Source organism: Liolophura sinensis, chromosome 7, assembly GCF_032854445.1.
Source record: "Liolophura sinensis isolate JHLJ2023 chromosome 7, CUHK_Ljap_v2, whole genome shotgun sequence".
NCBI lineage: Eukaryota > Metazoa > Mollusca > Polyplacophora > Chitonida > Chitonidae > Liolophura > Liolophura sinensis.
Window position 1 is genome coordinate 30,122,900 of NC_088301.1, and position 203,926 is coordinate 30,326,825.

General features: G+C 39.6%; 6 protein-coding genes across 6 annotated transcripts; 3 read left to right on the plus strand and 3 right to left on the minus strand.

Annotated features, from left to right (window-relative positions):
• Window positions 1–8,609: 8,609 nt before the first annotated feature.
• LOC135470832 (uncharacterized) lies at window positions 8,610–9,475 on the plus strand. Its single transcript, XM_064749877.1, has 2 exons — window positions 8,610–8,614; window positions 9,073–9,475. Exons 1-2 carry the CDS (start codon window positions 8,610–8,612, stop codon window positions 9,473–9,475), a joined length of 408 nt encoding a protein of 135 aa, XP_064605947.1.
• Window positions 9,476–12,636: 3,161 nt separating this feature from the next.
• Window positions 12,637–89,702, minus strand: LOC135470833 (multiple epidermal growth factor-like domains protein 10). The gene is made up of 13 exons (XM_064749878.1): window positions 89,699–89,702; window positions 88,634–88,876; window positions 88,141–88,368; window positions 81,692–81,787; window positions 80,708–80,845; window positions 72,699–72,854; window positions 72,367–72,519; window positions 71,287–71,439; window positions 28,427–28,579; window positions 26,339–26,476; window positions 22,418–22,561; window positions 15,544–15,634; window positions 12,637–15,090 (listed from the first exon to the last, which is right to left on the minus strand). The coding sequence occupies exons 1-13, from the start codon at window positions 89,700–89,702 to the stop codon at window positions 14,805–14,807; spliced, it is 1,983 nt and encodes a 660-aa protein (XP_064605948.1). The 3' UTR covers window positions 12,637–14,804.
• Window positions 17,232–20,090, minus strand: LOC135469701 (scavenger receptor class F member 1-like). The gene is made up of 5 exons (XM_064748263.1): window positions 20,075–20,090; window positions 19,590–19,733; window positions 18,096–18,233; window positions 17,539–17,769; window positions 17,232–17,491 (listed from the first exon to the last, which is right to left on the minus strand). The coding sequence occupies exons 1-5, from the start codon at window positions 20,088–20,090 to the stop codon at window positions 17,232–17,234; spliced, it is 789 nt and encodes a 262-aa protein (XP_064604333.1).
• A 32,386-nt stretch (window positions 89,703–122,088) lies between the features above and the next one.
• Window positions 122,089–191,238, plus strand: LOC135470835 (zinc finger protein GLIS3-like). Its single transcript, XM_064749880.1, has 10 exons — window positions 122,089–122,227; window positions 146,612–146,952; window positions 162,103–163,784; window positions 175,346–175,507; window positions 176,853–176,963; window positions 181,206–181,374; window positions 186,155–186,305; window positions 187,118–187,299; window positions 188,297–188,458; window positions 188,881–191,238. Exons 2-10 carry the CDS (start codon window positions 146,616–146,618, stop codon window positions 189,042–189,044), a joined length of 3,120 nt encoding a protein of 1,039 aa, XP_064605950.1. The 5' UTR covers window positions 122,089–122,227; window positions 146,612–146,615; the 3' UTR covers window positions 189,045–191,238.
• On the minus strand, window positions 128,380–130,554 carry LOC135470834 (sarcoplasmic reticulum histidine-rich calcium-binding protein-like). The gene is made up of 2 exons (XM_064749879.1): window positions 129,668–130,554; window positions 128,380–129,367 (listed from the first exon to the last, which is right to left on the minus strand). Exons 1-2 carry the CDS (start codon window positions 130,552–130,554, stop codon window positions 128,380–128,382), a joined length of 1,875 nt encoding a protein of 624 aa, XP_064605949.1.
• LOC135469702 (uncharacterized) lies at window positions 183,221–183,844 on the plus strand. The gene has a single exon (XM_064748264.1). The coding sequence runs from the start codon at window positions 183,221–183,223 to the stop codon at window positions 183,842–183,844; it is 624 nt and encodes a 207-aa protein (XP_064604334.1).
• Window positions 191,239–203,926: the final 12,688 nt, after the last annotated feature.

Genomic DNA, 203,926 nt, shown 5'->3' on the forward strand with positions numbered 1-203,926 from the left:
AGATTGTATGACTCAGATAATGTAAACGTTGAATAAACTGTAAACTGGCACGGGTATTCAACAGAACAAAGGGTAGAAAGAAAAAAAAACGTTCAACTTTAATCCAAATCTGGATACTGTCAACAGTAACAAAAGCAAACAAACAAACCAGTGACCTTCATTTTACCAACGATGTAAATAGCGCCAAGGTTAACACTATTTTGAAAAAGAAATGAACAATAGGGACAGCAGAACACAGCCCCACCCGTGAAATACAATAAGACAGACTATGACAATTGTCAATAGTGCTAGCCACTAGCTAGTTGTAGGAGATATTGTTTTCATAGTTCGTGTTTTATGATACACAGGGCTAGTTCAGGTTTTATGTTAGCCGACCCTTGGCTTGGTAGGACCCAGACGAGAGTGAGTAGTGGTTGTATTGTAAATGGGCAGAGTATGCTGCTGACTTCTTTGAGACTAAAGTTCAAGGAGATGGGTTGTGGACCTTCAGAATAGGCCCAGAATTGTTGTGAGTTTCGTGTCTATTGATAGCATATCATTCGAGTCGTTATTTCGAGTCAAAGTGAATAATTCGGTCACGTTCAGCCACGAGTTATGATGATGCTGTTGTTCCATATGTAAACAAATTTTATACATGCAAATGGTCATCCAGATAACCGGTACGTAAACGTAAAAACAGGATATAGAAATTATTGTAGGTTGGTATGTAAATGTAAAGTCATTTATCTTTCAATGGTTAAATGATAGACATGGTAATTGGAGTTGGTAATGGTAATTGGAGTTGGTAATGGTAATTTGATATGGTACTTCGGGTTTTGGTTGTATTTCCTTGTACAGCTTGGACCAGGAATGCACCCAAGATCACACACGAATAACTTTCAAGATCTGTTGTATAATTATAGAGAAGTCATGGATAAGAAATCAGTGTGCTTCGTGAGTACTGAACAACGTGCTTTCTGAATTTGTCCACTACGCTAGTATAAGTAAAATAATGGGGTAGTTCAGTTGTCTCATGCGTTACCACGGTACCGGAGTTTCAGTGTTTTAAATCTAGCCTTTATACTGCATGAAAGTCCGGGACCACATCCCTTGCTGATACGCACCGTGCGAGCCACACTGCAGGCCTAACTGAAATCAACCGTCAAATTTCCAATGTGCAACCAACGCAGTATAATTGTCAGGCAATACCACAAATTCTGAATACAAGTTAAGTCCATATCACAAGTTTTGAACACAGGTGATTTCCATATCAAATTTTGAACAAAGGTGAACTCCACATCCAAAACTGTGATCAAAGGTGAACTTCATATCAAATTCTGAACAAAGGTGAACTCATTATCGCGAGGGCTCTGTTGGTTAGCGCGCCAGCACAGCGTAATGACCCAAGAGTCTCTCACCAATGCGGTCGATGTGAGTTCATGTCTAGCTCATGCTGGCTTCCTCTCCCCTGGGCTCTGCCCTATTTCCACCCACCATAATGCTGGCCGCCGTCGTATAAATGAAATATTCTTGAGTACGGCGTAAAAAACCAATGAAATAGATAAATAGATAAATTATCGCCATGAATAAAGAGCTGAGTACTACATTGTTTCACCACAACACGAATCTCTCTTCACAGTGAAGGAAAGATTCTCTTTCTCCCCCCCACCTCCGATCATCACAGTAACCTCCAGTCCTCTGAGAACAAAAAAGTCCTCCGTCCCACGTCGCCTTGCGTCTCGTGTCACACCTCTAGGAATGAATTAGTTGGTACCCTTCAGGGAACGCGGCAGCTTCGACATACCTGGTACCTGGTTCCACAGGTTAAACATTACTTAATGGTATTATGTATATAGCTTTAAAACAGTAGTAGGGGGAGTATAGGTTCTGGCACACCCTCCCCTTGGCAAATAGAGGCTCCCAGCCCCCATTCCCGGCGAGGTCCAGAGGTTCTAGTATACACACTATAGGTTCTGGACCCCCCCCCCCCCTTGGGGCCCTACCCATAACAAATAGAGGCCCCCACCCCCCTTTCCCAGCTCCTGGGGGTTGTATTAGACATACCCATCGCACATGGTATGCTTCTACACCAAGCGTGTATACAACATGCGAAAGGGTTACAATAATTGCCGGTGGCTTCTCATCGGCTCCAGGGAGCTCTGTGGTAAGAGTTGTCTAGAGGAGTACTGCGGGGGTCACCTATACCGTCTGCGGCAGGGTCCTGGCACCCAGCCATGTATTAGCTGTAGTCGGGGCGTTAAAAACCGATTTCGGCATTGCATGGCCTGCGGACATAATAGGGTCCAGACGCGTGAAAGGAAGTGGAGGCACAAGGCTTTCTTGGACGAGCTCAAACGGCTGGCGGCTATAGAAATTTACAATTAGAGAGTCGTGTGCATAGTTACACCGACTCGTACAATGAGGCACCATCAAAAAGCGCGAGCACTACGGGAGGAGTTTGAGACCCTCCTAGGTGTGCGGCCCAGGTGTGAAGAGTATACCAGCCCAGTACTCCGCAGCAAACAGGAGGCCCTCCTAGAGGTCGGTGACATTGACGGGGCTCTAGATAAGGTCTTCCCCACCATCCAGGAGGCGCTAGAAAAATGGACGCAGCTAGGGTCAGGGTGGGTTGTCAATAGCGTGCAAACACTCTGGCTTGACATTGCAAGGTATCAGCCGCTGAGAGGGGGGTCCTACATCCCCCTACCTGCAGCTGTGAGTAACAAGAAAGCAGTCATCAACGTGAAGAACAAAGACGACGACTGCCTCCGATGGGCACTCCGGTCTGCCTTATTTCCAGCCGCCAGAAACCCCCAGAGACCAACAAAGTATCCCACCAATGATGGTCTTGACTTTTGGGGGGATCGACGTCCCCACACCCATCTCTCAGATCCCTAAAGTGGAGGGGAAGAACGACCTCGCCATCAACGTGTTCGGGTGGGACAAGGGCGTGATCGTGCACCGCCTCAGCAAGAAGCCCGGCGACACGCCCCAAATCAATCTGCTGCTGATTGAGAAGGCAGGCAAATTCCATTATACGTGGATAAAAGATCTCAATCGGCTCCTATACCAAGAGAGTAAGGCGCCAAATCGCAAACACTTCTGTGGGCGGTGTCTACACGGCTACACAAGGGAGGACCTGCTCGAGACGCATAAGCCGGAATGCTGAGGGATTGGCCAGACGGCGTTGAGGGTGGAAATGCCCCAGGAAAGGGAAAACAAGTTCTCCTTCCAGAACCACCACAAACAGCTACCGGCTCCGTTCATCATATATGCCGACTTCGAGGCTCTGACCAAAAAGGTTGAAGGCCCGCCGCCCAGCCCCACAGAGAGCAGCACTTAAAAGACTCAGCACCACGAGCCCTGCAGTTACTGCTATGTTGTGGTGCGTTGCGACGGCCGCACAAAATGCCCCGTGGAATACAGAGGCTCTGACGCGACGGAACACTTCCTCAGAGCTCTTCGGCAGGAGAAGCGGGAAATCCAAAATGTTCTAGGTAACCCTATAGCCATGAGGATGACTCCCCAGGACTGGCAGGCCCACAACAACGCCGCAACCTGCCACGTGTGTGAGAAGCTTCTAGGCGTCGATTCTGTGCGCGATCACTGCCACATCACCTGCAAGTACAGAGGCGCGGCCCATAACGCATGCAACCTAAAGTTGGGGCTGGGTCCCAAGACAGCCATACCAGTAGTCTTCCACAACCTACGGGGCTACGACGGGCACCTCCTGATGCAAGCCATAAGTAAGGTGGAGGGCCGCATCTCCTGCATCCCCAACAACACGGAAAAGTACATCTCCTACTCGCTGGGGCAGCTCCACTTCATCGACAGCGTTCAATTCTTACCGACTTCCCTTGACAATCTGGTTGAGGCCAATAAACCTGAGGCTTTCCACATCACAGCCCGGTATGAGCCCGCCGAAGAAAAACGAAAGCTACTCATGCGCAAGGGTGTCTACTCCTATGAGTATATGGACTCCTGGGAGCGTTTCGACGAGTCCAGCCTCCCACCCAAAGAGGCTTTCTACAGTAAGCTCAAAGTCGGAGGCATTAGCGATGAGGACTACATCCACGCTCAACAGGTAAGAAAGGCATTTGACTGCACCTATCTGGGAGACTACACAGACCTTTACTGCCGCACAGACGTGCTCCTATTGGCTGATGTGTTTGAGGCCTTCCGGAAGACTTGTTTACGGTAGTATGGATTGGACCCTGCTCACTACTTTACGAGCCCAGGTCTCTCGTGGGATGCGCTGTTCAAGAAGACTAGGGTAGAGCTGGAGCTGTTGACTGACTACGACCAACATCTCTTCATTGAGAAGGGGTTGCGAGGAGGTATCTCCATGGTAAGTAAGCGATACGCCAAAGCCAATAATCCGCAGGTGGAGGGATACAACCCCGAAAGCCCAAACAGCTACATCCAATACCTAGACGCCAATAATCTATATGGCTGGGCGTCTCGGCGAAACGATTGCTAGCCACCCCCACGACAGTCCTTCCGGTTACATCCTCGAGGTCGACCTAGAGTATACGGCCGGCCTACATAACGCACATAACGGCTACCCATTAGCCCCGGAGCGTCTGGTGGTCCAGAATGAGTGGATGTCAGACTATCAGCACGGCCTTCTCGGCAAGAAAGCGCCTACCCAGGTCGAAAAGCTATTCCCCAACCTCCGCAACAAGGAACGGTACGTCCTGCACTACCGGAACCTACAGCTGTATCTATCTCTGGGAATGCGCCTGACAAAGGTTCACCGGGCCCTGAGATTCGCCCAGAGCCCTTGGATGGAGCCCTATATCCGGATGAACACCGAGCTCCGAAAAACGGCCGCGAGCAAATTCGAAAAGGACCTGTACAAGCTAATGAACAACTCGGCCTTCGGAAAAACCATGGAGAACCTTCGGAAGCGTGTGGACGTCAAGCTGGTACGCTCTGGAGAAGACGACAAGATCCGGCGCTTGACAGCCAGCCCGAGCTTCGCACGGGCAAACATATTTGATGATGACCTCGCAGCGATTCAGATGCACAAGACCCGTCTAGTCCTAAACCGACCTATCTACGTGGGCATGAGCGTTCTAGATCTCTCCAAGCACCTGATGTACGACTTCTACTACAACCACATGAAGGCCCAGTACGGAGAGCGCTGCCAGCTCCTCTACACTGACACGGATAGTCTGCTACTCGAGATTCAGACTGAGGATCTTTATAGGGATATAGCTGAGAATGCAAACCTGTACGACATCTAAGATTACCCACAAGACCACCCCCTCACAGCGTAGCAAATATGAAGGTCTTGGGGGAAAATGAAGGACGAGTGCGCGGGGCGGCCGATCGCCGAATACATTGGTCTGCGCCCCAAGATGTACTCCATTCTGGAGGCAGGTGGAGCCAACATTAAGAAGACCAAGGGCGTGAAAAAGGGAGTTGTGGAAAAGCGCATCCGCCATAAGCAGTACAAAGAGGCCCTCTTCGAGAAGAAGATCTTTCGACACGGTATGGAGGTGCTGCAATCAGAGCGCCACCATATCTATGAGCAGCACCTGAATAAGGTCTCACTGTCCCCCTTCGATAGTAAGCGCTGGATCGCCGAAGATGGTGTCCACACCTTGGCTTATGGCCATGCGCCTCCTTGACGGCAGGATGGGACTTCGAGGGACTACCGTAGAACCCCATCCGGGGGAAGTTGAGTATCGGGAGTCACTATAAGCAACTCCTCACGAACGAATCCCCGTCGCAGATCATCCGACGTATCGTCTAGATAGTACAGCACGGGTTTATTAGGCTTTGTGACAGAGCGCCCAAGCCGATGTATCTCTAGACACCAGACAGGATCAGTCGCTCGACGGCGGCCGCCCTCCAGCTCTCCAGGCTGATAGAGATAACGAACGCCAACACCCTCGGGGATCTTCCGCTCATTAAGTCCAACTGGACGACCTGGAACCGTCGAGGAAGGCTTATGGGGCACCCCTTTTACCTTGATGGCGTCTTTCGGCTTTTTACCGATCAGTCTCGTTGTCTCGTTATTCAGAGCGGCCACAACAGAGGGCAGCCGAGCCACCCATTCAGTAGACTGGTGTTCGGGAGGGAGGCGCATCTCCTGGGCGTACTGATGTCCAAAGAGCCGCTCAGCCAGAGTACGGTTGAAACGCTCCACTATGCCTTGGTCTCGGTGGATATCCACGCGGCCTCGGCGGACTGTGACATCGTGTTTGGCCAGCAGTTGGCTCACCGCACCCATAAACTCGCGCCCAGGGTCAACTTGAAGCTTCGGCCATCAAAGGGGCCCCCTCTTGTAAATGCGAGAGAGAGCATCAGCGACTTCTTTGGAATCTTTAGTAGCCAGAGGTTTCGCCGCCTTGAAGCGAGAAGCGACATCAACAACTGTCAGCGCGTACTTATACAGCTTCCGGCCTCGCCGATCATGTGGTAGAAATAGAAGATCGGCTTGGTGGATGTCATTCGGCGTGTAAACATCGAACATAGGCCTCGGTATTTTTCGGGGACGAGGCAGGTATATCTGCCAGATAGCCTGCTTTTTCAGCCAGGCCCGGACCACATCTTCGGAGACTTTAGCCGCAGTGGCAAGTTTCTGGATGGCCGCGCGGCCCTTCCAGTACCCACGAGGGCTGTAGTAGATATTTGCCAGGAGAGCAGACACCTTACTAGCCATGTCATCAAGGTATTCTAGCAGCCCTCTAACAGATTTGCGACGAAAAATATGTTAATCGTCGCGGCGTATTTGCGTGGACAGAACCACCTCACTACTAAGGTCGTGCCTGCCATACGGCGAGGAGCTCGATGGCGAGTCCGGCACAGTCAGTTCGGATTACTTGGTGAGTTTTGCGATTCCGTAACTCACACCCCCAACCACACACATCCCCAGGATGACGAAGGTCATCTCGCGGTGTTTTTGATCTTCACTAGGCACATAGAAATCGGAGAGCTGTGGCTCTGAGCCTAGCAGCGCCTCGCGTGCATCGCGTGTAAGAGATTTGCCCATGACCCTAGAATACTCGCGGATTGCAGCGTCGACATCCCGGAACGTTTGGACAGCGTGGCCCTGGCGGCGGAGTTCATCGTTGATCCAGTCCAAGCGCTCAGTGCGCTTTCGGGCCCATTTTTCCTGGGCGGCTTGGAGCTGCTCCACAGCGCGGTCATGGCGCCTCCGCCCTTCGTCGACACCGGAACTCCTTAGCATCGAAAATATATAGCTGCTCCCTCTGAAGGCCAGAGCGTTTACGAGGGCGCCGCCCGTCATCATTGCAATGGAAGCTATTACTACTGGATTATATTGGGAGGAAGGAGCCCTTGTTTAATTAGCAGGTCCTTCGAAAACATGGCCAGGCCTACATCTGCAATGACCATGCCGACGTCACGGGGTGTTAAGTCCAGCTTCGGGAGCGCTCCTTTCAGGAACATCTGGCCGAGACGAGCGTACCCAGTAGCCAGGAGAGAGACCACAGCGGCGTGGTAGGCCGCGTTGACTAGCACTTTTCCGTCACCTGGTGGAGTAGACATGCTGCTCTATAAAGAAAGGGTCGCGACGTGTATTCAAACGGAGTTTCAGTTCTTGCGGCGTGATATCTGCACCTCGTGCATGCGGCGTAATATCTGCATTTCGTGCATGCGGCATAATATCTGCACCTCGTGCATGTGCATTATAGCGGCTGCGCCACGCGCGTAGCAACACAAGCACTGCAAGGCTGTGAACGCCTAATAACGCTAGGGGCGCCCTCCAGCGGGTGATTTGGTGTGCATTCGTAGAATGCGGTTCCTTCGCAAAATCTGTGGCTCCCCCCTCCTTCGTAGAATCCGGTTCCTTCGGCTGTTTGTTAGAAGAATCAGCTATACCAAGCAAAGCAGCCTTTGCCTCGCGAAGCTCGTCCTTGAGCTTTTCAGCCTTGGCCTTTCTCGCTGCAGCACTCGCTCGACCCGTAGCGACTCTTTTGGGATTCTTCGCAGGGCCGTCATTCGTAGAATCCTCTGTCACCCCCTCCGCTTCCTTCGGGCCTTCCAGATTCGTTGAACTCATGTTCCTCTGGATCATACGGCTCATTTCTAGGACAGCAGTGGTGTTCAAATGAGCCGTGGTCAGCAGTGGTCAGCGCCATGGTTAACGGTGCCAAGTACTTATCATAGCAGTAGTATAGCCAGCAGCTAGCACTGCTAAGCGCCTGTTCAACAAATGGGTCGGTGGCGAGCTGTGCCATGAGCATTGGTCGATTCTCGGGTGGGATTGGTAGGAGCCAGCTGGCCGCCCTTACATATGATCTCAAGAACATACCTCCGAGACCGTTAACCATCCGCGCACCGAGCTTAGCCTCGTACCTGGAGTGCAGCCTTTCAACGTCTTCGTCGCTCATGGCGTCGATCTCAGCGGCTGTTACGTCTTTTCCCAGATATCGCTTGACCTGCCCACCCACCGCAAGTGCCGCCAGCCTATCCCTGAGCTGCCGTGCATCACCTTGTTGGCTGGGGTCGAGCTGTTGGATGGGGCCGGGCTGTTGGCTGGGGCCGGGCTGTTGGCTGGGGCCGGGCTCCTCCTCTGCGCCCAGAATCTCGTCTATAAGCTCGTCGGTATCCATGCTTCATACGTAGGGGCACCTACGTCTAATATATAATCTTAGATGTGGTGGGCGTATCAGTCATTGGCAGGAGCTTAGAATGCGTATTGTTCTTGAGCTTCTGTCGAACCTCTGCCTTTTCGCTCTCGGCCTCGATGATGTGGTTCTTCTGCAGGCATTCGTTGAACGAGTGCCGATCTTTGCAGTGGAATAAAGCCACCCACCTTGTCTGCTCGCGAAAGTCTCTTACTATAGCGCATTTTTTGCGGATGGTAGCCCCAGTTTCGGCTACCTTTTGTTGCCGTGGGTAGGGATACCCCACATACACAACCCACATGCACCCCCACATGGAGCACACATAGGGATACCCAGCATGCGCACACCAGAACACAGCTGCATAGCAACAAGGGATACCCCGCATACACACAGTTGCAAGGGACACCCAGCATGCACACGCCAGAATACTATAGCGCATTTTTTGCGGATGGTAGCCCCAGTTTCGGCTACCTTTTGTTGACGTGGCTAGGGATACCCCGCAACATGCACAGCAACAAGCCAAGGATACATGGTATGTGGCAGAGCAAGCACGAGCCGAAGCCAAGCACGCCAAGGAAGACGCAGAGCAAGCACGAGCAGTAGCCAAGCACGCCAATGAAGACGCAGAGCAAGCACGAGCTGAAGCCAAGCACGATGCAGAGCAAGCACGAGCCGAAGCCAAACACGCCAAGGACGACGCAGAGCAAGCACGAGCCGAAGCCTTGGACACCAAAGACGACGTAGAGCAAGCACGACCGAAGCCAAGCACGCCAAGGAAGACACAGAGCAAGCGCGAGCCGAAGCCAAGCACGCCAAGGACGCCGCCGAGCAAGTACGAGCCGAAGCCAAACACGCCAAGGACGCCGCCGAGCAAACACACAACCTTGTTGTAGAGCCCCATAGCCTTGCCATTTGCCAGGGGAAAAGTGCAGCAGTTCGAGAGCCTGCGGAAGCACAATCGGCCCGTCTAGTCTTGTGGGCACAACAGGAAGAGAAGAACCGACAAATTCCGCCGAAGGCGGTTCCGCAAGCCGCACATCTACAACGTAGTTGCAAAGCAGTTGCAAAGCAAAGCAGGAAGAAGTAGTTGCAGCAAAAAGAGGACCCCACGACCATTTTCGGGTTGCCCCAAATTTCCAATTAGACAGATGGTAGCCCAAGACATATCGAGCAACCGAAGCAATACCCAACAAAGTAGAGCTACAATACAAGCAACATTGCAGTACAAGCAACGTTCCAGACCATGGGCCTGCGGTCCGAAAAGGCCGTGGCTGCCCATCTTCCCGTAGAGAACACGCACGAGAGCAATCTTGTGCCCGATATCGCCCGGGTCGACTACCTAGCCGGCAAACCTGGGCCGCACACATCTGCGCCCCCTCCCGGGGCTTCCGACGTTCGTCGACGACGTCTACGTCTTTGGCTATCTGCGCCGCGAAGACTGTGTAGCCCACGGCGGCCGCCTCTCTTGCACGACCGGAGAAAACAGCGCCGCGAAGGTCGTCGTCGCGCGGATATCCACTGCCGTGCGCGAGAGCATGGGGATGGCCCCCGACGGCACCACCCGTGGCCATATACAGACAAACATTGTCCACACGATCGCGACCCGAGAAACCACCGAGGGGAGTGCCATCCTGTCGACCGTCGCTCGGATCGAGTTCGACACCCGCAAAAAGGCCCTGGCCAAGTAGCGAGAGCTATACCCAGAAACCGAACCGGCTGGCCTCTTCGTGGCGAAGGTGGATGTCTCCGAGATCCCCATGGACGAGCTACTGGCCTCTTTGCCTGCCTTCGAACGCCAGCTGTTGGCCCAAGGCTACGGCCTCTACTCCATCGACTCCCGAGAAGTATCTCGTGGCCAAATGGAGGGTGTGCCAGAACCCCTATTCCCTATATTTTGTCTCAGTCGGCAAAATGTTATCTAAATTTTTAAATCATTTTCCCTATAAACAAGGGATGTAGTTTATGTAGTTTACTCTGAAAACTTTATGGACAAACTTTGCTGCATGATAAAACTCTTCGATAAGTAGCTTTTCTAACAAGTATACAGAGTATATGTAGATGTCGTACCAAATATCAGATGAAATTGCTGAGCACTAAATAAGCTCCCGTACATTTTTCTACTTCAGTAATTCTGTTGTCTATGGTGCGTCCATTTTGACAGTGACCATTGACAGTGACCTTTGACAGTGGTTTGAATAGTGGTTCTCGTCGGAAGACGAGAAGATCGCAAATAAGCAAATCAGGAAAACACGCGTATTTGGACATTCCCTGACACAGAAAGTATAGGCCTACCAGACTAGAACCAGAAAATTAAACAACATATAACTTCTTTAACAGATTACATCGTTGTGCCTTTACACAAGCTACTTATGGTAACTACGTAGATCTCTTCTGGAACTGCCTCCAACTCGAATGCACCGCCTCAAACGTCTCTTTAAAACAAACCGTGCACATCTGCAGTTTCAGTTCTCTTGAAAATTGTCACGCATTAAGATAACATAAATTACATGTAAATAAATGTAAATAATGTTCATAGGCGGGTTAAAATCTTCGTTTCCAGGACATACACGTGGGTTAGCATTGTTCATATTCCACATGTATAACATCACTTAAATAGGAAGGACTACACATTACACAAACCGCATTTACATTGAATATATAGGAATATACAGGGGAGTTAAATGAGAACGACATCGAGTGATGACATTGTCGTAGTTTACAATGGTCATATACATAACCGATGAAATCTGGTCAAATTGCCAATTTATACCCCAGTTAAGATTTTATTCTAGGCATGAGGTGGTTAACACACTGTTCATATTCAACATGCGTGACCGGGTAATTTCTCCCTAAACACTGGTACACTGTATATGTGTATTTATTTTCTATTTTTCGACGACATTTTCACAGAGGAAAGACCAATATTCATATTGTTGGTAGACCTACTGGTAACTATGTACCCGGTAATTGGAACGGATTTAACTTGTAAATACATCGCCTTGTCCCAGACACACGTGTTACTTCTCACGCTCACCTTACTCTTTGTATAAACTTTTCTGCAGCTACGCTGATGTCATAAAATATCCTTCACAGCTTTGTTAATAGTATATACAATTAAGCGTGAGTAATGGGTCGTTGATTTATGTTGTAGTCAGACCATGACTGATAAATAAGTCATTGTTTTTTTCTGTTGTAGTCAGACCATATGTGATAAATAAGTCATTGTTTTTCTGTTGTAGTCAGACCATATGTGATAAATAAGTCATTGTTTTTCTGTTGTAGTCAGACCATATATGATAAATAAGGCAATGTTTTTTCTATTGTAGTCAGGCCATATCTGACAAATAAGTCGTTGTTTTTCTGTTGTATTCCCACTATATATGATAAACAAGGCATTGTTTTTCTATTGTAGTTAGGCCATCTCTGATATATAAGTCGTTGCTTTTCTGTTGTAGTCCGAACATGTCTGATTAATCAGTCATTGTTTTTCTGTTGTAGTTAGACAATAAATGCTAAATAAGTCATCGGTTTTCTGCTCTGGTTCGGCCATCTCTGATAAATAAGTTTTGACGCCATGCCATGCCATAATGTTTAATTTTTTGACGTGAAGAATTCAGTTGTCATGCGCATACATACACTGCAAAGTATTATAGTGTGATATACACTATATATCACTGGGCACTATTTTGTTCACTGGTTCACCATAATATTCGACGTCTCGTTCATGATTTTATATCTCATTGGACTCGTCACATACAGTACACTTAGTTAGCTTCCTGCATGTTAGGTTAATTATATTCCAAATGTGTGTAAATGTACATGTGGTTCATTGATGTTGAAGCAGTTCTCTTCTGTAACTTTCAGAATCAGTATTTTGATTGATGTGCCGGGTTTAATCTGTTAATTAACCTTTTTTGCAAATACAGCTGTGGTGTACTGTCCAATGTCATTCCTCACCAACAGTTCACGGCAGGATTACATATGGAACATTTTACTTTAAACCATACCCAAATACATAATACATAAATAAAACATAAGGTACAATATTTCATCAAACTAGGTAAATTTTATCTCCTCTGTGACAATTAAGGAAATGAAGAAATACATATGTAATATGTACAGGTGACAAAGCTGGAAAAGTATATTAAATTCAATATGCCATAGAGCTGAACAAGTATTTAACAATTCAATATACGTTAGAGTTGAGCAAGTTTATAACAATTCAATATGCGACAGAGCTGAGCAAGTATATAACAATTCAATATGTGACACAGCTGAACAAGTGTACAATTTAATACGTGACATCGCTGAACATGTATATAAGAATTCAATATTCGACAGAGCTGAGCAAGTATATAACAATTCAATATGCGACAGAGCTGAGCAAGTACATAACAATTCAATATGTGACACAGCTGAACAAGTGTACAGTTTAATTTGTGACACCGCTGAACATGTATATAAGAATTCAATATTCGACAGAGCTGAGCAAGTATATAACAATTTAATATCCATCTCAGCAGTATATTTCATTAACCTAGGTAAATTTTATCTCCTCTGTGACAATTAAAGAAATGAAGAAATGCAGTAACATGTAAAGGTGACCAAGTTGGACAAGTATATTACAATATATGACGGTAAAAGACAATTTTGTAAATGTGATTGTGACGTTATAATATACATATACTCAGAGCCAAACTAACTTTAATTTAATATGTGACATAGCTGAACAAATATATAACAATTCAATATGCGACAGAGCTGAGCAAGTATGTAACAATTCAATATGTGACAGAGCTGAGCAAGTATATAACAATTCAATATGTGACACAGCTGAACAAGTGTACAATTTAATACGTGACATAGCTGAACAAGTATATAACATTTTAATATGCGACAGAGCTGAGTAAGTATATAACAATTCAATATGTGACACAGCTGAACAAGTGTACAGTTTAATATGTGACACCGCTGAAAAAAGTATACAAGAATTCAATATTCGACAGAGCTGAGCAAGTATATAACAATTTAATATGCATCTCAGTAGTATATTTCATCAAACTAGGTAAATTTTATCTCCTCTGTGACAATTAAAGAAATGAAGAAATGCAGTAACATATAAAGGTGACCAAGCTGGACAAGTATATCACAATACATGACGGTAAAAGACAATTTCGGAAAAGTGATTGTGGCGTTATAATATACAAGTACTCAGAGCCAAACTAACTTTAATTTAATATGTGACATAGCTGAACAAATATATAACAATTCAATATGCGACAGAGCTGAACAAGTATATAACAATTCAATATGTGACAGAGCTGAACACGTGTACAATTTAATACGTGACATAGCTGAACAAGTATATAACAATTCAATATGCGACAGAGCTGAGCAAGTATATAACAATTCAATATGTAAGAGCTGAACAGGTATATAACAATTCAATATGTGACACAGCTGGACAAGTATATAACAATTCAATATATGACAAAGCTGAACAAGTATATAACAATTCAATATGCGATAGAGCTAAACAAGTGTACAACAATTTAATCTCTGACACAGCTGAACAAGTATATAACAATTCAACATGCAACAGAGCTGAACAAGTATATAACAATTTAATATGCGACAGAGTATCTCAGCAGTATGTTTCATGAAACTAGGTAAATTTTATCTCCTCTGTGACAATTAAGGAAATGAAGAAATGCATAAGTAACATGTAAAGGTGACCAAGCTGGACAAGTATATTACAATATATGACGGTAAAAGACAATTTTGTAAATGTGATTGTGACGTCATAATACATGTACTCAGAGCAAAATTATCTAACTGTTTTGTAAGGAATTGACCTGATCATTTCATTACACCATCAACCTTCCTGAATATTTAAAACAGACACGCCGAATATATTTTAGGATGTGATGTTAATTTACAAGGGTTTTGGTCAAATTTCGAACAGCATTTAAATGTATTTCAAGAAATAAATCCTGGTGCCAATTTTACAAAGCCACTTTTAACTTTAATTCAAAACCTCATCACAATGTTTATTTTTTGGTGCGGAAAGTTTGAGACATTTGATAACAGTAATGTGGTGGTCACTATTGGGATTAATGGGGTCAAACAATAGCCTTTAAAATGGTATTTAAATCTTGACTTAAGTCACAAATGGCTTAGGGGAATTTGCCCCTGATTTTTATGAACACACGAATACATTCTTCAGTGTTTGGTTGACGACACTGTTTTGTTTGGGTAGACAGTGGAGCTCAGATTGGTGTAATTGGTGTCCTTGTCCGTCTCCAGCAGGGAGAAGCGGATCTTGTCATACTCCTTCTCGGTGACAGCTTCATAATGAGCCTCCTCCTCGACCGCCGTGTTGTAGTACGTGACCGTGTCGGAGTCATGTCCGGCATTTGGCACCTCAGGGATGGGAACCTCGTGTGTGACGCCAGTGTTCCTGGCTGAGCTCTCTGTACCATCTGGGGAACCAGACTGACGTCTTCTTCTGAAACAATACATGTACCTCCTGCTTATTTCATAGCGCTAAAAAGCAACCAAAAATGTCAACACAACGAAGTATACATCTGTTATAGACCGCACATTTAATATGTTACTGGACCATTCGCTGGCTGGGCGGTAAAATGACGCCTTCACATGTATATCCACTTGACATTGACCCAAGAAGTCGTTGTCCTGTGACCTCTACCACAGACTTTCTTGACTTAAACCCGTTATACAAGCGAAAAATGTTCATGAGTTTAAGAATGAATAAAATGTTCCTGCTTAAGTCCTTTAACACGGGTAAGGTCTCACTAATATCATGTTTTAGATTGTAAACCCACAAGAATTGAGCTCCACCTTGATGGGACATACTTAAGCGAGCGAAGGACAGATGTTTCACGTGGCTGTATACAGATCAGAATGACAAATAGGAACTTGAAAATCGTCCGACACTTACACGACGAGGACCAAAGCGGTAATGATAGCTGCTGCCACAATGACACTCATCACAGAGCCGATAATCACACCAGTGTAGTCGATGACTGGTGCTGAAATGATAGCAAGACAATCGTCATTAAATAGGTCTGTGTATTTTTTACTTATTTCACACAAGCTCCTTGAATGAGACTAGCGTTGCTATCAATAAACAAAACGCATCTCATGTGGAGATTTTCGGGTCAAAGTATAAATGTGTTGGATGAAAGAATTAACGTATTATTACAATTCAACATTATATTAATCGGCTTCTGGAGACAATAATTTAGCTCATTTCAGTTATTTATTTCATTTATTTGATTGGTGTTTAACGCCGTACTCAGGAACATGTCACTTAGACGAAGGCGGCAAGCATTGTGGTAGGAGGAAACCGGACAGAGTGCGGGGAAAACCCACTACCATCCGCAGGTTACAGACAAACCTTCTCACGTACGGCTGGAGAGAAAGCCAGTACGAGCTCTACCTGAACTCACAGGAACCGCACAGGCTCCTATGCCATTGCTCCGTGCTGGTGTATAGACCCCCTCGGTCACGGAGGCCCATCATGTCAATTAAGAAGCAGAAACTGTTACAACTAGGCACAGTTGGTGTTAGATCTACTGAAATGATAAGGCATTCGGCGAAGGAAAATCTTTGCAGTGGAAAGAAAGGCATCCCACGACAGATCAATTTCCTGATGGTGATTGTATTTGTAGACATAAGGAGCTTCGCGGAAGACATGTGGAGCTTCGCTGAGGACATGTGGATCTTCCAGGAAGACTTGTGGAGCTTGGCGAAAACAATGGGGTGCTTGTGGAAGACATGTGGAAATTCGCGGAAGACATGGGGTGTTTTCTGGAAGACATAACTTGCTTCGTGGAAGAAACGAGGTGCTTCTCGGAAGATATGGGGTGCATCGCGGAAGACATGGGAGCGTCGTGAAAGAAAAGGGGTGGTTCGTGAAAGACATGGCAGGTTTCGTGAAAGACATGACATGTTTCTGGGAAGACATGGGATATTTTGTGGAAGACATGGGGTACTTCGCGGAAGCAAACGAGTGCTTCCTGAAAGCCATGGGGATGTTTCGTGAAAGACAGCTTGCTTTGTGGAAGACATGGGGTGCTTCACGGAAGATATGTGGAGCTTCGCGGAAGACATGTGGAGCTTTGCGGAAGACGTGGTGCTTCGCGGAAGACATGGGGTGTTTCGCGGAAGACATGGGGAGCTTCGTGGAGGACATGAGATGGATCGTGGGAGACACGGGTGCTTCCAGAAAAGCATAAGATGTTTTGTGTAATTCATTGAATGTTTCGTGAAAGGCATGGCGTGCTTCAAAGTACCAGAGGTAACATTTCACCTGGGACTGATGCAGTTCTCACTACAGGTAAGTTCACAGTTATCTCCCCCGTGACCCTGGGTATATTACCTGCCACACAGCGCTCCCCTGTGTAACCAGAGTTACATCCTCCATCACAGACACAAATACTAACGTTACAGGTGAGCTTGACACAGTTCTCGATACAGGTAAGTACAGTTATTTGCCCGTGACCCTGGGTATGTTACCTGTCCCACAGCGCCCTCTTGTGTAACCAGAATTACATCCTCCATCACAGACACAAATACTAGCGTTACAGGTGAGCTTGACACAGCTCTCAATATAGGTAAGTACAGTTATTTCCCCGTGACCCTGGGTATGTTACCTGTCCCACAGCGCCCTCCTGTGTAACCAGAATTACATCCTCCATCACATACACCAGTAGTAACGTTACAGGTGAGCTTGACACAGCTCTCAATACAGGTAAGTGCACAGTTATTTCCCCGTGACCCTGGGTATGTTACCTGTCCCACAGCGCCCTCCTGTGTAACCAGAATTACATCCTCCATCACATACACCAGTAGTAACGTTACAGGTGAGCTTGACACAGTTCTCACTACAGGTAAGTACACAGTTATTTCCTCGTGACCCTGGGTATGTTACCTGTCCCACAGCGCCCTCCTGTGTAACCAGAATTACATCCTCCATCACAGACACCAGTAGTAACGTTACAGGTGAGCTTGACACAGTTCTCACTACAGGTAAGTACACAGTTATTTCCCCGTGACCCTGGGTATGTTACCTGTCCCACAACGCCCCCCTGTGTAACCAGAATTACATCCTCCATCACAGACACCAGTGGTAACGTTACAGGTGAGCTTGACACAGTTCTCACTACAGGTAAGTACACAGTTATTTTCCCGTGACCCTGGGTATGTTACCTGCCCCACAGCGCCCCCCCTGTGTAACCAGAATTACATCCTCCATCACATACACCAGTGGTAACGTTACAGGTGAGCTTGACACAGTTCTCACTACAGGTAAGTACACAGTTATTTCCCCGTGACCCTGGGTATGTTACCTGTCCCACAGCGCCCCCCTGTGTAACCAGAATTACATCCTCCATCACAGACACCAGTGGTAACGTTACAGGTGAGCTTGACACAGTTCTCACTACAGGTAAGTACACAGTTATTTCCCCGTGACCCTGGGTATGTTACCTGTCCCACAGCGCCCCCCTGTGTAACCAGAATTACATCCTCCATCACAGACACCAGTGGTAACGTTACAGGTGAGCTTGACACAGTTCTCACTACAGGTAAGTACACAGTTATTTCCCCACGTGCCAGGGTCACATGCTGAAATGAAAATAAACAGATTATTTCTTTATGTCCATACATGTTTAGAACTATGACTTTCTAATCCCAGTACACACTTAATGTCTAACTTGTACATAAGGTATATTATAGCGGCTATGTTCACTCTTACGTCCTAATGATTTAACTCTCTAATCAAGCTAAAGATCAATCTGCCATTTGTCCTCGAAGCTTAACTTCCTATTAACACATACGGTGGCCCAAATACGACATTTTCCTTTTTTTCTTAACTTTTGTAACATTTTCTTAGGTTTTCACCTGGGTGGAAACTCGCTTGATGCAAGAAGCCTCGTTCTCGTTTCCGTGGGCAGAATGATGATGAACTACAACATGTAAGAACATCAGCATGACGGAGAAAGGCGTAGATGAGTCACATGGAATTCCACAAGACCTCTCTATAGAGTTTCCCTTAAATTTTATCTGTAGTCGAAATGATTTCATTTTCCATTCTCCGCCATTTTTGGACCAGAACGAGGCATTTGGTATCACGTAAGTTTCCACCGGGTGAAAACGTTTTAACCCAGGTGGAAACCTACGAAAATTGACCAAAGTTAAGAAAAAAAGAAAAATTCGTATATGGGCCGGTGTAAACACATCACAAGACGGCCTACCAGTAGATACAGAACTGTAGTTCCCATTTTTTATATACTCATAGACGTTGAACTACAGTGAGAAAACTCAGGAAATTGGGCGGGAACATATAGCTGGTTAAACACGGAACAAATATTACATTACAGAAAGGAAGTAAGGATCAACTGTTCAATATGAACGCATGTTTACAATAAAGTTTTGTCTTGCGCAGCTGTTCAAGGTTTAGTTATTTACCACAGCTTCCATATATTGCTAGTTTTTCTGCTTCACGTGAGGTATACCCTCCTCTCCAACTGCCCCCCCCCCCCCCCCATATTGTAATATAGCCTCGGTCTAGATCGGGTTAAAGACGTCCAATGTCTGTAGCTTTCTGGTTGTAGTTTTCCATCTATACAGCTTTGTTTTTTTGTTTTCCGTGGTCAGAACTCTGTGTTGGTCATATGTACCTCCAACTCCGTCGCCACGTCTGTTGGCTCGTACTGAGAGTTCGTAGGTTAACACTTAACAGTCTGTCTTGGAAAAAACTACCAGCAATATTACAACACAGGGTTATTACCTGTAGAATTGGTCTTTAAGTTGTATCACTCTTAAGATAGGGCTTTTGCACACCAACTTCATTTGAAAAAATACTTTAAAAGTAGTGGCGAACATTGTACTGACGAGTATAGCAAAGGCCTCTGTGTCCCGTGGCACGGCGGTGATTAACCGAGGAACAATTGTAAATACAACAGTGAAAAGTCTACTCACGTGTACAGCGAGGTCCTATGTGTCCTGTGGCACAGCGGGGATTCCCCGTGGGACATTCGCCACTGACCAGATCGCAGACAGCTCCGTCATGACACTGACCACAGGTCTCCTCACAGTCAGAACCCCATTTGTACGAGCTGCAGGCTGATCATACAAATAAATCTCTGGTATTAAGGAAGTATTTCACATACTGGTACCTTGTTATTGATGATTTGTCAACATAAGAGGAAATATGGGGAAGAAAAATAAGACTGCAAATGTACTATAAGTTGGAATCTTTACTCTTTACATAGTTTTTGCTTTCACATGACTTCACTTCCGCTGTATCAGCTAAAACCTCATTTGCTCACATGTATTTTTTTTCTTTGCCTGCACTAAATTGTAAGTCAATCGGACATGGGGATCAGAAAAGAATGACTCTGTCGCCTGGTCATGTGACTCAGGATACCCAAATTTTACTCACTATCTCCAGGTCTAATACTTACCAAATGTTTTATCCATTTCTGCCTTGCCGTTTTTAAATGCAGACGTTTTTCAAAATTAGTGCGATTTTCTTTTAGGCATGTCCTGCTTCCGGTTAACAGACGTAGCTTATGGTTATGTAAAACTTGTCTTTTTGCTTTGGGATAAAGTAATGGTCCTTAAGACTGTGCCTCTGCCTTCGTTTGTTAAAGAGAAATACCCACATCCTGTTTTAAGGATGTCACTTCCTGTTTTGCAAAAATTGCATATTCGGAATCTACGTTTAAAATTGCTTCAGATAGATTATTTTCCACAGGGAATTTTTTGGGCAAAATGAGTCTTGTGGTCACATGACATTTTTACCCAATGACGAACGTGTAACATTTTCAACCAACAAAGTCCTCGTGAATAAATTGAACATTACAAGGATTTGTGCAACTGCAGTTTCAATTCCTGCTCAATGGCATCAGCAGTTATGAAGAAGAATATGTATTTCGTTATGTATAAAATCCAACAATGCCGTCAAGTTAAGTCAGTAAAAGTTTCCTAAAGTCGAGGTGCACAACTTCAGGTCCTAACCCAAAATATACTGAAATGTAATAAATGTTTGATTTTCTCAACAACAAAAAACGCTCCACAATTTCGGTGAAAATAATAATGATCCGAACATATAGGCCTACAATAAGGATGCAAGATTGAATGGACTGAATCTGTAATATTAACTCTAATGATTTCAGTCAGGTCTCAAGCCTAAAGGCTGAATTCTCTAAACAAAACAACACAACAAAAACAACAGGCATTCAAGTCTGAACCACTTGAAACCTTATTATTCCGTTCTGAGAGTATGCATTAATTATCTCTCTAATAACTCTTCGAGTCAAGAAACTCCAAGCAAAGTGACAAGGTGATGGATTAAAGGTTTTGAATGTTTACATTTACTTCTAACCAAATATACATGTAAGAAAAAGTAAGTGCACGAAGCTCTCTGCAGTCTGACACTGACAGCCATCTTCGTTAGCCACATCACAATGAGAACAGGGCAAAAAAACCGAAAAATGCCCTGCAAGTCCGGTGTCTTGTCTGCGTGCTGATTATCCCTGTTGCTCCGTCTAATTGCTTATGTTAATGCTACATAATTACAGCCATGCTGATATGGACCATTCTTACAGCCTATACAGATACTACATGATCACTTCCATAAGGAGACTGGTCACTATTTATGCCCTATACAGATACTACAGGATCACTTCCATGAGGAGACTGGTCACTACTTATGCCTTATACAGATACTACAGGATCACTTCCACGAGGAGACTGGTCACTACTTATGCCCTATACAGATACTACAGGATCACCTCCATGAGGAGACTGGTCACTGCTTATGCCTTATGGAGATACTACAGGATCGCTTCCATGGGACTGGTCACTAGTTATGCTCTATACAGATACTACAGGATCACTTCCATAAGGAGACTGGTCACTATTTATGCCCTATACAGATACTACAGGATCACTTCCATGAGGAGACTGGTCACTACTTATGCCCTATACAGATACTACAGGATCACCTCCATGAGGAGACTGGTCACTACTTGTAGCCTGTGAAAGCACTACAAAACCACGCTTACCAGGGGCTCGTTATTATTACGGTGTAATACATGTAAGTAACAATAAGTGCTTATAGTTCCTGCTGTTCATGAAAGCAAATTTTAGATTTGGTAACAAGGCCGTCGGGAGCTCCTCTGTACGGGATAAATGAATGTAGAATTTCAGATTAAAGTCGTGAATTTGGTAATTTACAGTAATTAATATTAACTTTCTGAGACACGATCTCTAACATTCACTTCAATATTGGTTCTAACGCACAATACGTGGTGCTACGCAATGACTCAGTAGCCTCTCACCAATGCTGTCGCTGTGAGATTCAGCTCAGATTGGTTGCATCCTGCACCATTTCATCCAAGATTAGAAGTTTAGCTTAAAATGTATTAATGAAGGAGGCCCCATGACTACCCTCCATGCAAACACGTGTCTTATAAATTGGCCTCATGAATACCCTCCATGCCTTCGGATGACACAGCGGTCATTACCCGCGGAACAGTTGTGAATGCAGTAAAGAAGAGTCTACTCACGTGTACAGCGAAATCCTGTATGTCCGGTGGCACAGCGGTGATTACCCGGGAAACAGTTGTGAATGCGGTAAGGAAAAGTCTACTCACGTGTACGGCGAAGTCCTATATGTCCGGTGGCACCGAGCTGATTACCCGGGGAACAGTTGTGAATGCAATAAAGAAAAGCCTACTCATGTGTACAGTGGTGATCACCCCGGGAACAGTTGTAAATCCAGTAAAGAAAAGTCTACTCACGTGTACAGCGAAGTCCTATGTGTCCGGTGTCACAGCGGGGATCCCCCGTGGGACATTCCCCACTGACCAGGTCGCAGACAGCTCCGTCATGACACTGACCACAGGTCTCTTCACAGTCAGGACCCCATCTGTACGAGCTGCAGTCTGATCGTACAAATATATCACTGGTATTATTTGTCCAGTATTTAATTACATAGTCAATCCAATGCCGATAAGTTTACAGGACTATGTTGAAATATAGCTGTCAGGGATGTCAGCTACGGCAAGGGTTCAAGGAAGTATTTCATGTGCCGATTCCTTGTAATTATTCAACATAAGAGGAGAAATGCGAAGAAGAAATACCTGCTAAGACTGTTAATGTGCCATCAACTGAAACGAGGTGATGACATGGCCGACTGGCGTGAGCAATACAAGTCTAGTGCAAAGTGCCTGATGTCAATTTCCTGACGTCAATGATTTTTTTGTCTCTTGAAAAGAAAGTGTATTGACAATATCATACAGCAACCTTCTTAAAAATAAAAATATCATTCGTGGTTAAGATTGTCGTGCACAAATCATCAGGATTATGTTACAGAAAAGTCTGTGTCTACGGCAGCAACATAACAACTGAACCTGAGCTGTGAAGACTGACATAGGGGTCTTGAGAAGTACGTGTTTGTTGAAATGATATGAGGTTGGTACCTCACTAAACAGCCGACTGATTCACACCATTTCTCAAAATTGATCTTAAAATAGTTTTCGTTGGTAAAACGTTATCTTTGAAAACAAGGAAATTGTTGGCTTTGTAAATTGTCAACCTCGCCATTCTACAAACTCTGTTGACAAACAAGAGGTTAACTCTCTTTGGACCTTTCAAAAGCCCAAATAACATAAAATACTGATAAGGGGTAGTGTTTAAGATTATCGATGAACCATGATTGAACTATATCAGGTATATAAGAAATAAAATCCTTCAGCTTCTCACAGTTCACAAAGTGATGTAGGAGATGGTCTACATATACATTACAAAATACACGTGAGTTAGCATGTATTAACCTGAACCTATACAGTTTTTCTTTGGTTTACACAACATCATGCTTTATTTTCCAGTCTAACTGTATGCAGTCTGTACTTTTTCCCTGAAGGACATACGTCTGTAAAGAATTCATCAAACGCTAATGTTGGGAAAACTCGACGTCAGTATTCATAAGCCGCAGGGTCTTTTTGAGAAAAGACTGACATTTGCCGGCTCACCGTCATGCATAGCCTTGAGTTCCCATATGTTTTGCCTTTGCCAATCGACTTGTCGAATTAACCAAGAATTTAAAGTGTCCCCTGTACTTAAAATCGAGAATTGGTGGCATCACGAGATAGCTTGCATTAACATTAAGTACCGTTGAAGTGCCACATATGATATCTGTGCGTGCAGTATTAATGGAGACATGGGACTGCTATTCAGACTGCTATTCACAAAAGCGCCTCCTGGTATTAGAATCGGCAATGACTGCATCACGTGATAGCCCGTATCAAGTGTCTTTAATGTACCAACTATGATGTGTGTAGATGCAGCATTAATGGAAATGTGGGTCAGACTGCTATTTACAGAAGAGCCCTATGGTGTTAAAATCGAGAATTATTGGTATTACGTGATAGCCCGCATTAAGTGCCATTAATGTACCAAAAATGATGTCTGTAAGAGCAGTATTATTGGAGATATAGCCTAATATATAATTTATAGAAATAATGACTTCTATAAAAACAGTCAAACTTTACTCATGTTCAAAAACTTAGATCTGGTAGCAAGGCTACCAAGAGCTGGCCTGTACGAGGCGAAGAAATGCATAACTTTAGTTCAAAGTCGTGAATTTGGTAATTTACAATAATAAATATACACACAGAGCATCGACGATGGAACATACCCCTAGTGTCATAGTGCCTTATATGTATGTAATACAATACATTACTGTACAATACTCTCTGAGACACCATCCCTAACATTCACTTTAACATTGGTTCTAATACACAATACATAGCGCTGCGTAATGACTCAGGAGCTTCTCACCAGTGATATCGCTGTGAGGCCCAGCTCTGGCTTCCTCTCGTACCACTTCATCCAAGATTGAATTTATTTATTTATTTGATTGGTGTTTTACGCCATACTCCGGCGGTGGCCAGCATTATGTTGAGAGGAAACCGAGAAGGCCCGGGGGGGGGGGGGGAGCCCACGACCATCCGCAGGTTGTTGCTTCAAGATTAGAAGTTTTTGACATCAGCTCAAAGCGTTTTAGTGAAACAAGCCCCATGACTCCCCTCCATGCACTCACATCTCTTATAAACAGGCCCCATGACTGCCCTCCATGCACACACCTGTCTTAGAAACATGCCCCATGAATATCCTCCATGTACACACCTGTCTTACAAACAGGCCCCATAAATGCCCTCCATGCACACACCTGTCTTACAAACAGGCCCCATGACAGCCCCCCAAGCACACATCTGTCTTATAAACAGCGACCATGACTACCCTCCATGCCCTCACCTGTCTTACAAACATAACCCATAAATATCCTCCTTGCACACACCTGTCTTACAATCAGGCACCATGAATGCCCTCCATGCACACACCTGTCTTATAAACAGCGCCGATGACTACCCTTCATGCCCTATCCTGTCTTACAAACAGGCCCCATGACTGCCCTCCATGCACACGTGTCTTTTAAACAGGCCCTATGACTGCCCTCCATGCACACACCTGTCTTAGTAAGAGCCCATTACTACCCTGCATGCCCTCACCTCTCTTACAAACAAGCCCCATGACTGCCCTCCATGCACTCACCTGTCTTACAAACAGGCGCCATGAAGCCCTCCACCCACTTACCCGTCTTATAAACCGACCCCAATACAACCCTCCATGGACTCACCAGTTTTACAAACAGGTTCCATGACTGTCCCCCCCCCCCATGTTTGGACTAAAGTCTTATAGACAGCACCCATGACTACCCTCCATAAACTCACCTGTCTTACAAACATGCCCCATGAATATCCTCCATGAACACACCTGTCTTAGAAACAGGCCACATGATTGCCCTCCATGCACTCACCTGTCACACAAACAAGACCCATCATTGCCCTCCATGCATTCACTTGTCTTACAAACAGACCCCATGACAACCCTCCATCCTCTCACCAGTCTTACAAACAGGTCCAATGACTGCCATCCATGCCCTTACCTGTCTTACAAACAGGCCCCATGATTTACCTCCATGCATTCACTTGTCTTACTAACAGGCCCCATGAATGCCCTCCATGATTTGGGCTAAAGTCTTATAAACAGGGCATATGACTACCCTCCATGCCCTCCACTGTCTTACTAACATTCCCCATGAATGTCTTCCATTACAAACAGGCCCCATGAATGCCCTCTATGCGCTCGCCTGTCTTACAAACAGGCCCCATGACTGCCTTCTATCCACTCACCAGTCTCACAAAGAGGCCCCATGACTGCCCTCCATGCACACACCTTTCTTATAAACAGGACCATTGACTACCCTCCATGCCCTCACCTGTCTTACAAACAGGCCCGATGACTGCCCTCCAAGCACACACCCATCTTACAAACAAGCCCCATGACTTTCCTCCATGTACTCACTTTACAAACAAGCCCAATGACTGCCCTCCATGAGCTCGTCTGTCTTACAAACAGGCCCCATAACTGCCTTCCATCCACTCACCAGTCTCACAAAGAGGCCCCATGACTTCCCTCCATGTACTCACCTGTCTTACAAGCATGCCCCATAAATGCCCTCCATGCACTCACCTGTCTTATAAACAGGCCCCATGAATGCCCGCTATGCACACACCTGTCTTGTAAACAGGCCCCTTGACAACTCTCCATCCATTCACCTGTCTTACAAACAGGTCCCATGACTACCCTCTACTCACTTGTCTTACAGACAGTTCCTTTCCAACCAGCGGCACAACCCTGACAGCTGCCATCAGTGTGATGACAGGATCCAGTACCATCAACACAGTTTCCACACTCTTCAGCACAGTTACTGCCATAGAAGCCATCATCGCATTCTACAGAAAAAAGATTACAGGACTGAAGAACTATGTACACTATATTACTATCTACATCATGTTGCTTTTTTCGTTAGGATTTTCCTTCATTGGTAAAAGTGATGTTTCACTCAGTTAGATGCAACTTTTGTTATTATATGATGTGTTACACACACATGCCATGACGTCAAAAGACAAGCATTTTATGACGTTCCCATCCCTACTTCCCGCATCAACACACGACGTCATACAAGATGTCATATTCGTGTGAGAGATGAAAATGATAACCCACGTGACGTGAAGCCTTGTACACAAGTGTATTTAATAGCTGTTAAGCGCAGTACTAACTTTAGCCTAAGCTGAAGTCTCAATAGTTTTGTATTAGGCCAAGACTGGGGTTAAGATTTAAGCCTAGCCCCAGTAGGATAGCAGTTCTACTGCTTGTCAGCTGTTTCTAAACCTGATCCGTGACTAACTTGTACATCTCTAGAATACCCTTTGGGCATGAACAACTGATGAGGCAGAAATCATTCTCTTCCTTTTCATATAAACTGTTAACACAGTTCTAGACATGACAAGGTAATACATGAAATACAGATCCCTTGCAAGAAACTAACATCAGAATCCGATCATGATGTAACTAGCGGATGCTCGGATCACTGAACAAGTGAATGGGCAGACACACTCCAAAATCTGATCAGTTCCTATTCCAAAGTCTTGCAGAATTACATTTACTGGTAAACTTCAGACCAAGGTTAAATAATTTCGTAAAAGGGGTTCTGGGGATATCGTTATGTAAACAATCAGGGGCCTCCGTGGCCGAGGGAGTTAACACACCAACGCGGAGCATTGACCTAGGAGCTGTGGGCTGAAGTCAAGCTCATGCTGGCTTCATCTCCGGCCGTGCGTGTGAATAAGGTCTGACAGCAACTTGCCGACTGTAGTGGGTTTCCCCCAGGTCTGTCTGATTTCCTCCCATCTTAACGTCGGCCGCCGCCGTATATGAGAAATATTCTTGAGTACGGCATAAAACACCAATCAATGAAATAAATAAATAAATAAATATAAACAATAAATTCCTGAGATATCAAATTAGGAAAGGTGACAGCCTGCTTCAACACCAGTATACTGACGATCAAAAAGTAACAGGCATACCCTCACGAAAAGGCTTCAAGACAGATTTGATTAAATTTGGCCGAACAGCATTGGATCGAGATATCGCACAAACATGACAGACAGATTTTTAACTGCTACAATGTCACAGAACAGACAAACAGACATGTGAACTGACCAACCCCAACAGTTGATCAGTTCATAATGCCTTTCTTTTTAAAATTTCAACATAAATCTGACGAAATTTGTCTCAGCAGTTCTACATATATATAGCATGGAAAAGGTTATTGCACATTACAATATCACAATACTGATGAGCTTGATGAACTTGAGCAGCATAATGAGTAAGAAAAAGCTCAAAGTTGATCAATTCCCGAGACTCATGTCATGAAACTTGAACACAAATTTTTTGAAGACAAAGGCCATGGTGATCTCCGGAAGCTTGGTGACATGTATGGCACGAACACAACATATCTACATAATATTTAATATAATAACAAGCGCCATTTTCAAAGGCCCACAACTATGATAAGATTTACAGTACAGGCCAAAAATTCAGTTTCTTATAGGATTATCAGTGTACACAGTATACAAAGAAATAGATAGACAGATGACATAACCTTTCTCTACCCATTTGCACGCGAACAACAAATATAATTCACACGCCTTCAGTTTGAAACTTGGGCATGCTGTCCCTTTTATTTACATCTACACATGCTTGCTTAAATCTTAAATTATTTACATATACATCAATTAAACTGGAAGTTGTGACAGATCTGGGGCAGATCATGAACTTCTCTGGTTCCGTAATGTGTCACTTTGTGGCAGTTGTCTAGAATAAGTAAAAGTAACCCTTACCTGTCTTACACTGATCACCTAGGTAACCATCAGCACATCTTACTCCTCCCACATAGGGACACACTCCATTAACCGTATCACATTTATCCTTCCCACCTAGACAGTTCCCACATTGCTCTCTGCAGTCTCCTCCATAGTGGCCTGGCAAACACTCTGTGGCACAAAGAAAACAGATGTGAATATAAATGCAACAGGATGTGGATACACGATTACTAACAAGTGTCATATCTACACTCAGGTGGTCAGATGGTGGAGGTTTATACTGGACCATAACAGAAATAACTGTTATGATCATATTTGGTATTAGACTGCTTGGCAATAATTTATAACAATGTCACAGGGCTGCTGGGCTCTTTCATGTACATATACATGCTTTATTTACTGTGTTTGAATCTGTACTCAAGAGGTTTTTACTTAGACCAGTCAAGTTAATGATTAGGGGAAACCAGCCATGAATCATTACCCTTCACCAAGTTTATGATTAGAGGAAACCAGCCGTGAATCACCACCCTTCACCAAGTTTATGATTAGAGGAAACCAGCCGTGAATCACCACCCTTCACCAAGTTTATGATTAGAAAAAATACAGCCGTGAATCACCACCCTTCACCAAGTTTATGATTAGAGGAAACCAGCCATGAATCACCACCCTTCACCAAGTTTATGATTTGATAAAACTAACCGTGAATCACTACCCTTCACCAAGTTTATGATTTGATAAAACTAACCGTGAATCACCACCCTTCACCAAGTTTATGAATAGAGGAAACCAGCCGTGAATCACCACCCTTCACCAAGTTTATGATTAGAGGAAACCAGCCGTGAATCACCACCCGTCACCAAGTTTATGATTTGATAAAACTAACCGTGAATCACCATCCCTCACCAAGTTTATGATTAGAGGAAACCAGCCGTGAATCACCACCCTTCACCAAGTTTAGGATTTGATAAAACTAACCGTGAATCACTACCCTTCACCAAGTTTATGATTTGATAAAACTAACCGTGAATCACCACCCTTCACCAAGTTTATGATTAGAGGAAACCAGCCGTGAATCACCACCCTTTAATAAGTTTATGATTAGAGGAAACCAGCCATGAATCACCACCCTTCATCAAGTTTATGATTAGAGGAAACCAGCCGTGAATCACCACCCTTCACCAAGTTTATGATTTGATAAAATTAACCGTGAATCACCACCCTTCACCAAGTTTATTATTAGAGGAAACCAGCCGTGAATCACCACCCTTCACCAAGTTTATGATTTGATAAAACTAACCGTGATTCACCACCCTTCACCAAGTTAATCAGCTGTGAATCACTACCTCCACCAAGTTTATGATTAGAGAAAAAAACAGCCCTTGAATCACTACCCTTCACCAAGTTTATGATTAGAGGAAACCAGCCTTGAATCACCACTCTTCATCAGGTACATGGCAAAGCTGCAGCCAAGCTGGCAATGGCTGCATTCAAACCTGTCACTTTAATATATAAATGCAGGTACACTGATAAATGATACTTACCTGTCTTACATAAGTTAGTGTTGTAACCATCAGTACATCTTACTCCTCCCACATCTGGACATGCTCCATTAACCTTATCACATTTATCCTTCCCACTTCTACAGTTCCCACATTGCTCTCTGCAGTCTCCTCCATAGCGGCCTGGTGAACACTCTGTAGGAAAAACCCAAACGCCAAGTGAATAGGACTCAATTATAGGCCAGTAGGGCCAAAATTCTTAGATATGTACAGTAACATCTTTAAATTGAATGCTTATCTCTTTAATTGCAAAAGTGGAAAACAATAAGAAGTTGCACCTTAATGCAAAGAAAACATACATTCTGCATTTCAGCCAGTGGTGTTCAAGATATCAGCTTTCATATTTGGGTCATACCATGTCTGATTTCATGTCTCCATAGTGGAGATAAAAGCTGAAAAGCAGGCACCCAAGCCCGAAGTCTCTCTGCTTCATAAACTGTATCGACTGAATCGACTGTAGATTTCTTGTCTTTTTACGAACACAAGAATATTGAAGAATTATGCCATAGTATATAATCTCCTCTAAGTTCAAATTTTTTTCTATATAATGGGATAAAACAAGCTCTTTTGGAGTTTTATTCCCACCAGATTCGTACCAGCAATACTATCAATATGTTTTAGTTTGCAAACCTTTATGCCTACTGATGTAAAAATGTACCCTATGATTCTGGTGAAATAACAGACAATTCAAAAATTCAATTGCACATTACATGAATATAAAAAAGAAGAATTTGCACTTGGTTTTATACAATTAGTCCTAGACAAAAACTCCTTAAGCTCAGGTTTACCATGTGTAGGCTAGGCTAGCTCACCTATCTTACACATGTTCCCATCCCAGCCTTGGGCACATCTTGGTGTCTCTGTTCTTGGGCACCACCCATTCACTCTGTCACACTTATCTGAGCCACCTGCACATTGACCACAATCCTCCTCACAGTCCACACCATATGTACCTGCTGGGCAGTCTAATAACCAAAAAAAAAATTACCTTTGTTTTGGCAATTTAATTATAACATAATATGTTTTATCCAGTCACAATTACAGAAAGTCTTAAATGCAATTATTTTCATTCATCTATGTAATGATTTTTAAGGGAAATGGACATGTTTAAAATATCATTCCACTGTTATCCATACTTTCATCACACTTCATTCCTGGTATCCGGCCTGACACCTCGGATCCGGTGACCTATCCGGACATTCTCCTGTTGTTCTGTCACAGACTGTTCTTCCCCCAACACAGTATCCACATCTCTGCCCACAGTCAGGGCCATACTCTCCTCCATCACAACCTGCAGACAGAAATGTACAGTCATACCTCAGTTGTTTTTTGTCACAGACTGTTCATGTAGATATATGTACACCAAACAAGCATGACATACGAGAACATATGCATTACCTCTGACTTTTAGTTTTGCAACAGGCACAAATTCACAAACAGACATCTCCACACAGGACGTGAATCATGTCCTTTCAATTCAGGCCCCTTGAATCAACAGAACAGCCCATATGATAAAATGTAAAGAAGCCCAAGTTTCGATACATGTAGGATGTAAAAAAAACACCGATCAAAAGGTTTAAAACGGCTGCTTATTTGCAGCAAAACACACTGTAAATATCACATGTAATGCTTAGATGCCATATCATCCGGCTGGCTCATAGTTATACTCTAAAAATTTCTGTCATTTCTGTGTCACATTGACTATAATGATTTGAGATCTGTTTCATTCTTCCCAGCTTAGGATTCAGAACATATATATTTGTGCCCTAGCATTCACTAACCCGGAACTGTCACTTCACATATACTGTCCTCAACATTATAAAATCTTGTTTTAATCAAGTACAGGTATTTTCATTTTCAGATTACTTACTTGTTTATGAATGATGAAAACCATCACGTCAGAATTAACATGAAGGTTAACTGTAAAAGACACACTGACACTTGTATCCGAACATTCGTACTTGGCCTAAATTTACTGTACATGTGCATCACGGATATGTACATGTACACCACGGATATGTACATGTACACCACGGATATGTACATGTACACCACGGATATGTTCATGTAGAACACAGATATCTTCACCACCTATAAGTACATGTACACCACGAATATGTACATGTACACCAATAATATGTACATGTCCACCACGAATATGTACATGTACACCATAGATATGCACACCACGTATTTTTACATGTGCACCACGCATATGTACACCACGAATATGTACATGTACACCACGTATTTGTATATGTAGACCATGTATATGCACACCACGGATATGTACACCATGAATATTTACATGTACATTATGGATATGTACGCCATAAATATGTACATGTACACCACGCATATGTACACCACGAATATGTACAGGTACATCATGGATATGCTCACCATGAATATGTACATGTATACCACCACGAATATGTACATATACACCACGGATATGTACACCACACATATGTACTAGTACACATTGGTGGTGTACTAGTACACCATGGGTATACACACCACGAATATACACACGAACACCACGTATATGTACATGTACACCACAAATATGTTCATGTACACCACGAATATGTACATGCACACCACGAATATGTACATGCACACCACGTATATGTACATGCACACCACCAATATGTACATGCACACCACCTATATGTACATGTACAGTACAAATATGTGCACCATGGATATGTACCTGTACTCCACAGACATGTACATGTACACCACAGATATATACACATACACCACGAATATGTATATGTACACTACGGATATGTAAATTTACACCACGTATATTTATACATGTACACCACAAATATGTACGCCACGGCTATGTACATTTACACCACATATGTGTACATGTACACCACATATATGTACATGTACACAACAAATATGTACATGTACACCTCCGATATGTACATGTACACCACCGAATTGTACATGTACACCACAAATTTATAGACCATGAATGTGTACCTGTACACCATGGATATGCAAACCACAAACATGTAGATGTACACCACAAATATGCACATGTAAACCACGCATATATACATGTACACCACGAAGGTGTTCATGTACACCATTGACATGTGCATGTACATTACGGGTATATACACCACGAATATGTACGTGTACAGTAGTGATATGTACACGCACACCACGGATATGCACATGTATACCACGAGATATGTACACCTACACCAGAGATATCCACACCACGGATATGTACATGTACACAGCAGATGTGTACATCTACACCACAGATGTGTAATGTACACCACAAATATATACACACCATGAATATGTACCTGTACACAATGGATATGCAAACTACAAATATGTACATGTACACCACGAATATGTACACCACGGATATGTATATGTACACCGCAGCTATGTAGACCACGGTTATGTACATGTACACCATAAATATATACACCATGAACGTATATATACATGTACACCACAAATATGTACATGTACACTACAAATATGTATATCTACACCACAAATATATGTGTACCCTAGAAATATGTACACCACGGATATGCACATCTACACCACGAATATGTACATGTACACCACGAATATGTACATGTACATTACGGATATGTACACCACGAATATGTACATGTACTCCACAAATATGTTTATGTTTACCACGGATATGTACATGTACACTACGGATATGCACACCACGGATATGTAGATGTACACCATAGATATGAACACATGAATATGTACATGTACAATACGGATATGTACACCCACAATACGGATATACATACCATGGATATGTACGCCACAGTTATATGTATGTACACTATCATTATGGTGATAAACAACACGTTCTGGAGCATTAACATTTCCTCATTTTTGCAACTACTATAAACTACTGTGCAAGAAAAAATAATGATCTTAATATGTTAGCATCAACCAAGTGCTGCCCAACAATTAGCCCCATGATTGGTATTTATGGAGATCAGCAAATTTTTTACACTTCCAGCCAATTTTGGACAAAAGCAAGTAGGAAATATAGGAATTCTACACCCCAAAAGTAGGAGGTTAATAGGAAATTTTGGGGAAAAATAGGAGAATTATAGGAATAGAAATAGGAATATCTTAACACTATAATTATAATGGGCCAGACCACCCTTTTCAGACCCTGACAAAGCTCTCTTTATTCACAGCAAAGCGAAAATTAAAAACAGAAATGAAGACGGGCTGCAAGTCATAAAATACAAAAAGTCTTCTGTTTAATTGACTGGAGGACAAAGAAATGACCACATAACAACTACAGTTGATGGTCATACTCTATTAATGGATGCCTTAGTCAGCAGACACCTTTCTTTTGCAATAGTCTTGCCAATAATGGTAAAGATCATGTCAACCTCACAATTGTCATGACACTAGTTTCCAACACACTCTCAAAGATGTTATTGTCCCTCTTCAGTGATCTGCATGTTAAGGCCTATTGCTAACTATGTCTCCATTTCCACCCCTTTCTTTAGAGTTACACATGCGCAATTCAGGTCATTGGGTCCAAGATTTTGTCTCCGAACTGAAAGAGCACTGATTGGGTAATACTGCCACACAGACAGTTTAGGTTGTTCATACAGTATAAAGATCTGCACTGCTATTTTGCACCCAGTTTAAATCTATGAGAATTTTGTGTGTTTTGGATAGAACTGAAAACTGTTTTCCCAATGTTACTACCCCCAACCTCCCTCCCCCCGGGAGGTTGCCGAAGTAACAAAATGTTATGACTTCAAATTCCAGCAAGCACAGCTAAAAATATGGTGGTCATGCCAGGTTGATTTTTTGATAAAAATGTGCATAGCTAGACAATATACACAGCCAAGATTGTAATTGACAGGGAGTGATACAAACACCATCACGAAGTGAAAAACAAAACGGAGAATAACAAAGCATTAAATGGACATTGCTTAATAGACAACAGAGAATAAACAACAAAGAATGCAATGGACATGGAACGGTAGACAATGTAGAATAAACAACAAAGAATGCAATAGACACGGGGCAGTAGCCAGTGGAGAATAAACAACAAAGAATGCAATGGACATTGGGTGGTAGATAATGGAGAATAAACAACAAATAATGCAATATACACGGGACGGTAGACAATGGAGAATAAGCAACAAAGAATGTAATGGACATTGGGTGGTAGATAATGGAGAATAAACAACAAATAATGCAATGTACATGGGACGGTAGACAATGGAGAATAAGCAACAAAGAATGTAATGGACATGGGACGGTAGACAATGGAGAATAAACAACAAAGAATGCAATGAGGTGACAGACAATGCGGAATATACATCACTGACCAGTGTGGTGGCATGGTATGGTACCTGGCGAAAGTAAGAGGATATATATTTTTGAGCTTGAAGTTGACAAAGTGTGTCAGATCCTGTCAGTTACATTTTTGCCTCTGTATTCTCCTGTGCCTTCCCATCACACCACATTAGCTATATTTTTGTATTTTGCTGTGTATTCTCCATTGTCTATCATCGCATTTCCATTATTTTCTTGTCTGTTCTCCACTATCTATCATCCCATTTTCCTTGCACTTTACAGTCTTTTCGTCATTGTCTATCATCCCATTTCCATTAATTGCACTTTGTTGCTTATCCTCCATTGTCTATTATCCCATTTCCAGTGCTCTTTGCTATATATTCACCATTGTCTGTCACCTCATGTTCATTGCATTCTTTGTTGTTTATTCTGCCTTGTCTACCAATATCATGCAATGTTCATTTAATTCTTTGTTATTTGTCCTTTATGTTTTTCACTTCGTGATAATGGTTTTATCACCACCTGTATATTACATTTTTGTCTATGTATTCTCCATTGTAAAGCTATTTCATAATCCTAGTTATATTCTTTGCTGTTTATTCTTTGCTGTCTATCACCCAGTGTCCAAAGTATTCTTTTGTTTATTTTTCTTTTGTGCAACACTCCATGTTGACAGGAATCATTGCTGTTTGTGAATAAGTCTGTGTCTCTTTGCTTTCTTTGTTCTGTGCTATTTATATCCACTGTCCATCAGTCCTTGCCAGGTGCACAGTTTGTTGTTTATACGCCATATTCTATCACACCTTGTCAATTACATTCTTGTTTGTGTATTCTCCATTGTCTAGCTATCAACTAAATGTAGGAATGTTGCTTTTGACAAAAACGTATTAAAAAGTTGAAAACCTATAAAAAAGAAGGCTAGCAAGCTGTGTCGAGCTGCCGTACAACATCTACAGAATAAGGTACCTCTGGCCAGTGATATTTTGAAGGATGCCAAATGTTTGAATCCGCAAAGCTAACTGGTCCCTTGATTCAGAAGAAGTCTGTGCCAGCAGTTGAGTTAAGGACATGACAGTTCTGTCACGTTCTGTCTGGCTTATGGATTGTGAATGTACCATGAACAAAGTGTACCTTACAATATGTCTCAAGGTTAAACAGCGCATCGATTGATAGTAAACATCCCAGAAGTATGTTTTGGTTAAAAGACTGATCTCCACACAATAATCATATGACTGATAGTGAAAATCCCAAAAGTATGTTTTGGTTAAAAGGCTGATCTCCACACAGTAATCATATGATTGACAGAGAACATCTCAGAAGTATGTTTTGGTTAAAAGGCTGATCTCCACATAGTAATCATATGACTGACAGAGAACATCCCAGAAGCATGTTTGATTAAAAGACTGATATCCACACAGTAATCATATGACTGATAGTGAACATCCCAGAACTGAGCTTAGGTTAAAAGACTGATCTCCACATAGTAATCATATGACTGATAGAGAACATCCCAGAAGTGAGCTTAGGTTAAAAGACTGATCTCCACATAGTAATCATCTGACCAAAAGAGAACATCCCAGAAGTGAGCTTAGGTTAAAAGACTGATCTCCACACAGTAATCATGTGACTGATAGTGAACATCCCAGAAGTGAGCTTAGGTTAAAAGACTGATCTCCACACAGTAATCATATGATTGATAGGGAACATCCCAGAAGTATGTTTTGGTTAAAAGACTGATCTCCACACAGTAATCATATAACTGACAGAGAACATCCCAGAAGTATGTTTGGTTTAAAGACTGATCTCCATACAGTAATCATATGATTGATAGAGAACATCCCAGAAGTATGTTTTGGTTAAAAGACTGATCTCTACACAGTAATCATATGATTGATAGAGAACATCCCAGAAGTATGTTTTGGTTAAAAGACTGATCTCCACACAGTAATCATATGACTGACAGAGAACATCCCAGAAGTATGTTTTGGTTCAAAGACTGATGTCCACAAAGTAATCATATGATTGACAGAGAACATCCCAGAAACATGTTTGATTAAAAGACTGATCTCCACACAGTAATCATATGATCGATAGAGAACATCCCAGAAGGGAGCTTAGGTTAAAAGACTGATCTCCACACAGTAATCATATGACTGATAGAGAACATCCCAGAAGTGAGCTTAGGTTAAAAGACTGATCTCCACATAGTAATCATCTGACCAAAAGAGAACATCCCAGAAGTGAGCTTAGGTTAAAAGACTGATCTCCACACAGTAATCATGTGACTGACAGTGAACGTCCCAGAAGTGAGCTTAGGTTAAAAGACTGATCTCCACACAGTAATCATGTGACTGATAGTGAACATCCCAGAAGTGAGCTTAGGTTAAAAGACTGATCTCCACACAGTAATCATATGATTGATAAAGAACATCCCAGAAGTATGTTTTGGTTAAAAGACTGATCTCCACACAGTAGTCATATGACTGACAGAGAACATCCCAGAAGCATGTTTGGTTTAAAGACTGATCTCCATACAGTAATCATATGATTGATAGAGAACATCTCAGAAGTATGTTTTGGTTTAAAGACTGATCTCTACACAGTAATCATATGATTGATAGAGAACATTCCAGAAGTATGTTTTGGTTTAAAGACTGATCTCTACAAAGTAATCATATGACTGATAGGGAACATCCCAGAAGTGAGCTTAGGTTAAAAGACTGATCTCCACATAGTAATCATCTGACCAAAAGAGAACATCCCAGAAGTGAGCTTAGGTTAAAAGACTGATCTCCACACAGTAATCATGTGACTTATAGTGAACATCCCAGAAGTGAGCTTAGGTTAAAAGACTGATCTCCACACAGTAATCATATGATTGATAGAGAACATCCCAGAAGTATGTTTTGGTTAAAAGACTGATCTCCACACAGTAATCATATGATTAATAGAGAACATCCCAGAAGTATGTTTTGGTTAAAGGACTGATCTCCACACAGTAGTCATATGACTGACAGAGAACATCCCAGAAGCATGTTTGGTTTAAAGACTGATCTCCATACAGTAATCATATGATTGATAGAGAACATCCCAGAGGTACCTCTGGCCAGTGATATTTTGAAGGATGCCAAATGTTTGAATCCGCAAAGCTAACTGGTCCCTTGATTCAGAAGAAGTCTGTGCCAGCAGTTGAGTTAGGGACATGACAGTTTTGTCACGTTCTGTCTGGCTTATGGATTGTGAATGTACCATGAACAAAGTGTACCTTACAATATGTCTCAAGGTTAAACGAGCGCATCGATTGATAGTAAACATCCCTGAAGTATGTTTTGGTTAAAAGACTGATCTCCACACAATAATCATATGACTGATAGTGAAAATCCCAGAAGTATGTTTTGCTTTAAAGACTGATCTCCATACAGTAATCATATGATTGATAGAGAACATCTCAGAAGTATGTTTTGGTTTAAAGACTGATCTCTACACAGTAATCATATGATTGATAGAGAACATTCCAGAAGTATGTTTTGGTTTAAAGACTGATCTCTACAAAGTAATCATATGACTGATAGAGAACATCCCAGAAGTGAGCTTAGGTTAAAAGACTGATCTCCACATAGTAATCATCTGACCAAAAGAGAACATCCCAGAAGTGAGCTTAGGTTAAAAGACTGATCTCCACACAGTAATCATGTGACTTATAGTGAACATCCCAGAAGTGAGCTTAGGTTAAAAGAGTGATCTCCACACAGTAATCATATGATTGATAGAGAACATCCCAGAAGTATGTTTTGGTTAAAAGACTGATCTCCACACAGTAATCATATGATTAATAGAGAACATCCCAGAAGTATGTTTTGGTTAAAGGACTGATCTCCACACAGTAGTCATATGACTGACAGAGAACATCCCAGAAGCATGTTTGGTTTAAAGACTGATCTCCATACAGTAATCATATGATTGATAGAGAACATCCCAGAAGTATGTTTTGGTTTAAAGACTGATCTCTACACACTAATCATATGATTGATAGAGAACATCCCAGAAGTGAGCTTAGGTTAAAAGACTGATCTCCACACAGTAATCATATGATTGATAGAGAACATCCCAGAAGCATGTTTGGTTTAAAGACTGATCTCTACACAGTAATTATATGATTGATAGAGAACATCCCACAAGTATGTTTTGGTTAAAAGACTGATCTCCACACAGTAATTATATGGCTGATTGTGAAAATCCTAGAAGTATACTGAGCTCAAAAAACAGTAATCATATGACAGACAGTGAACATCCCACAAGTATGCTTAGGTTAAAGAAATATTGTCCACAAAGTAACCGTTTGTAGCTGATAGCAAACATCGTTCAAGTAGCCCCTTTAAAAGATTTTATTGAGATAAGCAGATAATCTGATATTAGAATTTGATCATCATCCCTGCAGGATGTTACCTTGGGATACAGTCATACAGTACATGTGTTTGCCATCAACGATGGAATATCCCTCTCATGTTTATGTACTCAACACGTGTGCAAACCCTGATCTCATTACCTGCAGTACTTTGTAAAATACAACCCCTAACATTTTGTTCAACACTGCTTTCCCTGTTATAACACGCTGACGCTCAGGGTACGACAACAACTAAAAATGATGGAAGAGAGTGAAATGTCATTTCCAAATAGTGCAGTTTAATTTGAGCTTTTTTTCTTGCAAAAAGGGTATTTGAAAATATTTTTGCATGGCGGGTATTTGGTACCACGTCTAATTTCCATACATTAACCACATAATTGATATACACCTTTCGGGTAATATAGTTTTTGCATTATAATATTCTAAAGAAGGTTTAGAATATTTAATATGAACATTATTTTAACTTGTAATGTTTGGTATTAATACTGCTTAAATATGGCATATGTTTGTGTATTTCCCTTTGACTTACCTATATTACAGGAGGGTCCTTTATATCCAGCCGCACATTTGTTATCAGGGCATCTGCCATCGGTCTTGGCACACTGAACTCCACCCAGGCAAAAACATTTCTGAAAACAGTGCTCCCCCCACGCGCCGTTCCTACATTCTGAATAAACAACAAAAAAAATTAATGGATTAATGGATCATTCAGCAATTACATACAAAAAACTAGGGTTATGAGAAACGCAGCACCTCGACCATCAGTGCTTCAGATTAAACAGCCACAGATTAAGTTGACTTGACATCGGACGCAAACTAGAAAAGTACAGAAGAACAAAACTTGGTACTTCTACACAAATTCATATATTATTTCAGATCTAAAAGGTCTGCAAGGCCATATTTAAGCTTAAAATGCGAGGTGAAGTAGAAGTGAAAACTATAAAACTAGTTTACTCAAACATTAAACTTTATTATAGGATCTGATAATGTGGTAGAAAAAAATTCCAGTAAAACCTCAAAATTAGAACTCCTTCACGAGGATGAAGTGAAAACTAAGACATTAATTGACCCAAACAGAAACCTGTCATTGTCACTGCTTCACATAAACCCTAATTCATATATCATCATTAAGAACTTTATATATTCAATTCATATCTATCATGTAGGTCCATTATTTAAAGTTTCCTGAAGATGTAACGAAATCTGTGATACTATTTGACCCAAACATAAAACATTACTCTGGGGCTAAACTTGCATCGAAGTCTTGGAACCATTGAAAAAAATAATATATGGCATCTCGGTCATCGATAGAGAAATCACAGTGAAGAATAGAAGTAAAATGACTTTGTTGTAAATTGTTTATTGATGAAAAAGCCTTTGTCTTTGCCTCTTTGTAGCGACGACCTTAAGAGATATTTTGCTTGCATAAATGTGCATGTGCTTTGGTTTTCCCAGGGCAGACGGGCAAGTTTTGAGTTCTAGCACTGTATTTCACGAAACACTCACCTTCACATCTCAGCTGACTGCTACCACAATGTGAGCAGTTTGAAGAGGTTTCACATTCATAATTACATTCTTCTCCATACCATTTTTCACTGCAAACTGTAAACAAAAGTCCACATTCAATAAGCCATACGATGATCAGCTCCCAACTATTCATATGACTATGATGAGCTCCCAACTATTCATATGACTATGATCAGCTCCCAACTATTCATATGACTATGATGAGCTCCCAACTATTCATATGACTATGATCAGCTCCCAACTATTCATATGACTATGATGAGCTCCCAACTATTCATATGACTATGATCAGCTCCCAACTATCCATATGACTATGATCAGCTCACAAACATCCATATGACTATGATCAGCTCACAAAAATCCCTATGACTATAATCAAAGCAGATCTACCAAGATAGGTCACAATGTATTATATATATTGGTTTACTTATTCAAAAGCGTAAATATCAGAGAGAAAGGACTGACTGACAATACTGCTGCATGATGAGGGAACAATTAGAAACCATTTACTCTATCTGGCTCCTGTCAGGCATCTCAAAGCACTACAATTTGTTTATTGATTTAACTGGTGTTTTATGCCGTATTAAAAAATATTTCACTTATGTGACAGCGGTCAGCATTATGCTGGGAGAATACCGGGAAGATGGAGCCCAAGGAAAACTCACGACCATCTGCAGGTTCCTACAAGACCTTTTAACCTAAGACCGGAGAGAATACCAGCATGATCGAAATGGAGAAGAACTCACAGCAATGGCTTTGGTCATGTTGATGAGAGGCTGAGAGGGGTCATTGTCCACGGAATAATGCTAACGGAAAGGCCACAGAGTCCACTGAGAGCGCGTACAAGCAATTGATGATCGATATTACAGGTATACCATACTGGTAAGAGAACTCCTGACAGATAAAAGGCGTAATTTCTACATTAGGATTCTTGTTGTCAAGCTGTCAGAGGGTTCTCCACGAAGGCATATATCCAAAATGACCAATGGATATCAGCCGAAGTCATAGCATGCTGTTGTTATAAAGTTCCTGTCGATAAAGGGGACTACATCTGCAGCCCTCAAAAATTGGCGCAAACGATCGTTCCTTCAGTTCCCGCAGAGGTTACGCAAATTCAAAAAATCAAACAGTTTCTCATTCGCGCAAAATAGCACAAAAAAGAAAGACTGAAGTAAAAAAGAAGTGGCAAGTTGTATCATATCTCCATCAATTGCGTGGGCAGTTAAAACTTTATTTGGTGTGAAAATTGACAGCAGTTGAATTTGAATCGGGTCGAAATAATCGCTGGCCTGGGGATAGGGTGATATACAGCAGGGAGGACAAAATAGGCATTAAATATACAAATTGTTACGAATTCCGTCTTTAAATATTGTATTTTATTTTGTCATTTTTTCTTGAGCTCTGACCTACATTTCCCCCTCTGTGTACGTCATAGTCTTCACTGTAATTCTGTCTCAAGGCTTCGCTGTTTAAGAGTTTAGTGTCACTGTATATAGAGTATACTTTCTGGAAATATGTAAAAACCATCCAGTATTTTCTTTGTGTTAGTGTATAAATATGAGCGACGGAGTTGTGAAGCTCGCAGTCATTTACTCAAGTCCACTTGAGAGCAGCTATATTCACTGTCATCGACTCTGATGGATTTTTCTGAGTTTGGAGGTATCAGCTTTCACGCCATTCAACATTCGTCATTTGTACCTCTTTTCCAGTGCGTAGCACTTTGTGAGCTTGTGTTTCGCCATTTGCTAATTATTTGAGATATTATTTTGGAGATTGTATCACCCATTGTCTCTTTGTGCGATTACGTACATTTCATCCCAGTTTACCCTGAATGTGACTGTGTATATATCCAAGGAGTGAAACATACATCGCCTGCTCGACATCACCGAGGTTACTGTCAACCCGTCCCACGTGAGAAGTTACACCTTCACAGGCAGTTGTGGATCAACCATCGTCAGCGTGCTGTGCCCACTACAGCTTGTCACTTATCAGACTGTCATCCTTCGATTGGGGAATTCCTCTTAACTGTGGATTCTATATTTCCGTGGTCTGACTCGCCTTTGGAAGCCGGAATACTCCATCCGGATTTCGACGCTGTCATCAGTAAGAGACTGTACACTTTTGTAATCATTTCTGTTGTTTTGTATATTATTGTCAGTTGTATTATTTGTCTGTTTTGTTCAAATATATGTGTTGAACTTATTCAAGCGTCTTCGTGTTTCTTTGCTTGATCTTGTGTAAGGCCTATCGCTGATCTGAGAGTTGAAGAAGCCAGTTGTTTCCCATATTTACTCTCCGACTGTGGTACCATTAAGAGATACAAACTCTGGTTTGGGCGTATTTGGTGGATAAACAAAGTGGGAGTTAATTCGTCTTAGTTTAATCAATCTCTCGGCATGCCGGTGAAAGTGAAGGAAAAATAGATAAAAGTACATTGCTAACTGCCAATGAATGTCGCTGTTATAAGCGCTATCCCATTGGCTGTGTCTCTCATGTGGATCAATGAGTGCAAGAGCTTCTAACAAATTGTTGGAAGTGTCGTCGGTGTAGGACAAAAGGACAATTTGACGACTATGGTGGTAGTAGTGGTTTCTGACTGGCTACAGAGGATGTTTAAAACCAAAACAATCCAAAACTAGGGGCCTCCGTGGCTCAGTCGGATAAAGCGCTAGCGCAGCGTAATGACCCAGGAGTCTCTCACCAATGCGGTCGCTGTGAGTTCAAGTCCAGCTCATGCTGGCTTCCTCTCCGGCCGTACGTGAGAAGGTTTGCCAGCAACCTGCGGATGGTCGTGGGTTTCCGCCGGGCTCTGCCCGGTTTCCACCCACCATAATGCTGGCCGCCGTCGTATAAGTGAAATATTCTTGAGTACGGCGTAAAACACCAATCAAAAAAAAAAAAAAAAAAAAAAAATCCAAAACTAAGGAGAAGATTTCAACTTAGAGCTATGCCTGAACCGGGTGTGTGAACACGGTAAATGACCTGAAGTTTCGCCCTGGGATTCGAAAAGTGCATCCCAGGATTCATTGCGTTGATTGTGGTTCTCACTGAGTGGGCGCCGCGGGAGAGGATCCAGGGATGGTCAGGGGATTATACTAACAGTTCCAGAAGGTAATAAACAACCCCACGCTTCACTGAGCAGTCAGTCTATGCTCCTACCACCAACAGTTCATGTTTTCTGCAGTTTTAATCATAATAATGTTATTGCCCTTCACAACAGGTTATTTTATTATGGTTGTTTGGGTATAAATGGGAATTGGGGAGAAAACCCTGGGGAGATTAAGCCTGACTACCCAGTTCCTTTACACATGTGGAGTGTCAGGTCAAATATCCGTTTTTAAACTGCAGTGCTCTCCGTATACAAAGCTGTATCAGAATTTAGCACACCGAGAATCCATACTTGTATACTTGTCAAGACTGTCAACTTCCGCCCATGTTTCATAAACATTAATACTTAACTTACTTCATATTTAATCGAGTTCCCTCAGGTGAAATTTATTCATACAGACTGGTTTTATCTACATGAAGACACAAGCCACTTACAATCACAAGACTCGAAATTTTCACGTGTCTACCCATCGATCATGTGACTTTTGCTGGCAAAAGGCAAAACAGTAATCATAGTTGTCGCTGGCGATAAGTAAATCGCATCTGGACAAAACTGTATACAATAAATCATAACCCATTTTGTTTATAAAGCCAATGACAGAGTTGCGATAACTCCTAATGTGATTACAACTCAAACAAATCCTGTCTCCCGATAAGCCGGACATGCGCATAGTTCTAGCAAAAAGGGGTAAAAGTAAATAGTGGCATTTTTCGGAAACCTTACGTGGAGTATGTTTTCTGTGTTTAACGGAGGTTCCCGATACCCCAACGCGGGAAAAGGAACTCTTCTATCATAGGAGAACAGGACTCTCAGCAGAAAACCGTTCACTAAATAATGGTGTGAAGTGCCTTCCGCTTAGGTCTAACCGGCTTCATGGGTTTGTCTGCGATGTACATTGTGCATGTACATTCCTTGCTTGGCGTGGTCATGGTTTCAGACAGTGTTTGGGATTGAAAGGTTTGTAACAGACGTTGCCCGTCTTGATACTTTCTTCGATTTCATTCATGGGTGCATTTAGAGAAGTACATGTAGGCCTACTAGTCGAAAGACCTGCACACCTCACTGTCAATGACTTGATTCCATCTGGCGAGGATTAGCAACCAGAGCTGCTAAGTGCCATACAGGGTAATGAAACAAGCAGGGGCTAATCACTCATCTCTGTCATCTCAGATCAGTACCAATGACAGTAACTCAGGTGAAAGTCTGCTGAGGTATACCCGCTGATATTATGACTGTAGTAACTATAGATCATTTACCGTACCTTTGTGTAAAACTGTTTTGGTAACAATGACGAAACACTGGAAGTGGCGGAAATCGGGGTGACTTAAAAAATTAGCTTGTAAATTTGATCACACCGGGGTTTTGGAACTAAAGTAAATATTTTATTGTAGCATGCCACCAAGGATAAACATCACAACGATATAGCAAATCCATTACAAATGTCAGCACCCTCAGTCGTCTGTAGCTGAAAGCTTCAGATTGGTCTACGGATGGTTTTTACTAGTATGTACTAATGTTATTAAAGGCATATGCGTGGACTTCCGGTCCCCAAACATCTTACCCAATATCAAAAGTTCACAGCTGATTTCTTGACTACAATCCTGCATAGCCTATTGCCTTTAGAACATCGCCTGTATTCAGCTGTCTGTAAAATCATTCATACCCGGCACTAAAATTGCCTTCCGTCCGTGACATGAAACAACACAATCTCTACCAGAAATTTTGGGAACGAGTATGACTTATCTTACAGGCAGCTGAACATTGGCGACTCTCTATAGGAAATATACCATACTACCTGAACTCCTTTAGTAAAAACGTTTTCTCGTGTCATTATTAATCAGTCATATGTAATTTAATTCGAAAGCTATTGAATTATTACAACATTTTCCTTACAAATAAGGCAACTGGAATTGTCAATCACTCAATGGCTTACAAATGGTGCTTACTGTACTGGGAGTGTCCAGTGTAAGATAAAATTTGTCCATGTGTTGTTTTGGTGTAACCCATTTGTAGAACTCGTAGGGTATGCAAACACCATTAGCTTAAACGAACTAAAGGTTTCGCAAGATACATATGAAAATTAACCTTTGTTCTGGTTTCAAATTTCCCATCGTATTTTTTTCTTAAGGAGAATTCATTGACTAACACGGATTGCACGACTTTTCACACATATCAGAACACAAGGTGTCTTTCGAGAGAGCATTGGGCTGATGCATTTGACTGGTCTGTCGTGGAAGTCACCTAATTTGGAGTTCATGGTACACTACTCTGTACTGAAAATTAAGGGTTCACGCGGCTTTACGGGAATTCCTCTTGTTTTTCTTATGGTTATTATTGTAACTCTCTTTACGCAGAATCTATACCACTATGGCTAGAAATCTGTAATTTTAGTATATGATAGGTATTTAAAAGTTATGCCAGAAAACAAAAAAGATTTATGTATTTCACATGGTTTGGCAGCTTTGATTGCCCATAGAACTGCCAAAAACAAGACACACAGCTGATCATAAATATTTCTTCAGATTATTGAAGTCACATAAAAGCTTAAGTGAATGGACGAAGACAAATTTATCTGGAACTATTGAGGTTGCCAACCATTATGGATGATTTTTTACTGTCTAAGTCTTGAAAAAATCCTAAAAGCCATGTTAGTAAACATTACCCATAAAAAACTTCGAACTTTGACTCACATTGTAATATGCTTGAGTGAGTGAGTGAGTGCTTGGGGTTTAACGTCGTACTCAACAATTTTTCAGTCATATGACGACGAAAGAATCCTTAGGGTGCATGTACGCGTGATGTGCCTCCTTGTTGCAGGACGGATTTCCACCGCTCTTTTATTTAGTGCTGCTTTACTGAGACAACTTACCGAAGGCAAGTAAGCCGCCCCGCCCAAGCCATTATACTGATACGGGTCAACCAGTCGTTGCACTATCCCCTTCATGCTGAACGCCAAGCGAGGAAGTTACAACTTCCTCTTTTAAAGTCTTAGGTGTGACTCGATCAAGGATTGATCCTGGATCTACCGGTCCCGAAGCGGACGCTCCACCACATTGTAATATAATATATGGCATTTCAATGAACAACATTCCTATTATAGCATGTAAAGGTACAATTAAAGGCCTCCACTGTAGTTGTGCATAGTAAGTCATCCATTAAGCACTAATGCCCTTTCAGCCAGGTAAATCCTAATAAAATGAAAACGTATCTCACAAATACATGTATCTAATTGCGTCATTTGTTGTTGGAACCCTGTCTCACAAATACATGTATGTAATTGCGTCATTTGTTGCTGGAACCCTGTCTCACAAATACATGTATCTAATTGCGTCATTTGTTGCTAAAACCCTATCATCACTATCTGTGACAGTTCTTCAAGATGCAATCCAATCCCACAGTCCAAACATTTACTTCCATCTTGATGGTGTTATTTCTCACTGGATGTCTGACGTAAATATCTATGTTAAACTATGTTAATTAGAATGCAATATCCACGATCTTTTCACTGGGAAGAAAGAAGGAAGGCTAATGCGTGCGAAACAGAAGCTGGGAAACAACCTTGGACATAACGTCAAAGTATCAAAGTTGCCCTGTTAACCGAGGATATACACGTACATGTAGCCCGTGGGAGGTGACCCTGGTTGCATGGCAACACACTTTCGGATTCATACGAGTGAGAGTGCTTTAACAGAAAGAGCCCCGACCAAAAATAAAGTTTACCGTATATCAGCACTTCACAAAGGTTCAATGGATACTTTCGTGTCTGTTTAATCTGGACGACGTTTCCTCTCAGAGGAGTGTAATTCCCACAATTCCCTTTGATTGTTGGACCAGGACCAGAGCTATCTGGGCCTCCTTGTGTTTGGTCTCTGTAACATTCTCGGTAGTTTGCTGAACCAGACGATGTTTCACCTACGCTGAGCACAAACTGATTGATACGACCATCACCTAGTAAAAGTAAGCAGAGCATGCACGAGTCTTTGTACACATCTATATACGTTACGAGTTTATAAAATTCCCACAACTTCTGTGAAATAGCATTTGTAATAATTTTATTTGCCAACTCAATGTCATCTTCTTGATACAATACAACCTTCAGTCACATGTATATAAAGAAGAAAACAGGTCAACTTCTACAACAAAATGTATTCTGTCTGACTCGGAAACATGCATGTAGTACGTGGATATGCCTAATGTGTGTTTTCATACTTACAACAACCACCATGCCTGACATCGATGGCGAATCTGTAGATATTGTAGGTCCGATCCAAGGTGACATTCCACTCAGCCAGGGTGTTAAGGTTAGATGTACGACCTGCTTGAGTACATGGAGTTGTGAAGAAGTCATACCCTCGTTTACCATCTACAGCCAAGCTGGCATTGTGACACGTGTCAGGACCCCCTTGACAATACGTGTCTGGACTGTGACTAGCTGCCCGTCGCAAAGCTACATTCTCTGAAATAATAATGTAAATGATGTTAGACTAACACCAACAGCTGACTGTCTATCTTGGCAGTCCATACACTATACATGTTTGCTGAAAATCCTTATGCAGTTACACTAGTCAATACAAGTACATGTACATGTAAGCCTACATTCAAACCCTCAAACACATACTTATTTGAAGATATAGATACTGTCTAAATTTCATACAACCTGGTTCTTAAATTGAAGGGATTAAAATTAAGTAATAACAAAAACCGATTGTAAAGGAACATCATTGTTTTATTTGTAAAATAGTTAATGATGAAGTTGAAAATTGTACATACTAGCTATCAAATAAAACAGGATTTGTGTCCACATTGATGATTTATTCTAATTAGCTACACCTGTTTATCATTATTGTGTGTGTAGATGAGCAGTATGGACAATAGTTATCAGCAGAATTTCTGTGTCTGACTGTGCTGTTACAGTGTGGCTCATGACCAGAATGCTAAATGCACACTGCAGCTTTACTGAATACACAATCTAGCAATGCAATTAACAAACCACAAGTAGCACATAATGCACACAAAGAAAACCATAAATAAATCAAAATTATAGGAGTCTGATGTGTAAAAAGTTGACCTGGTAGAAGTTTTAATATTCTGAGCTTTCATACTTTGGACTGGAGTCACTTAAAATTACAGTTATACATGTACTGAATCACATCTGCCTGCTGAAAGAGTCAAGTGCTTGTAAACAAAACAGCGCCTACAGGAGGACACAGAGTTAAATGTAGACAAGGTAAGCTGATGCAAACCACAGAAGGAAGTAAAACACCTAATTCATAATATACCCATCTCTCTTCGTTTTTAGCTGTTGTAAAGGCTGGTATGGTCGATCTATAGAGCCACTGTACTGGGTTCTATATGACACAATGTGCCTTCTATCAGAGATGTATCTTTCATCATGCTCAGCACACAGGGGTTTGGCTGATGTTCATGTATGCCAACAATAATTCAGGTGATGTTTCGCTTCGATTACAGGATATATACTCAACAAAAAATATCAACACACAAAGCAATTTAATTTATATTGCTTTCTCTCAGTATTAAATAACGTGTTAACTCAACAATTAAGGCAAGTTATCATTATCAATTGTGTCTTCAATTTCAATTGATACATAAGCAGCTATGAAATTGTGAGAGTTTTCTAACAAGGTTTGAAGATATTTGACAAAGGCATTAAATGTGCTACATTAAAATGTAGACTGATCGGTGCTCCTCATTAGGTTGTAAAACATATCCCTGAGGAACCCTGCAGTTAGTTGTTTCATGTCTGCAGATGACTTTATAATAATTGGCACTCAGGAAGGCATGGATTCACAGTGCTGAATGGGAGGATCGTGTTTTGTACCAAACAAGGAGAGTTGTATCTGTTATTGTCATTTTACAACCGAAAGCTATACAAGAAGAATTAAAAAGAATTCCAAATGAATCATAATTATGAAAATACGAAGCTTTCATCTAAAAAGAACTCATGAGTTCATGAGTTGTGCAGATAAGTTCTGACATCTAAATATGCACCTGAAAGACTGAAAAAAAATATACTCACGCCTCTGGCAAGTCGACCCATCCCATCCGTCAGCACAGTTTCCACTACAGCCTGTCTGAGGATTACAGTCCACACCCGGAACACAGTGACAGTCATATTTACAGTCTTGTCCATACTTGTTCTGAGGGCACTGACCTGAAACTATAACATACACGGTAATTAATAAACCAGTCTGACCTTGAGTCACATTGTCTTAAGACATCCTGCCTGATGCTCAAATCTCACACCCGGACCACAGTGACGGTCACACCTACAGCCTGGCCCACACTTGTTCTGAGGACACTGACCTAAAACTATAACACACACGGTAATTACTAAACCAGTCTGAGCTTGAGTCACGTGGTCTTAGGAAATCCTGTCTGAATCTCACAGCTCACACCCGGACCACAGTGACAGTCATACCTACAGCCTGGTCCATACGTGTTCTAAGAACATTAACCTGAAACTACAACACAGATGGTAATTACTAAACTGACCCTGACCCTGAGTCACGTGGTCGTAGGACATCCTGTCTGAAGCTCCCATCTGATCACAGACATATAGCCTAGACCATACTTGTTCTCTCTCAGGGCACTGTAATGCTCCGGTTTACCGAAATGTAGGTCCCAAAAATCTGAGAATGGTATTAATTCTTTGTGTGGAAACAGGGTGAAGGCACGTTGCAACAACCATAAATGACTACGTACTGAGACATAAACAAAAAGCGATGTATTTCTAGAATGCATGAAGTCTGCTGTTACGTGATACATGTACACGGTTAAGTCACTCTGTCGAACTTAAAGAGGCTTGCTACTGGTGGTGTTCTGTTCCTTCACGTTTTTGCTTGACCCACGTTTTTTTTTTCAACACTAAAAACTACCTTGTTATTCTGAAATCCATAGATCTAAACGTGATGGTCATGTATTTCCACTTCCGCGGCAGTAAGGGCTAAAAGTGTACAAATTTTCCGTTGGGAGGCGTTGAAGCTTGCAAATTCTTTCGATTCCTCGTGAACTGACATGCGTGACCCAAAACAACTTGTTACTCATGGACATCAGACGTCAAAACGGTAAGTAGGCATTCGTCTTTGTTCTTGCAGTTAATCTTGTGACGAGGTGTGTCTGAACTCCCAATTGGCATTTTCTTTGAAATTTGCACCCGTCCATAAAAATGTTCATTGGAAAAGCAAAACCTGTCTGGTAGGGTAATACTATTTAATACGAAATTGGTTATGCCTTGCTACCTGTTATTTATTTTGACTATGGCGGATATCCATTTCTGATCGAACACCGCATACCCTTCCATCACAATGTCCCATTCTTGTCTAACATCTATTTCCAGTAAAACTGAAATACTGTCTCGTCGTTTACTTATGTTTTTTATTTATAACTTATATGCAATTGTTGTAGAAAACAATATCGTGAATATCGGCATGAATTGCTGAAATTTTAATATCTCAAAGTAGGCACCCCATTTCAATTTGTCACTAATGGCTATGCGTTTGCTCCAAAAATACTGAAGTGACAGCCAAAAGTTCTGACAGTTTAATGATTCACGGTAAACATAGGCAGGAACGTGATCGTCGCTTGAAGAAAGCAATGGATTCAATCTGTGAAATGGGTATAACATTGAATAAGGACAAATATCTATTTGGACTACCACAACTGGAATTCATGGATCATAGGATATCGAGTAAAGTGATGGACCCTACTGAAGGAAAGGTAAAAACTCTGACCTCAGCAAGAGACTGAGGTTTGGTGAAAATTTACCACAAATATATCTACTCTGGCTAAACCCATGCATAGGTAAACACGTAAGAGTTACGCTGATCGATTTGTGAGATAAGTAGATTTTCACAAATAACGATAACGTGAACAGCCTTCCTTGTACGTAGGATCGAGAGCAGAGCGGATGCGCTCAGCCTTCTGCTGTTCTATGATAGACAGATGTGAAGTATATAGTTGTATGAAAAGGAAGGAAATGTAACTGGTAATAGGTTTCTTTGGAGTAAACACCAATGTCGGAGAGATAATTTTGCTGCATTAGTTTTTATAACTAGGCTTAAATTAACTCCACATATGTAAACAATAACGTTTTGTCACAGGTTCTAGGCGTAGTTCATCATTAGTGAGGGAACGCCGGTCCACACATTTTAGAGAAATTATGAATATTAACGGAAGAACTAACAGGATATTGTATGAAGCTTCCAGTCGATTGCAGTGTTAGGACTGTTCACTTAGTAATGTTAGATACTTTGTATGCTCATTTGCGTTAAGCGTATGTTAATGCAATAATGCTCAGTATGTGTATTTCTGATAACCTGTGTTTTCAAGTAGTACGCTATAGAAGGTTCTAAGTCAGTTAAGAAATGACAATAGCGGTTATGTCAGAGAAGTTTTATTCATAACGATATCTAATGCTGACTTGTGTACGCCTGAGTTACACAGTAATCGTCGAAAGCTGTATTACCGTAAAATACCGAAAAAGATCATTTGTTATTGTTGCCAAGAGTTGTCAAGAGATATGATGCAAGGTTAACTGTGACAAGATAATAGAAAAGTGTTGTTACGCATCCCAACATTGTTCTTCAATGAGTATAGATTACCATAAATATGTTAATAGTTTGTTGGGTTTTATCTGATAAATTGAACAGCCCCGTTCAGGGGTGTGCTTCTTCTGTAATATCGCCGAGGCTTCGGATTAAAGTAACGTAATCCTATTTACATGTGTTGAGTACTTTCCTTTCAGCATCTCTTGATTCCACGCTGAATATCCATATCTAAGCCAGAGGTGGGTGACACAAGTGGGATAAGCCAGAAGGTACATGTACCTTGTGTTACAGCCACAGCGATGCACTTACTAACAGTTTATGAATGACTTGTGCCAAGTAGTCGCAAATAACCGGTGAAATACAGCTTCTTGTCAGTGTACCTCAGTCAGGGTTTCATTAACATTATGATTCAATTTAAATTTCATCAAAAGGAAAATGACCCGCGCGTGCACGCATCTAGGCAGTATCTTGGGCAACAAAAATGGTGTGTGATGAATATGTAAGGGCAGAATCGACTTTCTCAAAACATTTGCCTGAAACATGGGCTTAGAACAGTGTCAGTATGTCATGATAGAAGCAATGACTGAACGGGAACGATTCCAGTTACCAGATTTATGGTTTAAAGCGTAAACCAACACTTACCGGCACTGTGGCTATTAATAAAGCCACCCGTTTCATCACAACAATATCATCCGTGTGTGAATTATTGGCATCCTCCAATCGGATGAAGCTACATGGAAATTGTTTGCGTCTAAACCGATGATAGTATACAGAAGAGGAAGGAATCTGGGAGAAATAATCTTCCGAGTTTAGATATGATCTCAAAGCACATATACTATTTATTTACTTATTTGATTGGTGTTTCACACGGTAGTAAAGAATATTGCACAAAGCACATATAATATAAACAGTAATTTGAATCGCTGATCTACCAGTCTCATACCTACAGTTATGATGATATGAATTTACTCTAAATCATATCAGGTGAAAGAATATATACCATGCAAGAATCGGATGTTTCAATATAAGAATGGTCTTGTATTAAAAAATGTTAACGTCTAGCGCTGTAGCTCAGTCCCAAAAATTTCGTGGCCAATAAGCTTTGGTGCACACCTGACACAGCCTGTGAGAAACAAGCCATAAAAATCTTGACATAGGTTGACCGTCAAAATCTGGTCCTTTCCATGCCGGCAGCTGGGAGGCGTCCCTAGCAACCCCAAGGGGACGTCACTCGTTATGAGTTTGAAAATGTTTTTTTTTCTGTTCCTTGCAGAACTGTAAGTATTGTAACCAACAATAACTGTAAATACTAAAATTACAACAATACCTACAGTTATACCTTCACATATCGTGTGGAATACAGTTACGAAACGTATCTCCTGAGGTGTTGATAGAGTCGTTTATTCACATTATTCGCACATGAAAGCACATATAATATAGACCGTACTTAGATATGCTGGTCATCTAATCTCCTACCCACAGTTATGATGTTATGAATTTACTCTAAATCATATCAGGTGTAAGAATATATACCATGCAGGACCCGGATGTTTCAATAGAAGAATGGCCTTGTATTAAAAGATACAGTCAAGAGGTAGACCCCTGATGAGAGATAGACCTTGGTTATTTTAATCCTATATACTTCCTAAAAATTATCCGAAACAACTGATCTGTCAGCAGTCACTGGCTTCATTAAACTGATGCTCAGTTACAGGCAATTGTCGGGTCAGATAACATATCATTAAAATCGGTATGTATATGGACAATTATATTTACCTTGGACAACCAAAATAGTGTACGATCAGGATCTAGTCGCAAATTCGGCTTTAATATAAAGGATTTGATCTGCTTGAAACATAGGCTTAAAACAGTGGTTGTCTGACATGACGGAAGAAACATCGGCTTAAAACAGTGGTTGTCTGCCATGATGGAAGAAAAGGCTGAGCGGGATCGATCCCCAGTACTAAATTTATGTTTTTTTCTGACCATGTCCTGGGCGCGCGCTGTTGTTGGTGGGAGGTATAGTTAGTTGTCGCCAATAAATAACATAACGTTTAATATATAACAGTCATGTCAGAAATAGAAAGCACAGTCATATTTTTTAGGACTATACAAGAGATAGAGCCACGTCGGCCAACAGATCTGTACATTTTTCGGAAAAACCATATAAAATCAGGAAAAAAAAAAACGCTTTAATCTTTTTGAATCATCGATGTGAATTTTCTTCCCTCTCAAGAATATTCATGGGGTGTAGGCAAAAGGTGAAAAGATAACTTAACATGATTGATGTATGTGAGAAAATAAATCAGCGGCTATCTTTCATTTCACAGAATATACTAGTAAATTAGATTTGGTAGCAACGTGTAGGTACACATGAATATAAAACCTCCAGACATCCTGTACTTTCCTGAGACACCATCCCTAACATTTTAACTTTCTTTCTAATACACAATATATTAAGTTAGGAATTTAGGGTGTTTAATGTGCACACACCGTATCGACGATGGAATATCTCCCTCGAGTTACTGTGCTTTACAGGTGTGCAAACCCATTCTTAAATAGAGATATACCTACTGTCTCCGTTGAGATTACATCTGTAATACGCTTTGGCGCCATATCTTTTTTACAACAGCCACGTCGAAAGCGAGGCTCGGGCATTACCCTCACCTGATCTGAGGTGACTACTTTCGCATCATGTAAAGAACTGCACGAGATGGCGAACGTTCCGAACTGTTGAGCAGTGCGCTATTTACAGGCTTCGTGGGTATTATTATTATCATATCCGTCCGTGCTCAAGCCACAAATATTTAAATATATTTACACACTTACCGCTTGATTCTGCATGGAAGAACAGGGGATACAGCAGTAGTTATCGCGAGTTCTACACTTTGTTCTCGAGGCTGGATGACCTAAGGCATACGCTGATATGCAAGACGTTTAACACACCCAGTCGAGCAGGCTCAAATAACATTTCTTTTCACATGCCGCACGAAGAGCGGTGACCTGTCTTGCCTTTAGCTCTACAGTACAGCTCTGATCTCAATACCTGCAGTACTTTAGAAATACCACCCTTGACATTTGTTTGCTTTCTCTGTTATTAGACACCGACACAGACGCTCAGGGTAAGACAGAACTTATGTAAAGGACAGCTATCACGATTTCACAATAAATGGCTTGTAGGCCGTATTATTGAGAAAATAGAGAATAGAATCCCCTCAATTCCGACATTTGTACCTGTCCTGGTCTGTCATTTCGATTCTTATGCCGTTCCCATCTCAAAACATCGTCTTTAACCTCTTTCATACGTGAACTAGCGGAGGGTATTCGAATAAACAGGCAGTTAAGCCGTCATCAGACTTCGACCTGTAGGAATTACTAAGTACAGTAGGGCACAACACAGCCCCAGTATTTACACGTACGGTTTAGCACATGAACAATCAACATGACAGAACAACCAAAATGCCAGAATAATCAGAATCTCCACAAACTTGAACTATATATATATATTTCAGGCCTAAATTTAGATTCTTTGCTTTGCGGAGGGTATTCCAACAAACAGCCAGTTAAGCCATTATCACACTAGGACCTTTACTTGTTACTAAGTACAGTACGGCACAATACAACCCCAGTATTTACACACGCATAGTTTACCACATGAACAATCGACACGCCAAAACAATCAACATACGGGAACAATCAACGTGCCAGAACAATCAACACGCCAGAACAATCAACATGCCACAACAATTAACATGCCACAACAATCAACATGTCAAACTTACCCGCTTCTAGCCACCACAAAGCTGCGATCACAACACAGATGAATCGTTCTGAAATCATATTTCTAGGGATTCGTAGCAGGCTGTGGGTTCTGATTTCTTAGCTGTCAGCGTCGAACTGCGCAACATAACGTCACTTCGTTTGTAAATTATCAAGGCCCGGGTAAAGTTTAGTCACACGTGACTCGACCAGGAAGTCATGGGTATATGCAGGATGTATGTGTGACAATGCTTCAGGTTAAGTCATTTTATTGCCTTTTCTTTTCGTTTTTATGTATTGTTCAGACCAAAACTTACATTCTATGCGATGTAATCCAAGAGGACGATAAAGCACTGATGAGAGTATTACTGTAGTACAGAATGACGTGAGAGAATTGACTAAAATTGGACGCTTTAGTCCCATACATGTTACCGGTAACTCTTTAATTTAAGCCCACTGAAAAAATATCAAAACGGTTTAAAACGTTTGCGTATGCAGGCGACTTCATTTGGTTTTTCGGCGTTTTTTTTATTTTTATTTTTAAAAATTTAATCATTACAGTCTACCTGGGATTAACAGAACTGTAGAAAAGAGAATACCGGATTTGTTTTTATATAGGCCCTAAGTATATCTGTCAAATTCGATGTTAACACTCTACCGGCGTATACCATACCAACAGACCTGGGCCACTTTTCATAGAGGGTCATGCATGCTTAAGTTGATTTTAAATCACTCAGCCCGTTAAGCTGTCATCAGAAACCCACTCAGATAACGATCGTAGCCCTACAGTACAATCGACATCCTCTTCCATGAAGGGATTGTATGGTATGATAGTCAAATTAACAGTCAAAATTACAATCGAGTGTACCCTGTTGTCAATATTTACAGTATATTTTGTCGCCACAAAGTCAAGTACAAACACTTGCCTTAGGTAGACTTGGTTGGTAATTTTTGGCTCTGTTGTGAGATGTGCAGTTCAAATGTCTAAAACAGATGCTACGAGAAGTTGTTCACGTGTTTCTGTTGTTAGCTGCTGAAATGTAGAATGTAGAACTCTTTTGAAGATGAAGACAAGAAAAAAGCCGAAAACACTAGGCATGACACCCGAGCCCGTCACATTATAGTAACACCGCGCCAACCAGCCCTGTTTCCTTGCTCTAACCTCTAAGTGCGCCAACCGAGGCAGCATGAAGTACCATTTCTAAAGTCTTTGGTAAGACTCGACCCGGGTTTGATCACAGATCTCCCGGAAAGAAATTAAGTTTGAGGTAAACAAGGGGAAGTCTATGTCATAATATCACGAGCTGAACAGTATAAAATATGTTTTTCCTTGACCATGATAATTGCACAGATATACTTTTAGTTCAAACATTTGTGCGCGCAGATAAATAATCTCATTTTGTCAAGATAGAAATGATTAACTGACCACATGCTGAGCATTGTATGTAGGCCTACTATAATTTGTCTTATAGCCCTTTTTTCTTAAAGCGCTTTCATTTTGTCCGTGCCGTTGTATACTTGTTTTCTTTTTCTTTTATTTTTTTCTGTATTATTTGAATTAGTTTACTGGCATTAGACTGTATATTGTGCCGTTGTGTCCTTGTGTTAAATGAATTAGAACTTCCATTATACTATGTTTGTTACACGTATAATAAGTGCCCTGGCTATATATGCGTTACCATGGTAGATCACGTATACCGTGAGACCTCAGTCGAGATATCAGAATGGAAAATACCCATCACCCAGTATCCTCTTTTAGGGTCCATTTGTTTAGAACTTATCCCATCATCCTCGCACCTCTGTTTATATACATAGATATAGATATAGACAGATATATGTGTGGATTAATTTCAGGTTGAGCCCGCAGCATTATTATACCTATGTTTTTCTGTATTAATTGCCTATCATTCGTTATAGTGTGATATACACTGTATATCACTGGGCACTATTTTGTTCACTGGCTCACCATAATATTTGACGTCTCGTTCACGATTTTGTATCACATTGGACTCATCACATATAGTATACATATGGTCCCTGCTTTATCGCAGGCTCGGTCTGTATTTTTACTTTACCCCCCAAAAGCAATAAAACTGCCTTCTTAGTGTATTTTTGTTTTTATGTTGTTTTCTTTTCTTTTTTTTTTTTACGTAATACATAAATAAAACATCAGGTACAATATTTCATCAAACTAGGTAAATTTTATCTCCTCTGTGACAATTAAGGGAATGAAGAAATGCATAAGTAACATGTAAAGGTGACAAAGCTGGACAAGTATATTACAATTCAATATGCGATAGAGCTGAACAAGAATATAACAATTCAATATGCGACAGAGCTGAACAAGTATATAACAATTCAATATGTGACATAGCTGAACAAGTATATAACAATTTAATACGCATCTCAGCAGTATATTTCATCAAACTAGGTAAATTTTATCTCCTCTGTGAGAATTATAGAAATGAAGAAATGCATAAGTAACATGTAAAGGTGACAAAGCTGGACAAGTATATTTTACAATATATGACGGTAAAAGACATTTTCGTAAATGTGATTGTGACGTCATAATACATGTACTCAGCGCCAAACTAATTTTAATATGTGACATAGCTGAACACATATATAACAATTCAATAAGCGACAGAGCTGAGCAAGTATATAACAATTCAATATGTGACACAGCTGAACAAGTGTACAATTTAATATGTGACATAGCTGAACAAGTATATAACAACTCAACATGCGACAGAGCTGAGCAAGTATATAACAATTCAATACGTAAGAGCTGAACAGGTATATAACAATTCAATATGTGACACAGCTGAACAAGTATATAACAATTCAATATATGACAGAACTGCACAAGTATATAACAATTCAATATGCGATAGACCTGAACAAGTGTACAACAATTTAATCTCTGACACAGCTGAACAAGTATATATCAATTCAATACGCGACAGAGTATATCAGCAGTATGTTTCATCAAACTAAGTCAATTTTATCTCCTCTGTGACAATTAAGGAAATGAAGAAATGCATAAGTAACATGTAAAGGTGACCAAGCTGGACAAGTATATTACAACATATGACAGTAAAAGACAATTTTGTAAATGTGATTGTGACGTCATAATACATGTACTCAGAGCCAAACTATCTAACTGTTTTGTAAGGAATTGACCTGATCATTTCATTACACCATCAGCCTGCCTGAATATTTAAAACAGACACGCCGAATATATTTTAGGACGTGATGTTAATTGACAAGGGTTTTGGTCAAATTTCGAAAAGCATTTAAATGTATTTCAAGAAATAAATCCTGGTGTCAATTTCACAAAGCCACTTTTAACTTTAATTCAAAACCTCATCACAATGTTTATTTTTTCGTGCGGAAAGTTTGAGACATTTGATAACAGTAATGTGGTGGTCACTATTGGGATTAATGGGGTCAAACTATAGCCTTTAAAATGGTATTTAAATCTTGACTTAAGTCACAAATGGCTTAGGGGAATTTGCCCCTGATTTTTATGAACACACGAATACATTCTTCAGTGTTTGGTTGACGGCACTGTTTTGTTTGGGTAGACAGTGGAGCTCAGATTGGTGTAATTGGTGTCCTTGTCCGTCTCCAGCATTGAGAAGCGGATCTTGTCATACTCCTTCTCGGTGACAGTTTCATAATGACCCTCCTCCTCGACCGCCATGTTGTAGTACGTGACCGTGTCGGAGTCATTTGGCACCTCAGGGGTGGGAACCTCGTGTGTGACGCCAGTGTTCCTGGCTGAGCTCTCTGTACCATCTGGGGAACCAGACTGACGTCTTCTTCTGAAAGAAGACATGTACCTCCTGCTTATTTCATAGCGCTAAAAAGCAACCAAAAATGTCAACACAACGAAGTATACATCTGTTATAGACCGCACATTTAATATGTTACTGGACCACTCGCTGGCTGGGCGGTAAAATGACGCCTTCACATGTATATCCACTTGACATTGACCCAAGAAGTCGTTGTCCTGTGACCTCTACCACAGAATTTCTTGACTTAAACCCGTTATACAAGCGAAAAATGTTCATGAGTTTAAGAATGAATAAAATGTTCCTGCTTATGCCCTTAACAGGGGTAAGGTCTCACTAATATCATGTTTTAGATTGTAAACCCACAAGAATTGAGCTCCACCTTGATGGGACATACTTAAGCCAGCGAAGGACAGATGTTTCACGTGGCTGTATACAGATCAGAATGACAAATAGGAACTTGAAAATCGTCCGACACTTACACGACGAGGACAAAAGCGGTAATGATATTTGCTGCCACAATGACACTCATCACAGAGCCGATAATCACACCAGTGTAGTCGATGACTGGTGCTGAAATGATAGCAAGACAATCGTCATTAAATAGGTCTGTGTATTTTTTACTTATTTGACACAAGCTCTTTGAATGATACTAGCTTTGTTATAAATAAACAAAACGCACTTCATGTGGAGATTTTCGGGTCAAAGTATAAAAATGTTGGATAAAAGAATTAACGTATTATTACAGTTCAACATTATATTAATCGGCATCTGGAGACAATAATTTAGCTCATTTCAGTTATTTATTTCATTTATTTAATTGGTGTTTTACGCCGTACTCAGGAACATTTCACTTAGAAGACTGCGACAAGCATTGCGGTAGGAGGAAACCGGACAGAGTGCGGGGAAAACCCACGAACGTCCGCAAGTTGCAGCCAACCTTCTCAAGTACGGCTGGAGAGAAAGCCACGGCTGTTGGCTCGTAGAGTTCATGAGTTAACACATAACAGTGTGCCTTGGAAAAACTACCAGCAATCTTACAGCACAAGGAGGAACCTTCGTGGCTCAGTTGGTTAGCGCGCTATAGCGCAGCGTAATGACCCAGGAGCCTCTCACCAATGCGGTCGCTGTGAGTTCATGTCCACCTCATGCTGGCTTCCTCTCCGACCGTACGCGGGAAGGTCCTCCAGCAACCTGAGGATGGTCGTGTGGCTCTACCCGGCTTCTTCCACCATAATGCTGACAACCGACATACAACTGAAATATTCCTGAGTACGGCGTAAAACACCGATCAAATAAATAAATAAATACAGCACAGCATCTGTAGAATTGACCTTTAAGTTGCATTACTCTTAAGACAGGGATTTTTGCACACCAACTTCATTTGTAAAAAATATTTTAAAAGCAGTAGCGAACATTGCACCGACGAGTACACCGAAGTTATGTGTGTCCCGTGGCACACATAGAAGACTAAATACCCGATGAACAGTTGTGAATGCAGTAAAGAAAAGTCTACTCACGTGTACAGCGAGATCCAATGTGTCCTGTGACACAGCGGGGATTCCCCGTGGGACATTCCCCACTGACCAGGTCGCAGACAGCTCCGTCATGACACTGACCACAGGTCTCCTCACAGTCAGGACCCCATCTGTACGAGCTGCAGTCTGATCGTACAAATAAATCACTGGTATTATTTGTCCAGTATTTAATTACACAGTCAGTCCAATGCCGATAAGTTTACAGGACTATGTTGAGATATAGCTGTCAGGGATGTCAGCTATGGCAAGGGTTCAAGGAAGTATTTCATGTGCCGATTCCTTGTAATTATTCAACATAGGAGGAGAAATATGAAGAAAAAATATCTGCTAAGACTGTTAATGCCCCATCAACTGAAACGAGGTCTGACATGGCTGACTGGTGTGAGCAATAAAAGTCTAGTGCGAAGTGCCTGATGTCAATTTCCTGACGTCTATGATTTTTTTGTCTCTTAAAAAGAAAGTTTGTTGACAATATCATACGGCAACCTTCTTAAAAATAAAAATATCAACCGTGGTTAAGATTGTCGTGCACAAATCATCAGAATTATGTTACAGAAAAGTCTGTGTCTAGGGCAGGGACATAACAACTGAACCTGAGCTGTGAAGACTGACATAGGGGTTTTGAGAAGTACGTGTGTGTTGAAATGATATGAGGTTGGTACCTCACTAAACAGCCGACTGATTCACACCATTTTTCAACATTGATCTGAAAAGAGTTTTGGTTGGTAAAACGTTATCTTCGAAAACAAATTCCTGGCTTTGTAAATTGTCAACCTCGCTAAGCTACAAACTCGGTTGACAAACAAAAAGTTAACTCTCTTTGGACCTTTCAAAAGCCCAAATAACATAAAATACTGATAAGGGGTAGTGTTTAAGATTATCGGTGAACCATGATTGAACTATATCAGGTATATAAGAAATAAAATCCTTCAGCTTCTCACAGTTCACAAAGTGATGTAGGAGATGTTCTACATATACATTACAAAATACACGTCAGTTAGCATGTATTAACCCGAACCTATACAGTTTTTCTCTGGTATACACAACATCATGCTTTATTTTCCAGTCTAACTGTATGCAATCTGTACTTTTTTCCTGAAGGACATACGTCTGTCCAGAATTCATCAAATGCTAATGTTGGGAAAACTCGACGCCAGTATTCATAAGCCGCAGGGTCTTTTTGAGAAATGACTGATATTTGCCGGCTCACCGTCATGCATAGTCTTGAGTTCACATATGTTTTGTCATTTGCCAATGGACTTGTCGAATTAACCAAGAATTTAAAGTGTCCCCTGTTCTTAAAATCGAGAATTGGTGGCATCACGAGATAGCTTTCATTAACATTAAGTAACATTGAAGTGCCACATATGATATCTGTGCGTGCAGTATTAATGGAGACATGGGCAAGACTGCTATTCACATTGCTATTCAGACAAACGCTTCCTGGTATTAGAAATGACTGCATCACGTGATAGCCCATATCAAATGTCATTAATGTACCAACTATGATGTGTGTATAATGGAAATGTGGATCAGATTACTATTCACAGAAGCGCCCTCTGCTCTTAAAATTGAGAATTATTGGTATTACGTGATAGCCCGCAATAAGTGCCATTAATGTACCAAAAATGATGTCTGTAAGAGCAGTATTATTGGAGATATAGCCTAATATATAATTTATAGAAATAATGACTTGTCAGCGTTGAATAGCCAACCGCTATCTGTGAAAACAGTTAAACTTTACTCATGCTCAAAAACTTAGATCTGGTAGCAAGGCTACCAAGAGCTCGCCTGTACGAGGCGATCAAATACATAACTTTAGTTCAAAGTCGTGAATTTGGTAATTTACAATAATAAATATACACACAGAGCATCGACGATGGAACATACCCCTAGTGTCATAGTGCTTTATATGTATGTAATACAATACATTACTGTACAAAACTCTCTGAGACACCATCCCTAACATTCACTTTAACATTGGTTCTAATACACAATACATAGCGCTGCGTAATGACTCGGGAGCTTCTCACCAGTGCTATCGCTGTGAGGTCCAGCTCTGGCTTCCTCTCGTACCACTTCATCCAAGATTGAATTTATTTATTTATTTGATTGGTGTTTTACGCCATACTCCGACGGTGGCCAGCATTATGGTGAGAGGAAACCGAGCAGGCCGGGAAGGAGAGGAAACCGGGGGAAGCACACGACCATCCGCAGGTTGCTGCTTCAAGTTTAGAAGTTTTTGACTTTAGCTCAAAGCGTTTTATCAAAACAAGCCCCCATGACTGCCCTCCATGCACTCACCTGTCTTATAAACAGGCCCCATGACTGCCCTTCATGCACTCACTTGTTTTACAAACATGCCCATGAATATCCTCCATGCACACATCTGTCTTACAAACAGGCCCCATGAATGCCCTTATTACACTCACCTGTCTTACAAACATAACTCATAAATATCCTCCATGCACACACCTGTCTTACAAACAGGTCCCATGACTGCCCTCCATGTACACACGTGTCTTATAAACAGGCCCCATGATTGCCCTCCATGCACACACCTGTCTTATAAAGAGCCCATTACTACCCTCCATGTCCTCACCTCTGTTACAAACAGGCCCCATGACTGCTCTCCATGCACTCACCTGTCTAACAAACAGGCGCCATGAAGCCCTCCATCCACTCACCCGTCTCATAAACAGACCCCAATACAACCCTCCATCGACTCACCAGTTTTACAAACAGGTTCAATGACTGCCCCCGCATGCTTTGGGCTAAAGTCTTATAAACAGCACCCATGACTACCCTACAAAAACTCACCTGTCTTACAATCATGCCCATGAATATCCCCCATGCACGCACCTGTCTTAGAAACAGGCCACATGATTGCCCTCCATGCACCCACCTGTCATACAAACATGTCCCATCATTGCCCTCTATGCATTCACTTGTCTTACAAACAGACCCCATGACAACCCTCCATCCTCCCACCAGTCTTACAAACAGGTCCCATGACTGCCCTCCATGCCCTTACTTGTCTTACAAACAGGCCCCATGATTCACCTCCATGCATTCAATTGTCTTACTAACAGGCCCCATGAATGCCCTGCATGCTTAGGGCTAAAGTCTTATAAAAAGGACACATGACTACCCTCCATGACCTCCACTGTCTTACTAACATGCCCCATAAATGACTTCCATTACAAACAGGCCCCACGAATGCCCTCCATGCATTTATCTGTCTTACAAACTGGTCCCATGACTGCCCTCCAAGCACACACCCATCTTACAAACATGCCCCATGACTTCCCTCCATGAACTCACTTTACATAGAAGCCCCATGACTGCCCTCCGTGCATTAGCCTGTCTTACAAACAGGCGCCATGAATGCCTTCCCTCCACTCACCTGTCTTATAAACAGGACCACTGACTACCCCCCATGCCCTCACCTGTCTTACAAACAGGCCCCATAAATGCCCTCCATGCACACATCTGTCTTACAAACAGACCCCATGAATGCCCTCCATGCGCACACCTGTCTTACAAACAGGACCACTGACTACCCTCCATGCCCTCACCTGTCTTACAAACAGACCCCATGACTGCCCTTCACGCCCTCACCTGTCTTACAAACAGGCCCCATTAATGCCCTCCATGCCCTCACCTGTCATACAAACAGGCCCCATGACTGCCCTTCACGCCCTCACCTGTCTTACAAACAGGCCCCATTAATGCCCTCCATGCCCTCACCTGTCTTACAATCAGGCCCCATGACTGCCCTTCACGCCCTCACCTGTCTTACAAACAGGCCCCATTAATGCCCTCCATGCGCACACCTGTCTTACAAACAATTCCCGTGACTACCCTCTACTACTCACTTGTCTTACAGACAGTTCTTTTCCAGCCAGCGGCACAACCCTGGCAGCTGCCATCAGTGTGATGACAGGATCCAGTACCATCAACACAGTTTCCACACTCTTCAGCACAGTTACTGCCATAGTAGCCATCATCGCATTCTACAGAAAAAAGATTACAGGACTGAAGAACTATGTACACTATATTACTATGTACATCATGTTGCTTTTTTCGTTAGGATTTTCCTTCATTGGTAAAAGTGATGTTTCACTCAGTTAGATACAACTTTTGTTATTATATGATATGTTACACACAAATGCCATGACGTCAAAAGACAAGCATTTTATGACGTTCCCACCCATACTTCCCGCATCAACACACGACGTCATACAAGATGTCATATTCGTGTGAGAGATGAAAATGATAACCCACGTGACGTGAAGCCTTGTACACAAGTGTATTTAATAGCTGTTAAGCGCAGTACTAACTTTAGCCTAAACTAAAGTCTCATTAGTTTTATATTAGGCCAAGACTGGGGTTAAGATTTAAGTCTAGCCCCAGTAGGATAGCAGTTCTACTGCTTGTCAGCTGCTTCTAAACCTGCTCCGTGACTGGAAACCAGGTGCCTTCATCAGCTGGAAATCCACTGAAACAGTACTGATATTCAACTGCCATTTGGTAATGGACCTAAAAGAACTGATATACCTAACTTGTACAGCTCTAGAATACCCTTTGGGCATGAACAACTGATGAGGCAGAAATCATTCTCTTCCTTTTCATATAAACTGTTAACACAGTTGTAGACATGACAAGGTAATACATGAAATATAGATCCCTTGCAAGAAACTAACATCAGAATCCGATCATGATGTAACTAGCGGATCACTGAACAAGTGAATGGGCAGACACAGTCCAAAATCTGTTCAGTTCCTATTCCAAAGTCTTGCAGAATTACATTTACTGGTAAACTTCAGACCAAGGTTAAATAATTTCGTAAAAGGGGTTCTGGGGATATCGTTATGTAAACAATCAATGCCCTCCGTGGCCGAGGGGGTTAACACACCAACATGGGGCATTGACCGAGGAGCTGTGAGTTGAAGTCAAGCTCATGCTGGCTTCATCTCCCGCCGTGCGTGTGAATAAGGTCTGACAGCAACTTGCCGACTGTAGTGGGTTTCCCCCAGGTCTGTCTGATTTCCTCCCATCTTAAAGTCGGCCGCCGCCGTATATGAGAAATATTCTTGAGTACGGCGTAAAACACCAATCAAATAAATAAATAAATAAATAAATAAATAAATAAATAAATAAATATAAACAATAAAATTCCTGAGATATCAAACAGAAAAGGTGACAGGCTGCTTCAACACCAATATACTGACGATCAAAAAGTAACAGGCATACCCTCACGAAAAGGCTTCAAGACAGATTTGATTAAATTTGGCCGAACAGCATTGGATCGAGATATCGCACAAACATGACAGACCAGATTTTTATCTGCTGCAGTGTCACAGAACAGACAAACAGACAAGTGAACTGACCAACCCCAACAGTTGATCAGTTCATAATGCCTTTCTTTTTAAAATTTCAACATAAATCTGAGGAAATTTGTCTCAGCAGTTCTACATATATATAGCACGGAAAAAGGTTATTGCACATTGCAATATCACAATACTGATGAGCTTGATGAACTTGAGCAGCATAATGAGTAAGAAAAAGCTCAAAGTTGATCAATTCCCGAGACTCATGTCATGAAACTTGAACACAAATTTGTTGAAGACAAAGGCCATGGTGATCTCCGGAAGCTTGGTAACATGTATGGCACGAACACAACATATCTACATAATATTTAATATCATAACAAGCGCCATTTTCAAAGGCCCACAACCATGATAAGATTTACAGTACAGGCCAAAAATTCAGTTTCTTATAGGATTATCAGCGTATGCAGTATACAAAGAAATAGACAGATGACATAACCTTTCTCTACCCATTTGCATGCCAACAAGAAATATAAGCCACACGCCTTAAGCTGGCATCTACACGTGCTTTCTTAAATCTTAAATTATTTACATATACATCAATTAAACTGGAAGCTGTGACAAGTCTGGGGCAGATCACGAACTTCTCTGGTTCCGTATTCTGTTACTTTGTCTCTTTGCCTCGCTTGGCGTTCAGCATGAAGGGGATAGTGCAACGACTGGTTGACCCGTATCAGTATAATGGCCTGGGCGGGGCGGCTTACTTGCCTAAGTCGTCTCAGTGAAGCACCACTAAATAAAAGAGCGGTGGAAATCCGTCCTGCTACAAGGAAGCACATTACACGTACATGCACCCTAAAGATTCCTTCGTCGTCATATGACTGAAAAATTGTTGAGTACGACGTTAAACCCCAAGCACTCACTCACTCACTTTGTCTCTTTGTGTCAGTTGTCTAGATAAAGTAAAAGTAACCCTTAACTGTCTTACACTGATCACCTAGGTAACCATCAGCACATGTTACTCTTCCCACACCTGGACACACTCCATTAACCGTATCACATTTATCCTTCCCACCTCGACAGTTCCCACATTGCTCCCTGCAGTCTCCTCCATAGTGGCCTGGCCAACACTCTGTGGCACAACGAAAACAGATGTGAATATAAATGCAACAGGATGTGGATACACGATTACTAACAAGTGTCATATCTACACTCAGTTGGTCAGTTGGTGGAGGTTTATACTGGTCTTTAACAGAAACAACTGTTATGATCATATTTAGTATTAGACTGCTTGGCAATAATTTATAACAATGTCACAGGGCTGCTGGGCTCTTTCATGTACATATACATACTTTTTTACTGTCTTTGAATCTGTACTCAAAAAGTTTTTACTTAGACCGGTCAAGTTCATGATTAGAGGAAACCAGCCATGAATCATTACCCTTCACCAAGTTTGTCATTAGAGGAAATCAGCCATTTATCACCACTATTCATCAAGTTTATGATTAGAGGAAACTAACCGTGAATCACCAACCTTCAACAAGGTTATGATTAGAAAAAAACAGCCGTGAATCACCACCCTTCACCAAGTTTATCATTAGAGGAAACCAACCGTGAATCACCACCCTTCACCAAGCTTATGATAAGAAAAAAACAGCCGTGAATCATCAGCCTTCACCAAGTTTATGATTAGAAAAAAACAGCCGTGAATCACTACCCTTCACCAAGTTTATGATTAGAGGAAACCAACCGTAAATCACCACCCTTCACCAAGTTTATGATTAGAGGAAACCAGCCGTAAATCACCACCCTTCACCAAGTTTATGATTAGAAAAAAACAGCCGTGAATCACTACCCTTCACCAAGTTTATCATTAGGGTAAATCAGCCGTGAATCACCACCCTTCACCAAGTTTATGATTAGAGAAAAACAGCCATGAATCACCACCCTTCACCAAGCTTATGATTAGAGAAAACTAAACGTGAATCACCACCCTTCACCAAGTTTATCATTAGAGGAAATCAGCTGTGAATCACCACCCCTCACCAAGTTTATGATTTGAGAAAACTAACCGTAAATCACCACCCTTCACCAAGTTTATGATTAGAGGAAACCAGCCGTAAATCACCACCCTTCACCAAGTTTATGATTAGAAAAAAACAGCCGTGAATCACTACCCTTCACCAAGTTTATCATTAGGGGAAACCAGCCGTGAATTACCACCCTTCACCAAGTTTATGATTAGAGAAAAACAGCCATGAATCACCATCCTTCACCAAGCTTATGATTAGAGGAAACTAACCGTGAATCACCACCATTCACCGAGTTTATCATTAGAGGAAATCAGCTGTGAATCACCACCCTTCACCAAGTTTATGATTTGAGAAAACTAACCGTAAATCACCACCCTTCACCAAGTTTATGATTAGAGGAAACCAGCCGTAAATCACCACCCTTCACCAAGTTTATGATTAGAGAAAAACAGCCGTGAATCACTACCCTTCACCAAGCTTATCATTAGGGGAAACCAGCAGTGAATCACCACCCTTCACCAAGTTTATGATTTGAGAATACCAGCCGTGAATCACCACCCTTTACCAAGTTTATGATTAAAGGAAACCAACCGTGAATAACCACCCTTCACCAAGTTTATCATTAGAGGAAATCAGCTGTGAATCACCACCCTTTACCAAGTTTATAATTAGAGGAAACCAGCCGTGAATAACCGCCCCTTCACCAAGGTTATGATTAGAGGAAACCAACCGTAAATCACCACCCTTCACCAAGTTTATGATTAGAGGAAACCAGCCGTAAATCACCACCCTTCACCAAGTTTATGATTAGAAAAAAACAGCCGTGAATCACTACCCTTCACCAAGTTTATCATTAGGGGAAATCAGCCGTGAATCACCACCCTTCACCAAGTTTATGATTAGAGAAAAACAGCCATGAATCACCACCCTTCACCAAGCTTATGATTAGAGGAAACTAACCGTGAATCACCACCCTTCACCAAGTTGATCATTAGAGGAAATCAGCTGTGAATCACCACCCCTCACCAAGTTTATGATTTGAGAAAACTAACCGTAAATCACCACCCTTCACCAAGTTTATGATTAGAGGAAACCAGCCGTAAATCACCACCCTTCACCAAGTTTGTGATTAGAAAAAAACAGCCGTAAATCACTACCCTTCACCAAGTTTATCATTAGGGGAAAACAGCCGTGAATCACCACCCTTCACCAAGTTTATGATTAGAGAAAAACAGCCATGAATCACCACCCTTCACCAAGCTTATGATTAGAGGAAACTAACCGTGAATCACCACCCTTCACCGAGTTTATCATTAGAGGAAATCAGCTGTGAATCACCACCCTTCACCAAGTTTATGATTTGAGAAAACTAACCGTAAATCACCACCCTTCACCAAGTTTATGATTAGAAAAAAACAGCCGTGAATCACTACCCTTCACCAAGCTTATCATTAGGGGAAACCAGCCGTGAATCACCACCCTTCACCAAGTTTATGATTTGAGAATACCAGCCGTGAATCACCACCCTTTACCAAGTTTATGATTAGAGGAAACCAACCGTGAATAACCACCCTTCACCAAGTTTATCATTAGAGGAAATCAGCTGTGAATCACCACCCTTTACCAAGTTTATAATTAGAGGAAACCAGCCGTGAATAACCACCCTTTCACCAAGGTTATGATTAGAGGAAACCAACCGTGAATCACCACCATTCACCAAGTTTTTGATTTGATGAAACCAGCCTTTGAATCACCACCATTCACCAAGTTTATGATTTGAGAAAACCAGCCTTTGAATCACCACTCTTCTTTAGGTACCTGGCAAAGCTGCAGCCAAGCTGGCAATGGCTGCATTCAAACCTGTCACTTTAATATATACACGCAGGTACACTGATAAATTATACTTACCTGTCTTACACAAGTTACCATCGTAACCATCAGTACATTTTACTCCTCCCTCATCTGGACATGCTCCATTAACCTTATCACATGTATCCCTCCCACCTCGACAGTTTCCACAAAACTCTCTGCAGCCTCCTCCATAGCGGCCTGGCAAACACTCTGTAGGAAAAACCCAAATGTCAAGTGAATAGGACTCAATTATAAGCCACTAGGGCCAAAATTCTTAGATATGTACAGTAACATCTTTAAATTGAATGCTTATCTCTTTAATTACAAAAGTGGAAAACAAAAAGAAGTTGCATCTTAATGCAAAAAAACCCCACTTATTCTGCATTTCAGCCAGTGGTGTTCAAGATATCAACTTTCATATCTGGGTCATACTATATCTGATTTCATGTCTCTATAGTGGAGATAGAAGCTGAAAAGCAGGCACCCAAGCCCGAAGTCTCCCTGCTGCATAAACTGTATCGACTGTAGATTACTTGTCTTTTTACGAACCCAAGAATATTGAAGAATTATGTCACAGTATATAATACATGTATAATATCATCTTTGGTGGTGATTATACAATTCAATTAAATCCTTTATAACTGCTACAGAAAAGAGCTATTCAAGTAATAACTTTATCAAAAAATAAAGATGAAACTTTGCCACTTTTTAAAAAATTACATATGATCCTAATATCTAGACTTAATACTTACCTTATGTATATATATATATATATATATATATATATATATATATATATATATATATATATATATATATATATATATATATATATATATATATATCCTCTAAGTTCAAATTTTTTCTATATAATGGGATAAAACAAGCTCTTTTGGAGCTTTATTCCCACCAGATTAGAACCAGCAATACCATCAATATGTTTTTGTTTGCAAACCTTTATTCCTACTGATGTAAAAATGTACCCTATGATTCTGGTGAAATAAAAAACAATTCAAAAATTCAAATGCACGTTACATGAATATCAAAAAGAAGAATTTACACCTGGTTTTATACAATTACTCCTAGACATAAACTCCTTAAGCTCAGGTTTACCATGTGTAGCCTGGTCTAGCTCACCTGTCTTACACTTGTTCCCCTTCCAGCCTGGGGCACATCTTGGTGTCTCTGTGCTTGGGCACCACCCATCCACTCTGTCACACTTATCTGAGCCACCTGCACATTGACCACAAGGCTGCTTACAGTCCGCACCATAAGTACCTGCTGTGCACTCTGAAAAAAAAATGACCTTTGTTTTGGCAATTTCTTTCTCATCAATTTAATTATAACATAATATGTTTTATCCAGTCACAATTACAGAAAGTCTTAGATGCAATTATTTTCATTCATCTATGCAATGATTTTTAAAGGAAATGAACATATTTAAAATATTATTCCACTGTTATCCATACTTTCATCACACTTCCTTCCCTGGTATCCGGCCTGACATCTAGGATTCGGTGACCTATCCGGACATTCTCCTGTTGTTCTGTCACAGACTGTTCTTCCCTCAGCACAGTATCCACATCCCTTCACACAGCCAGGGCCATACTCTCCTCCATCACAACCTGCAGACAGAAATTAACAGTCATACCTCAGTTGTTGTTTTTTGTCACAGACTGTTCATGTAGATATATGTACACTAAATGAGCATGACACACGAGCGCATATGCATTACCTCTGACTTTTAGTTTTGCAACAGGCACAAATTCACAAACAGACATCTCCACACAGGACGTGAATCATGTCCTTTCAATTCTGACCCCTTGAATCAACAGAACAGCCCATATGATAAAATCTAAAGAAGCCCAAGTTAAGATACATGTAGGATGTAAAAAAAACTTCACCCACCAAAAGGTTTAAAGGGCTGCTCATTTGCAGCAAAACACACTGTAAATATCACATGTAATGCTTAGATGCCATATCATCCGGCTGACTCATACGTTAAAAATTTCTGTCATTTCTGTGTCACATTGACTATAATGATTTGAGATCTGTTTCATTCTTCCCAGCTTAGGTTTCAGAACATATATATTTGTGCCCTAGCATTCACTAACCCGGAACTGTCACTTCGCATATACTGTCCTCAACATTATAAAATCTTGTTTTAATCAGGTACAGGTATTTTCATTTTCACATTACTTACTTGTTTATGAATGATGAAAACAATCATGTGACAATTAAAACGAACGTTAACTGTAACTGACACATTGACGCTTGTATCCAAACGTTACTTGGCCTAAATTTGCTGATGTACATGTACATCATAGATGTGTACATCGACATCACTGATATGTACATCTACACTACAGACGTACACCACAGATATGCACATAAACAACGGATGTATACATGTACACCACGAATATGTACATGTATACCATAGATATGTACATCTACACTACGGATATGTACATGTATACCACAGATATGTACATGTATACCACGGATATGTACATCTACACTACGGATATGTACACCACAGATGTGTACATATACACCACAGATGTATAAATCTACACCACGAATATGTACATGTATACCATACATATGTACATCTACACTACGGATATGTACACCACAGATATGTACATATACACCACGGATATACACATCCACACCACGGGTATATACATCTACACCACGGATGTGTACACCACAGATATGTACATGTACACCCTGGATGCATAAATCTACACCACGAATATGTACATGTACACCACGCATCTGTACATTACGAATATGTACATGTACAGCACAAATATGGAGATGTACACCACGGATATGCACATGTACACCACAGATATGTACATGCACACCACAGATATGTACATGCACACCACGGATATGCTGATTTACATTACGGATATGTACATGTAACCCAAGGATATGTACATGTACACCATGAAATGTACATCAAGGACATGTGCATATAAACCACAGATATGTACATGTAAACCACAAATACGTACACCACAGATGTGTACATTACAGATATGTACACCACAAACCTATACATGTACACCACAGTTATGTACGCCATAGACATGTGCACGAAGATATCTACACAAGAGATATCAACACCACGCATGTGTACATCTATACCACGGATATGTACATTTACAACACTAATATCTGCACCACGGTTATGTACATGTACATCAAGAATATGTACGTGTACACCACGGATATGTACATGCGCACAACGGACATGTATATCCACGCCACGGATATGTACATTTATACCACCTATATGAACATGTACATCACGAATAAGTACATGTACAACACCCATATGTACGTCTACACCACGGATATGTACATTTATACCACCTCTATGTACATGTACACCACGGATATGTACATGTACACCACCCATATGTGCGTCTACACCATGGATATGTATATATACGCCCACGAACATGTACATCCACATCACGGATATGTACATGTACACCGCGGATATGTACATGTACACCACAGATATATACATCTACACGATCGATATGCACACCACGAAAATGTACATGTCCAGCACGAATATGTACACAATGAATATATACATGCACACTGTGGATATGCACACCACAAATTTGTACGTGTACTCAACGAATATGTACATATGGACCATGCATATGTACAGCACGAATATGTGCATGTACACCACGGATTTGTACATATACACCATGTGTATGCACACCATGGATATGTACACCATGAATATCTGCATGTACATTATGGATATATACACCACAAATATGCACATGTACACAACGCATATGTACACGACGAATATGTACATGTACACCATGGGTATGCTCACCATAGATATATGCACATGTACACCACGAATATGTACATGTACACCACGGATATGTACACCAAAGATATGTACATGTACACACCGAATATGTACTAATACACCACAGATATGTACAGGTACACCACCAATGTGTACATGTACACCACGGGCATACACACCACGAATATGCACAAGAAAACCATGTATATGTACATGTACACCACAAATATGTACATGTACACCACGGATATGTATATGTACACCACGTATATATACATGTACACCATGAATATGTACATGTACTCTACGGATATGTTAATTTACACCACGAGTATGAAAATGTACACCACAAATATATACACCACGGATATGTACATTTACACCACAGATATGTACATGTACAACACAAATATGTACATCTACCCCAGAGATATGTACATATACACCACAGGTATGTACATGTACACCAAGGATATGCACACCACGAATATGTACATGTACACCACAAATATATACACGATGAATATGTACATGTACACCATGGATATGCACACCACAAATATGTACTTGTACACCATGGATATGTACACCACGGATATGTACATGTACACCACGAATTATACACGGTCGCTGTGAGTTCAAGTCCAGCTCATGCTGGCTTCCTCTCCGGCCGTAAGTGGGAAGGTCTGGCAGCAACCTGCGCATGGTCGTGGGTTTCCCCCGAGCTGTGCCCGGTTTCCTCCCACCATAATGCTGGCCGCCGTCGTATAAGTGAAATACTCTTGAGTACGGCGTAAAACACCAATTAAATAAATAAATAAATAAATCTTCAGTGATCTGCATTTTAAGGACTTTCGCTAGCTATGTCTCCATTTCCACCCCTTTCTTGAGGTTACACATGCGCAATTCAGGCGATTGGGTCCAAGATTTGTCTCCGAACTGAAAGAGCACTGATTGGGTAATACTGCCACACAGACAGTTTAGGTTGTTCATACACTATAAATATCTGCACTGCTATGTTGCACGCAGTTTAAATCTAGGAGAATTTTGTGCGTTTTGGAAAGAATTGAAAACTGTTTTCCCAGTGTTACTACACCCCCCCCCCCACTCCCCTACCCCCGGAAGGTTGCCAAGGTAACTCAATACTATGGCTTCAATTCCAGCAAGCACAGCTAAAAACATGGTGGTCATGCCGGGTTGATTTTTAGATGTGTTCTAGAAAAATGTGCACAGCTAGACAATATACACAGCCAAGATTGTAATTGACAGGGGGTGATACAAACACCACCACGAAGTGAAAAACAAAACGGAGAATAACAAAACATTAAATGGACATTGCATAATAGACAATAGAGAATAAACAACAAAGAATGCAATGGACATGGGGTAGTAGACAATGGAGAATAAACAACAAAGAATGCAATATACACGGGAGGGTAGACAATGGAGAATAAACAACAAAGAATGCAATGTACATGGCATGGTAGACAATGGAGAATAAACAACAAAGAATGCAATGGGCATGAGGTGACAGGCAATGCGGGATATACAGCACTGATCAATGTGGTGGCATGGTATGGTACCAGGAGAAAGTGAGGAGATATATATTTTTGAGCTTGAAGTTGACAAAGTGTGTCAGATCCTGTCAGTTACATTTTTGCCTCTGTATTCTCCTGTGCCTTCCCATCACACCACATTAGTTATATTTTTCTATTTTGATGTGTATTCTCCATTGTCTATCATCGCATTTCCATTATTTTGTTGTCTGTTCCCCACTATCTATCATCCCATTTCCCTTGCACTTTACTGTCTGTTCGTCATTGTCTATCATCCCATTGCCATTAATTACACTTTGTTGTTTATCCTCCATTGTCTATTATCCCATTTCCATTAATTGCACTTTGTTGCTTATCGTCCATTGTCTATTATCCCATTTCCAGTGCTCTTTGCTATATATTCACTATTGTCTGTCATCTCATGCTCATTGCATTCTTTGTTGTTTATTATGCCTTGTCTACCGATATTATCCAATGCTCATTTAAATTCTTTGTTATTCTCCTTTATGTTTTTCACTTCGTGATAATGGTTTTATCGCCACCTTTTATTACATTTTTGTCTATGTATTCTCCATTGTTAAGCTATTACATAATCCTAGTTATATTCTTTGCTGTTTATTCTTTGCTGTCTATCACCCAATGTCCAAAGTATTCTTTTGTTTATTTTTCTTTTGTGCAACACTCCATGTTGACAGGAATCATTGCTGTTTGTGAATAAGTCTGTGTCTCTTTGCTTTCTTTGTTCTGTGCTATTTATATCCATTGTCCATCAGTCCTTGCCAGGTGCACAGTTTGTTGTTTATACGCCATATTCTATCACACCTTGTCAATTACATTCTTGTTTGTGTATTCTCCATTGTCTAGCTATCAACTAAATGTAGGAATGTTGCTTTTGACAAAAACGTATTAGAAAGTTGAAAACCTATGAAAAAGAAGGCTAGCAAGCTGTGTCGAGCTGCCGTACATCATTTACAGAATAAGGTACCTCTGGCCAGTGATATTTTGAAGGATGCCATATGCTTGAATCCGCAAAGCTAACTGGTCCCTTGATTCAGAAGAAGTCTGTGCCAGCAGTTGGGTTGAGGACATGACAGTTTTGTTTCGTTCTGTCAGGCTTATGGATTGTGAATGTACCATGAACAAAGTGTACCTTACAATATGTCTCAAGGTTAAACGAGCGCATCGATTGATAGTAAACATCCCAGAAGTATGTTTTGCTTAAAAGACTGATCTCCACACAGTAATCATATGATTGATAGAGAACATCCTAGAAGTATGTTTTGGTTTAAAGACTGATCTCCACACAATAATCATATGACTGATAGTGAAAATCCCAGAAGTATGTTTTGGTTAAAAGGCTGATCTCCACACAGTAATCATATGATTGACAGAGAACATCTAAGAAGTATGTTTTGGTTAAAAGGCTGATCTTCACATAGTAATCATATGACTGACAGAGAACATCCCAGAAGCATGTTTGATTAAAAGACTGATATCCACACAGTAATTATATGACTGATAGTGAACATCCCAGAAGTGAGCTTAGGTTAAAAGACTGATCTCCACATAGTAATCATATGACTGATAGAGAACATCTCAGAAGTATGTTTTGGTTAAAAGACTAATCTCCACATAGTAATCATCTGACCAAAAGAGAACATCCCAGAAGTGAGCTTAGGTTAAAAGACTGATCTCCACACAGTAATCATGTGACTGATAGTGAACATCCCAGAAGTGAGCTTAGGTTAAAAGACTGATCTCCACACAGTAATCATATGATTGATAGAGAACATCCCAGAAGTATGTTTTGGTTAAAAGACTGATCTCCACACAGTAATCATATGATTAATAGAGAACATCCCAGAAGTATGTTTTGGTTAAAGGACTGATCTCCACACAGTAGTCATATGACTGACAGAGAACATCCCAGAAGCATGTTTGGTTAAAAGACTGATCTCCACACAGTAATCATATGATTGATAGAGAACATCCCAGAAGTATGTTTTGGTTAAAAGACTGATCTCCACACAGGAATCATCTGACTGACAGAGAACATCCCAGAAGCATGTTTTGGTTAAAAAACTGATCTCCACACAGGAATCATATGACTGATAGAGAACATCCCAGAAGTATATTTGGTTAAAAGACTGATATCCACACAGTAATCATATGATTGACAGAGAACATCCCAGAAACATGTTTGATTAAAAGACTGATCTCCACACAGTAATCATATGATTGATAAAGAACATCTCAAAAGTATGTTTTGGTTAAAAGACTGATCTCCACACAGTAATCATATGACTGACAGAGAACATCCCAGAGGTATGTTTTGGTTAAAAGACTGATATCCACACAGTAATCATATGATTGACAGAGAACATCCCAGAAACATGTTTGATTAAAAGACTGATCTCCACACAGTAATCATATGATCGATAGAGAACATCCCAGAAGTACGTTTTGGTTAAAAGACTGATCTCCACACAGTAATCATGTGACTGATAGTGAACATCCCAGAAGTGAGCTTAGGTTAAAAGACTGATCTCCACACAGTAATCATATGATTGATAGAGAACATCCCAGAAATATGTTTTGGTTAAAAGACTAATCTCCACATAGTAATCATGTGACTGATAGTGAACATCCCAGAAGTGAGCTTAGGTTAAAAGACTGATCTCCACACAGTAATCATATGATTGATAGAGAACATCCCAGAAATATGTTTTGGTTAAAAGACTGATCTCCACACAGTAACCATATGATTGATAGAGAACATCCCAGAAGTATGTTTTGGTTAAAAGACTGATCTCCACACAGTAATCATATGACTGACAGAGAACATCACAGAAGCATGTTTGGTTAAAAGACTGACCTCCACACAGTAATCATATGATTGATAGAGAACATCCCAGAAGTATGTTTTGGTTAAAAGACTGATCTCCACACAGTAATCATATGATTGATAGAGAACATCCCTGAAGCTTGTTTGGTTAAAAGAATGATCTCCACACAGTAATCATATGACTGATAGTGAACATCTCAGAAGTGAGCTTAGGTTAAAAGACTGATCTCCACATAGTAATCATATGGCTGATAGAGAACATCCCAGAAGTATGTTTTGGTTTATAGACTGATCTCCACATAATAATCATCTGACCGAAAGTGAACATCCCAGAAGTGAGCTTAGGTTAAAAGACTGATCTCCATACAGTAATCATATGATTAATATAGAACATCCCAGAAGTATGCTTTGGTTATAAAGCTGATCTCCACACAGAAATCTTAATAGAGAACATCCCAGAAGTATGTTTTGGTTAAAAGACTGATCTTCACACAGTAATTATATGACTGATTGTGAAAATCCTAGAAGTATACTCAGCTCAAAAAACAGTAATCATATGACAGACAGTGAACATCCCACAAGTATGCTTAGGTTAAAGAAATATTGTCCACAAAGTAACCGTTTGTGGCTGATAGCAAACATCCTTCAAGTAGCCCCTTTAAAAGATTTTATTGAGATAAGCAGATAATCTATTAGAATTTGATCATCATCCCTGCAGGATGTTACCCTGGGATACAGCCATACAGTACATGTGTTTGCCATCAACGATGGAATATCCCTCTCATGTTTATGTGCTCAACATGTGTGCAAACCCTGATCTCATTACCTGCAGTACTTTGTAAAATACCACCTCTAACATTTTGTTCAACACTGCTTTCCCTGTTATCACACGCTGACGCTCAGGGTACGACAAAAACTAAAAATGATGGAAGAGAGTGAAATGTCATTTCCAAAAAGTGCAGTTTAATTTGAGCTTTTTTTCTGGCAGGCGAAAAGGGTATTTGAAAATATTTTTGCATGGCGGGTATTTGGGACCACGTCTAATCTCCATACAGTAACCACATAATTGATATACACCTTTCGGGTAATATAGTTTTTGCATTATAATATTCTAAAGAAGGTTTAGAATATTTAATATGAACATTATTTTAACTGTTAATGTTTAGTATTAATACTGCTTAGATATGGCATATGTTTATGTATTTCCCTTTGACTTACTTATATTACAGGCGAGTCCTTTATATCCAGCCGCACATTTGTTATCAGGGCACCTGCCATTGGTCTTGGCACACTGAGCTCCACCCAGGCAAAAACATTTCTGAAAACAGTGCTCACCCCACTTGCCGTTCCTACATTCTGAATAAACAAAAAAGAGATTAATGGATTAATGGATTAATGGATCATTCAGCAATTACATACAAAAAACTAGGGTTATGAGAAACGCAGCAGCTCGACAATCAGTGCTTCAGATTAAACAGCCACAGATTAAGTTGACTTGACATCGGACGCAAACTAGAAAAGTACAGAAGAACAAAACTTGGTACTTCTACACAAATTCATATATTATTTCAGATCTAAAAGGTCTGCAAGGCCATATTTAAGCTTAAAATGGGAGGTGAAGTAGAAGTGAAAACTATAAAACTAGTTTACTCAAACATTAAACTTTATTATAGGATCTGATAATGTGGTAGAAAAAAATTCCAGTAAAAATTCAAAATTAGAACTCCTTCACGAGGATGAAGTGAAAACTAAGACATTAATTGACAGAAACAGAAACCTGTCATTGTCACTGCTTCACATAAACCCTAATTCATATATCATCATTAAGAACTTTACATATTCAATTCATATCTATCATGTAGGTCCATTTTTTAAAGTTTCCTGAAGATGTAACGAAATCTGTGATACTATTTGACCCAAACATAAAACATTACTCTGGGGCTAAACTTGCATCGAAGCCTTGGAACCATTGAAAAAAATAATATATGGCATCTCGGTCATCGATAGAGAAATCACAGTGAAGAATAGAAGTAAAATGACTTTGTTGTAAATTGTTTAATGATGAAAACGTCTTTGTCTTTGCCTCTTTGTAGCGACGACCTTAAGAGATATTTTGCTTGCATAAATGTGCATGTGCTTTGGTTTTCCCAGAGCAGACGGGCAAGTTTTTAGTTTTAGCACTGTACTTCACGAAACACTCACCTTCACATCTCAGCTGACTGCTATCACAATGTGAGCAGCTTGAAGAGGTTTCACATTCATAATTACATTCTTCTCCATACCATTTTTCACTGCAAACTGTAAACAACAGTCCACATTCAATAAGCCATACGATGATCAGCTCCCAACTATCCATATGACTATGATCAGCTCCCAACTATTCATATGACTATGATCAGCTCACAACTATTCATATGACTATGATCAAAGCAGATGTACCAAGATAGGTCACAATGTATTATATGTATTGGTTTACTTATTCAAAAGCGTAAATATCAGAGAGAAAGGACTGACTGACAATACAGCTGCATGATGAGGGAACAATTAGAAACCATTTACTCTATCTGGCTCCTGTCAGGCATCTCAAAGCACTACAATTTGTTGATTGATTTAACTGGTGTTTTATGCCGTATTAAAAAATATTTGACTTATGTGACAGCGGTCAGCATTATGGTTGGAGAATACCGGGAAGATGGAGCCCAAGGAAAACTCACGACCATCTGCAGGTTCCTACAAGACCTTTTAACCTAAGACCGGAGAGAATACCAGCATGATCGAAATGGAGAAGAACTCAGAGCAATGGCTTTGGTCATGTTGATGAGAGGCTGAGAGGGGTCATTGTGCACGGAATAATGCTAACGGAAAGGCCACAGAGTCCACTGAGAGCGCGTACAAGCAATTGATGATCGATATTACATGTATACCACACTGGTAAGAGAACTCCTGACAGATAAAAGGCGTAATTTCTACATTAGAATTCTTGTTGTCAAGTGTCAGAGGGTTCTCCACGAAGGCATATATCCAAAATGACCAATGGATATCAGCCGAAGTCATAGCATGCTGTTGTTATAAAGTTCATGTCAATAAAGGGGACTACATCTGCAGCCCTCAAAAATTGGCGCAAACGATCGTTCCTTCAGTTCCCGCAGAGGTTACGCAAATTCAAAAAATCAAACAGTTTCTCATTCGCGCAAAATAGCACAAAAAAGAAAGACTGAAGTAAAAAAGAAGTGGCAAGTTGTATCATATCTCCATCAATTGCGTGGGCAGTTAAAACTTTATTTGGTGTGAAAATTGACAGCAGTTGAATTTGAATCGGGTCGAAATAATCGCTGGCCTGGGGATAGGGTGATATACAGCAGGGAGGACAAAATAGGCATTAAATATACAAATTGTTACGAATTCCGTCTTTAAATATTGTATTTTATTTTGTCATTTTTTCTTGAGCTCTGACCTACATTTCCCTCTCTGTGTACGTCATAGTCTTCACTGTAATTCTGTCTCAAGGCTTCGCTGTTTAAGAGTTTGGTGTCACTGTATATAGAGTATACTTTCTGGAAATATGTAAAAACCATCCAGAATTTTCTTTGCGTTAGTCTATAAATATGAGCGACGGAGCTTTGAAGCTCGCAGTCATTTACTCAAGTCCACTTGAGAGCAGTTATATTCACTGTCATCGACTCTGATGGATTTTTCTGAGTTTGGAGATATCACCTTTCACGCCATTCAACATTCGTCATTTATACCTCTTTTCCAGTGCGTAGCACTTTGTGAGCTTGTGTTTCGCCATTTGCTAATTATTTGAGATATTCTTTTGGAGATTGTATCACCCATTGTCTCTTTGTGCGATTACGTACATTTCATCCCAGTTTACCCTGAATGTGACTGTGTATATATCCAAGGAGTGAAACATAGGCTTACATCGCCTGCTCGACATCACCGAGGTTGCTGTCAACCCGTCCCACGTGAGAAGTTACACCTTCACAGGCAGTTGTGGATCAACCATCGTCAGCGTGCTGTGCCCACTAAAGCTTGTCACTTATCAGACTGTCATCCTTCGATTGGGGAATTCCTCTTAAATGTGGATTCTATATTTCCGTGGTCTGACTCGCCTTTGGAAGCCGGAATACTTCATCCGGATTTCGACGCTGTCATCAGTAAGAGACTGTATACTTTTGTAATCATTTCTATTGTTTTTTATATATTATTGTCAGTTGTATTATTTGTCTGTTTTGTTCAAATATATGTGTTGAACTTATTCAAGCGTCTTCGTGTTTCTTTGCTTGATCTTGTGTAAGGTCTATCGCTGATCTGAGAGTTGAAGAAGCCAGTTGTTTCTCATATTTACTCCCCGATTGCGATACCCTTACAAGATACAAACTCTGGTTTGGGCGTACTTTGTGAGTAAACAAAGTGGGAGTTAATTCGTCTTACTTTAATAGATCTTTCGGCATGCCGGTGAAAGTGAAGGAAAAATAGATAAAAGTACATTGCTAACTTCCAATGAATGACGTTTATGATAAGCGCTATCCCATTGGCTGTGTCTCTCATGTGGATCAATGAGTGCATGAGCTTCTAACAAATTGTTGGAAGTGTCGTCGGTGTACGACAAAAGGACAATTTGACGACTATGGTGGTAGTAGTGGTTTCTGGCTGGCTACAGAGGATGTTTAAAACCAAAACAATCCAAAACTAAGGAGAAGATTTCAACATAGAGCTATGCCTGAACCGGGTGTGTGAACACGGTAAATGACCTGAAGTTTCGCCCTGGGATTCGAAAAGTGCATCCCAGGATTCATTGCGTTGATTGTGGTTCTCACTGAGTGGGCGCCGCGGGAGAGGATCAGGGATGGTCAGGGGATTATACTAACAGTTCCAGAAGGTAATAAACAACCCCACGCTTCACTGAGCAGTCAGTCTATGCTCCTACCACCAACAGTTCATGTTGTCCTCAGTTTTAATCATAATAATGTTACTGCCCTTCACAACAGGTTATTTTATTATGGTTGTTTGGGTATAAATGGGAATTGGGGAGAAAACCCTGAGGAGATTAAGCCTGACTACCCAGTTCCTTTACACATGTGGAGTGTCAGGTCAAATATCCGTTTTTAAACTGCAGTGCTCTCCGTATACAAAGCTGTATCAGAATTTAGCACACCGAGAATCCATACTTGTATACTTGTCAAGACTGTCAACTTCCGCCCATGTTTCATAAACATTAATACTTAACTTACTTCATATTTAATCGAGTTCCCTCAGGTGAAATTTTAATCATACAGACTGGTTTTATCTACATGAAGACAAAAGCCACTTACAATCACAAGACTCGAAATTTTCACGTGTCTACCCATCGATCATGTGACTTTTGCTGGCAAAAGGCAAAACAGTAATCATAGTTGTCGCTGGCAATAAGTAAATCGCATCTGGACAAAACTGTATACAATAAATCATAACCCATTTTGTTTATAAAGCCAATGACAGAGTTGCGATAACTCCTAATGTGATTACAACTCAAACAAATCCTGTCTCCCGATAAGCCGGACATGCGCATAGTGCTAGCAAAAAGGGGTAAAAGTAAATAGTGGCATTTTTCGGAAACCTTACGTGGAGTATGTTTTCTGTGTTTAACGGAGGTTCCCGATACCCCAACGCGGGAAAAGGAACTCTTCTATCATAAGAGAACAGGACTCTCAGCAGAAAACCGTTCACTAAATAATGGTGTGAAGTGCCTTCCGCTTAGGTCTAACCGGCTTCATGGGTTTGTCTGCGATGTACTTGTGCATGTACATTCCTTGCTTGGCGTGGTCATGGTTTCAGACAGTGTTTGGGATTGAAAGGTTTGTAACAGACGTTGCCCGTCTTGATACTTTCTTCGGTTTCATTCATGGGTGCATTTAGAGAAGTACATGTAGCCCTACTAGTCGAAAGACCTGCACACCTCACTGTCAATGACTTGATTCCATCTGGCGAGGATTAGCAACCAGAGCTGCTAAGTGCCATACAGGGTAATGAAACAAACAGGGGGCTAATCACTCTCCCCTGTCATCTCAGATCAGTACCAATGACAGTAACTCAGGTGAAAGTCTGCTGAGGTATACCCGCTGATATTATGACTGTAGTAACTACTGATCATTTACCGTACCTTTGTGTAAAACTGTTTTGGTAACAATGACGAAACACTGGAAGTGGCGGAAATCGGGGTGACTTAAAAAATTAGCTTGTAAATTTGATCACACCGGGGTTTTGGAACTAAAGTAAATATTTTATTGTAACATGCCATCAAGGATAAACGTCACAACGATATAGCAAATCCATTACAAATGTCAGCACCCTCAGTCGTCTGTAGCTGAAAGCTTCAGATTGGTCTACGGATAGTTTTTACTAGTATGTACTAATGTTATTAAAGGCATATGCGTGGACTTCTGGTCCCCAAACATCTTACCCAATCTCAAAAAGTTCACAGCTGATTTCTTGACTACAATCCTGCATAGCCTACTTCCTTTAGAACATCGCCTATATTCAGCTGTCCGTAAAATCATTCATACTCGGTACTAAAATTGCCTTCCGTCCGTGACATGAAACAACACAAGCTCTACCAGAAATTTTAGGAACGAGTATGACTTATCTTACAGGCAGCTGAATATTGGCGACTCTCTATAGGAAATAGACCATACTACCTGAACTCCTTTAGTAAAAACGTTTTCTCATGTCATTATTAATCAGTCATATGTAATTTAATTCGAAAGCTATTGAATTATTACAACATTTTCCTTACAAATAAGGCAACTGGAATTGTCAATCACTCAATGGCTTACAAATGGTGTTTACTGTACTGGGAGTGTCCAGTGTAAGATAAAATTTGTCCATGTGTTGTTTTGGTGTAACCCATTTGTAGAACTCGTAGGGTATGCAAACACCATTAGCTTAACCGAACTAAAGGTTTCGCAAGATACATATGAAAATTAACCTTTGTTCTGGTTTCAAATTTTCCATCGTATTTTTTTCTTATGGAGAATTCATTGACTAACACGGATTGCACGACTTTTCACCCGTATCAGAAAACAAGGTGTCTTTCGAGAGAGCATTGGGCTGATGCATTTGACTGGTCTGTCGTGGAAGTCACCTAATTTGGAGTTCATGGTACACTACTCTGTACTGAAAATTAAGGGTTCACGCGGCTTTACGGGAATTCCTCTTGTTTTTCTTATGGTTATTATTGTAATTCTCTTTACGCAGAATCTATACCACTTTGGCTAGAAATCTGTAATTTTAGTATATGATAGGTATTTAAAAGTTATGCCAGAAAACAAAAAAGATTTATGTATTTCACATGGTTTGGCAGCTTTGATTGCCCAGAGAACTGCCAAAAACAAGACACACAGCTGATCATAAATATTTCTTCAGATTATTGAAGTCACATAAAAGCTTAAGTGAATGGACGAAGACAAATTTATCTGGAACTATTGAGGTTGCCAACCATTATGGATGATTTTTTACTGTCTAAGTCTTGAAAAAATCCTAAAAGCCATGTTAGTAAACATTACCCATAAAAAACTTCGAACTTTGACTCACATTGTAATATGCTTGAGTGAGTGAGTGAGTGCTTGGGGTTTAACGTCGTACTCAACAATTTTTCAGTCATATGACGACGAAAGAATCCTTAGGGTGCATGTACGCGTGATGTGCCTCCTTGTTGCAGGACGGATTTCCACCGCTCTTTTATTTAGTGCTGCTTTACTGAGACGACTTACCGAAGGCAAGTAAGCCGCCCCGCCCAAGCCATTATACTGATACGGGTCAACCAGTCGTTGCACTATCCCCTTCATGCTGAACGCCAAGCGAGGAAGTTACAACTTCCTCTTTTAAAGTCTTAGGTGTGACTCGATCAAGGATTGATCCTGGATCTACCGGTCCCGAAGCGGACGCTCCACCACATTGTAATATAATATATGGCATTTCAATGAACAACATTCCTATTATAGCATGTAAAGGTACAATTAAAGCCCTCCACTGTAGTTGTGCATAGTAAGTCATCCATTAAGCACTAATGCCCTTTCAGCCAGGTAAATCCTAATAAAATGAAAACGTATCTCACAAATACATGTATCTAATTGCGTCATTTGTTGTTGGAACCCTGTCTCACAAATACATGTATCTAATTGCGTCATTTGTTGTTGGAACCCTGTCTCACAAATACATGTATGTAATTGCGTCATTTGTTGCTGGAACCCTGTCTCACAAATACATGTATCTAATTGCGTCATTTGTTGCTGAAACCCTATCATCACTATCTGTGACAGTTCTTCAAGATGCAATCCAATCCCACAGTCCAAACATTTACTTCCATCTTGATGGTGTTATTTCTCACTGGATGTCTGACGTAAATATCTATGTTAAACTATGTTAATTAGAATGCAATATCCACGATCTTTCCACTGGGAAGAAAGAAGGAAGGCTAATGCGTGCGAAACAGAAGCTGGGAAACAACCTTGGACATAACGTCAAAGTATCAAAGTTGCCCCTGTTAACCGAGGATATACACGTACATGTAGCCCGTGGGAGGTGACCCTGGTTGCATGGCAACACACTTTCGGATTCATACGAGTGAGAGTGCTTTAACAGAAAGAGCCCCGACCAAAAATAAAGTTTACCGTATATCAGCACTTCACAAAGGTTCAATGGATACTTTCGTGTCTGTTTAATCTGGACGACGTTTCCTCTCAGAGGAGTGTAATTCCCACAATTCCCTTTGATTGTTGGACCAGGACCAGAGCTATCTGGGCCTCCTTGTGTTTGGTCTCTGTAACATTCTCGGTAGTTTGCTGAACCAGACGATGTTTCACCTACGCTGAGCACAAACTGATTGATACGACCATCACCTAGTAAAAGTAAGCAGAGCATGCAGGAGTCTTTGTACACATCTATATATGTTACGAGTTTATAAAATTCCCACAACTTCTGTGAAATAGCATTTGTAATAATTTTATTTGCCAACTCAATGTCATCTTCTTGATACAATACAACCTTCAGTCACATGTATATAAAGAAGAAAACAGGTCAACTTCTACAACAAAATGTATTCTGTCTGACTCGGAAACATGCATGTAGTACGTGGATATGCCTAATGTGTGTTTTCATACTTACAACAACCACCATGCCTGACATCGATGGCGAATCTGTAGATATTGTAGGTCCGATCCAAGGTGACATTCCACTCAGCCAGGGTGTTAAGGTTAGATGTACGACCTGCTTGAGTACATGGAGTTGTGAAGAAGTCATACCCTCGTTTACCATCTACAGCCAAGCTGGCATTGTGACACGTGTCAGGACCCCCTTGACAATACGTGTCTGGACTGTGACTAGCAGCCCTTCGCAAAGCTACATTCTCTGAAATAATAATGTAAATGATGTTAGACTAACACCAACAGCTGACTGTCTATCTTGGCAGTCCATACACTATACATGTTTGCTGAAAATCCTTATGCAGTTACCCTAGTCAATACACATACATGTACATGTAAGCCTACATTCAAACCCTCAAACACATACTTATTTGAAGATATAGATACTGTCTAAATTTCATACAACCTGGTTCTTAAATTGAAGGGATTAAAATTAAGTAATAACAAAAACCGATTGTAAAGGAACATCATTGTTTTATTTGTAAAATAGTTAATGATGAAGTTGAAAATTGTACATACTAGCTATCAAATAAAACAGGATTTGTGTCCACATTGATGATTTATTCTAATTAGCTACACCTGTTTATCATTATTGTGTGTGTAGATGAGCAGTATGGACAATAGTTATCAGCAGAATTTCTGTGTCTGACTGTGCTGTTACAGTGTGGCTTATGACCAGAATGCTAAATGCACACTGCAGCTTTACTGAATACACAATCTAGCAATGCAATTAACAAACCACAAGTAGCACATAATGCACACAAAGAAAACCATAAATAAATCAAAATTATAGGAGTCTGATGTGTAAAAAGTTGACCTGGTAGAAGTTTTAATATTCTGAGCTTTCATACTTTGGACTGGAGTCACTTAAAATTACAGTTATACATGTACTGAATCACATCTGCCTGCTGAAAGAGTCAAGTGCTTGTAAACAAAACAGCGCCTACAAGAGGACACAGAGTTAAATGTAGACAAGGAGGCTGATGCAAACCACAGAAGGAAGTAAAACACCTGATTCATAATATACCCATCTCTCTTCGTTTTTAGCTGTTGTAAAGGCTGGTATGGTCGATCTATAGAGCCAATGTACTGGGTTCTATATGACACAGTGTCTTCTATCAGAGATGTATCTTTCATCATGCTCAGCACACAGGGGTTTGGCTGATGTTCGTGTATGCCCACAATAATTCAGGTGATGTTTCGCTTCGATTACAGGATATATACTCAACAAAAAATATCAACGCACGAAGCAATTTAATTTATATTGTTTTCTCTCAGTATTAAATAACGTGTTAACTCAACAATTACGGCAAGTTATCATTATCAATTGTATCTTCAATTTCAATTGATACATAAGCAGCTATGAAATTGTGAGAGTTTTCTAACAAGGTTTGAAGATATTTGACAAAGACATTAAATTTGGTAGATTAAAATGTATACTGATCGGTGCTCCTTATTAGGTTGTAAAACATATCCCTGAGGAACCCTGCAGTTAGTTGTTTCATGTCTGCAGATGACTTTATAATAATTGGCACTCAGGAAGGCATGGATTCACAGTACTGAACGGGAGGATCGTGTTTTGTGCCAAACAAGGAGAGTTGTATCTGTTGTCATTTTACTACAGAAAGCTATACAAGAAGAATTAAAAAGAATTCCAAATGAATCATAATTATGAAAATACGAAGCTTTCATCTTAAAAGAACTCATGAGTTCATGAGTTGTGCAGATAAGTTCTGACATCTAAATATGCACCTGAAAGACTGAAAAAAATATACTCACGCCTCTGGCAAGTCGACCCATCCCATCCGTCAGCACAGTTCCCACTACAGCCTGTCAGAGGATTACAGTCCACACCCGGACCACAGTGACAGTCATATTTACAATCTGGTCCATACTTGTTCTGAGGGCACTGACCTGAAACTAAAACACAGACGGTAATTACTAAACCCGTCTGACCTTGAGTCACATTGTCTTAGGACACCCTGTCTGACGCTCACAGCTCACACCTGACCACAGTGACAGTCATACCTACAGTCTGGTCCATACTTGTTCTGGGGACACTGACCTGAAACTATAACACACACGGTAATTACTAAACCAGTCTGACCCTGAGTCACGTGGTCTTAGGACATCCTGTCTGAAGCTCCCATCTGATCACAGACATATAGCCTAGGCCATACTTGTTCTCTCTCAGGGCACTGTAATGCTCCGGTTTACCGAAATGTAGGTCCCAAACATCTGAGAATGGTATTAATTCTTTGTGTGGAAACAGGGTGAAGGCACGTTGTAACAACCATAAATGACTACGTACTGAGACATAAACAAAAAGCGATGTATTTCTAGCATGCATGCAGTCTACTGTTGCGTGATACATGTACACAGTTAAGTCACTCTGTCGATCTTAAAGAGTCTTGTTAGCGGTGGTGTTCTGTTCCTTCACGTTTTTGCTTGACCCACGGTTTTTTTTTCAACACTAAAAACTACCTTGTTATTCTGAAATCCATAGATATAAACGTGATGGTCATGTATTTCCACTTACTCGGCAGCAAGGGCTAAAAGTGTACAAATTTTCCGTTTCGAGGAGTTGAAGCTTGCAAATTCTTTCGATTCCTCGTGAACTGACATGCGTGACCCAAAACAACTTGTTACTCATGGACATCAGACGTCAAAACAGTAAGTAGGCATTCGTCTTTGTTCTTGCAGTTAATCTTGTGACGAGGTGTGTCTGAACTCCCGATTGGCATTTTCTTTGAAATTTGCACCCGTCCATAAAAATGTTCATTGGAAAAGCAAAACCTGTCTGGTAGGGTAATACTATTTAATACGAAATTTGTTATGCCTTGCTACCTGTTATTTATTTTGACCATGGCGGATATCCATTTCTTATCGAACACCGCATACCCTTCCATCACAATGTCCCATTCTTGTCTAACATCTATTTCCAGTAAAACTGAAATACTGTATCGTCGTTTACTTATGTTTTTTATTTATAACTTATATGCAATTGTTGTAGAAAACAATATCGTGAATATCGGCATGGATTGCTGAAATTTTAATATCTCAAAGTAGGCACCCCATTTCAATTTGTCACTAATGGCTATGCGTTTGCTCCAAAAATACTGAAGTGACAGCCAAAAGTTCTGACAGTTTAATGATTCACGGTAAACATAGGCAGGAACGTGATCGTCGCTTGAAGAAAGCAGTGGATTCAATCTGTGAAATGGGTATAACATTGAATAAGGACAAATATCTATTTGGACTACCACAACTGGAATTCATGGATCATAGGATATCGAGTAAAGGGATGGACCCTACTGAGGGAAAGGTAAACACTCTGACCTCAGCAAGAGACTGAGGTTTGGTGAAAATTTAACACAAATATATCTACACTGGCTAAACCCATGCGTAGGTAAACACGTAAGAGTTACGCTGATCGATTTGTGAGATAAGTAGATTTTCATAAATAACGATAACGTGAACAGCCTTCGTTGTACGTAGGATCGAGAGCAGAGCGGATGCGCTCAGCCTTCTGCTGTTCTAGGATAGACAGATGTGAAGTATATAGTTGTATGAAAAGGAAGGAAATGTAACTGGTAATAGGTTTCTTTGGAGTAAACACCAATGTCGGAGAGATAATTTTGTTGCATTAGTTTTTATAACTAGGCTTAAATTAACTCCACATATATAAACAATAACGTTTTGTCACAGGTTCTAGGCGTAGTTCATCATTAGTGAGGGAACGCCGGTCCACACATTTTAGAGAAATTATAAATATTAACGCAAGGACTAACAGGATATTGTACGAAGTGTCCAGTTGATTGCAGTGTTAGAATTGTTCAGTTAGTAATGTTAGATACTTTGTATGCTCATTTGCGTTAGGCCTATGTTAATGCAATAATGCTCAGTATGTGTATTTCTGATAACCTGTGTTTTCAAGTAGTACGCTATAGAAGGTTCTAAGTCAGTTAAGAAATGACAATAGCAGTTATGTCAGAGAAGTTTTATTCATAACGATATCTAATGCTGACTTGTGTACGCCTGAGTTACACAGTAATCGTCGAAAGCTGTATTACCGTAAAATATCGAAAAACATCATTTGTTATTGTTGCCAAGAGTTGTCAAGAGATATCAAGGTTAACTGTGACAAGATAATAGAAAGTGTTGTTACGCACCCCAACATTGTTCTCCAATGAGTATACATTACCATAAATGTGTTAATAGTTTATTGGGTAGGTTTGATAAATTGAACAGCCCCGTTCAGGGGTGTGCTTCTTCTTCTGTATGTTAGATGTTAGAGTACTCCCACCTGTAGACGTGTCTTTGTGATCATCATTCCATCGTATGTTACACTGACCACGATAAAGAGATGCTAATAGATGCTCGACTGTGACACTCAACCCAGTTTACAGTTTTCCTTGCCAGGGCTGGACGAACTGGTAATGATGGTGCCATTTCTGGTGGTGGACGATAAACAAATGAAGAGGCCACTCATCGGTTATAACATCATTCAAGAACACGTTAAGAGATTGGCATTCTACCTACCAGAAATCCACAGTTAGCGTTTCCTGACCTCCCAAATAGGAAAGTGAACGCTCTAGAATCATTTTTCCATGATGCGGACAACCAGGATTTTGGTGATATCATTACGGGGTGGAGAAGACTAAAAGTTCCTAAGAAATCCTGTGTGAAAGTACGTTGCTGGTTACGGTATGACAGGGATGTGGAGGGGAAGTTAGCCGCTTTTGAACCTGACCTAGAAGCAGCACGGCCAGAGGGAGAAAATGTGCCGGAGACATTAGTGGAATTACCGTCGTGTTCAAGCCATTGAGTTGAAGTTGTGGTAACAAACAACAGTCAGCATGACGTCGAACTACCGGGAAGAACGGTCCTTGGTAATTTGCAGCCCGTTAATGCTGTTTTCCCACTACGGAGACGACAATCTGATCTAGGTGAAAATAATCAACCGGGCCGTACCGTCAAAGTTGCAAATGTATCAGCAGAGTTTATGAGGCCCTCCCGTAAGTCTCGGCGAGAAGGTATTGACTTCAACACAGCAGTCTGCCATCAGACAAATGTATCAGCAGAGTTTATGGGACCCTCCCGTAAGTCTCGGCGAGAAGGTATTGACTTCAACACAACAGTCTGCCATCAGACAAATGTTGAGGCAGAGTTTATGGGGCCCTCCCGTAAGTCTCGGCGAGAAGGTATTGACTTCAACACAACAGTCTGCCATCAGACAAATGTTGAGGCAGAGTTTATGGGGCCCTCCCGTAAGTCTCGGCGAGAAGGTATTGACTTCAACACAGCAGTCTGCCATCAGACAAATGTTGAGGCAGAAATGTGCGGCATTCTCAAGAGATGACTCAGACAATGGTTGTGCGCCTAAGATAACAATGCACATTAAATTGACTGATAATACACCAGAAAAACTATATTTCGATTCCATGACCTTTGTACAAGGAAGTCAAAGAGTACTTGTCGGACCTAATACAAAAAGGGTGGATGACGAAGTCAACATCCAACTACTCTTCCCCAGTGGTTTGGGTAAGAAAAAAAAGATGGCAGTCTCTGACTGTGCATTGATCACCGTGAGCTAAACCGCAAAACACTTCGCCAGAAACAATCACTTCCTCGAATCCAAGATGTTCTTAATCAAGGGAAAGCATATTCTCTGGGGCTTTGTGGGATTTGTGGCAGAATCAAGTAAACCATTAACAGCTTTCATCTCGCCTTGGGGGCTTTATCAGTGGCGGAGAATTCCGTTCTGCTTAACAAACGCGCCCGCTGTCTTTCAACGTTACATGGATGATTTTTGGTAGACATTAGGGATGAGATGTGTGTTCTTTACATGGATGATGCCTTGGCCTACAGCAAGTCCTTTGAAGAACATCTTTAGGATGTGGAATGTGTTTTAGATAAACTCATCGGTGCTGTTGTGAAATTAAAGCCAAGCAAACGTGATCTGTTCCGGGTACAGAATTGACCCTAAGGACAAAGAGGCTGTTCTTGCTCTGAGTGAAAAGACACCAGAAACAGTCGGCGGTGTGCGGAAACTATTTGGGCTCTTAGACTACTTCAGACGATACATTGTCGACTTCTACAAGAAGGCTAAAATTTGTATGATCTTCTCAAGATCCCTAAGAAGAACACTTCTCCGAAAAGGATCGGGCAAAGAAACAGTGGCCAGAGACCATCACAACACACGGTAACATGGACTAGTCAAAATCAAAAGGCTTTGAACAGTTTACTGGATACTTTAGCAACATCAGGAGTCATTGCTTGCCCGGATTACTCTAAACCGTACGTTCTGCACACAGATGGCTAAAGCGGCATACGGTGCTACCAGATGGGAATGTTCGTAACCAACATGTGCTCCCCCCAATGCTACTATGACAAAATTTTCAAAGAGCTTCATGAAGAAGTTTGGGCGTTGAGAGAGGAGAAGATCTAGTCAGACAGAGATTTTACTGGCCAAGCATGAAGCGCGATATTCATCACTACATAAGCAAAAGGTGTAGCTGCATCAAAAGTAAAGCCCCAAACGCTTTACCGAAAGCGGTCATGTAGCCCATAGTCAGCTATGCTCCATTTGAGCTGATCTCAGTTGATTTTGTTCACTTAGAGAAGTGCAGTGGAGGGTATGAATATGCAATTCCGGCAGATGCTATTAGGGATGGTGCAGACTTTCGGCGTTAATGAAAGAAGGGACTGGAAGTGACACTTAAACAAAGTGATCCATGCCTATAATTGCACAAAACATGATGTTACGGGATTCCCGCCTTTCTTTCTGCTCTTTGGACGATCACCCCGTTTGCCAGTGGATTTAGCTTTCGGACTGGACAGTATCAGTCGTGTGGTTGGTCATACTGAGTATGCCAATCAGTGGCAGGAACGCATGAAAAAGGTGCAGCGATTAGTGCAGAACAGAGGAAATCAAGCATCGGTTAGATCCAAGGCAGGATATAACAAGAGAGCAGGGACATCCATACTCAAACCGCGTCCTCATACTGAACCTGTCCGAAAGTGAAGGCCGGGCAAACTCAGGCAACAATGGGAGGATATTATACATATGGTGAAAGAACACAAGGAAACTGATGGACCGGTGTATGTGGTTAAGCGTGAAAGTAGTGGAGGCAGGTTTTGAACCTTGCACAGGAATATGCTGCTACAATGCGACTGTTTGGAACCACTTTCCCCAGTCAAGGAAATCCCCAAACATACCAGGCACCGAGCCCCACCCACTCCCCCTAAGCCATCTGATTCGTCAGACGAAAATAGTGACGATGAATGGTACATGTCCATTCCTCCGCGTCACCTAGAGCAGAAACCTGGTGAACTCTAGACTAAATGCAAAAGTGTTTGTTCCTCGAACAGAATGAGCTAGTCCGATGCCTGTGCCTGAACCCCAGCTGAAGCCAAAGCCAGGGAAGAGACCATTGCGCGAAAGAAGACCACCTCTTCATTTCACTTATTCTGACATGGGCCACCCGTCATATGTTCCTTTAGCAGTTCACCAAGTGTACAGACAGTTGCCTTCTTATCCACATCATGCCAGTACTATGCCACTTTGGCTGTCACACCTAGTGATGAGGTACCCGCTGGGAGGTATATGTGGACCATGTAAAGTAACAGAAATTAGACATTGTAACAGAGATTCTCTTTATTGCATGATGCTCTAGAGTTTATGTCTTGTAATGTCGGGACGACGTTTTTGTACCCGGTGAGAATGTGACTTTATACAAGTACTGATATTTACGGGAATAATTTAGACTTGTATATTTAGAGTTGCCCCCCTTTTTTATTTTTTTTGTTTATGCGAGAGAAATAATTCCAGAAATGTACTTTGTTTCATCAATTTATGGTAATGTTCTATTCTGTATAATTACCTGGAAATAGTTCAGATAATAAGAATATAAGAATATATACCATGCAGGACCCGGCTGTTTCAGTATAAGACTGGCCTTGTATTAAAAGATATAGTCATGAGGTAGACCATGATGAGAGACAGAGCGTGGTTGTATTAATCCTATATACTTCCCAAAAATTATCCGAAGCACCTTATCTGTCAGCAGTCACTGACTTCATTAAACTGATGCTCAGTTACAGGGAATTGTCGGGTCATGAAAGTGGGAATGTATATGGACAATTATATTTACCTTAAACAACCAAAATGGTGCCCGATCAGGAGCTAGTCGCACATTTGGCTTTTTCAAAAAAATATCGGCTTAAAACAGTGGTTGTCTGCCATGATGGTAGAAATATCGGCTTGAAACTGTGGTTTTCTGTCATGATGGAAGAAACATCGGCTTAAAACAGTGGTTGTCTGCCATGATGGAAGAAACATGGGCTTAAAACAATGGTTGTTTGTCATGATGGAAGAAACATGGGCTTAAAACAGTGGTTGTCTGTCATGACGGAAGAAACATCGGCTTAAAACAGTGGTTGTCTGTCATGATGGAAGAAACATGGGCTTAAAACAGTGGTTGTCTGCCATGATGGAAGAAACATCGGCTTAAAACAGTGGTTGTCTGCCATGATGGAAGAAACATCGGCTTAAAAAAGTGGTTGTCTGTCATGACGGAAGAAATATCGGGTTAAAACAGTGGTTGTCTGTCATGACGAAAGAAACATCGGCTTAAAACAGTGGTTGTCTGTCATGATGGAAGAAACATGGGCTTAAAACAGTGGTTGTCTGCCATGATGGAAGAAACATGGGCTTAAAACAGTGGTTGTCTGTCATGATGGAAGAAACATGGGCTTAAAACAGTGGTTGTCTGTCATGACGGAAGAAACATCGGCTTAAAACAGTGGTTGTCTGTCATGATGGAAGAAACATGGGCTTAAAACAGTGGTTGTCTGCCATGATGGAAGAAACATGGGCTTAAAACAGTGGTTGTCTGCCATGATGGAAGAAACATGGGCTTAAAACAGTGGTTGTCTGTCATGACGGAAAAAATATCGGCCTAAAACAGTGGTTGTCTGTCATGACGAAAGAAACATCGGCTTAAAACAGTGGTTGTCTGTCATGATGGAAGAAACATGGGCTTAAAACAGTGGTTGTCTGCCATGATGGAAGAAACATCGGCTTAAAACAGTGGTTGTCTGCCATGATGGAAGAAAAGGCTGAATGGGATCGATCCTCAGTAACAAATGTTTGCTTTTTTGGACCATGTCCTCGGCATGTGCTGTAGTTGTTGAGAGTTATAGACATTTTTTTATGTGTAACATGCAAAATATGACTGTCTAGTCAGAAATATAAAGCACAGATATATTTATAGGACTAGGTTTTTGCGTAAAACAGCTACAGAGATAGAGCTACGTCGGCCAACAGATCTGCACATTTTTGTGACAAATCATGTAAAATTCAGAAGAAAAAAAACATTAATATTTTTGCACCAACGAGGTAATGCAAAACTTAAAAAGGTAATGGGGTTCATGGGGTGTAGGCTATACAGTGAAAAGATAACACTTAACATGATTGATCTATAGGAGAAAAATAAATTAGGGGCTATCTTTCATTTTACAGAATATAACTTAGATTTGGTAGGGGGCCTCCGTGGCTCAGTCGGTTAGCGCGCTAGCGCAGCGTAATGACCCAGGAGCCTCTCACCAATGCGGTCGCTGTGAGTTCAAGTCCAGCCCATGCTGGCCTCCTCTCCAGCCGTAAGTGGGAAGGTCCTCCAGCAACCTGCGGATGGTCGTGGGTTTCCCCCGGGCTCTGCCCGGTTTCCACCCACCATAATGCTGGCCGCCGTCGTATAAGTGAAATATTCTTGAGTACGGCGGAAAACACCAATCAAATAAATAAATAAATAAATAGATTTGGTAGCAACGCATGAATGCAAAACTTCAATACATCCTGTTAGGGAGATACCACCCCCTAACATTTTAACTTTCTTTCTAAGGAACAATACACTAAGTTAAGAATTTACGGTGTTAAATATGCCGATGGAATATCCCCCTCGTGTTACTGTGCTCTACAGGTGTGCAAACCCTAAGCTCAGTTAATGCAGTGCTTTTTGAGATACCACTCCTAACATTTTTTATATATAAATTATATTATATACGTGAAATGGCGGAGCGCATTCGAATAAACAGCCAGTTAAGCCGTCACCAGACTTGGACATTTCACTAGATACTATGTACAGTACGGCAGAACACAGCCCCAGTATTTACATACATACACTTTAGCACATGAAGAATCAATATGCCAGAACAATCAACATGGCAGAACAGCCAACATGTCAGAACAGCCAACAGCCATTAGTTTTTCATTGCTTTTTGTTTTCTTTTTTATATATATATTTCAGGCCTAAATTTAGATTTTGCTATGTGGAGGGTATTCGAAAAAAACAGCCAATTAAGTCGTCATTAGGCTTGAACCTTTACTTATTACTGAGTACAGTACGGCACAACACAGCCCCAGTATTTACACACGTACAGTTTTAGCACATGAACAGTCAACATGCCAGAACAACCAACATGCCAGAACAATCAACATGTCAAACTTACCCGCTCCTAGCCACCACAAAGCTGCGATCACAACACAGATGAATCGTTCTGAAATCATATTTCTAGGGATTCGTAGCTGGCTGTGGGTTCTGATTTCTGAGCTGTCAGCGTCGAACAGCGCAAGATAATGTCACTTCGTTTGTAAATTATCAAGGTCCGGGTAAAGTCTAGTCACGTGACTCAACCAGGAAATTATGGGTGGTTTCAGACGTGATAATGCTTCCTTATTCAAAGTCATTTTTTCTTTTTGCTTTCTTTTTTTATATATATTTCAGACCTAGATTTAGATTCAATGCTATGTAATCCAAGAGGTAGATAAAGAACTGATGAGAACGATGTGACAGAATTTACTAAAATTGGGCGCTTTAGTCCCATGCATGTTACCGGTGCCTGTTTTTATTCAAGCCTACTAAGAAAAGAAATATCAAAACGATTCAACACTTATGCGTATGCGACGACTTTATTTATTTGTTTTCTGTTTTGTTTTGTTTTGTTTTGTTTTTGGGGGTTTTTTTGTACTTTATTATTATTATTTTATTACAGTCTACCTGAGATTAAGAGACCTGTAGAAAAGAGGAAAAGCTTGTTTAAATACCGGATTTAACCTGGGCCACTTTTCAGAGAGGGGTCAATATATGCCTAAGTTGATTTCAAATCACTCAGATCACGATCGTAGCCCCATAGTACAATCGGCACCCTCTTACATGAAGGGATTCTAAGATATGATAGTCGAAATTTACAAAGTTACAATCGAGTCGATCCTGTTGTAAATATTTACAGTCGCCACAAAGCCCAAATTAGCGTTACTCACAAACATTTCACAGAAAAACTTTCGTTGGTCAGTGCGATTAAAGTAAGATTAGTCACTCTGTAGTGACTAAGATAACCTCGTCACGTTGTGTCATACTGACGAATTTAAGATTATATGCCAAAATGTGATACGTTGTGTTGACTAAGGGTGAATTCAGGAGTTCATCATTTCGACTAACATATAATTATTCACCTTGTGTGACTAACATAATTTAACTGCAGTGGTCAACTTAACTCACGGAAAAGGAAATAACTTGCATTTTTCGTCCGGATAGATACGAACGTCTGGCTGTGGGGAACTCGAAGGCAAACCAATGGGGACAAACTCTTTACTTTGGTTACCATGTGAAATATTTAATTATCATTATATGATAGTCTCAGTGGATTTCGCCACGATATGGTTTAAATACTGCTAATGTGGCGTTATAAACACCAATCATTCATTCATTCAATGAATGGATTCAGCTTTGGCGCCGGTATTGTAATTTTGTTTCTGTGCTGGTACCAATCTAATTAATAAAAGCAGATCGTATATGTACCGTTAGCGCTGACTACATTCTTACTCTCTTGCTATCAGCATGTAAAAGTATGAACACGGTATTTGTTTTTAGTTCCATTGGCGTGGAAAATATATTCTGCCTATTGTTGGTTTGTCATTTTGAATACGGGTAGTACTGCATGTAGACCTATATACCAGTTGAACAGCAGTTTAGCGTGAATTTTCAGAATAGGTGAGTTAGTTGTGTGATTTTGAGTACAATGCTGGTTGATTTATCAGTTTAGTAGTTTGATTGTATGGATTCACTAATCAATTCACTGATTGATCAACATAAATCTTTATATTATCAGTCATATATCAAAGTGTCTGGCTGTTCATAAATTCAGGGTAGATAATCAGAATTTCTACTCACAAAGAGGGATTGGTTCTGCATTTTGTGGTGAAGGTAAAGGGTTAATCAGACGCAATCTGCTTCCCAAGCAGTCGTGTTTTTTTATTCTGAATAGTCCACTGATCTAATGCTTCCATCTCAATTTAATTAATGTAAAAATCTCAACCGATCATTAAATTTCAGCGAACTCTTATACATTTTCGTTTCGATTAACAACAACAACAAGCTGACGACTTTTCGACTGGGTTCATGGTTACGTTTGTGTAAAAGTATACTGATAAGTTATCGATGGGTTTTTCCGCTCTGTTTCTGACAACTGCAGCGTATGGTTAATTCTGATGATAAACTGGATGTATTTACCAAACGAAAGCTGGCGAAAGTCTTACTCTATCATCAGATCATACCAGTCTCACTGAGGAAGCATCCAGCATTCTGAAAACATATCTACAAGACCACAGAAACACTGACGTACAAGTATTACCATCTTTTTCTGATTTGCAGACTGGTGAGTTTAGGGAGGGTCTGAGTGCATCACTTGACATTAATCATACAGCAGGAAGTGATGTGGGGAATATCAGTCAACAAGCCGAAAATTTTGATTTTCAGCGACATTTTGCTTGCTTTCTCCTTTTCGAAATCAGTGAAGGTTGACGGTTTATTATATGAATCTGGTTGCGCTGTAATCACTTCTTTTGATCACGATTACTATCAGTTTGTTAAGATAGAAAGCCGTTTTGTGATAGTTGGACCTGTTCACTTTTTGTTGATGTCATTGTACACTGAGGAGTTTCGTTCTCATCTCCATACTAGTGCCTCTGAAACAGACAGGTTTTGCCTTGAATCAACAGATGCGCTGCTTTCACATCACCAATTGGGTATTTACAGAACTGGTTGGATTATTTGTATACAAATATCCTATATCCTGCATGCCAAGGTATTTATTAACCTAGATAATCCATGGGGAATGAGCTCTGCAAGTACATGTAATATATGTGTTATCAGTGAATTCAATTTCAAACCCGACATGGAACTAGAAATTTGTAGATTCCCACATTTTCGCTATTTATAGGGCCTCAACAATAAGCTGTCAGTGGTGATTGTGTGGCCGTTTGTGTATTTAACTGAAGCTCGTTGAAAATAACTTGTCTTCCATCATTATAGTGTGCAAGGTAGCCTGTGTGTCACATATAATAAAGTTTGTAAGTTTGCATCCAAAGGTCAGTGGTTTTCCCTGGGCATTCTGGTTCAGGGTCTTACATGAACAATATTCACTGACAGTCATTGTATACGTGAAAAAAAAACCTATATGGCATAAAACAACAGTCAAATAAATAAGTAAATAAAAAGATAATGTCTATACAATTCTCATGTACGCTGAGTACTTATGAACAGTGTATTCTCTTTTCAGTCAGATCATAAATTTCACTGCATCAGTGCAACAATGGCCAGCACAGTTTACTCTACCCTCAGCCAGATATCCGCAATCTCTTAGAGAGGCGTTACAGCAGGAAAAGCCGATCACAGGAGTTCTGCTGTGTTAACTCACCCCAGCTATTTACGAGGAGATGACACACTATACATTGTAAGGTTAATATCTACTTTCTTTAACTTCCCTTTGCTGGGTTTCATTTCATTTTTTATAATAGTTTAATATTAAATGCTAACTAGAGCATGTCGTTTTTCTATCTATAATTGGCTTTCAAGTCTGTTAGTTTCAAGTGTTATCACATCTTCGTGGTCACTGAATGTACGTACATATCATGACATTTAAGGCTATACCTTCATAATTATGTAATGTGCTACTTTGATCATTATTAGAGAGGCTTTAGTTCGTAAAAATAACAGTGTTAAGGCTAAATAACACGCTACATATAAGGCAGTCCAGCCTAATTCCTTGGGAGTGGGAAACAATGGTTTTTCTGGTGCATTATTCAACAGAGCATATTTGAACTAACATACATAAAAGTGACATATTTCTTTAAGTGAAGGAAACTGTGATAGTTTTTTTTCTTCCCATATTACCATATTTTTGTGTATGTCTCGCAATCTGTTTGATTTAAGTAACATATTCAATTCTGAGTCTTCATTATTGGCAATCCTCTTTTGATATTCTAGCAATCCTATGAGTAACCAATATAAGGACATGGCAAGGGCTATTATTCTGGCATGTCCATACCTTGGCCAAGTCCTCCCTGCTACAGATGCTAAAATAAGTGAGAAATTCTAAACTAGACTATAATTTTTTCATGCAACAGGAAATCACACCCAGTTTATTATTAACTCTACTGTTTAATCAAGATTATGTACCTTCTGTTTGGAGTTGTTTTCACCCTGTATGCCCAGCTTTTTGTAGAACCATAGTGTGGCATAGAACTCAAAAAAAAAAACCCAAAAAAACAGGCAACATCAGGTGGAAAACGATAGATTCCCATTTCAGTTATATGCTTTGTTACAAAATTCAATGTCTTTAAAAACAGCTTGGTGACTGCAGGTTTATTGTGTCGATAGTTGATCATCATACCTTGCCCTGAGGTTCAAGATATAAAGAATAAGGTCTTTACTCCCTCATGTAAAACATACAAGAATCATCACGACACCTTACCTTGTGTTCCAAATAATATGTAGAATGGCAAGCATTTATGTGTGTGCAGGTTGTCATCGTACAGACATTTATTGTCTCTAATTCCCACACTTCTTACCTTGTAGACACTTTGGAAAAATGCCATTGCACATACAGTGCACAACAGTCACAAACAGCTCGATAATGGAGTACCAGTGGTTGAACAAAGGAAACGCAAACCTCAGGGTAGTGGAACAGGTGACCACCAACAGACCACTCAAGTGAGTGTTTATCAGTGGGAGTTAGGAATTTTTGACCACAACGACCTGTTGAGGAAGATGACCTGTTAGGGAGCAACTATGTGAACTGGATGAAAGGTAAAGGTTGTTGCTGTGATTTGTTGGCACTCTCTAATAACACCGACACCCAGTATGCAACATACTATTGTTAAGGGGCATAAATCAGTCAGTATGTAATTGATGTATAAATTTACCAGCAATACCTATACACTTGAGGTGTTAATTACTAATAAAACTATCTGCAGCCATCCCAGCTCAAAGCAGGCTTCTGCTCGTGCCGCAGCTCATGGGAGAGAAAATGGAGATGCTTGCTGTAAAGAAAAAAGATGTATGTATTCTTATTATGTAAGCACCTCATATGTGCAAATACTGAGTACTGAAATATTTTATTGGATCTTCTGGATCCAGTTCTTTTAGAAAGAAAACTGAATCTATTCTGATTAGCCTAAAATCTATTACTTTCCAGCTTGAGCTGCTCACTCAGTGATTTTTTGTTACCCAATGCCATGCCTCAGTGAAGCTGACCTGTGATGTAATAAAAGTTAACCAATCAAAATCAATTTTGTATCCCTTCATGGATAATGTAGAGAACACCTAAAATGAAGGCGCTGTTTAAGACATCATTTTATGGCATATATCAGTTGTTTTTTATGTAGTTTATGTCTGTGTATTAATGCCTCTGGATATGTTTTGGTTCTTTATGTACATGGGTAATTCCAGAATTAAGCCTAACCTTGTTTATGTCCAGTGATTCGGAGATCTCTTCATATGTACGAACGAATGACCAACAAGCAGAAAATAAAAATACAGACTAGTTAGGAAGGCAACTTGTTCTTAGTCATTCTTTACAATGCAATTATATTTTTTACTTTAAGAAGTTTGTAACATTGTTGACACTCCACACTTTCTTTCCAGATGCAGCCTACACTACTCCACCCACTGCTCACCTACAAAGGAAGCCTGAGGGCGAGTGTCTATCAGAACCCCTGTGCGTGATAGACGCAATATGCGAAGTGATTGCCACCCTTTATGTTTTTAATACAGCATATCCAAAAGAACCGAACACGACTCTGACTTTCTTCCAGCGTATCCTGCTAAATTTGAAGGACAACACAAGCATTCCTGTCCGTGTTCTTACGATAACATAAAAAAAAATACAAACTGTCTTGTTGGTCAGTGTTAGAACTCCTTTTACTGGCCATCTTATGTATTAAGCTTACACAAATAGTCCAATCCCCTGGGAGCTACACAAATGGTGAGATGGGTTATTAGACATTACTTTTGGAAACAACTTCAAGTTATCTTTGTTGATTAGTTAACTGCATGGGTTCGATATGTGGATATGTGCATATGTAGGCCTAATCGCACTGGACGGTGATACAGTCTATCCCAGAGCTGTCTCTCGGTCTATATAACGTGACAGTTTTATCACGCAGATGTTTCAGGTGTTTTGACAAGGTGTCCTCAATAGCCTACATGGACTTGGGAAATGTCGGCGTTGAAACAGACCTTGTTTCAATTAATCAAGGCTGGAAAGAATAAATTACATGTATTGCATGTTAAAGATTGCGGCAAGAACTGACTAATGCATTTTAATCTAATTTTTATAAGAATGTGAATTTATCAAATTGATAAATTTTGTTAAAGGACCAACCCTAATCAGTCTTTTCCTTGACTAACCTATTGTGGTAGCTATGATTAATGTTGATAATCAATATGACGAATTTGGGGTCACATGGAACATTGGGCCAAAGACTAATGTAAGTTCGTACGTTTGAAGACTTTGTCAGTACAAGGAAAAGTGGTCATCTGGGAGAAAGGTTTACTAACATTTTCTAGTCGTTTTGACAAGTTTTTCCGTGTTGCCTTAGGTAGACTTGGCGAGTAGTTTTCGACTCTTTTTGTGAGATGTGCAGTTCAAATGTCTAAAGCAGATGCTACGAGAACTTTTTCACGTGTTTCTGTTGCTAGCTGCTAAAATATTGTCATGCAGAACTCTTTTGAAAATGAAGACAAGAAAGACCTACTGAATGGCAAATTTTCCATGTACATAGATCACCATTATGCAAGGGTCGAATTTGGCGTACGATCGCGATCATAATTCCAAAAAGCTGCAATCACCTTACAGTTCCTTCGTGAAAGCGGCATACTTATATTTACAATCAATTGTAAACTCAATTGTAGGGATTACAATCGATCGCAGCTACGATCGCTTTGTGGAAGCGGACCTGTATTAAATTTAAACTTTTCATACCTTCAGCGTTCAGTAGCCAATTCACCGCTTTCGCTGTCTAGGCCTACGCTTTCTTCTGCACGTTCACAACCATGTTCGAATCCAGCTCTCGCTAATTTCGTCTTTTGTTTTTCATCAACATGCAGGTGTTCACTGGCTTCTCAGAGGGCTTAGTCGATCTACCCATGAATCTGACAGCAGCAGATAAGTTAAATAAATAAATATTTATTTATTTGATTGGTGTTTTACGGCGTACTGAAGAATATTTTACTTATGCGACGGTGGTCAGCATAATGAAGGGAGGAAACCGGGGAAAACCCGTGGGAAACCCACCACAATGCACAGGTTACTAGCAGACCTTCCGACGTACGGCCTCTATAAGATAGACTTAAACTCACAATGACCACATCGGTGTGTGGCTCTTGAGTCATTGCGTCGTGCTGGCGTCCTACCAGCACGCCAGCACGACGCTAAACTAAAACTAAAACGCTAAACTCAAACTTTGGTGCTCTGTCGATTCTCCAATCTGCTTATCTCTGCTGAGAAATGCCGATGCTGGGCATACTTCACTAAAGTTATTTCTATGTCTTTCAAGTTTTTCACCGTCAAGAAAGTAGATTTGATACATTCTTTGATCTGAGTTTGAATAAAAACTGTGCGATCAGAAGATCTGCTGCATCTGAGTCTTTTGAATTTTTCTGCTGCAATAAGAACCCAAGCCATTACATTTTAAAGCTTCAGCCAGTCTGAGTGACGCTTCACCAGCTCATCAATTGCGAACATAGGTTCTGGTACTGTCACTGTAGTACCTGCGGTTTTCTTCTCCTCAGGGTCGTTTTCTTGTAGTGTCGGTTTGTCGCACAGCTGTGGCCAATGCGACTCTGTCGAACGTTAAAATGCAGGAGCATGGAACCATTCCTTATTTTCCGAAAACTTGGTCATGTGTACACCCCTGGAGGCACAGCCAGCGGGGTTTACAGTTGATACCACCTAGTTCCACTGTTTCGGTTCTGTACCATCGGTGATAACAACCAGCCTGTTGGGCCGATTATCCGCCTTATCATATCAGCTCCTTGTTCCCAAATATGCGGTATAGGCCTTCTTCATCACAGCCATGACGATGGATATTTTTTCTTTTAAAACACACTCACACGCGCGTGTGGTTATGTAGCGTCCAAGCCCTTCCTAGGTTTGACAAGTACTGATATTTACGGTAATAATTTAGACTTGTATATTTAGAGTTGCCCCCTTTTTTTATTTTTTTTGTTTATGCGAGAGAAATAATTTCAGAAATGTACTTTGTTTCATCAATTTATGGTAATTTTTTATTCTGTATAATTACCTGGAAATAGTTCAGATAATAAGAATATAAGAATATATACCAGGCAGTACCCGGCTGTTTCAATATAAGACTGGCCTTGTATTAAAAGATATAGTCATGAGGTAGACCCCTGATGAGAGACAGACCGTGGTTGTATTAATCCTATATACTTCCCAAAAATTATCCGAAGCACCTTATCTGTCAGCAGTCACTGACTTCATTAAACTCATGCTCAGTTACAGGGAATTGTCGGGTCATGAAAGTGGGTATGTATATGGACAATTATATTTACCTTAACCAACCAAAATGGTGCCCGATCAGGAGCTAGTCGCACATTTGGCTTTTTCAAAAAAATATCGGCTTAAAACAGTGGTTGTCTGCCATGATGGAAGAAATATCGGCTTAAAACAGTAGTTGTCTGCCATGATGGAAGAAACATCGGCTTGAAACTGTGGTTTTCTGTCATGATGGAAGAAACATCGGCTTAAAACAGTGGTTGTCTGCCATGATGGAAGAAACATGGGCTTAAAACAGTGGTTGTCTGTCATGACGAAAGAAACATCGGCTTAAAACAGTGGTTGTCTGTCATGATGGAAGAAACATCGGATTAAAACAGTGGTTGTCCGCCATGATGGAAGAAACATGGGCTTAAAACAGTGGTTGTCTGCCATGATGGAAGAAACATGGGCTTAAAACAGTGGTTGTCTGTCATGACGGAAGAAACATCGGCTTAAAACAGTGGTTGTCTGTCATGACGAAAGAAACTTCGGCTTAAAACAGTGGTTGTCTGTCATGATGGAAGAAATATCGGCTTAAAACAGTGGTTGTCCGCCATGATGGAAGAAACATCGGCTTAAAACAGTGGTTGTCTGTCATGACGAAAGAAACATCGGCTTAAAACAGTGGTTGTCTGTCATGATGGAAGAAACATCGGATTAAAACAGTGGTTGTCCGCCATGATGGAAGAAACATCGGCTTAAAACAGTGGTTTTCTGCCATGATGGAAGAAAAGGCTGAATGGGATCGATCCTCAGTAACAAATGTTTGCTTTTTTGGACCATGTCCTGGGCGTGTGCTGTAGTTGTTGAGAGTTATAGACATTTTTTTATGTGTAACATGCAAAATATGACTGTCTAGTCGGAAATATAAAGCACAGATATATTTATAGGACTAGGTTTTTGCGTAAAACAGCTACTGAGATAGAGCTACGTCGGCCAACAGATCAGCACATTTTTCTGACAAATCATGTAAAATTCAGAAGAAAAAAAAACCATTAATATTTTTGCACCAACGAGGTAATGCAAAACTTAAAAAGGTTCATGGGGTGTAGGCTATACAGTGAAAAGATAACACTTAACATGATTGATCTATAGGAGAAAAATAAATTAGGGGCTATCTTTCATTTCACAGAATATAACTTAGATTTGGTAGCAACGCATGAATGCAAAACTTCAATACATCCTGTTAGGGAGATACCACACCTAACATTTTAACTTTCTTTCTAAGGAACAATACACTAAGTTAAGAATTTACGGTGTTAAATATGCCGATGGAATATCCCCCTCGTGTTACTGTGCTCTACAGGTGTGCAAACCCTAAGCTCAGTTAATGCAGTGCTTTTTGAGATGCGACTCCTAACATTTTGTATATATGAAATATATTATATACGTGAAATGGCGGAGCGCATTCGAATAAACAGCCAGTTAAGCCGTCACCAGACTTGGACATTTCACTAGATACTATGTACAGTACGGCAGAACACAGCCCCAGTATTTACATACATACACTTTAGCACATGAAGAATCAATATGCCAGAACAATCAATATGCCAGAACAATCAACATGGCAGAACAGCCAACATGTCAGAACAGCCAACAGCCATTAGTTTTCATTGCTTTTTGTTTTTTTTTTTATATATATATTTCAGGCCTAAATTTAGATTTAGACTTCGACCTGTACGAATTACTAAGTACAGTAGGTCACAACACAGCCCCAGTATTTACACACGTATAGTTTAGCACATGAACAATCGACACGCCAAAACAATCAACATACGAGAACAATCAACATGCCAGAACAATCAACACGCCAGAACAATCAACATGCCAGAACAATTAACATGCCAGAACAATCAACATATCAAACTTACCCGCTTCTAGACACCACAAAGCTGCGATCACAACACAAATGAATCGTTCTGAAATCATATTTCTAGGGATTCGTAGCAGGCTGTGGGTTCTGATTTCTGAGTTGTCAGCGTCGAACAGCGCAAGATAATGTCACTTCGTTTGTAAATTATCAACGTCCGGGTAAAGTCTAGTCACGTGACTCAACCAGGAAATTATGGGTGGTTTCAGACGTGATAATGCTTCATTATTAAAAGTCATTTTTTCTTTTTGTTTTCTTTTTTTATATATATATTTCAGACCTAGATTTAGATTCTATGCTATGTGATCCAAGAGGTAGATAAAGAACTGATGAGAACGATGTGACAGAATTGACTAAAATTGGGCGCTTTAGTCCCAGGCATGTTACCGGTGCCTGTTTTAATTCAAGCCTACTAAGAGAAGAAATATCAAAACGATTCAACACTTATGCGTATGCGACGACTTTATTTATTTGTTTTTTGTTTTGTTTTGTTTTTTGTTTTTGTTTTTTGTATTTTATTATTATTATTTTATTACAGTCTACCTGAGATTAAGAGACCTGTAGAAAAGAGGAAAAGCTTGTTTAAATACGCTTGTTTTTCAAACACTTCACAGAAAAACTTTCGTTGGTCAGTGCGATTAAAGTAAGATTAGTCACTCTGTAGTGACTAAGATAACCTCGTCACGTTGTGTCATACTGACGAATTTAAGCTTATATGCCAAAATGTGATACGTTGTGTTGACTAAGGGTGAATTCAGGAGTTCATCATTTCGACTAACATATAATTATTCACCTAGTGTGACTAACATAATTTAACTGCAGTAGTCAACTTAACTCACGGAAAAGGAGATAACTTGCATTTTTCGTCCGGATAGATACGAACGTCTGGCTGTGGGGAACTCGAAGGCAAACCAATGGGGACAAACTCTTTACTTTGGTTACCATGTGAAATATTTAATTATCATTATATGATAGTCTCAGTGGATTTCGCCACGATATGGTTTAAATACTGCTAATGTGGCGTTATAAACACCAATCATTCATTCATTCAATGAATGGATTCAGCTTTGGCGCCGGTATTGTAATTTTGTTTCTGTGCTGGTACCAATCTAATTAATAAAAGCAGATCGTATATGTACCGTTAGCGGTGACTACATTCTTACTCTCTTGCTATCAGCATGTAAAAGTATGAACACGGTATTTGTTTTTAGTTCCATTGGCGTGGAAAATATATTCTGCCTATTGTTGGTTTGTCATTTTGAATACGGGTGGTACTGCATGTAGACCTATATACCAGTTGAACAGCAGTTTAGCGTGAATTTTCAGAATAGGTGAGTTAGTTGTGTGATTTTGAGTACAATGCTGGTTGAGTTATCAGTTTAGTAGTTTGATTGTATGGATTCACTAATCAATTCACTGATTGATCAACATAAATCTTTATATTATCAGTCATATATCAGAGTGTCTGACTGTTCATAAATTCAGGGTAGATAATCAGAATTTCTACTCACAAAGAGGGATTGGTTCTGCATTTTGTGCTGAAGGTAAAGTGTTAATCAGACGCAATCTGCTACCCAAACAGTCATGTTTTTTTATTCTGAATAGTCCACTGATCTAATGCTTCCATCTCAATTTAATTAATGTAAAAATCTCAACCGATCATTAAATTTCAGCGAACTCTTATACATTTTCGTTTCGATTAACAACAACAACAAGCTGACGACTTTTCGACTGGGCTCATGGTTACGTTTGTGTAAAAGTATACTGATAAGTTATCGACGGGTTTTTCCGTCCTGTTTCTGACAACTGCAGCGTACGGTTAATTCTGATGATAAACTGGATGTATTTACCAAACGAAAGCTGGCGAAAGTCTTACTCTATCATCAGATCATACCAGTCTCACTGAGGAAGCATCCAGCATTCTGAAAACATATCTACAAGACCACAGAAACACTGACGTACAAGTATTACCATCTTTTTCTGATTTGCAGACTGGTGAGTTTAGGGAGGGTCTTGACTGCATCACTTGACATTAATCATACAGCAGGAAGTGATGTGGGGAATATCAGTCAACAAGCCGAAAATTTTGATTTTCAGCGACATTTTGCTTGCTTTCTCCTTTTCGAAATCAGTGAAGGTTGACGGTTTATTATATGAATCTGGTTGCGCTGTAATCACTTCTTTTGATCACGATTACTATCAGTTTGTTAAGATAGAAAGCCGTTTTGTGATTGGTGGACCTGTTCACTTTTTATTGATGTCATTGTACACTGAGGAGTTTCGTTCTCATCTCCATACTAATAGTGTCTCTGAAACAGATAGGTTTTGCCTTGAATCAACAGATGCGCTGCTTTCACATCACCAATTGGGTATTTACAGAACTGGTTGGATTATTTGTATACAAATATCTTATATCCTGCATGCCAAGGTATTTATTAACCTAGATAATCCATGGGGAATGAGCTCTGCAAGTACATGTAATATATGTGTTATCAGTGAATTCAATTTCATGCACCAACAAACGTTTGTAAATGAAAGTCCATATAACTGTTTAAATGAACAAAATGCTTATGTAAATACTATTTTTCCGATTTTCCACTCCCTGCCAAACAAGGCAAAACTGTGTTTCATTGAGAGTGACTCAACAGCACCAACTGAAACACTGTCAGCAAACTGACAAGGCCAGCAATAATCCCGAATGCGTCAGCGTGAAACTTGAGAATTCTCAAGCTGATGGCGACACAACAGACCCTGCAGTTAACTAAAGAATCAATGAATTCCAACATAGTGACACACTTTTCTAGCCAGTTCCAACTGGCCTGCAGTTCAGGTCAGAAACAGAAATCTTATTTTTCTCACAACCATTAAGTGGGTTTGTTATGAATATGACTTGTATAGAAAATGTACCTGCACCCCATACTTTAGTAATTGGTTATTAGGGTATAGTCCTTAAACATATTACCCCTAAATTTAATGTTTCCTGTTGATTTCCAGTAAATTATAATGCTTAAAATGTGCTTCAATGGGATGTAGGTCAGTGGGTAAGCTGTGCGACTCAATCCTGACCTTTAGTCTGACACACTAAAGTGCAGGTTCAAACCCGACATGGAACTAGAAATTTGTAGATTCCCACATTTTCGCTATTTATAGGGCCTCAACAATAAGCTGTCAGTGGTGATTGTGTGGCCGTTTGTGTATTTAACTGAAGCTCGTTGAAAATAACTTGTCTTCCATCATTATAGTGTGCAAGGTAGCCTGTGTGTCACATATAATAAAGTTTGTAAGTTTGCATCCAAAGGTCAGTGGTTTTCCCTGGGCATTCTGGTTCAGGGTCTTACATGAACAATATTCACTGACAGTCATTGTATACGTGAAAAAAAAACCTATATGGCATAAAACAACAGTCAAATAAATAAGTAAATAAAAAGATAATGTCTATACAATTCTCATGTACGCTGAGTACTTATGAACAGTGTATTCTCTTTTCAGTCAGATCATAAATTTCACTGCATCAGTGCAACAATGGCCAGCACAGTTTACTCTACCCTCAGCCAGATATCCGCAATCTCTTAGAGAGGCGCTACAGCAGGAAAAGCCCATCACAGGAGTTCTGCTGTGTTAACTCACCCCAGCTATTTACGAGGAGATGACACACTATACATTGTAAGATTAATATCTACTTTCTTTAACTTCCCTTTGCTGGGTTTCATTTCATTTTTTATAATAGTTTAATATTAAATGCTAACTAGAGCATGTCGTTTTTCTATCTATAATTGGATTTCATGTCTGTTAGTTTCAAGTGTTATCACATCTTCGTGGTCACTGAATGTACGTACATATCATGACATTTAAGGCTATACCTTCATAATTATGTAATGTGCTACTTTGATCATTATTAGAGAGGCTTTAGTTCGTAAAAATAACAGTGTTAAGGCTAAATAACACGCTACATATAAGGCAGTCCAGCCTTATTCCTTGGGAGTGGGAAACAATGATTTTTCTGGTGCATTATTCAACAGAGCATATTTGAACTAACATACATAAAAGTGACATATTTCTTTAAGTGAAGGAAACTGTGATAGTTTTTTTTCTTCCCATATTACCATATTTTTGTGTATGTCTCGCAATCTGTTTGATTTAAGTAACATATTCAATTCTGAGTCTTCATTATTGGGCAATCCTCTTTTGATATTCTAGCAATCCTATGAGTAACCAATATAAGGACATGGCAAGGGCTATTATTCTGGCATGTCCATACCTTGGCCAAGTCCTCCCTGCTACAGATGCTAAAATAAGTGAGAAATTCTAAACTAGACTATAATTTTTTCATGCAACAGGAAATCACACGCAGTTTATTATTAACTCTACTGTTTAATCAAGATTATGTACCAACTGTTTGAAGTTGTTTTCACCATGTATGCCCAGCTTTTTGTAGAACCATAGTGTGGCATAGAACTCAAAAAAAAACACAAAAAAACAGGCAACTTCAGGTGGAAAACGATAGATTCCCATTTCAGTTATATGCTTTGTTACAAAATTCAATGTCTTTAAAAACAGCTTGGTGACTGCAGGTTTATTGTGTCGATAGTTGACCATCATACCTTGCCCTGAAGTTCAAGATATAAAGAATAAGGTTTTTACTCCCTCATGTAAAACATTCAAGAATCGTCACGACACCTTACCTTGTGTTCCAAATAATATGTAGAATGGCAAGCATTTATGTGTGTGCAGGTTGTCATCGTACAGACATTTATTGTCTCTAATTCCCACACTTCTTACCTTGTAGACACTTTGGAAAAATGCCATTGCACATACAGTGCACAACAGTCACAAACAGCTCGGCAATGGAGTACCAGTTGTTGAACGAAGGAAACGCAAACCTCAGGGTAGTGGAACAGGTGACCACCAACAGACCACTCAAGTGAGTGTTTATCAGTGGGAGTTACGAATTTCTGACCACAACGACCTGTTGAGGAAGATGACCTGTTAGGGAGCAACTATGTGAACTGGATGAAAGGTAAAGGTTGTTGCTGTGATTTGTTGGCACTCTCTAATAACACCGACACCCAGTATGCAACATACTATGGTTAAGGGGTATAAATCAGTCAGTATGTAATTGATGTATAAATTTACCAGCAATACCTATACACTTGAGGTGTTAATTACTAATAAAACTATCTGCAGCCATCCCAATTCAAAGCAGCCTTCTGCTCGTGCCGCAGCTCATGGGAGAGAAAATGGAGATGCTTGCTGTAAAGAAAAAAGATGTATGTATTCTTATTATGTAAGCACCTCATATGTGCAAATACTGAGTACTGAAATATTTTATTGGATCTTCTGGATCCAGTTCTTTTAGAAAGAAAACTGAATCTATTCTGATTAGCCTAAAATCTATTACTTTCCAGCTTGAGCTGCTCACTCAGTGATTTTTTGTTACCCAATGCCATGCCTCAGTGAAGCTGACCTGTGATGTAATAAAAGTTAACCAACCAAAATCAATTTTGTATCCCTTCATGGATAATGTAGAGAACACCTAAAATGAAGGCGCTGTTTAAGACATCATTTTATGGCATATATCAGTTGTTTTTTATGTAGTTTATGTCTGTGTATTAATGCCTCTGGATATGTTTTGGTTCTTTATGTACACGGGTAATTCCAGAATTAAGCCTAACCTTGTTTATGTCCAGTGATTCGGAGATCTCTTCATATGTACGAACGAATGACCAACAAGCAGAAAATAAAAATACAGACTAGTTAGGAAGGCAACTTGTTCTTAGTCATTCTTTACAATGCAATTATATTTTTTACTTTAAGAAGTTTGTAACGTTGTTGACACTCCACACTTTCTTTCCAGATGCAGCCTACACTACGCCACCCACTGCTCACCTACAAAGGAAGCCTGAGGGCGAGTGTCTATCAGAACCCCTGTGCCTGATAGACGCAATATGCGAAGTGATTGCCACCCTTTATGTTTTTAATACAGCATATCCAAAAGAACCGAACACGACTCTAACTTTCTTCCAGCGTATCCTGCTAAATTTGAAGGATAACACAAGCATTCCTGTCCGTGTTCTTACGATAACATAAAAAAAATACAAACTGTCTTGTTGGTCAATGTTAGAACTCCTTTTACTGGCCATCTTATGTATTAAGCTTACACAAATAGTCCAATCCCCTGGGAGCTACACAAATGGTGAGATGGGTTATTAGGCATTACTTTTGGAAACAACTTCAAGTTATCTTTGTTGATTAGTTAACTGCATGGGTTCGATATGTGGATATGTGCATATGTAGGCCTAATCGCACTGGACGGTGATACAGTCTATCCCAGAGCTGTCTCTCGGTCTATATAACGTGACAGTTTTATCACGCAGATGTTTCAGGTGTTTTGACAAGGTGTCCTCAATAGCCTACATGGACTTGGGAAATGTCGGCGTTGAAACGGACCTTGTTTCAATTAATCAAGGCTAGAAAGAATAAATTACATGTATTGCATGTTAAAGATTGCGGCAAGAACTGACTAATGCATTTTAATCTAATTTTTATAAGAATGTGAATTTATCAAATTGATAAATTTTGTTAAAGGACCAACCCTAATCAGTCTTTTCCTTGACTAACCTATTGTGGTAGCTATGATTAATGTTGATAATCAATATGACGAATTTGGAGTCACATGGAACATTGAGCCAAAGACTAATATAAGTTCGTACGTTTGAAGACTTTGTCAGTACAAGGAAAAGTGGTCATCTGGGAGAAAGGTTTACTAACACTTTCTAGTCGTTTTGACAAGTTTTTCCGTGTTGCCTTAGGTAGACTTGGCGAGTAGTTTTCGACTCTTTTTGTGAGATGTGCAGTTCAAATGTCTAAAGCAGATGCTACAAGAATTTTTTCACGTGTTTCTGTTGCTAGCTGCTAAAATATTGTCATGTAGAACTCTTTTGAAAATGAAGACAAGAAAAATCTACTGAATGGCAAACTTTCCATGTACATAGATCACCATTATGCACGAGTCAAATTTGGCGTACGATCGCGACCATAATTCCAAAATCACCTTACAGTTCCTTCGTGAAAGCGGCGTAACTTATATTTACAATCAGTTGTAAACTCAATTGTAGGGATTACAATCGATTGCAGCTACGATCGCTTTGTGGAAGCGGACCTGTATTAAATTTACACTTTTCATACCTTCAGCGTTCAGTAGCCTATTAACCGCTTTCGCTGTCTTGGCGTACGCTTTCTTCTGCACGTTCTCGCTAAGTTCGTATTTTGTTTTCCATCAACATGCAGGTGTTCACTGGCTTCTCAGAGGGCTTAGTCGATCTACCCATGAATCTGACAGCAGCAGATAAGTTAAATAAATAAATATTTATTTATTTGATTGGTGTTTTACGGCGTACTGAAGAATATTTTACTTATGCGACGGTGGTCAGCATAATGAAGGGAGGAAACCGGGGAAAACCCGTGGGAAACCCACCACAATGCACAGGTTACTAGCAGACCTTCCGACGTACGGCCTCTATAAGATAGACTTAAACTCACAATGACCACATCGGTGGGTGGCTCTTGAGTCATTGCGTCGTGCTGGCGTCCTACCAGCACGCCAGCACGACGCTAAACTAAAACTAAAACGCTAAACTCAAACTTTGGTGCTCTGTCGATTCTCCAATCTGCTTATCTCTGCTGAGAAATGCCGATGCTGGGCATACTTCACTAAAGTTATTTCTATGTCTTTCAAGTTTTTCACCGTCAAGAAAGTAGACTTGATGCATTCTTTGATCTGAGTTTGATTCAAAACTGTGCGATCAGAAGATCTGCTGAATCTGAGTCTTTTGAATTTTTCTGCTGCAATAAGAACCCAAGCCATTACATTTTAAAGCTTCAGCCAGTCTGAGTGGCGCTTCACTAGCTCATCAATTGCGAACATAGGTTCTGGTACTGTCACTGTAGTACCTGCGGTTTTCTTCTCCTCAGGGTCTATTTCTTGTAGTGTCGGTTTGTCGCACAGCTGTGGCCAATGCGACTCTGTCGAAAGTTAAAATGCAGGAGCATGGAACCATTCCTTATTTTCCGGAAACTTGGTCATGTGTACACCCCTGGAGGCACAGCCAGAGGGGTTTACAGTTGATACCACCTAGTTCCACTGTTTCGGTTCTGTACCATCGGTGATAACAACCAGCCTGTTGGGCCGATTATCCGCCTTATCATATCAGCTCCTTGTTCCCAAATATGCGGTATAGGCCTTCTTCATCACAGCCATGACGATGGATATTTTTTCTTTTAAAATACACTCACACGCGCGTGCGGTTATGTAGCGTCCAAGCCCTTCCGGGGCCTTAGCGGCCCCTGGATCCTTTCCTCGTTGGTTGGGGCAATGGGCCCTGGCGCGAAGCCAGTTGAAAAGGACTCAAACGACAGGAGATTTCTTTTAACTCTTTTATTTTAAAAGGATTGACTGAGTGAGCGAGTTCTAAAGCGTGGATCTCCGTCGTTAGTAAAACGATGTCGAGCTGGCTAATAAAGTTCTTCAAATAAAACACACGTCCATTTCGAGCGGGTTGAGCAGCCATGAACATGGCGTGTCCAAAAATTCGTCAAACAACAGCCAGTGTAGTGGGGCATGTTCCACGTCTGATTCACTATAAGAGCGCTTAAGAACCAAACACACGCAATTTTACATAGGGCTGTATAGGCTTACAGGCACAACTGTCACGGCCTCACTTATTCTTGAGCCAAGATTCAGGATGAAACATGCAAAAATACAACTTGTTTGATCTGTAATATTTCTTCATATAGATTAATATTTCGAAAGTTGCCTACATGTGGTTATACGTTTTGATGGGAGGCGGAGGGAGGGGTGTTGGTGTGGTGTAACGGATAGGCCTACATTTACTGTCATTTGCTAAGATATGACAGGCCTAGTCGAAATTTACAACCGAGTCGACCTTGTTGTAAATATTTACAATCGCCACAAAATTAGCGTTAAGTACAAAGGCTTGCCTTACGTAGACTGTTGGTTAGTTATTTTCGACTCTTTTTGTGAGATGTGCAGTTCAAATGTCTAAAACACATGCTACGAGAATTTGTTCACGTGTTTCTGTTGTTAGCTGCTGAAATATTGTCTTGTAGAACTCTTTTGAAAATGAAGACAAGAAAAACCTACTGACTGGCACATTTGCCTTTTACATAGACGAGTACTGTTTGCACCATTATGCACGGGTTAAATTTGGCGTGTGGTCGCGATCATAATTCCGAAAAGGTGCAATCACCTTACAATTCCTACTTGAAAGCGGCGTGACTTATTTTTACAATTAATTGTAAACTCAATTGTAGGGATTACAATCGACTGTAGCTAGGATCACTTTGTGGAAGCGGCCGTGTATTAAATTTACACGTTCAGTAGCCTATTCACCGCTCTGATTGTGTAGGCCCTAGGCCTACCCTTTCACCTTCACGTTCATAACCATTTTCGAATTCCAGCTCTCGCTGAGTTTGTATTCTGTTTTACATCAACATGCAGGTGTTCACTGACTTCTCCGCGTGCTATATCTACCAATGACAGCAGTTAAATAAATAAATAAACAGGCCCTAAATAAATACCACTGTCATTGTGTCTCCCACTACTCTGCGTCCAGAATTATTAATATATCGCCCCGTATACATAAAATAAATATTTTATACTAAAAATAACATAAAAATATATTAGAATCTATGGGTTTAAAAGGGGTCTGCCCCCGGGGCTACGAAGCCATCTTGGACTTAACGTCAAAATTTTAATCGTTAAATTTGGTATGTTCCTTTCCTTTATTTTAGCTAAAATTTGTTGTACAATGACCTACACCAAATTTACGTTAAGCAATATTTTGAGCTTGTTACAACAGAAATAACAGTGAGTGATTTGAAGTGATTAGAAATTTTGACTGAAATCTAACATATTAAGAGGATTATGAGGTATTAGCCTCATGAATGGGGGTCAACTGATCTAACGATGCACTAGCATACAAAGCAATACTGAGCCACACAGACTTGTGGTGTTAAATAGTAGATTCAACGGGTCTGTGACTATCGGTTGCAAAACATCACGTTTTAAGTGATACCATTGTCTGATTTTACGACCTACATTCATGGTATGCAGGCGGATGTGCTGTAACTTAGTGGATGAAATGCAATATCGTCTGACTCCGACGAGAGCAAACCTGTAAAACTGAGCGGTAAATAGAAGCAGTGCAGTGGTTTCTGGTCGACAATGTTTGCCTCCCGAAGAAAGAAATTCTCACCTTTCCCGGAAAAAATCGGAGTCGGTTCGAATTTAGCCATGTTAACCGCAACACACTTTTTTAGATCATGGCCTGGCCGAATCACTGGAAATGCGACCATTTTCTATAACGCATCTAAAAAGTGCGAACAGACAACACTAAAATTTTGTTGTAAAAAAATTTGGAATGTGAGAATGCTATTAGTAGCATATTTATAAATGCTCTCGACGGGTTTACATACCCAAATAGAAGAAAATCTCAGCGACATGCTGAAACACGTACACCGTAACATACCATGTGTCTTTCCCAACATCACTGAAAACTGTTGAAAACTTCAACATTCTATACATGACCGCACCGTAACATACCATGTGTCTTTCCCAACATCACTGAAAACTGTTGAAAACTTCAACATTCTATACATGACCGGTGGTATACGAATGCCTATCCCGACGCACAGATTTCAAGATATCTACGTCGTGCGAGATCTTAAGCAATCGGTACTTGGGAGACCCAATGCTCTTGACTTGGTGAAGATCGGTCAGTTCAGAGGATTAATTTGATCTAAAGCGTATTTACAAAGAGCGCTGTCCGCTATCCATTGAGTATAAAACTCCTCCCAGCAAGGAAAATGTTCCCTTTGCATTAACCTCGCCTCGAAGACTTGCTCTGTCCTTCATGTCAAAAGTGAAGAATGATTTTTAACGAATGGAAGAAGATGGAGCAACCAAACCCGTACAGGAACCTACAGAATGATGTGGACCTGTCGTCGTCGTATACCCAAAGAAAACGGAAGGGTGCAGATATGCGTGGACTTCATCAAACTAAATGAACATCTGCATGCGGATCAACTGTTAATGCCTCAGCTGTCTGGAACACCAGTGTTTTTCGAAACTTGACTGAAGCGGTGGGTTCTTTCAGATGCACCTTGAAAAGAACCTTCAACCACGTACAAGTTTCATCACTTCGTTCGGTCCATTTTGTTTTCAAACGCTTGTCATTTGGAATTTCGTCTGGATCGGAAGTGCTCCACAGGGCAATGTCACAGCTACTCGAAAATTCCCCTGTTACAGTTTATGTCAGTGAACGTCTGAATATAGCCTGTGTTTTGTGTGTTGCTTTAGTCCTTGGCCATCTACAAACAACATCACTGTGTCGTCCCATAGGCACTAAACATGAATCCCATCTAGTCGCATTATACTGACACACGGATTTTCAGTACTACTCCTTGCTCTAACCTCACACTGCATGCTGAACGCCAAGTATCTTTGGTTTGCTCTAACCACTATAATTCACCGAAGCGATCTATCCTATAATTAAGCATTCGGTGATAACTGCACGAAAGGTAAGGGGTTCAAAAGTTATTTGATTAGTGTTCGTTATTCGTCTTTGAATAATAAAAAGGACAGGCTGCCTCATTATATCACGCTGCGATAGCTGTATGCGTGTGGCCTGTGCCGAGAAATCTGATGACGCTGAAAATTTATGTGGAATTATTAAATGTAGTACTTTTGTTGTTCATGTCTTACAACAGTATTTTATTTATTTGATTGGTGTTTTACGACGTACTCAAGAATATTCTTACAACAGTAGAAAGCTTACATATAATGCAGATAGCGATATACAGCTGATTGCCACCTGCTACTCGCGTGTAATGCCAAATCTGTACTGTGACAAATGTACGAGTCGCAGCGAATTAACTTGATTAGGGTACCTAGTAATTAAACGATTATGTTGTGATAACTATACTAGGTTTATTTATGGATACAGAAAGTTGGTATTGTATCGCAGACGTATTATCCAAGACTAATAATAGTTTAATATTATTTATTTACATTTACAGGACCAAAAAAAAAAAAGGACGTATAGACCTACCTATATACTTATGCGATGCGCATAGATTATATCGCCTGATTAGGCCTACTCACTTAAACAAAATCTTAACGAGTAGTAGTACTATGTAGAAAGTTCAATAATTTCGATGTTTCTCACATCTGCAGCTGTGGATTAAATCGTCAAGCCGATGTGAGCTGAGTTGATATAAGAAAGGTCGATAAACTTATGCATTCCCTTTTGATGTTAATTGTTGGTAACACGGGATTAATTGGTCGAATTAATTAAGTTACCGGTACTCACAAAATATCAAGTGATGAGTTTGTTTTTTGTTATTGTTTTTTTTATTATTAATATTATGTATTTGTTTAATTTTTCAGTCTTCGTACTTTTTCCGTAGCTCTTGAGCCCTGCAAATATGGCTCGTAGACCAACCAGCGAACGGAGGGCTGCTAAAAGGGAGAAGACTCCGGCAGGCATTTAACCTTAACTTTTTGGGGAAAGTCCCTTATCAAACGTAACTTTGACAACGACAGCCATGTTTGAGCAAGTGGCGCCATTTCTTTTGCTGGTTGAGTGGGGAACTGAAGAACTCTAGTTTTACTGAGCTGTACTGTTGGATCAAAAGAGTGACATTTCAGTTTGTCTTCTCCAGTGTGTAATTGGCCTCCAGGATGAACAAATACAGAATAGATTGGTGAGTATGATCGTTTTCTTAATGTGATAAACACAGCTTGTGGTAAGGCGAAGACTTGAAGGGTATGCTGACATCGTGTGCCCGCATGAATGGGACTGATGTGATGTTGTTGTTGGAATGCTGCTGATGCCGGACATCTTTACACAGTCTGTATCATTGTGTGTCAGTCACAGTGTGGAAAGTGCATCATTGAACACAAACAAGTTCAGATTATTTTGTAACTTGTAATTAAAAAGGCGACTGACAAGCATTTCGAGTTTATTTTTTTTCTCTTTAAGCTATTAAAGGCTTAGGCTGAAAAGTTACAATATTATGACATGCAACCCCTAGTTAAGAATAAGAACTTATTTGCCTGTAAAACTATTAGTAATACATTTTATTTTTTTATTTTTTTTTGGAAAACTGATTATATTTTTTGATAATTTGAATACAGCTGACAAATGTAAACTATAAGTGTGATTGAAAACCACCTACAGTTATGAGATAGGCCTACTAAACGCCAGATCCTGTCAGATCTGCTAGGTTTTGATCTTCTTAATTTTTGTGGATTTTTTTTTCTCTTTCTTCAGGGAATTTGTTTTCAGACATCAGAGTACATGAAACTACATGACACCATGCTGTGTTAAAATTAATAACTGAAATTTCAAATTCAACTTAAAGATTAAAGCTGTTTATGTAGCCAGCAGAGTTCCCAGGGTCCATGCTGTGTTACCATTCTGGTAGTGCAGTGCCTGTTATGTTGATTATAATGAAAAAGAGAAAAGTCTTTTCTTTGACTTGAAAGATGCAATGTGTATTATGGCCATAACTACGTGTCAAGTTTTAAGAATGCAAATATGAAAAAAACACATTCAGGCTGGAACCCAAGTATATATTTTGACACAGTTTTGAGTGTTGTAAAATTGTTACATAATATTAACCAATATATGTATTAGGTATATGTTAAATTTATGATCTTCAGCTTAGATTGATCTTTGTAAGGTGTGTGCTTGTGCTCTGGGGGTGAACAACCTGATATCATAATTTCACCTGTTGCGTCAGCCATGTATGCGATACCCATTTTGTTCTATATGCAATTAAACAAAAGACCGATCCACAGATTTGACAATATAACTGCAACAGAGTGCAGATGTCACTGTGTAACAAGTAGTCATTAGGAAAAGGGTACCTTTGGCACAGTGGTAGGTTTGGGCAGATAATGGTGGGGACTCCAAGTGTTATGTACATCAGCCATTCTGCCTAAACCATAGAGTATAGTATCAGTTCACATTTCATGTCCCTGTCTCTACAGTATGTCTGACACTAGCCGTGAGGTCAGAATGTACTGAGACTGCACTCGTACCATTGTTTAATGTATGGGTTTTTGTTTAATCAACAAAGTGGGTCTACATCAGGAATCTCTGAGCTACAGATACAGATGTTTTGATTTAGCTTCTTTTGACTACATCTATGAAGGGATTTATTTATTAATTGGATTGGAGTTTTATGTCATACTCAAGAATATTTCACTTGTATGAAGGCGACAAGCTTTGTGGTTGGAGGAAAATAGACAGAACCCAGGGGAAACCCATGACCATCCGCAAGTTGCTCACCAACCTTCCCACAGTGACATATGACCAGAGAGGAAGTCAGCATACATTGGACTTGAACTCACACTGACGGCATTGGTGAGAGGCTCCTGGGGAATAGCACAATGCTGGCATGCTAACCAAGCTGGCCATGGAGGCCCCGCTGTGATGAAAGAGGTTTAACTATTGGTTTAGTGATTTATTGAGTGGTGTATGTTAAATGCTGTAATGAAGAACACCTCTCACTTATATCACAGTGATCTGATCAATAGACATCAAAGACTGGAGTAAACCACGGTCCTTTGGTATGTAATTACCAAACTTTCCCATATGTGACACACAGTTTCAGTGAGTTTGAATGGTGGAAAACAGTTGATCTCGTGTAAGGCTAGTTACAGGTGATTTTTCCGATTATCTAACTTTTTGTGACAATTTCTGGGATAAAGATGAAATAGCTGTCAGGGTTTCTGATGCTGGGGTAAAAAGACACGAAGGCTGTGACTGGAAAGATGGATTCAAGTGCGTGTAAGGTAAAACTAAAAACAGTCTTTCTTTTCATTCTCTACGTGAACTACATGTACATGTACTTTGATGCAGGCACTCAAAATAATTTTTAACTTGATCCAGGGCATATTGGGAGATCTTTCATCTATTCCCAAAAATGCAATGTTATTTACATGGCAGTTTTGTCCTGAGCCAAACATTAAGCTTGTGTCAAAATACTATTCAGTGCTGGGCATGCTTTGCCCTGCTGCTTATTCCCAGGCTTGTGTACTTACATGGACTAATATGCACTATTAGTGTATGGGGTGACTATATACAAGTGCATGCCTTCACATGTATTCTGTATAAGTAAGATGTACATATTGTGGTGTGTAATGAGTTTATTAATATTTATGAGCTGCTGTTATATGGAGATAATACATGTAGGTAGTGAAAGATTAACGTCATCGTTTAGGTTGTTTAGTAGAAGCATTGCCTGTTTAGCAACCCTGTAGGATCACTTGATGGTATACCAACAACTGTGGCAGCTGTACCCGATGGTATTAGGCACCAGTCAGACCCTGATAAACTGATTTATTACCTGTATAACCCTCACAATATGTATGTCAGTGCCAGACAGCTGATGGACTGCTATTCTAGTATATGCTAGTGGTTATATAATTCACGGTCCACATTCTTCTGACAGCCCTTCGTGTGGACTTTGAACATCACCAGTTGTGCTTCCTCATATGCCCACCTGAAAATCTCCTCAACATGTGTACCTGTTAGTAATGAAAAACCCACTGTATACTTATAGCTGTGTATGTGTAAAAGGCTTCTTATTTGATTGATAAATTTTTAGAAAAGTCTACAGTAGCACGATTACTGTAATTGGTCAAATTTTTCATAAGTTTGCAAGATGTTTACTCACATGCAGAATTATATTTTTTTGTGAAGCCCTGTCTGAAACTGGCCCTTTAGGAAAAGGTAGTTTTGTCTCTAAAGTCAAATTATAAAAGGTCATACCATAAATTACACTGAAATTAATAACTCACGCCATATGCAAAAAGGTTGAGGAATTAGGGTAATGGATGTATGTAGCTCTGACTCAAAAGTGTGAAATCATGGAAAAAGGACTATTAATGTACATGCACGTGTATTTGTCACCATATAATGTGAAGGTGCAGGCTGGAGAACCACTGTAAATGTACATGCACGTGTATTTGTCACCATATAATGTGAAGCTGCAGGCTGAAGAACCACTATAAATGTACATGCACATGTATTTGTCACCATACCTTGTGAAGGTGCAGGCTGGAGAGCCACTATAAATGTACATGCACATGTATTTGTCACCATATAATGTGAAGGTGCAGGCTGGAGAACCACTATAAATGTACATGCACATGTATTTGTCACCATATAATGTGAAGGTGCAGGCTGGAGAACCACTATAAATGTACATGCACATGTATTTGTCACCATATAATGTGAAGGTGCAGGCTGGAGAACCACTATAAATGTACATGCACATGTATTTGTCACCATACCTTGTGAAGGTGCAGGCTGAAGAACCACTATAAATGTACATGCACATGTATTTGTCACCATATAATGTGAAGGTGCAGGCTGGAGAACCACTGTAAATGTACATGCACATGTATTTGTGACCATATAATGTGAAGGTGCAGGCTGAAGAACCACTATAAATGTACATGCACATGTATTTGTCACCATACCTTGTGAAGGTGCAGGCTGGAGAGCCACTATAAATGTACATGCACATGTATTTGTCACCATATAATGTGAAGGTGCAGGCTGGAGAACCACTATAAATGTACATGCACATGTATTTGTCACCATATAATGTGAAGGTGCAGGCTGGAGAACCACTATAAATGTACATGCACATGTATTTGTCACCATATAATGTGAAGGTGCAGGCTGGAGAACCACTATAAATGTACATGCACATGTATTTGTCACCATACCTTGTGAAGGTGCAGGCTGGAGAACCACTATAAATGTACATGCACATGTATTTGTCACCATATAATGTGAAGGTGCAGGCTGGAGAACCACTGTAAATGTACATGCACATGTATTTGTGACCATATAATGTGAAGGTGCAGGCTGGAGAACCACTGTAAATGTACATGCACGTGTATTTGTCACCATATAATGTGAAGGTGCGGGCTGAAGAACCACTATAAATGTACATGCACATGTATTTGTCACCATACCTTGTGAAGGTGCAGGCTGGAGAGCCACTATAAATGTACATGCACATGTATTTGTCATCATATAATGTGAAGCTGCAGGCTGGAGAACCACTATAAATGTACATGTATTTGTCACCATATAATGTGAAGCTGCAGGCTGAAGAACCACTATAAATGTACATGCACATGTATTTGTCACCATACCATGTGAAGGTGCAGGTTAGAGAGCTACTATATTGCAAAAGTAGCAGACACTATAATTGGGATGTCACAGACTAGAGGAGCACTGTAAATAACCCTGTACAGAATGGTGGGGGACCAAATTAATGTGTTCTCACAGACTAGAGGAGCACCATAAATAAACCTGTACAGAATGGAGGGGGACCAAATTAATGTGTTGTCACAGACTAGAGGAACACCATAAATAAACCTGTACAGAATGGCAGGGACAAAATTGAGGCATTGTCACAGCTAGAGGAGCACCATAAATAAACCTGTACAGAATGGCAGGGACCAAATTGAGGCGTTGTCACAGACTAGAGGAGCACGATAAATAAACCTGTACAGAATGGTGGGGACCAAATTAATGTGTTATCACAGACTAGAGGAGCACCATAAATAAACCTGTACAGAATGGTGGGGACTAAATTGAGGCGTTGTCACAGACTAGAGGAGCACCATAAATAAACATGTACAGAATGGTGGGGACCAAATTAATGTGTTGTCACAGACTAGAGGAGCACCATAAATAAACCTGTACAGAATGGTGGGGACCAAATTGAGGCGTTGTCACAGACTAGAGGAGCACCATAAATAAACATGTACAGAATGGTGGGGACGAAATTAATGTGTTGTCACAGACTAGAGGAGCACCATAAATAGACCTGTACAGAATGGTGGGGACCAAATTAATGTGTTGTCACAGACTAGAGGAGCACCATAAATAAACCTGTACAGAATGGTGGGGACCAAATTAATGTGTTGTCACAGACTAGAGGAGCACCATAAATAAACATGTACAGAATGGTGGGGACCAAATTGAAGTGTTGTGTACTGCAAAGTCACAGACAAGAGGATCAAGCAACTGATGTAGCTGTGACTGAATAGTAACCATTTAAAAAAAAACAAATACCCATGTTCGTTTAGCTACAACCAAGTGATAGCGATGACTGATCAAGATTTAAATACTTTTATTGATATCCCGTATATGTACATTCATTGATGTCCCCTATATGTACATTCATTGATGTCCCCTATATGTACATTCATTGATGTCCCCTATATGTACATTCATTGATGTCTCCTATATGTACATTCATTGATGTCCCCTATATGTACATTCATGTCGTGTATGGTTTCACAGTAAATTGCTGGTTATTCTAATTAGGTGTGTTGGTTAAGCAGATTATTATGTACAAATCTGTACTCCATTTTACAGATCAATTAAGGTACTACAATGTAGTTATAGTCTGATCTAGTTACACAGTGTACGGTATATAGTGTATATGCACAAATGTGTACTGAATAAGTTGTGCCCGACCTACAGGCATGCCGCAGACATTGTGCCTGGCGTGGGAAGGTGAGCTGATAACCATGCTTCACCTGTGTGCCCAGACTACTGATGAAGGAATTATTCAGTCTAAATTAGCAATCGTAATTAGCCAGTAATAGGCCTTGTTTACTGCCCTCAGATTTGGTTTCGCTGGGTGAGAGTATCAGTTTCATGAAGCCCTGTTAATGTTAGAGCGCTGGAGAGATCTACATGTACCTCATGTTGATTGGATGTACATGTTCATGTAGAAAAACTGTATAAGTCATTTTTTGAAAAATGAAGTTGGGGTAAGTGTCTGAAAAACATAGATGTATGTACTTTCATGCATCAGTAATCACCTCTGTGAGAGTGAGCATGGTGCCCTTCCTCTGTGGGAGTGAGCATGATGCTCTTCCTGTGTGAGAGTGAGCATGATGCCTTTCCTGTGTGAAAGTGAGCATGATGCCCTTCCTCTGTGGGAGTGAGCATGATGCCCTTCCTGTGTGAGTGAACCTGATGCCCTTCCTGTGCGAGAGTGAGCATGATGCCCTTCTTGTGTGAGAGTGAGCATGATGCCCTTCCTGTGTGAGACTGAGCCTGATGCCCTTCCTGTGTGAGAGTGAGCATGATGCCCTTCCTGTGTGAGAGTGAGCCTGATGCCCTTCCTGTGTGAGAGTGAGCCTGATGCCCTTCCTCTGTGGGAGTGAGCATGATGCCCTTTCTGTGTGAGAGTAAGCATGATGCCCTTCCTCTGTGGGAGTGAGCATGATGCCCTTCCTGTGTGAGAGTGAGCATGATGCCCTTCCTGTGTAAGAGTGAGCATGATGCCCTTCCTGTGTGAGAGTGACCCTGATGCCCTTCCTGTGTGAGAGTGAGCATGATGCCCTTCCTCTGTGGGAATGAGCATGATGCCCTTCTTGTGTGAGAGTGAGTGTGATGCCCTTCCTGTGTGAGAGTGAGCATGATGCCCTTCCTGTGTGGGAGTGAGCATGATGCCCTTCGTGTGTGAGATTGAGCCTGATGCCATTTTTGTGTGAGAGTGAGCCTGATACCTTTACTGTGTGAGAGTGAGCCTGATGCCCTTCCTGTGTGAGAGTGAGCCTGATGCCCTTCCTGTGTGAGGGTGAGCCTGATGCTCTTCCTGTGTGAGAGTGAGCCTGATGCCCTTCTTGTGTGAGAGTGAGCCTGATGCCCTTCCTGTGTGAGAGTGATCATGATGCCCTTCCTGTGTGAGAGTGAGCATGATGCCCTTCCTCTGTGGGAGTGAGGCTGATGCCCTCCCCTGTGAGAAGGAGCATGATGCCCTTCCTGTGCGAGAGTGAGCATGATGCCCTTCCTGTGTGAGAGTGAGCATGATGCCCTTCCTGTGTGAGAGTGAGCATGATGCCCTTCCTGTGTGAGAGTGAGCCTGATGCCCTTCCTGTGTGAGAGTGAGCATGATGCCCTTCTTGTGTGAGAAGGAGCATGATGCCCTTCCTCTGTGGGAGTGAGCATGATGCCCTTCCTCTGTGGGAGTGAGCATGATGCCCTTCCTGTGTGAGTGAGCCTGATGCCCTTCCTGTGTGATAGTGAGCATGATGCCCTTTGTGTGTGAGAGTGAGCCTGATGCCCTCGTCTATGAGAGTGAACATGATGCCCTTCCTCTGTGAGAGTGAGCATGATGCGCTTCCTCTGTGGGTGTGAGCATGATGCCCTTTCTATGTGGGAGTGAGCATGATGCCCTTCCTGTGTGAGAGTGAGCATGATGCCCTTCCTGTGTGAGAGTGAGCCTGATGCCCTTCCTGTGTGAGACTGAGCCTGATGCCCTTCCTGTGTGAGAGTGAGCATGATGCCCTTCCTGTGCGAGAGTGAGCCTGATGCCCTTCCTGTGTAGAGTGAGCCTGATGTCCTTCCTGTGTGAGAGTGAGCCTGATGCCCTTCCTGTGTGAGAGTGAGCATGATGCCCTTCCTGTGTGAGAGTGAGCCTGATGCCCTTCCTGTGTGAGAGTGAGCCTGATTCCCTTCCTGTGTGAGAGTGAGTCTGATGCCCTTCCTGTGTGAGAGTGAGCATGATTCCTTTCGTGTGTGAGAGTAAGCATGATGCCCTTCCTGTGTGAGAGTGAGCATGATGCCCTCCTCTGTGTGATAGTGAGCATGATGCCCTTCCTGTGTGAGAGTGAGCATGATGCCCTTCCTGTGTGAGAGTGAGCATGATGCCCTTCCTGTGTGAGAGTGAGCCTGATGCCCTTCCTCTGTGAGAGTGAGCCTGATGCCCTTCCTGTGTGAGTGAACCTGATGCCTTTCCTGTGTGGGAGTGAGCATGATGCCCTTCCTGTGTGAGAGTGAGTCTGATACCCTTCCTGTGTGAGAGTGAGCCTGATGCCCTTCCTGTGTGAGAGTGAGCATGATGCCCTTCCTCTGTGGGAGTGAGCATGATGCCCTTCCTGTGTGAGTGAACCTGATGCCTTTCCTGTGTGAGAGTGAGCCTGATGCCCTTCCTGTGTGAGAGTGAGCATGATGCCCTTCCTGTGTGAGAGTGAGCATGATGCCCTTCCTGTGTGAGAGTGAGCATGATGCCCTTCCTGTGTGAGAGTGAGCATGATGCCCCTCCTGTGTGAGAGTGAGCATGATGCCCTTCCTGTGTGGGAGTGAGCATGATGCCCTTCCTGTGTGAGAGCGAGCATGATGCCCTTCTTGTGTGATAGTGAGCCTGATGCCCTTCCTGTGTGAGAGTGAGCCTGATGCCCTTCCTCTGTGGGAGTGAGCATGATGCCCTTTCTGTGTGAAAGTAAGCATGATGCCCTTCCTGTGTGAGAGTGAGCATGATGCCCTTCCTCTGTGGGAGTGAGCATAATGCCCTTCCTGTGTGAGAGTGAGCATGGTGCCCTTCCTGTGTGAGAGTGAGCATGATGCCCCTCCTGTGTGAGAGTGAGCATGATGCCCTTCCTGTGTGAGAGTGAGCATGATGCCCTTCCTGTGTGAGAGTGAGCCTGATGCCCTTCCTGTGTGAGAGTGAGCCTGATGCCCTTCCTCTGTGGGAGTGAGCATGATGCCCTTTCTGTGTGAGAGTAAGCATGATGCCCTTCCTGTGTGAGAGTGAGCATGATGCCCTTCCTCTGTGGGAGTGAGCATAATGCCCTTCCTGTGTGAGAGTGAGCATGGTGCCCTTCCTGTGTGAGAGTGAGCATGATGCCCCTCCTGTGTGAGAGTGAGCATGATGCCCTTCCTGTGTGAGAGTGAGCATGATGCCCTTCCTCTGTGGGAGTGAGCATAATGCCCTTCCTGTGTGAGAGTGAGCATGGTGCCCTTCCTGTGTGAGAGTGAGCATGATGCCCTTCCTGTGTGAGAGTGAGCATGATGCCCTTCTTGTGTGAGAGTGAGCCTGATGCCCTTCCTGTGTGAGAGTGAGCCTGATGCCCTTCCTCTGTGGGAATGAGCATAGTGCCCTTCCTGTGTGAGGGTGTGAGGGTGATGCCCTTCCTGTGTGGGAGTGAGCATGATGCCCTCCCCTGTGAGAAGGAGCATGATGCCCCTCCTGTGTGAGAGTGAGCATGATGCCCTTCTTGTGTGAGAGTGAGCCTGATGCCCTTCCTGTGTGAGAGTGAGCATGATGCCCTTCCTGTGTGAGAGTGAGCCTGATGCCCTTCCTGTGTGAGAGTGAGCATGATGCCCTTCCTGTGTGAGAGTGAGCATGATGCCCTTCTTGTGTGAGAGTGAGCCTGATGCCTTTACTGTGTGAGAGTGAGCATGATGCCCTCCTCTGTGTGAGAGTGAGCATGATGCCCTTCCTGTGTGAGAGTGAGCATGATGCCCTCCTCTGTGTTAGAGTGAGCATGATGCCCCTCCTGTGTGAGAGTGAGCCTGATACCCTTCCTCTGTGAGAGTTGGCATGTGGTTGAACTACAATAAATGCAGCTAAGTGTACTCACGGTGGACACAATTAAAGGACTATATGGACTATAAAGGATTGGCAGGTATCTGATTCCACCACCAAATGGTTCTTCTTGCTAGTGGATTGAACAGATATTGCCTACTCTAGCAAGTCTGGTGAGCAGACTAGTGTGGATTTTTGCTTTTGCATGTTTCTGCAAAACATATCACTGTCATGTGACCATGTCATTGCTGATTTGGGAATATATTTACGTTTTAACAGCAGTTTGTCAGCATTATGACCATTAGACACAGAAAATCTAAAGTTTTGACATTTTTCACTTGATAATTAGTGTGAAGCTTTTTTCATTTGCTGTTATACCGGTGTCCTTTTTATAGAGAGCGAGATATAACGTCTAGCATAGCAAACAGTATAGTGGCTACAATGTCAGAATGCATCCTCAGACAGCAAACATTAGTGCCAGTCTGAATCTGGCCATATGATCAATCACAATGACTTTCTAAGGTAATCATAAACTTTAATAGTTGATCACTACATATCCTTCTGGGATATCAAATTAAAGCTGCCCTAATGGAAATATTTATTCATGTACATGTTCTGGACCTGTCACAAAACCAGCAAAATTCCACTGTTTGCCTTCATTCACAGAGAGATGTAGTTTTCTTGCCGGTATCTTCCTACTTATACGCGATGTTCCGCAATGGTGATTTAGAAGTCAGTACTCTAGACTGCATGTATCTTATTTTGACGGAAATGCTTTTTGCTGGATCTGGGTTAGTTGCCAAGAAGCTGTCAGCCTGTGTTTTTGTGGGACCCTGTAAGACTGTAAGACAACTGGGGAGCTGTACAGACCATATAACAGTACCATGTAGTGGTTACATATGTGTCTAGGTTAAGGTATGCAAACAGTAATGATGACATCTTGGAACTTCCATGTACCCTTTATCAATATTTTTATAATAAATATCAATATAAAAGCAAAAACTAGTCCTTCCAAAAACTAGTCAAGAAGCTTAATTTTGGTAATAATGGTCGTGATTATTTAATGTTCCTTAATTTCCAAACTGTTTGAAAGTTTATAATTTTAGTGGCTCAGACAATGTTATGGGTAATTGTTTGTTAAAATAAATTGCGTCCAGAAGCTGTGACGCATTCACATGTAATAATGCGTTGAGACTTTATCCGATGTATGGATCTACATATATGCCTAGCCACACATACATCTTCTAGTGTAGGTCTACTCTTTGGGCATCAATCTGATCAGCAGTTTTACAACTTTAGCAATGTGCGGAGAACCCATTTGCAGAGGCACATGTATTCTACATGTAGGGTCAGCAGTGAGTCCTGACATATAGTCTAGGAATGATCATACATAGAGCCGTTATCATACATGCATCTAGAACCATTTTACATGTAGTTCCAGAAAATTTCAAGAACAAGATATTGAATTGCATTTAATTAAATTTCTTTATGTGCAGTCAAATTTTGTGATCAGAGCCTTAAATTTTTTTCTTCTAGATATGGCCCTGGGTTTATACAATATTATTGTATTTCACTCTTCATGTATAGTCCCTTGCAATGTCCATGGGAATGCATGGGCATTGTTGCATTGCGGAATTATCAGTACCTGTTTTGAGGCAGGTGTAACCTAGCCTAGGGAGAGGCAACAGGTTAGGTACCACAAACATCAAGGCATGCTAGCTGAAAATTCCATAACTTGACACAAACACCAAGTCAGAGTGTGTATTGCTGATATCTGGATGAGCAGCCAGGCTGATGTCAGCCTACAGTAGTGGCTAACTCTTCACTGCCCTGTGCACATTAGGGCTGGTCTTTTACAACCCTAGCCAGGACTTCAGAGAAAGCATTTAATTCCCTAGCAGTGCATGTCTCCTAAGTACATGACTTAATTAGCCAAGATTTAGTTGTGTTTCCAAACTACTAGAAAGACTTCATTTAAAGACACGCAGCAATCTGAAAGGTACATGTGGAACATTGGACTGCTATTTAGTACTGTCCTCTAGTTATACACTAAGAGTATGCAAAAATGTGAAAAAAACCTACTATCTCATATTTTACAACCACACATTGTGGTTTCACCATAACTTTATTCAAATATTCCACCTGCAAGTAAGTGAATGCTAAAGCTCAAGTTAATACGAACACAGTCATATGCAACAATCCTAACCAGCTAGTGCTATTGACTAACAGGGAATTTTTACTTCAAAATGGTGATAACTAACAAAACATACTACACAGAATTAGATTAATTGATTTATTTTTTTGTTTGTTTGAGTGGTGTTTTACGCCGTACTCAAGAATATTTCACTTATACGACGGCGGCCTGCATTATGGTGGGTGGATACCGGGCAGAGCCCGAGGGAAACCCACGACCATCCACAGGTTGTTGCCAGACCTTCCCACGTATGGCCGGAGAGGAAGCCAGCATGAGCTGGACTTGAACTCACAGCGACTGCATTGATGAGAGACTTCTGGGTCATTACGCTGCGCTAACCAACTGAGCCACGGAGGCCCCCTAGATTAATTAAATGAGTAATTATAATTATATGTATTTCTTATCCTAACCATCAAGCAATACACCTCAATGAAATGTACTTGTAGTTACAGCGTGCGTGCCAACATTTCATGATAGACATGCATAGAAGAATCAGAACTGATCTAAAATTAGATAGAATGGTACTGGTTAATGCTGATATCATGGGAGTTGTTTATGCTTAAATTGAACCAACTGAACAAATGATAAGCTAAAATTAAAGACCTGTAGGTAAAACGCTGATGATGATTGTTGGTGCTAATAAAGTGAAATGTGCGCAAAACAAAATATGGTTCATCTTTCAAAGTGTCCATTGTGTTCAGCAATAACCTGTCAGATGATGTATTCTCCTAGTGTTATTTCATTAGTCTGAAGTGCAAAGCACTTACACCTTACAGCTGTAGATTGTTAGATCGTGTGCTTTAATTCTGGTCTCATATGATATTTTCTAAATCACAGAACAAAACTTTGTAGATCAATTTATTCTTGAGTTAGATTTATATAAGTTGTATTGAAACATAGAAACACAAAACAAAATAAACATGATTATAATGTTACAACAAACATATGCATCTAAGATGGTGTCAGATGTGTCTCTACAGATGGTCACTGGCTACACTGTACATGTATGTATAGACTTGAATTATCAGTTGATGGTATTTATTAGCAAGTTTTGCCGTGTAGCCATGAGATTCAAATTGTTTGCTTGGTTGGAGGTCTATTTTGTCGATGTTCTCTGTAAAGGTCTGTCCTATTTTCAGTTAATTTTAAACTGAAACTACATGTGTAATACATAAAATCGTATTGCATTAGTGTAATTGTGAATCGTGTTTGATGCATGAAGTTAAGAACATAAAGAAAGCAGAAATCTTTGGTCAAACTGTGAGCAATTTTGCTCTCAAAGTCAGCATGTTACATAATTCATCTCTGCAAGCTGTCCCTTACAGACATGAAGTGTACGCCTTTGAAAAAAATCAAGACTTCGGAAATGTACCTGAGGTACACCTTAGAAACTTTGAAAGTTAAAAAAAGTAAAAGATGTACCTCAGGTACACCTTAGAAACTTTGAGATTAAAATTTAGTGGTGATTTAGTACCCTGATTCAGGTACACTTTTCAAGTTTTAAAAGATTCAGACAAAATGGTGAGTACAAAATTACAAATATTTTTGTGCAAAAGAAAAATGATGGTTAATTAAATATAATCCTTTGTCTCACCCTGTAATGACTTGCCATTTAGTGTGTGAATATTGACCAATCACATAGCATAGATATATTTGCCCCTGATTATTCCAAGATGGCTGCCCTGAACAAGGTGCATGTATATTTCTGGCTGTGGGAAAACAACCCAGTTATTCACTGATTGATGCTTCCTTGGACAGGATTTGTAACATGTTTTGGCACATGAACAGTTCTAATAGGCATAGAAAAGTAGTAGCTGTAAATTTTGATCAAGCAGCTACAAAGCCTCATGTAATTGTATATCACAGTTGTTGTCAGCTGAGGTTTACAGACACTGTAAACAAAGAACAGCATGCACTTACAAACTTACTTAAATTTATCTATAAGTTATACAGCCAATATGTAAGTGTTTTGAGCTTGTTTTCTATCACTCTAAGGAAACCTTCAATGTCATATGACTGAAAAATTGTTAAGTATGACGTTAAACCCCAAGCACTCACACACTCACTCACTCACTGTTTTCTATCAAAATAAAAGTGAAAACAGTATACATCCACCCTGCCTATAAGCATGAACCTCAGCTATACCTCAAATACACCTCAGGCATCATATTTTTTTACCCTAATGTTTACACGGCACACCTCTACTGAAGTGTACTATAGATGTTCTTCAGGTACTAATCGGCAGTACCCCCAGATACACCTTCAATGCACCTCAGATACAACTCAAGTATACCTCAGACACACCTCAGTTCAGATATGCTACTCTCCAATGTACATCTCAGATGCACGTCAAATATACCTCTGGTACACCTTATAAGGGTAAGGGGTGTGTGTTTTTCTTGACTATATTTTGTGATGTTGCTCTGCACTACCCCACATTCTGATTTTAGCTGAGGGGTTACTGTGGTAGAGGACTTTGAAGAAAAACATTTTCAGACCATACATTTTTCAACCATCCTATATAGAGACAATATGGGGTGCCTGTGTATAATATGGGTCAAACAGGCTTTATACATTGTGGGTGCATGCATAAGATAAATGACAGGATAGAAACGTGTAGCTTAACATATCAGGTTGTGTGAGCCAATGTGCATGTGAGTGTATGCTCAAATTTAAAGTGTATGCCCTCTCACATTCATGATGTGACTGTAAATCTTCCCAAAGACTGATTTATGACAAGTGTAGTCTTACTGCTTACTGTCTTTTTGTTCTATTTGAGTTCATTTGGTTTGTGGGCTATACTGCCCTGTGTTGTTTCATTGCAATCAGGTTTTGATGCTCTGCCTAATTGTCATTTTGGTAAAACAGTGTGAAAATCACATTAATATATATTGATATAATTGTGGACCATTGTACGTCATATTTTGTGTGTGATGTTATGGTAGTTTTAAGAGTGACAAACTTAATTATGTATGCTTTCTTCTCACATGTGTTCCATGTGAGTTTGACCACACCAAAATTTCATTGTCGTCCAAAGTACATGTATGTGTTTTCATGTAAATTAGTTCATCTAGAGTTGTCTTACAGGTGTACATTTGAAGGGGCATCCATGGCTTAGTGGTTAGTGTGACAGCGCAGCACAATGAACCAGGAGTCTCTCATCAGTATAATCAATGTATGCTGGCCTCCGCTCTGGCCATACATGGCAAGGTTTGACAGCAACGGGGGATGGTCAAGGGTTTAGGGCCTGGTTTCCTCCTACCATAATGCTAGATTTATTTATTTATTTGATTGGTGTTTTACGCCGTACTCAAGAATATTTCACTTATACGACGGCGGCCAGCATTATGGTGGGAGGAAACCCGGCACAGCCCGGGGGAAACCCACGAAAACCCGCAGGTTGCTGCCAGACCTTCCCACGTACGGCTGGAGAGGAAGCCAGCATGAGCTGGACTTGAACTCACAACGACCGCATTGGTGAGAGACGCCTGGGTCATTACGCTGCGCTAGCGCTTTAACCGACTGAGCCACGGAGGCCCCCCATAGTGCTAGAGGTTTTCATATAGGTGATATATTCTTGAGTACAGCATAAAACATCAGTGAAATAAATCAAATAAATAAAAAGAAAAAATCATGGTAAAAACACAAATTTATGACCTTGTTGGTTAAAAGCTCTATTATTCCTTTGATAGGAATTGGTTTCCTCTCAAAAGATGTCTTGGTTTCATGTACATGTAGCTTAATGAAATTTAGGTTCAGTGAAGCACAAATTCTTGTTCTACAGTGGAACTCAGCCTTGCAAGAAAGAATTTGACATGTAAATAATGAATGCGGAGTTCTAATTATTAGACCAAGGCCTGCAATAAAATCAGCATAAAGTGCTTTTTGCTTTGAACTTCTTTTCTGTGATCGATTTCCAAAATGGCTCGCAGTAAACAGAAGGAGTGTATTGATTGGCCAATAATAGGCCCGATAACAGAGGATTTGTTTCTGGGTGAGATTGATTTCTCGTGTATAATACTGACCTCAAGTAGCAATTAGGTCAGCCAACCACCAGTCACAAGGTTGGAATACAGGACCTTAACTCCCAGTAGAGCTAAATCTATATTATTTTATATTATTCTGTTTCTCTTATTCTTCACATTGAGCTTGTAAATGTATGATGTATTTAGAACAGGTAAATCAGAATAGAATCAGGCAATTGATGTATTAGTGGACAAAATGTTCAGTAGCTAATTATAGGTAGTCATGAAATCAGCAGAGCTCATTTTTTGATGGGAATACGGGAATTCATTTTCTGAAATATTCTCATAAATCAAAGTTTGTGGAGTGTAGATACATCCAGATGTGTGTACAAAACCTTATGCTTAGTACATACTTGTAACTGCAAGTCCAAATTGGTCAGACCTAAAAAAAAAGAAACCTTTAGCGTATAAGCTGTCAGTATAAGGTCTATATCATACTTGTCTGATATATTAAGTATGTATCTCTTGTACACCATGTATTTTATCACTTACTTGTCGTGAGAAGAGGAATTAACAAACAATTTTAATACAGTATCGGTACATACAGGGATCTAAAATTGAATCCCTGTGGATTTCTGTGAGAGGAAACTGTTGTGGATTCTGGCAAAATTAGATGAGAAATGATCCCTGCTCAGCATCACAGAAAATTGGGGTAAGTTAAAGCATTAAGTGATCCCACAGTACTTTGTTTGTCATCCACATGTATAGACTATTACTTCTGCTACATTTAACTAATCACATGTCTCCACAGGCAATCCACAGGACATCTGTCAATTTTATTGCATGTCAAAAGCTAAATATACCAGATGCTGATATTTGTCATATATGTATATATGGTGCAGTTTTTAATATTTAATCACATTGACGGTTCTTCTGATAGGAAGATTTTGGCAAATTGCTCCATTCATATTATAAATTTCAATGATGCTCACATCGTAGCTGTGATGAGAAATCCGAGGTTAAATATCTCTATGTGAACATGTACAAATACATGTATAATCAAATTTCTGAACTACCATTCACATTGTGTGGAAGCCACAGGTAGAAGATTTTAATATATACCTGTCCACAGATATGTTAATTATGTGCTTAATAAGGGTACGTGTATGCAGACACTCTGATGGAATGAGAGTCCAGTGAAAAGGAATGTGTATAGAATGAGGTGTAAGGCTTTGTTAGGGAGAACATCTGAAAGTACACGGCTGACATATGTGAAGTCTAACGCAGCTGTGTAAGGAGTGGCAAACTAGAAGGGTTTCAGAAACAGGACTCCTGTACATGGTTTTGGAACTGGAATATTGTTCATGTAATGTGAAATCCCAATTCTCCATGTGAATTTAATTCAAAACTTGTGGCAATACCAGTTGACCCCTAGAGGCTCTACAATTTGAGGATGTAGCGGTACAATATACAGTAACATCCAGTCAGTAATTTAAAAAAAAAAAAATGAATAGTGCAACGACTGGTTGACCCGTATCAGTATAATGGCTCGGGCGGGGCGGCTTACTTGCCTTTGGTGTGTCGTCTCAGTGAAACAGCACTAGATAAAAGAGCGGTGGAAATCTGTCCTGCGACAAGAAGGCACATTACATACACCCTAAGGATTCCTTCGTCGTCATATGACTGAAAAATTGTGGAGTACGACGTTAAACCCCAAGCGCTCTCTCACTCACTCACTCACTCACTCACTCAAAAAAATGACCCTGTGTTAATCGTCCTTAACCAAGAATAATTTTATTTGATAATGCATGCATTTTATCCTGATATTGTCAGTCACTCATTGTAATTTAAACACTTTGTCTGCCGTTACATGAAGGAAGACTTGTGATTATCACAGACTTGTGATTATCACAGACTTGTGATTATCACAGACTTGTGGTTATCACAGACTTGTGATTATCACAGACTTGTGATTATCACAGACTTGTGATTATCCCGTTATTTTTGTTACATACATGTACTGTGCAGGCATTAATATTATTGTCCAAAGTACAAAATTTGTGTTAAAGTCTTGCATCTGTAGGCTTAAATATTATTAAAGTAAGGTAGAAGATTGTATTTATCTGTGACTATATGCAGCTCTTTAAGTAAGTTGATCTCCCTGTCATTGGTTACATGTAAATCAGTCATAGTTTTGACATCTTATCTTGTAACATGAATGTCCTGTCTTTTAACACTGAACAGTGGGTATGGGAGCATGCGTCTGCCAGATGGCATGACATGCTGTATGGAGGATATAGCAGTTATCGTTAATTTACATGTACTTTAAGCACATATTGAGAGAAATATGAATTATCTCAATACTGTTGGGAGTGACCTGTATTAAGAAATTCTTAAGAACACATGATGATTTGAAAAAAAAATATGCAAATGAAACGTAAAAAGCCTTTACATGTTTGTTTTTTTCATGTAAAACGTTTGTAGATGATGACATTTCTAGGTTTGGCCTGAGAAGGGAGATTAACAGCAGACTAACTTCTTGCACATGGTGAAGACATGTTCTGACATGAATAACTGCTAGGCCACACCAGCTTTATTCATCATGGTGGAGAACCAGGAGAGGGAATGGTATCACAAACATTGATAGACAATAAGACTGACTCTCACAATAAGAGTGGTGTCACATTATCTTAGGATTTTTATGAGAAAAGAAGAACTAACTTTTAACAAATAACATTAAGGAGTAAAATGCAAAGCCAGTTAAAACCTAATTTTATATTTTTTTATACATTGTATAAATATACTTTGTAGCTTGAAAGCTTGTTGATAATTACTATTATCTGATAGCCAAATCCCTACTGGTATGGTAGTGTCACATGGGAAACTAGAAATACTACGTGACACTTTATGGCATTAAAAATATAATAAAGGTAGCGATTTATAATTATTATTATTTTATTTTTCTTTCACCCTTGAGCACTTTTAGAGCAAAACATGCATTGGCTATAACTGAAATTAGAACTAGTGAGGAAAAAGAAGCTGAGGCTGCCATTTGCAGCTGACATGGTGTTCAATAGTGGAAGAAGAACAGTATGTTTGTGGTACTTATTTTAAACATCTTAATTCTGTGAGGATTCTAAAACATTTTAATAACAGACACAACTAGGCTCTCATGTTTGTAAAAAAATTAATTCTTAATATCTGCTAATAAAGTAATATACATGTATGCATGCTGTGACATTTAGAAGGGCCTTAAGCTATGCATGGATATATGTACCTGTAGAGATGTTGAACAAAGTTTGTGTTATAAATCAGTAACATGTCGGAATTAATCCGAGAAGGGGAGACTCGATGAAGTCAAGTGGTTAAATTGATTTGGCCTTACAGCAAGCCCACCTCTGATCCTTAGTTGACTAGTCCACTGGAACTGCTGAAGATATTGTATTTCAGTATCACCCCTGGTCCTAGTTCTTAATTGGATGGCAGCCCAGTGTGACAGTGCCGCAATAACCCTAATACCTTTAAGGACACGACATGGACATAGAAAGCCACACGGAGTGACTAGAGTGGAGATTACAGACTTTACCTGTCCTGAAAAGCAGGAGAGCTTTTGTGTGACTATTTGTCAGTAAGAAGGGCAACTTCAAAGCGACTGGTTGTACATGGAGGATCTCCAAACAGCTAGCTAACATTTCACTTTGGACATATTGGATAACTGTGTATGCAGTCGCTTGGTTGCCATTTTATACTGAAACCTTTGAGAATTTATTACTTCCTTCAGCTTTATAAGCAGACCATGGCCGTACTCCAGGCGAATAAAAATCATAGCCGTAGTGATTGATCAAGGCTATCAGATGTTGAGATCGCTCTCATCTGGATGTTATCAGGGAAAAATGGTGTGCTTATGCCAGGTGACATCTAAATTGGAACCTCTTGTCTGAGTTATGAGTTATACTGCTCAACATTGTAACAGGCTGGGTTGAACCACATGGATTGAGAATACCCTGTTTCTGCACTCTGAAGTTATTCTTCCCCATTGTAAGTGTGTTAATCTAGTGTACCTCTTTGTGACTGACCTCGATTCAGAGGTGTAAAAAATTTTATGTACATTTTGTTCTAGTTATAGGTGTAAAGGTGTGAAGAGCAGTCTATCTCAGTCATCTCAATGTGCATGGTCTTGAACCCAGGTACATACATTTCATGTACAAAGATGTAGATATAGTAGATATATATATATATTATATACAGATATTTTTATATCTACATGCAGCTCAAGGTGATGCCCAGCATACAAATTAATATTTATGTATGCTTATTTTTTTTACCTTGTCATAATCTAAACTTCACAGCGTAATACTGGATGGGATTTCACATTTTCTCTAATCTGTTATGTTTTTCAGCATGTAAATATAGTTGGCTGAATTTGAAAACTTTCTAACTTCCTTGAAAAGATTTTTTCTCTTAATATGCTCTAAATTTTAAAATATGTAACTTTCAAGCATAGAAATTTTCCTCCAGTTGGCTGATTTCAGATTTTTTTTTTTAAATTTAAAAAAAAAAGATCTGTTGATCACCTGTGGGAACAGGTGATTGCTAATGTAATTTGGAGGTAGGGTGAGGTATTTTTTTATTTTTTTTTTCTGGCCATTAATTCCCATGTCTGAAGTTTAGCCTGAAGCACTCAGATTTACTAACTGTAGCAGCTACAAACACATACATACATGTACATGTATTTGGTAAGTATTTTTGTTGTGTTTAGACAACTTGTACTGCATGCTGAGCTATTAGATACATACTGTATCCATATAAAGTGTAGTGCACACTTATATATCCCGGATATGGCAATCTCCTGTTTGCATATACCAGATGGGGTATTTACCCCACCTGAAACCTTACTCAGATAAGTATGATATAGGGTCAGAGTTAGATGTTACACTACTGTGTTTGTGTTTGTACCAATACCCACTCTTATATGCAGTCCCATTGCTACTACCCCTTCTGTCTATTATACCTCTGCTGAAGGAGCTCTCAAATCTGATACGTATGGCTAATTAACATAATCCAGGATAACCAATAGAGACAACCGTACCATCGTGAGCCGTTACATGTTGTTATTGAAAAATTGCTGTGACTGAACAAAACTGGTACTAGATGATGAATATGGGCCAAATTTTATCGAAACTTACCATGGTGATCCGTTACATGTTGTTATTGCAAAATTGCTGTGACTGAATGAAACTGGTACTAGATGGTGAATATGGGCCAAATTTTAACGTAACGTACCATCGTGAGCCGTTACATGTTGTTATTGAAAAATTTCTGTGACTCAACAAAACTGGTACTAGATGATGAATATGGGCCAAATTTTATCGAAACTTACCATGGTGAGCCGTTACATGTTGTTATTGCAAAATTGCTGTGACTGAATGAAACTGGAACTAGAAGGTGAATATGGGTCAAATTTTAACGAATTTGTTGCGAGAGATCAAGTTTTCAGTACGGGAACTATTTATGGTTCGCTTGTGAGTGATCGGTGACACCAAGTATTCCTGAAACACATATGGTTGTTATTTCATTGGAAATGTCTGATGCGGTATTCAACACACCACCACCATTCGACCCATGAAAATTTGTACTTGTTTGCCAAGTAAGGTATTTTGCTTGTACAGAGTGTTATTGGCTAACATGGATTACATCACTTTTCACACATATCAGAAAACCAGGTGTCTTTCAACAGGGCGTAGAATTGATAGATTCAAATGGCCTGTCGTGCAGAGAGCATCCAGTATGAGGAACAATTTTAGATTTAAGTTAAATACGCTATCTATCTTATCTATACTCAATGTACAAGTTCAGTACTAAATCGGATTCTGGGTACATAGTATTCTAGTGTTTATCAAAATATGTACACAATGAAAGCTGAAATTCTTTCTGCTCAATGTTATCTATTGTCCAAACTGCCCTCAAAGTACCAGTGGAGGACGTGATTGATGAAGTTATGGAGTGAAATTCATTAGGACTTTCTCTCACCTTTCTATACAAAAACAAAAGCTTAATTAGTTGCGTTTTGTAATGTCTGATTATTGGGGATTTTTAATATACTTTTTCTAGTCCTAACTTTGCACGATAAGGTTGTGGTTTGGTATATGGCTCCCTCACGAACTGAATCACTCAGACCTGAATTTGTGCTGAATATTCATCAACGGATTTATTTATTTACCTTAGATTTATGAACATGGTGAGAGAACAAGCTTGAACTTTCAACACTGCATTCCTGGTAGTTTTGAGAGTGAGCTGAAGGTAAATTGCTGTGTTTTTGCGATACCGATAATAAACTCTTGTGTGACAAGGAGATGAGATCATTTTCCATATTTTTCATGTCACAAATTAGTTGGAAGGGTTTCACACCCGTAATCTGTATGGGAAAACATCCTGTGTTATGGGTATGTGGCATACACTGAAGGGTCTCACGCACAGGGCTAGCCAGCTACATGTCCACCTGTCCAAGTGGATGGATGAAATAAAAAACTGATCCTGTTTGGACACCCTGTTTTGAGCACTTTTAACATGAGAGAGATAGGTGAAAATGAAATCTGGACACTCTGCTGTAACAAAATGGCCTCAAAAGGGATGTTACGACACCTTCTTTTGGATTTCTGGGTAACCGTGACACAATATTATTTTGACTGCACATGCCGGCATCAAGGTCAATGGGTCATGCCGCCCCATATGTCGAATGGTTTAGAGTTTAATTTCAACATTTTTGTAATATTATTTACTCTGAAGCTACATATACATGTACAAATACATGTGCTGAAACAGAGGATAAAAATATATAGTAGATGTGTCGACAGTGGGTTGTCATTTGACTTCGACAAAGGGATTGAATGGGGTAACAGACTTACGCAGGGGTTTCATTATTTGGCAAGCGTTGCTCCCTTTAATGATCAAGTCACTGTTTATCATTTGGAGTGGGAAGCAAGTTTTCTAAATATTTAATTATACCTTACCGCAATTTGTCGACCTTTTCGAACATCTGGTAAGCCTCACTTGAATCACCTGATATATTTTTACTTCAACGCCCAGTATGTTTGACTCGAACACCTATATATGGAGGGTTACATAAATTTAGCAGTGAAAACAAGAGGAAATGTAGAACGAATGACTTTGCAACATAAAATGGAGGCAGTGTGTAAATGTAGCTGTCATAAAGATACATTTTATAAATGTCAGTTACTTCAAATTATTTTAATTGCCAGTAAAAAAATTTTTGTTTGGAACCGTCCATTAGTTTTAAACGTAGGGACTTACTACAGCCCTAGAGGAATGAGTAGCTTAACAAAAACACACGTTATCACAGTACCCCAATGTTGTAGGATCTACAGGTGCATTTTTACCTGGACATTTTATAAGTGCAAGTATAGCAATTCCTCGACCTAAATAATGTGCTAAACGATCAGGCTGCACAATTGGGATTTATACATGCATGTAGATACTAACCCGCGATAAATCATGCAATATGTAGACCTCCAAGGCTTCGAAAGTCATTGAGGTATTGGTGCAGTGTCATTTGTACTGGTAGGCTTTACAGCAGCTATTGTTTAATCTGATAGAATCAGCACACATACTATGCAATTTATAGTCTTCATGGTATTGACTGTGTAACAAACAGGAGTACAGAAGTGTAATTAATTTACGTAGGCAGTTAACTCACTTTGTTCATACATTAAACTTGTCTTGTAAAGTACCCTGCAGGGTAGTAGATTTATGGTTAACACATTCCTTCACTCTACCAATCCATTGTAAAACATTGACTATTTGCACTAAAAGTTTTACTGCACGGTAGCAAGCTAACTGCTTGCAAATTATTACACTGAAATATGTATTTTATACAAACATATACAGACTGCATAGTCTCTTGGGGATACAGTGTGCATTCTACATGCACATATCTCTTGTAAGTTTCTTAACCAACTGCCATATTTCATGAGGGTCAGATATTGATGTAAATAAGTTCATGTTTTTTTATCTGTGCTAACAGCGCTGTAGGTAACTGTAGGTAACGGTGTATGTGTGTACATGTACATGTATGTTCTGTATGCTAAGGGTTTTAAGTCAAACTTAAACATTTTTCCAGTTACATGACAATGAGAAGTCATTAGGTGTGTGTACATATACTTTGTCTTCTTGTGGCAAGGCAAGTTGATGCTGTCAAAGTGCTGCTGCCACTGAAGTATCATGCTGAAGACACCTCACCCAGTCACATTATACTGACACTGAGCCACAAATCCTGTTTCTTTGCTCTAACCTCTCAGTGCTGAGCGCAGTGCAGAGCAGCAACAAGTACCATTTTTAAAATCTTTGGTATGACCCGACCCAGGTTTGATCCTGGGTCTCCCAACTGTGAGGTGGACACTTTAACTATTGGACCACCAAAGCAGTCAACAGGTACCTCAAATCTAATACTCAAATACTAATACCCACTGTCCTGCTATGAATGTTCTTGTGTTCCAGTGAGACTCAGTGTCCAAACATTAAGGATATGATAAAGGTGCTTTATGTTTTCAGAGTAATGAATGGACGGAATTCAGGTCAGACCCCTGGAGGCGGAGGAGCCGTGCCTAATGTGGGGGGTGGGGGTGCTAAGATGGACATCCCCACTCTCAGGATACAAGCAGACACCCCTTTGCCGTCCACCTCAACCCGTACAACCCCGGTGGAGAAGGCAGGGGTACAGCTACCCCCACTCACGTCTGCCCGCTCTCTTGTTAATGGGGGTAAACCCACCTTTCCCGGGGAGCCAGCCAGCAGCAGCAGCCACAAACACTCGTACTCTCCACTCACTAGCTCCTCCAATCGTATCCATGCTCTCCAGCACTCCCAAAGCAATCAACGTTCTGTCAAAATAGGTAAGTCAAATTACATATATGCTTCCAATATCCTGTGTACATGTACACTGCAAGCACAGTATCCCTGATGAGAACTGTACCAGATAGGTAAAACCTACACGTGACATTCATGTAAAACCGTTAATTTTTTCGGTTTCACGATATGAGCATTTTTTTTTTTTTTTGGCGTGTCATATCAGTTTTGAAAGAACACTTCCATTGAGCACAGATGGATTTTTCATTTGATGTAAGGTTTATTTTTTAAATGTCTGTGGTATTCTGCCAACATGTCAGCAGTTATACATAAGCAGTTTTGTCACTTGCATTTCGTTTCGTCTAAATTCGTAAATTGTTGTAAAACTATACAAGACAGAAAAACAATTTTAACAAATTGGGCATGAGCAGCTCAAAACACACCAGGTAGGGTAATTTTCATGTTTAAATTCAAAATGAAATTTCTTATGGCATAGCTGTCATGTCTGTTAAAACCGTAGTTTTTGTTTTCGAGTTCCTTTTTGATGTGTCCTTTCAGGTTCGAACTTCTTATCATTTTTATTATTAATCATTTTGGAATTAATAACAGTGCTATATAACTCAATTTTAAAAATAAAGTGAAGGAAACAATAAACGAAGTGATAAAATGGAAGAAACCAAAAAATTGAAGCGAGTGTTAGCAGAAGATCCTTTTCAGCACTGAAACTGCCACTGCTGATATTTTAAAAAAAATTTTCTCAACGGAGTCTAATTGCTGGCATTCTATGAGTAGTCTTTTAGTGGGTCACTTCCAGTGTAGTGATGGTCACAAGCTAGATCTGAGATCTGTTTCACACTTACCAGCTTTACAGCTTTCAGCAATACTGATCTGTATTCTACCATTCACTAACCAGGAATTTGGTCTTTTCGAGTTTGCTGTCCTCAACATGTCAAAATTGTACACTGCTAATATATGTTTCCTTCAGTCGTACGGTACATGTGAAATTTCCTGCTGCAGTATTACACCACTCAAAGGGCAATTAACTTGTTTGGGAGTCTCAACAGTAATTTAACTTGTTTGGGAGTCTTAACAGTAATTTAACTTGTTTGGTAGTCTTAACAGTAATTTAACTTGTTGGGGAGTCTTAACAGTAATTTAACTTGTTGGGGAGTCTTAACAGTAATTTTTGTTCTAATTATGAACAGCAGGAACTATAAGCAACCACTGCAGAAAAAAACAAAGAGGATGATCTTAATTTTCGAAAAATCTTGCCGATTCTACCCTAGCAATGGAGTCAGGTGATTTGAAAATGATTCGGCTGCTGTCTGAGTGGATGCACCGAGTTCCGGGTTATACTTGTGTTAATTACGACCTTATGGTCTTTTTTATTACCGCATAATGAGTTGATATGAATTCAGCACTACTTAAAGATCATGTGAAACCTGTTTTCGTAGCATACAGCTTTCACCCTTTGAGTACAGTGCTGGCAACATGGCCAAGTTTAAGGTTTGTGAATTTAACACCTCAGAGAGTTTAATTTGGAAGCTAAGGTGGGAAGATGGCCAACTGATCTTAGAGCTAATTACAAGCTTGACTTTTGCCATAAACCTGGAATTTGAACATTCATTTATGATGAGTATATAACTTCACAAGAATTGCTCTGGCATTCAGCATGATGAATGTTCCATAATGTCCACTTTACAGTATAATCATTTCACATAAATTAATTCATAAAAGAAACCTCAAACCATAAAGATTTTCAGAGGGAATCTTACTTCATTTTTTGTTTTATTTAACTGTTATCTTACAAAGTACATACATACAGAAAATAGCATGTACATGCATGTACAATTTGCAGTATTGTTAAATGAATACTGTTGTTTTTTTTTAAATAAAGAAATCAAAATTATTTTAGAATAAATAGTTACCACCTGAATAATTATACCAGTTTTGCTTCTGTAGATGTCCTCGCAACTTGAAGTTTTCATTTTTCTGCTGGATATTTTATATGTTTATACACATGTGTAATTGTTGTCTTAAAATGCAACTTTATCCCAACCTTTTGATCATTCTTGTTGGGTGTTGTCCTTCATTGTTTGACTGATGGCCCATAGGTGTCGAAAACGGTAGAAAAAGACTATACATGTACTTGTTGTGTAAGGTCAAAGCTTCAGAAATCTAGATGATTTATTTCTTAGCAGGGTAAAACAGAAGAGGACAGCAGGTGGATTAATGATGGCTTTATTTGTAATAATGTTATAAATTTAGGCAATAAATTATACAGTACTGGCCGAATTTGCTAGGCAGTGAGTGTTGATTAGAATTTAATGTATTCTGCTAGTACCATGGCTAGTTTACTCGTGGAATGTGAATCACCTATTTACCAATGAACAGGTGTGTTATTAAACACATTCTGGACATGCCAAGCATTCCTAACACGCCACAGATGATTGGTCAGTTTCTCTGATCTCATTCTATAGCTGCTGAAATTGCATTTTATAACCATTATCACTTTGGGATTAGTTCAGATGTACCCATAACTTTCATATTTTGTGTATTGCGCTGAGTCGGAGAGAGAAATGGAGCAAAGTACTACATTTTATATCATAAGTTAGAAAGGGCTAAAGTTTCAAATCTATCATTCAGATGTGTTGACTGTGTAGAAGGGTGAAATCTTGTAGTATTTGTTGTCATGAATTAAATTTTTTTAGTTTGTTTATTTTATATTGTTTAACACCTTTGTGAAGACCATGGGGCTCGGGTTTATGGGTATAGGGGAGACCAAATTGCCTGGGGTAAACAGTCGACTTCTGGCAAGTTGTCTTTTTTAGATCTTTAAAGATCTAAAAAAGCATAGACAAAAGCATTTTTACAAGTAGTTTTCAGTTATCTGTCTGATGAACCTTACTTCGTTTTTTAGATTTCTTTCAGGTAAAAGACTTGGAATAGACCTAATTAAAACTATGTGCACCTTTCCAGTTTACAGCTGGGTAATCTAATGATGATGGTCATCAGATGTAACACAGTCTGCTATCATATGTGCTGAATCACTGTCATCTGACATCTGTATCCAATCAGTACTATCAGTTACCTGATATTACAATGGTGTTCATTGCTTCAGGTAGCTGTTCGTAATATTACGAAGGGATTAATTATGTGGCTAATTACATGAAGTCAGAGCTCCACATCTGCGTTTCGTTAACACAAGTATGTAGGCGTAGAAGTACATGTACATATATAGTCAGGGCTATATCTAGAAAACCATTGAAGGCTCAAGGACCGATTTCACCAAACCATTTCTGACTTAAGTCAAAACTTGAAATTCCATGTTAAAGCTTTTTTTTGGGCTTTGGAAATTTAAATTTTGTCATCAATTTTATCTTGAATGTCAAAATGTGTCAAAATTGTGGCTTCCGTTTCCAAAATGTAAGCACTGTGAGGAGGTTTTCAATTTTGACTTGAGTCAAAAATGGCTTTGTGGATTCTGCCCTGATCCCAAATTTTAATGTGAGTGTGCATAAAGAAATTTTAAAAATGCAACTCACAATGATGCTCTTAGGTTTGCGAATGAAAGTGATTTGTATGAAAATTTAGCTTTACTTTTTTATGGGTAAACCGTCACATCTTTGTTTAATACAGCTTGTTCGATTTGGGCGGCCAACAGCTTGGGGGCCCAAATGTTTTCCACAACCAAAGTGACTCTAGATATGCCCTGATAGTATTATACTGCAGGCTCAATGATGCAAGATTTTTATATGCCCACAATAAGGTAGCATTTTAAGTTTCTGGATCATTTAGTATTACTATTTTGAAATACTGTTCTGCTTATCACAAAATTAAAAATTGTAATTTCTGATAATAAACTCTAAACACATACAAGCACACTTGTAACTTGATGAGTTAATTAGCTGGGTGTTACAGTAATTCTCCAAACTTTTCGCATGTTTACAAAGTGTTTATTTAGCAAACTCTGAGGGCATTATTCTGTGTGTAAAAAAAGTTTTTTTTTCGCTTTTTGTGAAGCCCTGAAATTGACCAAATCAACCGTCGTAGCATGACTCCAGAACCAAGTTCCTATTTTATATGAGAAAAGATTGAGGAATTAGGGTAGATGAATAGGGTTAATGTGATTTTCTAAGCGTTGTACTATATATACTCCTGAGAGTTTGGCAAGATGTTGATGTCCAACCACTGATAACCTAAAGATCGAGGCTAGCCTGTTTGTAAGCTGCTTGTGAATTAATTAAGACTGTGAATAATTAAGAGTTTGACCTTTTGGACCAGCAGTGTGCTTATATTAAATTCTTGTCAGGAGGCTTTGCTTCTCCCTTGACATGATCTGCATAAGAGGTGTACACAACTGGATAGACTCTCTTGCCAGCTGTATTTGTCAGTATTAATAGTAACTCTGCCTCATAAAACATCCCAATAACAATAAGCAATAATCGAACTGTTTATAAGACGGAGTGTAAAATACTGAACATTCCAGTTTTATTTGCTGTCTGAAAGACCATTTCACTAAACTCGTATTTATTTGATTGGTGTAAAGCGAACAGAATTATGATGGGAAGAAACCGGGCTGAGCTAAGGGGAAACATATAACCACCATTATAAATTTAAGAAAGGTTAAGGAACTTTTAATGTATGAGAATTCACTATAATAAATAATAATAATAACAAATAATAATTACTAATAGTAAATACAAATCATTATAGATGTACTTTTGTGTGGGCATCTCAAGGGTGTATATATTAATTATGCTTGAAGGTGTTTTTGCTGATAATGTGGCCTTGTTACGGTGTCCTTGAGATCAAAAACTTTAAGGAAATGTTTGACTACGTGAAGATGTCATCCTTTGGCATGGCGTCTCGTCTGTCTCCTCACGTGCAAATCACACTGTTAGATAAAGAGGGCTGTGTGGTGTCAGACATGTATGCACCAGAGACGATTGTCTCTCTGGTATTTGGCGTGTGGATGATATACTTGACACGGACCAGTTGTTTGGGTATGACCTTACTCATAAACATAACACACCGTCAACCTCCCTTTTGTAACAGCCTTGCTTATGGCGACCTATAACGGTTTCTTGTTTGTATCCGTGGTCTTGTATCTTGTTTGTAGTCACAACAATGGTGTCCTTGTTGCACGCTGGTTTATGACGCATTCCAAGTTTTGTACTTTGTTGGAAATGGCCATTCATTGGTGAAGCACTTAAATACCTCCGTCCAGGAGAGCTGATTAAGGGTTGCATTAACGTAATAGAGTGGCAGCAGGAAATTCTACACCTGGATTGAATGGCAATCTCTTATGTTCAAGTCAGGTGTTTATACTTATAAAACTTTTGTCTGTTTTCTGAATGATTGTTGTGTGTGTATGTATTTATGAATGTATATATTGGTCACACAGACACACACCCATGTGTGTGTATATATATATATATATATATATATATATATATATATATATATATATATATATAAATACACATACATATAGTATACATACATATAGTACATGCATATAGTATACATACTCCAGCATAAATCCAGTCTCCTGTTTAAGTTAATTGTTACAGGGCGGGGCAGGACAGTAGTGTTTTCATAATATTACATTTAGGTACAAGATGAAATGAGTATTTTGCATGAAATATCATATATGTTGAACCTAACATGGTACATGTACCTTAATTCTTTTTTGTCTTCGGGTTCATGTTCCTGTTGAAAAATTGTTGGGCTTTCTTAGAACTGTTTTTAATTTCTGACATTTTGTCTTTTTTTTTGTCTGTCTTTTAATTTTGACATTTCTAAGATTCTGTGTTTGCTTATATTCATGTAGGGTTTGTCATCACTTTCATGCTTGTTTTGGTCGTATCATGTCATGGTGCGACCTATGTGATCAGACTGCAAATTAAGTCCGAGATAAACTGTTTCTTCTCAGTCTGCAACTCTGAATATAGTACCCTATCGAGTATTCTTCTGGACTGCACCATGCTCTTTCGAGTGTTCTGTGCTTTCTGTTATATTCTCCTGGACAGCACCATATTCTCTGCTGTATTTTCCTGGGACAGCACAGTACTCTGCTGTACTCTCCTGGACAGCACAGTATTCTCTGCTGTATTCTCTTGGACAGCACAGTATTCTCTGCTGTATTCTCTTGGACAGCACAGTATTCTTTGCTCTATTCTCTTGGACAGCTCAGCACTCTCTGTTGTATTCTCTTGGACAACACAGTACAATCTGCTCTATTCTCGCGGACAGCACAGTACTCTGCTGTACTCTCCTGGACAGCTCAGCACTCTCTGTTGTATTCTCTTGGACAACACAGTACAATCTGCTCTATTCTCTTGGACAGCACAGCACTCTTTGCTGTATTCTTTTGGGGCAGCACAAACTCTTTGCTGTATTCATTTGGACAGCACAGTACTCTCTGCTGTGTTGTCTTGGACAACACAGTACAATCTGCTGTATTCTCGTGGACAACACAGTACAATCTGCTCTATTCTCTTGGACAACACAGTACAATCTGCTGTATTCTCTTGGACAACACAGTACAATCTGCTCTATTCTCTTGGACAACACAGTACAATCTGCTCTATTCTCGTGGACAGCACAGTATTCTCTGCTGTATTCTCTTGGACAACACAGTACAATCTGCTCTATTCTCGTGGACAGCACAGTATTCTCTGCTGTATTCTCTTGGACAACACAGTACAATCTGCTGTATTCTCTTGGACAACACAGTACAATCTGCTCTATTCTCTTGGACAACACAGTACAATCTGCTGTATTCTCTTGGACAACACAGTACAATCTGCTCTATTCTCTTGGACAACACAGTACAATCTGCTCTATTCTCGTGGACAGCACAGTATTTTCTGCTGTATTCTCTTGGACAACACAGTATTCTCTGCTGTATTCTCTTGGACAACACAGTACAATCTGCTCTATTCTCTTGGACAACACAGTACAATCTGCTCTATTCTCTTGGACAACACAGTACAATCTGCTCTATTCTCGTGGACAACACAGTATTTTCTGCTGTATTCTCTTGGACAGGACAGCACTTTCTGCTGTATTCTCTTGGGCAGCACAGTTAAGTTAATCAATTAATCAAGTACAGTGTGGAAATAGTTTGCTGTTCTTCATGGCACAAAGCGAGCATTTCGTCAGCTACTTGAATGACCCTAAAACCTTTTCTTTCTTGCCACACTCCTCTGGTTAGCTAACCATTATTTACATGTTTGTCTGTTGACAGCTTAGTGACAGCCGCTTTGCAGTCCACAACAGCAGGTATTGTCCCAGCTCCAAACAGCAGGCATTGTAATTGTGGTAAACTGAGATATATATCTTAAATCAGGTCAACATGCAGTGTACTATTGGACAAGGCTGAAAACACAAAACAAATGCACTGACAGCTTAAGTTTTTGAGATGAATTATTTATCCATGCAAAGTCCTGATAAGTGGGATATAACAGGGTACAGTATAACCCTGTCGGTTTTATTTGTTGTCTATATCAATAATGGTTGTCAGGAAAGCCTGAGTGATAGGGTGTTCTACTTGAGATTTATATAGGATCTATTGTCATGTTGACTGTCACCCTGGTGGTGGAAGTCTGCAAAAGTGGGGAGATAATTAGATCTGTTGACAGATATATCAAACAGATGTCTAACATTTGATGTTTCAGGTGCCGACTTATGCAAGATCATAAAACACATTGACAGGCCTGACAATATTAAACTAACTCATATAGAATTTCATGATGATTTTTAGAATAACTGCGATATTCTATGTTTTACATGTAATTGTAATAATAATTCTGATATTTTAATAAGTATTTTTCTCTTCAGCTTTCCAACAATTTGTTCAGTATTATTGCCTGTGACATGATAAAAAAACCTGGCTGAAGTTTTCATTTTGAAAGAGTATTTGGGGTGTCATTGCCTTTTTATTATTTTACATTCCTTCATATTCTTTCTTCATATTGATCTTGTAATTATTGATGATAATGTATGTGATTGGTTACTACTGTCTGTTTTGATGCCTTGATTAGAATTTTTCTCTGTATGACATTAACACTTACTGTTCAGTATGATCTTGTCTTTGTTTTCAATGGGACATGAATTCTGGGCTTCATTGTCACATAATACCAGGGTTTCAGGGTGACATAATGCCAGGTTTCAGTGTAACATAATGCCAGGGTTTCCCATAATGCCCAGGGTTTCCCATAATGCCAGGGTTTTAGTGTGACATAATGCCAGGGTTTGAGTGTGACATAATGCCAGGGTTTGAGTGTGACATATGCCAGGGTTTGAGTGTGACATAATGCCAGGGTTTGAGTGTGACATAATGCCAGGGTTTGAGTGTGACATAATGCCAGGGTTTCACATAATGCCAGGGTTTCAATGTGATATTGACATGATTTGAAGTATAATGCCAGGTTTCCAGAATGATTATATGGTGTTACATAAATAAATATGGGTTTCATCGTTTCATTCTGCAATAATATGCCAGGCATTTTAATTGTTTTAGGATGATTGTCTTTATTATCGTCACAAAATGTTTAAATATCACAAAATATTTAAATATAATGTAGTTAGTTATGGCTGTTTTGAAGACTGTGCCAAGAGGGATAGTTTCAATTTTGACATTATAAATTATCCTATAGCAATATACGAAGGGTCCTGCATTATGGCATGTACATGTCTCACCTTGTAGCATTTATTAGATCCTCTGTGTTGTGTAATGATTTCAGTGAACATAGCAGATTATTAAAAAACTGGTGGGTCAAAGTTATTCCATCCAACACATTCACTCTTAGTTTCTTAAGTTCAACAATGAGTGTAATTCACAGATCTCAGATCTAAATTCTGTTGGGGCTATGCTTGCTTCCCAGGGGCAGTTTGGTGTGCAAATATTGAGCCTACGTTAAAGCTTATATTATCAGGATCGTGGTGATAAAACCAATTTAAATCATTCAAACAGTATAGAGTCCTCCTCACTTGTGCACTAAATGTCTTTCCTTATTGTGAATTATGTATATCAAGGGGGGAGGGGGTTAGCTGTTATTATTGTTTATATTATTACTTATACACAAGTAATATTACTTATAAACATGTATTTAGATAAATACATGCGGAAGGTATTGACTTCAGGTACTGTTAGCTAGTGCTACCTAAACCTTGTTACCCAGTAATACCTTACTTATCTGCAGAGGTTCCCCTGCCAGACCAGCAAGCCTGAGTCACAGGGGGAATATGTATCGCACTGTTGCCATGTAGCTGGGCCTGCAAAGAACTCCCCGATAGAACTGTTAAAACAGTGATAAAAATACCTGGTTTTCTGTGTCAGTGGGAAAGTAAACATACAAGGAAGAGCTACATGTAGTGCCGGCAAGTCTTCTGATCAGTGCTATACACACACATTCTCTTAACGTCTTCACCAGTACAATGGAATTTCCCGGCTGATTTTCTGTGGCAAGCTTAAACCTGTATTTAAATTCAGGAATTAATTTTGTAGTAAACTCTTTCCAAACCATGACTACAGTCTTGTTTACACATATTTTTACCTATAATTCTTTTCCCGTAAATATAAAGTATCTGTTTTTGGTCTTCTTCTTCAAAAAAAACAAGGGCCTCGTGGATGCCTGTTGTTTAGTGTGTACATTAATTGATGTTAGAACATTCCAGAAAAGTTAAAAGAAAACATGAAAGGTATTCAAGATGAAGTCATGGTGTTAGTAGTTAGAAGTCAGTAGTCTACATGGTGAATACCTGTGAAATTCCTATTCATGGTTTGAGTGTAACTGCATTTACATGTAGCTGAGTATCTCACTTCTGCTACAGTACCCTATTTCTTCAACCTTTTCAACCGCCTCTGCAACCAATATTTTGAAACATTCTGAGAGAACAATGCGGTATAATTCGCAGTTTTATGAAGCTTGCATTTTTAGTGACACAGACAAAACAATTTTAACATCATTTTCTGAATAACTGTATGCTTGAATTCCACTTAAAAAAGTGCTTTAGTGATTGAAAAGGTTGAAGATTTACAATAATTCTTCTAATTTTATGACAGATATCAGTAGTACAAAAGCAAAAAATTTGCATTTCTCTCTGTTTTCACAGAAGTAAGGATAACTATAGGATGTCTATTGTATAGATTAGCCCTGTGAGAAAAGAGAAACTGTGTTACAGTATTTACATGTATATAAAAAGAGCAGACCAGATCTCCCAAAAATTCAAAGAATTAGGGTAGGTTGCCACAGTATGGGATAAATGCTATTGTGGAAGTATCATGTGCTTTTTAAGTCATAATTGTTCATTCTCTGCCCATGTAAAATTGGCAGTGTATTTTATGAAGTAGCTGCATGTGCCACATGTAGCTAGCCGAAGTCCTTGCATGTTGTCACTCAGCTAGTATATGTAAGTTGACAATTAAACAAAAACTAGACCCTGACAGAAAGAAGTAAACCATATAGATATGTCTGTGACATATATGTAATGGTTTAGGTACATGTATAAAAATATCCTTATGAATTAATCATGCCGCAAGAGTTCACAATACCACAGAACATTTCGTGCAGGGCATTTATTTAGATAGCCTCCAACCAAAATGGAGTGGTGAGAGATAACCTTTGAACTGAAATAGTCTAGAATTTCCAAGAGTATCCAAAATTATATATATATATATATATATATATATATATATATATATATATATATATATATATATACATGCCTTTACTTTATGGTATATAAGTTATCTGTACAAGTAGGTGTTTTAATACAGGACATATTTCTGTGATGTGCCTAAACAGGTGAAAGCGAAATCAATACTTGTCCCTTTCCCCTGTACATTAAATTCACTGCCGTTTTGGTTAGGAATAGGAGTCTTGAGCAAAGTTAGCACATTTCTTGACTGATACACATACAAGATAGATGTGTAATTTTCGTTATATTTATTGGAAGTCAGTCTGGTTATCTGATACTGTCCATTGTGATCACTTCCTTGCACACCATTCTGGTTGTTGACTTCATCGTTCTTGCCCCTTTAAGAGATTTTCGGTGCCATGTTTATAGGCAGGTAGCCAGTGAACCCTGATATAGGGGTGATTGACGGGATCAGAGAAACCCTTCCTTAGTGCCTTTTTATGGCTTCTCTGGTAATAGTGTAATTATCAAATTCTTACCCATGTTCAACCCTTAAGTGATATTAAAAGTGCAAATGATTGATCTATATGCGGTAATTAAAGGACATTTAGATGGCTAATGAATTTAGGCTGTTGTTGGGACATTTGTTCATGTTTATGACAAGCAGGGCTTATAAGGCTCATGGGTAGACCTCAGTTACACCTAGCGTACACATGTCTGTGATAATCCACTAATACAACGCATTTATTTGTTAAATTGGCTGTTCTTTTTTAACCTTGTTTTCAAGAATTGTTACATTCTACTGATTGTTATACAAATGAAAAGTTGTTGTAATCTTCATTTGGATAATATTTGTTGTTTGGATTATATGTGCTAAACTGCAATACACTTGCACATTTCTAATACATCTAGAATTGAAAGGGAAGTGGGGGAACAGTTTCAAAAATTTAGAACATTAACTACATGTAGCTGCTACGTGAGGTGATAAAAGTGGTTATTATGTTGTCCATGTAGCTGCTACATGAGGTGATGAAAGTGGTTATTATGTAGCTCCTGTAGCTGCTACATGAGGTGATAAAAGTGGTTATTATGTAGTCCATGTAGCTGCTACATGAGGTGATAAAAGTGGTTATTATGTAGTCCATGTAGCTGCTACATGAGGTGATAAAAGTGGTTATTATGTAGTCCAAGTAGCTGCTACATGAGGTGATGAAAGTGGTTATTATATAGTTCATGTAGCTGCTACATGAGGTGATGAAAGCGGTTATTCTGTAGTCCATGTAGCTGCTACATGAGGTGATAAAAGTGGTTATTATGTAGTTCATGTAGTTGCTACATGAGGTGATAAAAGTGGTTATTATGTAGTCCATGTAGTTGCTACATGTGGTGATAAAAGTGGTTATTATGTAGTCCATGTAGCTGCTACATGAGGTGATAAAAGTGGTTATTATGTAGTCCATGTAGCTGCTACATGAGGTGATGAAAGTGGTTATTATGTAGTCCATGTAGCTGCTACATGAGGTGATGAAAGTGGTTATTATGTAGTCCAAATACCTGCTACATGAGGTGATAAAAGTGGTTATTATGTAGTCCATGTAGCTGATACATGAGGTGATAAAGTGGTTTTTACGTAGGCCATGAGGTCTTCCTTAGCCATTCCAGCCACTTTATGTTTTTAGGCACATGTTGTTGGATAAGGATTTGCTTATCACAACATTTCTTTTAGTTTTTTACAATTGTTTTGTTTTTAACAAAATTCTTTAATTATGCGATCATTTTTGACCGTTTACAGTGAAAAGCGGAGCGGGTGCTATATTTTTAGCAGACTGATTCAGGCCAAACCAACTATCAGGGTTTCCTAGAAGATTAGCGGGGCCTCCATGGATCAGTTGGTTAGCGGGCCTTGGGAAGGTCTGCAAGCAACCTGGGGATGGTTGTGGCTTTCCCCCCTTGAGTATGGTGTAAAACACTAACCAAATAAATAAATAAGCGAATAAAAGATTAGTCCTGACCATTGTGTCCAAATGTTTGAATCACCTACTGGGTGAGACGTGGCTTACAGAAGTGTGATGTGTGACATGACAAATGGCAGTGGTTCAGAGATAGACATGTAACCCATAATTTACTCAATGGTTACCTTTGTTGATCAAAACATTCTCTCTACTGCTGAATGTTGTGATTAATTCTACATGCTCGCTGTGAGCCCAAGTCCAGATCTTTAGTCATTTGTGGGAAGATCTTCCAGCATCCTACTCATAGTTATGGCTCTTGACAAAATAATTGAAATAACCTTTGATATATCGAAAACACCAGTCAGATAAATAAATGATAAAGTAAATTAGTTGACTGAGCAAAATCTTTTGCACACTGATTATGAAAGGATCATTGCAACATCAGTGTGTATTTTCTTGGTTTATGCAAATTATTCATGCTTTTACATTATGTCTATACTTAGTTGCTGTCCACATTGAAAGTGGGAGGGGCACACACAAATGCTGATGTTCTTCTCTCAGTCTGTAGGTCAGTCCCCTCTGTGTTGTGAAGACCATATGTGAAAAGCAATTCTAGAGGAGGATATCACTTTCAAATCTGGCTAAGGACATTGACAGGGATAAGGGATTTTGTATGTGAACAGTCACTACATATGCTGTGTGTCTATGAGTATGCATGTTCAAACGTTTTATACAGATAAACACATTAATCTCTACAGATTAAGTGTAGTGTAACAGAATGGCCTGTACTGCAAAATAATATTACCCCCTTAAGGGTTTTAGTGAGACGGTATTATACCACATGGCAAGCGTGGGTGTTGAGAGTTTGGAAACGTCATACACTTCTTAGCAGGATGTATTAGTGTCTGTAGTTGGCAGTGTGCCACTAGATGCTGTATGGGCAAAGAACAAATAGGGTTAATGCTCACTAACAAATTTAATGTGTGTGGCTTTCATTCAGTAATTCACAGGGTTAGATTAATTTATTTATTTGATTGGTGTTTTATGCCATACTCAAGAATATTTCACTTATATGATGGTGGTCAGCAGGGCCAGGGGAAACACATGACCATCCACAGGTTGCTGAGAGAGCCTCTCAGGTACAACCAGGGAGAAAGCCAGCATGAGCCAGATTTGAATTCACATTAACCACATTGGTCAGAGGCTTGTGAGTTATTGAGTAGTTAACCACTCAGCCCCAGAGGCCCCCCACATGATTAGAAAGTTCTGATGACAATATCTCCACATGTACGGCACATTTATTTTTGTTTGTGTTTGTGTTCAGCATCTGGAGTGCACTTGCCTGAAAGGATGTCGGGGAAATTAACTTCAAGTTTTGTTTCAAGTCTTACTTCCTTCACGGAATTTGTAAAATTACGATAATGCACGAACGCCACTTCTCACTACTTTTTCTGCACAGCTAGAATGAAACTGTTTTTTTTCTGTTTTCAAGTGAGTGTAATGTATTGACATAACAATTGGTTAGGTCTTTAGATATATTTGATAATATGCAATATAATTAGTTTCAATGGGGGCCTTTGTGGCTCAGTTGGTTAGCACGCTAGCGCAGCGTAATGACCTAGGAGTCTCTCACCAATGCGGTCCCTGTGAGTTCAAGTCCAGCTCATGCTGGCTTCCTTTCCGGCCATAACTGGGAAGGTCTAGCAGCAACCTGCAGTTGGTCGTGGGTTTCCCCCGGGCTCTGCCTGGTTTCCACCCACCATAATGCTTGTTGCCGTCATATAAGTGAAATATTCCTGAGTACGGCGTAAAACACCAATCAAATAAATAAATAAATAAATTAGTTTCAGTGAGGGATGTCAGTACATTTAGCTGAAACTTATGCAGTGAATTACTTGTCTCTGAAACATGTAATATGTGTTTCATTGAAGAAAAGTTTAGCATCAACTAGAAACCTGTTTTGCTTAAATAGTGGACTTAATGTTAACCAACTGTTTAAATAAATTTGTGTCTTGCCATGTGCAGTGTACAGGTGTGAAGTCATGGTGTACCATGTGTGTAGGATTTAGCGTGAAGATCAGACTGTACTGTAACATGAAATTGATTCCAATCAAGGATTATAACCACTGTATTTTCCCTAAAGTTTGGAATGTAGAAATACATTTTCAGCAGCACATAAATACATTAAAATGACATTTTTGATGCCAACACTTACGTTTTTCTGATAAGAAGTTAATCAAACTTCATGAAAAACTGGACTGGCCCTATAAGCTGGGTGAATCAGTCAGAATGCATCACTTGTAAAATGATGACCTTACCGTAGTTAAATGTGTTGTCCACTCATTAACATATTTCAATATTCACCAATGCGGTTGCTCTGAGTTCAAGTCCAGCTCATGCTGGCTTCCTCTCTGACCGTAAGTGGGAAGGTCTGCCAGCAATCTGTGGATGGTCGTGGGTTTTCCCCGGACACTGCCCGGTTTCCTTCCACCGTAATGCTGGCCGCCGTCGTATAAGTGAAATATTCTTGGGTACGGCGTAAAACATCAATCAAATAGATACATAAATAAATATTTCAATATTTGTTTATTACAGACCCCACAAGCAGCTATGGCCCGCAGTGCATTGGTATCACTCCAAGGACTGGAAACTATGGAAACCAAGCTCAGCGCATCTGCACTGTCACTTCTAGAGTGGGCACCAATGGGATCAGTTTGGTGGCATCCAGTTTACAACAGCCCACCAGCCATTTGTTACAAACACACACTCCCACCCCCAGCGAAGTCTCCAGTATCCGATCCAGTCCTCGACACACTGCGCCCACTCCAGCCATGTCAGTCACATCAGAAAATGCCAGATTTTCTACACCTGGTGGCTTCAACAATGGTAGTGGGACACAGAAAACTGCCTTTGTGGAGCCAGCACCAGTGCAGCAGAAAATGGAGTGGAACCCATACAAACCATTACCTGCCTTAAGCTCCATAACAAATGGTTCTGTGACAGGAAGTGAATACCTGAGTCTAACCACCCCAGGGAGTGCCACCTCTCACGGAACCACCTCGCTTTCGCCATACCTGCACCTTCCTGAGACTGTGTCCTCTCAGTCTGGATCCAGCATGGCTAGCCCTCGTCCATCGGCTCAGGTGAGAAAACGTGGCTTGTCGGTTTCCCCGCTATCTGCTGAGGGACTTGACATATCCGCTATCATTCGTTCCTCTCCTAATATGTTGAGTCTAAACGGTTTCCTGGGTTCTCGAGGATCCTCCGCAAGTCTCTCCCCGCAAACTGGCCCAGGCACTGGCTGCTATGGACATCTCATGAGGAATGGATCCAGCAGTCCTTATTCTGGCTCCGGTTCATCAGGAAATCGCTTCCTCAACTTAACTCCTTTAAGCCCTAACACCCTGGTGAAAAGGGAGCAGGACTTTGATGCCTTCTCTGACTGTGCAAGCATGATACAGCTTGAGATGCAGGGCAACAGACAAGAATCCGGCTTCATGAGCAACCATATGGTGGCTCCAAAGGATCAGGTGCACCTACTGGAACAAGGATACCATGATCTGAACATGAATGTCAATCTCCACATGAACGTTAACATCAATGGGAATCTCTTTGATCTTCCCGACAGTGGGATGGAGCAGGTCTCAGCCAACCCATCCAGCACATCAGTGTCCAGCACCCACTTCATGCGCCCTCCTCCATCCTATGCACAAGCTCTGGAACAGCAACATGGTCAGCAACGTCAACAACAACAACAACAACAGCAGCAGCATAAGTGTTATCTTCAGCAGCAACATCACCAGTATCATCCTCATCCACAGCAGCATCAGCAAGGTCATCCACATCTTCACCATTCCCAGCAGCAGGCCTCTCTGCACATGCAGCAGAACATCCTACATCATGTACAACAACAACATCAACAACAACAACAGCAGGACCAGACTCAGAGTCAGCCTCTGCCTGTGTACAGCCCTGCCATGGCTCTCACGACCAGCAACATCAGCAACATCAGCAACACTCCAGCCATTCCTAATGACGAGACTGGAGAGGATGAGTCGGAGAGACAAGTGTGCAGGTGGATTGACTGTAACCAAGTATTCCCTGAGCAGGATGAACTTGTGCGGCACATTGAGAAATGTCACATTGATCAGCGGAAAGGAGAGGACTTCACCTGTTTCTGGTCAGGCTGTCCTCGTCGTTACAAACCTTTCAACGCTCGCTACAAGCTTCTCATCCACATGAGGGTGCACTCCGGTGAGAAACCCAATAAGTGTACGGTGAGTGAACTTCCATTCAACATATGCCTCACCTGCTACTGTTGTGGAGTGTAAATGTCTGTCACATTGTAGCTTATACACGGAGTGTGATTGGTGTTATATCAGTCATACATCCATACATTGTCAGCTGGCAATTTTATATTGGTTGGATCTTTTGGGCTGTCAGAAAGTTCCCAGCCAAAAGGCAAAATAGGAGGAAAATCAGAACTTTTGTTCTTTCCTTAGCTTGGTGGGTATTGCCATAGCCTAGAATTTTTCACGTATATGACAGCAGTCAGTTTTCTGACCCAAATTTAAATGTATTCCCTACTTATTTATGCAAAGGGAAGTTGCTTCCAACTGTGCAAGTTTTCATCAATTAAAGTGAACGAACAAGAACCATGCTGGTTGTCATACTCATTCTGAAGAGTTGTAACCTTCGATGGTTTCGATGAATGAAACCAAAGATGTCTTGAGTGATCTAACTACAAAGTGCACAACGAATGCTCAACCCACATTATCATTTATGCTCCAGTTTACGCAGTAGTGTATGTAGAGGTTGCCATAGTTCAAGATGGTGAAAATGAAGTTCTGCATTGCACTACTAGCATACCACTGTGGCACCGTGACCAGCCCCACATCATTTCACCTTGGTTGATAATTCTAGGTACACTGTATATGAATTGTATGATATAACTTTTATATTAATAGTTCAGTATACTTCATTGATTGTTTCGGTGACTTTACTCAATGAAAGTTATAAGGTTTTTTAACTGTGCAAGTGTTGTTGGGTGTGACAAATGGTACAAATATCAAAATCGCCATAGCTAAGATTTCTTGGCTAAACATATACTTGTACATGTACCTTGCAATTAAAAATTAATGTAGGTATTTATTGATTTATTTGATTGGAGTTTTGCGCTGTACTGAACAGTATTTCTAGGGGACCACCAACAGGTTGCTGGGGACCATCCCACATACTGCTGGACAGGAAGTCTGTAATTATAAGTTAACTCTACTAACTATTAGGGGTCCATGCTATTACCCTAGTGGGACACTTTTTGAAATCGTTTAGATAATTATTATTATTCTTAGTCAACTCATAAAATTGCAATATTGCGAAAACTGGTAAAGCTAGAAAAACCAAACTTTGGAGTCTTAATAAGGAACATATGGAGCAACTTTGATGTTTTGTGTTGTTTCGCCAGTCACATGATTAAACAGCCATTTTGAATTTTAGTGATAAGTTTAAATAATCTTCTTCTCCAAAACGGCTAATCCATTTTAAAATCATAAACAATACACTATCTGGTGCCCCTTGGCGTCAGGATCACATTTCTACTAGAATTATTTTTTTACTTATTTTTTATAGTTTTCATGTTATGACAAATGAAAAATTGACAAAACCCTCCTGTTTAAATAACATGGGAACTTTGTGCTAAACTGCATGAAACCATATACTGCGGTTTATGGTGGAAGTGGACATCAGCTTTGCAACAATGTATTCTTTCTGTTTTTTTTTGCTCTGGGGCACCAACTTTGCAACAATGTGTTCTTTCTGTGTTTTGCTCTGGGGCACCAACTTTGCAACAATGTGTTCACTCTGTGTTTTGCTCTGGGGGCACCAACTTTGCAACAATGTGCTCTTTCTGTCTTATGTCCTCAGCTATCAGCAGAAGATCAAAACCGCCTATTCTCTGTGCTAGTCCTTAGTTTTTGGCCAATTGTAAATGATGCCTGGCAGTCTAGGGTTTAAATCCAGTATGTTCCTTTCCGGGTTTTTTTTTTTTTTTTTTTTCGTGTTTTTTTCCAATTATCATGAACTTTATAGACATCAGGCTACCAGAAGTGGTAAGACTAATAGCATGGACCCCAGCAATGCTGTTGGATAACAGCTTTAATTTATCTTGACCCAATATTCTTTGAACATTCAGTTAAATGTACTGTCAAGATGTACATGTATGAAAATTTATGCATGGTGTTGCTGTAATTCTTCAATGTATTCACATGTTTGCCATGTGTTTATTCAAGCATATTCTGAAGGCATTATACTGTGCTGGCTGATAAAATTATACTTTTTGTGAAGCCCATAAACTGGCCAATCCAACCAATGTAGTTGTATCTCTAATATCAAATAAAAAAATTTCATAAATTGCGCTGAAAATTGCTCTTTCATGTGCAAAAAGGTTGAGGAATTAAACTAATTTGCTGTTACAAAGTACATGTAAATGCATGTAAGTGTGTGATATGTTCACATTGTTATAGCAGACACACATGTAGACATGTTCAGTACATGTATGTGCATCATACTCAACTACATTAACCATTGAAGTCTCTCACAGTTAGTAGTATTTAAGGTTTCAGCAATTTAATTGGTTTAAAAACAGGACAAAGAGCATGTACATGTAGTTTTATGTATTACAGTATATTCATATACATGTACAGGTATGCTCAATTAGGAGTTGTATGTCCTATTAGTTTGGAATTGTTACAAGTACCATGTACATATTTAATCTGGCTCAGACATTTATAGTGTGTGTGTGTGGGGGGGGGGGGGGGGGGGTCTAGAGCCCACTTGTGCATGAATGTCAGTACTCTTAGTATCAAAACAAAGATGATTGCTCAAGCTAATCTCATAATCCAATGGTTGACTGACTTCAGAGTCAAATGTCACATTAATTGTGAACACACAAGAGGTTTTGCTGGTAAATGTGGAATGATGTGTCCTCCATGCATGTTATATGGCAATTGTGCTGTGTCTGCCCCTTATGGCTGTTCACATGCCCTCCAAATGACAAAGATTCTTCCTTTGAAGTCTAAACCCATCAACCCAAGCTGCTTCTCAAACATGACAACCACCTGTCTGATTTCGTGTAATTGTCCCATAAGCCACGTAACTTTATCAACCCAATTCTTTGTTCTTGGACACCTGGTGGCGACCTTGAGTGACATCAGGTGACCTTGTAACACCTATAGGGTAATTACAAGGTAGTTTACAACTCTTGCATTGTTGATAATATCCTGCAGTATTACTCCATGAACATTATGGTATAACCCTTAGGTCTTTGGCACGAGAACCTACATGTAGCTGTACTAAGGTGCCTGGACTTACATGTAACACCATACATGTATGTTCAAGGGACAATAAAGTTTTACCTTTACCAATAAAGTCCTGATTTATGATGAAATATTTGTAGAAACGCACCGTTCATATTGACTCTTCAAAAGAAAAAAACACGTAGGACTCGTGTATGTGCCATGTGATTTGTCAAGTTCTGTGACCTAAAGGAAATGGCGTTTGTCATATCTTCACTTGACTAACCGATATGGCAAATGTCACCACGTGAATGTGGCATGATTTTATGCTTGCATTTAGAAAACCCTTACTACTTGTAAGGCCTATACATATGCCTTGTTTTCACAACGGCTGTTGTAAGTATGTGCATAATATGTGATATAAGATGCACAAGTCAGAGCATAACTCTTTACTAATTAGTTCTCATCAAGTATCTTTTATTCTTGTTAAAGTAGGGAAGTTCAAACCTAATGTTTTCATGTACCCTCATCTTGCATTGCCCCACCAACATGTCCTTCCGGTTGGTATACATGTAAGATGCATGAAATACATGAAAGGCTTAAGACCAAAGTTTTTGGTTTTCTCTTGTTTCAAATGTAAAGATTGATTTTGGATGAGAAATGTTATGGATTATTATTTTGCTGACACACAGAAGTTTACAAAAAGACACCCTGTGGATTTTAGACTGAATATATTTCCAAATATGATTGAGTGGCTGAGGGGGTTAGCACTCCAGCATGGCGCAATATCCCAGAAGGCTCCCACCAATGCGGTTGCTGTCAGGTCGTACCTTGGAAGGTCTTCTGGCAACCTGCAGATGGTTGTGGTTTTCTCCCCCATGATGTTGGCCCCTGTTGTCTAAGTGAAATATTCTTGAGTACGGTGTAAAACCCCAATCAAATAAGTAAGTAAATAAAATATGACTAAAACTTAAGCCACAAGGTGGTGGGGATCACATGGTTAAAGCACTTTCAAGCTACCTGTATATGTAGCTGAGATGCACTTATTCAATCCCAGTCTTTGACAACTAATTTTCCAGACTCCTCTGCTTCCATCATTCTACGGGCTTTGGTGACAAGAAGCAATTGTAGATACTCTCTTTTTATGGTCTTTCATTATAAAATTCTCCTTCATATTTCTTATCCCTATTTCACACATAAGGCAATTTTAGCAGTTCTCCATCCATACAACTGACTTCTATTGACTCAATGTATAAATAAGAAATTCCTTAATGTGGCATATACAATAACAGTGGAAGAAAATACTGTAATAGATTTTTAATGTGGCATAATTTTTGTGATAGCGTTTAGGCGAAGAAATGGTTAAAGGAAGTTTGACAACAGTGATAACAGGCTGAAAACATCCTGTGTTTAAGTGAGGTCTTTATCCTTATTGCTCTCTTATAGAGAACTGTGTTGGTCACCTCCTACTGAAGGACTGCACGTCCATGACCTGATTTTTGAAATCTGTGTCATTTTTAGGTGCTGTGCACTGATTTATTTTAGCAGAAGGAGATAAGAGTGTCTTATAATAGCATATGTTCTGAGATGATCAGATGACTTGGGATTATTGTGGGCTTTACTTCAGTATTGACCTGACCTGTCTGTTTGTTAACGCTTGCGGTTCCGTCAACCATGTTACTATGTATAGAGCTACATGTTACACCTGTATCATGGGTGCATGAAAGTATAGGTGGCTATAATCCTCTAAACTGATTAGGAGATGTCATTTGGGAAGCTACAGTATGTTCATTATCTGAGATTACACTTTCTGGATATATTGCACAGATCCTAGTTCTCAAAAGTTGCAAGTTTATCATAAAGCAGCTAGGGTTCAGAGTTAGAGTTGCCAGCTGACTGATTAAAAAAAAATTCCTTAAAACGAAAACCACCAAATTTGACAAGAGTACCTATTCCAAGACAGCGTTTCAGACCTTGAGCTATTTGTCAGGAAATGAAGAACATCGGTCTCCAGCTCAGCCAGTAGGCATGTTGTTCACTTGGCAAGCTGGCTGGGGGTATAAATTTATAAAAATTCTCAGTGAGCTTTAACATGGACGTGAAAGTACTGAATGATAGTTACGACCAGACATGCACACCATCACAAGTTATGCCCCTTTGAGCATGTAGATCTTTTAGATCTCTTATCTATACAACATGGACCTTACCTGATATGACCTATAACCTTATCTAGAGATCATCAAAGTGGACAGAAACCAAATTTAAGTGGAATTCATTTTGACAGTACAACGAGAAGTGAATTCAGCCACTGAATCGGCAAGTTTAAAAAAAAAAAAAAATAATGACGTGGTGTATTTTAATTTGTATTCTAGAGTACGATGGCAATGTACGCCAATGACTAGAGCCGTTTGAAGAGCTCTCACCACTCATGTTCACAAGGCAAGCAAGGAGACATCATTTATTGAGGAGGATTTTATGCCTGTTTTTCTTCTCCAATGTGGAGAGTAGGTCAAATGAAACTTTGTCGTGCTGGCGAGTACATTTTTATATTTGCTCACCAGTCAATACTGTTTTTCGAATCCCGCCATTTCTGCATCTGTGGTTGTCCTAATGAAATTGCAGCAGAAATTTTTTATTCCTGCCGTAAAGTCAACCATTTTGCTGTTCTCTTAAGGTTTGTTTAATATTGGAGTGGTCTAACAGTTTTTGATATTATTGAGCAACCTGCGGATGGGTCCTAGGTTTCATCCCACCATAATTCTGGCAGAGACCATGTAAGTGAAATATTCTTGACTACGGTATAAACCACCAATCAAATGAATAAATTTGATACCATCGAACACATTTTCAATGATATTAACTTGATGCTAACACTTGTGGCACTGATTCCTTGTCAGTCAGCAAATTTTCACAGTTGGCAGACTTGCATTCTTGAATGGTGTGAAGCATGGGAGTATCAGGTGATTGAGTACATCTGTTCTGGAGTTGTAGCAATAGCTTTGTAACCAACTGATTCAGCCTGACCTTCTTTCCAGTGTACACAAGAGGCAGACTAGTATATGGAGCAGGGTAGATATTTGGTTTATGTGGTTGTGGCCACCTGGGGTGGAAATGATGCAGCACAAATGTTCCACCTCAGTCTCCATCTGTGTAAGCTTGAAGTATACCATTGTAATGTGTGCAATCATTCCTTTCTCCTGACACACTTATTGTAGACACTTTTGTAGGCACCTTTTAAGGATAGGCGAGCACTCTTGTTCCTGCTGTACATCAGAAACTAAACCTGCCAAAGAGGAGACTTTCCAAATAATAGTTCAGAGATTTATAACAAGGCTGGCAGTTAGCAGCAGACAAGGACAGTATCCTGCCCCAAGTAGTATTTTGACGGGGACCAACTGTTTGGTACAGGACAAAACTGCCATGTAAATTTGCATTGTGACTTCCTAATAAAGTGGGTAACTGGAAATTTTACCACTTATGCCCTGTACTAACCTAAACCTTATTTCCTGGCTGGACTTTGATTCTATAGCATTAACCATTTCAATCATTCCCCTAAAATTTGACTGAAATGTTTTTTTTTTTCAATTTATTTATTTATTTGATTGGTGTTTTACGCCGTACTCAAGAATATTTCACTTATACGACGGCGGCCAGCATTATGGTGGGTGGAAACCGAGCAGAACCCGGGGGAAACCCACGACCATCCACAGACTTTTTTCAGTTTAAACATTCTGTTTAACAGTTTGATTCTTCCACCTTACACAGGGTCCATGTACATGTTTTTGTGCAGTTTGATTCATTTCTTATTAGAAAAGCTGTTGGCATTAAAAGTACTATTTTAAGAACGTCCTGTTCTGAAAGTGAATTTTTATGGGCTAAAATTACATGCAAGGTGAAATACAGTATGTGTTTGGGGTGGATACATTCATTACTATACATGTACCTTGCGATGTATATTTGTTTGCGCAGTTAAAGTTTAAAAAGCACAACTTTTTATTTCTGCAATGTTGCATAACTAAAATATAAACATTGATTTCTTGAGCTACCAAGCACCCCAGATAAAAATGGCTGTTCACTCTTCAGATCTATTTCCAGCCCACTTCCTGAATAACTCAGGCTTGTATATTATATCTTGTCTTTTCTCATAGCTTCTCTTAATGTTCATACTTTATATTACATCTGCTAATATAGTGAAGGTACACTAAAGGTAATGTCCAGGTACATGTACTAGACATTTGTAACTGTACACAGTGGAGCTTTGTGTGCAGTTCTTTGTCTGCTGGATCACTTACCTATATTAACCCTCAACCCCCCAGGTTCACTCAGCAATGGGGCATGTATACATTAATTTATTTATTTGCATGTATTTTAATGGTATTCCAGAACTCCAGAATATTTTATGATGGCAGCCAGTATTCTGGTAGGAGGAAACATGAGAGAAACCCATGACCATCTACAGGTTGCTGCCAGACCTTCCCACATATTGTTGAGAGAAAGCCAGCAAGAGCTGGAGTTGAACTCACAGGGACTGCATTGTTGAGTAATTGCGCCGCATTGTCATGCTTACCACCTCGGCCTGACACACATGCGTGTACACTGGACAGTTATACCTAACTGTATCCGATACCTTAGCTCCTTCATTCACAGGATGAGTCGGGCAGGCGTCCTACAAATGCTCTGCAAACATTGAGAATGGTAAATGTACAAATCCTCATTCCAAGGTCGGGGTTGAACCCATGACTTCTAGGTGGTAGTTAGTGATTAAACCACTCCACCATGCATGGCCTTCTCCTGGTTTGGAGAGCAACCATTGGCTCATTTACAATGAAAACAAGGGAGTCCACAAAGTCACTGTCTGAGGCTGGGATTGAACCCACGTGAGGCGTTTTGGTTAAAGTAGCTTCATGCTTATGCATTGGGGTAGTTTTTGTACTGCACATATTTGAACATTTGCACACAGTAACCCAGATCATGTCATATTAATCCGAGTACACTGACTGTTGGTTGAGAAATATTCAGATCCGAATACTTCTCAACCAACAGTCAGTGTACTCGGACTAATGTCATATCACCCGTATTAAAACTGATAAATTAGAGCAAGGAGACAGGACTGCTGGGTTTCGTTTGTCTGTCGTGCTTTGGGGGCATTATTCATGCACAAAGTGTGTGCACAGACCTAATGACTCCATGTCATCGTATCAAATTATATAAAGTTGTTAAGTATGGTATAGAATACCAAGCAAACATACAGACATGGAAAAAGTACTGTGAAGGCCAGTGGCATGGAATGGATTGTACATGCATGCACTGTTTCGCAAAAAGGATGGACATACCAGAAATAATGTGACATACATTTACCAACTCGTACTTACACACTTTCATTTTATAACTGGTTTATACGATCAGATGATCTACCGCCTGAAAACTTGTGGAAAAATTCAAGAATAAAAAAGCCTCTTTTAAAATTTTTTAAAAGTAATAAGAACTTCTGAGTAAGATAGACAAGCCTAGAAAAGGTAAACAGAGTTACATGTACTTAGGCCTTCATCACTATCTCTCTCCATTGTCCTAATATTGCTACATGTAGAGTACAAAGAGTTAAGAGAGGAGAAAATGGGGCGGGCAATGTTCGTGGAGATGTACTAGGCATGTGTATACAGATGTTACTGGGTTCTGCCTTGTAGCTTAGTTTGAAGACAAGCAGATGTTGAAGACAGCTGGAGTAATGACTCAATGACTCACTATTTCTCCACCTTTTATGTGGGGCAGATTGTTGCTGTTACTGTTTTACTAGTCTCCTATGACATCTAGTTATAGTACAGTTTTACATTGCAGAATATCTAGTAATTTGGGAGATTTTTGATCTAGACTCGCTTGTTTATACATTCAATACATGTATCTGAGGACTGTGCTATTTACATATGGTTCGTTCCTGGATTGAGGCATGATGGTAAACAGCAGGTGCCATGGTGCAATTTAAAAATATATGATGAACACAGCATTATATGAATTCCTGTGTGGAGAGTTAGTCAGATGTAGATGTGCATGTAAACTTCACAGGTCGCATAGGGTCACATGTTCTACGACTGTCATTCCTGTAAATGCTAGAAGCATGACTGTGGCGTAGATTTAAGAAAAAACAGACTGAAGGAAATTCTCCAGCATCAGGAGTGTTCTTGTAAAGCTCTGAATTGTTAATTTGACTTGGCTAAAAAGAGGTCACAAGCATATTCCTGAATATATATTTTATTTATTTGACTCTTAAAAAAAAATTCTAAAATTTATTTATTTATTTGACTGTGGTGACTTTTACACTGCATGTACTCAAGATTATTTCTCTTAAAGAGCCTAGGGGGAGGGAAACCCACAGTCACCTGCAGGCTGCTGACAGACCTTCTCACATAGACCAGAGTGCATGAGCTGGACTTGAAGGTACAGCGGCCACACTGGTTGAAGGCTTCGGAGTCATTCTGCGCTATAACATTAACACCTCGCCCACAGAGACCCCGAATTTCTGAATATAGTTTGTATCTGGTAATCTAGATTAAGGATCATCAAGGATATGTTTTTGTGTAAATTGTAGCTTGATAGTACGATAAATGACAAATTTTTGTGACCGTTATTTATAACTGACCATAAATTGAAAAAGCCCGAAGGAATTCTTTCAAGACCTACAAAAAGATGGCATAATTATATGATTCACTTACAGATATATAAATTGTCATCAATCTGCTTACAGTTACATATGTTACACCAAAATATAAAGACTTAATTAAGTTGTAAGATATCAGTAAATGTCACAAATTATAGCTTTGAAATGTATGAATGTGTGATATCATTTTGGGGTGTGACGTCCAATTGTAAAAAGATTTGAAAGATTTCAAAACTTAAACATGCAGAAACTACCCTGTGCATTTTGCTGGAATGCATTACTGATATACAATTACGTGCAAGTACTTGTACCCATTGCCCTTTCAGCAAGGTCTCGTTAAATTTGACTGCTCATTTTCAGTGCCTTTTGGTACACATTTTTTCTGTTAATCAGCATTTGTTTTTCTTAACATCATTTCCTCATTGAAATTGTTGTCATTTCTTCAAATGGCTTTTTTCTTTGGATTGCCATATATGCAGTGGCTTTTATTTATGTTGTGTTTTATTTATGTTGTGTCTAAGATTGTGAATTCTCCCAGACTGCACCAAATGCCTTAGGCACTCTTCACTTGTGGAGGTAAAGTTTTTTGTCGCGTGCCAGGCGTCCTTCTGAGTGTTGCACAGTGACCCATCGAGTCTGTCACGTAGTCCACTCCCTGGATCATTTCATTGTATATTACCATTATGCAACCACAAGCTCCTGAAGTAACCACAAATTGGCAATTCTTTATAACAAGATGAAAAAAAAAATAGTCAGATTTGTTTACCTTGCGGTGTATTTGACCCTACAGCTGAACGATCAATTAGTGCAATGTAATCAAGTTAACACAACCAAAATTGATAGTGTTTGTACAAATTGAAATGACTCTGCTGTTTCTAGACTTTCTCCTATTGGGCGTTCTTCAATCTTAGTCCATGATGTGGGACATGTACATTCACTCGTATGTCACTATAAATTCTTCTGAATGTGAAGAATTTGGCTGGCTCCAGGTGTGTAAAGTAAACATCTCTGCAGTGGTCTCTTGTGAAATTCAGATAGGTAATTTGACCAAAGTTAACATGCGTCAGATATAAAAATCAAAAGTGTATGTCAGAGAACGGCACAGTCACGTTCTTATACATGTAGGAATTGCATATATGTGATCAACTGCTTACATGCACGTATATATACATATCGGGGTGTCTTGGAGCTATTTGGTAAATTCACTTTAATACAGGAATATACATGTTGGTGACTAAATAATGTAAAATGGTTTCTGGATCATGTTGTGTATATAGTCAATGTAAACTCCAAGTGAATTTGTTTTTAACAGGCAGTTTTGACCTCAGGGGGGACGTACAAGCCTTGCATGTGCAGCAATACAATTTCACATGCTTTCAACACACCCAAAATATTTTTGAAGATAGATGTGTTAAAACCGTTGTTGTGCAGATATTGATATATGTATGCTGCAGCCTGATTATATTTGTTTTTCTATTGCATTCTAATTTGTTTTATTAAAAGGTGTTGTTTTTATAATGCCTCTACAATCATTTTAAGATTTCAGTGGATATAGACCTGCTGTAATTCTTCAACATTTTTCGCTTGTTTGCAAGGCGTTTATTCAGACATTTTCTGAAAGTATTACTCTGTGTAGACTGATAAAATGGTACCTTTGTAAAGCCCAGAAATTAACCAATCCAACCAGTGTGGTCTTGTTTCCAAATTCAAATTACGAAGGTACATAAATTGCACTAAAATTGCTTTTTCATATGGGAAAAGGTGGAGGAATTATGGGGGCTACCGTTAACTATGACCTTAACTCGTCCATGAATTTTGGGTAGGTAAAAGCTTGTACAAACCTTGTTATAAACTGGCTATGAATTTACTGTACGTAGATGTTTTGTGTTGACAGTTTGAAGGCTGTACCAAGGCATTTTCCCGTCTGGAGAACCTGAAGATCCACTTGCGCTCCCACACAGGGGAGCGGCCGTACCTGTGTACCCATGCTGGCTGTGCGAAGGCTTTCAGTAACTCCTCAGACCGCGCTAAACACCAGCGCACACATCTTGACACGGTCAGTGGTTCAGTAAAGCACAACACAGTACAACATAAACTCACTACCACACAGATCTTGTACTGTTCTCAAGAATCGGTGAAGGATTGTGGCTTAAAACATAAACTCACTACCACACAGTTCTTGTACTGTCCTCAAGAATCGGTGAAGGATTGTGGCTTAAAACATAAACTCACTACCACACAGTTCTTGTACTGTCCTCAAGAATCGGTGAAGGATTGTGGCTTAAAACATAAACTCACTACCACACAGTTCTTGTGCTGTTCTCAGGAATCAGTGAAGGATTGAGGCTTAAAACGCCACTTGAACTTCAACATTTTTGCAGCCATATCAAAACGACTATTTTCAGGGTAATAACAAAAATAATAAAAGCACAGTTTTTATGTACCATTTTGAGGAATGAATGAATGAATGAATGAATGCTTATGGCTTAAAGCACTACTTTGGCAGTATTACTTCCTTATCATGGCCACCTTTTTCAGAACGTGCTGCACTTAAGCACGCTATCATTTGACAATTTTCCAGGCCGTGTGGTTGTTTTAGTACGGGTATCGTGATACATTATTTAAGGATGTGTGGGTGGATCAGTCTAATGCCATATTATTTAGATTCTGTGACTGTATCTATCTCACTCAGCATAGAGTTTTTGAGTTACATAATTACAACATCATGACGAGTCACATATGCCATTGAAAACATATCACTGCTTTACAGCACCTTAAAGTAACTTGCCTATCTTTAAACATGGCAGTATTCATGTCTTACTGACAGAATAACATTATTTTGATACTCAGCCCTACCCAGAGACATAATTCAGAGGATTAACCTAATCTAGTTTAATTAATTTTCTATATTATGTATACCATACTGCATTAAAACCCCTGGTTTACCAAGGGACATCACTCTGTTATCGTAATGTTGTATCTCTGGTTTCCTCCAACCTTAAGTGAAAGTTTTCTCATAGAGTATATTATTGAGATAAATGAAAAATTGAAAGGACTTCCTATTGTCATTGGTTAGTGTGTGCAAGTGACTGTAAATGTGTTGGAAACAATATATACCCTATAATAAATGTATATATAAAAACAATAATGAAAAATTAATAATTGTGCTGTAAACCAGTTTAAATAGACTTATCCTACATTTTGGTTACAAAAATAATCCTACCACTTTATGATTCACTTAAACAGTGTGGTCTGTTTAATTTACAGAAATTGTAAATGAGAATTTTATTTCTCAAAAAAGTTTGAGAAATAGGAGTAAGAATGTTACAAGTAGGAAATTGTAGACATTTGATTTTGAAGGGTGGAGACTTCACTTTCAAAGTCAGTATCTTTGTCCTCAGAAACCATATGCGTGCCAGATACCAGGATGTAGCAAAAGATACACAGACCCCAGCTCTCTGAGGAAGCATGTGAAAAACCATAGTCAGCGAGAACAACAACAACGCAAGAAGGTATGTGTATGGGGTTATGGGCTGGACAGAAGGTGCCCATACAGGGAGGTATATAGTAGTAATACATGTAGGTACAGAGTAATCATTATTGGGGCTGTGAAAGTAAGAGCAAGCATTGTTTCCGTAATCCCATAAATGATCTTTCATAAAACACTGTATAATCTCAGTTTTAATTTGTATTTATTCACTGTGCTAATGTAGGCCCTATAAGACATTATACAAAAACACCAGCATGAAATGTCCTTTGAGATGGTGCATACCTTGTTGCTCAATTTTTATCATTGCCATGAACCATTCTTAAGTCTTATAAGTAAGTTATGAACCAGAAATAATTCTGTTGTGATTTTTAATAATATGGTCTGATATCACATTTGATATGTATGTGTTGGCTTTTCTCTGTCTGGTGTCCAGCACTGTTGGGTTTTCTCTCTTTGTGATGTCCTACACCGTTGGGTTTTTTTCTCTGTCTGATGTCTTACACCCTTGGGTTTTCTCCCTGTCTGATGTCCTACGCCCTTGGGTTTTCCCCCTGTCTGATGTCCTACATTCTTGGGTTTTCTCCCTATCTGATGTCCTACATTCTTGGGTTTTCTGTATGTCTGATGACCTACAGTGTGGGTTTTCTCTCTGATGTCCTGCAATCTTGGGCTTTCTCTCTGATTGATGTCTTGCGCACTTGGGTTTTCTTTGTCTGATGGCTTACACTGTTGGGTTTTCTCTCTACTCTCCTGCATTATTGGGCTTTCTCTATGCCAGATGACCTACACTGTTGGCTCTTCTCTCTGTCTGATGTCCTATTCTCTTTGGGTTTTCTCTCTCTCTGATGTCCTACATTCTTGTGTTTTCTCATTGTTTGATGTCCTACACACTTGGGTTTTCTCTCAGTCTGATGACCAGTATTCTTGGGTTTTCTCTCAGTCTGATGTCCTGCATTCTTGTGTTTTCTCATTGTTTGATGTCCTGTATTTTTGGGTTTTCTCTCAGTCTGATGTCCTGTATTCTTGGGTTTTCTCTCAGTCTGATGTCCTGTATTCTTGGGTTTTCTCTCTGTCTGATGTCTTGCATTCTTGTGTTTTCTCATTGTTTGATGTCCTGTATTTTTGGGTTTTCTCTCAGTCTGATGTCCTGTATTTTTGGGTTTTCTCTCAGTCTGATGTCCTGTATTCTTGGGTTTTCTCTCAGTCTGATGTCCTGTATTCTTGGGTTTTCTCTCTCTGTGATACCATACACCTTTAGGTTTTCTCTTTGTCTAATGTCCTGGATTCTTGGGTTTCTGTCTTGGGCCCACTGTATGTCTGATGATACACTTTTGGCTTTTTACTCTGTCTGATGTTCTGCACTTGTGGGGTCCTTCTCTGTCCAATATCCTCCATTCCTGGGTCTTCTGTCTGTTACATGTTCTACATTTTTGTGTCTTCTCTTTGCCTGATATCATGCATTCTTCAGGTTGTCTGATGTCTTTATTTCCTTTCTATCTGACATCAAAATGTGTAGTGAATCTTTGGCATTTGTTAATGCGAGACAACTTTTCCCTTGCGTTTATTTACTACGTGATGATGTGTACTTGTCTTGAAGCCATATGGTGTATAGTGAAGTTGATGCTATCAGGGAATTAGGTGTGAAGCTGTTATCTGATACCACAGATTGCTCAGCTTTCCACCTGCCACTTTAATGGTTTCTGTCTAAATTTAACGGACAGCTTTACCCAGAGCTTCACTCTCCACACACTCTAGCCATCATCTCTGCACTAAAAAAATCTTTTTTCAGGGGTACATGTTGTACAAAGTATTTTAAGGTTAAGAATCCTTTACATGTACATTTCAAGAACTAAACTGTTTGACATTTAAACCCGATAATACCACCTTCTTTCTCGAGAATTACCCTTTTCTATCGTGTGTTCAGTCAGAGGACAATGCCTTGTTGATACAAACACATATATATTGCCTCCAAAAGCAGATTTCTATGGTTTTTTAAAGCTTGTATGTGAGTATAAGATGGGCTAATGTCAGTGTGTTATTTAGGCTGCATGTATAGCATGAGAGTAAGAATGAGGAATCCAACACAAAGATCTAAATTCAACATGCATTGAATATTGTATCCATTTTTGCATGTATGTATTTGTTCTGCAGAAGACGTACACCAGTACAGTGAATGTAAATGATTTATTTATTTATTTGATTAACGTTTTATGCTGTACTCAAGAATATTTCACTTATACAATGTCATATGACAGCATTATGTTAGAAGGAAACCGGGCAGAGCCCAAGGGAAACCCACGGAGAGGGAGCCAGTATGAGCTGGACTTAAGGATGTAAATGTGTATATACTGTACAATTATATTCATTCCTGATACATACAGCCAAGAGTCCGTATGTGGGAAGGTCTTTCAGCAACCTGCAGATGGTTGTGGGTTTCCCCCGGGCTCTGCCCAGTTTCCTCCCACCATAATGCTGGCCGCCGTCATATAAGTGAAATATTCTTGAGTATGGCGTAAAACACCAATCAAATAAATAAATAAATATATTGTTCGCCTCACTACAATTATGGGTTTATACTCGTACATGTATACCCAAATGTACTTACTTCAGAGATACCTGAATAAAAGGAATAAAGTCTATTCTAAATTCAACTGTATACATTCATACAGGTTGACTGTATACAGTAGAAGAGAATATCTGTTGGGAGATTTATGGCTTCTTTTATATCTAACATACATAATTCATTAGTCACTATGTGGTGACTGGAAGAATTTATAACCCTGTAAACCTGAAGTCCTTAGGGTTAACTGGCGAGTACACAGTTGGAAAACAATGTATGTGCCCTAATGTTACTTTAGATGATCTGTACGGGCAAATTATTTATAGCTAGTGTAGAAATTGAAATCACTGAGGTCTCCAGTTATTAGTCAACTTGAATAGGACATTATGTGTAGCTGAGGTCTCCAGTTATTAGTCAACTTGAATAGGACATTATTATGTAGCTGAAGTCTCCAGTTATTAGTCAACTTGAATAGGACATTATTATGTAGCTGAAGTCTCCAGTTATTAGTCAACTTGAATAGGACATTATTATGTAGCTGAAGTCTCCAGTTATTAGTCAACTTGAATAGGACATTATTATGTAGCTGAAGTCTCCAGTTATTAGTCAACTTGAATAGGACATTATGTGTAGCTGAGGTCTCCAGTTATTAGTCAACTTGAATAGGACATTATTATGTAGCTGAAGTCTCCAATTATTAGTCAACTTGAATAGGACATTATGTGTAGCTGATATCTCCAGTTATTAGTCAACTTGAATAGGACGTGATGTGTAGCTGACGTCTCCGGTTACTAGTCAACTTGAATAGGACATAATGTGTAGCTAAGGTCTCCAGTTATAAGTGAACTTGAATAGGACATACTGTGTAGCAAAACAATATCCATTAATTCTGATAAACATGTAAGTATAAATATGTTTAAGAATCTTGTTAAAAATGGCAGTGTATAATGGATGTAGATCTGCCCAGTTTCTTCTCTGCGCAAGAAGAATGGGTGTTTGGTTGATTGGTGTTTTACGCTGTACCAAAGAGTATTTCACTTAATAAACGGCAGCCAGCATCATGGTGGGAGGAAACTCACAAGCATCTGTAGGTTGCTGACAGACCTTCCCACATATGGCTGGACAGGAAGCCAGTATGAGCTGAATTTGAACTCACAGGGACTGCATTGGTGAGAGACTGTGGGTTATTGTGGGTTATTATGAAGATATTCTCAAACATTTATTGGCTAGTACATGTACTGAATGGTTGACATACAACCGCAGTCAGAAATTATGCATCCGTTACAGGGTCACATGCAGGCAATTTTTTATGCCCATAATCGTGCCCAAATTGGAGCCAAAGGCCGAAACAACATTAAGATTAGAGGACTTAAACATTTGGAAAATGGTCCTATTCTGGTTAATTTGATGTTGATAATGTATGATTTAATATTATTTTTTTATACTCGTGCAATCAGTTTCCTTGTTTTCTGATTGCATACTTAGCCAAATATAGTTCCACAATTTCTAAATTTTATCTCAAATTAGGAGACATACTGAAAGGAGCATCCAAATGTAAATATGATTGTTTGTGGCCTTGTATGAAATGTACAAAGACTTGGCAAGCATTGTAATAATTGAGAACTATCAGTAAAATATTCATAAGTGTGTAATATGAAATCCAGCTCAAAACAAAATAAATGAATAAAAGTGTTTTTCAAACAGTTAAAGACGAAGGAGGAGGGAGATTTCAGTCCGGATATGCTGAACAGTTGCCTGACGATACAGGCCATAGCAGCACGTGCTGAGGGATCCCCCATGGAGCACAGTGACAGCGGCCTGGGACGCTCCCCCCATGACTCCGTGCCCGGTACCTCCAGTGATATATACCCAGGTGGGTGACACACTTTTGACATCTCCTCTGCACATTTGCTGACTACAGAAGCCGACGGTCTGTTGTTTAGAACAGCAGCACGACTGTCAAGTCTGATCAGGATTACTCTTTTTGAAGTCGTCCACTACATGTACCTACATGGCTCTCACTTCCTGCCCCAACAGATCAGCTTGTGTCATGAACTCTTTATCAGTTGGCTCACAGACTTAAATCTTGTTTTTGTTGGTTATAGGACAAGGCCCTATTTGATAGTTATCAGGTGCACTTGTACTCAGCTACTTGTAGCAGGTTTCCTTCTTACATCAGTCTGACTGATATCATACAGATGACGTATTCTTACATCGGTCTGACTGACATCATACAGATGACGTATTCTTACATCAGTCTGACTGACATCGTATGGATGAGGTATTCTGACATCAGTCTGACTGACATCATACAGATGACGTATTCTTATATCAGTCTGACTGACATCGTATGGATGACATATTCTTACATCGGTCTGACTGACATCATACAGATGACGTATTCTTACATCGGTCTGACTGACATCATACAGATGACGTATTCTTACATCAGTCTGACTGACATCATACAGATGACGTATTCTTACATCAGTCTGACTGACATCGTATGGATGAGGTATTCTGACATCAGTCTGACTGACATCATACAGATGACGTATTCTTATATCAGTCTGACTGACATCGTATGGATGAGGTATTCTTACATCGGTCTGACTGATATCAAACAGATGACGTATTCTTATATCAGTCTGACTGACATCGTATGGATGACATATTCTTACATCGGTCTGACTGATATCATACGGATGACGTATTCTTACATCGGTCTGACTGACATCATACAGATGACGTATTCTTACATCGGTCTGACTGACATCATACAGATGACGTATTCTTACATCAGTCTGACTGACATCGTATGGATGAGGTATTCTTACATCAGTCTGACTGACATCATACGGATGACGTATTCTTACATCGGTCTGACTGACATCATACAGATGACGTATTCTTACATCGGTCTGACTGACATCATACAGATGACGTATTCTTACATCAGTCTGACTGACATCATACAGATGACGTATTCTTACATCAGTCTGACTGACATCGTATGGATGACGTATTCTTACATCGGTCTGACTGACATCATACGGATGACGTATTCTTACATCAGTCTGACTGACATCGTATGGATGAGGTATTCTGACATCAGTCTGACTGATATCATACGGATGACGTATTCTTACATCAGTCTGACCGACATCATACGGATAAGGTATTCTTTCATCGGTCTGACTGACATCATACAGATGACGTATTCTTACATCGGTCTGACTGACATCATACAGATGACGTATTCTTACATCAGTCTGACTGACATCGTATGGCTGAGGTATTCTTACATCAGTGTGACTGACATCATACGGATGACGTATTCTTACATCGGTCTGACTAACATCATACAGATGACGTATTCTTACATCAGTCTGACTGACATCATACAGATGACGTATTCTTACATCAGTCTGACTGACATCATACAGATGACGTATTCTTACATCAGTCTGACTGACATCGTATGGATGAGGTATTCTTACATCGGTCTGACTGACATCATACGGATGACGTATTCTTACATCAGTCTGACTGACATCGTATGGATGAGGTATTCTGACATCAGTCTGACTGATATCATACGGATGACGTATTCTTACATCAGTCTGACCGACATCATACGGATAAGGTATTCTTTCATCGGTCTGACTGACATCATACAGATGACGTATTCTTACATCAGTCTGACTGACATCGTATGGATGACGTATTCTGACATCAGTCTGACTGACATCATACAGATGACGTATTCTTACATCAGTCTGACTGATATCATACAGATGACGTATTCTTACATCGGTCTGACTGATATCATACAGATGACGTATTCTTACATCAGTCTGACTGATATCATACAGATGACGTATTCTTACATCGGTCTGACTGACATCGTATGGATGACGTATTCTTACATCGGTCTGACTGACATCATACAGATGACGTATTCTTACATCGGTCTGACTGATATCATACAGATGAGGTATTCTTACATCAGTCTGACTGACATCGTATGGATGACGTATTCTTACATCAGTCTGACTGATATCATACAGATGACGTATTCTTACATCAGTCTGACTGATATCATACAGATGACGTATTCTTACATCAGTCTGACTGATATCATACAGATGACGTATTCTTACATCGGTCTGACTGACATCGTATGGATGACATATTCTTACATCGGTCTGACTGACATCATACAGATGACGTATTCTTACATCGGTCTGACTGATATCATACAGATGACGTATTCTTACATCAGTCTGACTGACATCGTATGGATGACGTATTCTTACATCAGTCTGACCGACATCGTATGAATGACGTATTCTTACATCAGTCTGACTGACATCGTATTGATGAGGTATTCTGACATCGGTCTGACTGACATCGTATGGATGACGTATTCTTACATCGGTCTGACTGACATCGTATGGATGAGGTATTCTTACATCGGCCTGACCGGCATCATATGGATGCGGTATTCTTACATCGGTCTGAGTGATAATGCCCTGTGCTTCACCTTAAAGTATGTGATAATGCCCTGTGCTTCACCTTAAAGTATGTGATAATGCCCTGTGCTTCACCTTAAATCAACTTTCAGAAGCACATAAAGGCCTTAAAATGATACTTTCTATTTCTACACTTAAGCTATTCTGGTAAGAAATTAATCAAACTTCACAAATAACTTTCAAGAGGCCGTTTAAGGTGTGTGAAATAATCAGGATCACCTGAAAAATGCTAAACCGTAAATGAAATACAGTACTACTTTGCTTTGTATGGTTGTTTTAGTTCAGCTGTGAAGAGTAATGTGAGCAAGTTAATGCTCTGATTGGTGGGTCCATGAGTCAAGGTGTGGGTGATTAGTACTGTTTGGAAATATAGAGGTCGGTCTGAAATGAAAGTAACATTCAAATTTGACGAGGCAGATTTGGTTATGTAGTTGAAAAATTGTAATTTGACAGATGTGAAGGTTGGATGCTTAACGGCTTTTTAGTCAGTACCGGTAGATTTCCTACACCCAAGAAACTGTGCAGAGATCAGGAGATGATCCCCAGCTCAATGATAGTAATGATCCATGACTTGGCTACATTATCTGGTAATAAAAATGTCAGGTGCAGTTGTATAATGAATGCCCTATTCTGCTCAGAGGAGACATCTTGTAATTAAGGCATCACTGAAATATGGCCAAAGTCAACAACGATGAATGTTTTAGTGTTAATGTGACAGACATCTTTGGACAGTGACTAAATGCCAGTTATAAAAAGTCTAATCAAATACACAGCTGACAAATCAAGTTGCCATTGGCTGTTCAGAAGGGCTGATGCATGACGACAATGCCAGTCATTACGGTGAACTGGGTTTAGAAACTTGAGCCAGGTACTGGTTGATGACAGATATACATTTAACAGTGGCATGACAGTTTTATATATAGACGTACCTGTCAACCCATCCGGCACCTGACATCTGCAGCAAGATAAAGAACCAATAAATACATCTGACAAAAACGTTTTAGATCAGAAATGCAAACAGTTGACCAGGTTTTGTGTAAAATGGACTTACCCTAGAAATAAAAACAAGGTCATTGTATTGCATACATACAATAACAGCATGCAGATACATGTATACACCCCAGGTAACAGCACACCTGAAGTGTTATGATTGCTCTCTCAGCATCAGAGTACCTGTACCTGTGCAAAAATGTGCGGGTTTAGGATTGTTATTTTTTTAAACAAAAGAAAGAAATCATTTACCCTAACTCCACAACTTTTTACATATCAAAGAGCGAATTAGAGTTCAGTTTGTGCTCAGGCATCTTCCATTTGATTTTGATGACAAAAAAACTACATCTTGATTGCGTTGGCCAATTTCGGGGCTTCGCAAAAAGTATAATTTGTATCAGTCTACACAGAATAATGCCTTCAGAATATACTTATATAAACACCTTGCAAACATGTGAAAAGGTTAAGGAATCACAGTAATTGACTTAATACAAAACCATTTGATATATCAGTAGACATCGAAGGGTTCAGCAGGGAGTTTTCACGCCTTCCCCCCTATTCTTAACTTCTGTTGTGTAATGGGAACATTTGAGTTCTGTTTTTGTTTTTTTTAATCACAATCCAGGAAACAAATTTTATGTTTTACCATCTCACCCTGTGTCATATTACAGTAAATTACCTAATATTTCACCCAGTAGGGGCATTTAGGCATATAAATGTCATAAAACTTTTGTTCGGGGAGTGCTATTTACATTTTCCAGTAGGATATCATCCTACCTTCCAAACAAACCTCAAAACAACTCTCAGCAGCCTAGTCATGGGAAAAAATTTTGGTTATTTACCATATATTGTACTCGAACATTCACAGTCAATGTCTCTATCAGTATTTGCTTAGTGGTTAGTGTGCTAGCGTAATGTTCCAGGATCATTTCACTGATGCGGTTGCTGTGAGAGGGTCAGCCAACAACCTGTGGATGGTCATGGGTTTCCTCCGGACTGTGTCGTGTTTCTTCCCCCCACAGCGCTGGTTGCTGTCGTATAAGTGAAACATTCTTGAGTACGTCGTAAAACACCACTGAAATAAGTCTACCTGTATTTATGTGTAACATATCTGTTTGTCATGAACAGGTGTGAATTTCTCCAGTACTCATTCAAGTCGTAGCGGGACAGCGACTGGTGGCTCCACCAACATCAGCAATCACCAGTCCCCTGTCAGCATGCGTGGAAGTCCCATGAACACCGGTACAACACTTAGCGTCGTTGACGAGGCTAATGAGAGGTCAGCTAAATATCTTACGCTATTCCAAAAAAATTCGGAGTAGACCAGTTGTGATTATGTCTCTCGGAACTATGACTGTGTACTGGTAATTATTGTGAGTGAATATTAAGGAAGGAAGTATTCTTGTTCACAATGTGTTGTCAAAAGCATGAAATGACACAATATTGTTCAGCGGCTATACAGGAATCTAGTTGGGACACATTTGTAAATTTTCATTTTCTACACATTTAACTTTTACATCATTTGCTTTATCAGATGTTTCAGTGCTATTGGCAAACTGTTAATCTAATTAAAAACATTGAATATTGCTCATTTATGTAGAATATTTCCTCCTTTTTTGAGTACTATACTTCCATGCATATAGTTTCTATTAACTTATATACTGGATGGTTAGTGGGTTTCCTCCGAGCTCTGATCAAGTTTCTCTCACAATAATACTGGCCCCAAATAAATAAGTGAATTAACCTTAAATCTGGTGTAAAACACGAATGAAATAAATAAATCCAATCAAATAAATCCAATCAAATTGTAAAATCTGCTAAGATATAAATCGTCACACACGTACTACATTTGGTGACAATCAACTGGCAAGGGAACTTGAATAGTTTCCTAATGACTTGTTCTTTGGTTTGCAGTTGTCAGTATAATGTACATTTTTTCATCTATCTACTATAGTTGTTATCTTAACTGGCAGTTGCCAAAATGGTCAATTAATTACTTTTTATTCTAATTCAGACTATGGGAATATTATGAATGTTATTAATGTCTGTTAACATAATTTCATTTCATTTTGCACTGATGATTTTTTTCAGTGGGTTCTCGCCAAACCCTCCTCAAATGTTGACTCCAGGTCGACGCCCAATGCCGAATTCCTTCTATAACAGACTTGGTCATTATAACAATGCCAACAACCAGTTGCCTCCCCCTCCTCCGTACAATTACCACCAGGGGACAGCTCCACAGCTCTATTATTCTCAGCAGGGAAATACACAAGGTATAAAAGTTATTGCATGTGTTAAAGAGATCAGATCAATAAATAAAACCAGAGCAAAAGAAATGAATAGCATCCAGATTTGTAAAAAAAAATGGCAAACTGCAAGAATTAAGGCCAACAAATAAAGTTGCTATGTAATGTATGTTTGTATCTGAATGTAATTTAACTTTACTAAAATGTATCATTTATGCTTTGTACATTTTCGGAAAGAGACATATAAAAAGTTGCCAGTTCCTTCTCTGCTTTGTAAACAGAGATATACCTCATCCTCAGACTTCACAGACACTATAGTGGGTAAATAAACGTTCAGACAACAGTGGTACCATGTCCAAGAGATAACTGTATGCGTTTCAAGATTGAGCCAGGTGGCTAACTTGTCAGCAACACAGAATGTTAATAGTATACCACTTTAGATATTGACAAAATAGAAATGTACACATTTACTTTCAAACTTTTTCAAAATTCTCTGTGTTTGTCAGATATTAGCTCTTCTACACTTTAAGCATGTACCTATACCTGTTGCGGTATTGGATCTGAGAGATATTTGAAATGTTTGAAGCATGCCTGTTGCCATATCTGCGGCTTACAAGAGCCGTGAAGGCGAGATGGACCAGCTCATGCCAGAGAGTGATATGAAAATGAAAGCTGGCAATGAATTGTCCTTTCAGTAGTTCAGTGTTCAATATACTATCTATATTATATAAATATATTTCCTTTCTGTGTGCAAAAAAAAAAAAAGAGATGTATCATCTTTTAAAATTCTGCTTAAAAAAGAAACTCATGAAAATTATTTGTGTTAACCTACACAAGGGAGGAAAATTCCGGTTAACAGGTATGTAAATTTTTATCACAATCTTCAGACTGAAATTTATCCATTTTTGTCAAAGTTGTGAAAATTTACGTGTAGTATGAAGAATATTTCAGACATTTTGGGTGGATTTTCAGCAAAACTGCCTTTCCAAGGGACCTCAATGATTTTTCTTTTTTTTCTTACCAGGTTTCAGCCAGCAATATTACCAGCAGAGACAAGCCAATTTTCTGAACAACAACAACAGCAGTGGCCACAGATTGCCCAATCTGATTCCAATTCCAACATTTGAGGAAAATTTAGCGAGTCTACCAAGTGAATTAATGCAGAGAGCTTTATCAAATGGAGCTGGTAAGACGCCTGCAAGAAAAAACACAATTGAAATACTCTTATATGTTTAAATGCTCAGTGGAATGATACTCTTAAAGAGCTATACCATTGCCACAACCCCTTTGTCTTAAAAGCTAATCTCTGAGCTAATCTGTATTGATTTAATCACTTAATTGTTAAATAATGACTGTATTAAAACTGCAGTTTTGGAAGGTCATATAGAAACAAAGGTTTCCACTTTAATTTGTCTTCCATTTAGGCCTACATAAAAATTATTAGCGAATGCAGTTTCTGGTGCTCATTGATCTGACTGCCATTGTATAAGTGAAGAATTATAGAGTTTGGAGTTAAAATTAAACCAATGAAATAAATAAATGTAAATATGAGCATAAACACCATAGCTTCAGTGCTTATGCTCATATTTTGATAATCTTGACTTGTAGGCTCTTATGTGGACAATTCACCGCAGCGAGAATTTGATGCTTTGACAGCCTTTGGACAGCTTCTTCCTGAAGAACAACAACAACAACAACAGTTTCTCCAGCTCAGTGCTATTGACAGATGTAATAGCCGCTTGTCAGCTGTGTACGCTGAGGGATCTACTTGATAAGGTTTGCTTCTAATGTGGCAGAAGACTTCATATGGTGCTGGAATTACAGTGAGAGGTGGAACACAGAGGCTTAAGCTTAGTGCACAGTGCCCATTTCTTAATCATGAAGGCTACTGTTGACACACTTGATCAAGGTGCGCTAGCCTGTTGGTAGAAGAGCAGAGCTCTGGCGAATTAACAAAGGAATTACATGTATGATTAAATGAACCTTTCCTTTCCTGGCAGTACAAATAATCAAATTTATACTGTGATGCAAGGGCACAAATTTTGATTTAATTAATGTGCTCACCTACATTACAGGCGGAGGACCTACATGTTACAGTCTGGTGTCTATTGGTGCAGATCTTGTTGTCATGGTAACAGATACCCAAATGTGGAGGTAATGAACACCTACTATACACCTACATTACAGATGCATATTATCTGTGGTGTCCATTGGTGCAGATCTTGTTGTCATGGTAACAGATACCCGAATGTGATAGTAATGAACACCTACATTACAGGGTCATATGGTCTCTGGTGTCCGTTGGTGCAGATCTTGTTGTCATGGTAACAGATACCTGAATGTGATGGTAATGAATGCCTACATTACAGGGGCATATGGTCAGTGGTGTCCTTTGGTGCAGATCTTGTTGTCATGGTAACAGATACCCAAACGTGATGGTAATGAACGCCTGCATTAGGGGCATATGGTCTCTGGTGTACATTGGTGCAAATCTTGTTGTCGTGGTAACAGATACCTGAATGTGAAGGTAATGAACACCTACTATACACCTACATTACAGGTGCATATGGTCTCAGGTGTCCATTGGTACAGACCTTATTGTCATGGTAACAGAGGTAGGCCATAAAGATGGTGCTTTGTTTTTGGTTGCTTCAGTAGCCGGCAACTATTGATGTTTGACAGTGCTCTTTTTGGATTGGTTTTGAAGGACCTGCTCTTCAATATGTGATATGACTTGAAAAGTGAAGATAAAGCTGATGGATCAGATATAGTTTTATTTGAATGTCCTGATTTTTCAAATGAACATCAGTGGATGGTTTTGTGTCACAAGGACACAGATCAGAGTTAATCTTAAAGTAATTTTACTTTCAATATTAATTTTCCTTTAATATTGTTTCTTGAAATTTAATTGTTTTATAAATTCTTTTATTCAGGGTTGTATATGTATGTTATTGTTGTTATTTCTGAAATTGATGATCCTGTTGATAGATTGGTGATTCTCAAATGTGCTAATAGGGCGTCCACTTGATTCTGTTTTTTTGATGTTTTTTTATTCTCAGTAATGTCAGTATTGACATAGACTTCAAATGCCATTTTCCAGGACACATATTTTTCATGGACTGGGAAATGTATATTGTAAAAATTAGTTATATATAAGTACTACTAGATTTTGTTTCCAAGTTGAATTACTTTAACTGTACAATCTACACAATTTTCCGTCCAAGAAAAGACATCAGCTGTGGTGTTCCAACACAAAGCCATATATCAGATACATTAATGTGTGTCTGTATCTCTAATTAATTTCACTTTTGATATTTCTGTTGTTATTCTTTTATTCACAAATGTTTTGGATGTTGGTGTAAAGCTGGTCATCAATTTCATCGGAAAATATTACATACTTTTTCACCAGCTTACTTGTCAACCATGCTATATGTGAAACTGTAAAGCCTTGTATGTTGGTATGCTCTGGACAAGAAAGTTTTAGGAGATTTCCAAGAAGCTTGCTACAGAAATTAACCGGTGCTCTTTGTTCTGAGAAAGTGATTGTGCTTGAAATGTATTTATTTTATGTTGAGATAATTTTGTTGAAAAAATATATTCATTGCTCAAGTGTACTACCGGTATGTGAAAAATGATTTAAGAAACTTAATTCTGTTTAAACATTAACAGTACAACTGAAATATTTCTCAGGCAGATCCTGGTAAGTGTTCAGGCAGCTTGAACTGTTTGTCACAGGTAACTGATTGTTTCAAAAAGGTGAAAGATGATAAAACTAAGTGTATTTGTAGGTACAAGAGATCATATATTTTTCAGGCATTAACGTAGAATTCCGTCCATTGCAGTAACTTGCCAGGTTTTATCTGTAAATCCTAAGACAATGTGGGATGATTACCTGCCACAGATTGGTTAAGACAGTGTGTGATGATTACTGGCCACAGATTGGTTAAGACAATGTGTGATGATTACCTGCCACAGATTGGTTAAGACAATGTGTGATGATTACTGGCCACAGATTGGTTAAGACAATGTGTGATGATTACCTGCCACAGATTGGTTAAGACAATGTGTGATCATTACTGGCCACAGATTGGTTAAGACAGTGTGTGATGATTACTGGCCACAGATTGGTTAAGACAATGTGTGATGATTACCTGCCACAGATTGGTTAAGACAATGTGTGATCATTACTGGCCACAGATTGGTTAAGACAATGTGTGATGATTACTTGCCACGGATTGGTTAAGACAATGTGTGATGATTACTTGCCACAGATTGGTTAGACAGTGTGTGATGACTACTTGCCACAGATTGGTTAATATGCAAAGAAATAAAAGTGAGATACAAAGGGAGAAATATATTTATCAGTAAAGGGACATTTTTATTGCGATTTACCCACACATACATGCAAGCCATGTACTTTGAATGAAAAAGCACTATAAATGGCGAAATAGATTTTTTTCTGCCAGAGAAGCAAAATAATTAGGCACACTGTAAATTAATATAAAGTATAATTTTGAGTAAAATTAATATAATATAAGTTGGAGTTTTAGGTGATTAATGGTGGTCACCTGCCACTGACAGATAGCTTTACTAATGAACATCGTAGTTGCACCACATTTCACAGTACTATTCATTGGAGATGACTGCCACAGTAAATTAAGATAAACTGTTACATATTGCCAGATAAGCTGTCCACTCCAAACTTAAGTGCTGCAGGCCTCCTAATGCGTTTTGCAGTTCAGAAGTGGAGTGTAAAAATCAAAAGAAAGGACAAAAAAACACTAGATCAAACATATGTATGTATTAATAAAGTACCCCACATAACATTTGAAAAAAATACCTATTTTATTTTTGTGATGTTGCGTAACCGAGACAAGGTTGTTCAAAATAAGCAATCTTACGCAGACTGGGTAAATTAAATGCACCAGCTTTTTCTATAACCCGAGTGACATGGTGTGTTTTTGGTTGCTCTAACATTGGTGTGTCCCATGGCCTTGTAAGAATTCCAGATTAAAAGCTGATTTTTTGAGTTACCAAGAAGTTAAACTTCTAACTATGGCCGATCGGGCCTGTTTGTACGACTTTTCCAAACTAACTAAAGTTATATAATTTGTTGTCTTTTCTTTTAATGAAAATTGACAGATGTTAAGCTTTATACATGTATAACGTGGAAAAGTCAAAATGTGATACATTTCATATTTTTTAAATTATACAGCATTTTTTATATGCCCAGGTTGATATGACCTGATTTTAAATTTGATAAAATGGCTGCGTTGATGAAGTGGTATGTCTGTGGGTTTATCAGTTCACTGTGCATCATCAGGAAGCTAAATTTAACAGCATATCTGTTGTCATAATATCATTTAGGAAGGACAAAGTACTTACAATTGTGGTGGAATTACAATGTATGTTGAACTAAGAGCTGTATTGAAGTTTGCCAGTGAGTGGCCTTTTGCCTGCCTGTATCTTTATGCAAGAAATATTTGCCTGTGAAAGTGCTAGCGTTCAGTTAAGATGATAGTCCAACTTGAAAATGAAGTTCACTGTGTGCAATCTGTCTTATTTATTTCTCAGTTCAAAAACCTGCGCAAATTTTGGTGCATTAAAAAAGGTCATTTACTCATTGTAAATTTTATCTTAATTTCTTTGCAAATGGTATAAAATATGCTTAGTTAAGCAGTAGTGGTAAGTCTTCTCAAAAAGCTCACACATGCTGGTAAATTAAAGGCAAAGAAAACACTGAAATGAAGTATAAATCAGATGAAAGACCATCAAACAGTGTCCAGGAAAATAATTATGATTTATTTCTTTGGCATTAAAATTATCAGCTTCTGTAGTGGTCTGTTGTGACCTAGAGGGTATGAGTGACGTTACATCCATTTTTTTTTTATTATTAAAATAACTTTTCAAAGTCCATTTGGCGAATGCATTGGTAGTTCTGTTTTTGAATGATGTAATCTAGCTGTCTGTATGTGTTACCTGGCAAAAACCTGATGTGACGTCGCTGATCCATGTATGGGCTGCAAAGGCCACCTTAGAACCCAAAGTTTGAAATGCATTTTGCTAGGTTGGAAAAACTTCTTAAAATAAATCATACTTTTTTTATTTATTTATTTATTTATTTGATTGGTGTTTTGCGCCGTACTCAAGAATATTTCACTCATACAACGATGGCCACTGACTATTTTTATGGTCAGTGTTTAATGGTCATTCCTCTGAAAGATATGTATACTTTATATTAGTGTTTTCTTTGCCATTCATAATAAGCAAGGTTCAGCTCAGAAAAACACCTAATTACTGTCTTGTCTTCACAAGTTAAGAAGTGATGTCTCCGTCCATTTCCTATTCAGTATACCTCTAGCAAGTTTTAACCATATAGTTGATGCCACGATTGATTTTTAAATGCTTAATTTTGTTGGTAATTTTTTCCCGGTATTAAGGAAATAATATTGTAATGGTGTATTGAAATAATAGTATTTAAATTATCCTTAGATCATAGATAAGTTAATATATATAGAATAATAGGTATGTGGATACTTCAGTTTTACATACAGGTTCATCTTCCTTTTTCCTAAAGTTTAGTAGGGTACATGACTGTCATCTGTGTTTTAGGGAGATATGAATAGTGCCTTGAAAGCCATTTATACAAGCTCATCATTTGAATTGTCATTTTTTTGGTTGACACTAGAAAAAAAGGCTCAAGGGCTAAGGGTCCAGCCTTGGTCGTATACATACAAACGTGAGTTATAAGACATATCCATTCTTTACCAAACAAAGCATGCAAAGTACAAAGTACTACCATAGCTTATGTCATATCCTGAGCGTCGGCGTTGGTGTCCAGTAACAGGGAAAGCACTGTTGAACAAAATGTTAAGAGTGGTATATTGAAAGCACTGCATTTTTTGAGCTCAATGTTTGTGCATGTGTTCAATACAATCACATGAGGGGATGTTCCTCTGTTGATTCGCTGTATGCATATTAAATATGGTAAATTGTAAAATTCACGACTTAGTAAGTGTTAGGGGTAGTATCTCAAAAAGTATTACATGCATTGAGCTAAAGTTTTATATGCATTTTCCGTGTTTTTGTAATACATAGATTACTTCCCTTTTTATGGATTATCCCCCCTTGATGGCAGGTATTAGTTCAACCATCCAATGCTATTAACAACTGGAAGTACTTGGGTGGTGAAATTTAAACAACCGTATTGCTCAACTGTGACTATAAATCCTCTTGTAAATTTGCTTGTAGGGTTAACTACATTTGAATCATTGCAGTTGGGTTCTTTGCACTGAGAAACTGGCTAAGTAAACAGCAGTATTTTCCATAGTCCCATATGCTGTTGTACTGGAATAAAAGACACAAACCTATTGCCAAGGGAGGTAAATCCTCGAAAAGCGAAGTAACCTAAAATACGAAATAACAATGCACTCTGTGTGCGAGTAAATTAGCTGATTCACGACTTCAGTACCTTATGCATTTATCCTAAGGTTTTGCATTCATGTGTCTTCTAAAAGCGAACTGACATGCAACCTTCCTAACAAAAATCTAAGTTCATGTCATACTAAATCTTGCTAAGCATAAATACATGTACAGTGTTTTCACAGTCAGAGTAAAATATGTGGAATTCAAGGCCCAAGGAGGTCTTAAAAAAGATGTTTTGGTACCAGTTTCTGTCCTTTGTACTTTGTACTGTAGCTTTCACAAATCAGTTAATTCCAAAGTTACGTGGGAAGGTCTGTCAGCAACCTGCGGATGGTTGTGGGATTACCCCCGGGCGCTGCCCGGTTTCCACCCACCATAATGCTGGCCGCCGCCACGTAAGTGAAATATTTTTGAGTACGGCGTAAAACACCAATCACAGTCACAATTCCAAAGGTATTGTCAAAAACGTCTGACTATGTGAGCCTAAATCTATTCATTTATTTATTTATTTATATGACTGGTGTTTTACGCCGTACTAGTTTCCTCTGTCGTATAAGTGGCGGCTGTCGTATAAGTGAAGTATTCTTGACTATGGCGTAAAACACCAATCAAATAAATAAATACTGTTTATGTCATACTCAAGAATATTTCCCTTATACAACAGCAGCCAGCATTATGGTGGGAGGAAACCAGGTCTCCATTAAAAATATCCCGGCCATTTATATCATGGTGCAATAACGGCACATGCAACCATTCTCCAATTTGCAAACCTGTTGAAATGTTAAGCTGGATTCTTTTTTTTTCTTTCTTTTTTTGTATGCTCAAATAATTAATTTTAGCCTAGTTAACCAAACATTATATGTATGATAAGAGTTTTCACTCATCCAGCCTGTTGCAGTCTTAGTCATGAGCTTGGCATGGGAGCTAGGCAGGGACTTGGTAACAAATTAAAAAATACATTTGACTAGCTGGGCTAATCTTAATTTACTTGGGTTTGGGGACAATTGTCAGTGAATGCACCGAGCTACACAGTCTCATTAAAACATATTGTTTATATAGCCTTGGTGCCTATTATATTTTTGCTGCACAGTGTATCTTGTATATGTATAATGAACTTCACCTTGAACTAGACAGATTTACCGTTGAAAGAAACCTTGAATGTAATGTAATAAGACATGTACCTTAAGCATATCTAAGGTATGCAGTGATTGGCTAATTGTGATTACTTAATTATCAGAGCTGGTGTTTTCCATTGGCTGTCTGTAGGTTGTGCATAAATATAGATTGTACAGACTGAACAACATAATAGTTAATCTCTAAGGACTGTTTTTATATAGAGAGAGAAAATACATAAATGGATGTAAAGATTAATACGGGCATCAATTTTGATATGCAGTGTATTAATTTAAAATTTGAAAAGTAATTTTGCAATCAATTATTTAAGAGTATCATTTACATGTATGTCATTTTAATAATGTGTCATAATCAACCGTGAATTTTTTTTTTTTGGAGAAAATGTTTTGGAATCTTAGCTTTATCTACATGTATACCACAGTTATTATGAATTATTTTCTTTCGTGATCACTGTTGTTAATTTGGCCACATTGAGTGCTATCAACTGTCCATTGAAGACTATTTCATTGTCATTTTATATTGTTTTTGATGTTTTTTGTTGTTTTTATTAAGATCTTGTTAACGTCTGGCACATAGTATAGTGGTTTATATAAATGAAGTACATGTGACACATCATTTGGTTTGCTATCAGACCATTGGACATGCATTCACTAGAGATCAGTGATAAATGGTAGCGTCTAACTGCCAGTGATTGTCTCACAGATTGTGTAAGTACAACACAGCACTAAGTTCCTGGTGTGCAGCAAAGTTTAGCTATAAATGTGGATGTTTGATTTTTTGTTGTCTGTGTTGTGTTTTTTCTTTGCAATAGACTAGTGCTTGAATACTTTGCGATGACTTTATTAACTTCATACATGCAGTGTGGAAGTTGTAAATATTATTGCTTCACACACTTTACTTTATCAAAGAATTTGTCAGAATTATTTATCTATTCAGTAAGAACTGCCAGTTTAAGGGCTTGAAAACAGCTTTGTTACTATACTTTTGTTTTTGATCAGATTTAATCCACTTTGTCACTCTAGGATTAGATATCTCCAACTGATCCTGTGATCAGGATTTATATTTGTCTGTGTCTGGTATTACACTGTGATTAGTATAACAAATTACAGTTTGTGTATCTGACTTGCTGTAATCGGCAATTAAAAACCTCTGTTTCAAAAACATGAAGTATTGCAGAGTTTGATTTCTCTGTCAAACTGAGATATATCAATATATAGACCCCTCTGGCAGGGAAATCTCAAAAACGAGGGGTTGGAAGCTTTTTGGCTCATTTAGTACCAGTCGTTGAAGATAGTTATCAGACGAGATAGTTGTCCTCCAGCCCACTCCATTGAAACAGTTGTGAATCTGGGACCAGTTGTTCAGATGTGTGTGCACAGCCAGGCTTAATACTTTCTACCAGTGTCATTCTAATGCAAGCCAAACTGACACTTCAGTCTGGATTAAATACCAGGCTTAATACAATCTATAACAACGAACCCCTTTTTGAGATAAAAACAATAGGCCTGCACTGAATTACCTCCCTTGTTACGTGATAGCGACTATGATGTAACGTGAGATTAACTTTTGAGGCATGAAATGGCGAGAAGTGAGACCTCCCCTGTGAAAGCAGGTAGTATGTAGGTTATGTGACAACCTTGGGAACTATTTATTAGGCAACAGAATGGAAAAATAAAGACACTTTATCAGCCTTTGAGTCGTAGAAAATGTCGAAAGATCGTAAAAGTAAAGAACATATGTATACAACCTATATCTAAAATAAGAGCTGTACAAACTGTGGAATTTTATTTTTTTAGATTTTAAAAAGTTTTTGTGAGGAGAGAAAAGCAGTTTTAAACATTGTCATTTTCTACAAAATCCACCCATACAAGCCTCACTGAAAGTCCCTCCATGTTTCAGGCTTGTCCAATGAAAAGCCTCTTTTCTTCCTCTTGAATATTCATGATGACGTCACTGTGCTTAAGGTTTTACTCCTACAATATTTTTAACATGCATTTCCAGTCTCAGCTAAATGCATACATATATCGTGATAATCGTGGATTTTAAGGTGTGTGAAAGCCAACTCTAAAATGGAATAGTTTGGGATGTGCCAGGGGGCATACCAACATGCGTGGCTGTAGGCTGCCAAAATGTGTTTGGAATGTCATGCCCTTAAGAGCTGCTCGGCAGAGCTGAGCATGATGACGTATGTAATTTGTTAAAATGGCGTCCTAAAGGAGATTCCTAAGTCTTCGGAGTTTAACTGTTAATTACTCAAATAACAAGCACTGCTGGCAGACAACTGAGATATTTTCTTTAACTTTAGCATTTTAAGGTACTGGTTGTATGAATGTGTTCTTTTCTTTTAAATAAAGTTGATGATTTTTATTTTAGGTTGAATACACATATTTGATGAAGTTTGCCATATCTGTCTATTATAACTAATAGGCTAAGGGTCTGGATTCCTCAGAAAGGATTTTAAAAATTTAACATTTAACCTGTACTTTCCCAATCAGTTTACATAACTAAAAACTGTCCTAAAGGTAGATCTTCAACTAGCATATTTTCGCTTTCACTTTGAAACTTGCCATTTTATGAGGTCCCACTTAACCACAGCTTCTGGCTGGTTCCCTCCCTCTGATGTCAGATGGCACTATTCACATCAGATGTAGGTTTCAGGCACAGTAAAAATTCACGGCATCTGGAGCGATGCTGGTACGATGTCATTAGGTCATTGTTTCTGACACAGCAGGTTATGTAACTGTTTTTGTTCTATTTGTGCACAGCTTTATGACATCACAGGTGTTTTACATTGTGACATCAATTCATAGCGTTCAGACATCACAACAACCCTTTCATACCCATACTTTGTTGATGGACTTCCCTCTCCGGGAACATATTACTTTATATAACTGACCAATTGTAGGGCACATAGCTTTGTAATGTACCTTATGTCGTTTCAAGGCACTCAGAATGTGTCTGGGAACCAGACTAACCACAGCTTCCTCCAAGAAATGCACCTTCAAGGGAGGTAATTCAGTGCGGCCCCATTGATGCAAGACAAAGCACACACATATCTTCAGATGGTTGCCATAACAGTAACACGATGTAGGTTTTTATGCAACTTGTGAACTGCATGCATACATGTATAAGCTGTCAATTTTCAAAGGGCTTGGAATATACTACCCAAAATCCACAGACACATCCACATACCATTTATAATGTGGAAAAAAAAAAAAAAAACTTAATACACATACATGTACATTTTCCTCATTGGGGACCATTTTGCTATATACTGATCACAGTTTATGTTCACTTGCATATTTTAGTGTGATGCAAACAAATTTGAAGACTTTATTAATTCTTTAGGTATTAAGCTGCAGATAAACTGCAGTCCTGTTTAACTTTCAGCTAGAGGTATGGTGCACATCTTGGTGATAACAAGATCTAAAACTTTTGCCCTCTCCCAAGAATCATGAGGCGGAACAGGGCTTTACATTGTTAAATAATTTCATTTCATAAATGGTGTCTTCATGCTTACCTAATTGTTTTCAAACTGGGGAAATGGTGTGATAACAATGAGGGGACAACTGGAAATGGTCAAAGTGTTTTTTTTGCTTGGTTGATTTAATGATAAATTTATAGCCAACAGCCAACAAATATGATATCACTGAGTTACAGCTGGGATTGGTTTTTAGGCATCATACTCCTTACAGTGCATATGCCACTCTCTAAGCTCGCTTTACATAACTGCCGCCACTAGACAAGTTTGATTTCTGGAGTCTGTGCAACACACGTAGGCTTGTTTACGCTTAGTCTGAACACCAGTATCTTCGCATGGAACTATTTAATCAGCATTCAGCAATGAAATTCTTTCAGGTGTTGGTTCAATAAAGAGAATTCATGAGTATAAAGTTTTATTAGAAAGCAAAGGTTGCAACAGAGACTGTTTTCTGGCATCACTTTCTACCTCACCACTGGGACTTCAATATTGTTCAAGATTTCTGTAAAGTTTACTAGTGCTGGCAGTGAGGTAAAGCAAACATAGAGAGCTGTGCATTTGCTGTAAGGAGTATGTTGACTTATGTGCTTCAAAAGGTCCAATTCTTGAGTTCACTATTCTAAGATATGTTTCCTCAAAAATGTTGCCCTTATGATATTGCTGTTCCCAGAACAATAACAATTTGATGTCATGTGATTCCCTGTAAAGTAGTATGAGCAATATCCTATAACCCATCACCACAGGCATGTAACAACTACGTGTGTGTATATGAACATTACATGTATGAATACATCCTGTATGTAACATGACATGATGCTATTCATACAATGGAGGTCTGAAATGTAGAGAGATCTCAAATGAAGTCAACGTTTTTCAGTTTAAAGGTCGAATACATAGCTCATGGCAGAGTTCACCAAAGCTGTTTATTGTATTTAATTTGGGTCAGGATTTTTGAATTACTGCCGAATGGATTAAAAAAATGCATAATGTTTATCCTGGACTTCCAAACTGGTACACAAAATTAAAAGCTGTCTTAAAGCCAGGTCTTCATCAACTCCCTTATGCTCCTTTAACTTTGGTACTTAGCCATTAGCCATTTTCTTAGGTCCCACCTAACCACAGTTTACTCCTACAAACACACCTCTTAAATGGGAGAGAGAGCTCAAGGGAGGTAATTCGGTGCTGCCCTATTGTAATTCTATACACAAAAATAAGTAAAAAATAAGTTATTATCAATCCTGTACAAGATTTATTACTTACATGGACATTGATGAACTCATCTTTGTAGGCAGCATTTGTGATATCCAATAGGCTAGTCATTACAGTACAAAACATTTTCACACAAAAAAACCCTTAATGCCTACATGTAGAATAAAGACAATATGTATGTTTCTATGTTCAGATCAACAAACCAGTGGGCGTATATCTTCCTTGTGTATTGTAAGGAAGTGTTGTCCTTTACAAGTTTCAAAGCTTTACTCAAAAAACTTGTTGTAAGAGATGACAACCTCTTCAGGAATTAAAAGATTTAAATTTCCAAATTATTATAAATGACTATTATTTAAGCGATTTTTGCAAACTTTACAACTTCATGTACATATGAATCTGTAATTGATATGTGGAGTTGACAAGTGCAGCACAATCTACCATGTCATATATGTGTAACTGAAACTGAACAAGATCACACTGAAATGTCCCCACAAAAAATTCCCCGTATAGACATTTGACTCATTATGCATTACCGTACATAAATGAAGAAAATTGAGAAGAAAAAACATGGATAAGGATGTATTATTTAGAGATCTAGAGAACACTATCCAATCAATACATACAGTAACATAGACAGCCTATCAAACATACATTTTTGAGACATTTCTTAGAATTTACGTTTACCTTACACACTAACAGAGAGCTGAAATGCAACAAGTGGAGATATTTATAAATGTACAAAAAATTGAAGACAAAATGCATGATGGAGTGTTTCTCATAGAAATAGATTGGCAGGCTATTAAACAGTACTGTCACTGGGATAGACCTGTTGTCAACAGTAGGAAAGAAAATCATTTACAATACCAAGTAACCATAAAATTGCACTTTTTTGACTGAAACTGTTACAAAGTTATGATAATGCTCTTTCTGTTTTGTCCAAATTTATTACCTTTGAGATATATGAAATACAACGATGGAGACAGCGCTATTTTGTTGTCAAGAGTACCAGGATGTAGAGTACTAAGAAAGTCAGGGAAACCTGGCAAGAGTTACAATCCAGAAAAATGTATTGACAACACAAAATGGCGTTCACATCTAATAACTAAAACATGCACCCTGCTTAATCAAAAACACTACAAAACACCACCATGCATAACTGACAAACCCAGCGTGCTTCGTGAAACCGAACTTTGCCCTGTCAATTAAGCAGGGTGTTTTCTGCATTCTTTCTGTCCCTGTTGAGAGTTCCTACTGTAGCAAATTGCTACACAATGTGACACTATGTGCCCTTTGCAAACTTTATTAAAATATTTTTCAAAGTTGAAAAAGGATGAGGTATACATATATATATATATATATATATATATATATATATATATATATATATAACCATATGTTTAGTGGGTACAAGCATAGGCCTACACACAAATTACAAAAATACTTCAAGACACATTATTGTGATATGTACTTCGCTTCACGATAGGTTTTAGACACCATCGATCCGTACAAATTACAAAACTTGACTATTTTCACATGTACTGAGAACGTCCCATATTAAACTAACTCGTTGAATAGTGAGGCTGTCAAGGCATGAGCTACACCAATCTCAAGAGTTACTTCCCTTGTTACTTATTTTTGTTTTGTTCCGGACAAAATCTAACAAAACTCAGATATTAATCTTTTGATCTTACTCTACTGCTACCTTCCGAGAAAATCTGGAACAAGTATTACTCACTGCAATTAAATAAAACTTCCTTTCAATCTTGTTCAGAAATATGTTCAAACAGTTCAGCATTGTTTATGAAATCAAGAGAAAAATCACTTAATTTTTGTATTATATTTGTGCCATAACTGTTTTGTTCAGTTACCAAATTTCTTATCTATCAGTGAGCAAAAACACCTTTTGACAAGGGATATGTTAATCTTAGCTTTTTAAACCTTTAACATTAAACCTTTACCACCTGTGCATCCTTCTGATGAAGAAATGAGACACCAACCCTATCAACCTTCTCCCTCTCTTTCATATACCTCGACCCACAAATTCTTCAGCTATAAGCATATGAAACAGGATATCTGCCAAAACCGTATGCGTGTAACATTGAACGTTGCAAGTTCTACAGTGCTATGTTAAGTCTGCAGCTTCTGCTATGTGTATACTGACATCCGGCTATGTGGCTACCGAAATGTGGGTAAGGTATGTAATGTGAACATTGTAAATTGTGATGCCGCAGGTTCTGTCTTTCGATGGCATGCATTTGTTTCCACCATTGCAGTTCTGGCTATGGATGAGACGCATGTGCCAGTAACACTGTTAGCCACATGCACGCCTTACAACACCGCTTTCATCTGTGGCGATGCGCGATTATGACAACAGGAGGCACCGTAATCAACTAGACGAGAAAATAATAATCGCTCCCAATCCTGGAAGTACAGTCCACGTTACGGCAAACTGTTCAGTTGTCGCTGTTGTTGTTGTTAAGATAATAAGACGTCAATCATGAATGAGTTATACTACTTACATAAAAAATGACCAAGACTTTTTAGTAGTTTTCCTGATGATTTCATTGCAAGTGTCACAATTTACAATGTTCAGATTACATACCATACCCACATTTCGGTAGCCACATAGCCGAATGTCGGTAGACACATAGCAGAAGTCACAGACTTAAGTGGCAGTGTAGAACTTGCAACGTTCAAAAGCTACACGCATACAGTTTTCGCCGATATCCCCTTCCATATAAGCATGGTGAGAAATCATGAAATCACAACAAGGAAGTTCTCTCACTGTTTCATCCACATCTACATGAACTCCTTTCAAGGCCACATTTCTGCCATCTAAATATCAGTGATTTCAAAGGTTACCAGAGCTCCAGTACCACAAACACACATATTAGTAATAACTGGTAATTAGTAAAACTTGTTTGGTTGAATAGATTCAGTAAGAATGTTTTACATGATTTAGCCTAAAACACATCATGTCGATGTCATTCTTTATAGTGTACATTGTAAGCTACCAAATATGTCAATCACATGTTTTGTTTCATCTCTTTTGTAGATATCCTAAAATATTTTACCTCTTGGCATCTCTTCAATAAAGTGAAAAAAGTATCCAATAACATTTATTCCAGTATATAATAACCTATAACACATTGCTCCATCATTCACCACCAAATACCTTATCAATTTACCAATGATTTAAAATGTACAATTTCAGGAGAATATTTTAATGCTTTGGCTAGACAGTTTCTCCAAAATTTCAAACTCACTGATATTTTTAAAGACAACAATAGAAATAATTACACAGCCAACTTAAGCTAATTAGAATACACATTACATACATAAATTATAACTTTACTGTAACATTTATGCACATAATATGTGACTGAAAATATAAAGAAAATTAAT

Excerpts from the sequence above, each read along its gene's own strand:
- LOC135469701 (XM_064748263.1), bottom strand. Across the intron at positions 18,234-19,589 it reads CATAGGACCTCGCTGTACAC|CATGTGACCCTGGCACGTGG; the intron begins GTGAGTAGACTT and ends TTTTCATTTCAG. Across the intron at positions 17,770-18,095 it reads AGGGGGGCGCTGTGGGACAG|TGAGAACTGTGTCAAGCTCA; the intron begins GTAACATACCCA and ends ACTTACCTGTAG.
- LOC135470833 (XM_064749878.1), bottom strand. Across the intron at positions 72,520-72,698 it reads GGGAAGGAAGTGTGATGAAA|AGTGCACAGCAGGTACTTAT; the intron begins GTATGGATAACA and ends TTTTTTTTTCAG. Across the intron at positions 15,635-22,417 it reads CATAGGACTTCGCTGTACAC|CACCAGTCATCGACTACACT; the intron begins GTGAGTAGACTT and ends CTATCATTTCAG.
- LOC135470834 (XM_064749879.1), bottom strand. The coding sequence starts at position 130,554 with ATGCTCACTCTCACACAGGAAGGGCATCATGCTCACTCTCACACAGGA. Across the intron at positions 129,368-129,667 it reads CTCACTCTCACAGAGGAAGG|GAAGGGCATCATGCTCACTC; the intron begins GCATCATGTTCA and ends ACTCTCACACAG.
- LOC135470835 (XM_064749880.1), top strand. The coding sequence starts at position 146,616 with ATGAATGGACGGAATTCAGGTCAGACCCCTGGAGGCGGAGGAGCCGTG. Across the intron at positions 181,375-186,154 it reads CTCCAGTGATATATACCCAG|GTGTGAATTTCTCCAGTACT; the intron begins GTGGGTGACACA and ends TGTCATGAACAG. Across the intron at positions 187,300-188,296 it reads TCAGCAGGGAAATACACAAG|GTTTCAGCCAGCAATATTAC; the intron begins GTATAAAAGTTA and ends TTTTCTTACCAG.
- LOC135469702 (XM_064748264.1), top strand. The coding sequence starts at position 183,221 with ATGACGTATTCTGACATCAGTCTGACTGACATCATACAGATGACGTAT.